The following is a 288358-nucleotide window of genomic DNA, read 5'->3' on the forward strand; positions in this document are numbered from 1 at the left end:
AAGAACCAAACAAACAAAAAACTTTTACAAGATCTTCCAACTGATATAGCTGCAGCTCAACCTCCACCTACCGCTGAAGAAGGCACTGAAGTCGCCGAAGCTGCTGCACCCAAAGCAGTAAAAGAAAATGTTGAACTGACTGCAAAATTTGAGCCGGGTTTTATTAAATTCCTTAAGAGCGAACCAGAAGAAAAATTACCTGAATTGATATTAGCGGGTTTATATAACAAAGATAAAATTTTAAACGAGAACTATATTTCCACGACTAATGACAATTTTATTAAATGGGCGTATCGTGTATACTACAACAAAAAAAAAAAAAACGGTCAAATCTAACGATCTAAAATTTGGAAAACTTATAAAGGCAGTGCAGGAGATTAACAAAGGTAAACAACCACAAGGGCCTCCACCTCCCTATTCACCGCCTGAGCAAACTTCATCGATGCGGCAACGGCCCACACCTGTAGGATTTTTTACCCGTAAAGCTCTTAATACTTTTACTAACCGGGACAAATTACTCGATATTGCTGCACATGGTTATGATTCTAGAAAAAATTATCTAAAACCCCAACACGTTAAAACAATAAAACCCGAAGCCTGGACTCCTTTATTATATTTTGCTTCTACAAATTTGCCTATTGATGCAGAAGATCTCGGGTATAAAAAATATGCAAAAGATGTAGAAACCAAAAAACGACCACGATCTCCAGAAGTATTTTACGATGTCCCCGACATCGGCGCAACTGGTAGTGGTCTGGGGGGTGATTTTATTCCCTGCCCTGACAATATCATCAATGACGTATCGCGGTTAGAAGTTCTCTTAGGAGGAAGACGTGCCGGAAATAACTCTCCGGAAATAATTAATGAAGCGGCTGATATCTATCAGCGATTATTTCGCGGCGGCATCATGGATGCTCACATCTACCGAGAACTTATTGATGATCTCACGGACAGCGATTAGTTAGATAAATAACTAATTAAATAAAATGATCGTACACAATTCTCATCGTAGACCAGTTATGGTCAGGGTTGTAAATTCACGAGTACCCGTATACAGGATGACTTATGGAAACGGACTTGGTGATGTTGTTCGGGGTTTATTCGCGAGGATGGCTCCTAAAGCAATACCGATCGCAAAACAATTATCAATGAAAGCTATTGACGTTTCCAAAGATAAAGCTACCGGCGCTGTTGGTAGCGCTGCCAGTAAAGCATTCTTGGCAATCAAGGATAGACAAGCGCGATTAATACAAAGAAAACCTCCTCCAGTAAAATTACCAGTCACCGCAGACATGCCCGCAAATGTTAGTAAAGTAATAAATGAAGCCGCAAATCAAAAACTAGCGGCGCTGATAAATCCTGAACAAATAAACACAAGTTTGGTGGCGGGAAGTGGTCTTCGTTTTAGACGATAACTTCTATAATAAAATGTTTAAACGGGAATCCGACCCAGCATTCGACATAGACGAACCGGTTCTTAAAAATGAATCAGTGCGTGATTATCAGTATTATTCTTATGACGCACGAGAGCCAAATAAACGAGGACGAATTGAATTGCAAGTTCAGGATACAAGTAGATATTTCCTGCCCGCTGAAGCATTTATTGAAGTAGAAGGTGAAATTAAAAAATTAGATAACACAGACTACGCCGCGGGGATACAGTTGGTTTTGTCAATAACGGAATTATGGCCTTGTTTAGTAACACCATATATATGATTGATGGAAAAAATATCGAATCGATTCAGAATGATGTCGATGTTGCTACAACAATAATTGGTCTAGCGAGATATTTTGATGATTATACAAGATCAGCTGGTCCATCAATGATGTTTGCCAAGGACACTTCTGATCATCCTAACAGTAATCAGTATAATATTAGACGACCAAGAAACTTTGCCAATAGCGCTGACGCTGATACGTGGCCGGTGGTTCACGGTGCTAATGAAGAATTTAATTTAGGTTTTGCAACGCGTAAATTAATGTTGAGCGGAGATAGTAGAAAATTTTTTTGTGCGATTCCGCGGTCGCATATTTTTGGATTTTGCAGAGATGTCAGAAAGGTAATTTTTGGAGCAAAAAAACGGTTGTGCTGGTTAGAAAAGATAATGACAATGATGCTTTATGGCGACCTGCTGGTGACGCTGGTAAAGTATTAATAATTATCACTGTGGATGCCGGTAATGACTCCGTCAATTGCTGAAGAACAGCAATTACTTTCTTTCATGGATCAAGGTGGTAAATTGTTGTTATCGTGGCTTACAACAACCACAGATAGTATTCAGAGTAATAATAATGGTTTATTCACATGGCATATAGCATCACAGCAGGGAGTTTCTGCACCGCGACATATTTTCATTGCTGTTCAGGATGTTACACGAGTAAACTCGCAAACACGTTCGCATATGATATTTGACAAACTCGGTGTCTCAGAAATTTCTTTAAGAATAAACGGGCATCAAGAACCATCTGAGAACATACTGTTAGATTTTGGTAATAATCATGTTGCACGTGCATATCAACGAATGACGAAATATGTAGCACGTGATCTAAATATTGATACTGGTTTGCAAATATCACAATTGGATTTTATAAATTATTATCCAATCTATTACTTCTCGTTAGAGCATCTTGATTTAACTAGACAGTCTGTCGTTGATGTGCACTTTCGGGCTAATGTGACAAGAGGAGCTATAGCTAATTACAAAGCAATCGCAGTCATACTTTCTGATAAAACAATGTTACTTGAAGGTGCTGGCGGCCGAATGAGATTCGTTGATGCACCAGTGGAAAACATATAGACAATTAGATCAGTCGCAAAATTATAAGAAATGTCATACAGTCACGTTAATGTCACTCTGACTCCTGGTCAGGCTAAGAAATTACAATCGAAACACGCGAGCACATGTGGGATAACGATAACGCTAATACATGATCAGCTAATGGGCGGTCCAAACAAACTGTCATTAACTAAAACACAACTTAATCATTTCAATAAGGCAAAGCAGGCGAAGACTGGAACTCAACTTGATTTCTCTTCAGCCGCGGTCAAAGATATGGTTAAAACCGGTGGTATATTTCCACTTCTCGCAGCAATACCAGCACTGATAGCCGCTGCTGCTGTAGCTGTTGCCAAAGCCTCCGCGTTAGGAGCTGTTGGAACCGCTGCTGGAATGGCACTAAAGAAAGCCACAGGGAAAGGATACCAAACAAAAGGGGAGATCCGCTCGCGGATCAGGGCTAAGACTTCCAGGAACTCCGGCGTCATGGTACCCAAAAAGGTTCTAAAAAATGCTAGCATTTTCACACCGATGTCAAATTTTGATTTGCTCGATGCTGTTAAACAATTAAATATAAAAAATTTCAGAGGCGTCTTTATGCGAGACCAACTACCACGACAACCGAATAATCCAGAAACGGGAATTATTAATCTTGATAACAGCAATGGTCCAGGAACTCGCTGGGTTGCTTACGCGATCGATCCACGTGGAATTATCTATTTTGATTCGTATGGGTTAGCACCGCCAGTTGAATTTCTAAAATATACAAAAAACATCCCCCTGACAAAGTCAGGGGCAAAGTCAGGGAAAGTTTGGTACTCAACTCTACCAACACAAACACTGACCGATCCTCCGATATGTGGCCAGCAAGTATTGAATGTTCTTGATGCGATAACAGCGTCAACCAAACCACCTCACAAAGTCGTGCACGAGTATACCACGGGTCAATTTAAACAGTTTCCTATCCAATAATGGTTGATATCTACGGAAGATCTCTTCTCGACAGAAAAGTGAAGCGCACCGACGTGGATTTATCAAAATATGCGACCAAAGATGAAATCGATAATCTTTTAAGTCTGACCGGGATAGACCCAGATGAGGTTGTTATTTTTCAGGACCGGCACGGAAAACTAAAAACCAGGGATATCAAATGGCATGAAATAATTCGTAGGGTTATTGGAGCTACTCCGGGTAACATCCCTGTGTTCACTGATAGCGGAAAAATCAGAGATTCGCTGATATCAATCGAGGCGTTGCGAGATGATACGCAAAAAGCTGCAGGGGAACGTGTAAAAAAGACCGGTGATACAATGACAGGTGAACTCAATCTCAACGGTAACAAAATAACCGCGTTGAGAGATCCAACATCATCGGAAGATGCCACAAATAAACAATATGTTGACACAGGCACTAGCGCCATTGACGGTAGACTAACAACATTGCGGGCCGAGTATGATGTTCACGTGGGCGCGTTTGCAAGATTTCGCAGAAACCATCAAAAAACCGATGAATCCATAGATACGTTCTTTGGAACTCCTCCCGTCATCGACATAAAACTTTCTGATATCAAGACCAACACTGACACAATCAAACAAACACAGCGGGATATCGTAACGAGGATTCCTGAGATCGTTAACAAAACCAGTTTGATTAAAGTCCCCACTGGAGTTACTCCTGGGCATATCACCAACATAGTATACACGGTATCATCTGGATTTGCAACATGGTCTCGACAAAATAATACTATCAAATATACCGCAACAGCCACTGGAGTGTACAGGCTGTCTGTGTTCAGTGCCGCTAAATTTGAAATCTTTACAACATATCCCTGGAGACATTCCACCGACAAGTATTCCGGGGTTGTGACTATCATATTAAATAGCGGATCCGAAGAAACATTTATACTGGAATCCGCCGACAAGAAATTAACTGCAACATCTTACTGGTGGTGTTTGGAATTTGTAGCTGAAACGCCTCAGTTGGTTACTGTGTAAAATAATAAAATGGTCTCCCTGACGAAGTCAACAGCGCAACAATATAGATATGATCAAGTACGCGAATGGCAGTCAGATTTAAAAAATACTATTAACAAATACACAGCAAAGGTAAAAAAATACAAACGGCGTGTAACCGTGTTAGACACAATAGTATATTCGGTGTCAGCGATAGTTGCATCTACGGGAGTATTATTATCAGCGCTGACACCAGTGACAACTGCAATCACAGCTACAGCTGTGGTCGCAATTACAGTTTCAACATCAACGACAATTGCAGGAGTTGCTAATATTATCGCGAAAAAAATACCCTCGTGTGCGCTAACAAAATTGCACGAATATGAAAAGTTAAACAGCGCGGCCACGAGCACCTACTCGAAATTGTCGGCGCTGATATCATCCAGTCTCGACGATACAACAATATCAGATTCCGAATTCGCGCAAATGGCAAAGGTGTACAACGACTACATCCAGAGTATAAAGTACTTCGATTTGAAACGACGGCAGATAAATAACAACAATGTCAACGGAATTACTTCAGCAGATAGTCGCAAATACAAACCCGGCGCGAACATCTTTGTTAACAGTAACCTCAACTAAGCCAGAATTCAATTTTAACTTTCCAACTGCGATTCCAGTAAGCGAAATCGCGTTAGCACAATTACGAGTATATCACAGTTGGCCCAATATCAGATCAAAATCGTTTGGTGGATTACCAGCAAATAATTCACTGGTATTTGCATACAAAAATAAACCTGGTACCGATGGCACTAATGGCACACCAGACTGGAACGTCATTGGGTTATCAACCGGGTCTTATCAAATCGAAGAAATCAATGAGGAATTACAACGTCGAATAAAAAACATCACAACAAAGGAATCCAAAGTAGCAATAACTGTTCATGAGCCAACGCTGTCTTCCGCGATCGAAATAAACACCCCAGACTACGCCGTGGATATCTATAATAGTTCAATCAGAACAGTGTTAGGATGGCCTGAAGTCGCTCCACCGGCACAACCAATACCACCAACGCCTAAAAAGTCTGACTATGTCACTGACAAACAATCATATAATGAAATTACCCCGTCATATAAACAACGTGTGGATAATATAAAAAGATCAACGTTGGGTAGTTATTTTGGCTTCTACAGTGCGGACCATATTCGGTGGAGTTTTATTCATACACGAGAACCCCAAGGAGACACTAGCTCTTATTTTATTGACCTAGAAGATATTATTGAATATTTTAAAACCATTAATCAAGAACATAAAAACACAACTAACGCAGCTACGGCGGCTCTTCCAAGAACATCTTTTTTATATAACAAGTTCACGCAGCGAAATTATTACGCGGATTGAAATATTAAATCAGCTTGCCGCCGACATGGTATATATTAACCGGCGAGTAATTCAGGCAACAATTGATTACACTGATGACATAAATCTTTATAAACAACAATTTCTAGCCCGTTATTCACTGACGGAAGCCACGCTGCCGAATTTTAAATTTCCTGGGTATAATGTTCCCGAGTAGAAAAAATCCGTCACCGACCTCATCAATGAGTCCTTCGACGACATACTCGCACAACACAGAAAAACACTACCGGAGCCAACTGTCCTCAGACACAACAATAACCCCGAAGGGCAAGGCCGGCATGTATCCCCGGGTATCGTAAACATAACTGAAGTGGTCGCGGTCAATCTTGTGTGTGATGTCATTGATGGCAGTTACAGCACGGACACGACAGTATCAAATCAAGCCCAGCAAGGATTTATTCTTTATTCATTTACTCCGAAAGAACCACCTGGATTTCTGATTGTGCAAGAGCCGATCAATCCGGTCTATCTACGATGTCATAATCCGTGGCTGACCAGAATAAATTTCGCGCTGACAGACCAACGTGGGAATCTTCTTGATTTACGGAATGAAACACTCTATATTAGTCTCCTGGTGAAGTCTTAGGACTTTCAACGTAAAACGATTTCCTATCCTAAAAATCTTCGATTTTCGGGATTTTCAATCTTAAAAATATTTTATTATATATATATATTTTGTGCACACTGTCCGATTTGCTAATTTTGATAGGGTGTTTACTAGTAAAAATCACAGAAATCGTCTGATTTGCTAATTTTGATAGGGTGTTTATTAGCAAAAATCACAGAAATTCAACGTTTTTCAGTAAAAAAAAAGTAAAAAAATATTGAAATCTGCAGAAAAATTTATTTTACAATTAATCAAGCAAGTATTATATAATGTATCACCGCGTGAAATGTTTCATACATAATAAAGAACTTCTTGATGAAGCTGTCAGCGGAGGAAAAGTTACCCCGGAAAAAAAAATTGTTGATGTATACGGTAATGACGATTTCATATTAACTGATGCGCAACTACAAGTATTGATAAAAGATCATGTTGTGATTGTGGATTGCGGTATACATCAAATCCTCGAATATATACGCGTATTTAGATCTTAGATCAGATTGATATAAATCTATAAATCTCAAATATGTACAACCACATAAATGTTTTCGTGTACGACAAACAAGCGCTCGAGCAAGCAGTTAGGGCTGCATTTGCACAAGAAGAAATTAACGTTAAATTCATTATTGACGAATACGGAGACGAAGACTTTTTACTAACACAGCAACAGTTAGATAGTCTCAGACGAGAGCATATTATTTCAATTGTAAGCGACAGAGATCAAATTCTCAATTATGCACATTCCTGCATTAAACCCCACCGACTAAGGAAATTACTATCGCCTTGATTTCATCAAGGTGATTTCATCAAGGATGTAAAAAAATATATCACTTTTTTTTACTTTCAGTTTCATTTCCAAGTCCTTGATTTCATCAAGGAGACGACATACAATTTTTTAATTTCCTTACCCGAGTATTTATTATCTTTTTCATTTCATACACTTGAGCTAATTTCAACCTAATCTTTTCAATTTCACGAGACAATGAAACAAATTCATTTATTTGTGCTTCTTCTACTGTAGCCAGCGATTTATACAAATTATTTTGAATTCTTTTTATGAATCGATATTGAGCAGGAAGAATATATCACCCTGTGCATGTAGCTTCATGTAGTGATTAAAAATCAGACATAATTGTTTCAGGATTTAGTGATATATTAAATCCGCGATCTTCTAATTTTTCTAGTATTTACAGTAAGACGACTTATCCTAACGGAGTCATTTTCTACACTCAACAGCGGGTATACCATCCCCCCAAAATCAGCTTCTAGATGACGCAAAAAGCATCCGCCATGAGCGGATATGACGAGATGGTATTGATTGCTGTTGAATTTCGAAGACTCCGTCTTCTAATAAGATCGTATCGTATATAAACCGACTGATACTTGGAAGTTCAAAAATGGCTCACACGGGATTTCGTGCTTGTTTTCTTAAATATAATCACAGAAAAAATACAGATGAACCATAAAACCGAACAAGTGTAATAAAATAAAGATTTTATCTGTGAAAAAAAATATTATACACCCGCCCATGTTGACAGTTTTTGACAAAGTCACCTTGACGAAGTCACTTTGACGAAGTCAAAGGGGGGGGGGGTAATTGGAGATCGTGTTACCTGTATACGGAGAACTGTTTGCCCATCTGTGGTGTATGTCATTAACAAATTCTAAGCCGAATTTAAATTTGAAAAATACCTGTAAACGCGGAAGTGTTATAGACAAGCTGTAAAAAAAAAAAATTGTATACCGCTCTGCCCGCTGGATAAATTTACCTGTAATGACATCTCAAGGAGTATTGCACAATCACATTGACAAAGGGAGGGAACTAATTGCATGAGATGTGCTTAACGGAGTTATCTCCCATTAAAAATCCTAGGATTTTAGTGATAATGAAAAACAATTTTATGCTTATATGTTTTTGAGAGAACAGTTTTCGCCACTTTATCTGCCACACGTTGAACCGAACGGGAGTTAATACCGAAATACTTGGCAGCTGAGTTCATTGAGTGAAATATTTTCTCTTCATAGGTACTTATGTTAAAAGATCTGACCACTCTGGGAATTTTTACAAATTTACCAGCAACACCTTGTGTAGAATTTTCGCTCTTTGTGATGGCTTGTAAATTTTGAAGAGAGTTATTAAGTCTTTGTCCATCAATGTGATCAATTACAAGATCGTCTTTGATCTCTCCAAAGAAACACTCGAACACGAACCTGTGATTATGATACCTCTTTTTCCCAACAGTAAATCTAAGATAACCAGCATTACTAACAACACCAACTGGTTTTTTCAACCTGCAATTTCTGACTATTCCATCATGATTCGCTTCATAATTTTTAATGGTTGGATGTTGGACAAATTCTTGGCTCATTTATATAATAATATATTTGTCTAATTTATAATTTGTCTGAAAACTTAGTTAAGTAATCACGCTCGCATTTCAGTGCAACATCGTTATTCTTTTTGTTCTAATATCGCTTGAGTTCACGGTATCGTTTTCCTGCGCAATTTGCACATAACTGTGTTTTACCCCTGACCCCAACACCACATCGCAGACACGGTATTGGCCCTAAACTCCCACGTTGTACACACTGGGAATGGTTTCCGCAGAATTCACCTCTGCAGGATTTATTACAAGGAATTACAGATCAAACTTGAAACCACTTGCATTTATTCATTCTATATATAATATTTTCTTATTTAAATATTCGTCATAAATATAATCTGGAGGAATTTGAAAGATTATCTACCATTGGCACCAGGAGATTCGATCTTGACAGACTAACCGTTGACTTGCGGAGACGAGACCTGACTGATCTGTTTGATATTATCAGGAATGCCAAAAAAGAATTCCGCGATGATGGAGCATCACACGTATGGTCGTCATTTAAAATTATACGCGACATTGACAAAGTCAATGTCGAGTTTGTCAATGTTGACGAAGTCAAGGACGCTACAATGAATGATGCACGAGCGAAAACGATTATTGATTACCTCTTTGATGGATATCAAGGCAGTCGGAAATATTTTTTGAGAATAAAATTTATTGTGCAAGCATATTCCGATACGTGGATTATCCGTGATAAACTCGACCCTGTCCTTGCTAGCGGAAAGACTGTTCTGTTAAGTAAAGATTCCAAACCAGGGGCGCTGACTGGGATTGATAAACCATATTACGCTCGAGCATATCCTGTGACAGTGGTCATTTATAGAATCTATCCGATAAAATAACCAAAAATTGATAAACTTACCCCGATGAGATTGTCAAGGCTGAATTGTGTAGCCAAGCGAGTAATGGAACATTTTAAAAATGCGATGCGGGGAAATGGTCTGACTGCGTTAAGACAGTCCAAGATAGCAGCGTGGGCTGAGCGAGTCAAACACACAGGAGCATCAATAAACGATGTTGCCGAGATAGAAAAAGCATTAAGATTTCCCATAACTGTAACAACGATAACAGAGGAAGTATTATACAAATCGAAATATAATCGATACGGAGCTCCAGTAAATATCATTGATCATAACGCTCATGCTTGGACTAACGCAGTTACGATATTTCCGCGGGATCGTGTTGTGAATTATTATCGCGGGAATATATTTGATTTTATTAAACAGGTAAGTAAAACCGACCCTGTGTCGATGTGGTTGTTTAAAAGTTCCGAAGATGGCGAGTATGATCAATTTGTTAAACCTAACGGCGACTTATACCGGACGGAATCTCTGCAACAACAAATGAAAAAACTCGCCGAGAAATATTGAATCGAAGAAAACACCGAGCAGTTATTAACTAATTGTTTTACAGTTCCGAGTGTTGTCGCCCACGCTGCAAGAGAAAGAAATTCATGGAGACCAACCCGAAGTGAGTTTCTCTCGGATATACAATTGAGTTGTGTCGAGTATGGGCATGGTGGGCTGTGGAATACCGAGTATGACTACCGCGAGATGATTTCCGTGGATATGACTGCATGCTACCTGGGAAGCTTTCTCAGGATGGGCGAGTGTAACAAATATTTTAAGCGATTTGGACATCCCACAAACTCGATGACACGACTTGCTATAAACGGTCCTTTACCCGATTTTTCCCTGACAGGATTTACTCGTGTGACTTCGGTTAATTTGCCGAAAAACTTCATCCGTGCTGTTATGTTTGGTTTGGCAGACACTTTAGTGAAAAGCGTTGGGCGCCAATAGTGTTATTGCAATATATGCTTGACAGCCGAATACACGCGAAAATGTGATGTTGACCTGTCTTGAATGTAATCGATGTTGGGGTGCTGGCACCCTTGGCGCTAGTTGAGTGATTGGGGTGGTAATTGTGTGTCCTCGGGAATTACTTGTAATTGCTCACGTGTGAATCCACATTGAGGAGCAGTCGAATCCAACCTGTAGATTGCTGGTCTACCAGTGGATCTAATTATGTTAGATATCTTACGTGTAGTAAGACTCCAGATGGGATCAGTCGCTCTCGCTTTACCACCTTCAGGTTCACCTGGTTCATATAAATATCTCACAGTGACATCACCCAGTATTGGTTGTGCTGAAGAATCACGTTGCACAGATATATGTTTTTTGGTAATTGCATTAATAGGTTTCATGTTGGTTGTTCGAGTTATTTCATTATATAATGCAGTTATCACACTTGGTAATCTTGCAACTCATTCACGAGATCTCGTATCCTGAATGAATTCTTTCGCATACTGATATCCAAATAACCGCTTAGCAAATGTTCGATTAAATCTCTCAACAATTGCCTGATCACGATGAATTTCAGTATGCCCTCGTCTGATGGTAACATTATGTTGCTTCATCAACAACGATACTGCACCCTGAAATTCTTTGCCAGGATCAACTTGTAGCAGATGTGGCCATCGCAGACCACCTCGTTGATAAATTCGTTCAAAAGCACTGGCAACCTCAGATGATGTTTTAGTCGTTAACTGTTCCGCATCTTTGTATCTACTTGCAACATCAACTACAGTTAACGCGTACTTGTATGTTCGGCGACGAATGGTATCATGTGGCAGAAATAATATATCAGCCTGATGAACTTCATTTGGTACCCTAACATTAAAATGTGCAAAGTGAATTTGTTTAGGACGTGGTAGATAAATTTGCCATATTGCTTGTTTGGATAACCACTTTTTAGCAGTAACGCGTGTAACTTTTGCTGCTTCAGCGAGTTTACTAATTGCTACGCTACCTCTCCAGTATCCTTTTGGGGAATAATAAATCGACTCCATTATAATTAATTACCAGCACCTAACGCTAATTTACCTTTCATCGCAGATTTTATTAACCAACTAGCTAACTTTTCTTTGAAAGATTTATCAGTGATGGCATTTAACGCGTGAATTAATTTCACATCCGCGAGATGGCGCTGTTGCAAATCCTTACTTCGGTAAGCTACATCATGCGCATGACACGCCTTATCGATAGCGTTTATGGGATACTCACCTGGATTGGGTTGATCTAAGGCATCAAGTCTGATATCAAGTCGGGTTCCAGGACCACAGTAATTATATCCTGGAAGATGTTTTTCTCCTGGGTATTTAGCCCACGGAGCTCCTAGTAATTTTCTTAACTTGGCTGCAATATCACCTCCTTTTTTTTTTTACCTGACGGAATAAATTTAAACTTTTTTGTACCGCATCGTTCACACTTGCCTGTAAGTGCTTGTCGATTATTTTTTGTTGTAGTGGTTGTTATGTCCGCAGTTGGGGTACGTGTTCTACATTTCACACAATATAAATCCATATTATTTCATAATATATCTAATGGAGATCACTGACTTTTCTGCTACAAAATGACGAGAGCCAATGAAACATAACTCAGTGCTACCAAATTCAATTCGAATGATAATTATAGGCCCATCTGGGAGTGGTAAGACACAGTTGTTACTTAATTTAATAATGAAGTGGATGAAATGGGATTTGGTAGCTCCATCTGTGGACGATCAGCGATGCTACAGCGTATTAAAAGATTTTAATGAAAGTGTAAAGTGGCTAAACGACGGAGATGATGTTGTTGAATTTATTACTAGTATTGATGAATCACCAAGTAAGATGATATTGATGGGAGAATTAACAATTTAGTTGTATACGATGATGTGATGTTGGACAAGCAATCAAACCCTGCCAGGATATTTTCACGCAGCAGACATAAAAATGTGGATATGATTTATGTAACTCAACGATATACACAAATCCCGAAAGTGATCAGGGACAGCTGTAACATTCTTGCACTGTTCAACGCCGTTGACAAACACACGTTACGAAATGTACATCAGACTTGGTGCAGCGGCGATATGGATATAAATAAGTTTAAACATTTCTTTAGTCGTGCTCAGGCAAAACCACATGGATTTGTAACGATAAATTTACATGATCCTTGAACACAGTATTGAGTTGGGTTAGATACAGTTTTTCACTAGAGAGCAGCAGAGAGGGCGATGACAACAACAATGGCGACAATGATGACTTCGTCATCGCGTTTACAGCACCAATGCATTTTATAAAAGACTATTTTAATGTTTGGAAGTTGTAGGCAGCGACCTCTCTAACTAGAGAGCAGCAGAGAGGGCTGAACACCACCGAGTGTTTTCGCAAGATAGACCCTTGTATTAGCAGAAATAGTTGTATAGGTAGATATTTTCATGAGATAACCCTTCAAGTCAGCAGAGAAAGCCTATTTTATCATGTATACTGACTTGAAGGGTTTATTTTGTGAAAAGAACCGCTCCATCTAAAATGTTCTCGATAGAAGGCTCTGTTAAGCGAAATAGTTTGTGGGATTCGCCCTCTCTGCTGCTTATAGGGGATACATTTTATGCTTATAGGTGATACATTTTATGCTCAAAAAATATAAAGATGTGCATATTGACAAATTATTGTTCTTCCACAACCTTTTAAGATTGTCTTTTACTTGAAGTGGGGGGGGGGGCGGGCGAGTGGTTGAAGCGCTCACCGTTACGGATCACTACCATCTCACCTCTGTCTGCATGGGTTCAAGTCTCGGGCTCGGCCAATGTGGGTACGTGAGAAAGCTTGCCAGTAGCTTCTCGTGGGTCGGTGGTTCTTTCCGGGGTTTTCCCGGGTTCTTCCTCCATCATTTATACTGGCCGACATGAATAGCCTATCTTGTGCTAAAAATGGCGTTAAACCCCAAAACAACAACAACAACCTGCAGCTGGAGGTGGTAGTTTAACAGTAGTGTTTTATGTAGCGAGTACTATAGATTTGTTTAATTGTAGTGTTTAGGTGAGATGACATTCGCTAGAAGAGGTGGGGGCATGTTTGTATAAGGATTTTTCTTGCTATTCCTTTTAGTTTAATTTTAGGACAGGATGATGAAAAGGTATTGCAAATTGTACCATGCTTCATTCATTGTGTGTTATTTGTTTTCGATTATTCATGGATATTTGCAGTTGACCTTAGAAACTGCAGGAACCGATTTCAAGAAAATGTTGGCAGAGGACATGTCAATCTGCTGTCAAAAATTGCCGCCGTTATTAAAAACAGAAACATCATTAAACTTCTTTTAAAGACCAGTGAGCAGACTTTGACCGAATGCTTTTCAAACCTTGGTATGCAGGACTTTCAAATTTGTACAGATGGTAGAGATTTGTCGTCAGTATTGTCATTGATACAAAAAACAAAAAACTTTCAAATGACAATTTCACAAAAGACAGCTGAACAGAAGGGAATCAGTTTGAACGTATTGCAACTTTGTGGCATAACCGTGACCCTCATGCTTGTATAAATAGTGCTGATTCATGATTGCTAAATGTAAGTGTAGAAAACAGAAAATGAAGATTGGAAATTTCTCGTTAATAACCATTTTCCTAAAGTAAGTTGGAAACTTTGACAGAAAGTACCCTAACATGAAGCCATCAGATTTGTGCAAATGATGCCAGTCTGTTGTCAGATATGACTCAAATTAAATTACATAAATTAGAAACTCCCTTGAACTATTTCTTAACCAGTTTGTTTAGGAGAGTTTGAGCAAATTTGGCAGAAAGCATTCTGGCATCTCAGTGGTTCAATATGGCACCAGTGATGACAATCGGACAACAAATATGGTGGCTGTTTCAACTAAAAGAAAAGATTTAAACAACTTTATCACAAAAGCAGCTCAACAATATAGCCAAATTTGACAGAAACCACCATGGCATGAAAACCTTTCATTATTGGATAGATGCTGCTGGTTTGTCATCATAAATGGCTGAAGACAGAGGAAAAAGGAAAACATTGAGATGTTTCAGGACGTAACGAAGTCAGCAGCATTGGAAGAAAGATTCTACTGAAACATAATATTTGGCATACTGCTCTTGCATTGTTCAATAGACCAGTCTTAATGAGATCCACATGAATATTAATGTATCGCGAAAATGAGTCTAAGCATCGCAGATTGAGAAAATATATGGCGTCCTACTGTACATCGAGTAACGATCTATCAGTTTGCCAGATATTTCTTTTGCATTCTTTGTGAATTTCATCACGGGTGTCTCCAAAATAAAAAATAAACCATGCGTTAGTTGGAATAATTAGTTGTCAAAAAATCAAACAATTATTTCAGCGCAGGCCATTGAAATTATATCACTGTAGTAAAAAAAAAATAATACCTCCAGAATATGGAAAAAAAAACGGCTGAGGATGAAAATTTACACACACACACACACACATGTTTCTAAAAGTGTTACCCCCGGTCCCATTCCACAAAACATGGTCTCATATATATATATATATATATATATATATATATATATATATATATATATATTCATAATCGCTGATATGAATGCATTGTGTGGAGGTACGCAGGGATTTCGATGACCGTTTTGTGGAATGAGACTAAGGGTAATATTTTTGGAAACCTACCATTATAAAACACACATACATACACTCATTTGCTTCATTGACAGAATCTATTTTGCGTTTGTATTTCTCTTTTTTTACATCATTCAGATGCAAGGAAATACAAACACACCAACAATTATCCAGTTTCTTATCTTAAAATTCGGCCCCTCATCAGGACGTATTGCAACAATCCATTTTCTACGAAGCTCCATCTTTGTCACTGATGGAATATGGTGGAAGCTTAAAATCTATGTGAATTCTAGCATTGCCATTGCACAACCAAACACAACCATATTCGTCACGATTTTTTCCCTTGCTAGTATCAGTTGTAGCAGTCATGGAAGCTGGTGCCTAGCTTAGCCTCGTTTTGGATTTGTTGACACAGGGTCACATGAATACATGAATCCATTCTGAGAATGGTCTATAGGCACATGTTAGCCAGGTGAGTGATCTTGGTCCCAGTTGGGCCTCCATTTTCATTTGTCATAAGAAGGTTAGAATCTTGCAAAATATTTTATTGATAAGTGTTTTCTTGAAAACCAAATGTTTAAATCTGAATTATTTCAGCTGGTTGTATCAGTAATGTTTGTTTGAATGAGGCTGGTAAAATAGGTCATGTTTGCAAAGTGATACTTACAAATGTTCTTTTTATACAACCTTGAGACAGAAATAATATTTGAAAATGGTTTATCACAAAAACAATATTTTGTCCTCTTAAATCTTAAAAGTTATTATTTTATTTTCAGACATGGATTTCTGGAACACTGTAGTGGTGGCCTGGAAAAGGTTATCATAAATTTCATTAACAATGTGGAGAAATGGTGACAATACAGTTTCAATATTATCAATCAATTGGTGTAATGATTCATTTATGGGAAGAGGAGTATGGTATGCAGATAAACACCCTATTACTTGCACTGATAAAATAAATCAGAGATATATCGAATGCTTGCTTGATCAGAATGGATACACAGAAAACAAGGGGCATTACACATTTGGTTCTAAAGATGTACGTGGAGAAATGTTGGAGATTTTTAACTCAGAGAATGAAATCGAAGTGGATGATCAACATTCACACTCAAAGACTGATGATGACCAAACAGAGCAGAAAGATTCTTTTGATAATACCTTATGCAAGACTTGCTATAAATCAAGGATAAAGCCTGAAACACCTAGAAAAGTTTCCTTTGATTTTCCTGTTGGCAGCTGCGAAGGTAATGGTGAAACAACCTTGTCCCCTGTCCAGGATATTTCTGACATTGACTCTGGTCTTGAGTTTGCAGCAGACTCTCTTGACACACATCTGCAAATCTTTATTAATCACTGTAATGCCTATTATCATCATGCAGCAGGAAATAGAAGTCATGGCTCCCAAGAAAATGCGAACTTTGTGGAATCAGATGGTGATTATTCCAATGTTAAAACTGTTGATAAAGATGGTATGTATGACAGAGCTGACAGTGTAGTGCTGGAAGGAACTGCGGTCGATGTTGGAAGGTATACATTTTCTCATGGCCCTGTGTCTACTGATGCAATAGCCAATAAAGATAAGACAAAAATTGAACCCTTTGCTGATTCATCAGACAGCAAACTGAACATTGATGAAGGAAGCTATGCTTCAGATGAGAATAATGAAAGCTTATCATGTACTGCATCAACAAAATTATCTTCTGATAATGACAGTTGTCTTGAAGTTCCTGTATTTACTGCAGATAACTTGAAGAAAGATGATGATGGTGATGCTGCTGCTGATAATGATATCGATGATGATGATAACAAGCAGGATGAGCATGTGAAGAAACACCAACATTCTTTAGCAAAGGATTACACAGATCAGCCATCTACAAAGGTTGAATCAACAGGGAGCAAAACATCCCATTATGAGTCTATTAAATTAAATACAAATGAAGAACTTGAGCCATTCATTTATGATGATTTGAATGAACCTCAATCTGATGATGTTGTGCTGCATTTGAATTCGAAATTAAGGATTGTTTCAAACAGGTCATTTTCACAAAACATGCGTTTTCTTTTGGGAAGCATCTCGCAGACTCGATTAAGTCTCTCTCCAAGAGAGTCCAAGTTGAGTGGCTGTTCCCTCATTAAAAAAGGAATCCAAGTTGCCATTAGAGAAGTGTCAGTGAAGCAAGGCAGACACTGTGATAAATCTGGAAGACCTTCTCCTTCTAGTGTGCAGTTACAACTTGATAGCATCCCTTTCTCTGAATTGGGTATTGTTGAAAGAGACTTTAACTTCAAACTAGGAGCTTTAGATAGAGGGTCTTCTGATGATGAAAATCCATTGAAATCGAGGTCGGGTCTGAGATGGATATTTCAGTATGGTTTTGTTCCACATGGATCTGTCTTGAGGCTACAGCATTGGCTGAGACTGAGACATCAGTTGTATCCTTTCACTAATATTAAAGACTTCTGGGTTAGCCTTGGTACAGATTCTCCACCCAGTATAGAGGAATGCATGTCGGTAGAATGGATGCGATATCAATCTTTCCAAAACTATCCTATTTCAGCACATGGCAGTACTAGCCGTCTTGCTAGAGATGGATTCTATTATACAGGACAGGGGACACAGACTAGATGTTTCTCGTGTGGCATCACACTCTGTGATTGGAATCGCACTGATAATCCCCATGAAGTCCACCAGAGACTGTCCCCCAATTGCCCGTTTTTAAATGGGAGACAGGAAAGATATCCAAATATCCCCATGAGTCCCGATGGAAATGTGGATGTTGGCAGAGCAGATAGTGACTCGATACCACTCCCATCTCTTCCAATTGCCCCATTGTCTAGGTCAGGTACAGGTCAGAATCAGGATGAAGGGAGGAGATTGGAATCTAGAGAAGGGTCAGGAGCTACAGATGATAATAATACTATAAGGGTAAGCTGAAGGACCCAAGAAAGAACCATTTATTGTATATGTGGAAATTTTCATTCCTGAAAATTCTATGTTTAACCTCCTGTGGTTTTGAGACTTGGCAAATTAATTTTATTTGCTGGCTGTCGGGATGTGGTGGATGATGTGCAATCTATCCATGCCTTATGGTGTTTGGTTATTGTTATTTTGGAGATGATTGGCCATGGTATTATTGCCTAGATCAAGTAAACAATAAAACAAAATATGAAATTAAGGGATGGAATAAAGGAGATCTAAGCAGAGATATAGAATAGAACAGCATGAGCCCCTGTATGTTAAATATAAGAATTTAATCATAAACAAAATGAAATCAAACATGACAGTTGAATGATTCACTATCACTTAGAAATAGAGTTACAAAATTTATGTGAAATTTAATTAGCCATTCTGTTTTGTTGACAGAACAAATTTCATCCTATAATAGAGTGACTGATCGAACTGAAATTTTCAGCATCACCTGCTGCTTTTCGATCTTTCCCAGATCATTGCTGGTGATAGGATGGCGTTTCAGTATATTTTTTATTCTCTCTCTCTCTCTTTTTAGCCTTATTGGGTCATCAGCCGCTTGGTTGCAGACTGTACTATCTTTTCACTGTGTAGTCAGCTATTGAGCTAATTTTCCCATTCAAATAAAAATATGGTACCCAACCTAAATGCATATCAGGGTTTTTTCTCCTTGGATCACAAATATTCCCACTCTTTCTGCATCAGATATCATCTATCGAAAATCAACAGAACTAGCTATTGTCATTTTGCAACCTAATACATACTCACAACCCTATTAATGTAAATTTGTCTTGTCTAGTGGCTAATTGCTTCCTTCTGGAACATGACATGATTAAACATCTCAGATATTTTTACTGCCTTGCTGTGACTATAAATTAACAGCTTAACTATGTCAGGTGGCACATGCTCTTGATTCTCATTTGAAGAGAATTCATAACTTAATTACACACAAATTAATATACATCACTCCTCGTCCTAACTTAATTTCTTTGCTAATCAGTGATTCATTTTTTGACATAGATTTCCAGACTTGGAAAAATCATTTCTCAGAATACCTTATATAAAGCATGAAATCTTTAAGATACATGATTTTTATTAAATACAAAATAACTAAATCGAAACTCATTCATATATTACATGAACTATATAACATTTTATGCAAAATGCATGTAAGCAATTAACTTCTGAATATAATTATTAATTTTAATTCCCCCATGACAGAAAAACGTGGACTAACATTGTGACGGAGATTATTTTATAAGCCTGAATTCCATCTGAGAACAGCCCCCTCCCATTGTTTAGCTTAGCCACTCAGGATTACTTCTTTAACTGCCAAACATTCTGTCACTCCCATTAAGTTAAAATAATCCTCTCTAGACTGTCTTTATTAATAAGTAATCAGGAAAATATAATTTTACTAAACCAGTTTCAAAAGGCCCACAACTAAAATTTTCCCAGGCTTGATATTTACCACTATGGGTCTTGTGTAAACATTGCACTCAATCTGTCTCTGTTAACTAGGTGAGTCCTAATTAAAATTCAATTCTTGCACCCTTCAGAGCAGATTCCATCTCTCGCAGTCATCAATTTATATCAAAATTAATGGCTAAGTTCATGTTGACCCTGACAGAATGTAATGCAAAATTGTCTCTACAAAATTTTGCACAATTACACTGGCAAGGATAATTTATATTAACAGAGGTTATAAGCTTTCAGTACCCCATGTATCTAAGATATCCCCATAACTGAGTATAACTGAGTGATGGTACTTTCTTGAATTTGTTGCACAAGCAGTAGATGTCAAATAATGATTCACTTAGGGAGCTTGTTGGAGGAAAACATGAAAGCCATTCATTTGTGTGTCTTTGCAGCAAGAAAATTATATTGAGGTCCAGCTTATAGTAAGTAATACAATAAAGTGTATACTGAGAGCAAACCAAATACGCTTGCTCTGCCAATCTGTAACTAGACAATTGTAGAAATATTTATCTAGCTTGTCTTTTTATTTTTATATGTACAGTCCATCCAATCTATATTTTATATAATCCCCATTTGTGGGGAGGGCGGGCAGGTTGGAGTGAGTCCCAGTACTTTTCTCAATATTTTTGTAGTCCCTATAACATCTATTTTTGTGTGGAAGAGCACGTGATAAATTTTCTTACAAAATCTATTTATGGAAAAGGCATTAGAAAAGACAAACATTATCTTATTACACCTAGGGTACAATGAACTAGGGACAGGGTTTTGCCTGTCCCACAAATCTCATGACTGCTGCAGTGACCTAGGTTCGAACCCTGGCAGAGTCACAACAAAGACTTATAAAAAATGGTACTAACAGCTGCCTCCCTAGGTGCTCAGCATTAAGAGGTTATTGTTATGTCTGGTTGGCCTGGTGTCAGGATAATGTGACTGGTTGGGACATGATGCTACATGTCAGTGGCATGATGCCCCAGTGCTGAGCATCACTATAAACTGCCACACTGCAGACATCATAGCAATATCACTGATTTTTTTTTAAAGCTATTCTAAAAATCCAAATCACACACACATACACACACAAATCTCGAGGATGCATACAATTTCATTAGAACAATTAATTGTTTGCATTAGAAGTCCTGGTCACAAAAGGGAAAAAAAGGGGCCAGATTTGGGTTACATTGGTCCAAAAGTTGGGGAAACCCTTAACCTGACATCATGGTACAGTACTGTATCATGACTCAAAACAATAGAGAAAACAAATAGCAGTAATGGGTTAAATATTTTTCTAGTGCTTTAAAATATGATATTCAATTGGAAATATAAGTACATTATTATCATGATATATTTAATAAGGGCTTTATAAAATCCCTACATTTTAATTTTTTTTTGCAGACCCTGTTAATATGAGGCATATACTTATGTTCCTTTTTCTAAGATATATCAGTACGTTAGTGTATGCTTTTCTTTTCGTTCGTCCAAATGTTTGTCTATCTGTCTGTCATTATTTATACTTTTGCCCAGAGTCTCTCCTCTAGTCAGATTGCCAACCAATGATGGAATAAAGCTAACTGATATAGCTGTAACAATATTTCAATTTTAATTGTTCTTTATGTTTTATGACAGGGTGATGGAAATTAGAATTAATGTCTTTTCATTGTATTCAGTTTCCCAGCATTTGTCCTTTTCCTGTCTTTTTTAAAGTTCTATTTAATACATGTAGAATTATTTCTGTTAGCTTCTGTATAAGTAATTTGGTGATACTTTCAAAGCCGTGTATATAGGCCTCAGATTTTTGTTTGATGCAGTATTATTTTTAAGTGCATAATGTTTTCTCATGCTATATAAGATTCAGATACAGTGGGTTCTTCTGATTTGTATCTTTGTGATGTTTGGTGATCAGCTCCATCATAAACAGTAATCTTGGTTTTTATATTTTGTTTCTGACATTTAGAATTTCATTTATAATATACACAAATACACTACTATTTCCACATATTTCTAATAAAATGTGTAACCTACATCATGACACCTAAGAAATTGCTATCTTTTTTAAAAACAAATTCTGTTCATGGATGACATGACGAAAATGGACATTATATCTCCTTCTTTCCTTGGAAATACCATTCCATTCTTTACAGTTATTCATCATTCACAATAAATTCACTTTTTATGTTAACTTTACAGATTAGTTTTGTATTTCTCTGTGATCGTTGCAATTACACGGTCATGAAACTAGTTCTTTTATATATTTTAAGATACCAGGCATAGGTAACTCAAACTGAGATAATCTTTCATTACCTGAACTGTTACCTTGTGATATTACTTATGTCAAGCTTATTTGTTTTATTTGATGTCATAGAGAGGTTACACTCAATCCAAATGCCATTACATCATACTGTAAATCTTAACATCAGGTGTAGCTCAGAGGATTAAATTAAGGAGGATGATAGTAATTAAGTCAGAACAATACAAATTTATATTGTCATGTGGTTGTGAAACCGATTTTTATTCATGTTTACATGACCTGTATTTTCAAATGATTGATAATAGGCGCTTTCATAAAACAGTATTCACTCTAGTACAGATCTTGTATGAAAACAGCTGCGGATAGATCTTGTATGAAAAGAAGGTAAAAATTCCCTTTTTCAGCACTAAAGCAGGAGTGGTTTGATAAGGAATGTTGTTATCAGGTTTAACACCATTTTTCAGCACATGATAAGTTATACATGGCAGCAAGTGTAACTAGTGGAGGATAACCCAGGAAAACCCCAGAATGAATCACCAACCCACATGAAGCAGTTGGCACACTGTCTTGCATACCTACATTGGTCGAACCCAAAAATTGTACCCACAAAGACAGAAGTTAGATGGCAGTGATCTGTAAAGGTGAGTGTGACCACTCTGGACCCCTTACATCCAAGGCAGATGCTCTAACCACAACTTGCCACTGGAGCGGTCTAAAGATATGGATAACAAAATTGGTATACAGAGGTGAATAGCATGGACAGGCTGAGAGTTTACGGGATATTAAAGACAACATTTATCTGTGAAGAGCAGTTGCTCTACTTAGAGAAGCTCATTTTTTAGGAATTATACCCAGTTACTGTAAATTGAGAAGTATGTTAATTTATGCTGAGATTAATTCAGGATAAATTGAGAAATTGAGATATGAAGATAGACTGTCCATACTAAGATTTTAGCATTGTGGAAACAATATCATTATATTTGCTGTCATCCAATATTTACATACGTTCATGTGCAGTATTTACCTAGAGTTGTTTCTGTATTGAGCTCATATGAAGAAATTTTTTAGGGTGTCTTGATAAGTAATCATAGATAAACTATTGTATCGATTTGTAAGTTTGTACTCTTTAGCATTGAGAAAAGAAAACTGTATTTATGCATGAACATGTAAGTACCTAAATTTAATGTATTAATTGTCATCCTCACTTCATGCATATGTATTTATGTAATTTGGGCTGGAGGACAATATTACAGAATAAAGTATTTTTTTCTTCTTCTGTACCAGTGAGCTGTTTCTGACTTATGGAAGGTTACACAGCATTTCCAACAATCACTCCTACTTACTGGACCATTGTTGATATGTCTTACAGCTACAGCAGAGTTCAGGATCAGGGGAGGCAACTCCCAGAGTACAGTCACATGCAGTGGAGGAATCAGCACAGTCAGAAGCAGAAAATAGACCCAAGTTTCCAGAACATGTCTCACTGCCCGGTCGGATTGCGACTTTTAGTCATGGTTGGCCCCCATATCTGGATCAGACTCCTCAACAGATGGCTGAAGCTGGATTCTTTTTTACTGGTGATTTTAAGTTTTCCTTTCTGTTAAGCTTAGAAGAGACTTTCCTGTATCTATAATCACTCTTCTCAGACACTATTTTTATACAACTGTCTTGATATAGAGACAGGGATAAAAATTAATTTTTGTGTTTGTCTTTTTTGTGCTGCTCCCAGGTTACAGTTATGGCACTTTTTCTTTTGTAGCCAAATTCAGCATTTGACAGTCTCACTATCACATTTAATCCTGCAGGATCTGATGGAATGCAGTGAAATTTGGAAAATATTTTGGTCGTTATCTGAAAATGCAGATGTCGACAAATTACTTTGCTCCTGCATTTGCTGTAAGAGTTATTGCCCTTTTTTGTGCTGCAACCAAATGCAGTGTAAGACAGACTTGTGTGAACACAACTTGCCATGCAGGTTTTTCTTTATATGGCTTTGCTGTAAAACTTTATTCATTATATGGTCATCTGGTAAACATGTTGATGAGTCTCTGTGTCCCATGACTTTTGATAAGAGTTGTTGCCCCTTTTGATTTACAGCTAGATGCTGTGTATGACAGAATTTTGTAAATGCAACTATTCTTGCACATTTCAGATCACCAGGCCGAAAGGCCAAGATAGTTATGGTATTATCCTTCAATGGCATCCATCAATAATTACGATTTTCAAATTCTTCTAATAAAATTGCCAGAACAGTGTCGGCTACTACTCGAATTTCAGATGAAAACAACAAACACCTCCAGGGGTTAATGTTTTAACAGCTTTGTATATATATATATATATATATATATATATATATATATATATATATATATATATATATATATATATATATATATATATATAGAACCCAATCACAAAGCCATTAACCAGCAATATACTTCTGGAATTCGCCTTTCTGCAGACATATTTTCATGGTTGGATAACATTGTCTCGTCTTTAAAGCGTGGACCTAGTCCTGATGGCTGTCATTGATGATATTAAAGTCAGTGGGTAAAAATTCTGATTTTTTTGTTCTGACTGATTCAGAGTGGTCATCAATAGAAGCATCATGTTCTGATGCCCTGCCTCTGGATAAGGTATGTATAGATCTGGATCATCTAGACACCTGACAGCATTATCCTAATCAATAAGGGTGCACTCTACAGAATTATTATGAACTTCTGAGAAAGTGGTGGGTGTAAGGTGAAGTTGTTTACATTTGCAACATACACAATGGACAGAATGTTGGAATACCTCTATGTTACTATCATGTACTGTGGCTGAAATTTCATTGGATATTGAACTTGTGGAAATTGTAAATGATCTAAGCGCAAAGTTAACTAAAATGACTGCTCCCTTGTGCAAAAAAAATCAACCTGAATTAGTCTCAAGTACACTATCTTTAATTAGCAGTTGTTAAAATAGGGAAAATGAATTTTGCCTGACTAGAAAATAACAGCTTCTGAAAGTGCTAGGAATGAATTACCAAATATATAAAATGTAAAAAAATGCTATTAGCTCTCTTTTTTACAATTTGCCTCTGAAGTCAAGGAAGTGAAAATGACCAAGTAGAGCTAGCAGTTTTTTGAGAGGTGCACATTTGAAGTAAGGCCAAGTTGAATACTCTATAACCCATATTACACCCATCAGTCATATACCAAAATAAAGGGAATTAAAGATTCTTTGAATTATACTTAAGATTTACAAGGTCCTTTTTAAACAGTCAGTATAACCAGTGAGGAAACCTGAGGAAATTCTGTTTCTTTATAATTCTAACCCTATGCCAAATGTGAAACTGGTGAATGACACCTAAACAGTGGCCATAAAATGATGCCCTGTCTCTGGATAAAGTATGTATAGATATGGATCATCTAGACACTTGACAGCATTTTCTTAATCAATAAACAGTGGCCATGATATCATGAATTTAAAAAAAAAATTTTTTAATATATATTATCAATTGATATAAACATCATAGTTTCTCTTTTTCTCTATTTGTCCAGTTTGTTTTTTTGTATTTATGTTTACCTGTTTTTACCATTGGGCCAAACATTTTGCCTTTCTGTATGATGAAATGTGGGACCATTTGGTTTTGTTCAGGGCCAGTAGCATTTTTAGGTTACTGGTCTTGTGGGTGTTTGGTGAGTTTTGCACACTGATGCCAACAAAGCTGAATTTGACTATGTAAGTGATCTAGATTAACTGCCATAATCAAGCACTTACTAGGTGTCATTTTGCATTTAAAGCATACGATGCTTTCATGGATTATTAGCTATTAAAATCACTTGACCATCTACACTGCACTCTGCAAGGTGATTCATTGGCTTTCAATTTTAATACAAATGATGCCAATTCATGATCAGATATATGGAGACCATTACTAGAAGCGGAAAATCGTTTCAATGGCTTGCTTCTTTTTGATACCTCTCAACAGAATTAGACCAAATGTTTTAGAAAGCATTATGGCATGCAAGACATCTATGTGTATGCAAATGTTGCAAATTTGCCTTGAGATTTGGGTACTGTTCCAAAAATTAGACAAACATATAACAACTAAATAACTGCTTTACAGAATTTGACCAAATTTGACAGAAATTGTCTATGTTTGAACACCATTAAGATTTGTACAAAGATGTAATTTTACTTTCAAATATGGCTGCTGTTACTAAAAGTAGAGAAACATTTAAACAACTTTTAAAAAAATGCATAGCAGAATTTGAATTACTTTGTATTGTAATATTAGATAAGTGCTGATGATCTGCAATTAGTTACATAGATATTGATATTGGCTATGAGGCACATGCCACCTGCATCTTCTGGATTATATTTTCAATTCATGTGCCACAAATGAAAGCTGTGGATTTGACTTTTAAAGATCTTGGATAACTTCAGTTATTAGCAAGAGACTGTTGATATTAATTATGCCTTTATTTTTGGAAGGAACTCTTGTCCTATAGTAAAATAAGTAAAATCAACATTATACAAATTTGGGGAGATAGTAAACAGGTTGTGTTTTTTTAATACTTGGTAAGCCTGCTTAGCAAAATAGTCAACTGTTAAGTTATTCAACAGGTTAGCAATATCATGGCCATTTGGATCTGTTGTCTTTCTCTGCAAACAAAGTTGGTGATGTAAAATGGTAGTCATAATATGTGTGGTGGGAGAACTTTTCAAATGACTATATTTTCCATGATTTTTTGAAGGCTTGTCACATTAAACTGTATTTTAGAAATCTCAATACATGACTACTTTCCAAATATTTTTTAAACTGTTAAATTTGATGATTTTAGTTATATGTTATATAGCTCTTATGCATGTATATAGTTTAAGAGCACATCAGCACACTACTGGCTATATGGGGCTAGTTAAACTTGGTCCACGTAACTGGGAAAAATCCCTGAATTTGAGGAGAAGCCTTGAAAGCCCTTGAGTTAAAAACAGTTTGTTATATTTGTGACCTGGCCTTGAATTTGTTGAAAACCCATCAAATTTGCCAAACATTTATAAATTTATGAAAGGGAACACACAATTTTATGGCAGAATCAAATATGTCCCTATTTACATTAGTGGTTGTGTTATTGACATATTGTTCAGAAATAAAGAAAAAATAAAATGGAATCAAATTTGGTGGCTAAAAGTTTATAATGATATACATTGATAGTTAAGAAAGTGAACATGTAGAAGGCTCAACCCTTCCATAAAACAAAAAAAATAAATAAAAACCTATGGAAGCTCTTGAAAACATTCCTTGAGCAAAATTTAAAAACAAACACTCCAGGTATGTTTGAACCATGATAAAATTTATATGCAATGATACAAAATTACGACAAAAAATAAAATGGTTTTGTTTGAAAAGTGGGGACATTGTAATTGTTAAGATGACTTTAGTCTGAATTTATGCACGATAATGTTTACAATACTGCTGGAAAGTACATGTACCTTTCCATGTTCCTCGTCTTCATTGATGTCCCAAAAAAACCTCCAAAATAATGAAGCATGTCAAACATCAAATACATGCTGTTTAATTGTTTATTTAGTTTGGTTGAGACAAATGATTACACATAGCGCAGCATTGTGGTAGAAGCTGATATCACATGAACATGACCCATTTTAATTAGAATGATTCGTATTATTAAATTTACACAGAAAATGTTCAGAAAGTTTATTCAGATCATAATTTGATTGAGTTATAGGATCTGAGTGTACTTGTATGTAATCCTACAGGTACTGATTAGGCTTGATGTCTTTAAAATATCAAGAAATGTTATGTCCATATTAAATCTGCTTCATTCTAATAATGAGTTTGACACTCCACTTGCAAGCTATATCAGCAAATATTTATTATTAAATATGTTATTCTATCATCACAGAAATTAACTGCTTGAACATGTAAATGAAAGTGTCAAATCCCCCAGGCATAAAATCAACTAAAATGAGGTTTGATGCATTTTCAGTGAAATCCCACACTCTTATTTGTAAGGGAAGTAACACTGGAAATGAGACCGAGTGTGAATATGAATCCTATATATCACACTTAAATTCATACTGAGGCAAATAAATTATGTGAAGCTGCCTATATATCAAATTTGCAATAAAAAAATAATTCATTAACAATTTTTTATATGTAATGACACTTATCAAATTATACAATTTGTAAACTTTTGACGGCATTTTAAAGAAGTGTGAGAGTTTGCATAATTGGGACTAAAGGAGCATGCAAAGAATAAGAAAAGTAAAAAGACCACATGACACCATCTTGACCTGGTTACAGCTCCAGTCATTACTGCAGAAATTACAGCCATATTCAAAGCTTTGACCTCTGTTGCAGCACCTAATAAATATAAAAACAAATTACATCATCATTTTGGATTCCTTTTCCTCGTTGAAAGCCTTGCAGATCTTAATTCTGACAACTTGTTAATATCCCAGATATTACAGAAATATGGTGTTCTCATACAGTGTGAGACAACTTGTTAATATCCCAGATATTACAGTGTGAGACAGAAGTATTTTGACATGAGCTGCTTGAAGAAACTATGATGATGAACTATCTGATAAAATCTTTTTAAGGGAATGTGGTTTACATAACAAATTTTAATAACGTTTTCTTGATTTTACATGTGTTACCTTTATTTACATACATTTTACAGTTTTGGTATTGTCATATATTACATTTAACCTTGTTGTACTTAATTATAAATTTTTTGGGAAGGTTTGTATTCCTCAATTTGTGTACAGATCAGTTTAAAATTTTTCAACCTAAATCTTTTGTTTGTACTTGTATAGCCACTTTTGTAATGTCATACTGTAAACAATATGACATACACATGGATGTACATTTATATACTATCCTTGCAATATGACATACACACAGATGTACATGCATATATTATCCTTGCATAATGGCATACACATAGATGTACATGCATATATTATCCTTGCAATATGGTATACACATGGATGTACATTTATATATTATCCTTGCAATATGACATACACATAGATGTACATGCATATATTATCCTTGCAATATGGCACACACATAGATGTACATGCATGTATTATCTCTGCAATATGGCATACACATAGATGTACATGCATGTATTATCCTTGCAATATGACATACACATAGATGTACATGCATATATTATCCTTGCAATATGACATACACATAGATGTACATGCATGTATTATCCTTGCAATATGACATATACATAAATGTACATGCATGTATTATCCTTGCAATATGACATACACATAAATGTACTTGCAATGTAACATGCACATAGATGTACATGCATATATTATTCTTGCAACATTTCATAATAATCAGCAGTGAAACACATCAAAGAACATGACCATATTTCTTTGGAATATCTTCCTGATTTTGGTCATCATTAAGTGGAGCTAATTTGTGGTCCGAGGCCAGCATAACCAAAAGTACTGGTTACATGTTATATATGAAGCATCCTAGAAAACAAAACAGTGAACCTCCTGTGTTTGACAAATTGAGAAATTTAAAGGATCAGTTTTCACTAAATTGGTTGATACTTAGAGCTGATTAAATATTATGTGGAATTTTATTCCAAACAAGAGCACCTGAAAATTCAAATATATTCTTGAATAGCCCCTTTTGTGGCTTGTGTATGTCGATATTGTGAGCTTGTCTTAGATTTGGGGTACCAGTAGATTCTCTTTGCTGGAGAATGGTATTAGGTAAATGGGATCAGGTTTTGTAGACACTCACTCACAGTGTATGCATCATTTTGGTCTTTCTCAAGAATATAGCAGTAGCCAATATGTGGTTGAATGTAACATTTGTAAAATATAACTCTTTACAGTAATGGAATTAAGGCCTTGGTTTTCTTTGGATCCAGAGATAAGATTTTCTTTTCTTTGAAATATAATTTAAATGATGAGACCATTGCAAGTTATTGACTACAATTATTTCATAAATATTATCAAAACAAATTATTTTCAGATCAGTGTTATCGTAGAGAACATGCAGTATATTAGTTTGCAAGACTGATATTTTTCTGTTGTATAGCTATCAGCAAGACTTTTCTTTTTGTCTGTATTGCAAATCATACCATTTTCCTTGCACCACACTTTAAGTTGGTTGAGAGCAGTTTAAAGTTTTTTAAAATTCAGCTTGATTGCTTTGATCATCAGACAGGGTAGTGTCATCAGCATACTCGTCAGTTGATAAGACAGCATCTCCTGCTTTTAGGGGTAGGTCATTTATAATTAGACAAAAATAACAAGAGTTATAAGATAACTGTAATGTGTGTGTGTGTGTCTGTGTGTGTGTGTGTGTGATTAGGATTTTTAATGTAGCTTTAACAATTTTTCAGTCATATCGCTATGATGCCTGCGGTGTGACATATTTGAGTGATTTCTAGCACTGGGGCATAATGCCGAAGACATGTAGCATGGTCCCACCCAGTCACATTATCCTGTCACCAGGCTGACCAGTCCTAACACTAACCCCTTACTGCTGAGCTCCAAGCGAGGCAGTTATTAGTACCATTTTTGTAAGTCTTTGGTATGACTCGACCGGGTATCGAACCCACGACCTCACGCATCAGAGGTGGAAGCTCCAACCACCAAGCCACCAGAGCAGTAACTGTAATATATATTACTGCTACTGTGTGCTAACTGTAATAGGTACTCCAGAACTGATAATATTATTGTTGTCCATTTACTATTACCTGCTGAAACCTGTTGCTCAATTAGGACGTGAACTAGTCTTAAAACTGTCTTCACTATATTGATATATTTTGAACTTTTCATGAAGAATTTCATGATTTACAAGGTTGAAAATCGTTCTTAAATCAATCATTATGGTACCAGCTTATATTCCTTCATCTAAGGTTTTCAGCCACTTATCAGTCATAAATAAGTGAAGTTTCACAAAAATGATCTTTTTGAAATCCAGATTCATTTTCGTTATGTAGATTGTGACCGTTAAGATAGTTCATAAATAAATTGTGTGCATGCTTCTCTAGTAATTTGGAAAGGGATGGAACAATTGATATTGGTCTATAGTTTTTTTTAAAAATTCTCTCTTTATCCATCTTTATGTAGCAGTGTTACTTTGGCAATTTTTCAAGATTGGGGAAATGTACTTGTTTTCAGACTGAAAGGTAATGATATCACCAGAAGGAAAGGATAAAATTTTACCTGCATATCATTTGTTGGACATGAAAGTTGTTTTCTCCAGTCCAATTAGATTTAACAGCCATTTAACACATTATTCTGAATGCTTTACTTTGCCTATTTTATATATGACAAATGGACTAGAGTACCCGTCTTATATTCAGTTTTAGAAAAGGAAGCAAAAACTTATACCTTTACAGGTGTGTGATGCTTCCTTTATGTGTTTTAGAAGCTCTTCCAGTGAATTTGATTCAGATGTAATTTTGTTGTGCAGAATTCCAATAAAACTGTAGATTCCAGGATCCATCAACATCTCTTTGACTGTAAAGTATACACGAGTAAAAAGACACAAAACACTATGCTGTAATAACAGTGAAACAGGAAGCTTGACATAGCAAATACTTTGGCATTCATAAGCTTGACATAGCAATTACTTTGGCATTTGTAAGGTTGACATAGCAATTATTTTGGCATTCATAAGCTTGACATAACAATTACTTTGGCATTCATAAGCTTGACATAGCAATTACTTTGGCATTCATAAGCTTGACATAGCAATTACTTTGGCATTTGTAAGGTTGACATAGCAATTATTTTGGCATTCATAAGCTTGACATAACAATTACTTTGGCATTCATAAGCTTGACATAGCAGTTACTTTGGCATTCATAAGCTTGACATAGCAGTTACTTTGGCATTCATAAGCTTGACATAGCAAATACTTTGGCATTCATAAGCTTGACATAGCAATTACTTTGGCATTCATAAGCTTGACATAGCAATTACTTTGGCATTCATAAGCTTGACATAGCAATTACTTTGGCATTTGTAAGGTTGACATAGCAATTATTTTGGCATTCATAAGCTTGACATAACAATTATTTTCGCATTCATAAGCTTGACATAATTACTTTAGCATTCATAAGCTTGACATAGCAATTACTTTGGCGTTCATAAGCTTGACATTACAATTATTTTGGCATTTATATGCTTGACATAACAAATATTTTGGCATTCATAAGCTTGACATAGCAATTACTTTGGCATTCATAAGCTTGACATAACAATTACTTTGGCATTCATAAGTTTGACGTGACAATTACTTTGGCATTCATAAGCTTGTCATAGCAATTACTTTGGCATTCATAGGCTTGACATAGCAATTATTTTGGCATTCATAAGCTTTACAGAGCAATTACTTTGGCATTCATAAGCTTTACAGAGCAATTACTTTGGCATTCATAAGCTTGACAGAACAATTACTTTGGCATTCATAAGCTTGACATAGCAATTACTTTGGCATTCATAAGCTTGACATGACAATTACTTTGGCATTCATAAGCTTGACATAACAATTATGTTGGCACTCATAAGCTTGACACAGCAATTACTTTGGCATTCATAAGCTTGACATAGCAATTACTTTGGCATTCATAAGCTTGACATAGCAATTATTTTGGCATTCATAAGCTTGACAGCAATTATTTTGGCATTCATAAGCTTGACATAACAATTACTTTGGCATTCATAAGCTTGACATAGCAATTACTTTGGCATTCATAAGCTTGACATAGCAATTACTTTGGCATTTGTAAGGTTGACATAGCAATTATTTTGGCATTCATAAGCTTGACATAACAATTACTTTGGCATTCATAAGCTTGACATAGCAGTTACTTTGGCATTCATAAGCTTGACATAGCAGTTACTTTGGCATTCATAAGCTTGACATAGCAAATACTTCGGCATTCATAAGCTTGACATAGCAATTACTTTGGCATTCATAAGCTTGACATAGCAATTACTTTGGCATTTGTAAGGTTGACATAGCAATTATTTTGGCATTCATAAGCTTGACATAACAATTATTTTCGCATTCATAAGCTTGACATAATTACTTTAGCATTCATAAGCTTGACATAGCAATTACTTTGGCGTTCATAAGCTTGACATTACAATTATTTTGGCATTTATATGCTTGACATAACAAATATTTTGGCATTCATAAGCTTGACATAACAATTACTTTGGCATTCATAAGCTTGACATAGCAATTACTTTGGCATTCATAAGTTTGACGTGACAATTACTTTGGCATTCATAAGTTTGACATAGCAATTACTTTGGCATTCATAGGCTTGACATAGCAATTATTTGGCATTCATAAGCTTTACAGAGCAATTACTTTGGCATTCATAAGCTTTACAGAGCAATTACTTTGGCATTCATAAGCTTGACAGAACAATTACTTTGGCATTCATAAGCTTGACATAGCAATTACTTTGGCATTCATAAGCATGACATAGCAATTACTTTGGCATTCATAAGCTTGACATGACAATTACTTGGGCATTCATAAGCTTGACATAACAATTACGTTGGCACTCATAAGCTTGACACAGCAATTACTTTGGCATTCATAAGCTTGACATAGCAATTACTTTGGCATTCATAAGCTTGACATAGCAATTACTTTGGCATTCATAGGCTTGACATAGCAATTATTTGGCATTCATAAGCTTTACAGAGCAATTACTTTGGCATTCATAAGCTTTACAGAGCAATTACTTTGGCATTCATAAGCTTTACAGAGCAATTACTTTGGCATTCATAAGCTTGACATAGCAATTACTTTGGCATTCATAAGCTTGACATAGCAATTACTTTGGCATTCATAAGCTTGACATGACAATTACTTTGGCATTCATAAGCTTGACATAACAATTACGTTGGCACTCATAAGCTTGACACAGCAATTACTTTGGCATTCATAAGCTTGACATAGCAATTACTTTGGCATTCATAAGCTTGACATAGCAATTATTTTGGCATTCATAAGCTTGACATAACAATTACTTTGGCATTCATAAGCTTTACATAGCAATTATTTTGGCATTCATGTTTAAATCTTCTCTATGTCCATCAGCCCGATATTAACATTTAATTTTGCAGGCTTTTACTTGCGTTTATATTTGTTTTTTCCTCATGATTTCTAGAAAATTATGAATCTGTTTACATGTTACATTATGCAGATACAAACAAAATGAAATATGATTGCTTTAAACTAACACAAGGCAATTATCAAACTGCCAATAAAGTCAATTACCTTACTGCTGAAAGTAAGGGATGTTCAGATGATATCAATGTGCAGGATGTGATTGCAGTAATTACTTCAAAACAACATGATATCTAAAAATATCTCCCTTTGATTCTGTCTAGATATTTGTTTGCATTATAGCCTAGTATAATTTATACACTTATTTTTTCACTGCATGTTATTTATATGTGTGTTTTTCATGTTTTCCAGACAATTATGAATCTGCTTGCATGTAACATTTTGCAGATACAAAGAAAATGAAATATGACTGCTTTAACTGAACACAAAGCAATTATAAAAACTGCAAATAAAGTCAATCACTGCCTGATGAAGTTGGACAACAATGGAAAAAGAATCAAACACTGCTAAGATTTTAGCAAAAGTTAGTTACTCACTAAATTTTGCTGTAGTTGTATGATCACTAATATTATGTGGTCTTAGAGTTTATTTTTTGATACGGCATCTTATGTTAAGCTGCAGTGTCAGTTTTACCTGTAAAAAATGGTACTAAATTACAGGTAGTCAGGACTACACTAGATGTTACCAATGTGGCGGTGGTCTTCGAAACTGGGAGCCTGGAGATAACCCTTGGATTGAACACTGCAGATGGTATCCCATGTGTCCTCATGTTCAAAAATGCAAAGGCCAGAGATTTGTCAATGCTGTGCTGAAGAAACAGGCTGAACTGGTATGAACATGCATTATACATAATTTTGGGTTAAACAATAGAGCAAAACAGATTAGGCTATTTCAGTTCTAAATTGTTGGCACCAGGGAAAGAAGGCAGTTTGTTTTCTCATGAGCATGCCATGTATCAAAAGTTTAATTGGACTAGTCGGCAGGAATCTTTCTAATATTCTAAATGATGCCCACCACCCATATTTCAGTGATGCTGCCAGGCAGAGCCTTAGCACTTATCATGCAAAATTTACCATTAGTCACACAGCTTGAAAGAGCCATATGAAAACTAATGGCATGAAACCTGAACTCCCACAAATGTAAATCTACAGTGCATGAATAAATAAAAGTTTGATCCTGTCTTTCTCCATGTTGTCTGTGCTAGTCTTGGTAACCAAGGTGTTTCTTTGCATGTCTGTGGATGTTTTCTTGGTGGTGCATGACTGGAAATCCATCCAGCTTGCTCAAGACAATGACAGGCTATAAGATGATATGGGATTACTTTACTTTTCCCTCTGCCTGGACTTCTGTGACAACTCAGATCAGGATATTTAATATAACTCCCACCACACCCTTGACAACTCGTGATGGGATAACTCATGAACCCACTTATAATGAGGGGTCAGACATGGATCCCATTTTTTTAAAACCAGAAAATATATTAAAAATATTGATCCCTATTTCTTGAACTTGAAAAAAAATCATGATTAAAATTAGTAACTGAAACATTGATATATCACTTATTTTATGGCCAAAAATGGTAGATGTGACATGGAAATTTTAATAAACATTTTGAAATTATCAACTTTTAATAAGAAGTCATATAATTGGTTACATTTTCTTTCCAAACAACATTCTTAGTATGCCGTTATTAAAGATATTCAAGGAAATTTTGATCAATGAAAATGTCACTTACGCCGAGTGGAGGCAGTACATTAATATTTAAATACCAATTAAATATTTTTATCAAGTGAAATTTGTGTTTTAATTCTATCTTTTAGTTTTTCTTAAGTGTAATCATCATAATGCAATGTGTATTTAAACGTAAAATGTGTCAATCTACCATAACAGCTGTAACAACTATGTCCTCAAGCATTTCTCTGAGAACCAAATTAAGTGCTGACCGTGTTTTGATAACTGACATCTGGAAGTATTTGTTTTATGTTGCACTGAACTAAAAACTGGCCTTCTATGTATTATCACACTAATTATGTCTTTTGAATCAAATAATGGAGGTGAAATAAAAAAAAAAGTTAAAAGGCATGCAAATCCTTAGTAACACATTTAAAATCTAGCAGCCCCACTCATATGTCAGGCTAACTCACTTCAGTTTATCAATCGAACACTGTTATTAATGTTATTGTGTATGCAACATAACCTACCTTTAATTAACCAACTCATTCATAACTGTGATCAAAGACTAAGCAAAGCAACCAAACGGAACGAATACTTTGTAAAATGAAGAGCTTGAATTCACAGATATGTATTATTGTGGGCAAGCAATTTTCAGAGAATTCCTGAACTAGCACTTAGAGATATCCTCAAGGATGATAAGAAGTTTCATTATTACTTTCAATGAAATCACGAACTCAATATTGTACTAATAGAACAATACAAAAATTGAGTTTCAATGTAGATGATTGTCTCAAGAATTAAATGTTGCTAGTTTTTGAGAAAAAGGAATCTTGTTTGGTGGTGTCTCAACAGTTAGTCTGGTTCCCAGCTACTTTGACTCCTGACTTGGTAGTATACTATTTAAATACCACTCTGGGAACCAGACTAATCAACAAAACATATGCAGTGATATAATACACAGATGTTTTCGAGTACAAGTGATGATTGTTGACATGATTGTAAAACAAGGATTCAGTCATTAAATAGCCCAGTTACCTGACTCATTATAGTTGGGATGATATGCAATGAGAATACAAGAAAAAAATAGCTTATTATTTTCTTAGCTACTCAACCACAACACCAGTTTTTTCTCCAGCTTTCCTAGGAAAAAGACCCCTTGGTTGTATATATGAGACATTTTACACTTTTGTCACTGCCTATTCTTTGAATATTTATGTATTACTTACACATCAAAATAATTGTGATAATTTGTATTCCTTTAACTTATTTGCAATAATTCTTACTAGTAGTTGAATCAAAATTGTTCAGTTAGGGTTTCACTTTCTTCCCCACTTGTAATCCTCCTAAAATAAACGGGAGGTTTAAAGAAACTAAATATTTCTTTATATCAGAGTAATGGGGTTAATTTGGGTTTGAAAGTACACAGAACGTTTTTCCTGAATTGCATCTCATAAAAGATTACCTAAGCTCTGCATGGCTATTTTCACTTCTAGAAGACTGGCACCGTTTACATTTAGGACCAACTAAATATCATAAGAAATCGTTTGGCGAAAGTACATTGACAATATGACCAGCCATCTAGAAGTATCCAAGACAAGATTTTCAAGATGGCCATTGTGGTTGCCATACTGGAAGTCAGAGCAGCACCATTTTCATTTAGGACCAGCTAGACATACTAAGAAAGTCACTTTCATTGAAAACCCCATGCTGATATGACTATTCATTTAGAAGTATTGATAACAAGAATTTAAAGATGGCAACCATGGTGGTTGTAGTAGATGTGTGAATGGTACCATTTTCATTTAGGACCAACTAGATATGATAAAGAAGTCCTTTAGTAAACAAAGTAATCTTGATATGAACATCCATTCAGCAGGAGAAGCTATTACAAAATTTTCAAGATGGTCATAGTGGTGGCCATGCTGGATATGCAAGCAGCACCATTTTCATTTAAGACCGATTAGACATGACAAGAATTCTGACTAAAACACCATGGCTATATTATTTTGATTTACTAGACTATGTGATGAATGTACATGAAACATTTTATGACATTCCTCCAAGTAGTTTAGAAGGTGTAGTGATAACAAACTTGTTCTATAGGATAGACAGACAATGGATGACATTGGACATCACAAGAGCTCTCCTGGAATATATCCAGAAGAGCTAAAAAAAAAATCTGTAGATATTATTGAATAGGTTGTGAAAATTAAAGAAGCCATGCTTTGAATGTGCTATTTCTGAATCATGTTATAGCAAAATATGATATAAATGGGGTTCCACTGAACATACCAAATTATGCAACTCCATAAACAGTACAAAGTGCATTAACTTTGCCTGTCACTGAAACAAAGAAAAGTTTCACAGTGCAAGCATGCCTATTTTCTGAAATTGCACTTACAAAGTATTTAATGTAGAATAAATAACAAAAAAAGTTATCATTTCAGTTATTAAAATAATTTATCTCTAAAACTTCTAGAAGTGAAAATAGCCATGGTCACCATGGCAGCTGCCTTGGGAGTAATTTAACCTTGGGAATTTATGTCATTAGTTCAGAAAGAACTCAGAGACATAGTCTGATTTTTCAGATTTTCCAAAATTATACATGGTACTTTGCTCATTGAAACTTTACTATCCAACCGAAAATATGAAAACTAATAGTCTGAGAGGAAATTTAATAGCCTTTGGCTAGTGGATTACCACTAATTTTGAGTCCAGTCATTGTATAAATTGTTGCTCAATGCAGTTTAAAAAAATAGACCACTAACATTTGCTCAAGCAGTCAACATACACACCCATGCACTGACAAGGCCATTGTTGAAATATATTTTTCATCAAAACTGATAAATTAATTTAAAAGTAATTTGCAACTCTTCAGCATTAATGCCACAGCAAATGGTTAATGCGGCCAAGTGGCTGAAAATCAACCAGTTCTTTGGTGGGCTTTAAACGCTATGCCCAGTGTCTGTCCACTAATAAGTGAAATGAGATATTTTGTGCCTGAATATACTGTAGAGTTCAGGAAATTTCATTGATTATTGTTGGACATTTGTCAGGAGCAGTGTTGATCATTGCTGCATACATGAATCCATCCCCCTTTTCAGATCTGATTGTTAACTTCTTTAATATAACTATGTCCCCACATTATGTCTTTCATATTTGAAGTCATAATATTGCTATATCCATATGCTTAAAGGAGCACTACTGCATACTATAAAAAAGATACAAAATTTCAGAAAACTCAAAAGTAGCATTAGCCTTGTAAAAACACAACTTTCTGACCCATAAAGTACATATCAGTCATTTGGATTTGCATAGATAATCTGTCAAACTTCCAGACTTGAAAAGTGATGACATCATTTTTGAGTTCTATAAATAAAGCAGAAGAATAATGAATACACATTCAGACAAATGGATGTTACTGTAGAAGCTGATGATTCCAAGTATATATAAGAGTGGTGAAGATGTACTTCCCAGAAGAAGAAATGTTTTGTGGAATATCTGCCTGTACAGAAAATGGGATTAGTTTGATCAAGAAGATGGAGAAATACAAACTAGGAGACTGCACAAAAGATACAATGGAGCTAGACACTTCCAAACAACTATCGTGTGGAATATGGGTCAAAGTAAGTTGAAATGAAAGAATGAGGGGCATCTCAAAACCATCATACAAATGGTGGATTAATTACTGATAATTTAGTTTGTACCATCATTTCAGTATCATACAGTTATCAAATAAAGGAAAGATATAACATTTTCTTGTTTGTCAAAATTACAATGTAGTAGACTTTGAATACCTAGTATTCTGAGGAACTCGGCTACCACAAGGACATGTACCATGAAATCACCTGCAGATAGTTCCACACAAAAACACAAACTTTATAAATTTTTTTGTCTAATTTTAAAACTGTTGGTAATAATAAATAATAATAATTAAAATAGTAGTAATATTCAACTGCAATGTGCATTAGGTTGTTATTTGTGGTTTCCTGTCATCATTCAGTTATGTACTTCACAAACATTCCTTCTACAGCCATGACAATTGAATGGAAAATTTACATTCTTTGAATAATTTAAGAACCATAGAAATATTGTATTAATAGGGTTGATGTTAAATAATGTTGACAGCTAGAGTTTTTGTTGTTTATATTTTTTAAACAAGTTTAAAGTCTTGCTGATGTAGTATTGTATGTGGTTTTTAGTTGTATCATTATGTTCAACTATACATGTATGTAAATTTGTTTTGTGTTTCTGATTTCAAGAAGATCTATTTCATAATGGTGTATTTTGTCAACCAATCAAAGATTTTTCTGTTTAGATTGTGTTTGAAATCTTGTTCATATTATCATTGACAGCCATAATGTTCACATTAAAATAAAATTAACAATGCCTTTTATTCCCATGCATCTTTTAAAAGGGTGGGGATCAATGTCTTCCTGCATGTCTGTGTGTCCTTCCTTGAGTATTGTATTTCTCCTATGCCATTAAAGACACAGACTTGAAACTATTTAACACGATTAGGGTTAGTCTTTAGACGTAAAAAATGGTTTCAGAGTTTTAATTATGACTCTTTGGATGGGACCAATGTCTCAGATAGTTATTTATTGTTTTAAACTTAAATATTTGAAGTTTTATCTGTGGAAATCTAAAAGTTGGTTTGAGTCACTGTTGAGATCCCCAGTTAATAGCCATATAAATGGGATATGAGACAAGACTAGACACTAGTATATCCAATACAATGTGTCATGACCCTTACTCTGTGGACTTGCCAATGACATCTTATTACCAGATATTGGTTGAAGGACATCAGAAGAAATCAGACACATTTCTAATACAGACACTGAGGAAGGAGACTGGTTGTTGGGTTGTCATTTGGGAACTGTTGAGATACCCAGCCTTTGACTTTATATAGGTTTGATTGACATGAGGAAACAAAAAATTAGATACATGTTCAGACCACTGGTTGTGCCCCTGTGGTTGGAACTTAACCCTGGCTGATAACATGAAAAATGTTAAGATCTCCATCCTGGAAAAACTGGATATGAAAAGAGACATATACATTTATCATATTGTAAAATTGGCCACTGGCCATACCCTTAGCTGTATAGATGGGAAGCATGGTGATATGCAGTGTCATGTCATTCATATTCCAGTTTTTTTCCTGTAGCTCACTACTGTAACAGTGGATAACACTGAATTTGATGTTTATACAAGCTATCATCCAGTGTGAAAACTGTATAAGTGACACTGTCCACATGCTTCTTGAAGAAAATGTGGAATCAGAGTGCATTGATACTTGTGTGGCTTTTTACAAATTCTTCAAAAATTATTCTGATTGGTAGGTTTACTTCAACTGTCCTATTTGCTGGATGATGTTGTATTTATGTACACATCAAAATGAGAGTGTGTTATTTATTCCTGAAAGTTGAGGTCACAGATTAAGGTTACATTTAGTGTTCTGTTTATGTGTGTGTATATGTGTGTGATATGGATTTTTAGCATAGATTTTAAAAAAATTATGTTATATTGTTACAATGTCTGCATTGTGGCAGTTTATAGTGATTCCACCACTGAGGCCTCATGCTGCAGACATGTAGCATGATGTCCAACCCAGTCACATGTTTCTGGCAACAGGCTGACCAGCCCTGACACTAACTTCTTAATGCTGGGCCCCAAGCAAGGCAGCTGCTAGTGCCATTTTATTATGAGTCTTTGATATGACTCATCTGGGTTCCAACCCACTACCTCCCACATCAGAGGTGGACGTTTTTACCACTTAGGCCACCAGAACAGTCATTCTACTTGTAACTTTCAGTCTGATAGAAGTAGTGCAATGAACACTGGTAAACTTTTAAACATATAAGACAAGGGTCTAAAGTTTGCCACTTTCATAGTTCTCATTTGAAATTAGAGTTGGTCATTACTATATTTATTTGGACAGATCTTGGACATCTAAAGTAAATAGCTATATTTGGTTGATTATTCCCGTAGTATTTTTAGGCAAGTTCTATTTTTGTCAGCTTCCGTATCAACCATGAAAACTCCATTGCAACAAGTTAACAAAATCTTCCCACAAAATAACTGGTAAAATTTTATTCACCGAATTGTAGGAAATATTTATTATGTCGCGATTTAGAAACAACTATGCATATCTTAGTCCCAATGATAGCCAGGTGAGAAACAAGTTTTAAACCTTCTTTAAAACCACTTAAACATTTTCAAACTTTCAAGAAATGTTAAATACAAGATGCTTTAGATTAAATGTTGTTTCTTATAGCCTCCATAGCAAACAAGCACGTTTGACATGAATCAGCCATGTGGAACCCTGTTTTAATATTTTTAAAACTTATTATGGCAGCTTAATTCAAACTGTACAAATAAGATATAAATCTTTTATATTGTCTACAGTCGCTACATGTATGGAGTACTAGAAACTGTCTAATAAGGGACCAACCATTTTATTTGACATGGGGCATTGGGCACCTGGGATTTTCTTTCAAAGTTGATTTTGTTTTAACACTATTTCCTCAAGATAGTTGATTCTTTTCAGCTAATATAATTGGCTCTAATAAATTCTTTTTCCGCAAATTAGAGCAAGATTTTTTTTTTTTTTCATGCTATCTAAATGCTGGAAATTTGTAGTTTTGGAAGTAAAGTATTCCACTCCACCCCCTAATTCTGAAAATTAAATGGATAGACCTTGGGTTTAATGCAGCCTAGAACAAAATCTCTGAACCATGTTTAATATAGTGATTACTGGCTTTTTTAGCTGCTATTTAAATCCAAAATCTAGTAAGCATATTTGGTTCTTTTAAAGTATATTTTGTTTAATTCATGATAATTTACTTTATTCAATTTTTGGAAAGAATTCAAGAGTAATGACGTGTTCAAATTATTTCAGTTTATAATATTATACCTTTAATTTGGCAGTACATGTATATGGGATTTATTTTGTCAATCAATTACTGTGGATCCATCTGTCTGTCTTTTTCATCTAAAACTTCTAAACAGCTTCACTTATTAATACTAAACTATGAGTGAATTTAGGATTTGTATGTGTGTTCCATATTATAAATAAATAAAGGACTTACCCTTTGATTCTTTTTTTTTTTACACGTTGGAAAAGTTGATTGACATGTGTCATAATGAATCTTTCAAACAGTAACCCTTTAAGATCACTCCCATGATCACATTACACACAACAAACTACTTTATCTACTGCTGTAAAACTGCATACAAAAACCACATTTCTTCAAAGGGAGTACATTACTATGCATTAAAACTTTTTCATGTGATCAGTGACAGCAGTACATAGACTTTTATTATCACATAAATTAATGTGAATGCATCAACATGCACTCCCTTCAGATTCTTTTATTATCATATAAATTAATGTGAATGCATCAACATGTACTTCCTTCAGATTCTTTTATTATCATATAAATTAATGTGAATGCATCAACATGCACCCTCTACAGTCTTTTATTATCACATAAGTTAATGTGAATGCATCAAGATGCACTCTCTGCATAGTCTTATTATCACATAAGTTAATGTGAATGCATCAACATGCACTCTCTGCATAGTCTTTTATTATCACATAAATTAATGTGAATGCATCAACATGCACTCTCTGCATAGTCTTTTATTATCACATAAATTAATGTGAATGCATCAACATGTACTCTCTACAGTCTTTTGTTATCACATAAATTAATGTGAATGCATCAACATGCACCCTCTACAGTCTTTTATTATCACATAAGTTAATGTGAATGCATCAACATGCACTCTCTGCATAGTCTTATTATCACATAAGTTAATGTGAATGCATCAACATGCACTCTCTGCATAGTCTTTTATTATCACATAAATTAATGTGAATGCATCAACATGTACTCTCTACAGTCTTTTATTATTAGATAAATTAATGTGAATGCATCAACATACACTCTCTACAGTCTTTTATTATCACATAAATTAATGTGAGTGCATCAACATGCACTCTCTGCATAGTCTTTTATTATCACATAAATTAATGTGAATGCATCAAGATGCAATCTCTACAGTCTTTTATTATCAGATAAATTAATGTGAATGCATCAACATGTACTCTCTACAGTCTTCTATTATCACATAAATTAATGTGAGTGCATCAACATGCACTCTCTGCATAGTCTTTTATTATCAGATAAATTAATGTGAATGCATCAAGATGCAATCTCTACAGTCTTTTATTATCACATAAATTAATGTGAATGCATCAACATGCACTCTCTACTTAGTTGTTTATTATCACATAAATTAATGTGAATGCATCAACATGCACTCTCTGCATAGTCTTTTATTATCACATAAATTAATGTGAATGCATCAAGATGCAATCTCTAGTCTTTTATTATCACATAAATTAATGTGAATGCATCAAGATGCAATCTCTAGTCTTTTATTATCACATAAATTAATGTGAATGCATCAACATGCACTCTCTACAGTCTTTTATTATCACATAAATTAATGTGAGTGCATCAACATGTAATCTCTACAGTCTTTTATTATCACATAAATTAATGTGAATGCATCAACATGCACTCTCTACAGTTTTTTATTATCACATGAATTAATGTGAGTGCATCAACATGCATTCTCTGCATAGTCTTTTATTATCACATAAATTAATGTGAATGCATCAACATGTACTCTCTACAGTCCTTTATTATCACATAAATTAATGTGAGTGCATCTACATGCAATCTCTACAGTCTTTTATTATCACATAAATTAATGTGAATGCATCAACATGCACTCTCTACAGTCTTTTATTATCACATAAATTAATGTGAGTGCATCAACATGCATTCTCTGCATAGTCTTTTATTATCACATAAATTAATGTGAATGCATCAACATGTACTCTCTACAGTCTTTTATTATCACATAAATTAATGTGAGTGCATCAACATGCACTCTCTGCATAGTCTTTTATTATCACATAAATTAATGTGAGTGCATCAACATGCACTCTCTGCATAGTCTTTTATTATCACATAAATTAATGTGAATGCATCAACATGTACTCTCTACAGTCTTTTATTATCACATAAATTAATGTGAATGCATCAACATGTACTCTCTACAGTCTTTTATTATGACATAAATTTTTGTGAATGCATCAACATTCACCCTAAACATAATGGTAGTCTTTTATTATCACATAAATTAATGTAAATGCATCAAGATGCACTCTCTTTTTATAGTCTTTTATTATCACATAAATTAAGGTGAATGTATCAACATGCACTCTCACACCTGTAAGCAGTAGATTACATTTTAATTTGTCATGTTGTCAAATTATGCATAGTCCAGCTCAATTCTTTGATGAGGAAAGACTCTGTATTTTGAAGTTTGATTGTCTTTAAATGCGATTTTCAGCCTTATTAGATTGAATACAAGCTTACTTTAAAACATTTTTGACATTTCAAGTCAAACAGAAAATGAAAGGAAAGTTAAAGTTTTGAACATTTATGCAGTGGTGCTCCTTTAAAATCTGACTTGGTCATTTTGAACACACCCATATAAAGTAGAGGTAAGCTATTGAACTAGTCCTGGCATTTGTGTCAACAGAGATAAAAGCATTTACACCATCACATAATGTGAATCATTCTTTCATCTCAGTTCACAGGCAACAGTTTGCATGGGTTTCATGGCACCAAATGTCTGGGAAAGGGTCTGTTGGGGATAACTTTTTACAGCTGTACCTTCTTGGTTAAGTTTGTTTTTCATTTAGCTCAAGATTTGTATTACTGTATAAATACTGTCATACCTAGATTTATGAAACTTGGTGTGTCTTATTGCAGTGTCAAAAGTAGGTCACTTTGACCTATATTTCATGTTTCAGTGACATTTGTTAAATTTTGTGTCTGTTATATTTGTCATCCTCCGTTCATGTAGAATAAGCAAACTGGAAGATTGTTTGCATATCTTATAGTACTATATCCTTACTACGGAAAATGTCACTGTGACCTACATTTCACATTTCACTGGTTCGGGTTAAGTTTTTGCATTTAGCTCATACCCAGAGAGGTTTTTAGCACTATGTATAAATATTGTTATACTCAGATTTCTGAAATTTGTTGAGGGGATACATCTTGATTAATAATATTATATCCTCTTACAAAAGTAGGTCACTGACCCATTTTTTCATGCTTTACTGACATAGGTTCTGTCTCTATTAGAACAAGACATGTACAACAAAAAAAGGCCATTATTAACTAAATTTCACATTTCCTTGCTTATTTAAAGTTTTTGCATTTAGCTTATGACCGAAGTGGGCTATTATTTCCTGTATAATAATTTTATACTATTATAACTGGAATCATGAAACTTTGTAAGAGGATGCATCTTGATGAGTAGTATACCTGCATCTTATAAGTAGATCATTGTGACTTATATTTCACACATTACTGGCTTGGGTAGGAGTTGATCATGCTTTAATCATTAAACTAAATAGTAATATATATATATCTCTGAACCAAAATGGTCGATGTTACCTATATTTCACATATTACCCGACTTAGGCTAAATTTTTGCATTTATCTCATGCCTGCATACACCCAGACCAAAAAGGTCACTGTGACCCATATTTAAGATTTTAATACCTATACATACTATGCTATTTGGGGTCATGAACTTGGGGATGCATCTTGATAAGCAACTATTCCTTCATTTCAGTAGTAGATGATTATGACACATATTTTGCCTTGGGTTACATTTTATGTTTGATGTTCATTTTTCAGCACTGTTCATGCTGGATAGGAATTTTTACTGGCAGACTTAATTTAGTGTCTAGTTGATCCTAAATGAAAATTGAGCAGATCTGATAACCAATATACTCACCATGATGGGCATCCTGATAATCTTTTTATTGCTACGCTTCCTCAGTTGATAGTCTTATTGGCATGCGGTTTTCACTGACAGACTTATGACATCTTGTTGGTCCCAAATAAATATGGTTCTAATCTTATATCTAATATGGCCACCATGAAAGCCACCTTGAAAAAATTATTACTACTTCTCGTGGGGCCCCAGGTGGCCAAGTGGTCTAAAGCGCTGTCTGTTACGGATCACTGCCATCTCACCTCTGTCTGCGTGGGTTTGAGTCTAGGATTCGGCCAATGTGGGTATGTGAGAAAGCTTGCCAGTAGCTTCTCGTGGGTTGGTGGTTCTTTCCAGGGTTTTCCAGGGTTCTTCCTCCACCATTAATACTGGCCACCATGCATAGCCTATCATGTGCTGAAAAATGGCGTTAAACCCAACAACATCAACAACTACTTCTCGTGAATGGATGGTCATACTGTCATGGGGTTTTCACCTGAAGACTTCTTATGATGTGTAGTTGGTCCTGAATAAAAATGGTGCCAACTTTAAATCTGATATGGCAACATTGGTGGTCATCTTCCAAATCTTGTTTTGCTTATGATTGTGAAAGATGGTTTGACCAAACAGAAGTTTAAAAGAACAAATGGTTAATTTTGGATGCTTGGAAATTCTTTTCAGGCAACAAAGCCTCAAACCATTCTAAGGACTTTTTCTTTTTCCTCTACAAATGTTTGATGTAGTCCGGTTTTGTTATTATTTCTTTATTATATTCTTGGTTTGAGAAGCATGAAGCATAAAACATGCATGCATTTGATTAACATTTTTCAGCTGGTAAGTATGGATTATCATACATTTAATTGGTCAAATGTAAATGAAAGTTAAATTTTATTCAGTAAGTGAATTAATTTTGGCTTGAGTGTATAGACTTAAATTTTGTTGGTAAAGCTTCAGCCAGAATTTGTTTCCTCCAAGCTCACATTCTTGGGTACTAATGCATGTGAATTTACATGAAATTACAGTAGGTATGAGAATCTTCAGGGATATGTTCTTTTTTCAGTTTTTCATCATTCGATGATTTGTGCATCGCATTGATCTCAGTTACTCTTGGTGCTGATTTGCTTTTTGGTCATTTTTTTTAGACACTTTGCACATAGAGTCACAGAAGTTGGTATTAGTTGTGTCAGCTTTTGGTTTGAAGGAACACACAAAATATACCAAAATTTGCAACCTATGAATAAAAATGAATTTACAGTATTCTTGATTTCCAGTCCAGTCATACAGTCATTTTCTTGTTACAGCTATGGGCACCCCACTTGCTGGGCAGATATTTTATAGAACTTTGAACTGACACAGGTTGTTTCTGGTCGAGGGGTTAATGTCTCAGTCTACTGGGCAAAAATATATGTGGTTGGTTTTTAATTACTTTGTTTACAACTAATATAAAATTAATTGGGATTAATTTAATCTTCATGATGTTTGTTTGAAGGATAGAGAAATCATATTCTTTGAGGGTTAGATTTTCCCTATCCTGCTTACATTATATGCAGGAAATAATCTGTTTATTTAATTTTCTTAGCTTTCTTACAGTGAAAAGTGTGTACATCTAGAGTGTATCAGTTATGTAAAGGATGTCGTACAGATAATTAGAATACTGTATTGATGATGCTAGATAAATAGTATCGTACAGTGCACACTATCTGATTTGCTTCTTATGTAAGATGAATTTGTCTTGCTAAGAGCAAATATTATTGTGTCTGCTTGATAAAAAATTTAGCTGACCTGTTGACTTGCTCCCATTTTTCTTTCAGCTAGCAACCCAGCGAGCAGAGAGTAGAAGAAAAGCACAATATGGTATACGTGAGAATTGTATGCCCCCATTTGGTCTTTTCATGGTTTAAATATTAATTGAAATATCACTATGTTGTGAATGAATATGAAGATAGTAAATAAGGAAACCAAACAAAACTAACCTAAGACTCCTTGAAGTGGGTTTAATGTAACCAAACTAAAATATTGTACTACTTTGATACCATGTATGAGTAAATAGGAAACTTTTGAATTAATTAAGGATCAGAATTTCTTTTCAGTCTTCTTTATTCATTTGCAAAAATTCGTTTTTGTTGGTAATACTCAAGTTTACTTCAATAAGAACATTCTTTTGTGAAAACCTTGTTTGTGTTTATAAATTTATTTGCATAGATTTATTGGTAAATACTTGGCAACATTTAAATTGCTTAAATATGTTGAAGTTTGATAGAGTCTAACAGTTGCTAGAATTACCAAGTTTGATAGAGTCTAACAATTGCTAGAATCGCCAAGTTAAAATGCTTGAAACATTTATTGTTGATATTGTATCACATGTATTGCACATTATTTTATGGCATATCATATATTCACTGCCTTTGCTCAAAATTATTTTAAATTTATATTTAGAATTTTAAACTTTTCATAAGGAGGATACCCAAATTTGATTTTCTCCTGAAATACTTCCAGACCTAATAGCAGCAATAAAACATATGGCTTTAAAGAAAACAAACCCAAGAAGTTTGGTAGCTGATACTGACAGATCCATGGGTCAGAATGAACCCTTCTGGTCACCATTTTTGCCCTTGGTTGGAATTGCAGTAGTTTCCCAGTCATGACACCAGGGGTAGGGCCATTGGGAAAAAAAGGACAGACCTGGGAATCAATGCTGAGTACATCAGTTAACTCCCCTTGTAATGCCAAGTAATTACAGTGGTTCCTTGACTTACAAGTGTCGCAACTAACGAGTTTTTCAAGATACGAGCCATCTCTCGACCGAATTTTTGCTTTTAGTTGAGAACTAAAATTTGGGTTACGAGCCAGCTTCAGATACCCCACTGCTAGTTGGCGCAGCGAATGCCACAGTGAACGTCGCAACATCCGCCCAGCATCCAGTGTCTCACTCGTTCACTTTAAGGGGTTAGCTCGCAGTGGAAGCATCAGTGTTGTGCTCGCATTTGTTCTTGCAGTTATTTTGCAAAACTTCGTTTTTCCAACCATGGATCCGAAGAAAGTGAGTGCGAAGGACAGTGCTGAGAAGAAGAAGCAGATGATGTGCATTGAATTAAAAAAAGAAATCAAAAAACATGACCAAAGTGTGCATGTAGTTGACTTGGTGAAGTAGTACGAGCGTAGCACTTCTACGATCTGCACCATACTGAAGCAGAAGGAGTCAATAAAGGCTATAACGCCAGCCAAAGGTGTTAAAATAATTTATAAACAGCGGACATCTATCCATGATAATATGGAGAAGCTGCTGATGGTGTGGTTGATGGAGAAGCAGCTCGCAGCAGATACTGTGACAGAGGCTATAATCTGCGAGAAGGCACGAGCTATTTACACTGATTTGCCACATGAGACCCCAGGCACTTCGACGGACGAGGCATCAGGCGAGCCATTTAAAGCCAGTCGGGGCTGGTTCGAGAATATTAAAAAAAGGACCAGCATTCACTCCGTTGTTAGGCATGGTGAGGTAGCGAGCGCGGAAATGAAGACAGCTGAGGATTACCTCAAAACTTTTGCTGGAATTATAGCAGTAGAAGGATACATCCCCCAGCAAGTCTTCAACTGTGACGAGACAGGACTCTTCTGGAAGAAGATGCCAAGGAGGACTTATATAATGGCAGAGGAGAAGAGTGTGTGTGATTTTGATTTTTAACGTAGCTTTAACAATTTTTCAGTCATATCACTACGATGTCTGCAGTGTGGCAGTTTTAGTGATGTCTAGCACTGGTGCATCATGCCGCAGACATGTGGCATGATGTCCCACCCAGTCACATTATCCTGACACCGGGCCCACCAGTCCTAACACTAACCTCTTAATGCTGAGCGCCAAGCGAGGCAGCTGTTAGTACCATTTTTGTAAGTCTTTGGTATGACTCAACTGGGGATCGAACCCACGACCTCCCGCATCCGAGGCGGATGCTCTAACCACTAGGCCACCAGAGCGGTCCAGAGGAGAAGAGGATGCCAGGCCACAAACCCATGAAGGATGGGCTAACCCTCGCACTGTGCGCCAATGCGAGCGGCGACTGCAAGATTAAGCCGCTGCTCGTTTATCATTCGGAAAACCCCAGAGCCTTTAAGTCACATAAGATTCTGAAAGAAAAACTGCATGTTATGTGGAGGGCAAACCCGAGGGCATGGGTCACCAGGCAGTTTTTTGTGGAGTGGGTGAATTTGGTCTTTGGTCCTGACGTTAAGACATATCTCAAGGAAAATAACCTACCCCTGCAAGCCCTTCTCATCCTGGACAATGTACCTGCTCACCCACCTAACCTTGAAGATGACATCCTCGAAGAGTTCAAGTTTATAAAGGTTCTCTACCTTCCACCCAACACCACCCCTATCCTGCAGCCCATGGACCAGCAGGTGATTTCTAATTTCAAGAAGCTCTTCACCAAGCACCTGTTCTGCCACTGCTTTGAGGTGATGGAGAGCACAAACCTCACCCTTTGAGAGTTTTGGAAGGACCACTATAATATCACCTCAGAATTATCAGTATGGCCTGGCAGGGTGTTACAAAGAGGGCCTTGACCTCTGCGTGGAAGAAGCTGTGACCTGAGGTTGTGTCTAAAACCTACTTTGAAAGACTCGAACCCAAAGCGGCAGTGGTGGAGTAGATTGTATCCCTTGGCAAGTCCATGGGCCTGGACATGGATGAAGGTGACATTAACGAGCTCGTTGAGGAGCACTCCTAGGAACTGACAACAGAGGAACTAAAGGAGCTTCAGACGCAGCAGCACACGGAGGTTTTGCAGGAAATAGGTGACGCGGAGGAGGTTATCTTTACAAGTGAGATAAAGGAAATGTTGGGAATGTGGGAGAAACTTTCAGACTTTATTCAAAAGAAGCACCCAGAAAAAGTTGCAACTGGGCGTGCGACGGTGCTATTTAATGACACTTGCCCAACTCATTTCAGAAACATTCTGAAATGGAGGATGAAACAGACCTCATTGGACAGGTTTTTATCGAAAACCCCTGCAGATGAAAGTGTGGAAAGCGTGGCGAAAAGGGCAAAAATCAGCAAATAAGATTCAGTTCTTCACTTCAGCCTTTCTCCTCCACCTCCATCAGCATCTTCAAGTCATCTGATCTCCAAGGTAAATGCTGTACATTATACTTAATAAAACCAGTTTATTGCAGTACATTCTATTGTATTGTGTTTTTATTCAATATTCGTTATTTATAAGTACATTTTTCTTATTTAAAAACATGTAACAACAAAATTGCGGTGTTTTTTGGGGATCTGGAACGGATTAATGGCATTTCAGTTCATTTCAATGGGGAAAATTGATTTGACATACAAGTAATTTGAGTTACGAGCTCTGTCACGGAACGAATTAAACTCGTAAGTCAAGGAACCCATGACTGTATATATTTTTAATAGTGGGTGGAGTTAGGAGCAGTTCTTAAAGGTATGGCCCAGAAGCAGAGACCCAGTTGCCAGGGCTAGTTGTATAAATTACTTGGTCTTTTAATCATTTTAATATTAATTAACTGTGCTTCTGCAACTGGTGAAATATTTGAAAGATAAATGCGTGCATCATCACAAGTGAGCTTTGAATTCCAATGTTGGACCTTGGTTACCATGGATAGAGGTCACTGTGTCCCTTACCCTCCAGAGTTGGGGGACACATAACAATTTAAATGGACAAAGAAAAATCATTGCATATAAAGTGCTACAGTATTGACTTACCCTCCCATTTGTTTGCACATACCTGCCATATTTTCAGACAGTTGGAGAGAGTTTGAGACTCAGTGTGTTTTGAGGTCCCAAGGCGCAGGTGGGCAGTGCACGTAACCAAAAATAGACAATGTCCAATCAAAATTAAGCTATCTTTTCATATAGAATGATTGGAAATTCAAATCTGAATAGAAGGAAATAACTTGTCTGTTTTCATTTAAAGCATTTATTACATTTATAAAGAGAAAAAGTAGTTGATACACTTAGTATTGTCAGATATCATCACCATACACATATATGCAAAGACCCACATAATCAGAACCACACCAACATCAAATAAAATCATACATGTTTCTGTACTTTTTTAAAATTCTTGGGATGGCAAAATATAAGCTTAATCAGATGGAGGCTTTGCATTAGGGAGTTTGAAGGTAATGCAGATGTCGTTAGTGTTCATCTTTGCACTGACTAGAGACTGAATGGTACTGTTGTTCAAACTTCCCTCCTGGATTCTCTGAGCAAATCCTGGTCAGAACTGTATTTGATGCAGTCTGACCACAAGATATGCTTGTCTTTATAGCAGAATTAATATACATGACATTTGTGACTGACCATTTCATTGGGGTGAAGGGGGAGGGTATTATGGAGACTTTATAGGGAATACAGCAGCAATAAACACCTCTGTCCAGTGTGGACATTTATGATTTATCAACACAAATCAGCTTTGCAAACACAAGCATGTACCTGTTGTCTTTCAGTCATTTTCATGGCTAAATCACCCTGATTATCAGCATGTTTCAATCAATAGTTAGTATTTTAGCAAGATTAGGATAAATGTTCAGTTCAGCATGACATATGTTACAGGTGTAAACTTAGATTTTGATGGACATTGTACGCTCAAGATTCTCGCCTTGCTGCTGTGCTTCACAAAGTAAATCTCTGTTAAGCAGGAGTTCCATAATTCATATTTGCTGGGCTTTGCTTACTTGCAGACAAGTTATTACTTCCTGGATCAAAATGAATCACTTTTAAACATTTTGGACAAATAAAAATGGTTTTCCTTTATATTTTCTGTATGGAGTAAAAATGTTGCAGTTGTTCAGAAAGTTGCCAGTGATCCATAATACAGATGGATTAAACGTTCTTATTCAAGGCAATGATGTGTAATACATTTTGTTCTTCAACAATATCTAACATTTCTCTGACCTATAACTTAACACTTCATACTAACCAGTTAAGTAATATGTAAAATGGTGGTTGTTTACACCTGACCTCACTGAGTTTTAATTCACTCTACGATAAACAGCCCCAGATATAGTTTTATAAGAGGTTTAAGCAGGGCTGTTTACTGTTTACACGTGCTATACGTTGTTGGTATGTACTGAATTGATGTTTCTGTGTTTTGTTTCTCTCTCCAAGCTTAATGAGTATCATGTTTTCACAATACAGCCATGTCATGAGGTATGGGAATGAAAAATTGTGTTTATAGCATGACACCTCATGCTATAGCAGGTATGGTTTGTACCACCTTATTGATTTAAAAAATGAAAAGAATCAGTGATATTAAATGTGCACAAAGCTTTTTCATTTCGTTCATCAATTTATGACTTCTGCTGTTAGCACTTAGGTACCATTCATATTGAAAACATATGCGAGTGCTTACTCACAGGGACAATTAAGCTCTATTTTCTTACAACAAAACTTACTGACAATTACGTGTGACTGGAAAAGATAGATTACTAAGAATGTTGGTAATCTCCAGATTTGATTTCTCAGATGGCTAATGTCTTCCTTCATCAAAGAGGTTAGCTCCTATCACTAAGTGTATCAATGCTTGATTATTGTCATACTTGGACATCATTTACAAAAGGGAACATGGGCCTTGAATTTAACATAAATTTCTTTGTAGTCAGAAGGAGTCATAGACTAAGAAATTTAATGTTCCTGCTGAATTTTGTACTAGCTGATTGGTGATTACTTTATTAGTCATCAGACTAATTAAATTATGAAAACTACTTATCCAACAGGAAATTTACTTGTCCTTGGGCTAGCTGACAATTGTTAATATCAAGCCTGGGAATATCCTGGTCACAACAAGGATCTTTCCAAACTGATGTCCAGTTTTCACCTGTCCAGGCCTGTCTTGTTCACCTTGTTTCCCAATGGAATCTATATGGGTCTTGATGTGGTCCAATTCTCCAAAGTTTGAATGCTTAAAATCTATTTGCCTGTGATAAAGCTATAAGACTTGTTTCCTAATTGTTAAGCTTCACTGTGCAGGATGAGTGAGCTACATGCCATGTCTTTTTATCCATAACTACCTTGAGTTCCATGCCAACATCTTGGCCATACTGGTGATGCAAGCTGGTTTTATCTCCAGGAAGGACTATCTTCTACGTGCAATCAGAAAATAATAATTTGGTCCTTCTCTTTTGATGTCAAATTGTTTTTTAAAAATATTTTCATAGTAATGTTGCTATCATGTTAGGAAAATGATGATTCCTTTTCTGAGGACACATTCGTAATTGCATTGAGCAGTGACAAATATTAGAGGTTGAATTTTCTTGAATTTCCTCTTGCTCGTTCTATTCTCCAACATGTTAATGTGATCATATAATGTGTTCAGTAGAGAAAGGAATTTTTTTTTTTTGTTTAAATTATGTTTCTCCAAGAATAATTACACAATCACATTATAATTAATGCCTTTGCTGCAAATGAGAGCATCCTATTGTTGGTTTTGGTCAAGCTTAAATACATAAATATCTGGTATATGCATGTCCATCTAGCAGGGTAAGGAGAGGTAATTTATAAGAGTTGCTTCCCTTGATATAAATGCTACATTTTTCAACTATTTGGGGAGAACTGAGATCAGGGAGTAGAGGAATTTATTCTTAATGTTAATGCATTCATATATATATTCTGGAAGAAGTGATTTAATGAAAATTTCCTTTCTGGTCATACGAATAGTTCTATCTTAGTTTGCATCAGACTATGAACACATAGGGTCATGGAAGACTCCTCGTGATTTATTGAGTTGAAGACACATCATTCATATTAGTTTTTGTGTTCTTAGGTCCTGTTGCAAATATTATATGCCACAGTGTGGCATAACCTGTTTTTCAGTTTACTGATGTTTTGTATATAATTTTGCAAGTCTATATAAATGAAATTTTACACTCATATTCATGAAATTTATTACACATATAAGAATACAGCATGCCACTGCAACTTTGATGCTTATATTTGACTGATTAGTAACTTTATAATTGAATAAAAACTTGACTAATGAAATGCCTTGTTCTGTTATCAAAGTCTTCATTATCTTTGATTTATATTTAGCTGTGTGATGATGCCATTCTATTTCATGCACCTTTGGCTTCTCTTACAGGGATTGACAGCACTGATCCCCTAGAGACACTTGCAGCTATCACACTGCTGGAGATGGGATATCCACGTGACACAGTCCGCAACTCCATTATCATCCTCCGTCGACAGAGAGGTTAGAATATGTTTGGAATGAAGGAATTGTTTTCTCCAGGCCTTGCTTTCTTAAAATGTACTCTACTCAAAATAATTCTCTCCAAAAAAAGAAAGACATCCTATAAAGCTAAATTTAAGGTTAGACTATCTCAGTTTTATTAAGCTGAAATTAACCAGCTTATTTCAAAACATAGATTTACTTGAATTATTCTATTGCAATTAACACAGAATAGTCACTAAATTTGATCTGTGTCTGTACTTGGAGCTGAGACATTTTAGTAATATCTCAAAACACTAGTTCCTTGAAATTTGTTTTAGATACTTTTCCACTGCAGTACAAAAATCTGATGTTCTTTATTAAAATGGGCCTTGAATTAAAGATTGGATACATTATTTAGACAGTATTTTTTAGCAATTTGGGTTGTGATGTCAAATTAATAAGTCCATTTTGTAGTTTGTCATTTTATTGAACTTTAGTAAAATTTCTACTCTACATTTTACATTTTGCATAGGGCTAAATTTTAAAGATAAATAATTTCCCAGGTTTTCCACACTGTCATTCTGGGTATTTAAAAAAGACCTTTTTTATCTTTGTACCATATATTAGTTGTCAAAAGAACTTTTAATTCTTTAGTTCCTTTTATTTTAGTGCATGATTTATGGGTGGAATTTGGGTTATAGAGTATAGTTTGACCTTATTTCAAATTGCACCTCTAGCACCACCTGGTCATTTTCTCTTCATGGACTTCAGAGGTAAATTTGAACAAAATGAGCTGATAACTTGTTTTGTACTTTTTATATATCTTTAATTGTAATTCATTTATGACAATTTCAGAAGTTGGCATTGTCTACCCTGCCAAAATTCCTTTTCTCTACTTTAATACATGTTAAAGTTAGTGTACTTTGGATCATTCAGGCCCTTTTTCAGCACATGGGAGAAGCCATTTTGATAGCTGTCATCTTTAGATAGTGCATCGTTTCCATAATAAATAAATTTCAGTCACAGTAAATGAGAGTAACATGGAGGTATGCCATCATTTTTTCCATTGTGCATGCTGCCAATACAAATAACTTCATTTATAATGGTCCCTCTTGTAGAAGTACATAATAACTGGAGAGTAGAACCATTACTAACATAACAAGATATTTATCATGTGACAGTGTCATAATAAATCCATGGACACTTTAGTCATATGACCAAAATCAACCCAAATACTTCAGAATCAGCAAAAGTCACATCTGAATGTTTGCTTGGTATTGATGGAACATCTGCGTATCCACTGGCCACTCTGGTGGCCAAGTGGTTAGAACAATAGCCTTGGATGCAGGAGATCACGGGTTTGGACCCCAGCCTAGTCATACTAAAGACTGGTAAAAATGGTACTAACAGCTGCTTCGCTTGGCACTCTGATGTTAGTGTTAGGACCGGTTGGCCTGGTTTCAGCATAATGTGACTGTGTGGGACATCATGCTACGTGTCTGCAGCATGATGCCCCAGTACTAGACATCACTATAAACTGCTACACTGCAGACATCATAGTGATATCATGTACATTTTTTAAAGCTACCGTAAAAGTCCAATTCACAATCCTGCACACACTGATTATCCACCAGTACTGACTGCAGTAATTGCAATCTTTTATCAACAGATAAAATAGACCCCTTACCTGTGACCACCATACCAATGCATGTTTGCAGAGGACTGAGTTATTGGAATTGATTACACTGTTTAGTTGAAATACCGACCCTCTCTGTGGGTCAGGGTTGCTGTCATTGTTCTGGGTCTCTAGTGTTGTATTATCACAATGTATTATAAAATTCACTTGAATTGGCATTTTATTATATGATACAAGTTTTGAAGTTTTACTGTCATGCAGCATTTAACAGTGCCATTTAGCAGATGTATTACTATTAAGTAGATTCAGACTTCTTATTGGACATGAAATACTCAGCACTGTATCAATACATTCATAAATTCCTTCTCATGAGACATTAAATGCACCTTCCTGTATCAATGCATTCATAAATTCCTTCTTATGAGACACTTAATAACTGTTGTTTATTGTATAACTTTCACTTGTTTTGTTGTCATGACACCATGTTATGAAATCTTAAATTTGGTCCTGCTAGCAATAAACTTGCTGTATAACTTTCTGTTTTGTCTGCATTTGTGAAGGTTTTAACATTACAACGGTGCATGGTTACTCAGTTTTATTGACATTATCCAGTACATGAGATAGACTGGGCTGCAGTTGGTGTGACAGGTGTTTGTTAACAGGAGGTGGAAATTGTGGATACTACCACATCATGTACAATAATAATAATAATAATAATAATAATAATGACCTTATTTAAAGAGGGTAACACAATTAGCTAAAAACTAATCTACCTTGAGGCCCTCATACAAAGGAATTTATTTATTTAAGCTGCATCTCTGAAGCCACTGAATATATTGGGTTTGGAAGAAGGAAATAGAGTGGGCATTTCTAATCTCAGCTGGAATACTATTCCAGAGCAGAGTTCCAGAGTATTGGAAACTTTTTTTAAATAACTCCTTATTTGGTTTGGGAATTTTATACTGTTTGGTAGACATGGATCGCAGGTGGGGAGTATTACCAGGTAGCCTATATTGGAATAGTGATTGTAAATATTCAGGAGCACTATTCTGAGATATCCTGTACATTAATTTGGCTTTTCTCAAACAGATTCGGTCTTTAATAGGTAATATTTTTAACCTACCAGCTAAACTTTCCTTGCTTTCTTTCTGGATTGATATTAGCCCAAATGCTCTTTTTTGAAGATGTGCCAGCTTTGCTATGTTTTTATCATTTGAATTACCCCATACTGTACTACAGTAGTCCAAATAGGGTTGTATGTAACTGTTATAAAATAGTTTCCTGTGCCTTTCAGGGAGAAAATGTCTTATCCTACTGAGAAGCCATAAACTTGAATTGACTTTTTTACTGGTATGTTTGATATGTTCAGTCCATGATAGGTTATTATCTACCAGAACACCAAGTAGCCTATCATGACAGACTATTTGCAGATTTGTATCCTTCCATGTCAGACATAGTTCATCACTATCAAGATTTGTCCTTCTTTGCCGTGTTGAGATAAGTAATATTTTAGTTTTACCAGTATTTACCACCATGCCATTACATGTGCACCAGTTTTCCAGTTTGTTTAGTGCATTCTGTAAAGAAATTTCGAGCTCATGCTTTGTGTTTTGGATGTCTGACAATGTTGTGTCATCTGCATAGAGATCTGTAGATGATATTGAGTCTCTTAGTAAAAGTGGTAAGTCATTAATAAATAAAATGAATAGTAGTGGACCTAGAATTGAGCCTTGTGGTACTCCATATCTAATTGTTTCAGGTTCAGACGGAACATTATTTATGTAAACATGTTGTGTTCTCTCATTTAAGTATGAAGTAAACCATCTAATTGTTCTTTCATCACACTGGTAGATTTTCAGTTTCTTCAAAAGGATTTCATGATCCACCATGTCAAAAGCTTTCCTGAAATCTACAAATACAGTTCCTATTATTCTACCTTGGTCAAGTGCTTGAAGCCATTTATCAGTTAGGGAGATCAAGGCAGTCTCACAGGAATGGTTCTGTCTAAAGCCTGATTGATTAGGGTGTAACAGCAAGTGTTTGGTTAAATATGACATGAATGAGTCATGGACATGTTTTTCAATCAATTTTGACAAGTTTGGTAGTATTGAAATTGGTCGGTAGTTATCAGCATCATCCTTAGAACCAGATTTGTGAATAGGAGTTACTTTTGCAGTTTTCCATATTTTGGGGACAGATGAGGTTGCAATACTTAAATTAATTATGAATGTTATGCTATCTACAATAGCAAAGGCAGAAGATTTAATGAGTCGTGGACCAATCTGATCAAGTCCTGTAGCTTTCTTGGTATCAAGTTCACTGAGACATTTTTTAACAAAGTTTTTTGACACTGGTGGGATAGAGAAACATACCTCCTTTGAGATTTTACTGCTGCAGAACTTTTTCAGTTCATTAAAGTTGTTTTCTATCACTGGCTCTTTTAACTTTGTGGTAATGTTGATGAAAAAATCATTGAAAACATTTGCAATGTCAGTTTCATCAGTGACTATGGTGTCATTTACCAGAAGTGAGTGAATTTTATTTGTCTGTTTTTTGTGCGTTCCTCCAGTGAGTTCATTGAAGACTTTCCAAATGGAGTTTGTGTTGCTCTTTTTGTTTTCAAGTAATGATTGATAATAAGTTTTTTTAGCTTTTTTGATCATACTTGTTATTTTATTTCTCCATACTTTATATTGTGCATGGTTTTCCATAGCCTTGAATTTGTCTCGTGTTTTCATAGCATCTAGGATTTCAGTAGTAAGCCAATTAGGTTGAAAATCAGTCTTTACTCGATGTACTTTCAGTGGTGCATGCTTAGATACTACATCCATAAATAAGTCAGTCCACACCCTCATGGCTTCATCTATGTCATCCAAATTTTGGATCATACTCCATGGAACTTTATATAGGTCATTGAGAAATTGTTCTTCATTAAAAGTTTTGAACGATCTGTAAGTGATCGTTTTATGTGTATTTTTCTTATTTTTCTTGCATTTAACCTTTCTTGTCAAAAAAGTAGGATAGTGGTCACTAAGACCAACATTTGGTACATTAACACAAGCCACATTGTCTGGTAGGTTAGTATAAATGTGATCAATAAGAGTGCTTGATTTTTCTGTTACCCTTGTAGGCTCATTTACCAGCTGGTCTAGGCCTAATGATTCAATAAATTCCATCCAGTTGTTCCTTATTTGAGTATTGAGAAGGTCCTTATTTATATCTCCGAGTATATATGTTTCTTTCTCCTGTGCTAGAACACTTTCTATTTGTTTCAAAAAGTTATCATTCCAAAATGCTTTGGAGGAAGGTGGTCTATAAATGAAACCAGCTAGGAAAGATTTTGCATTATTTTGAAAAATTTCCACCCAGATACTCTCAATTTCATGTGACTCCAAGTCAAGTCGCCTTTTTACATTTACATCTTCCCTAATGTATACAACAAGACCCCCCCCTGCTGTCTCTCTGTCCTGTGAGAACAACGGTATTTTAACTAACATAAGTGACAGCAGCTTTGCAGAGTAACCAAAACAGAAGTCAAATAAAATTTTAATTGGAATGTATACAGATCACTCATATAATGTATAGTAATATAATGAACTTCCTTGCAGAACCTGGTGCCGATATAAGTGCACTGGAAGTCCTTGATTTCATCTGGAAAGAGGAAGACATTGAGCGGCAGCGACAAGATGAGGAAGCCAGCCGCTCCTATCGCCCTGGTGATCCAAAACCACCAGCACTACCTACTTTAATGGAGCGGCTTAACTTAGGTGGCTCACCTGCAGTTGCCCAGGTTACTGTGCCGCAGTCAGCTTCAATTGCTACCACAACGTCCTCCCTCACAAAAGTTGCCATGGCAATCAGCTCTACATCAGTTAGTATTTCTGTTGCCATTGTTGACAGTATTATTATATACACTGCCATTAAGTTCGTTGCTGAAGTCATACCTCTTTGAGGATAATTATTGAGAGCATTGATACATTCATTTGTAAGAGATTATCAACATTATTAACCGTGAACCCAGCTTAGTATCAATATCTGGCCTACATTTGTGTCCATTCTTTCATAATACTTTTTCATTGTACTTAACCTGAAGCTATGATGATGAAAAACTTAAGTCCGATGGATAAATTATTGGTAAAGCAAATGCATCAATTCGTCTGTCTGTCCATGGATTTATCTCAGTTTTAATCACTGGGGAGAAATGTACTAAACTTGGTAGATAAGTTGCCCACGTCAATGAAGTCTGTTAGATGGACATATATTTTGAAAATGTATTCATTGACGCTGATAAGAAACATTTGTTGGGGTGATACTCATGTGACTTGCTTCTGACAAAATTGATCTAAGTGCAGTACATCTTGTGTAGTTGGGAAGTGAGAGTGGAGAAGTAGAAGTCAGAGTGGAGAAGACTTAGAAAAAGCATTCCCACATTTCCACTTTACAAACTCATACAATTGTGGCATTTGAAGGTGAAGAATTGCCCTGTATACCACACGTTATCAGAGCTATTCTACCGAGTTGCAGTGTAGAGGGCACCACCAACTGTTGCAGATCATTATGCATGCTCAGAAATCGGACTTATTTTGCAGAAGAAGTGCATAGTATACCCAAATTGTTTTTCGTTTTTTATATTGGGTGTTACCCTATCTTGGAAGTAAGTGTTTTATAAGAGGAGATATTCTGCTTCTGCCATTTATACTTTACCTGGTAATTTATAAATAAATATTTTAGTTACATGTATATATGTGAGCGCCAATGACAATTTGTAATATGATCCCAAAAGGCAGCATTTTAAGCTCAATTCTTTATTATTAATAATGCTACATATGCATTTTTACAAAGTTGCTTAAATCGTCACACGTTGAAGCTGACAAAACCCATACATGTTAGTTATGGGAAAATTTGAATGAAGGATGACAGAAGATGACACTCCCTCATTTGATTGCACTCAGAATACTCGCAATCCTGCTTAACTCAGGGTAAGTGTAGACCCCATTTTTCTTTAAAAGGTCTTTCAAAAATTGGCCCCTGTTTGATGAATGTAAATAAAATTGTGCTTCAAATTGGTAAATGGGGCTTTGGAATATTTGTTTTGACATCCAAAATGGCAGTTAATGGCTAGAAATTTGAATCTGCATCATGAAATTCACACCATTTTATGATTAGTCATGTGTTTTGTTAAATTTTCTTTACAAATAAATTCCTGGGATTCTGTAGATAATAATATGTGATGAAATATAAAAAAATTAAAATGGTAGTGGTACTGGTGGCAATGCTTTTTGGGAAATAAATAAATAACCCTTTTCAAGTGATATTTTGTGTTTCATTTCTTATATTTTTGGTTCAACTATAATCATCATAAATGTGATAATGCCATCATTTATTCAAATGTGAAATGTGTTTATTGGCCATTACACTGATGCTGGCAAGCGTTTCCATGATAACAAAATTAAGTGAGAGGCCCTGAGTGGCTGTGTGGTCTAAAGCGCTCACCCTTATGGATCAATACCATCTCACCTCTGTCTGCATGGGTTCGAGTCTTGGGTTCGGCCAATGTGGGTATGTGAGAAAGCTTGCCAATAGCTTCTCGTGAGTTGGTGGTTCTTTCCGGGGTTCTTTCCAGGGTTTTCTCCAGGATATTCCTCCACCATTTATACTGGCTGCCATATATAACCTATCTTGTGCTGAAAAATTGAATTATACCCTACAACAACAACAACACCAACAAAATTGAGTGGTGACTTTTAATCTCAACCTTGTGGAAGTGTTTGTTGCACTGTTGTAATCAGTTAAATACTGTTTTGTATTATCACATTAATTATGTCTCTTGTAGCAAATCAAGTAAATGGGTAGAATAAAAAAGTTAAAGGGGATTCAGTTCAGATTGTACTTTTGTAAGAGCTAGCAGTCAAGGTGATATGTCAAGTCGACTCATTTCAGTTGACTGTTTTAAATAGTATTATGTTAGTAACATATTTAAACAGGGTTCCCCTGGGTCCTGGAATCCTGAAAAAATATTGGAATTTAAAAAATTTCAAGGGCCTTGAAAAGTCGTAGAGTTTCTCAAAACTTTGCAAAGTTTGGAAAAGTCAAGGAATTTCTGACATAGGAGTAAAAAAGTTGATAACTGTTAATTTCAGATAGCACAGAGCACTGATTAAAAATACTTGTTTCAGAAACAACACAATTATGATTGATAAATGCTTCTTGACTTTTGTGAAATGGCCCTGGAAAAGTTTTGGAAAAGTCATGGAATTTGTTTTTGTTAAGTCTAAGGGGCACTGTTTAAAGTATCTGCCAGTAACATGATAATTGGTTTATCCTACTCATTTGCAAATGTGATCATAATTGTCAAGAGAATGAGGCACATGGCATGCTAGAAGTATATGTTTAGTTTCAGAGACGGGGTTCATTACGGAGAACCAGGTTCTAAAGTTTGTAGTGAAATTTAAATTCATCAATAGGCACTCAGATCTCAAGCTTGCTCAAAGATGAGCAAGAATTTTACTATTACAGTGTGACCCTGCTATATAGCATGCACCGTTAAAATTCGGAAACAGCACGGTTGCGGCATTGCTCCTGAAATTTTATATGCATGTGATTTTCTCACACACAAAAGAAATTCTTTCTTAAAGTATGAAAAATTGTAAAAAGTTGATTATCGTTTTGGAGAAGAGATCGCGCATGAATAATACAAGATGATCATAGCGTGGCTCTTGAAATAGTTTTTTCTTCTTTACGAAAAATAAAGTGTAAAAAGTTTTTTCTGGGATCACGCAGGGCTTCACCAATGTCACAAACAGCAATTTTATTTTCCTTATTGGCTGAAAAGTATATCTTCTGCTGATTTTTTTATTGGTGACATTGTTGGGGCTGTTTAAACTTGTATATACAACCATTGGTTTGAAGTGGAAAAATTCAGAGGCCCCATGAAAGGAAGCTGCAAACTTTTTATAAAATGCACTGAAATTTATCTATTGTTACATAAACAATTTCTTTGTCCATATTGACAAACCATCTTAACAGTGCATTGTTATATCATAATCTGCTTATGTTGACATCGAGTATGAGTACTGTATGTTGTGAAATATCCACTTTATTTGTTGTTGACATTTCTGGTAGTGGAGATCAACTGAACAAGGCCTTATCTTGTAATCTTTCATCGAATTTTTGGCCGCTCGCTAGTAATTAATATATTTTTATAAACTGACATTTGTGTGTGGATGGTAAGTGAAATTCCTCTTCTTTCCACTCAGAATTAAATCATTCAGAACACCCACATTTTCTGTACTAATCCTTGTCATCAGACCAGAACACCTGCATCTCTATTGTTCATAAATGACCCTTTGTTAAATTTGTAATGGATGAGTGGAAGGCAGCATCAATCTGCTACCACAAATGTATTTAAAAAAACCACAAAAAAACCCCAACAAAGCAAACATCTTACTTGTTGGTCTATTGTAACTACAATTGACCAGATGATGACCAATTCTTTTTTTGAAAATGTACCCAGATAAAATAGTTTGCTGAAATTTCAAAGGAAACATTACCTTTGAAGCACTGACTGTTATGAAAACATACCAAGCAAATGGAACAAAAGATCAGTCTCAATCATGCAATACAATTATTTGATGTTGCCACCACAATAAGAAATGGGCATTTGTTTGGTTCTCCAAAGCTGGCCTTTAGCAGTGACTTCAATAATGCATGCACCTTTCATCAAAGAAAGCTGACTACAATCTTCAATAAAAACAAAGAACGTTTCTTCAAAAAAGTCAGTACCAAACTTAAATAAAAGCAATGGAATCTGATGGATTTTTTCATTTTCCAATGTGACTGGAACACATTTACTGTGCCATGAAAGTTTCCTTTTTGCAGGGAAAAAGTTTATGCTTATGAACGCTACCAACAGCGCTTAAAACACAAACTAACTTTTACCGACTTTGGATGTACTGAAAAGTAAATGTGCTTCATCATTTGTTACATGATTGTGCTATGTATATCTTCTGAATTCAGGCCAGATGACTGTGACAAAATTATTGAATATTTTAAGTCTCTGTGTGTGCATTTTTTTGATGGAATTACTTGTGTTGTGGATTTAATGTATGTGATTAGATTAGCAGGTGAGTACACGGCATTGATACTCTATTCATGCTATACATAAGACATGTATATATAAACAGTATACACGTATATGAACCAATCCACAGTTCTCTAAATAAAGTAAAATATTATATATGCCTTCTCTGTTTTCACTACAGGTGTATTTCCCATTTAATATGCATTGATTTAAGATGGTAACTGTGCCAATGAAGCATGTATTTTACCATGCGCATTTATTACCTATACCCCCCTGCAAATTTTGTGAGGTACATGCATATTTTTCTTCAGCTGACTAACCTGGATGCTTATAACATGGTTCGGTCTTCTGTGGCTCCCAACTACTGTGTTATAGCAGGGTCACACTGTACTTGCAATGAAATCACAGCATCAGAATTTTTCTAATTGAACAGCGACAAATAAGTTTTGCCATTCTTGTTGCTTGATATGAATGTTATCTTTTTGAGAAAATATTCTTGTTTTGTTCTGAATCAACAATAATGCTAGAAGTTTGCACATTGACATGCAGAAACAATGACGTAATACCCAATGTTTTTAATAGCACAAATGTAATGTGTATTACACCTATCAGAGTAATTTAAACAAACATGGTACCCAGGGAAGGCCTGTTTAAAAAGTTATGCCAGGGTACTCTGGTTACTCAGGGAGTTCATATGAAAATGATACAAAAAGCTCTAAATTGCATCTTTGGGCGACTACTCCACATTAAAAGTGTCTTCCCTGGGTTCCAAGCATATTTTACTGGAACAGTCCTTAACATTTTGTTAACATGCTATCAGCAATTTAACCAGCTCCCCACCTCCCCTCTCCTCACTGTTGATATCCAGCCATTTCTTAATTTTTTCAGTGGTACCTTGGTAACTCATGCTCTAGTTTGTGCTCTGATTTATATTAACCAATGCAACAGCAGCTAAATTTGAAAATAGTGGACAATTGAGTTTGCAATCAGTCATAAGTGTCCTAGATGTTTTAGTGGTATAGTTCTGTAGGCTTAAAAGAGAGTTTTAACTTGAGAAAATTATGCCTTAAATTTTTATTTTCATTTTGAATTTGAGATAAATAATTGCACACATCTGCATTTATTCATTGCAATGCTATCCAGTCTGCAGGATAGGTGGCAGGATTAAGGATCAATATAGGTGTCAGGATTAAGGATCAGGATAGGTGTCAGGATTAAGGATCAGGATAGGTGGCAGGATTAAGGATCAGGATAGGTGGCAGGATTAAGGTCACTAGGTTATTAAGCATGGTAATTTTGTCAATTGAACAGCTTGAGAATTAATGAGGCATTGTAGGAAACTACCTCTGTATGAAAGATGATTAATGTTTTCAGGCATCTGACTCTTGTGCTATCCGTACCGATTAAGTACATCCTGGAAACCTCTCTCAACCTATCTGTTCTCATCAGTGAGGCTATGTAATAAATTGACTCAAGTTGTTTCAGTTGCTGGGTTTTAATGCTGACAAATGTTCTCAAAAACTGCTCAAGAGACTCAAATTGACAGAAAGCATCCTGGCATAGGGGGCTGTTCATTTTATACAGCTGATGCTGATTTGTCATCAGATATGGCCACCATTACTGAAAAAAGAAAAATCTTTAAACATTTTCATTTCAGTAACATTTGGACTTTGATAGACCATCCCTGGCAGAATGCATCTTGCATGTAAATCTTTAAAGTTTTTTCAGGTGATGCCAATCAGCTGTCAAATGTGGCTACCATTGCTTAAAATAGGTAACCTTTACATGACTTCTCAAAAATTTCTAATCAGAATTTGACCATATTTGACCGACAGCATCCTCATGAAGTACTTTCAGATTTTACAAATGATGCCACTCTACCATCAATATAGCCACCATTACCAAAATTAGAAAACCTTGAAACACCTTTTTTCTTTAGATGTTACTCAGTCATAATACATTAGGAGTTTATGATCTCACAAATCCATCCCTCCCATAGTTAACTTTTTCAGCTGTAAGAAATAGACCAAAGTTTTCTGCCCACATAGTGGAAGTCGGACTAGAGTTAATATCCCTTGGATATGGTGATTAGCTGCAAATCCCATCCATACTAAACATAGTATACTCCAACACTGTGTTATCGTGGGTGTTATATAATTGCGGCAAACAGGATTTCCCTAGGGATTTTCAACATGTGACACCTAGCGGTCGTTTACCAATATAAAGCTGGAGCCAGGAAGTATGAATATCTGTCAAGAGCACAGTTTCCATAAAAATGTCAACACCTTTGGTAAGTCTACACCGAAAAACGCTGAATCCCACATTTTTGTAAACTACATGCAATCCCATTGATCACCATATACAAAACTCCTATCTAACTTATACATACATCAGTCTTGGTTATGAATTATACTCAGCATGTGATATTCAGTTTGATGCATATAGGTCATATTCTGGTGGTAATGAACATGTCATAAACAGGCTGTGCTTGGAAATTCATTCTATGGTAGCTAATCAGCCCCAAACTTGATAAAATATACTTCTGATCATATATATACATACACACACACACGTATGTCAATTATCATTAGAGATCTATTTTTATATGTCTTTTAGAATCAACATCTAAAGATATCAAGGTGACAGTATAATTCTACAGATTTACAGAGTACATTTAATGCAACTCTTGAAGGCATGTTGGTATACCATGCAGCTAGGCAGTTGGGTGTGCCAGAGTCCACCCTTGGAGATAGGACTAGAGGAATTTTCAGTGATAATGAATAGCGTCAACTGGTAAATCATCACAAGTATATGGATGAGATCGGATCCAAATACACCAAGACATTGTGCACTATGTTGCAGCAGACTAATTATGCAGTTTGTTGTGGAATGAAAGATCCAAGTGATAGACCATTGAGTGATCGCTGGTTTTATGGGTTTATGTGTAGATGGCCAGAGTTAAACCTGCCAAGCCAAAGAAACCATTTATGTTGTGTGCAAAATGTGCTTCAAGGAAAGTAATAAACTACTATTTTAAAGGAGCTATCAAGTATCCTTGAGTCGACAGTTTAAGAGACAGGCCAGAAAGAATATTTAACATTGATGAAACTGGAATCAACTTGACGCATTCCCCATCAAAAAGTTGTATGTGGGAAGGATACTAATCAAGGCACAAGCAATAGCACCATCAAGATCACAGAATGTAACCATCATTTAGTGTACATGGCAGTGCCATTGGAAACCACATCCTACCATACTTTGTATTCCCCAGGAAGAAGTGGAGTGGTCAATTTTCAAAAGGTGCTCCTCCTGGCTCTGTTGGTGACATGTCAAATAGTGATTGGTCCAACTGACATATTTCATAGTTACACCACCAAACACTTTGCAAAGGATAGTGGAATAGTTGACAGAAATAATTCACTGCCCACCTTCATTTACATAAATTATATATATCTTTATCACTTCTTGACTGGGCAAAGAAAAATATTATTATTTAATTATTTATAAGAGGTTAAAACAATGAGTTAAACATAAGCAACAAAACAAATTCAGTTATTGAATGTGTATTTCTGGACCACATCATCGACAGATGGGCTACATCATTTCAATTCATCTTTAAAAGCTACAATTTCACAGCGTTCTACAGATGTTAGGTGTTACTGAGGGAGTTGAGTGGTGGTGGTGAATAACAATTATCTATTTACCAAATTTTGTATCCAGTTACTGCTAATATGATCACACCATGAACAGTTATATCTGGTTAAGCATTTCAGCCCTATTTCTAACTATTCCTAGCTTTTTTCTTTCTAAGACAGTGTTTTTCTAACTTTATTAAAACAACGAACTTGCATGATGCACATGTCAGTGCTATTTTGTTCTTACCTGCTCTGGTTGCTAGCACATTCACTGAATAATGATTACTGATCTGTTTCATATTTGCAGTCAGCGACTGAAATTTCATCCAGTCATGTGGACATTTTCAAAAGACATTTAATTATTTATTAACATCCATTTTGTGGTAAGTTTATGTGATGCATCTTAATCACTGACCAGAGGGTAACATAGGTAACTCATATAGCCATTTATATTGTTCACTAGTATCCAATTTTGTCTCAGTTAAGTTTTGGTCAGATAAACAAACTCTAATGGGAAGGTAAATAAGTACACTATCAAAGAGGAGGAGGATGTCATTAAGCCTAGCTGCTGACACCATTTTGAGAAATTCCCTAGGGAAGAAGAGAGTGCTCAAGCTGAAAAGACAAGTATATTAACCAAGGCATTACATACAGCCCCAGCTCTGCCTTCAACTCCACATCCCAAATCAAAGATCAGCAGAACTATTATGTCTAATAATGATTAGGTATGACAGCCCTTCTACACATCCTATCACATTTGAGGCAGATCAACAGTGGTCAGCACCTGTTCAGATGATTAATTTCATCTGATGTGATCAGGGACTGTTTACTGGTCTGCAATATCCCCATACCCATCCCAGTACAGTAAAGAGGGAAATGACATACCAGATTCTGTAATCAAAGACAGGAATTGCCTACATTAATGCCCTAGGGGACTAATTCTGATAATCCAATATTGCATGTCTTGTCCAGGCACTCACAGGAAAGGACCCATGCAGTACAGTGCCATGATGAACTGATTTTTCTCTATGGTCAGTTTATTTTATTTTGCAAGGTAGTCCTCCTCATAAGGCATTATGATTAGATAAGTGTTTTTGAAGATGGAATAAACATATTTTTATTTTAAAAAATTGGTTTTCCAATATTGGTGAATAGAACTTGTCCAAAATTGACAGAATTTCATCTTAACCACAAATTATACCAGTCTACCATCACCACTGTGACAAAATATAAAAAAAAAAGACTTTAAATGACATGAGAAAGAAACTTTATAGAAACCATCTTGGTATGAAAACTTTCAGATTTATATAACAGATGCTAATCTATAATTGGATATGGCTGCTGCTAATAAAAATAGAAAAACTTTTTAAGCAACTTCTTCTTAAAGACCATTCAACTGAATTTGATCAGATTTGGCATCTACCTGGAGGGCTTTCAATATATATTGTACTGATGTTGATCTACCATTAGACATGACCAGCATTAATAAAATTAATTAACCTTTTAACCTTTCTTCACTAAAATTGCTTGATAGAATTTAACCAAATTTTACAGAGAACCTCTCTGCCATAAAGATAATAAACAAATAATAATAATAAATTAAGGAGGCCAGTTTGCCATCAGACATGTCTTAAAATAGCAAAACCTTTAAATGACTTCTTAAACTTACTCCAAGGAATTTGACCAAACATTACTGACAGGATTTTGTCAGAAAATGGCTGTTAGATTTATACACGTTATACCACAAAAAAGTAGAAAAACATTTGCACAACTTTAAAACAAATACTAATAAGAATTGACTAACTTTGACACAAAGCATCTTTTTGTAGGGGTTTATAAATATTTTACAAATTATGCTCAAATGCCATTAGATATGTTTGAAGGTTTTACTAGAGACAGATGCAAAAAACATCACTGGAAAAAATTTCAACAGAAAGTAAATATTTTACTGACCAAGATTTCTTAGCAAACTGCTCAAGCATTTGGCATTGAGATGGATGCCAGCTAGGTGAGTGATCTTGTGCCTAAGTCTTGCTATGTTAACAAGGATAAAACTTGCATCACTGAAGAAAATATTTTTACATTTGTTGTACTAATAAATGCTCTTTGCGCCAAGTCGAACACTTCAAATTCCCTTCTTTTCACCTATGTAATCATCAGTTTTGTTCTCATTCTCATTGGAAATGGAAGGACTTTACCACCAAGTCAGCTCCAGTCTAAAACTCTCCAAACTTATTAGCTTTCCATTGTAACAGGATGAAGCTGGGTTGAAATTGGATTTTAACGAAGACAGTGAAAACTGTTTCATAAATAAGATGTTTAGTTATAATGTAATTAAATGATGAATAAATCCAATGAGCAGCAGGGGGGGCGAATCCGACATTTTGTCCAAACGTTATTTGGCTTAATTAGTACTTTCTGCACTCAGCGGATCCGGTGTCGTCAGCGCCTGGTAAAAAAAAAACGACGTCGTCGTCGTTGTCATCGTCGAGGGGCCAAATCGACAATTGTCCGGACGTCATTTGGTTTAATTAATACCTTCTGCGCGCCGATCCCCAGCGTCGTCAGCGTCCGGTAAGCACATCGACGACCGCGTCGATGTCATCGCCCCCCCCCCCCCCCCCGCTGCTATGATCTTACAAACAGAGTGATCACTAACTCCTCCTCTTGTAAATCAATTAGGTTATTTGACTGATCTGTAATTCTAAAATTAATTCTCGTTAAAAACCGATTATGGCATCTCATATAGACCGGATTAATCGGACTCTCAACGATAAAAAACCCCGGAGGGGCTGTTGGTGAAAACGAATAAAGGATATACCCCTGTTGAGCTTGATTTGATTGCTTGGTATCCACCTGGTAACTCCCTTCGATAACATCACACACCAGATTGATTGCTATCACCGATGCAATATTTACGTTGTGTGGAGCAATATGCCTACCACCATCTCCGTTATCGTATCTGAGGATAGTTGATGGGGGGGGGGGGCGTCCGCGGGTGGATTCTTAGGCCATCCTAGTATGGTTCTTATTGAACTGTTATAAATATCAACCATATACCCCGGTGTGCTTATTTCAATCGTCGACGATAACGTCGGTTCATGAACCGTAATAGCGATTTTTGATTCTTTTCCTGTGATCGATTTTATCCTGCGTTGAAATTCCTTATTGATTTGTTCTATTTGGTATGACCCGGTTGGTATTGTAACCTCATTCCAGTCTGGGGTCCCATCGGGCTTATTTGTCCATGCAAAAACCAGCGAGTTATTAGGTTGTTGTCCGTTAAATGCGTCCGCTCGGATATTAGGCCAACTGTGATATACTCGCAATTTTGCCAGCGCTATTTCCTTCACTGGAACCGGCGACGGGAAGTTCACACTGAATTCTGGCTTCGTTGACGTTATCGATATCATATTTGTTTGTACCGGAGTGGTGTTCTCCGCGATCCGCTGAAGTAATTGAGACCCTTCGGGGTTCAGCGACATTATTATTATTCGTTGTCTTTAGTGTCTAATTTTAACAACCAGGTGGTTCCGGCTTCCAGTTAAAAATCCTCGATTTTTGACATCGCGGAGCTATACAACTGGACCATCGTGGAGAATTCAACATCGGATATGAACAAATTATCAATCGATAACGAGATCAACCCGGATAATTTCGAGTACGCGTCGGATACTATTTGATGTTTTACTGTATACTCGTCGAGTTTTTTCTGAAAACACGATGATATCTTTTTAGTGATTGCGTTGGCGACTCCAGCAATTGTTGTCATCGCGGAGATAGCGATTGGAACAGCGATCGGGGCTATCGTGGTTACCGTGGATAAAATAACACCGGTACCGGCTACTATACCCGACACCGAGTACACGACCGCGTCGATGGTGGTTATTTTTCCGCGGTATTTTTTTATTTTTGCGCGGTATTGTTCGGAAAGCGTTTTCAAATTCGCGGAGAATTCTTTTGCGGTATCGAATCGATATTGATGTGACGTCGGTGATACCTCTGATTCAATTACCCTGGTGGTCATTTTTATTTTAAAAGAGCTAGTGTTTTCAATTACTTACTTAGATCAACTGCAAATTCTGCATACCATGTGATGTTTGTCCTAAATAGACTGCTATCAACGGCCTTAATTATAAACCGTTCAATTGTATCCTTGTCAATGATTGTTGATATTGTATTGTTAAACCCGGATGAACTCGACGATGATATACTGAACTGCATCGCCGAAATCAATGTCAATCGATAAATGCCCTTAACAGTTGCGGTAATATTTACTGTATTCTGTGTAGGAGTCCAATCGAATGATCCATGCCGAATTGTGTATACTGTGTTGATGGTGTTCTCATGAGGGATTTTTATTTTTTCGAATTGCTCTGCTACTCTCGGTAGTCCGTCTTTAATCGTTTCAACATCAGTTTTGATTATTTCTATTTCCCGCCGACTCGCGTCTATATTATTCTTGTTCGCTGCAACCCTAGTAATGAGTATATCTATTTCCTGTATATGCGCGTCCACATCTTTTTTGTTCGCTGCAACCTTAGTAATGAGTGTATTTATTTCCCCTCTATACGCGTCTATACTTTTTTTGTTCGCTGCAACATCAGTTTTGATCGTTCCTATTTCCCCTGTATGCGCGTCTATATTCCTTTTGTTCGCTGCAACATCAGTTTTGACTGTTTCTATTTCCCCTGTATGCGCGTCTATATTCCTTTTGTTCGCTGCAACATCAGTTTTGATTGTTTCTATTTCCCCTGTATGCGCGTCTATACTTTTTTTGTTCGCTGCAACATCAGTTTTGACTGTTTCTATTCTCCATCCATGCGCGTCTATATTATTCTTGTTCGCTACAATATCAGTTTTGATCGTTCCTATTCTCTGTTCATGCACGTCTATACTTTTTTGTTCGCTACAATATCAGTTTTGATCGTTCCTATTTCCCCTGTATGCGCGTCTATATTTCTTTTGTTCGCTGCAACATCAGTTTTGATCGTTCCTATTTCCCCTGTATGCGCGTCCATATTTCTTTTGTTCGCTGCAACATCAGTTTTGATTGTTTTTATTTCCCCTTCATACGCGTCTATACTTTTTTTGTTCGCTGCAACATCAGTTTTGATCGTTCCTATTTCCCCTGTATTCGCGTCTGTATTTCTTTTGTTCGTTGCAACATCAGTTTTGATCGTTCCTATTTCCCCTGTATTCGCGTCTGTATTTCTTTTGTTCGTTGCAACATCAGTTTTGATTGTTCTTATTTCCCCTCTATACGCGTCTATATTCCCTTTGTTCGCTGCAACATCAGTTTTGATTGTTCTTATTTCCCCTGTATGCGCGTCTATATTCCTCTTGTTCTCTGCAACATGAGTTTTGATTGTTTTTATTTCCTGTCCATTCGCGTCTACATTTTTTTTGTTCGCTGCAACATCAGTTTTGATTGTTTTTATTTCCTGTCCATACGCAGTGATATCATTTATAGTTGTTGTAATCTCATCCGGTTTGGTATTTTTTTTACCAAAGAATTTATCAAAGTTGTCATCGATCCTGTTAACATTTTTCCGTACCGAGGTAAATTGGCCCGACAGCGTTGTAAAACCGTCTCGGATTAATGTTATCGTCGATATATGTTCACCCGGTTTGAGTCGTCCGTCGCCGGTATACAACGCGATAGCGTCCTCGGCGGCATCACGCTGTCGTATTAAAACGTCATCCAGCGACACATTACTGGATTTCAATTTACCCTGGCGGTCTTGAAATACAACTATTTCGCCTGGGTCAACACTTGTTAAATTCAACGTATCAGCGATTTCATCCTCGATTAGTTTTTTTATGTCATCGGTGGCGAGCGTTTCCGTGGATTCTTTCAGCGCCGAAACCGGTCGTCCCCAAATATCAATCATCGTTATTGTAAAAAAAAACGGCGTTTCTAATTAACCCGCCGGGCCTCTACGACCCCACTAGTGTATTCGTTTACAACCACATGAGGTGGTTTTCGCGATGATGAAATCGCCGCGAGTACGTTCAATACCTCACGGCCGCATATCGGTGGGTCGCTTAACTGCTGTGTTGGCAGCGTGGAATAAAAAACCCGGGCTGAACACGTCCGGATATACCGCATGAACTCGTTCGGCGGGGCTAACCCGTATGAATCAAAATAGACGATCGCACGCGGATCAATCGCGTACGCAACCCAATGAGTCCCCGCTCCGGAGGACCCATCGAGGTTAATTATGCCTGTTTCAATATTCCTTGGTGCCGCCGGTAATTGATCCCTCATAAAAACACCCCTGAAGTTTTTTATCGCTAGCGCGTTCGCGGCGTCTATTAAATCAAAATTAGACATAGGAGTCATTGACCCCCGGGTCAATAAACGGTTCCCGGTAGTCTTAGACCCTTTCCCGAGTACCATGAATACGGGGTTCCCGGTAGTCTTAGACCCTTTCCGGCCACGGATCGTTTTTTTTTATAGCCTTTCCCGGTTGCCTTCTTCAGTGCCATCCCCGCCGCGGTACCAACGGCCCCTAACGCAGTCGCCTTAGCCACTGCTGGGGCCGCCGTGGCAATCAATGCCGGAATCGCGGCTAACAGCGGAAATATCCCGCCGGTCTTTTCCATGTTTTTGATTGCTGCGGCTGAAAAATCTATTTGAACGCCCTTTTTATTCTTCATCGCATTATTGAAATGTTTTATTTGACGCGCCGTCAACGATATCTTATGATTACCACCCGCCATCTGCGATGGCTTCAGCGTTATTGTGGTCCCGCATTGCTTAGCCGACTTTGATCGTAATTTCTTGACTTGACCATCAGTCAACTCTACACTGACGACACTATACGACATTTTATTGTAAACGTGTTTGTGCTTTCAATTACATGTTTTCCACTGGCGCATCAACGATTCTCATTCGTCCACCAACGCCTTCTAGCAGCATTGATTTATCGCTGAGAATGACAGCAACCGCTCTATAATTGGCACCACCCGGGGCTATACGAGCTCGGAAGTGTATATCAACGACGGATTGTCTCGTTAAATCAAGATGCTCCAACGAAAAATAATAAATCGGATACAGGTTTTTAAAATCAAGTTGCGATATTTGCAAACCAGTGTCGACGTTTTGATCACGACCCATATATGACAGCAATCGATGATACACACGTGCGATATGGTTGTCGCCGTAATTAAGCTGTATATCCTCGGATGGTTCCTGTTGTCCGTTTATTCTCAGCGAAACATCCCTGACTCCTAATTGATCAAATATCATATGGCTGCGTTCTTGATTACCCAATCGTTCCCTATTCTGTAGCGCTATGAATATATGACGCGGGGCTGAAACACCCTGTTTTGACGCCAAGTGCCATGTAAACGTATCGGCGACGTTATCCTCTTTAGCATCAGTTGTTACCGCTAGCCAACTCAACAACGATTTTCCTCCCTGTTCCATAAATGCTAACAATCGTGCTTCCGTGGTAACTGATGGAGTCAGCACCGGCATCCACAATGCCATTTTAGTTAAAACAACCTTACCGGCAGCGACGCCAGCAGCACGCCATATTGCATTGTTATCATCGCCCCTTCGCGTCAGCGCGATTGTATGTTTAGCCCCATAGATGACTTTTCTAACATTTCTGCAGAATCCAAATATGTGATGGAGTGGAATCGCGCATGAAAACTGTCGGCGTGGTCTTTTTAGCATCAATATTCGTGCTGCGAATCCCATATTGTAATCATTGTTGATACTCTTTATAATATTGAAATTAGCGCCTGGTCTTGGTCTGCGGTCTGGGTTATTTGCTTCAGCCTGTGGGTCAGTTGCGGTATCTCTTTCCACCAGCACGTTGATGTACTGAAAATGATCAGCGTTATCGGTGGTGTCCTTTGCAAACATCATAGATGGGCCCGTCGATCTTGTATAATCATCCGAGTATCTCGCTAACCCAATTATCGTTGTTGCAACATCAACCTCGCGTTCTATTGATTCAATTTCTCGCCCGTCAATAAGATATCTGGCACTCTCAAATAACGCCATGATACCGTTGTTAACGAAGCCAACTCGAACACGATCGTCATCTGCGTATGGTGCATTATCGGCGGCATTTGTCACGAGTTCTCCCTCAATTTCGATAAATGCTTCACACGGCAGAAAATATTTACTGGTATCTTGGACTTGAAGTTCAATTCGCGATCGTAGGTCCGGTTGCGCTGCATAATAAGAATAATATTGATAATCACGGACAGAATCATCCCTGCGCACTGGGGCATCTATATCAAACGCGGGATCAGCGGTTCGCGCAAACATTTTATTATTTATCATGTTGATGTTTTCAATTGCGATTTTTTCGTCGTAAATTCTTTGAATTCTGTTTAAGACCACTCCCCCGCTATTGCGTTTATGGGCGCGTTGGTGGACGACTGAGCCGCCAACGACTCTAGTTTTTCTTCCACGGCGTTATTTATTACTTTACTGACATTTGCAGGCATCACTGTCGTTGATGGCATCACCGGTGGTTTCTGTTTTTTTCTCCTCACCAACGACATTAGTTTGTCCCGCGCGGCTGAAAGCGCCTTTCCGGCAACGTCTCCAATAGCACTAATACCCTTATCACGAATAACATCAATAGCCTTCATTCCTAATTGTTTGGCTAACGGCGCTACTTTTGGAGCCATTCTTGTAAATAACCCCGCAATGGTGCTACCGAGACCGTCTCCATAGTACGCGCGGTAAACAGGCAATCGCGAGTTTACCACGTAGACGAGTACTGGTTTATCGTGGTTGTAGTGTATGATCATCTTTATTATAAAAACACCGGTTTTTCAATTAGTGATTGTGATCACCAGTGATTGATCCCCCCCCCCTTTCCCACTGCCGTGTGGAAAACCGGAATAAATTTTATCAAAATTTCCTTGGGTTTTTACCCTCGATAAAAATCCGGTTTTTTTCCGGTTTTTTCTTGATTTCTAGTCATTTTTGGTCATTTTTTGTTGCCTATAGTCGTTTTTTTTCGATTTTTCAGCAAAAACATCGATTTTCTCTAAATGATTTCCTGGGGTTTTTGCCCTCGAAAAACGGTCAAAAACGACCAAAAACGGTCAGAAAACGACCAAAAACGGTCAAAAAACGACCAAAAACGGTCAAAATTGACGCGGATTTACAATATTATATAATTTTGCAAACGGTTGACATGTGTGGCGGGTTAGTTTTGTAAAACATTTTTTACTCTGACCAGTTTCCATCGATGGGGGAACTGTCATAGTTCTTATGAATAATTATTCTGACATTTCCTCCTGTGGAAAACCGGAATAAATTTTATCAAAATTTCCTTGGGTTTTTGCCCTCGATAAAAATCCGGTTTTTTTCCGGTTTTTTCTTGATTTCTAGTCATTTTTGGTCATTTTTTGTTGCCTATAGTCGTTTTTTTTCGATTTTTCAGCAAAAACATCGATTTTCTCTAAATGATTTCCCGGGGTTTTTGCCCTCGAAAAACGGTCAAAAACGGTCAAAAAATGGCAAAAAACGACAAAAAAACGGTCAAAAAATTAACAAAAACGGTCAGAATTAACAAAAACGATTTTTTTAATCATCCACGAGTTCGTCTATGAGCGTTCGATACGCACTAACGTCCATGATACCGCCCGTAAATAACCGCTTGCAAATATCAGCGGCCTCATTGATTATTTCCGGAGAGTTATTTCCGGCTCGTTTTCCTCCGATTAGTACCTCTAGCCATGATATATCACTGAGAACACTGTTAGGACAGGTAACGCCGTAGGATTCTTTACCAACAGAGTATCCTTTTCCTTTTTTTAGTTTTACCCTTTTTTCAACTTCTTTATGGAATGCATCGTAATCGGGATCACCACGATGTGATAATGCATTCTCGTGTTTACTCGCTAAATACACTATTCTTGTCCAATCCTTTAACGTCTTTATACTTTTCTCGTAACCGCTATTGATATGCTCCTTATCTCGTATGCTCTTAGCAAAATTGGAGGCAGTAAAATCAATTAATTCTTCCCCCCTGCTGCTGAAGCCTCTAATTTGATCTATTGTGCTCTTCTTAAGTACATTACGGGGTATATTCCCCCTTTTCTCTTTTTCTTCCGGTGTTTCTTCCGGTGTTTCTTCCGGTATTTCTTCTTCTGGTTCTCTTGCGGTAGCACCTAGTTCTTCTTCGTCGGCCATTGTAACATAAGGTTCTTGTGGGTCCATTATAGCGAGTGGTGGTGGCCTCCGTGTTGTAGCAGCCGCTATTTTTGCAGGGAGTGTTTCTAAAGACCTTTTTGTTTGTTCGGTCTGAGCCGCTATCTTTTCAAGCGCATCGAGGACGGGTACAGTTGCCGCCGTAACATCTTTGGTCGCTTTAGTTACCGGGGCAAAGAGTTGTTCGCTTCCAACAGTAAAATCGGTTTGTAGTTGCTGCCGCGTTTGAAGTTGCTCTCGGACCCTGTCTCGTAACGGTATGAACTTTTTAAGCGCCGCTAGCCGCTCTCTGGCTAGCCGAGTAGTAAGTGATTCGCCTACCATTATTGCAATTGCGAAGCAATTTCTAATTTCTCGCCGGAGTTTTCGTCTATAATCCTTCTAATGTTTTTGATCTTACTAGAAATCTCCCGGCGTCGTTCATAAACACGTCCGAGTTTTTTTCGTATTATTTCAACGGCAGTGAATAGTCCAATGAATGCATTTGCGTCATTGTGGTACAAGTTTTCATTGATCGTATGTTGTAATCGTTTTATAAAAAAGTACTCGCGGGCCAGGGTAAAACGTCCCCGTTTTGATTGCTTGTTAATAATCTCATAATCGGATAATATTTTTTCACTGTCGAGACCATCAGATAATTCAATTCCTTGATTTTTTAATTTTGAAATCTCGGCTAATATATTATTGATGTCTTCGATATTCATTATTCCTATAAAACATCTTGTTTTTAAATAAAAAAAAATGAAACCCCGTGTATCAATCCCGAGGTGTTCAACAATACTGAATACTTTGTTTTCTTCCGGAACAGACGATTTGTTGTAGCGTTCGCACTGTCATGGCGACTTCGTCAGCGCCATAGGCGCCGGTGGCCTTGTCACGGTGACTTCGTCACTCGCTAATTTCTGTTATATATGAAAATCGAATTCTGTGCCCAGTCTTTTTTGAGATCGCTGAATTCTGTATTCCTTCTGCAACAAATCGTACTGAGGTTATACAAATGTCAAAATATTTTCCTGCCGCATTCATGGAGTGAAATGTTTTTTCTTCGTGCGTTGTTGTATCAAACGATTTGACACCCCTTGCTTTCTTTGGGTATTTACCAGTTTGGCCTTTTTTGGCATTCTGACTTTGCGAGATAGCTTGCAAGTTTATAAGAGAATTATCAGTCTTATTATTATTAATATGATCAATCACAAGTCCATTCTCGATTAATCCGTTGAATACCTCAAATACCGCCCTATGAACATAGTACTTCTTCTTTCCGGCACCAAACATCAAATACCCCTGATTATTTTTCCATCCAACCGGCTTCTTCAGTCTACAATTTCTAACAATGCCATCGCGAGATGCCTCGTAATTGACGAGCAAGGGGTGAGGTCTGAACTCTTGGTCCATTTATATAATAATACTACTTGTCTAATTTATTATTTGGTTTAATTATGAATCTTTCAACGTAGTCTTGGGGGGTTTTGATGACGAAGTCAGCGGTAGGGTCAATGACGGCGTTTTTAATTCGCTTGTCATAATAGCGTTTTAACTCTCTGTATCGCTTTCCGCCACAATTAATACACAACTGCGATTTTCCTCTTACACCGACGTGGCAAACCAAGCACGGAAGGGGGCCAAGAGAACCATTACGAACGCTTTGTAAATGATACCCGCAGAATTCACCTCTACATGATTTATTGCACGGGGTTGTCGACCCAATCATCAACCATTTGCAGTGATTCATTATACTATATTCTTTCATTTAAATACTTGTTTTAATTATATGGATGAGTTCGAGAGATTGGCAGCAATTAAGCCCTGGAAAAATATTAAGTTCAGTCTCGATAGAGTCCTCAAGGACACACCAAAAGCGTTAATAAACGATAGAACCCTGTTGAGTAAAATACGCGATTGTATCAGTGAATTCAAGCGTGATGGTGCATCTCATAGTTGGTCAGCATTTCGAATTGATGGCGTTGTTGATGCTACCATGAACGACAACCGCGCAGCAACGATAATATCACAACTTGACGGTAAAAGGTATTTCTTCAGAGTAAAATTCATTGTCCGGGTGGAATCAGGTGATTGGATCATACGTGATAAATTTGAACCAGTTCTCAGCGACAAGAAAACAGTCATTATTAGCCGCGACTCCAAGCCGGGGCTGTTAACCGGAATTGACAGACCATACTATGAACGAGCGTATCCTGAAACAGCAGTTGTTTATGGAATATACCCGTTAAATAAGAAACCTGATATCGGAAAACTGAAACCAATGAAACAGTCAACGGGGATAAATTGTGTAGCAGAACGAGTAATAGAGCATTTTACAAATGCGTGTCGAGGAAACAAATTGACTGATTTACGACGTAGCAAAATCAACCAGTGGGAACTAACCGTAAAAGAGCATGGAGCAACCATCAGCGACATAGCGAGATTAGAAACATCGCTGAGATTTCCAATAACCGTTACAACGATAACCGGTGAAGTATTATACGAATCGAAGTATAAATCAAATGGGGCCCCAATCAAAATTATTGATCATAACGAACACGCATGGACGCCCGCGATCACAATATTTCCACGGGATAGAACAGTAAAGTATATACCCGAAGAATTCTCCAAGGATGGTTTTCTCGCGGAGAGGAAACTATTTGATGCTATTGCCTACTTGTGTAAAAACGACCCTGTATCAGTGTGGTTACTTCGCAGCGCTGATACCTTTGATCAGTTTGTAAGACCAAACGGTGAATTATATCGCACTGAAGCATTTCACAACAGGATGAAAAAAACCGCCATGGAATTTGAAGAGCATGATGAACAACTGCTAACAAATTGTTTTACGATTTCATCGGTTGCGGCTCATGTTGCAGCAAGGAAAAATGCGTGGAGCCCAACGCGCAAGGAATTTCTACCGGATGTACAATCCAGTTGTTTGGAGTATTATCACGGTGGACTATGGAACACTGAATACAACCGCGACGCTATGATCTCGGTTGATATGGTTGCCTGTTATCCAGCGAGTTTTCTCGGGTATGGATCCGCCGCTGACTACTTTAGACGATTTGGACACCCCAGACATGAAATGACTCGTGTTGCTATTAATGGACCACTGCCTGATTTTGATTTAACCGGATTCGCTCGCGTAGTATCATTTGAGTTCGCGGCAGGACTTCATCGCTGTTGCTATATTTGGATCGGTAGGCACATGGCTGAAAAGAAGTGGTTGCCAATAGCGCTGCTACGGTATATGATTGATTGTAGCATGCTAATTTCGTTGATTGTCAGTGACGCGATTATATCATACCGGGCACAGACTGAAGTCTGGTTACCAAAACTGGAGCGTCTAGATAGCATAATTGACGAGTCCAAAAAACACATCGATGCCGACGAGGAATATATCGTCGAATGGTCCAGAAGGATATTCAACCAACGAAACCGCGAGGCAAAAGATCTCGGTAGAAGAATAATCGGTAAGTTCACACAAGGTGGAAAAAACTGCGATTACAAACGATATTGCTCACGGCTGATTATAGATGACGCAGAATATGATTTCGTAATCAAGGACGCAGTGGCGAAAAATAGATACGTGAACTGCGAAACAGCTTTCTTGTCCAATGGAACAAAGTTGGGTACAGTTGTTACCTACAGCGATGGAGACAGCCCAGCATACCCGCATTTGAGGGCGTCTATGCTGGGTTACGCCGCTATCAATTTATTCTCGATGATAAATAGATTCCCCGACACCGCAGTTAGAGTAGCCGTTGATTCATTTTATATAGACGTAGTGTACAAGGAAAACGTAGCCGGGTTTACTAGTCCGGACGAGAGTTGGGGTACATGGAGAATTAAAAATGAAATACGACGCGATTATTCCCCGTCAGCAGATGTCACCGTTGAGAACAACTACTTACGCAGTGATAAATTATCGGAATGGTCTAATGCACCACCGTGTTCTGATCCAATTTGTAGACACAAGACGGTTTATTTAAGCAGCTGTGGCGGGTCAGGAAAGACGACTCGGGCAATTGAATTATTTCGAACGCGGGCAAGTATAATCGTGCTTACACCGACCCATAGACTAGCGCGAGAAATAAAACAACGAAATGTTGACGCCGTTACTTATCACAGCTTTTTTCGATACAGCGGCGGTGAGTGGACTCCTGATCGAATGGGTGAAAAATTTATTCCTGAGGTTATCATCTGGGATGAGATATGTACTGTTTCGTTAGATGTTTTACAAATGTTTCTTGATTGGTTGCTGCTCGCGAATACAGCGGTAATCATGTGTGGGGATCATGGCCAACCACCACCATTTGTCGGCGAGGGTCCACATGATTGGTTAAAGGGTTTTGTGGACTATTATGAAGAAACCGATACTGATTACCAGGCACTTGATGAACAACTGCGCGAGGTTAAAAAATTAATCAGATTACAGCTGGATAGAATTCAGTGTGAAATAATCCGCGAGGTGATTCCGGAAACGCCGTTAAATGAATTCTGGGAAACATGGAGACCAAACGATTTGATTGTAGCGAGCAGAAAGATAGTCAGAGACACACTTCAGCGGAAGTTGTTTACGTTGCATAAGGAAAAGTTTCCAATGCGCCCAGTGCCGTTATGTTATAGACCCGCGGATACACGGCGGCAGAACATTGAAGTTGAAATCCCGGCCCCGACAGCGTCAGGGACAAAAAAACAAATTCTCGTGCTGAATGATATTGTGCTCGTTGATATCAGCGTCGTCGAGGACGCGCTACGTGCTGATAAATCCCAGTGGACGCTAGGATACGCAACAACAATACATTCCTCGCAGGGACTAACCATCACGGACACAATTGTTTGGATAGTTGATAATCGCATCGAATGGTCGAATCTAGTCTATCTTGCAGTGTCCCGAGTACGGAGAATAAATCAGCTTCGAAGAATTGTTGTTGACGAAGTCAGTGACGGAGTCACCATCGATGCAAGTGTCATTGATAGAAAACTCTCGGGTTACCGCCAACAGGATAAAAAAAAACAACGGCGTTTTGATATTGATGCCGAATTAATAATTGCGTTACGACAACAACAGAATAATCACTGCGCGAGTTGCAATTGTATAATGAGTTGGCGCTATTCGGATAAAGACGCTCGCCAATTTACCGTGGACAGAATCGATAACAGTCTCGGTCATGTCAAAAACAATGTGAGGTTGACTTGTCTTGAGTGCAATAGACGTAACGGCGCTAGTTAAGACCACGCGGGGGCAATTGAGTATCGTCAGGTATCACTTGTAGTTGCTCGCGTATAAACCCCCGCTGTGGGGCAGTTGGATCCAGTCTATAGATCGGTGGTCTACCAGTTGATCGTGTTATCGTTGATATGTTATGTGTGGTAACACTCCAGATAGGATCAGTAGCTCTTTTTTTACCGCCTTCAAGCTCTCCTGGTTCATACAGATATCTAACAGTGACATCGCCGAGAATCGGCTTGGAAACGCTATCTATTTTTGATCCTTTGGGTATATACTCGTATTTAATCGCGTCGCTGGGCTTCATGTTGATTGCTCGGGTAATCTCGTTATTTAACGCGGCAATTACGCCTGGCAACCTTTTGACCCATTCACGAGATCGTTTTTCTTGGATGAATTCCTTCGCGTATTGATATCCAAATAACCGTTCAGCAAGAGTCCGATTGAATCGTTCAACAATTGCCTGATCACGATGTAGCGCAGTATGACCTCGTCGTACCGCGACGCTATGATGTTTCAGCGTTGATAAAACAGCGCCGCGAAATTCACTACCGGGATCAACTTGTAATAGATTTGGCCAGCGCAGAGGACCTCTTTGATAAATCCACTCAAACGCAGCGGCTACTTCAGTTGCTGACTTTGTTTTTAACGGCTCCGCTTGTTTGTATCGACTCGCAACATCAACTACGGTTAGCGCGTATTTGTAACCGTTGTCATGCGGCAGAAATAGTATATCAGCCTGATGAACTTCATTAGGTACGCTGACATCAAAGCGCGAGAAGTTGATTTGTTTAGGCGGTGGTAGATAGATTTGCCATATAGCCTGTTTGGATAACCAATTAGCCGCAGTGGCCCTCGTTACTTTTGCAGCGCTTGCAAGCTTACCAATTGCGGCCTTCCCCTTCCAGTATCCTCTCGGAGAATAATAGATGGATTCCATGTTGTTATTATAAACGCTAGCGTTTTTAATTACCAGCGCCCACCATTAATTTACCTTTCATAGCCGATTTTACCAACCATGAGGCCAATTTTTCTTTGAAGGATTTATCAGGAATAGCATTTAACGCGTGAATTAATTTTACGTCCGCGATATGACGCTGTTGCAGATCGCTACTTTTGTAAGCAACATCATGAACATGACACGCCTTATCGATAGCGTTTATTGGATACTCACCGGGTTTGGGCTGATTTTGATCATCGAGTCTGATATCTAATCGCGTTCCGGGGCCACAGTAGTTATATCCTGGAAGGTGCTTTTCTCCTGGATACTTTGCCCACGGGGTTCCGGGGAGTTTTGATAACTTGGCTGCAATATCACCTCCTCGCTCTTTTTTAAAACATCCCCGGGTTTAATAGAAATAAATCTAAATTTCTTTGTACCGCATTGTACACACTTGCCAGTAAGCGCCGATCTGTTATTTCTTGTTGTAACGGTTGTCATATCATTTGTGCCAGTACGCACTCTACACTTTACACAATATAGATCCATAATTTATGTATAGAGACATGAATATAATTGACTTTTCAGCGACTAAAACAAGAGAACCAGTTAAGCATGTTGCAGCGTTACCAAACTCGATCCGGATGATTATCATCGGACCATCTGGATCCGGCAAGACGCAATTGTTACTCAATTTAATAATGAGATGGATGAAGTGGATAAGTTGTATTTAATCGCCCCTAGCGTGGATGATCAACGATGCTACGAGGTGTTGAAAGATTTCAACGAGAATGCATCAGCGATCGCTAAAAAAAATGTCATCGAGTTTATTACAGATATCAGTGATGCACCGGGTATTGATGATATTGATGGCGACGTTAACAATTTAGTCGTGTACGATGATGTTATGTTAGACAATCAAAAGAACCCAGCTAGGATATTTTCCAGAGGCAGGCATAAAAACACTGACGTGATATATGTCACTCAACGGTATACTCAGATTCCAAAAGTAATCAGAGACAACTGTAATATTCTTGCTGTATTCAACGGCGTTGATACACACACGCTACGAAATATTTGGCAGACATGGTGCGGCGGTGACATGGACTTTAATGTTTTTCGAAACTTTTTTAGTCATGCTCGGTCGACCCCACATGGATTTGTAACGATAAATTTACATGATCCTTGGACACGATATCGTATCGGACTTGACCAAATATTCGGTTAAATCATAGCAGCAGGGGGGGGCGATGACATCGACGCGGTCGTCGATGTGCTTACCGGACGCTGACGCCGCCGGGATCGACGCGCAGAAGGTATCAATTAAACCAAATGACGATTGGACGATCCCCGACGACGATGTCGTCTTTTTTTTTTACCGGGCGCCGATGACACCGGATCCGCTGAGTGCAGAAAGTACTAATTAAGCCAAATGACGTTTGGACAAAATGTCGGATTCGCCCCCCCTGCTGCTCAATGTCATGCTCATGGGCATAAACTTCATTAATGGATTTAACAGGATGATGCACACTGAGTTAAACAACTGAAATAAGGAAAGGAAATGATATTGTTCCTAATGGGAACTTATCATAACCTGTAACTTCAGTGAATATTCAAATATCTTCAGTATCTGGAATTGTAAACAAATATAATTAATATAATTGGATCATTTACCAAGGATGGTCAATGTTTAAAATTTAAACCAAAAAGTGAACAATGTCTCACCTACCACAAGAGTATCAAAGTAGAGGATTTACACAACTGTGAATAAGGTATGATTCTGTCACCAAGTGTGATCAAAGCATAGAATTTGTACAAAAATATGAAGAACGTTTCATTCAAAAGTAGCATATATTTATATGTATACACACATGATTTTCACTCACATGGCGATACTAAATTATTGACTTCATTCATATGGTAATATTGAATATTGATTTAACAATGGAACTTATGTTACTTGTGGCATCCATATGACAATATCATGACGTAATTCTGGTTCCAGTCAAGTCAAATGGCCAAGGAGCCACCACCAATGGCCCATAACTCCTTGTCTGCTGAAGGTTCCCTCAAGAGCCTACCTGTTCCCAGCAGACTTGCTGGTTCTGATGCTTTGGTCCCTCTCTGCAAGAAAACCAATACCATCATCAGAATTAATGTCACCATTAACAGTGGCACGCAGGTGACATGAAACAACAGAGTTCTTTGACGCCCATCCAAAATCAGCCAAAGATATGACTATAACCATTTAATACATGAGACATGTTTAAGTACAAATGCAGTGATAGATGTTGTATGCATCCATGCAAATGAATTTGCTTCATTACGTATTAAATAATTTCATCAAAACTACTGTTTGAGATTATTATTTCAGTAACCAGGTTTGTATATGAATATGTGTCCGACAAGAATAATCTCACTGAATTATAGGAGCTCAAACTTTACTCATCATTAAATGCATGTAACTTATAATTGAATTCAGTTTGCCTGTCCACATTATAAAAATTCTTATCTTGAAATGGACTTTACCTCCATGACACGATGTTATATTGTTTATTTTTTTCTTGTTAAAAAAATGATTTCCCTGATTTACATTTTTTTTAATGGAAAGTCATAATGACAGGACAGATTGTATCATAGCAAGGCTTGCCAGCTCAACACAGTGTTCAGTAGAATGTATGATTCTTTGCCTACAGTCTTTTAAAACAATAGAATATAGGATGGTGATTAAAGCCCATAGTAAAATAAGAAACGCCGATAACACAGTGTTTAGTATCACCCAGGATTTCCTGCCTACAGTCTTGTTACTAGTACAGAATATAGCCTGGTAATAAAATCCCTTAGTAAAGTATAGAACAGAGAACGTTGAATTCTCTTTTATGACATGCTGCATTTAATAGCATAAACAATACGAATGTAACCATGTCACTGTGCATACCGGATATTTGTGAGATTTTCTGCTTTAAAATTGTTGGGTAATTCTGTCCACAGTGAGGTAAAATATTTAATTGTGTTGTACCTGTACCACACAGGGATCATCTAGCATACCATCTGTTCTAAGCTCAACCTCAACCTCTGCCTCTCGATCAACACCGAGTTCTGATGCTTTAAGTCAAGGCCAGAGGCCAGATGGTGGTCAAGGATACAACACCAGTATTGGAGGAAATGGAAATATTAGTGGTGGATCAATGCTGAAAGGTGGTTAGAATTTCCATAAAAACTGTGTAAACCTTCATATGCCTTATAGTGACTAATGTCTTGCCTATGTAACCATATTGAGACACGGGTATGACTTTTCTGGGGGTTTACTTCATCACCAACAATATTATGGATTTAGCAAGTCAGAGATGGGTGACACAGCATTGTAAGAATACATGTGAAACAGAGAGGGTTCCACATCATCACTTGTTTTCTTGTGTTGCCTCAAAAACTTTCAAGATCTAAATCTGCACTAACAAAACACAGTGTGTCTCATCTTTGTTACATCTGAATAGAAAAAAATCTTGATTACACCATTCCCTCGACAACTCGAGCCCTGATAACTCGTGAACCCACTTATAATGTGGAGTGAGGCATGGATCCCTTTTTTTAAACCAGAAAATACCCCAAAAATTGATCCCTATTTGTTGAACTTGAAAAAAACCACAATCAAAATTAGTAACGGAAACTTTGCTTGTTTTATCGTCAAAAGCAGTATATAGGACTGGAAATTTTAATCAGCATTATGAAATATCAAATTTTAAAATAGGTCATTCGATTTTTTACATTTTCTTTCCAAACACCATTTCTAGTACACCACAATTAACAATATGTATGGAAATTTTGATCAATGAAAATGTCATGCCGAGTGGAGGCAGTACTTTATCAAACAAATACAAATTAAAAAAATAATTTCTATTGAAATTTGTGTTCTAGTTCTATCTTTAGTTCCTTTTAAGTGTAATCATCATAAATGCAATGTGTCCTCTTGTAATTAAACATAAAATGCATCAATCTACTGTAACAGCAATGTCCGCGAGCGTTTCTCTGTGAACCTAAATAAGTGCCGACTGTGTTTTGATACTACTGACTTGCAGAAGTATTTGTTTTATTGTTGCACTGAATTCAAAGCTGGCCTCTTTTGTATTATCACATTATGTCTTTTCAATCAAACACTGTTATAAATCTTATTGTGTATGTAACATAAACTACCTTAAATTAACCGACTCATTCATAATTGTGATCAAAGATAGCAAGGCAACCAATCGAAATGAATACTTTGTAAAATAAAGAGCATGGTTTCACAGATATGGACCATTGTGGGCAAGCAAGTTTCAGAATCATTCTTGAACTGGCACTTGGAGATATCCTCAGGGATGATAAGAAGTTTCATTATTACTTCCAATGAAATCATGACATCAATATTGTACTAATTGAACAAAACAAAAATTGAGTTTCTACGTAGATGATAATGTCTCATGAAATAAATGTTGCTTGTTTTTGAAAACAACGAATCTTGTTTGGTGGTGTATCAACTGTTAGTCTAGTTCCCTGCTCTTTTGACTCCCTATTTGGAAGGACACTATTAAATACCACTCTGGGAACCAGACTCATCAAGAAAACAAAAAGCAGTGACATAATACAGATTTTTCGCGTACATATGATGGTTGTTGAAACCAGTTGGGACAATCTTTCACGTGTTGGACATTTTGAAAATAAATGTTATTTAAAAAGAATAATGAACAACTTCATTAGAAAAAGTGTGTCATTAAAAGTTATTATTGACATGATTGTAAAATGAGGATTCAGTCAGTAAACAGCCCAGTTCCTTAACCCGCCCCCTACCCCCGTGTGGTTTTCTCTGTTTAAGTAGGGATAACAGGCCAAATTTAAAATTTCATCTCGGGTTCATAAAAATGTATTTTTGAGAAGGTCAAAGCATCAGAAATAACAAATTAGCAAATAAAGTATACTCCTTATCATGGTTTTTGCTCATAGCAAAACCAAACTACTTATTTTATTGCCTGCAAAAAAAAAAATGAATCATCCAAAAAGTGAGCATTTTTTGTACAGTGTATATATTGAAAATAAATCCAGTAATGGAAAGTTTTTTTTGCCTAATTAATGAAGCAGAGTCACTAGAGAATATAACCAGGCTGTTGAGGCATAATTTACAAATGTATGTGTATATAAATGAAACTTTTGGGGAAATGTGCCTTGGCCAATCCAGAATTTGCAGCTTTAATGACTCAGAATTTACAATTATAAGAGTATGTCCAATACAAAAGCCATATTATGTGTAAAGTTTGTTATTATTCATATTTTATTGTGAAAATGAAAAAGAAATCTATAAGGACACTGTAACAAGACAATCCAGGTATTTATTCCTTTTAAATGCCTACTTGTATTAGAATTTGTTTAGACTAATTCATCAAAAAATATTGTTTTTATGACTGAAAGTTTACATAAAATATTTATTTTCTCTAATCTTTCCTGTGGAAAGTTAAATATATTTACTGTATATACTTGTTATTTTAATTTATTTATTTATTTTGCAGTTGCTATATTGCATAGTTGGATTGTGCTGGCAGTTTTTGGCATAACACTATTAACTTATTTTGTAAATAGTGTAAAATAGCAATAAAAACACAGACAAATGAAGATATTTATGCACAGGGTATGGATGCTACAACAGCCTGAGCTGTGAGTAACCTTAAAACTTCAAAAGTTTCTTTTAAATTATTACTGGGTGGGTGGGGTCTTATTCTTCAAACAGAAAGCAATTACATCTCATATGTGAAGATACAAGTATAAATTTGTATTAATCTTTTCTACTCCTACATTAATTTCATATCCAAAGGTATCAAGCAGGTTTTATACTATTTTGTAGCAGTAATAATAAAAAAAAACTGCTGGTTACATGTAGGTCTAGCGATAGAAGAAGTCTGACATTTTGTCAGCAAAGTACTTTACAATAAATCTCCTTTATGTACTATATATATATATATATATATATATATATATATATATATATATATATATATATATATATATATAAATATATATATATATATATATATATATATATATATATATATATATATATATATACATATATATATATATATATTATACTGATAAGATGATTTCCTGTAGTCAGAGATTTCGTTGTCCTTTATTGATAAAATGTCAGACTCTGTGGTTGTTACCTCTACCAGATGCTCAAGGGAGAAAACTGACACATTTCCGATTAAATATGAGATGGAGGGTATGTTATAATACAACCCTATTCCCATGAAACAAAGATAAGTACCACAATATTCTTGGCACATTCTATATTTTGACAAAGAAATAAAACCTCTTCTGTATGAAACCCTCCATGATTTCACTTGTTTTGTGGACTTTTTATGAAAATATTCTCTGAACCATATCAAATTCTCAACCAATAACTTATAGTTTAAAAGAAAAGCCAAATAGTTTCCTTTGCGCAGGTTATCACGTAAAATGTTCCCGCTATTCATGAAATTATCCAATCAAAGTTAAAAGAACGGGAGCCCTGTAAAGAGGGGTACCCTATCTGTACAAAAATAGTAAGAATGTGGCACTTGGCCTGACTAAAGCGCCCTCTAGTTCCATTGTTATTGCTAGTTTAATTTTTGTCTCTCGGTAATTCATGCCCTCACTTATAGTGCGGTTTATGTTTGTTGGCCACATTGTGCACAAGTTATCGAGTGAGAGGTGTATAAACAAATTGATCAAATGAATTTTGAATGATTACTCAGAGAACTTTATCCTCGCTGATGGTGAGGTGTCTTGAGTCTCATAAAAAGTAATTCTCAAGTTTTGACATTAGTTACATTGTGCTATAAATAAAATATACAAAATATGGTTATCTGAAAATACAATAAGTATCAATATATTTAGCTACGACTTAGAAGAAAAACAGTAATAGAGTGTGCCCTCCGAAAGGTTGGATCATACCATTAAGCACTTGCAGTAATATATTGCAGATTTATCTCAGTTGATCTGTAATACAGGGGAGACATAGTCAATTGTCTGGTGACTTGCTTTGATGCAGGGCAGAATTGAAGTATACATAATTAAAATTACTCTGTGTTTTTTTTAGTTCAATCATAAAGTTTGCAATTTTTAGGGTCTTGTAAAAATTATATATATCATACTTTGATATAACTCATTGTGACACAACTCCTACTGTGACAAATCCTAATGTCACATAACTCACACTTGCCTAATTAATGGTGACCTGTCTCTTACTGTGACACTATTGCTGTGACGTAACTCATACAGGGGTATAATTCTTGATGTGACATGATTAACAGTGTGTCATATTTCATACAAAGACAAAACTTGATGTGACATGATTAACAGTGTGTCATATTTCATACAAAGACAAAACTTGATGTGACATGATTAACAGTGTGTCATATTTCATACCAAGACAAAACTCTTTACATTATTTGAGAAAGGACTCACCAGAAAATTGAATTTTTCTCATTTTCTTTAATTTATTATGACATATTATTATTGTAGTTATTACTGTAGAAAACTTTGTATGATTGATGTCCTGTTGTTTGTCATCTAGTCATTATCAGTTCATCCGTTTAAATAAGTTCTCAATTATCCTAAACTACTGGAAGGATTGCCATGAAATTTGACATACTCCTTCATCCCAAGGTCTGGCTGGGCCAAAATGAAAATGGTGCCTTTAGGACATCCAATATGGCCAACAGAATATTCATCTTGGGAATCTTGTTATTCTGCTACTCCTCCTGTCATGAAGGTCATATAAACATGGAGTTTGTAATGGAAGACTTCTTATGATGTCTAGTTCGTCTTAAATGCTGCTGATCTGACATCCAGTATTGCTACCACAGCAGCCAGTTTGTGAATCTTATTGTTACTCCACCTGAACGACACATCCTATCAACATGGAGTTTTCACCAGAAGACTTCTTGTCAAGTTTTTTTGATTCTAAAGAAAATGGTGTCAGTCTGACCTCCACTATGGCCACCATATGGGGATCTGGAAAATTTTGTCCCTACTTGTCATAATTAGAAAAGCTTATTGAAATGAAGTTTCTCAAAAAAAACCTTTATAAAGTAACTAGGTGTTCCAAATTGAAAATAACGCTGTCCAATATGACAGCTTGAAAATCTTATTATGGCTACTCCTCGAGTAATGGATGGTCCTATTGATCTTCATTAAAAGACTCCTTATGATGTCAAGTTGGTCCTATATGAAAATGGTTCCAATTTTACAACCAATATGCAAATCTTGTTGTTGCTTAAAATATCAGAGATTATTTCAACACTTGGCACTCACATTATTATTATTATTATTATTCATGTCCTCAATGATTTTCATTATTATTATATATACATGTCACTTTTCTAGCAAAGAATGTCCATTGACCTTGAATCCCAAAAATAAGATAATAATACTGTTGTTTTCTGATTCCATGTTACCTTGCTCTCAAATGGGGATGGAATCACTTTTTCCATGAGGATTTCTGGTTACAGCTGAAAAAGCATGAATAACTGTGCCATAGCTTCACTTGTCATACAAATGAATATGAGTCGCATTCTCTTTAACAAAAATGTATCATCAGGTTCCAACAATTTGTTAAATCCTGCTTTACAGAACTGTAATAATGCTATCATTCCCATGTGAAGTCCCCCTCGGAGCCTCTCACAATGTCCCATCAGAAATAATTAAAATACTATCAGCTGGGCATCAGATATGAACTTTCCTATTTATTTGCTAGTGATACATTTTGTGATGCAAACTTTGACAATTGCACAATAGCTGTATATCACATATATTAATCTGTTGCTCCCACACATCGAAGAACTTGTCATATTAACAGTGAATCTTGGTAGTGAAAATGAGTGACTGTTGTTATATATGCTCCATTCATAAAACTAATATTCAGATTTATATCAGGGGCCCTGAATGGTCAAGTGGTCTAAAGTGCTCACCATTACAGATCATTGCCATCTCACCTCTGTCTGCATGGGTTTGAGTCTTGGGTTCGGCCAAAGTGGGTATGTGAGAAATCTTACCAGTAGCTTCTCATGGGTTGGTAGTTCTTTCCAGGGCTTTCCCAGGCTCTTCCTCCACCATTTATACTAGCTGCCATGTATAGCCTATCATGTGTTGAAAAATGGTGTTCAACTCTACAACAACAACAACATGTTTATATCAGCAGTTAAGGAAAAATGAAATTCAGTTCATGAGTTATTATGAAGTTCATATCAGGAAAGGTTGAAATCTTAAGCAATTTATTTTTTTCCCATTATGTTTTGAGATTATATAAATTTACCACCGCTCTGGTGGCCTAGTGGTTGGATGCAGGAGGTCATGGGTTCAATCCCCGGCCGAGTCATACTAAAGATTTACAAAAATGTTTCTAACAGCTGCCTTGATTGGTGCTCAGCATTAGGAGATTAGTGTTAGGACTGGTCAGCCTGGTGTCAGGATAATGTGACTGGGTTGGACATCATGCTACGTGTCTGCGGCATGATGCCCCAGTGCTAGACATCACTATAAACTGTCAAACTGCAGGCATTGTAGTGATACGACTGAAAAATTGTTAAAAGCTATGTTAAAAATCCAAATCACAGACACAAACACACATAAATTTATCTGAATATTGATAGGTATATAATCAGGATATCATTATCATATTAATTCCATTGCTAGATCAAGTCTTGCTGTCAGCATCGGAAAATCAAGATCATTGCTTGACACTTAACGTCACATAATGATCCAGATTTGATGACTACTAAGCTTGATCTTGCAATCAAAATCACATTACTGTGTTAAAAATAATATGGGTGGTATTTTTTTACTGAATTCAGGACACTCCTTGTCACTATTAATCTCATGCATCTTGTGCAATACTATTATCATTATTATGATTGATACAGGCCAATAGGATTACAAGACAATATGAATTCATTATTTCTTGTTGGGTACAAAACATATATTTAATGTCCCAGTAAACAATGATCATTTATTTAATAAAAAAACCAGGACCTCCCCTTCCCCAGTCCACAATAGGACCTATTTCACGGCATATTAATCTTCAGCATGATCCCAAACCCCAATCCACAGTAGGACACCTATCCCCTATCCACAGTAGGACCTCCTTCACCAAGCCACGATGGGATCCCTTCATCAATCTACAGTAGGACCCCTTCCTCAATTTACAATAGGCTAATCCTCAATCTACAATAGTACCCCTTTCACTCTACAGTTAAGGACCCACATCTCCAATCCACAGTAGGACCCCCTTCACCAATCCACTCAATTAGGACCATTTCCTCAATCCACAGGAGGGCCTCCTTCATCAGTCTACAACAGGACTCCTTACTCAATGACTTTTTTTTGTACTGATGAAAATGCCATTAATTATTCACAAAATATGAAAATAGATCCCAGTGGTGTAATGATATATTACACCAATAGACTGATGTTCATATTGGTACAAATTCTTCAATATCAATATGGTAACCCTAACAGTCAATTTCTTTTAGCTGATTATTGTGAAACTGTTTACTGAAAATATTATTTGATATTATAAAAGAACACCATAACCAACTGACCACATGGTTTAGTAATGGCTGAAAGACGACGCTTAAATGAGCCTGAACCAGATCTTATACTACATAAACAGACAAAAAGTGTTGCTTGAGCTCACTTTGGCTATTTATGAAAGTAAGATGGTGAAAATCAGATTGTGTAGTAGATGTTTCATTATCACGAACCAGTCTGGAGGGACTTCTAATAGCTTTGCGACACAAATGCCTCCACATTATCCGTTTTAAAAAGTTGGTCATTACTTACCTTTAAGCTGCAAACTCTCATCTTTTCCTGACCATATACACAATCCTTGTCATTTGTTCCTAAAATAAGGAGAAACACAGCTGATAGAACATGTTGCTCATAATTGTTATTGTAATTAAAACTTGCAGGCTCAGCAAATAGCGCTCATAGTTGGGAACACATGGCTTTCAAAATGGTCTGCTCAATGGAAGTGTATACTGATACAGTTTGTAATCCAGTCATTTATATTGCATTATGATTTAAACTGGAAATACAGACATCTAGGTGATAATCAAGAAAATTAATCAATTCACAGGATTAAATGATCTTCAGAGCCATCTCCACAGAGGCATATATCAGTGAATGACACTGTGTTTTTACAGTGCGGTTACAGTTGTTTTTTGCATAAACCAATCAGGAGGCTTTGCTATGGTGGTATTGTTATATAAACTGCAAATTTCAGCAACATAGAAAGTGTCTGTTTCTCATGATTTATTTGGAATGCATACAATCAAGTTCAGATTATGCCTTTCATACTTTCTTAAGAAGATAATAAGTTTGGGACTTGGTATCCTCTTTGTGTGTGTGTGTGTGTGTGTGTGTAAGAATCTGTGGGTGCAAACATATATGCATATTTTTCTGCAGTAAATCTTCCAAGATGTCATCAGAATCCAGGATTGAGTCATTTCCACTTGTTGGTTTGGCTCTTGACCTCTTCTGCCCTAATGGGATGTGTTGCCTCACCTGTTGGTTTGGCTCTTGACCTCTTCTGCCCTAATGGGATGTGTTGCCTCACCTGTTGGTTTGGCTCTTGACCTCTTCTACCCTAATGGGAGGTGTTGCTTCCACCTGTTGGTTTGGTTCTTGATCTCTTCTAGTCCCTAATGAGAGGCGTTTAAACCTGTTGGTTTGGGTCTTGACCTCTTCTACCCTAATGGGAGGTGTTGCTTCCACCTGTTCGTTTGTCTCTTGACCTCTTCTACTCTAATGGGAGGTGTTGCTTCCACCTGTTGGTTTGGCTCTGGACCTCTTCTACCCAAATGGGAGGTGTTGCTTCCACCTGTTGGTTTGGTTCTTGACCTCTTCTACTCTAGTGGGAAGCATTTTTTCCACCTGTTGGTTTCGCTCTTTACCTTTTGTACTCTAATGGGATGTGTTGCTTTTGATAGCGCTCTGACCACTAAAGTTGCCTTCTACTTTCATCAGATCACCACCATTATTAAAATATTAATGACACTTTTGACTCACAAAGATATATAAAGATAACCTGTGAATGACTTTTCTTAGGAAGTTGTCTGAATTTGAGTACAACACTGTTAGGGATTTTAGACATCCCTTTTTTATTAAGTAAGGAAAATGGTGATATTTGATAGGGAATGTTATATAGCTTGAAGACTTAAAGATGTACTTTGCTTGAGATGTCTAGTTATTATATACTTATATATTTGTAACAATTAATTTTTAATCAGTTCACTTTTGATCTTTTTGCTTTCATCTGATAGACATGTTGAAAGGCAATGTGGAGAGACAGACTGCTGCTCTGAGTCATGAGGTGACAGAACAGGGAGATCAGAGACCCAGTGGAGCTATAGGAGGTCAGACAGAGGGACTTGGGGCCCATGTACAGGCACCTGCTGCAGCCGTTAATGAAGATGAAGAATTTCACTCCTTAGACTCTGATGAGATGGAAAATAAAGGTAACTCTTGTGCAGACTGTTTAGAAGAATTGCAGATTTAGTGGGAGAAAAATAGCTGTTTTGAATTGGTCACAGTTTGGGTTAGAGTTTGCTTTGCCTTTATTAGTGGATATCAAAATGTATTTCTTGTTCACCAGTCACAGCAGTAGCGTTACCAGTGTTTTGATTTTAGTTTAAGGTTTGCAAAATAATAATGAATTCATATAGTGTTGGTACATTTTAGTACAGTTTTGATGTGAGTCTTTAATTCCATAAAACTTGTGTATTTAACAATCCTTTTAACAATCTGTTTAATTTAAATGGTGGATATGTTCAACATGGATTTTCAATCCATGTTTATGTACCACACCCTTGCAAATTTCATATTGTACACCCAACCTAGAACTTTTTCATTACTTGAAATATTTGATACTAGATGGCAAATCTTTTAATGATATGAATAATTTAAAGCATATTTGGTATTAATAAAACAAATTAGTTTTATGTTTTTTGATGTAATGTATCACTGCGTGAGTACTGCCACTATTATTGGTAAAAATGTCCAATATCACTGCTGGGGCCTCATTGCCGAGTATGGTCCTTACGACAGAGAAATTAGGTCGGAGCAGTTGACAGCAATATTTTGGATGACATTTTATACAGACAGGGCTCAAATTGAACAACTGCATATTCACAAAATGAGAGTTAAATGTGGATAAAAATGAGTTGAGATTAAAGGCTCTTGTATCTTGCAAGTGACAGATTTTTAAGTGATATATAAACCCATAATGAACTCCTTAAAGTACATAAATAAATCATGTATTTAACTCTGAAATGTAAAAAGAAACTTGTTTATCATTAATTCCTTTACTGTGAGATATTATGCTGTTTTGGTATTTTTTCTTTATGTGAGATCTGGTGTCTTAGCATTGACTCATTTACTTGAGATATACTGTTTTATCATTGATTCATTTTCTTGTGAGGTAAGCTGTTTTGGCTTCGATTCCTGTACTGTGCAATCAGATGTTTTTGGTATTATTTCCTTTAATATGAGGTCTATTGTTTAGGCATTGATTTCTGTACTGAGAGATATGCTGTTTTACATAAACTCCTTTTACTGTGAGATATGCAGTTTTGCATTAGTTCCTTATACTGTGAGATGAGCTATCTTGGCACTGATTCCTTTATGTGAGATATGCTGTTTTTGCATTGATTCCTTTATGTGAGATCAGCTGTTTTAGCATTGATTCCTTTACCATAAGATGTGCAGTTTTTGCATTAATTCCTTTTACTGTGTGATATGTTGTTTCAGCACAATGATTCCTTTATGTGAGAAATGTTGTTTTTACAGTCATTAATTTTATCATGAGATAAGCTGTTTTGGCATCTTACTGTTTCAGTATTGATTCATTTACTCTGCAATTTTTTCTTTGATATTAACTTTACTGTGAGATGTGATGCTTTTTGCATTAATTCCTTTTACTGTTAGGTTTTTTATTATTTGTTTTGAGGGGCCCTGAGTGGCTGAGTGGTCTAAAGGGCTCTCTATTATGGATCACTGCCATTTCACCTCTGTTTGCATGGGTTTGAGTTTTGGATTCAGCCAGTGTGGGTATGTGAGAAAGCTTGCATGTAGCTTCTCATGGGTCCGTGGTTTTTCCGGGTTCTTCCTCCACCATTAATACTGGCCGCCATGTATAGCCTATCATGTGCTGAAAAATGGTGTTAAACCCTACAACAACAACAATTATTTGTGTTGATTTGGACAAGGACATAATTAACATGAACATACAAAGCAGGTCTAGTTTTAATTGATTGTAACAATGTAAGAAAGACTTGCACAAATCAGAGATCAAAACACAGTCTGCACTTAATTTGGTTTTCAAAAATGATTACAGTCATAGCTGGGACAGTAGATTCACATTTTTCACATGGGACCCTGAGTAGCCGAGTATTCTAAAGCGCTCTCCATTACAGATCACTGCCATCTCACCTCTGTCTGCGTGGACTCGAGTCTAGGATTCGGCTAATGTGGGTATGTGAGAAAGCTTGCCAGTAGCTTCTCGTGGGTCGGTGGTTCTTCCTGGGGTTTCCCAGGTTCTTCCTCCACCATTAATACTGGCCGCCATGCATAGCCTATCGTGTGCTGAAAAATGGCGTTAAACCACACAACAACAACAACATTTTTCACATTTATATACATGAGGGTACATAGCATTTATGATGATTACAGTACAGTGAAACTGAATTAAAAAATAGAACTACAACAAGTGAGATATTCTGTTTTTGCATTCATTCACTTTTGCATTCACTGGACAAAACTTATTTAATTGGCATTTATTTTTAAAGTGCTGTTGCCGTTAGGCATTACTGACATTTTCATGTTGAATCAGATTTCCAGAAACTAACCACCATTTTCAGTGATAAAATGAGTGAAACGTTTCCTTTACTAGTTTTGATCACATTTTTTGGCATTTAAATGCAGGCCAATTCTTTTGGCATTTTCTTGGGACAAAAATGTGATCCATGCCTGACCCATGTTTCAAGCCGGTTCTTAAGTTATCCTAGCACAAGTTATAGAGATAGAGGTGTATGCTATTTTTCATAAATTCCTTTTACTGTGAAGCTGCTTTGGAATTTTTTCCTTTTGTGTGAGATATGTTGCTTTGGCTTTTATTATTTTGCTGTGAGATCTGTGATGTCATACAGATATACAAATATGATAATATATATTGGACAAGACCACTACCATAATATTTTCAAAAGAATGCATGATACAGTTAGGTACAATTAACTTTTGACCTCTGGAAATTAAGTCATCTTCTACAGATAGCTCATCCCTGTAAGAGAACTAGGCCATCCCTAAGTTATAGTCTTTATCAAGGTTTGCATTTGCAGGTCAATTTTAATAACACTCATCAGACATTCTAAATGTCAATCCGTGACAAACAACTGTTGTTTGATCGTATGTAAATTAAGGTTGAGTCCTTCGATCAGTCTTGGGTATGTGTCTGGAAGTGATTGTCTTGATAAATAATCACTAATGGGCAAATCTTTCCCTCATACATGATGTACTTCAGTGTTGTACTAGTGAAGCTGCAACATCATGTGTTGAAGGCATGGAGGGGCTGCTGAAAGGGGCTTCCTCACTCAATCTACTTGTGATCAGAGTGCACCCTAACTGGTCTAGCAAAAACCAACTGATGAAAATGTTTACAGCCAAATACTATAGCCAGCATTTCTTTTTCTATCTGAGCATACCCTATTTCGGTTTGTGTTAGGCTTTTGGATGTGAATGGGGTGACCGTCTTGCATAAGGCATGCCCCAATCCCATATTTGGTAGCATGTACTTCAAGTGTTAATGGCTTGGTTGAGTCAAAAAACAAAAGTAACCAGCACAGGGTGTTTCGTGTTGCACTGCTGCTAGTGCCATTTTATAAGTCTTTGATTATGACTTGGCCAGGGTTCGAACCTCCAACCTCCTGCATTTGAGGCAGAGGCTCTAACCACTTAGGCCACCAGAGAGGTGATATCCATTATGTCCACCACGGCAGCTAATTTGAAAATCTGGCTTCAGCACTTGGCAGTTTAATGGAATGAAATAGCCTTACCCAGAATTCTTTGAATTTCTCTTCACTCAGTATTGCATAAGTCCCATCGAAGGACTCTTCTTTAAATGCACTACATTTCAGAAATTCAATCCAGCTCTGTTTGGTGGTGACAACCTGTTTAGAATTTGCAGACTTTTCTTAAGGCTTATACTAGGCTGGATAATCCCAAATATAAGTGTAAGAATGGATATGAACTGTATACATGTATTTGCATATATCACACAATGAACAGGATATCAGACACTTGGCATGTACATTGTAAAGTCACTCTTTGTGTGATGCTACATTGCAGGGATGATTCAAACAATAAAAGTTTGGAGCCTCCATTGCAAAATGATTAATCTCCTGAACCAAGTCAATCATATTTTTATTGCAATTTATTGTCCCTTTTCCAGTAGATTAAAAGATTACTATTATAAAACAAAATTGGCACCCGGTAACAAATCCTGAATATGAAACAAATTGATTTGTTTATTCATCTAACATATTAGAAATTAAGACTGCATTTGAATAATCCTGTTTGTTTCTTACAGGTGTTATTGGAATAAAGTACACTATGATCATAAGGCATCATTTGTTACTTTCACATCAAATTAAAGTTTTCTGGTTTCAGTCCATCACAACTAGAAAATCTGAATTTACTTGAATCAACAGAAAAACAAAATCCATCCATTCCATACCAGCTGGAGAAATTGTTTCATGCACAGTCGTTCACAACATAACTTTTAAATTTGAATAATAAGTAGACCAAAATGAGATTTCTTTTTTAAATGAATGGCTGACACGTGATACACTACCAAGTTCAAAGGTCACTGGACAGCACTATGTGTGCATTAATATGGTTATTGTTTTTGTTTAACTAAGATTTCACGTTTACTTTTGAATCTAGTGGAAATTCAGTTAATTTTTTTCTTGTATTGTTATTTTTATTATTCATTGTTACATAGAAGAGGAATATATGTATATAATAAAATGTTTATTGCATTTGTGTGTGTGTAAATATGAACTCACTTTTTTCCAAGTTATACTGCACCCCACACATTGTGCACTATATTAGCTCTGAAAAACTTGTTTATATTTTCTCATACAAATGTAGTAACCAGTCTATAATCTCATTCTTAATTTGCTTATACTTCTTGACCCCTGAATTGGTTGGTTTCATACATGGAATGTTCCACTCACAAAAGACAATTCATTGTGTAACAATTCACTGTGTAACATTCCTGTTCTTCCCTTTTGTCCTTCAGTTATAGTTGCCCAAAAAGTTCTGTTGAGGTCTTAGTTAAATATTTCCATGTGCTTAAGTTTCCCTCACCTCCTTAAGCATGGAAAGAATGAGGTTTCATTTTTTTGTTATTGCAAAAGCATTGTCAGCAGTGTTATGTGGTAAAGTTTTGTTTAATGTTGTGGAAGTCAGATATTGGAGTGGGGGAAACTGGGTAATCTTTAAAACCCTTGTGTTTCATATTTGAGATGTTGCATTGTAAGTTCACAATCATAGACATGTTCTAATGGTTTGAATATATGTAGGTTTATACTTAAGATGTTGGCTTCAAGGGCATGCAGACTGTGACCTTCATTTCAGTCAGTTTGGAGTCAACAGGAAGATATCCAGCTGTATACATCTGTATTATGCTATTAACATTTAATATTATAACAGAATTCAGACATTTCAGCTTGCCCAATATCTTAATATTATAATAGAATTCAGACATTTCAACTTGCCCAATATTTTGATATTATAATAGAATTCAGACATTTGTTGTTGTTATTGTTGTTATGGGGTTTAACGCCATTTTTCAGCACACGATAGGCTATGTATGGCGGCCAGTATTAATGGTGGAGGAAGAATCCGGGAAAACCCTGAGAAGAACGACCAACCCATGAGAAGCTACTGGCAAGCTTTCTCACATAACCACATTGGCCGAATCCTAGACTCGAACCCACGCAGACAGAGGTGAGATGGCAGTGATCCATAATGGAGAGCGCTTTAGACCACTCGGCTACTCAGGGCCCCAATTCAGACATTTCAAATTGCCCAATATTTTAATATTATAATAGAATTCAGACATTTCAACTTGCCCAACTTTTGTTTTCCAGATTATGGAGAGCTTGAGGAGGAAAACAAAAAACTTAAGGAGCAGACAACATGTAAAATTTGCATGGAGAATCAGATCCAAATAATTTTTCTTCCCTGTGGCCATCTAGTCTGCTGTGAGGCCTGTGCTCCTGCCTTTCGAAAATGTCCAATATGTCGCATGCGTATCCAGCAGTCTGTTAAAACTTGTCTCTAAATGTGGTAACCTCACATAAATCTTTTGCTAAAGGTGAAACATTTGTGCGTAATGAGAACCCATAGTAAAATATAATAAAATATACTGGAATATTATTTTTGTGGGGCTCTATTTTCATGGTTTTGTATTTAAAATATGACATTTTCTTGGCTACCTAAATTCATGCTTTTGCCTGTCAAAGTTTGCATATTAGTTGGCATTTAATTTCTTGTTAATTTAATTATTAATTTTGTGGTTTATCCTCTACAATTACACCATGTTTTTATCCAAGTGAATAACAGCAGTAGCTGATGTGGTCAACAACACTAAAACAATACTACCACTTTAATGAGTACAAATCAAACACATGTCAAGATCAATCATTTATATCGTGTTTGCTCTGTATGCTCAAAATCAAAGGAACCCATGCAACCAAATTGAAAAGATGCCAACTTATTTGAAAGATAGTGGAATCACTCCATTGTTTCAGCTTAAATCACTAAGCTTGACAATGAATAAAGATTACAAAGAATTAAAATCACACTTCTTCAACTAATTTGCTAAATAGGTTATAGATGCCATTACAGAAAATGAAGATGCTACTGGCAACAATGGTTACCAACATATGTGGGTAATTTTTTGTTGGGTCTTTAAATGTGCAGTTTGGAGCAACAATGAAAACCACGAAAATTGATGCACCATGAAACTTTCTTATAGTACAGTAAAATATATATATATATATATATATATATATATATATATATATATATATACATGTACGTATATAATTTGGTGGTGTCAAGAGAAACCAGAGAGTAAATGTTACCATATTTTACAATGCCTGGTTATAAGAATAATTTAAGCTTTTATAAATGTTCTTGCTATTCCTTGATAGGAAAAATTGTGTTTTAAAGAGAATGGGTTGTATTTCATTTTTTGGGTTGTACTTCATTTTTTGTTGATGTCTTTCTTTAAAATGTTGCACACAGACATCATTATTCTGCCCATTCTTGGTTATTAAGAGAAAGGACTATATGTTGTAATGCCTATCTGTAGGAATGTTTTAATTATGATGCATACATATTCTCATTACTAATGCTCAATGTTTAAGTAAGAACGTTGTACATGTATATAAAGTGTATGTTGTCATTGATTGGGTAGATGTCAGCTCGTAAGACTATCTTTTAATTAAAAATCTCAGAAGACCAGAGAAATCAATGTCTCAGAAGCCATTCAGCCATCTCAGATGTATATGAGAACTGAGAATATACTTTTCTTTGATGCTTTTTTGTTTAGCTTACTACTATGAAATAGAGTAGAACTGTTTTACTGGCATCAGTATCAGTGTCAGCAATGTCAATATCACATATGAAAGCATATTCACTTTATATAATGTGTCGTATTCATTTGTCAATGAAACATGGAACAATACACTATTAAGGCTATGTTGACAAATATCTTGGTTATTTTACTAGGAAATATGCTTTCACTATTGCCAAAGTAAATGCTTGAGAGATTTATTTAATGAGTCCATAAGCATTCATGTAAATATGTAAATAATTGAGGCAACAAGGTAGATTACAGCCTCAAAACTAATTGTGTCATGTTCTGTGAATGAAGCCATTATTATTACTATTGTTGATGGCATCTGCCCATCCATGTAGGATGATGAGCAGTAGCTATTTTTTAGTTTGTGCTGTGTTTCCTCTGGTGGCTTATAGGTCCTATCCTGGAGAAACAGTGCCTGACAAAAGTATTTCAGCAGAATTTTGTCATAGTTAGAACCTAATTGGCTTGCTGCATTGGTGCTTACTCCTTAGTGGGTCCAGTCACTTTTATATGACACTGCACTCCAGCCTGGATCTTGCAGCAACTGTTACATTTGTCTCTGCTGCTCACCAATATTCACATTTATCTCTTTGTATGTTAAATCTTTCATGTCATGCTTGTGGACATATCTGCTGGTTACTAGGTATTTGGAACTTGGCTGTAAAGCATATTCTTTGTGATGGGTCGATCTTGCATACCTTGCATGTTTGTGATCCAGCATTGTTATCTGTGTTTAAGATGGTCCAGGATGCTCGGCAGATTGGCCTGAACAGAGATGTTGTCATTGGCAACCACATTTTGCTATGTAATGCCAAGAATGCAATGTAATGAGCATATGAAGTAAGTCTCTTACTGCTGTGGATAGTCTATGTTTTGCTGCCATACAGCAGGATACTGAGGACACTGTACTATTGGATGTGATTTGAAGAACCATAGAATCAGACTTTCACATGGATGCAGATGACTAACAAAGCCTGCAATGGATGACATGTTGAGTGAGGTAATGCACTCAAATGTTGCTACTGGCTTCTTGATCTTTTGCATCAGTGCATTGCTGACTGCAAAACCCACACCATGTTCATGGTGTTCATCAGCACTCTTGCCGTGTCAGTAAAAGGTGTAGTTGACCTCCTGTAAAGAACATGTGATGGCTTGTCTTGTTACCTGGAGAGCTCAGTATTTGATGTTCAGCTTATGCTGCTGCCAGTCAATCAGAGCTGTCTTGCATACATCATCAAATGCTTGCAGGTTGTCGATCATTGTAGAACACTTAGTTCTGACATTCCAGCTTCAAGGCTGGAAAGTTTGCTTATGGCTCTGTAGGGTGCCCTCTGCTTGTCAAGAAGAATCTGTAATCCCCATGCACCAAGAAGGGAAGCAGACCAAGATGGGCTTGGTACCTTGTCGGCTTGGGGCTGCCTTGCTTTGCAGTTGGTGATAGCTGACCATTAGGATGTTCTGCTTATTCCCACATCAAAGACAACCTGTGGAACATGTGCTTTATGCCAACAAGCTGGGATTCTAACCCATAAACTGCCATGAACCATGTTTTGCCCTTGCTGGTAAGAACAAGGACACTATTGGCTAGATTGGTGTAAAGAAAATGGTAGCCTTTGTTGAAATTCTCAGTCACTGAACCATGGTGAACAAACCGTCAGCAGCCTCAGTTTATTTTTTGCCAGAATCTACAAAAGTTGTTTCACTTGCCCTCTGGTTGTTTCAGAATATGAGTGGCACAGGTTTTTTTGTGGTGATCTTAGAGATTTCATCATTTTCATGGTTTCCATTTGACATTTCACTATGAATAAACAGGGACAGCCATGGACAAGGGTATTTGATAATATGAATTTCCTCATTCTAGATTACATCCTAGTCAGAAGAGTTCCTGAAATGGGAAAACCCTGCAATTTGCACTCCATATTAACTTTTAGCAAAGATTTGTTCTCATGGATGTGAAGCCCCTATCATCTGTAAAATAGCTAGTTCATTTTCTACTTGAGGAAAGTAGGATGAGAAAGCCAGCAACAGCTGTCATGTCACCATAATATATTGGTTGTATTGTTATGCAGTTTGTCAGGATCTAAAGTGCCACATACCAACAGAGATTTAGGAACACCGGACAAATAGCTGTCACATGTCTCTGACTGGTGCTAAAAACATCAGAACATGTGACTTTTTCCAGCATGGTGGCGGACGTTCTTATGAAAGCTTCAATTTTTTTTTATGAAAGCAATTGATTCACTGCCAATAAGGTAAGACAGTTTTTTTCCCCATTCAGACTATGTATTTATGCAATGGTTTTGTTTGCCTTTTTAGTTTATGGAGGCATTCATGATCGGTTTCCATAGGGCTTTGTCTGTGATAATTTGTTAAATGTGGCAAGTTCAAATAAAAATTCCAAGGCATTCATTTTAGGGGATGTTTCTTTCTGTTGTTTCTATTCTTGTTTCTTCGTTGGGATCCATCCCTTCCAAATGTTATGATTTATTCTGTTGCAGGTCACTTGCAACATACAGAAGGCCACATCAGGCCTGTTTTACATTCTTGAGCCCACAGAGTGATTCATGTGGGAATATTTAAAGTGCACCTCACTTTCCTTCTCATAAATATCCTTGGTTTGTTTGGAAATTGTTTATAGGCATTGGACACGACAACATCTTGATGTGCCTTATGACCTTTCATTACATCCCTGGATCTGGAATTTAAAAGACGGAAAAACTAATTAGCAACCTAAAAAAAACTGCATATGTGTGCTTGTCTTGTGTGCACTATAGAATTACAAAAAAAACTGATACCAGAGTTTTCTTTTCATGGAACTGAACAGACAGTTGCTTTAAATATCAGGATTCAAGGAGCATTAAGAGAGGCAGAAGCAAAAATATTTTGAGATACTTAGTTTGTAGGAGGCCACATTAGTGTTCTAGAGAGTAAACTGCCTGTAGTGATCTATGACAAGTGCTCGATCAAACATTTGGAGAGAGAGGGCCACCAGTGGCCTCAAGAGCTGGATGTATGTGTGCTGTTCTTGTGTGTACTCAGGAATTACAAAATAAGATGACCTATAGTTACCTTTTCACTGAACGATATAGAGAGTTGCTGTAGATGCAGGATGCTAGTAGCAAAATGTTCTGAGGTGGCATTGAAATTAACAATAAGTCTGTACATAACCCAAAATATCCACTGGCTGTCTCGGAGCATGCAGTGTGCTTGCCTCCAGTGCATATGCTGATGACCACAGAAGTGGACAATTGTGGATAGCAGTGACACAAACACTGCCCAAAGATTTTTAGAAAAGATTATCAATGTGAACCCATTCATTCTTTGTGAATAATACAGTTTGTATACCAGTAATTAGTGTCTCTAAACTCTGGTGCCACACAACTCTATCTTGAAGGAGAATTATTTGTAGCCATATTTATAAAAAAAAAATTCACAGATAAGGACAAAGTTACATGTAGCATGTGTTATCTATATGCATCTCGTCTTTATTGTATTAGAGATCTCTGATGGAAGATTTCAGAAATGTTGCTAAGTATTGTAAAGGAAATAGATGACATTAGAAATATTGCTCTTGTTTCACTCATCAATTGTAGTCAGCCTTTTATGTTTTGGTCAGATTCTTTGTCCTTCTAGGCTACTACCCACATTTGAGTTGGTCTTTCTAGGCTACTACCCATATTTGAGTTGGTCTTTCTAGGCTACTACCTACATCTGAGATGGTCTTTCAAGGCTACTACCCACATTTGAGTTGGTCTTTCTAGGCTACTACCCACATTTGAGTTGGTCTTTCTAGGCTACTACCTACATCTGAGTTGGTCTTTCTAGGTTACTACCCACATTTGAGATGGTCTTTCAAGGCTACTACCCACATTTGAGTTGGTCTTTCTAGGCTACTACCCACATTTGAGTTGGTCTTTCTAGGCTACTACCTACATCTGAGTTGGTCTTTCTAGGCTACTACCCACATTTGAGATGGTCTTTCTAGGCTACTACCCACATTTGAGTTGGTCTTTCTAGGCTACTACCTACATTTGAGTTGGTCTTTCTAGGCTACTACCCACATTTGAGATGGTCTTTCTAGGTTACTACCCACATTTGAGATGGTCTTTCTAGGCTACTACCCACATTTGAGATGGTCTTTCTAGGTTACTAACTACTACCCACATTTGAGTTGGTCTTTCTAGGCTACTACCCACATTTGAGATGGTCTTTCTAGGCTACTACCCACATTTGAGTTGGTCTTTCTAGGCTACTACCCACATTTGAGATGGTCTTTCTAGGCTACTACCTATATTTGAGACCATCTCTAACACTGCTCTTTACTACCATGATTTTTTGTCACAGTATGTATATTTATATGTTTTCTTTTGTAATAAATATGACTTTTTTCCCGTGACAAGTTTAATGTTTAGATAATAATTTGCAACAGGGGTATTGAGAAATTTGGATATGCAATTTAGGTACTGGTTTTTATACCGGGATATACTGTAGTCCGTTGGCTAGATAGGCCTTCTGTGCATCCCCATCATCCCTGCGACTATTTCTTTGGCATTTGATATGCTTTAGTGTATGAAAGCAAGAAAAAAGATGTTAACATTTAGGGATGCACTTGCTCAACTGCCTGAATATTTAATGGAATCCCAAGTGACCTATTTTAAGGCAGCATGAGACAGTTGTTGGATGTGATGACATCACCCATATTAGAATCCTTTTCTGTTGAAGTCAGTGGTTTCTGTAAACATGAGCAATATATTTGGACATTCATAACAATGAACACCATCCAATTGTCTCAACCTGTTATACATAAGATTTTAAATATACCTAGTAAAAGGTGCAAGGCAGTGTTTTTACCCCAAATAAGTTTTGTTTTTGAATTCACACTCTTTTTGGATTTTGTTGGAAATGGTTTACATCAGACTCCAAGAGGTTAGTCTCAGAATTAAATTTAGCCATTTTGCAAATCTTCGGAGTTGGGGGTGGGGAACTGTTCTTTATGTAGTGGTGTTCAGCTGATCCTCTTGACTCCAAAAGTTTTTAAAACTTCTTTCCTTCTTGAGAAAAGAAAAAAATGCCAATGGAGCAGTTAAATTTTATTATATTTTATAAGTACCAATGACAGGTCATGATATGTGTGCATTGTAGATAATCAGTTTTATAATGCACAGTAGGCCTACCTAGTCAACATACTACTTATAAAAAGTGACAAAATGAAAAATGTAACAAAAGGGAAAAGTTCTGTTTTTTTAATTACAATCAAACATGCCGGGAAAAGCATTTTTGCCATGAAGTGTATAAATTAATGCTATATGTTTGTATTGATCTATTACCTGACTTATTTTATTTATTTTTTAGTCTTTGGAAATTATTTTTATGACTATTTTGTTCAAATAATGTGAACTTCTTTAAATGCTTTTACCTCATCAATCAAGTAATAACGAATAGGGATAGAATCATACAAGAAATCTTGTTCTTAACTATAGAGGACTAAATGGTTTAGAAACAAATGGTAAAAAAGAATTGAAAAAAACTTGAAAAAAATATATACATGTATTGCAAAAAATATTTTACAGTACTTGTCTTTATGAATGTTGTAAGTGGGTATGCCTTTTCTGTAAATACTTACATTATGTATACATTTTACTTGCTGTAGGTGCAAGTTTGTAAGTGTATATTTTCATCATTCAGTCATCATGTGTATTGTCATTTCTATTATTGCAAAATAATCGCTGCCTTCCATCCCTATATTATTACCATGCAACGTAACCTTTTAAAGGAATAATGTTTAACTTAACTTGTAAGGAATCTTGCATGATATTATCACATGGCAAAGTACTGTATATATTTATTCATCTAATATCATCATCAAGGTGTCTTGTTTGACATATTTTGCAATGTATGATGTAATCTATGTATATGAAAAGTCTAATATGTCTTTACATTATGTAATGTTTGTAACATATATCCATCAGATGTTTGATCTGATGTCCAATATTGCTACCAGTCTTTTATGTATGCCCCAGATGTTTTTCTTAACAGGTGCCATCAGTTGCTGAAGGTTGCATATTCGTGCAGTCTGAATGGAAGATATCCTTGATGGCTGATTAGTGTACTTGATTAAAAATTATGTGTACTATGATATGGCGAATAGGAGAAAATCATGCTTGCATATGTAAAGTTCAATTTATTGACTGGTAACAAGGTGGTTGTGTATTTTCAGTTTAATTTCCAAGACATTTTGAGATCATTTATTTGCAATTATGCCTGTTCCAGAAACAGATCTTTGTTAATATATGCCATGGGCAATCAAGAGACTTTGTGTGAGTATTCAGGACAGTATTCTGATGCCTGGTGAAGTCTGGGTGACTCGAAATCTTGTGTCTGTACCCTGGATAGTGACGATTTCTTGACAGATATTTTTGTGCAAGAAAAGATTTTGATTTATAAAAACCTAATACAGACACATGTTCTTGATCACAATTAAAGACATTTTATGTGCATGTATTCAGAAATTTTTAGGTCTAGATAGCGAATTCTGGAGAGTGCTACTGGTAACAGTTTATCAAGTCTAAGATGATCCTGGGCATGATTCGCTTTCCTGAACTATCATGGTATATTCATCACTGGGAGTTGGATTTTCTTGTGTCATTGGAAAGCTTTCCAGGTGAGTCATTTTCACAAAATCTTGCAGCTTTACTACTAACTTTGTATCATTTTTGGGTAAACAGACTTACAGTGTTGGGTCAATAAATTATTTAGCATGGAGGAAAAATATTGGGGAAACTATCAGCACAGTTGCATTTTTGTGAATTTTGATCTCGAAACATTCCTGAAGTTCAGTTTATATGGTGCAGACTGTTGCGTTGAGGACATATTTGGTTTTTTCCTGCCATCCATCCATCAGCCTGTTGTGAAAAGTTTGCTAATATTCAGTAGAACAAAAAAGACAGCATAGATGAATGAACATATTGTATACACATGAAGATGATCCAATTATAACCTAGGTCATTATAATTTTAGTTTACCTGTCCATACATCCAGCTTAACTCCTATTAAATATGATGCAAATTACATCATGCATCTGACAATAATGATTTGATTTTGATAAAACTTGCAGACTTGATAATGGTCTCATATGATCAAGATCTCCAATGAGATCAAGAGACAAGCAAGATCCACACATCTTAAGCTTATTACCTATTGGAATCTGGTTTTAAGGTGGCACTCTACAGTTTCATATTTTACATAGGGTGAGAATTTAAAAAAAGAAAAGAATTTCTCTGGGTTTCCACACAGGTTATACTGGCTATTTAAAAAAGACTTGTATATCTTAAGCATTGTTCACAGAATCTTTAATTCCCTTTATTTGGTCAATGATTGATGGGTGTAATATGTGTTATAGAGTATTGATGGGTGTAATATGGGTTATAGAGTACACAGCTTGGCCTTACTCCAGATGTGCACCTTTAAAAAACAAACAATGCTAGCTCTACTTGGTCATTTTCACGTCCTGAACTAAAGTGGTAAATTGTGAAAAAAAGGAGCCAGACAATTATGTTTTTTTACATTTGATATATTTAGTAATTCATTCACTGCCATTTCAGAAGCTGGTACTGTCTAGTCTGGCAAAATTTATTTCCCCTATTTTAATAGCTGCTAAAGATAGTGTACTTTAAACTAATTCAGGCTGATTTTTTAACACAAGAGAGCAGACATTTTAGCTAGCAGTGTACATAGAGAATATACAATTTCCACAAGTAAAATATCCAAAGAAATGTGTCACATTACAACAAAGTAGCATGGAGGTGAGCATGGTTCACATGCAAACAACTTCACCTTATATAGATGGTGGCCTAGTGGTTAGAGCATCTGCCTCGGATGTGAGAAGTCATGGGTTTGAACCCCGGCCGAGTCATACCAAAGACTGGTACTAACAGCTGCCTTGCTAGGCGCTCAGCAATAATGTGGCTGGGTGGGACATCATGCTACATGTCTGCGGCATGATACGCCAGTGCTAGACATCACTATAAGCTGCCACACTGCAGCATTGCAATGATATGACTGAAAAATTGTTAAAGCTATGTTAAAAATCCAAATCAGATACACACACACCATCTTCACTAGCTAGGGTTCCGATAACCCTATCTACACCTTGGCATATCTGTCAGTCTGTCTGTCTCTCTATCTGTCAATCTAATCTAATGTACTCTAATCTAATCTAATCTAAGAAGGCAATTAATTATTCACAGATCAAATAATCTTGTAGTTTCTGTCATGTATAGCCCTATCAGTAGACCGTACCAAGCCTTTTTCTTTATCTGTTTAGCCACATGTTGAAAGTAAACTTCTATTTTTGAAATTTTCTCATGGTTGAGGTTTCTTCCAGTTTTGGTTTTGAGACTTTTTTGAGAACTTTGTGTTTGAATATTGGTGAGTGCCTTTGTAAAATGCTCTGTTTGCTATTGCAAGAATTGTACTATGAGGGTAGGATAAGTGTTTATATTCTTGAAATCAATTTTCCTAACTAAAGCCCTCCTTCCTCCCTCCCTAATTCCCAAACATTCAAATGGAAATGGTGAGTTTTTACTACAGACTCCATATTGATAAAGAAAGCATGTCATGCTTAACTGCTGGGTAAGCATGATCTGATGTATACCTTTTTCTCCACAGCTGTCTCAATTCCTCTATTAAAGGAAAAACATTTTGCTGTTTTCTTAAGCCTAAGTTCCACTACATCTCTTGTTGTTTACTTTGCAGACACACTGGATGGGATAATGAGAAGAAAGCAGGAATTTTGTAAGAAAGTTTGTCAAGTCTGAAACAAAAAGATTCTTTTGAAGATGTTAAAGCAGAATCAGTTTTAAGAAAGGTAAATATATTAGAGCTTCCTGTGGTGAGGATTGCACTGATACATTTTTTAAATTCTGTTTGTTGATATTCTGGACATCTGTTGGAGTGTATTGTTCTCCTTGGCAAGGTTTGTTTAATCTAGCATACAGAGTATCTGAAACACTTTCATTCATTATATAAGTCATATTCATAATGTATCACTAGAAAATCTCATTTATAGTACACTCATATATAGCAAAAATATCACATTTATAATTAACTTCTTTTCCTATCAATAATAGGTAAGGGACCAAATGCAAAGAAAGCAAGAACACTAACAATAGTAATTATGATAATATTAGTAATAACAAAAACAACACACATATAATGATGATTAATGTTTACTACTGTAATACTAATAAAAACAACAATAAAAATAGAATTGATATAAAAAATTATTATTATTATTATTATTATTATTATTATTATTATTAAGCCTATTCAACAATTCTGGATGTTCTACACTTTATAAATCCATTTTATTTACCACACTAAGTATTTTATAAATCTTGAAGTTAAAAATAAATGATTGAACTATTAAGAGTCTTATTTCTCCTTGTGAGTATTACTCAGTCTCTATGTGCAAATATCTTATGAGACAACACATAAACACATGCATACAAAACATAACACATGCATACAAAACATAAACACATGTATGCAAAACATAAACACATGCATACAAAACATAAACATATGCATGCAAAACATAAACACATGCATACAAAACATAAACACATGCATAATAAAGAAACACATGCATGCAAAACATAAACACATGCATACCAAACAAACACATGCATACAAAACATAAACACATGCATACAGGACATAAACACATGCATACAAAACATAAGGACATGCATACATAACATAAACACATGCATACAATACATAAACACATGCATGCAAAACATAAACACATGCATGCAAAACACAAACACATGCATACAAACAGTTTCCATATGGATTATAGAATGATCCTCATTTTCTTCATTCTAAATTACAACATTTTTGAGATGGCTATCTTTTCCAAAAGCTTCATTAGCTTCTAAAAATCAGTGGTATTTGTTTATCGATTTAGATACTGAATAATAGAAATAAAAAGGTAGAACAGTAGATTACAAGACTGATGGCTTAGGATCTATTCCATGTCTCATTTTTGTCATTTGTTTTAAACCTGGTCAGCATTGATTCAATAGAAACTGTTGTCTATTTTGAGCTGTTTTACAGAAACTCTGTCTGTCTATCAAATATGTGCAAACTCATACATATTTTTGTTCATGTGACAATTGAATCATTGTGGGTATATAACAAAATTATGCATAATAAAGGTATTGATAGTTGATACCAGTTTAGAAGTATGTTATAGGTTTTAATCCTTTTAGTGGTTTGACATAAACCTGCTGACAGCTCTTCCTTTGTTGCATATGAAATGGTTTTAACTAACCTTTGTATAAATGGTTTTACAATATATTCTACCTAAGTCATAATCTGGGTGACTTTCCCAGCAACTCTTTGGCTTCTGTAACAACCAGAAGGAATTTTTTTTTGACAGCTGCAACAGCTAATAGACCAATTGTGTTGAAACGTTATAGGAATATTTCTTGGAACATGTCTCACCCCAAGTGGTCTAAGGCACTTGCCTGAGGTACAGATCACTCGTACATCTCACTCCTGCCATGTGGGTTCAGGTCTTCGCTTGGTATGAGAAAATTTGCCAGTTGCATACTGTGGGTCACTGGTTCTTCCTGTATTCTTCCTCCATCAAATACACTTGCTGCCATATTGGATATCATGTGCTGAAAAATGGCATCAAACCCCATGGAACCGAAAACCTTGGAATATGTTTTATCAAAGTGTATTTTGCTTTTTTTGTCTTCCTAGCAGTCATGTGATTAATACAAAGTAACAAGTGTAAAATCCATTTATGTTGTAATTATCCAAAACCACTTGGCCAGCTTTTAGAAAATTATGTTGGAAAACTCTTTCTGGACACATGCCACTAAAATTGAATTTTTGATAGCTTCACTTGCAACTTTTTGTTCAACAGAAATCTGGTTGAACACATTTTCTTTTTCATCTTGTCAGCCACGTTTTGGCAAATTGCAAGAATGATACCAAGATTTTATCAATACTGAGTTTCTGGAGGCATCTCAGACATCTGTATTAGCTTCTATTGCAATGAGGTAATAAAAAAAAAAAATCACATGGTCATTGGTCTTGTACATAATATTGTATTTTAGATTTGTGAGAACCAGATTAGAAATCTCATGTTTGGGCCTAATATTGATTTATATTTTTATGTGATAAAATGTTCTGAACCCTCATTTCATCAAAATGTATTTCCAAAGCTGAAATGGTGCAAACTATCAATGCCTTACTTGATTTATTGCTTGAGTGCAGGCAGGTAGCTGCCATCTCCTGACCATGTGCTTTACATAGTGTTAGGCCAGTATTTGAGCTATAGCATCTGAAACACCTGGTGGATGGATATATGCCAATAAATAAATGTAAATTTGCAGTACACAAAAACAGCATGCAGACTTGTCAATGCCTGATATATCTGTACAAATGACAGCAGATACTTAAACTATCTACTCTCATTGTTTACCATAACTTTAAAGAAGAAAAAAAAAGCAGCCCTTGAAAATGACCTAACCAATTATTAGTAAATAACATGTGCATTTCATCTATTAATAGTGCAGTATACATCATATTTATATAATACAAGAGACAGAGTGAATTTAATCATTTTGAATGTATAATCATGGCATGGAGGAGACTGTAAAATGCAGATTCCCAACCCTCCTGTCAGCGGACAGGCTGATAAGCATAGGAAAGAACTAAGACAAATAAAAACAGACAAATGAGGAAATTTTAATAAAAATTTTAATACTTCTGGATACATATTCTGAGCTTCTTTTGTTTTGATCTCCACCCCATACTTTGAGTCATTTGGGTAGGTTTCTGACTATAAGTGTTACCCCAGAGGCAAATGTATGTTGGGGTACATTTTTTTCTTTTCTTGCCCAGTAAGTGCAATGGGAAGCAGACTACTAATTCATTTCTCATTAAACTTCATGCTAATATATGAGAAAACATTGCATTAAATTGGCATACAAACTACACACATTTTCATTCATAAGAGTTAGGGAAATCTTTTTCAGCCTTGAGAAAGATGTGTTTCGTTGCTTTATTTTGGCTTCTTGCAATTAGACTAGGGGACAGCTGGTGGGCACCTAATAAGATTGCTTTGCACCAAGAGTTCCTTTGATAATTTGTTGGTAGGAAATAAATACAGATTATCCAAAGAAAAATATTTTCTGTCAACTATTGTACATTATTTGCAGTCAGTGGCTGCATCTCAAAAACATTTAGTACTCTTTTTTATTGCTCCACCTAATGACTGGTTATCTGGCTGTAAAACAATTAGTGGCCAGATACCTATATGTAGATATGGGTTGTTTTCACAGATGTCATGATTGTGTACACAAATACCCACAATGCAATGTGCACGCACCTTGCATCGCCATTTTGAGTCCCTGGGCCTGATAAAGATTTCTCATGCACATTATTATTAGAATATATTTTGACGAAAATGGAAAGAAGAGTTTGCAATAACAAATCATCAACATAATGATCAGTGTGGTTCTTGTTGTTTGTTATTATTACCGGTATTTGTCATATTATAATTGTTCATAATAGTCCGGCGACTTTTTTGCCTTTACTGAAAGTCATATACAGGAAATAAAAGTAATACTAATGCCAAGGTGTTAACAGTTACATCAACATTCCCCTTCTGTAATTTCAATTAAATATCAAAGAAAATTTATTGTACCCTGATTAACTAGCTTCAAATACTGTCCACAGATCAAAAGTCCTGTTTTCTCAATATCTGTAATTACATACTTTTTCAAATCGTGAGACCTAATTAGATCTGAAAGCTAACAAGATTCAAATGCTCAAGTTTGTTGATAGTCCCAAATCACATGATGGCAGCATCTGCTGTCAGGCTCCATAAAGAGTGCTGAAATTTGATTACCTCCTTACTAGATGAAAAAAAAACCAATATAGGGTATTTTGAGTCATAAACCATTGATAGGGGTGGGGGTGTCTTGGAAATGAAACTCGTTCATAGTGAGTAAAATTGTTGTTTTATTATCAAATTAGTGATTGATGAATAAAAGAATGACTAACTATTATCACTTTGTATTATGTGATTTTTGAGCAATACATATGTGTAAGCGCCTCAACACTTTGTAGGCCAGATTTGGCCAGCCTCACTAAACAGAACTGTGCATACTAGTATCAGCATCCAAGAATGACATAATAAGAAGATATTGATGGACACAGAATTATTGGTCTACAAGTACATATACTAGCTTAGGAAATTTGACAATGACATTTAACTGTACTAATAGAAATACTGACATGGGAGAATTCAGAACTAATATCCCTGTTATTCGAAATAGTTAAAACTTATTTGTACCCACTTCCCTGATTGAAAAGAATAATCAGAAAATAGATTGGTAAGTTTTAACAGCACATAAACACATGATAAATTTTATTGTGAAAAACCGCTGAAGTAATGTTCTTGCTCAGGGATTCACCATGGGAGCCATCTCATTCTGGTCAGGGCAATATGTGAACACCCACCACTCTGGTTGCAAGTCCTGTATTCTTGTTACTGAGCCACTTAAGCTTATTGAGATTTTTCTTGTCTCAAAAATATATAATTTCTTCCACAGTATGTGCAACCAAGTGTAGAATGAACCTTAATACCATGAAATATCACTATCCAAAATCCTTATTGAAACCAAGTCGCAATGTCCTACCAAAACCCCTCATACTTCAGTGACTTTTGTTTTGTTTACTTTACTACCAGTCTGTCTTGGCCTATAAAAAAATAATGACATCAGTCTGTGAGTGGACCAAATGATAATATATTTTTTTATAACAAGCGAGCCTTAAGATTGCTATCAGAAATGTATAAAAGGGAAAACGTTGATTGTTATCATCCTAATGGTAAATTTAACTTTCCACTTCTTTTTTGCCATTTACAGCTGATACAGAGAGATGAAGAAACTGCAGGTAAAGATGAGAACTTGCTCCTGATGTAGACAAAACTTGGCAAACTGAAGCTGCCATATTGAATACCACATAGGATTAGATATCCTGATGCAATCCTCATTTGTCCCAGTATAGTCCATATCTGCATAGTATAGTCCAAAGCATTGTACTCTGTATGTCTCTCAACATCAGCCTCATTCTTATGCTTTGTATGTCTGTCCAGTTGTCCTAAACTGTGCTGCGCATTTTTTTTAGTAACTAACTCTTACGTTGTCCCCATATATTGTAGAACTGCAACTTCTAGCTCACCTGGTCATAAGGCCAGTAGAACTTATAGTATGGTCCTGTGTCTCATGTAAGTGATTTATTCACACTTATTTACAACTTTATGTCAAAAACCATTTACAGGAAGCATTCTGGCATCAAAGCCTTTAAAATTTGTTCATTGGATGCTAATCTATCAGCCAATACGGCCACCATTATTTAAAACAGAAAAACCCCATAAAATATCAAAATATTCTGAACAAAGTTTTACCAAATTTGAAAGAAATCATTCTGGCATAAAGGTCTTTCCAGTGTTTTATAGGGTTGTTGAAAATCCATCAAAAATGGCCAGAGGATAAAAGTAAAACCTCCTTCCACATCTACACAAACCAGCTACTCTAACCACATAATTATGTAGTATTTAGCCTACAACATTTCATTAAAATCCTCCAAGCAGTGTGAGAAAGGAAACAATCACCAATTTTTCATGAATAGAGACAATGATGGATGAACAGACTGATGGACTGATATAAGGTGGTAACACGTCAATACACTGTGCTACAGTACAGGGACAACAATTTTGCAGAGCTGTACAAACCACAAAGCATTCAAAGTTTACTAAAATCTACCAGGTAGTGTGAGGTAAGAAGTGTTGATGAACTTAATTCCTTCAATACACCCTTTATTAGATGACTATGTTAATTGCCCATCCTAGGACGGGAATAAACAAAAAGTATTTAAAAAAATAAAACATTGGGATGAGCAAGTTTAAAATAAAGTTTGAACATAAAAATACCCAAAATTTGTTTTAAATTAAGGATGCCGTCACAAATTTTGAACTTGTGACCTCTTGATTGGCAGCCTGATTACCAGTCCTAGGACATGAGTGACAAAAGAAAGTTTCCACATAAAAATAAAATAAAAGGAAAAACAAAGTAAATAAAACAAAATTGGGAGGAGCAAGTTTAAAAGAAATTTGGAACAAAAACAGAAAAAAATTAAAATAATGTTTTAAAATCTTCCAAAGAGTATGCAAAAAGTAGCATTGATGAACCAAGTCAAATATGCCCTCTTTGACATTTTCTTCAAGAAAATTACATTCGTATATTAGAAAAATGTTAGGTGAGCGATCTCAGGCCCACTTGTACCTAAAGTTCAGGTTTGTTTCACATTTTTGAACTTTTGAGATATAGAATGTTTTTTCCACAAACCATATGAGTCTGATTAAGCAAAAGCATTAGTTAGACAATTAAACTTTGCTGTTTGCTGTTGCTCACATGCCCTGTAAAGAGTTCTGATGTTGGAAAAATCATATGAGTCATATAAATGGGACATAATTAACATGGGTCATTTGGGTAATCATCTCTGACGAGTAGTGCTGAAACATCTCAAGAGTACTTGTTGAGTATTATATTCCTCGCAATAGCAGACCTGCCAACCCTTACAACTTAGCTGTAAGTCCTACAAAAATTGATCCTATAATACAGACTTATGGAATAAAAGGAAAAACTGCAGAAATATGATTGTTGCAGTAAAATCCAGATAATTGGCAGATCCGAGTTTGATTTGGATCTGGGTTTCATATTATCTTTAGTGGAATTAGAGAACCAGACTACCTTTATAGCAGTACTCCAGATGCTTTAAACTGCACATACATTGTCATGCTAAGCATCTTGTTGAATATACTACTGATACAGAAAAATAAAAAGGAATATTCAGATTGTTCTGAATGAAAGCAGGAAGGGCTACAATGATGTTTTTTGGACATCACGTGTTGATTTGAGTGTCACGTGTTGGGAGATACGATTCCCATCATGTGAAATCAAGAAAAACATTCTAAGAATTACGTCAAGTTGAGAGATAGCAACAAGCCATTGAGTTGCAATGGGTTTGGAACTGAAGGTGTATGTGTATGTTACAGACTTTTCAGGTGAACACAATGTTTACCATAGAAGCATCAGTTTGGAAAATGGGCTTGTATCATTGCTTACAATTTAACTGTCAGTTATACCTGTGTTTTTATTATATTAGTACATGTATGACAGGTAAATATTAAGCAACAACACAATCCCTCTTACTTTGGAATACTGAACTTTTAAATGCATGTTTTCCAACTTGACAATAGCAATACATGATATTTTGTTACACCTTATGGAAATTGGCCAAAATTACGGAAAAAGATCAGCTGCCTTACTTAGACGATTTTGTTAGGGTCTGCAGGTCTGCAGTAGACTTGATGTTTTCTAATGCCTTGCAGCATAATGTTGGAGTGGATATTGTTACTCTTTCATCATGTTTCATTCTGGATCCATAACTTTTGGAGGACTAATTGGATTGAATCCAAACGTTTTGTTATTTTGCTGCAGAAGACCTAGGTCAAGGTCAGCTTGCACAATTTTTTCCTGTACAGTTTGCACAGTTGTTTCCTGTACAGTTTGTATGGAGCTTTTAGTTTTTGTTCTTGTTTGACTTTTAACTTTGGCCTTAAATTGCATTATGTAGTGTGGATAGAATTTATATTTTACAATAAGAAATCTGCTTTTTAGCAGGATAAACTAAATCTGCTTAATCATATTATCGATCAGCTTGACTTGGTAAATATATACATGTATCTGCATACATATTTGTCAGATAAAAAAATGCTAAGCTTTAGAGTTATTTTTCTAGTGGTAAGTATTAGGGTATTTTAAGGAAATTCCCAAGTAATCTTGTTATAAATAAAAATCTTTTAACAGAATAGTTTTGCTTTACCTGACTTAAGAAGTCCAAAATTTTCTTTTCTTTTAACAAAACAGTTTGTATTTGTCACAAATTAATTTTGAAATATGACAGTAAAATTATATTTATGATTTTTTAATCATGTGTTTGGCACATGTATGCCAAAGTGGAGCCTGAATGGGATGTTGTGGTGAAAGATATTCAGTGCAAATCCAGCGTTTTTGAGACATTTTAGTTATAAAACTAAATAAATGTACTTTTTAATTTTCTAGCTTGTGTTAATATTGTTAAGGACAAGTCTTCCTTTGTAGACTGCAATTCATGCTAAGATTACAGGGGAACAGTTGTTTTCTCTTTGAATTTTATGAAAATTTTCTCAAGTTCACTAAATATTTTCTCATTTGTTGATCGTGTTTTATGTTTATTTGCACTCGCTGATAAATAATTTGCCCTTTGTTGGCATCCCACTCAAAGTTTTCATACCTATTATATATATATATATATATATATATATATATATATATATATATATATATATATATATATATATATATATATATATATATATATATATAATGGCTAGTAAATTGTAGGCTTTGGTGTCAACATTTGCTATTTATATTTGCAAGCTCTCTAATGTAAACACAATGTCTTTTATAGGGTGTCAGCTATAATGCAAGGTTAATCAACCCTCTTACCTTACAGTTTTTAGATCACAACTTATATAACAATTAACATACACATACCAAAGTCCTCATTTGAAGGGTACTGACCATTTAATATTTGGGGGTGGGACCCTACAGTTTTCATTTTAACTTGAGATATTTATGTTTTTTAATCCTGACATTGTTATTTTTTAAAAAAATAATAAAATGAATAATATGGTGTTACTTTGCTATAAATCAGAGCAAGATATTTTTCCAGATATTGATAAACACAACATAATTTTCCGTGTTTGTACAACCATGACAAATTCTTGAATTTGATAGGTTGCCATAAAACCTTGTTGAAATTGGCCAAAATTTCTTCATATTGTTAAGAGAGAATGCAAAACATACAACTTAATAAAAATATTATTGAAACCTTTTAATGAAGAAATATTCTCATTCAATGTAATTTTCAGGAAAAGAAAGATAAAAACAAATGTAAAAAATGGGAGAAAAACAAGTGGATTAAATGATATATGACATGGCTAGTTACAAGATGGGGAAGAATCCTTCTGCTGTAGTGGCATGTTAGTTATTTGCTTCTTACTCACCTGGTCATAAGACAAAGTGGTCTGTAAGGTTATGGCTCTGTCCTGGCATGTGTCACCTGAATGTCAACAATTTCTTGTTACCACTGTTCAATATATATTTTTTATTTAATTTCAATTATTTTGGGAATATGGGTTGTATCATGAAAACCACTAATGAGTTTGACAATGAGTGAGATTTATGCTTAGTAATTGGGTGATTGCATCTGATTTATGACTTTGCTACCACATGGGAAGCCATATTTCTAATCCAGTTTCAAGCAAACTTGGAATATAGGTTTATATTATCAAGATTTCAGACAAGTTCTATGACTTAAATTCACTTACATGGATGAGATCCTGCTTATTATTATTTAAGGTGTGGCTCTGTACTGGCATGTCTCACCTGACCATATTTCTGATCCACTTTTGAGATAATTTTAGAAAATATCAGTACATGGTCAAGGTCCTTTGTGATTTAGATACTGAGTGAGATCAATGCTTATCAATGAGGTGCTGACATTGTTACTGCATTCAAAGTCATATTTCTGATCTAATTTTATTCACAGATTATAGACTTTTATTAACAAGATCTCATGAGTTTGAAAACGATCAAATCTACACCTATCTATGGTGTAATGTTGCTTCTGATTGAATGAGCATGTTACCACTTTAGGGGCCATTTTTACGGATTCAGTTTTTAGCAGACTGTAATAAATGTATGTTTATAGCAGTAGGATTTCGGATGTTTTCAAAAATGGGCAAGATTCACAATTATTAATGAGGAAATCTTGCATTTGATTGGCTAAGTTTCTTACCACTCTGGAGGTCAATATTTCTGATCAAGTTTTTAGCAAACTTGAAATGTATGTTTATGAGGATTCAGAAGTTTCTGAAAATGGACAAGATCAATAGTTATTAATGAGGTGATTTTGAATCTGATTTATTCTAGTTTGTTACCTTCTTAAGATGTAAATCTATATAGGCCAAGTGGGCAATATCAGGTCCCATTGGATGGCTTGTTTCTTCTTCTGTTTTATTTAAATATGCAATAATAAACATAATAGATATGGAGAAAATTAATTTATATAAGAAACATCATTCCAAAACATTGGAAGTTCATGAAAAGTCCATGGAACACTTGGGCTGTATTATGATATTCATCTCCTGTGTTAGTTTAGTTTGTTTTAAAACAGGTAAATTTGGAATCAGTTAATGTAAAGCAAAAATATTATATAAATTTTACACATAAATATGTACATCAGCATCACCATAGTCATCAGAATTTATTCTTTTGGTATAATTTTAAAATTTTCAGTATTTATTATTAATAGTATTTTAAATTATTACATTACATGGATAGTGTACACCAGAGGCTATTGTAGAGACAACTATTTACCAGTGGTAAAAATATTTTGGCCTTCCATGGATACTTTGTAGAATTAATGAGGAAATCAAGCTTATTTAGGACTTCAGGTAATAACTGAGGTCACTCATCTCTGTAAATTGCTTATTTTTAGTACAGGTAAGAGCAGAGGTTATACATATGTAGAGATTTTCAACAGAGTTGCCAGATCTTAGCATGTGGCACTTAAAACTGGCTTTCACATATCACAGTGCTTTTTTAGGAAAACAAAATGACTGAATATTCTTAGTGTTTCATTGCTAAATATTGTTGTCAACCAATCTGACTCATTTCATCTTTTACAAATTCCACACAGCGTAATGACTACGAATGATGCATGTCTGTTATTTACTTTCAAGGGCTGTTTTACATATTTTGTTTATGCTTTGCAAAATAAAATAAAAAATGAAAAAATTGTATTCAGTTTCCTTTTTCTTAATATTTTTTTAGAACATATGATGTTAAATCAGGGCATCTTTGTTCTGTCTTGTTGAAGACCAGAAAAGCTTAGTCGTTGGACCTGCATGCATTACATCTAAAGCAGTTGTGGTTTTATTTATTAATTCTCCTTTTAAATTACTAGGAGGAAAGTGATGAAACTTGGCACTCTGTTTCACTTAAAGGTAACCGGTCTTGACTGTCCTAAATGAAAATGGTGCTCTAGAACACCTGATATATTCATCAAGGTGGTCACCTTGAAAATTGACATGCAGTTTTGAGTAAAGGCTTCTTATGACAGATAGATGGTTCTAAATCATATTGATGATAGTTTGACATCCGTATCGATGCCATGGTGTCATATAGGAAAATGTCACCACTCTTACTTAACAGATGGTTGTATAAAGATGGGTTTTCACCAAAAGCTCTTGTTACCACAAATAGATGAACCTAATTGAAAAGGGTATTGATCTGAAATGTAGTATGACTATCATCATAACCATCTTTAAAATCTTGTTCTCTCTAATCCTCTTTGCCATTTTCATATGTGGTTTTCATTAAAACCCTTGTGACTTGTATGATGTTTACAAATGAAACTGTTGCCAATCACAAATGAGTGCATTGGTAGCCATCTTAGACAGGTCTTGCAAATCCGTAAATATGGCTTGGATTCGTTTTTTACCACAAAACAAGTTGGAGTTTCATCTTTGAAGGGATGTTTACTACATTATATAAATTTCCAACTTTTGTGTTCTTTTTATTGTCAGTAACAAAGTTTATGACATTTGGTATTATCACTTTGCCATCTTGACACACTTAGACATCCTGACAGATACCTTCGTGGGTCACAATGGCATCCCATCACATTAATTAAGCCATATTAATCAGTGTAGGTCTCATGTGTGATATAGAAAACTTGTACAATATTGCTGGGTAATTTCCACTATGTCTTGATATATACAGGTAGGTTTTCTATATTCTCTTAGCATCCACTTCATAGTTATATATATGATGTTTTTACTAATTTTACCTGTATAGAATGGCATTGGTCCTTTCCTACAGGTACCAATTTGACTCACAATGGATATTGTAACATCCACTTTGTAAGCATCAATTGACACTTCAATGCCTTTTCTTTGTGCAGGTATGGTTTATACTATATAAAATTAGTTTATGTTATTGTATAACTTCCATTGTGATAGGATTCATTTAAGTTAGTTTTGTATCCATGGTTTGCCCCCTTCATAGTTACTTTAAGTAATGCTTCGGTGATTTTACATGTAAAACGGTCAACAATTGGCCATCCTATGTGTAACTTTTTACTAGAATTTATTATTTAGCATCCACGTCATAAGTATTAATAGTTAAATTCTAATTTTCTACCTGTACAGGCCACATGCACATTTTATCGGTATTTGTCATAGTGTGTTACGGGATGCATGTCACACTACACCTCTAAATATTGTGTGATCTAGTTTGCCTTACATATTAGATCATGAGCCTGACCAGACTGACAACCATTATACATGTGTCTTATTCTGTAGTTGGCATTCTTTGAATACATGTCAGACTTGCATATTACAGACAGAAGTCAGAGGGTGGCAGCAATTCACAGAGTTTACAAAGTGGAAGGTACAGAAGCATACCTTGAGGGACAAAGGTTCAAAGCCATATCATTTACTGGGGAGCAAGATAGAGAGCTGCAACAGTTACCTTTTCACATATCAGAATCATGGTCCAGTTATGTGGAATCATAATCAGGGTCCAGTTATGTGGAATCAGAATCAGGGTCCAGTTAAGTGGATCAACATTCAGCACCCTGCCCAACCTCAGAACTGGACAATGCTATGGCAGCAAAGATGACCATGTTGCTTAATAACTAGGATCAGCCATATTACTCTGATCACAATTGGCCATGCCCCACAATTGATCACACATTATGATCCACCAGAATAACAAACTTGCACAGTTCCACAACTCACATAGTGTCACTAGATTCCTGCATACAGTGCCCCAAAGCCTAGTGCCTTGGTACCCAAAAACCCATTTCATGAACCCAATTATATAACAGTCTAACCTGCTTAGTAATGTTAAGCATTTCCTGTCGATGATGTCTGGTTATAAAGGTACTCTATGGATCAGTATAGCCTGCATATTGCAGCTAGGCACTTCCTGTGTACAGAGTCCAGTTTACATCCACATGCATCATTCTAACCCACATAGTACCTCTAGCATATGATATCCAACTTGGTGTCTCAGTTTGAAAGATATGTCTCTTCATTCATCTTCACATTGTTGCCACCCGATGGGATCCTCCTCTTAGCGACATCTTGGATGTAATGATTTCTAACTCATAACATGCTGCAGGTGTAGTGAGCTACTATCTCCAACTACTACACAGGTAGCACACGAGATATTAGCTTCACTAAGTTAATTCAGACATGATAAAGACTGGCTCTTAAGTTCCCGTGTCATTATTAGATTTTGCTATGGTGCATGAAGACAGCCTTTCAGGCTTGGACTGAAGAAGTTTTTCTGCCTACTCTCATCGGAGTTTTGTCCTACTCATTCCTCCACAATAGCTGCTTGGTCTAAAGTTCCGACATCAGGTGACCATTGACTAAGGAAGAATCCACTTTTGATTGCATCCGAAATCTGTTAGAGTTACTGACATTTAGGACTGCTTACATAGTCAATTACAAGTCCTAAGTATCTACAGATGCTTTTTTTTGCAGACATCTTCCCTTGAATAGTTGTCAGCAGTTCTACAAGCCCCACACATCATTTTTACATTTGGATACCCATCATTGACGTCGTGACCGTGGGATCGATGTTGGATATAGTATCCTTGGCTATCTTTCAAAGAGCTGTACACAGTTTACCTTCTCAGAGGACATGCATTTGAGCCTGTTTATTAAATGGCCCACTCCGTAAACAGAGGACTAACATATTATGACCACGGCCGTAACGTCAGCTATGATATTAAAACTGCTAGAATGAGATGCAATACTCTCTACCTCCATCTTTCTTAAAGACCATCATAGGCCAAGCTATGCTTGCAACCGTAATCATCTAATCTCTTTAATGATCAGGTTGCCAGAATTATCCGCAAGTCACCAAGAATGCATTCTTTTCCTCCGTGATAGTCTTGGCAATGGCAGACGAATTTGCAAGAAAGGTTGCAGGGAAGTCACTCGAGCACAGACCACAGGTATAGATCAATTGGCGGCAAGGTGGAATGCCAAAATCCCAACCTTTCTCTCAACAGTCACGAATCCAAAGGTCTGAATAATCAATGCTCTTTCTATAGATTGGAGTGGCCAAAGGTTTACGGTTCTCCAACACCTCAGGTTTCGAAGGTGATGCAGGAAACAAAAGCATTGGATAGTCTTCTCATCCTGATTACACCACTCAAAAGGGATATCTTGGATCAACCCTATCAGTAGTGCAAGATTTGGCAGGAAAAATAGATATTCCCTCTGCTTTAAGCAGCCATGACGGCAGGTGTTTCAACCCATCATCCCAGGTCAGTGTTCCGAACTTGCACGTCTGGATCTTATTAAAATATGCCCTCAGGAACAAACAGTTCTTGCAACCAGTGGTGGAAAAATCTCTAAAGTGAGATGGCCTCTCTACCTTAAAAGCCTGCGAAGGCAATGTAATATATTGCAGTGGTGCACACGAAAACACTATACTAGTGCAGGCGTCCATACCTATATAGCTAACTTCCTATGGATCTTCAACGAGAAACTGCTTGCAAATGCCACAGTTAGAATCTACCATTCCACGATCACTGAAACACCGTTATCATGGAAAAAGGACACGAGGCAACCAAAAAGCCTTTCAGATCTTCTCTCAAGAGTTTCATTGGTTCACCTATCTTTTTGCCCTCATAGGGGGAAAGAATGATATATCAATGCAGATATTATCATCCTGGATAAAATGCGTTATTCATTCTGCATATCGGAAATAATCCCAAACAAATGAATTTGCTTGCGTCTCGGCTCATGAAGTTAGGACAGTTGCCAAATATATTTCTAGTGAACGAAACTGTTCTGTTATTATCCATGCCGTGTAATGGAGATCGAGTTCACTTCTCCAGTCCTTATCTCAGAGATCTTTATCCTGAAAGGATCATATCGATCTGGTGGGACCTATAGTCCTGGCGTGAAAGGTAACCTTCCCAATTCATTCAACATCTGCATAAAGACGAGACTTCACAACTATCGCTGAATTTACGATAAGGAAACATATTTCCTTTCTAAATCGCTCCCTGACATATGGAGTCTATTTTCCAGTCTGGTTGGTTAGAAGCTGTCTCGCATACCTTCGGGGACCGTTCATGGTCTTTGTGGGTAAGGTGATATATCTCCCTCCACCTCTTACATAGTCTGATTGAAGTAATAAGATTGGGTAAAGCATTTATGAAAACGATCTTTTGTAGTAAAATATGTTGTTTTTTTTTCGATAATAATTACCGCATCATAACAAACAATCACACTTCAAGCCACCCCACAGTCACATCCATATAGAGTGCGTGCCTTCCTCTCCAATAGTTAGTGATGATTCAACATGATTCGGCCTCCCGGTATCAAAGGGAGATCGCTATCGAACTGCCACTTAAGTACGCAGATGACCTAACGTTTTTTTCTAGCTTAAATGTTTTCATCTAGGTGGGCTCGATTTGCATGATAGGTAGCAAGATCGTGTATGAATTATTTAAGAAACATATTTAGCTAGAAAATAAATTGGTTTCTTTGAACCTAGTAGGCAACAGTTTTTGTAGTGGGTGTCATGGCACTTTCTCTAGTGATGGTGCCAAAGGGACTAACTGTGTACATATGCATTGTTAACTTTTAGCATTTAACTCATTACCGCATATATACTTCTCTATACCCTACATGCATACCGTTGACCTAAAATCATGAAACTTGGCATGTGGATGCGTCTTGATAAGTACAACACATCACTCTTAGTACCACACCCATATAGCAAAATGGAAGGCTGACCGTAACCCGTATTTTTCTTTTATTTGCATAGTGTAAGGTTTTTAGTTACTTCGTGACTTGGTTGTTTGTTTTGTTTGGAGGGGGGGGGGTGTTATTGTTGGGGGTGGGTGGGTTGGGGGCACATCCTATGCCTATACATGTACTTGCCACAGTCGTGAAAATTGTTGAGGGAATGTATCTGAATAAGTACTGCACTCCGATTATAAAGCACCGGTCATCTACTAACTTTGGTTATCTATTTTGGTGAACGGTACTGGCTTAGATGGTAACGTGTAAAACTCGTGATTTAAGGGTAGTAGGTTAGGGAATGCCAGCAGCGTGCGTGAATCACACAAATTATTTTTTTTATGAATTTGCGCACTTGGAGAGCAGTGGTGCTCGGGAACTGCAATTTAGTTTAAAATCGTTCATATAAAAGTGTATTCTGTGCAGTATGCCATTTTTATTAACCATTAACTCTTGCATAGCTCGTTGCGACATAAGTATTGCCATCAACACAGGTCTCATGGCACATGGCACGTATTGTTTCAGGTAGGCAACCGTTTGCACATCTATGCTCTTCAGATTGACATGGATGGACCATAAACTAAACTGGTTGACAGAATAGGCCCTAGAACAAGCATTCTGTTGTTTGAACATTGCATTCATCTAGGAAGTTTTACAAATGCTTGTTGAAAATGCAATCTACATAGAAAGTCCCAAATGGCTGACTCAACATGATTAATCTTTAGGTCATAATATTATTTGGCAAATACTGGCTGATGATAACGATGATGAAAATGATTTGCACAGTTTTTAAGTATTATCAGAAATGGGAAAAATGCTACTCGAAAATGTCAATGAATGATTTTGAAACCTAAAATAATGTCAAATACAAGTCCAATATCAATTGACATAAACAGATGGCATGCCGGTCAACCACCGTGTCACCAGTATTTTGAAATTAAACGTAGAAATGGCGGAAAACAGCGTAATTAAAATTCTGGCAATTTTAAAAGTAGAGTGCAATTTTCATTTCTTCTCTAACAATTCAATACTGAGTGATCTGGTGCTACAGAACTATGTAGCACTCTAATGGTTAAGAAAAATATCGAATAAGATCTAAACGGAAGTTAAAAATAAGGATATTTGATGAACATACTCTGTCTAAACAAACATACTCTATCTAAACAAACATACTCTGTATAAACAAACATACTCTGGCAATGATAGACCCTAAAACAACATTATGGAACAGATACAAATCTGGCACAGTTGTCAGCAAAGTATTGTTGCAGGTTAGCGAAATGTTGGCACATCTCATATTTAAAAAAAAAATCTTTTTTTTTTTTGGTAATTTGGAGTAATTATCATACATGTGACATAAAAGACTTATTAGATCAACAGATCTGATTTCCAAAATAGCGTCAGGAGTTTTAAGCTCAAAAGAGCGATAATCTTTATTGACCCAAATGTTTCATGCAAAATGAACAAAAATTACAACTATTAAACAAATCTACATTTGTTTTAAAATTCTAAAATGTATGTCATCCCATTAAGTCAGTACATTGACAGCAATTTATTGTCGTTCATGCTCCTATTTACTACTAGTATTTATTAAAATCAATGCTGGATTCCATTGGTGGCTATCCTCTTCATTCTTGATCATAGTACTTGATGTAATGTTACAAGATCGAAATTCCCTATAGAGTCCGCTTGAACGTTCCTCAGAATGAAACATGTCCTTTTGACGTGTCTGCATTGGAATGTGGCAATGTCTATTGAGACTACGAAGAACTTTAACTCGTTTCCAGCCTTTGGGTAGATTCAGATTGCTGATTGACTGCCAGAACTGCTACAGATTGGTACTTTCTGTGTCTGTTTCTAATAATATTTTAATGTTTATAAGATCCTTCACATGAAGCACAAACATGCGCATAATAACATCATCGCGACTTTACGTCCAATTAGCAGACACTTTTGTCGTCATCGTTATCATCACTATCACCACTATTTGATAATGACAAAGTGGGATGATCAATGCTATATAAAACTTTAAACTTTTGCTGGAATGATCAAAACCTGACTTCATGTGTTGTCACATAGACTCTGTTAAGTGTGGTATAATGAATATAACTAAGAGGAGACCCTAGAAAAGAACCAGGATGAGATTCACCAAAACCAATGCGATGGAAAAACACTGGTATGTTCATTACAGGGTTTTCTGTGGAGTTGAACATAATATGGAGATCGAGAAGTCAATCAGTTTAGACTGAGGTACAAATTGGCACTTGTGTACCAAAGAAGAGGCATTTAAGAAGTATTACCAGACTACCAGACAGCAGTGATGAATGTTATCCATATAACCCATAGCTTTAACGTCGTATTCTTGCAGGATAATTAATGATTTGTGACAAATATTGTACAATATTCACAAGTATAAACATGTATACCTGAGTTATGAGAGTATATACCTACCACGTTTCTTTATTGACAATATTACACACACACACACACACACACACACACACACACACATATATATATATATATATATATATATATATATATATATATATATATATATATATATATATATATATATATATATATATAGTCGTTGGTGTGGGTGTGGGTGCTTTAGTTTTGACAGTAAATGAGGGTTGGATATTTCGCCTCCCTGACTTTTGACATGTTTTACGAAGTAAACAATATGCTTATCTGAATTTGATTTCGAGACCTGGCCTTGTTTACCAGTTAGTTGGTTTTCCGCTGAAGATCTATTGCGTCATAGGTCAAGTGGGCATTTGTATATATATGGTGGATAGGTAAACAATTATTCATTCCTGATTTATACCAGTGTTTGGAAACATATGATCAGAGTTTATTGCTGTTTGCATATATAATTTAAGATGAAGTTTATTTATTTATATCATTCATTATAATTGCAAAGTGCATATTGACGTTTTTGAGTAAAACACTACTTTAGGAGTATTGAGAACTGAAAGAGATTCTCGAGCGTATCACAGTTGAACATAAGGATACTCAGTCCATCGGAGATATTTTGACATTACGCTGGTGTGTAGGTTTAGAACCGATCGCCTATGGAGGAGTAGAAATTCTCATTCACCCCGCGGTGGTGGCACACAGTGGCCGCTTTCTAGTCAACCTAACGACCTTATATAGAGTCATACCTGCAATCGACAGGAAGGTTGTGTATCTTTGAAATTGTCAGTGTAACATTTGTAATGCCTTTACTTCGTTTATTATAGAGACAAAACTGCAGTCTGGTTCCCAGCTTCGCATGCTCCTTTCCTGGCACTCCACTAATAAACCAGGTGATTGCCTATGCCATGTTTTGATTTGATCAATACAAAATGACGCATGGAGAAAGTTAGAAAATCAAACCGTTTCAAATTATTCCTTTTTTTCTGTTTGTTAGTGACACAGTATGAAATGTACTATTGATTTCGGTTTGATTTATTGCAGTCGTTAGCTTGTGTTCAAGCTTAACTAGCATTTGGGCCATATAAGTATTTTTTCACAAATATGTTTACTAGTAGGCGAAGATGAAGGGAAGGAGTGCATACAACGATGTTTTGCTAATATTGCACATTTCATGCCGTGTCATCTCAAGCATTCCTTATTCAACTGATTAATACCGTCGAAATTGATGCAACATGATATATGACGCCCATCATTTTGCCAAAAGTTAAGTCTAAAATATCAACCGACTTCTACGAAGGATGTGACAGTAATGATTAGTTTGCAAATATAGGATATTACGCATATTCTCTAGGAAATACCAATGTCTTGTATGAGGGGATAATGTCAATTTGGCAAATAGTTTACATTTCTGCCTATGTCACCAAAAATATTCCTTTTGAAATTGTCTCCTTGAACAAAGTGGAGTAACAGCACCCGCAGCTGCTGTGCGTGAGGTGGGACAGGTCAATTGGGGGCCCAAAATATACACAATATATTTACTGCTGAAACAATATAAAAGCACAGTTGAAGAACAGTCCTGTTAAATTTGGAGTGCAGTCATTGTCTGATAATGTGATAAACTAGTCGGTATTGGCCGCATATTGTAATACCAGCTTGTTGACAACATCATCTGTGAGAATGAGGCCAATTAGCTGAAACATGGAACATTTTCAAGCTTTAATTCCATTAGAAACAGCAATGGAAACCTCGGCAAATTCAACGCTATTTGTATTTATTGTTTGTCTTGTCTTTGTGTTTGCTTTTGGCGAAGACTCAACGAGAGTCGTAATCGCTATGGTTGGTGAGAAACTAGTATTCCACTGTTTGTAACACACACACACACACACACACACACACACACACACACCTTATTACCATTTTCTATTGTGAAAAGAATCTAGATATAAAAGATACCGGTGAAAACGTATCTTTATTAAAATTGTTTCACCCATCTTATTATGCTAATGCTATGAATTAAGTGTACCAAATTATTACATTTAAATTCCCCAGACAAAGGACATTTATCAAATTTATATCCTTGTACCATCAGTTTCCTCCTACCTTCTCCCTTTTGACTCTCTCCACATTGCTGAAACACCTTCACACTGTGTCGTGTTCTATTGCTTAATGGTATCTCTACTATGAATCTAATCTAGGATAAAAACATGAATGTGTTTCTCTTTGTTTACCATTCCAAAAGGATGGAGTTCAAAACTGCATTTGCTCCATGAAGTTTCCTCTCGCAAAACGTCGACCTTTTCTTTAGATAGTGCTACTTCCCTCAACATATAAATTACATTCTGTGAGGAATTCCTAGCCAAAGCATCATTAATTGTTGGCAAAATCAGGACTATCACCTGAAAAGATATCTCTATATCAATGTAAAATTGATCGACATCTTGATTGCAAATGGAACTTTTGATGATACAGTCTCAAATGCGCATTAATTGGCAATAATTCGTCATCCCTCCACCTTTCCGTAAAGGTGTGTTGGTATTGATTGAACGTCGTCATCATCATTGTTTTGTTGGACCTCTGATGGAACAGTTATGAAGTATACTTTATTCCACAAATTTTATCAGCCACTCAGAACAGAAGTATTGAATCGTCGAGTTTGAGAGAATGAGCAGTGTGGCTGAAGAGGATCAATGTGTGCCGAAAGATTTGATACACTTCAGATGTTTTATTGCTGCATTTCCATTGTTAAATTCAAACGTTAACAGAACATAACCCCTAAGCGGTCAGTGTCAGATCTTAACCTAGGACAGTGGAGATCAGATTTGAATCAGATTCAGTTATTGCTATAGAATTTTAATATTCATTGGTCCATTACTCTAATTTCTTTTACAATACTATATTTCGTGATATTAGTGAAAAAATAATTAACATGGCAACAATAAAAACGACGACTCCTAGCTGGGAAAAAGCTGCATTTGCTAGCACTTTGTAGTCTACCTGAGTATATTCGAGCAGTGTTCCTTTACTTTCATTACTAGCTGCAACAGAGTAATCAGGTAGCACATTCATGTCGATGGATGAACAAGAAGAACAAGAACATTCATCTTCAAACAAAATCCGTAATTAATACCGTATTAGCAACGTGAGTAGTGAATGGGGTCACCCTACGTACAATGGAAATTAGCATTACAGGGACCCCTGGGTCAATCTACGTACAATGGAAATTTAACATGGCGAAAAATCGTGGGTCAATCTACGTACAAGGGGAATTTAACATGGGAATAAATCGTGGGTCACTCTACGTACAAGGGGAATTTAACATGGGAATAAATCGTGGGTCAATCTAGCGTCAAGGGAAATTGAATATAGGATTTTTTTAAAAAATAAAAAAAATAAAAAAATTTTTTTAAAAAAGGGGTAGGCAATTCAAAGACTATCTCTTTTCGAGATATATGGGGGCCCTGAAAAGGGCCTTTGGGTTTTCTTCTTCTAATTTCTTCTTTTCCTCCACCAACTTCTTATTTTATCTCCAACACTCTTTCTCTTCTTTTTTTTCTCCTTCTCTTCTTTCTTCTCTTCCTCCTCCTCTTCTTTCTTCCTCTTCTCATTTTCCTCTTCTTTTTCAATTTTTTCGTTCCATGTTCTTATTCTTATCTTTTCCTCTTCATCCTCCTTCTCCTCCTTTATTTCTTTCAACAGATCACTGATGATTACCTTCATTTTTCGTAAATTGTTTATCTCCATCTTCACTCGATGGGGACTATATGAATAGTGATCCTCGTTTAGGTTAACCAACATTTGCTCTATCATTCCTAAATTGTCGAGGACGTTTTGCAATTTTTCCATTTTGTCCATTTGGTTAGAAGCCATCTTCTTTGTATTCTTTGCAGAATGGTTTGAACAACGAGCACTGTGGGTTCTTATACGAAAAGCGCGAACGTGAAGGAAAACATCCCCCTAAAACATAAAATGGATCTTACCTAGATGATGACCCAACATCGCGCGTACGTGAAGGAAAACATCCCCCTACTTTCTCATTTCATATAATAAAACCCTAACTATACTCTTCACATACGCTAAGAAACCCATAATCTACTATTCACACTAACATACCTGAGCTCTTACAAACACAAACACACAAACACACAAACTCATACCCTCACACTATCTAAAATAAGAGTTAGTGTTTATATACACACTACTCTACCTACACACATTGGCAAATTAATAGTTATTTCTTTTCTAGAGTATTGGGTAGCCCTGAAAAGGGCTGTTTTTGTTTGGAACTTCATGGACACCTGGTTAATGGTGGCACCTTCCAGGCCTGGCGCCACATACACATCTTATCCCCCAGTTACTTTTTACCTTTTGGGGGCAGAGAGCAGAGGCAGGATATGTCGCTTCAGAATCCCAATTTTCGCTCTCTGGGATTTTGAAATTTCTTCTCTCCTTTTCCTCCTCCTCTTCTTTGTTTCTTCTTTCCTCTTTATATCTTCTTTCTTCTTCTTCTTTATATCTTCTCTCCTCCTCTTCTTTCTTTCTTCTTTCCTCCTCTCTTACCCTTCCCTCCTCTACAATGGCTTCCGCGGCCAGTTCATTTAATATGCGCCTGGCATATTCCAGATGCACATGAAGCTCCAACAGTTTCTCAAGTCTCGTGTTCATTCTTCTGGCTGTGTTGATCAATCAACAAGGGTAGCTGGACTGCCGAACGAGTTTCAATTTATACTGAAAGCGCGTACGTGAAGGAAAACATCCCCTAAAAAACATAAAATTCATCTTACCTAGATCATGACCAAAAAACATCAACAACGCGCGGACCTAAAAGAAACACTCGCTCACTTTTTTATGCTACCCATCACTTCAATAGACTATCCACATACGCAAAGCAATCCAATCTAACCCAAAATATACACCTCAAACAGCCCAAAAAACAAACATCATTTTAATCTACTATCCACACCAACCTACTTTATCACTTACAAACACAATCACACCAACACATACCCTCAAAATTTTTAAGAAAGAGTTAGTGTTTATTTTCACACTACTCTACCTACACACATTGGCAAATTAATAGTTATTTCTTTTCTAGAGTATTGGGGTAGCCCTGAAAAGGGCTGTTTTTTTGTTGTTTTTTTGCTATGGCATTCTTTTTTAGTTTCTAAGAATGCGATGTCCTCTGAGGATAGACTTTCTGGCGATAGGTCTGCTTCTTCGGAAAGAGAAGAAGAATTCTTTGGTGTCGATACGACAATCGACAAAGCCTCTGTCAGCTTCAGTTTGTTGCTGCTGCTGCTGTTGTTGTTGCTGCTGTTGCTGCTGTCTCTGAAGTCTGTACTTCTCTGTCCATTCTTCTTTTTCCCTGTTCACTTCTTCTCTGAAGAGCTCTTCTATCAGGTCTTCAGTGATTTTTAACATTCTCACATTCTCTATTTCTTCTGGCTTCGGTATCAGACTGTGTCTGACCCTATGCAAATTCACGTAGGCTTCGTTGAGCTTAGCTAGTTTGGAGCACATCTTCTTAGGAGGATGAGTCGACAATGGATGGCTAGACTGGGAACAACCCGGTTCTTAAAGTTAAAGCGCGGACGTGAAGGAAAACATCCCCCACACGGTTTTCGAGCCGCAACGTTCATGAGAGGGATAGTAAGAAATGAAAGAGCATCAATCCAATATTCTTATAGCTAAACAAACCACAAAGGCATTTTTTTTCAAAACACAACATTTTTATTCAAAAATCACTTAACACTAAACAACAACAACTCTAACATTTTTTAACATTAATCCAACACTATAACATCTAACAATTTTTTTCTAATCACAAACATTTTTTTCTTCAAATACGATCTACTTTAAACAGGGCTGACAACGTTGTGAATGAAACTGTGATTTCCACTGTTGGAAATCATTAGGCCATTGATGGACACTACGTTTCCTAGCTTGAGACAAAAGATAAGCATAATGGTCACAAAACCATCGATCTACTTTCACATCGTTTCTAGCAGAAGAACGAGGATCAAAATGAGTCACTAAATGTTCTAAGGAATAGCCCAGGCTGCGATGATGCAGAAAATACACACAGTACTGTCCACACACCAAGGAATCTGTTCCTTGTAATTTCACGTTATTGAATCGGGTGGTTTGAGCATTTCTTCTCATAAAGTCGATGATATCGTCTTCCAAAGGGGGCAATCCGTACGAATCGAAATATTCCACACATCCTTCTTGAGGAAAGTAGACGGCTACCCAGTGGGTTCCTGGGAGATGACTTTCGTCCGTGTTGATCACGTAAGCTTGATGGTCTTTAGGTTTGCGATGAGGGAGTTCATCTTTAGCACAGACGACAGGATTCCAAGAAGCCGTATACGAACTATGGTTCAAAAGGTAATAAAGTTCCCAGGTATCCATTGATTTGTGTTTTTTTCTTCTTCACAGGTAATAATAAGTCGTCAATTCGATCCTGACTTTTTGCTTGAAAATGTCCGACGAATAAACGGTTATTCGTTCTGTTTCCTCACTCTGATTCAGGAGAGCTTCGATACGATGGATCTCTTGAGTGGTTAATGGTGGACAAGAATGTTCACGCAAGTCTTTATACCACTGGTGCAACACGTCTTTGTTTGAGATGAGACTCCAAGCTTCGTCCAGATACTCGTCCAATTTTTCTTCTTGACTCAACATCAGGCATTTATCGTGTTGAATTTGACTGGGATGATCGTTTTGACATCCATAACAATTTTTCTTGATCAATTCCGTCATTTTGTCGACCAAGTGTTTGGCAAAACAGGAGACTAAATGGGCTTCTTGTTCTGGCCATCTCGACTTCATCATGACAATTTCTTCGTCTTTGTCTTGGGATTCTCCTTCCACGGTCTCCTCACATTTCATGTCCAAAGTTTCTTCACTAGGTAAAGAGGGATAACAGTCTTCCATGGCTTCTAGTAATCTAGAATGACTTCTCTCAAACTGTTGATTTCTATCGTATTGTCAAATTCTGCATACAGGATCACGTTCAACGTTGGATCAGCAGGGTCTCGATTTGCAAACTGAATTTCCACACGAATCTGGCCAGATTTTATAGGGTGGAAATGTCCCTCGTCGCTGCCTTGGTCTGGAGTGAAATCGAAAGCCCACAAAGCGTAGCCTCCTGCATAATCTTCGTACGTAATACCGTGACTGGTATTGGTTCCTAACTGTCCGGTGGCTTCGTACAGGGACAAGTACGATCTCAAGTAATTGTTCTGGGCAAAGTTAGGCTCAAAGGGTCGTGTACACAAGGTCTTGCCGTCACGACTGACTTCGATTTTGGACACGCTAGAGTGTCGAAACTCAAAAGGATTTTCGTTATGAAGTCCATTGAAAGCTGAATTCCTGACGATACCAACGATCAAACGCTTGGGTAACTGTCCTTGGAACAGATGATCTTCGATCATGGATCGCTGTCCAACAGGAATGGTGAACGTTTTCACTTCCACACGTCGTATGGGATACTTGGCGGTCGTTCTGCTCAACGTCTGACTGATGTCGTTTCCCACTTTAGGTAACACTTCCACACGGCGTACGTAAAGTCTGGCTTCTTGGATAACAGTTTTGTATTCGTTGGCATGGGCCATCAAATGGAAAGCGGCAGTGCTACGATTCAGTCTCAGGCGAATATCAACTCCGTTCAGTAAATACTTTTCTTGTAACCACATGTCCAAATGCAAACGATCCATCAGTTCTAAACTACGTCCTTGCAAAATTTTAGTTCTACGTGTGTTAAACCCCACATTGTGAGGATTGTCATCTTCTGTCAGGGCTGTGTCGCTAAACGTGCCTGCACCTGCCGTGTCAGGTTTCCATACCACGCAAGCATCCAGATGAGTATTCTTGGCTTCTTTTCCGTACGTCAAGAGATTTTCCAAGTAGGCACGATATGGGTAAGTATCCATGCTGCTGCTGACCAGTTTGTTATTCAAGTACAAGTCCACTTCGCTGAACAAGGAATGCATGAAATTGTTGACGGGCGCTACCCTATCATTGGCTCCAGGATTGGTGTTGTCAGTTTTGATCACTTTGACTTTCAAATACAGGTAACTGCTATTCAGATCGATGTAATCTTCGGGTTGTCCTTTGATTTCGAACTCGATGGGAGCGGAATCCGTCAAAGAGGAGACGGGATGAAATTCCACCCACTGGGATTCTTGCATCGTCATCATGGTGGGGGGCATGGCAAACATATCCAGTTCCGTCTTGGAACAAGCACATGACTCTCGGTGCATCATTTTTTCTGTGTCTCAATAATCGAAAACGTCTAAGTCTCGAACGGTTCTTCTTTTCTTGGCTTTTCTAGCTTGAAGTCTGGTGAAAGGGTGTTTTCTTCGTCGTCTCTTTCTGCCTTGTCCTTGCTGAATGCCTGACTCGGTAGCGTGCAGGGCATTTATAGGTGTGTCTCGTCGGCCTAAAATGTCTTTACCCGTTTGCAGCAGGACATTTTTGCCTGCCCTCATGAAGGCTTCTTTAGGGTTTTGTTTGTCGATGATGACATTTTGGAGAAATTCTTTGCCTTGCGTCAGTGCTGCATCTTTCAAGGCGTGCAATCCGCGTGTCACCATCGGTTTCAACACCGGGGCCACCGAACGAAAGGCCGATTTTAACATGTCTCCTAAACCGTGTCCTCGCTGTCGTGCAACCCCTTGGTACACTGGATACATGACTTACTTACGAATCGTGAGAGAACCGTTTTCGAAAATGGAGTTTCACCGTGACTTTTCCTTTGGTAAATGGAATATTTTGTCCCAGATCTCCTTTTATAGTAATGTTGACCGTGTCCAAATACGACTTGCTGACGGGCAAATAGTGAGGATGGACAAATTCGCGGTGGACGTGGTAAGTGTTTCCACCTTCCTCGTCAGCGTTAGCGGCAGAATCCACTTTGAAAGGAATGACACGCAGTAACGGTACGGAGGTGTGTCCCACCACGTTATACTCCACCACATCGGAGTACACGAACATCAAATTCAGTCCTTGGTTCAGTTCTACTGGGGTACGAAATAACTTGCTAAAAGACTCGTTGTCGTAAACAATGGGTAATTCGTTGTTCTTGAGTATGCTCATTCTCAGGTTCATGTCTCCGCCCAACATGTCAAACAATTCAGGACAAAATAAAATGGACATGATTTTACTCCGCTCAAATTTCATCGAGAAGCGACGAGCTGTTTTGTGGTACTCCATGGTGACACTTTTGTTAACATGCTCCAAAGCTTTCCCAAACACGGCATTAAACCTGGAGGCTATGGTGCTGACCAAATGTTGACCACTAAAATAATAGCCTGGGGAAATGAAAAAGTGGTAGGTCCACTTTTGAGTTTTCTCATTATAGGTTTTATTGTCATATATGACTTTCTTATTCAACTCCTGTTGCAATGGCTCGTCATGAATTTCCACATGAAAAAAATTTTGATTGGGAAGGACATTGAGGACTTGGGTCGGGTGAATGATTTCCACTAAAGCCACTTCCCAATGGGCTTCGTGATCTAAGGGGATGGCCTGAGGTAATTTGGCCGTGTAACAGCACAACGTGTTGTTGGGAAACACCTCCATGGAACTGTCACTGGGTAAGGTTAAGTAAAATTGGTTTTGGTGACTCATAATTCCAGAGTTCTGTGGCTGTCCGAGGGGTTACTGGACGTCAGAGGCGTGTCTCCGTCCAAAATGGGGTTCTGGTTGTAGTTGTTGGAGTGGTGACTGACACTGGCACTGGACACAAGGTTCCCGGGGTTCCCGTTCGAGGAGAATTTCAGGGAGGGATTGGGAAGCAGGTAACCGATGCAACTGCTCAATAAAATGGTCCACAATTGTTTGTCTCCTTGTTGCAAACTCAAATTGGCAATGGCTGCCCCGATGACACAATACACCACGAAGATTTGGCAGAAAAAGACGATTTGCGTTTTAGGCACACGTTCTCCACACCACACCCACAAGGGTTGTTTTTGTAAATCTTGCACAGAAGAACTAGGGGAAGAAGGACTGGTCGACGTAGCTGCGTCTGATGTGTGAAAGGGCATGATGGTCACTTCTTCTTTTTATAGTCGATGACTTGCGAAGCGTCGATCCAAGAATCAAAACTGGGTGGATATCCTTTCCAACGTACTTTGACTTCTTTGACACGTCGTTTGCCCACTTTACGGGTTCTGCGTTCGAGAATGCTTTCGATGTCGTACACGTCGTCTTCTTTTTTGGTGACACGTTGTAACTCGGGCAAATAAAACGTTCCTTTGAGTACTTCTCCGTTCATGTCTTCCAATTTATAGACGGCAGGATGACGGCCATGCACTCGTCCAGTGACGCGAAACAGTTCGGTCGTCCAGTTAGGTAAGTAACCTTTGTCGAAAGTGCGTTTGGTTTTGCCAATGCGCACCCAATCTCCTACGGCCAACATTCCACTTTTCTCGGGGACAGCCCTCGTCGGGGACGTACCAAACAGACGCTCAAACACCAACACTTCGTTGTCGGGAGTCACGTCTTGCGGGGCACGTCCGATGCTTCGATGGTAAGATTGGTTGTACGCTTGCACCAGGTGCGGTAAGATGTCATGTACTTCAGAGTGTGGTGATGCGTAAAATATTTCCACATGCGTTCTTTCAAAGTGCGTTGAAAACGTTCCACGATGCTGGCTTTGGTTTCGGGATTCTCGGTGGTAAAAAAATGAATGTCACGTTTCTTTAATTCTTTTTGGAAAGCTTGGTTCAGAAATTCGGTGCCTTTGTCCGTTTGCCATCGAAGAGGGTGACGACCGCTTTGTTTCAACACCCGTTGCAGGGCTCGCACTAACTCGCTGCTCGATTTGGATGTCAAGGGCACGACCCAGGCAAATTTGGAAAAGACGTCGATGACACAAAACAAATATTTGTAACCACGATTGTAGCTGGCCAAATGAGAGACATCGGCTAAATCGGCTTGCCATTGATGATCGATGCCTTCCACTCGGGTGCGACTTCTGGCAAACTTGCGTCGAATGGGTTTGTGTAAAGTGTAGGTAGCTTGTTCTTGTAACCATCGTTGCACTTGAGGTAAACGGAGACTTTTCAGCCGCGTTTTGGCAGCACGATACAATTTTTGAACTCCTGCGTAACCTGCAGGATGCGAGGGATCGTAGTAAATGCTGGCTAAGACTTTTTCCATTTTTGTGTTTGTGTGTTAATAAGGCACCCACTCTTGGAAGAGGCTACTCTTTTTCTCTTGGGGTATTTTCTTGGATTGCAAGGCTTTGCGTGTGCGACCGGCAATAGGTGTCGAAGAGGAGAAGGATGTCTGAGCGGGGGATATCGGTTCTTGTTTCACTTCTGTCTTCACTTCTGTCTTCACTTTCTTTTTCTCTTGTGAGGAAGAAGGGGTGGCCATCATCTTTTTAATCCATCCAATTCTGGAGGTAGGTGGTGTTGTTAACTTGCGTACTTTTTCTGGTGGAGTTTGAAACCCTTCCTCTTCTTCTCCTATTTCTGTCTTGGTCACGGGTACTGGTGGTACTGGTACTGGTACTGGTGATGGTGCTGGACTTTTCATCAAGGTCTTAAAATCTTTTAGAGTGGGTAAAGCTGTTTCGTCTAAAGCTTTCTGGTGAAAGAGTTGCAGTCGTTGCAAGAGTTGACCATACTTTTGCGATTTTTCTGTTTCGGACAAATCTTGGCGATCCATCAAGGATTGCAATTCGTGTTGTAACTGGGACATCTCGCTCAAATTGGGATTGGGAGGTAAATGCGGGGTGCGTTGTTCTTGCCACCGATGGTATTCCATCCATCGTTTGTAAGGCACTAAAGCTAGTTTTCGTCCTTCCATGGGGTTGTCAGGGATGAATTCTGAGATCTTGGGACTTCCGAAGGCCTTTTTATCTTGCTCCCATCAGTCCTCCCAACATGGTTCCCAAGACTCCTTTTAGTATGGGGCCTAACAAGAGAGGTAAAATGCCTCCACGTTGGACCAACATCTTCTTTTTTTGACGAATGGGAATTTTCTTTTGAACCATTTTCCGAAGAACGTGACGATGTTTGCCTAAGCATTGTTTCTGGTGTTTGGACAAAGGGATCGTGCCTTTCAAGACGTTCAAACAACATTCGCACACGGTATCGATGACCTCTTTGGAGGCCGTTTGAATGAGTTTTTTTCGTAGGGGTGGAGAAGCTTTGGACAGGACAGATAACAGGTCCCCATGTTTGGCTAAACGTGGTGGCAGTCCTTTCCTTTCTTTTCCTTGGGGTTTTCTGGAGGGTGACATTTTTGCTTGTGGGTTCCGGGACATTCACCGAACAGACACTAACGTCGATGACTTAACGCACACCCTTTTATCTTTTTTTCTGGGACTATCGCTTTGTCATAAAGGTGACAATGTTTTTCCGAAAATCGCCAAGGAATCCTCCCCTTTGTTGACGCCTCTTTTTCTTGGAACGACTGTGTCTTTTTTTAGGGTAACGTCGATGCTTGGCTAAGCGCTTTGTCGGATGACGCGTCTGCCTTTGTCTCTTTCTTTTGTGGCTTCTTGGAGGTGACATCTTTTACAAGTTCACTGATACCCCTGACTTGGTCACAGGTCTTTTTATACTGGAACTCGTCGCCACTGATTGTCTTTACGTTTTATTAGTTTGAGGACAGGCATGACACGTCGTGCAGGGGTACGTAACGGACTAAATCGAGCCAGTTCTTGCTTGGACAAATCCAGTAAACTTTGTAACATGCCCGATCTTTCATGGACTTTGATTTTGGGAGAAGGTACTTTGTGAGCAGCAGCCACTGCCGCTAAATTGGAAGGTCCTGCCACTGGGGAAGTTCTTTTGGGGGTCATCAACGGAGAAGTTCTTGGTGTGATCAACGTCTCCAAGTACTCTTCAGTTCCTGGTGACATCAACGGAGAAGTGGACAAACGTGAGGCTGCCGGAGACGCTGTGGCAGGTCGTGGCTTGCGAGTGTAAGGTTGCGTCCTGGCCGAAGTGCCTCTCTTGCGACTAGTTTTCTTCTTCTTCTGTGGACTTTTCTTTTTCTGGGGACTTTTTCTCTGTTTCTTTTTCTGGGGGCTTCTTTTCTTTTTCCGGGGTGATGGTGGTGGTGTCTGGTAAGAGGAGGGTCCTGCCACTGGAGAAGTTATTCTTCTTGGGGACCTGGTCTTTTTCTTTTTCTTCTTGGGGCTTCGTTGGACTTTTGTCTTGGGGATAACTTTGGGGGCATTAGGATCCCATCTTAAGAGTGAGCGAATGATGACCCCTCCTAGAGTACCGCTCCCTCCAGGTTTCAAAATGATTTGTTTTTTGGTTTGAGTGTCGATGCGGGGATCGGCCAGTTGGACCAAAGCGACTTTGTTTCGATCGAAAAAGCGTTGGGTTTGATGAGGAATCTGAATGATTCCTTGGAGTAATTGACGTGCCGTCACCGTGAACCATCGTAAGACTTCTTTGAGACTAGCTTCTAAGACACGAGCTCGTGTTTGTGGATCTTTTTCTCGACTGATGCCATACAAGGCACGAATCAATTTGACGGGAAGATGCGACTGAAGGGACGTCATGTTCACACTGTGTGAGACAGACGAAAAAGGGTCTGAGGTTTTTATAGATTTTTTTCATGGGGAGTGAAATGAAGTCGAGGACGGAGACGTGTACAGGACAGGCCCTCCGTCTTGGCACCAGTGGTGAAACAAGTGGGTACGAAATCGCAAATCCTCGGGAGTCGTAGGTTTCAAATCGACGAGTAAATAGGCGTGTGGAGTTTGAGTGGCATCGTCGTACGCCTGAGTCAGCCAAGGCGTTCCTAACTGTTTGGCTAAGACTTGCACTTGCGAGTTATCTCGAGGGCTTTTAAACAAGACCACGTAATGCGCATTGAGACTGATGGTGCGATGGGCTTTACTTTGTTGAAACAAATTTTGGGTGATGTAAATGACACTGGCATTACGGTGATGCCCTTTGCGCGTAAACCACAATTTAATTTCTTCTTCGTCTTCTCCTAACATGTCGTCGAAAATGACCAAATGGGTTAGACGGGAGTCAGAGACGATGCCATCGTCTTCTTTAGGAATGCCTTCCACAAACACGATGGAATCGCCTTGACTTTCTCGCAAGAGGTTGTACGCCGATTGCCACTCTTTGTAACACCACATGATCCGTTGAGGGGGCCGATCGATCAAATGATGTTTATGTTCGATCAAACGTTTGACGAATTCGGTTTTGCCTGAACCGCTAGGTCCAGCAATGAGCATGTTAAAGGGATGGCGAAGATACAAAGCCTCCCAACTGGCACGATCTAAGTGTTCGTCGATGACTTTGACAGTAGAGGAAGAGGGAGCAGAGACAGCAGAGGTAGCCATGGTGTGAGAAATGTCACTTGTGACACTAAAAACAAACAAGACAAGAGTTTATATACTTTTTCAGAACACGTTTATTGAATGTTTCAAATATGAACACGAAAGACAAAAATACATACAACCCAAATAGTGATGTACAGGAATATAAAACACAGCAAAGCGATCAAAGTGGAATATAAACAAGTGTCTGTACAACATGTTTTGGTTAACCAAGATGTCCTAGGGACAGTGTGTAATGTTCTTACAGTCTCTACATGAGGTATTGTCACACAAGTGTCCTCCCGGAATGACCTTTCAGGCATGTCCATGACAGTCCTGTCCTGAAGCGAGTGGTTGTTCTCGGTGACGGGTTCTTCTGGCACCGTCACTAACACGGGTTGAAAAGTAACTTTTTTCCTTGAACAACTCTTGTGCATACTGGGCCACTTCTTGGGTCCAAGCCTCAAAACCCCCCTTTTTCCAATCACGAACATCTGTCCAATGAGGGTGTAAGTCACAAGCTACACACACATCGTCATACACGTCTTGGGTTGCTAAAAGTTGACGAATCTTTTTTTCCTGTTGAGGTCGAGAAGTATCCAGATGAAAACGCAAGGCTTTGAACAAAAGGAGTTTTTCGTGACCATTTAAGGCCATGGAGGTGGTAAGTACTGATCGTAAAGAGTCCACAAAGAATCGGCTGGTAAACGAAATCCCAAAAAACAAGTCACTAAGACACACACCACTTGTCGTCCCAACTTGAATGGATACAGTTCTTGTAATAATTGATGGTAATGATCCACGGTTTGAATATGGTCATTGAGTTCCTTCCACGGAATCTGTTGGATGACATGTGACATAAACCGTGGCATGGCAGCCTGTTTTTATATTCTCTTTTTTTCGGATGCAATAGACGTACTTTCTAGCCAGAGATCTTCGTTCTCCAGTAGGGAATCTAAATCTTGCATACTGTAACCGAAACGTCAGAGTTCGTTTAGGTGTTTCCTCTTCCTCTAAGTAGATTCCACGTAAAATATGTTTGTAATCCTTTAACTTGTCTTCCTCAATGCGTTGCACTAGGTGAATCTCGAAGTAACCATAATTATGAACATGTCGATCATTAGCGACCTCAAAGTGTTGAACAATGTCTGACCATTGAAAGAATTTCTGACGAATCAGTTCTCTTATACCATTCAGGTACCAGTGGTTAAAGATCTGGTGACGTAACGGATGCAATTGTTCTTTACGTTTCACTTGTATTTTCACCAGCTCTCGGTAAATCCTTTCTCTCAACTCCTCAGGCAAAGCACGAATGTTCTCTAGCAAAGTATCCATGAATAGGTCATACTAAATCCTCTTTGGTCTGACACAAGAAATGTACTCTTTGCACAAACATGGTTTCACTTCAGTGTCAAATTTAAATCGTTGAGTCACTAATCTACACATTACAATTCGTTCAGAAGTTTCCTCTTTCACCAAGTTGACATTGCGTGAAAGATGTTGGTAATTCGTTAACTCTTCCTCTGGAATTCGATGCAGTACGTTTACAATGTAGTAGATAGAATCGTCCATACCAAACCATTCCTTTTTATAACCAGGAGGTCGTTGATCAATGTCTGTCCAATGGAACACTTTCAATTGAATCAGTCCTTGTATAGCCTGAAGGTACCAGTGGTTCAAACACCGGTGACGTATCGGATGCAATTGTTCTTTACGTTTCACTTGTATTTTGACCAGTTCTCGATAAATGCGTTCTCTCAACTCCACAGGCAAAGCACGAATGTTCTCTTGTAAAGTATCCATGAACAGATGATTATGGTAAGAAGTTACTTCAATGTCTCGGTCCCACTAAGGGTAAGTAATGACAATTCGGTGACCATCGAGCATGTTCAACGTAGGCCGAATCTTGCGGTTCCCAGTGGTGAAGTGACACACCGCAACTGAAGCACTTGACTTTATCTCCTTCGCCCAAGTAGAAAAATCCGGCTCTGGCTAATTCTTCGTGGGTCGGTCCTCCCAGATACTTTGGCCATTTTCCTTTGAACGATTGAAGACGATTTTCAAAGTCGCAGTATTCCGACAAACGCACAGGAAACGAATATTCGTCTTTCACAGGTTCGTTTCGATGAGGGTTGAGTGACATAGGTAGGAGTTTGCTCAGGGCTGGATGACATCCGTAAGGGGGTAGACGTGAAGGTGGACATTCCCCTTTAAAACGAAACCCAGTAAAATGTCCAAGAGGACGAGCAGCATCACTTTCGCATCCCACAGGTCTGACACGCACAGCATCACTTTCCATGATAGGGGTAGGGGTACTAAAGTTCCCATGATGCTTTACGGCATCGCTCAGGTCACAAGGTACAGCATCGGTCCCATCGCAAGGCTCACAATCGCACTCGTCTGCAAACTCCGTTACGCAATTACAATGGTAACCACATGGACAATCGCAGTTTCCTTCCGGACATTTTCCGTCGCAATGCATGGGTCTTATCCATCCAATATTAGTCACACTAGAGGAAGATACAACTTTTTTACAATCCCCAAACTGAAACGATGTCTTTTTCAAAGTATTCATCTTGTTCGCTCGGTCTTGGTAGTCACAATGAACTATCGATCTTGACCATAGCCCCCTTTTTATACTAGTCGCAATGCAGTCTCCAGCTTGTACATCTTTCCTTTTTTACGTTTTTTATGTCTTGTTTCGGAAGGTACCGTCTCTAAGGTACCGTCAACATTGTACCGTAGTGTGATGGGTGGAAAGGCCATAGAAAGGTAAGGGCAGTGCGGAGACCATCGAGTATGTTCCAGAATAGCTGAATCTTTATAGATACATAGATCCATTCGTAACTTCAGTCCGCAAGCAAAACACTGTACCTCGTATCCCAATCCTGACTCAGGTCCCAAGTAGACAAATCCTGTTCTAGCTAAAACATGCGAAGAAGGTAATCCTTCCCTATCCGTAGGCCATTTCTGAAACGTGTCCAATCGACGGGCACAATCACAATAGTCAGGTAAGAAGACTGGAAAATGGTAGGGTTTGAACTTGGAGTTCTCATCGGGTTTCTCACTCGATTCTTGCTGTGGCGAAGTCATCTTTCTGGTGGGGTAACTATCTTACAACCAATGTTTTATACCAACGTGTCCATACGGTAAGGTGAAATGATTGGGAAGTCGAACTCGCTTCTGGTACACGATTTGATAGACTTTTTCCAAGGGTCGACTGACGATGTGGTGAGTGGGTAAACGTACAATCTTGTTCGGTTGAAAGGAGCAGCAGAGGGGGCGAATCCGACATTTTGTCCAATCGTTATTTTGCTTAATTATTACTTTCTGCACTCAACGATCTAGTGTCGTCAGCGCCTGGTAAAAAAAAAACGACGACGTCGTTGGGGGGTCGACGCGTCGTCATTTGGTTTAATTAACATCTTCTGCGCGCCGATCCCCAGCGTCGTCAGCGTCCGGTAAGCACATCGACGACCGCGTCGATGTCATCGCCCCCTCTGCTGCTAAGTGGTTATTTACAATGATCTTACAAACAGAGTGATCACTAACTCCTCCTCCTGTAGATCAATTAGGTTATTTGACTGATCGGTGAGTTTAAAACTAGTTCTCGTTAAAAACCGATCATGGCATCGCATATAGACCGGATTAATCGGATTCTCAACGATTAAAAATCCCGGAGGGGCTGTTGGTGAAAATGAATAAAGGATATACCCCTGTTGAGCTTGATTTGATTGATTGGTATCTACCTGGTAACTCCCTTCGATAACATCACACACTAGATTGATTGCTATCACCGATGCGATATTTACGTTGTATGGAGCAATATGCCTACCACCACCTCCGTTATCGTGTCTGAGGATATAAGTTGATGGATCGAGAAAATCATTAAGAGACTTTCTTAGTTCTGGCGCGTTGTATCCTGGAAACTTGAAATCGGGTAAATCGGCTTCTGTGATATTATACCCGGTTAGGAATTTTTGTTTATTATCATCGCTGCTATCGGATATTACTTTAACGATTCGTTCATTGATATATTCCATGTCTGATATAAGTTGATTTAACACCTCAACGTGTTTTTGTGCTTTTGTCTCTCGTAGTTGTTCTAGTTGTAATTGGTAATAATGATTAATTTCGGCAAACGCACTAGTGATATCATCTAAACGAACTGTGACCTTGGCTGACAATTCAGGAGTTTTCTTATACGGAAAAAACCATTGCATGGTATTCCTGTCTTGAAATATAAACTCGCTGGGTAATAACGTGTTTCTTATAATAGACAAATCATTCAGATAACTGGGATTAATCTCATGATACGATTGCATATTTGTGTGCAAATCCGCGGGTGGATTCTTAGGCCATCCTAGTATGGTTCTTATTGAACTGTTATAAATATCAACCATATACCCCGGTGTGCTTATTTCAATCGTCGATGATAACGTCGGTTCATGAACCGTAATAGCGATTTTTGATTCCTTTCCTGTGATCGATTTTATTCTGCGTTGAAATTCTTTATTGATTTGCTCTATTTGGTATGACCCAGTTGGTATTGTAACCTCCTCCCAGTCTGGGGTCCCATCGGGTTTATTTTTCCGTGCAAAAACCAGCGAGTTATTAGGTTGTTGTCCGTTAAATGCGTCCGCTCGAATATTAGGCCAACTGTGATATACTCGCAATTTTGCCAGCGCTATTTCCTTCACTGGAACCGGCGACGGGAAGTTCACACTGAATTCGGGTTTCGTTGACGTTATTGATATCATATTTGTTTGTACCGGAGTGGTGTTCTCCGCGATCCGCTGAAGTAATTGAAACCCTTCGGGGTTCAGCGACATTATTATTGTTCGTTGTCTTTAGTGTCTAATTTCAGCAACCAGGTGGTTCCGGCTTCCAGTTGAAAATCCTCGATTTTTGACATCGCGGAGCTATACAACTGGACCATTGTGGAGAATTCAACATCGGATACGAACAAATTATCAATCGATAATGAGATCAACCCGGATAATTTCGAGTACGCGTCGGATACTATTTGATGTTTTACTGTATACTCGTTGAGTTTTTTCTGAAAACACGATGATATCTTTTTAGTGATTGCGTTGGCGACTCCAGCAATTGTTGTCATCGCGGAGATAGCGATTGGAACAGCGATCGGGGCTATCGTGGTTACCGTGGATAAAATAACACCGGTGCCAGCTACTATACCCGACACCGAGTACACGACCGCGTCGATGGCGGTTATTTTTCGGCGGTATTTTTTTATTTTTGCACGGTATTGTTCGGAAAGCGTTTTCAAGTTCGCGGAGAATTCTTTTGCGGTATCGAATCGATATTGATGTGACGTCGGTGATACCTCTGATTCAATTTCCTTGGTGGTCATTTTTATTTTAAAAGAACTAGTGTTTTTAATTACTTAGATTCGCTACAAATTCCACATACCATGTAATGTTTGCCCCGGCTAGATTTCTATCAACGGCATAAATTGTAAACTTTTCAGTTGCGTTCTTGTCTATAATTGTTGATATTGTATTGTTAAACCCGGATGAACTCGACGATAATATATTAAACTGCATCATTGAAATCAGTGTCAATCGATAAATGCCCTTAACAGTTGCGGTGATATTTACTGTATTCTGTGTAGGAGTCCAATCGAATGATCCATGCCGAATTGTGTATACTGTGTTGATGATGTTCTCATGAGGGATTTTTATTTTTTCGAATTGCTCTGCTACTCTCGGTAGTCCGTCTTTAATCGCTTCAACATCAGTTTTAATCGTTCCTATTTCCTGTATATGCGTGTCCACATCTTTTTTGTTCGCTGCAACCCTAGTAATGAGTGTATTTATTTCCTGTATATGCGTGTCTATACTTTTTTTGTTCGCTATAACATTAATTTTGAGTACTTCTATTTCCCCTTCATGCACGTCTATACTTTTTTTGCTCGCTATAGCATTAGTGTTAATTGTTTCTATTCTCTGTCCATGCGCGTCTACATTATTTATGATCGTTACAACATTAGTTTTGATTGTTTCTATTTCCCGTGTATTCTCGGTCATGCTTTTTTTGTTCGCTGCAACATCAAGTTTGATTGTTTCTATTTCATATGTATGCACGTCTATACCTTTTTTATTCGCTGCAACATCAGTTTTAATTAATCCTATTCCCCGCCAATACGCGTCTACATTTTTTTTGTTCGCTTCGACATCAGTTTTGATTGTTCCTATTTCCTGTGTATGCGCGTCTACATTTTTTTTGTTCGCTTCAATATCAGTTTTGATTATTCCTATTTCCTGTGTATGCGCGTTTATATTATTTATGATCGTTGCAACATCAGTTTTGATTGTTTCTATTTTCCGTCCATGCGAGTCTACATTATTTATGATCGTTGCAACATTAGCGCCGATTATTTCTATTTCCCGTTCATGCACGTCTACACTTTTTTTGTTCGCTTCAATATCAGTTTTGATTGTTTTTATTTCCTGTCCATACGCAGTGATATCATTTATAGTTATTGTAATCTCATCCGGCTTGGTATTTTTTTTACCAAAGAATTTATCAAAGTTGTCATCGATCCTGTTAACATTTTTTCGCAACGGTGGTAAATTGGCCGACAGCGCCATAAGTTCCGAAATAGCATTTGTTATTGTTGCAAGATTTGGTTCGGTTGCCGTCGGGGGTCCCCGAAAAAAACTATCGACAATGTGTTGCACATTGGTGAAACGCGTTAGCATCGACCTGAACTGTTCTCCATGAAAGTTAAATTCACCACGTAAACCCTTTAACGAATTCGACATGGTTATATAACTGTTGCCAAGTATACTTATTCTTCCATCTATCATCGATATATCTTCACCCGGTTTGAGTCGTCCGTCGCTGGTATACAGCGCGATAGCGTTCTCGGCGGCATCACGCTGTCGTATTAAAACGTCATTCAGCGACACATTACTGGATTTCAATTTACCCTGGCGGTCTTGAAACACAACTATTTCGCCCGGGTCAACACTTGTTAAATTCAACGTATCAGCGATTTCATCCTCAATTAGTTTTTTTATGTCATCGGTGGCGGGCGTTTCCGTGGGCTTTTTCAGCGCCGAAACCGGTCGTCCCCAGATATCAATCATTATTATTGTAAATGTTATTCTCTAAAATCCGTTGAGCTTCTACGACCCCACTAGTGTATTCGTTTACAACCACATGAGGTGGTTTTCGCGATGATGAAATCGCCGCAAGTACGTTCAATACCTCGCGGCCACATATCGGTGGGTCGCTTAATCGCTGTGTTGGCAGCGTGGAATAAAAAACCCGGGCTGAACACGCCCGGGCTGAACACGCCCGGACATACCGCATGAACTCTTTCGGCGGGGCTAACCCGTATGAATCAAAATAGACGATCGCACGCGGATCAATTGCGTATGCAACCCAATGAGTTCCCGCTCCGGAGGACCCATCGAGGTTAATTATGCCGGTTTCAATATTTCTTGGTGCCGCCGGTAATTGATCCCTCATAAAAACACCTCTGAAGTTTTTTATCGCTAGCGCGTTTGCGGCATCTATTAAATCAAAATTAGACATTGGAGTCAATAAACGGTTCCCGGTAGTCTTAGACCCTTTCCCGAGTACCATGAATACGGGGTTCCCGGTAGTCTTAGACCCTTTCCGGCCACGGGTCGTTTTTTTTTGTAGCCTTTCCCGGTTGCCTTCTTCAATGCCATTCCCGCCGCGGTACCAACGGCTCCTAACGCCGCCGCCTTAGCCACTGCTGGTGCGGCCGCGGCAATCAACGCTGGAATCGCGGCTAACAGCGGAAATATCCCACCGGTCTTTTCCATGTTTTTAATTGCTGCGGCTGAAAAATCTATTTGAACACCCTTTTTATTCTTCATCGCATCATTGAAATGTTTTATTTGACGCGCCGTCAACGATATCTTATGATTACCACTTGCCATCTGTGACGGCTTCAGCGTTATTGTGATCCCGCATTGTTTAGCCAACTTTGATCGTAATTTCTTGACTTGACCATCAGTCAACTCTACATTGACGACACTATACGACATTTTATTGTAAACGCGTTTTGTGCTTTCAATTACATGTTTTCCACTGGCGCATCAACGATTCTCATTCGTCCACCAACACCTTCCAACAGCATTGATTTATCGCTGAGAATGACAGCAACCGCTCTATAATTAACACCACCCGGGGCTATACGAGCTCGGAAGTGTATATCAACGACGGATTGTCTCGTTAAATCAAGATGTTCCAGCGAAAAATAATAAATCGGATACAGCTTTTTAAAATCAAGTTGTGATATTTGCAAACCAGTGTCGACGTTTTGATCACGACCCATATATGACAGCAATCGATGATACACACGTGCGACATGGTTGTCGCCGTAATTAAGCTGTATATCCTCGGATGGTTCCTGTTGTCCGTTTATTCTCAGCGAAACATCCCTGACTCCTAATTGATCAAATATCATATGGCTGTGTTCTTGATTACCCAATCGTTCCCTATTCTGTAGCGCTATAAAAATATGACGCGGGGCTGAAACACCCTGTTTTGATGCTAGGTGCCATGTAAACGTATCGGCGACGTTATCCTCTTTAGCATCAGTTGTTACCGCTAGCCAACTCAACAACGATTTTCCTCCCTGTTCCATAAATGCTAACAATCGTGCTTCCGTGGTAACTGATGGAGTCAGCACCGGCATCCACAATGCCATTTTAGTTAAAATGACTTTACCGGCAGCGACGCCAGCAGCACGCCATATTGCATTGTTATCATCGCCCCTTCGCGTCAGCGCGATTGTATGCTTAGCCCCATAGACAACTTTTCTAACATTTCTGCAGAATCCAAATATGTGATGGAGTGGAATCGCGCATGAAAACTTTCGGCGTGGTCCTTGCAACATTCCTATTCGTGTTGCAAACCCTAGATTAAAATTATCGTTAGTACTTTTTATGATATTGAACTCAGCACCCGGTCTTGCTCTGCGGTCTGGGTTGGCTGCTTCAGCTTGATTATTAAATGCGGTATCTCTTTCCACCAGCACGTTGATGTACTGAAGATGATCAGCGTTATCGGTGGAGTCCTTTGCGAACATTATAGATGGGCCCGCCGATCTTGTATAATCATCCGAGTATCTCGCTAACCCAATTATCGTCGTTGCAACATCAACCTCGCGTTCTATTGATTCAATTTCTCGTCCGTCAATAAGATATCTGGCACTCTCAAATAACGCCATGATACCGTTGTTGACGAAGCCAACTCGAACACGATGGTCATCTGCGTATGGTGCATTATCGGCGGCATTTGTCACGAGTTCTCCCTCGATTTCGATAAACGCTTCACACGGCAGAAAGTATTTACTGGTATCTTGGACCTGAAGTTCAATTCGCGATCGTAGGTCGGGTTGCGCTGCATAATAAGAATAATATTGATAATCACGGACAGAATCATCCCTGCGCACTGGGGCGTCCATATCAAACGCGGGGTCAGCGGTTCGCGCAAACATTCTATTATTTATCATGTTGATGTTTTCAATTGCGATTTTTTCGTCGTAAATTCTTTGAATTTAAACCACTCCCCGCTATCGCGTTCATGAGCGCGTTGGTTGCCGCATCGGCTGATGGCGAAGTCGCCAACGACGGAGTCGTCGCCAACGACTGAGTCGTCGCCAACGACTCTAATTTTTCTTCCACGGCGTTATTTATTACTTTACTGACATTCGCAGGCATCACTGTCGTTGATGGCATCTGTTTTTTTCTTGAAAATCTCCTGAATTTCACCAATGACATTAGTTTGTCCCGCGCGGCTGAAAGCGCCTTTCCGGCAACATCTCCAATAGCACTAATTCCCTTATCACGAATAACATCAATAGCCTTCATTCCTAATTGTTTGGCTAACGGCGCTACTTTTGGAGCCATTCTTGTAAATAACCCCGCAATGGTGCTACCGAGACCGTCTCCATAGTACGCGTGGTAAACAGGCAATCGCGAGTTTACCACGTAGACGAGTACTGGTTTATCATGGTTGTAGTGTATGATCATCCTTATTAAAAACACCAGTTTTCCAATTAATCATCCACGAGTTCGTCTATGAGCGTTCGATATGCATTAATGTCCATAATACCGCCTGTAAATAACCGCTTGCAAATATCAGCGGCCTCATTGATTATTTCCGTAGAGTTATTTCCGGCTCGTTTTCCTCCAATTAGTACCTCTAGCCGTGATATATCACTGAGAACACTACCAGGACAGGTAACGCCGTAGGATTCTTTACCAACAGGGTATCCTTTTCCTTTTTTTGGTGTTCTACTCTTAACTTCCTTGTGGAATGCGTCGTAATCGGATTTACTACGATGTGGTAATGCATCTTTATGTTTACTTGCTAAATACACTATTCTTGCCCAGTCCTTTAACGACTTTATATTTTTCTCGTAACCGCTATTGATATGCTTCTTATCTCGTATGCTCTTAGCAAAATTGTTGGCAGCAAAATTAATTAATTCTTCCCTGTTGCTGAAGCCTCTAATTTGATCTATTGTGCTCTTCTTGAGTACAATACGGGGTATATTCCCTTCTTTTTCTTCCGGTATTTCTTCGGGTGTTTCTTCGGGTATTTCTTCTTCTGGTTCTTTCGCAGTAGCACCTAGTTCTTCTTCGTCGGCCATTGTAACATAAGGTTCTTGTGGTTCGGTTATAGCGAGTGGTGGTGGCCTCCGTGTTGTAGCAGCCGCTATTTTTGCAGGGAGTGTTTCTAAAGACCTTTTTGTTTGTTCGGTCTGAGTTGCTATCTTTTCAAGCGCACCAAGAACGGGTACAGTTACCGCCGTAACATCCTTAGTCGCTTTAGTTACCGGGGCAAATAACTGTTCACTTCCAACAGCAAAATCAGTTTGCATTTGTTGTCGCGTTTGAAGTTGCTCTCGGACCCTGTCTCGTAACGGTATAAACTTTCTAAGCGCTGCTAGTCGCTCTCTGGCTAGCCGAGTAGTATGTGATTCACCTACCATTATTGTAAATTGATCCGCAATTTTCTAATTTTCCGCCGAGTGTACCATCGGGGGTTCCACGGAGTTTTCGTCTATAATCCTTCTAATGTTTTTGATCTTACTAGAAATCTCCCGGCGTCGTTCATAAACACGTCCGAGTTTTTTTCGTATTATTTCAACGGCAGTAAATAGTCCAATGAATGCATTTGCGTCATTGTGGTACAAGTTTTCATTGATCGTATGTTGTAATCGTTTTATAAAAAAGTACTCGCGGGCCAGGGTAAAACGCCCCCGTTTCGACTGTTCGTTAATAATCTCATAATCGGATAATATTTTTTCACTGTCGAGACCATCAGATAATTCAATTCCTTGATTTTTTAATTTTGAAATCTCGGCTAATATATTATTGATGTCTTCGATATTCATTATTCTTATAGAACATCTTGTTTTTAAATAAAAAAAAATGAAACCCCGTGTATCAATCCCGAGGTGTTCAACAATACTGAATACTTTGTTTTCTTCCGGAATGGACAATTTATTGTCATGGCGACTTCGTCAGCGCCATAGGCGCCGGTGACTTCGTATCTATATATGAAAATCGAATTCTATGCCCGGTCTTTTTTGAGATTGCTGTTTGATATACTCGTTCTGCTACTTTTCGTATTGAGGCGATACAAATGTCAAAGTATCTACTGGCTTCATTCATCGACTGAAATATTTTTTCCTCGTGAGTTGTTGTATCAAATGACTTTACGGTTTTTGCTTTCTTTGGGTATTTACCGGTTTGGCCTTTTTTGGTATTTTGACTCTGCGAGACAGCTTGCAAGTTTATAAGAGAATTATCAGTCTTATTATTATTAATATGATCAATCACAAGTCCATTTTCGATTAATCCGTTGAATACCTCAAATACCGCCCTATGAACATGGTACTTCTTCTTTCCGGCACCAAACATCAGATACCCCTGATTACTTACGGTACCAACCGGCTTCTTCAGTCTGCGGTTTCTAACAATACCGTCGCGAGATGCCTCGTAATTGACGAGCAGGGGGTGCGGCTGAAATTCTTGGTCCATTTGTATAATAATACTACTTGTCTAATTTATTATTTGGTTTAATTATGAATCTTTCAACGTAGTCTTGGGGGGTTTTGATGACGAAGTCAGCGGTGGGGTCAATGACGGCGTTTTTTATTCGTTTGTCATAATAGCGTTTTAGTTCCCTGTATCGCTTTCCGCCACAATTGATACACAACTGCGATTTTCCTCTTACACCGACGTGGCAAACCAAGCACGGGAGGGGGCCAAGAGAACCATTGCGAACGCTTTGTAAATGGTACCCGCAGAATTCACCTCTACATGATTTATTGCACGGGGTTGTCGACCCAATCATCAACCATTTGCAGTGATTCATTATACTATATTCTTTCATTTAAATACTTGTTTTAATTATATGGATGAGTTCGAGAGATTGGCAGCAATTAAGCCCTGGAAAAATATTAAGTTCAATCTCGATAGAGTCCTCAAGGACACACCAAAAGCGTTAATAAACGATAGAACCCTGTTGAGTAAAATACGCGATTGTATCGATGAATTCAAACGTGATGGTGCATCTCATAGTTGGTCAACATTTCGAATTGATGGCGTTGTTGATGCTACCATGAACGACAACCGCGCAGCAATGATAATGTCACAACTTGACGGTAAAAGGTATTTCTTCAGAGTAAAATTCATTGTCCGGGTGAAATCAGGCGATTGGATCATACGTGATAAATTTGAACCAGTTCTCAGCGACAAGAAAACAGTCACTGTCAGCCGCGACTCCAAGCCGGGGTTGTTAACCGGAATTGACAGACCATACTATGAACGAGCGTATCCTGAAACAGCAGTTGTTTATGGAATATACCCGTTAAATAAGAAACCTGATATCGGAAAACTGAAACCGATGAAACAGTCAACGGGGATAAATTGTGTAGCAGAACGAATAATAGAGCATTTTACAAATGCGTGTCGAGGAAACAAATTGACTGATTTACGACGTAGCAAAATCAACCAGTGGGAACTAACCGTAAAAGAGCGTGGAGCGACCATCAGCGACATAGCGAGATTAGAAACGTCGTTGAGATTTCCAATAACCGTTACAACGATAACCGGTGAAGTATTATACGAATCAAAGTACAAATCAAATGGAGCCCCAATCAAAATTATTGATCATAACGAACACGCATGGACGCCCGCGATCACAATATTTCCACGGGATAGAACAGTAAAGTATATCCCGGGGGGATTTTTAGGAGAGGACGGTTTTCTCGCGGAGAGGAAACTATTTGATGCTATTGCCTACTTGTGTAAAAATGACCCTGTATCAGTGTGGTTACTTCGCAGCGCTGAAAACGACATGGATACCTTTGATCAGTTTGTAAGACCAAACGGCGAATTATATCGCACTGAAGCATTTCACAACAGGATGAAAAAAACCGCCATGGAATTTGAAGAGCATGATGAACAACTGCTAACAAATTGTTTTACGATTCCATCGGTTGTAGCTCATGTTGCAGCAAGGAAAAATGCGTGGAGACCAACGCGCAAGGAATTTCTACCGGATGTACAATCCAGTTGTTTGGAATACTATCACGGTGGACTATGGAACACTGAATACAACCGCGACGCTATGATCTCGGTTGATATGGTTGCCTGTTATCCAGCGAGTTTTCTCGGGTATGGATCCGCCGCTGAATATTTCAAACGATTTGGACACCCCAGTCATGAAATGACTCGTGTTGCTATTAATGGACCACTGCCTGATTTTGATTTAACCGGATTCGCTCGCATAGTATCATTTGAATTCGCGGCAGGACTCCATCGCTGTTGCTATATTTGGATCGGTAGACACATGGCTGAAAAGAAGTGGTTGCCAATAGCGCTGCTACGGTATATGATTGATTGTAGCATGCTAGTTTCGTTGATTGTCAGTGACGCGATTATATCATACCGGGCGCAGACTGAAGTCTGGTTACCAGAACCGGAGCGTCTAGATAGCATAATTGACGAGTCCAGAAAAAACATTGATGCCGACGAGGAATATATCATCGAATGGTCCAGGAGGATATTTAACCAACGAAACCGCGAGGCAAAAGATCTCGGTAGAAGAATAATTGGTAAGTTCACACAAGGTGGAAAAAACTGCGACTACAAACGATATTGCTCACGGCTGATTATAGATGACGCAGAATATGATTTCGTAATCAAGGACGCAGTGGCAAAAAATAGATACGTGAACTGCAAAACAGCTTTCTTGTCCAATGGAACAAAGTTGGGTACAGTTGTTACCTACAGCGACGGAGACAGCCCGGCGTATCCACATTTGAGGGCGTCTATGCTGGGTTATGCCGCTATCAATTTATTCTCGATGATAAATAGATTCCCCGATACCGCGGTTAGAGTAGCCGTTGATTCGTTTTATGTTGACGTAGCGTATAAGGAAAACGTAGCCGAGTTTACTAGTCCGGACGAGAGTTGGGGTACATGGAGAATTAAAAATGAAATACGACGCGATTATTCCCCGTCAGCAGATGTCACCGTTGAGAACAACTACTTACGCGGTGATAAATTGTCAGAATGGTCTAATGCACCATCGTGTTCTGATCCAATTTGTAGACACAAGACGGTTTATTTAAGCGGCTGTGGCGGGTCAGGAAAGACGACTCGGGCAATTGAATTATTTCGAACGCGGGCAAGTATAATCGTGCTTACACCGACCCATAGACTAGCGCGAGAGATAAAACAACGAAATGTTGACGCCGTTACTTATCACAGCTTTTTTCGATACAGCGGCGGTGAGTGGACTCCTGATCGAATGGGTGAAAAATTTATTCCCGACATTATCATCTGGGATGAGATATGTACTGTTTCGTTAGATACTTTACAAATGTTTCTTGAGTGGTTGCTGCGCGCGAATACAGCGGTGATCATGTGTGGCGACCATGGCCAACCACCACCATTTGTCGGCGAGGGTCCACATGAGTGGTTGAGCGGGTTCGTAGACTATTATGAAGAAACCGATACTGATTACCGAGCACTTGATGAACAACTGCGCGAGGTTAAAAAACTAATCAGATTACAGCCGGATAAAATTCAATGTGAAATAATCCGCGAGGTGATTCCGGAAACGCCGTTGAATGAATTCTGGGAAACATGGAGACCAAACGATTTGATTGTAGCGAGTAGAAAGATAGTCAGAGACACACTTCAGCGGAAGTTGTTTGCGTTGCATAAGGAAATGTTTCCAACGCGTCCAGTGCCGTTATGTTATAGACCCGCGGACACACGGCAGCAGAACATTGAAGTTGAAATCCCGGGCCCGACAGCGTCAGGGACAAAAAAACAAATTCTCGTGCTGAATGATATCGTGCTCGTTGATATCAGCGTCGTCGAGGACGCGCTACGTGCTAATAAATCCCCGTGGACGCTAGGATACGCAACAACAATACATTCCTCGCAGGGACTAACCATCACGGACACAATTGTTTGGATGGTTGATAATCGCATCGAATGGTCGAATCTAGTCTATCTTGCAGTGTCCCGAGTACGAAGGATAAATCAGCTTCGAAGAATTGTTATTGACGGAGTCAGTGACGAAGCCAGTGACGGAGTCATCGATGCAAGCGTCATTGATAGAAAACTCTCGGGTTACCGCCAACAGGATAAAAAAAAACAGCGGCGTTTTGATATTGATGCCGAATTAATAATTGCGTTACGACAACAACAGAATAATCACTGCGCGAGTTGTAATTGTGTAATGCGCTGGCGTTATTCGGATAAAGACGCTCGCCAATTTACCGTGGACAGGATCGATAACAGTCTCGGTCATGTCAAAAACAATGTGAGGTTGACCTGTCTTGAGTGCAATAGACGCAACGGCGCTAGTTAAGACCACGCGGGGGTAATTGAGTATCGTCAGGTATCACTTGTAGTTGCTCGCGTGTAAATCCGCGCTGAGGAGCAGTTGAATCCAGTCTGTAGATCGGTGGTCTACCAGTTGATCGTGTTATCGTTGATATGTTATGTGTGGTAACACTCCAAATAGGATCAGTAGCTCTTTTTTTACCGCCTTCAAGCTCTCCTGGTTCATATAGATATCTCACGGTGACATTGCCGAGAATCGGCTTGGAAACGCTATTTATTTTTGATTTTCCGGGTATATACTCGTATTTAATCGCGTCGCTGGGCTTAATGTTGATTGCTCGGGTAATCTCGTTATTTAACGCTGCAATTACACCTGGCAACCTTTTAACCCATTCACGAGATCGTTTTTCCTGAATGAATTCCTTCGCGTATTGATATCCAAATAACCGTTCAGCGAGAGTCCGATTGAATCGTTCAACAATTGCCTGATCACGATGTAGCGCAGTATGACCTCGTCGTACCGCGACGCTATGATGTTTCAGCGTTGATAAAACAGTGCCGCGAAATTCACTACCGGGATCAACTTGTAATAGATTTGGCCAGCGCAGAGGGCCTCTTCGATAAATTCTTTCAAACGCAGCGGCTACTTCAGTTGCCGACTTTGTTTTTAACGGTTCCGCTTGTTTGTATCGACTCGCAACATCAACTACGGTTAGCGCGTATTTGTAACCGTTGTCATGCGGCAGAAATAATATATCAGCCTGATGAACTTCATTAGGTACGCTGACATCAAAGCGCGAGAAGTTGATTTGTTTAGGCGGTGGTAGATAGATTTGCCATATAGCCTGTTTGGATAACCAATTAGCCGCAGTGGTCTTTGTTACCTTTGCAGCGCTTGCAAGCTTACCAATTGCGGCCTTCCCCTTCCAGTATCCTCTCGGAGAATAATAGATGGATTCCATGTTGTTATTATAAACGCTAGCGTTTTCAATTACCAGCGCGAGAAGCTCCGCTTCCAATCATTAATTTACCTTTCATAGCCGATTTTACCAACCATGAAGCCAATTTTTCTTTGAATGATTTATCAGGAATGGCATTTAACGCGTGAATTAATTTTACATCCGCGATATGACGCTGTTGCAGATCACCGCTACGATAAGCTATATCATGTATCCGACATGCTTCGTCGATAGCGTTTATTGGATACTCACCGGGTTTGGGCTGATTTTGATCATCGAGTCTGATATCTAATCGTGTTCCGGGGCCACAGTAGCTATATCCTGGGAGGTGCTTTTCTCCTGGATACTTTGCCCACGGTGTTCCGGGGAGTTTTGCCAATTTGGCTGCGATGTCACCTCCTCGCTTTTTTTTAAAACATCTCCGGGTCTAATAGAAATAAATCTAAATTTCTTTGTACCGCATTGTACACACTTACCAGTAAGCGCCGATCTGTTATTTCTTGTTGTAGCGGTTGTCATATCATTTGTGCCAGTACGTACTCTACACTTCACACAATATAGATCCATAATTTATGTATAGAAATATGAATATAATTGATTTTTCGGCTACTAAAACAAGAGAACCAGTTAAGCATGTTGCAGCGTTACCAAACTCGATCCGGATGATTATCATCGGACCATCTGGATCCGGCAAGACGCAATTGTTACTCAATTTAATAATGAGATGGATGAAGTGGGATAAGTTGTATTTGGTTGCTCCTAGCGTAGATGATCAACGATGCTACGAGGTGTTGAAAGATTTCAACGAGAATGCATCAGCGATCGCTAAAAAAAATGTCATCGAGTTCATTACAGATATCAATGATGCACCGGGTATTGATGATATTGATGGCGACGTTAACAATCTAGTCGTGTACGATGATGTTATGTTAGACAATCAAAAAAACCCAGCTAGGATATTTTCCAGAGGCAGGCATAAAAACACCGACGTGATATATGTCACTCAACGATACACTCAGATTCCAAAAGTAATTAGAGACAACTGTAATATTCTTGCTGTATTCAACGGCGTTGATACACACACGCTACGAAATATTTGGCAGACATGGTGCGGCGGTGACATGGACTTTAATGGTTTTCGAAACTTTTTTAGTCATGCTCAGTCGACCCCACATGGATTCGTAACGATAAATTTACATGATCCTCGGACACGATATCGTATTGGACTTGACCAAATATTCGGTTAGTTGTAAATAATTTTCATTGTAAATAACCACTTAGCAGCAGAGGGGGCGATGACATCGACGCGGTCGTCGATGTGCTTACCGGACGCTGACGACGCTGGGGATCGGCGCGCAGAAGATGTTAATTAAACCAAATGACGACGCGTCGACCCCCCAACGACGTCGTCGTTTTTTTTTTACCAGGCGCTGACGACACTAGATCGTTGAGTGCAGAAAGTAATAATTAAGCAAAATAACGATTGGACAAAATGTCGGATTCGCCCCCTCTGCTGCTAAAGGTGGTCACTTTAAAGTTTCCATCCTCTCCCGATTGCAAGGCTTCTTTCAATACCCCAAAGTTGACCACTCGACTGGTACGATAATTCAGAGTCAGTCCTTTCACTTTGCACGTCGTGTGCACTTCTCCTTGTTTGTCACGGTATTGGTAGCCGTAATTTTTGGGACCGCCACTGACAAAACTTAGAATCTTGTCGTCGGGATGCTCGTCTGTCCAGGCTCCTAAACGGTCTCCTTCGATGCTAGGGTGATGTTGAATCGGGTGATGGATGTAAATGCAACTGTCCGTGTCAAAGTACAGGACGCGTTCTTCTAACAGTTCTAAAGCTTCGTACAATTTTAAGCGAGCATGGGCTGTCACGTAAGCCGCAATGATGACATTTCCAAAAGGGTCGTCTTGTACAAAGTCCAGATCTTCTTCGTAATTGACCAAGATTAAATTCTCTCGAACGACGTCCACGTGTTTCATGTATTTGGTTTTGTCGTGAATCATCTGGAAGTAGCGGGAAGGTTCTGTCAAATATTCCGTCTTGGGTAAACACGGTCGTTGTGCCATTTTACCCCACAAGCAATTTAACATCACTTTGGCAAACGATCGCCTGCCTTCGTTTTTCTCGATGTGGTCTAAAGTGATACCTTCTTGTTCGTAATATTTCTCTTTGAATTTTATTTGGTCTTCGGGAGTGTGACACCAGGAAGGATAGCCGCTGGCTTCTTGCTTCAGTTTCAAAAAGGCATCCACGTAGTCTGCGAAAATGCCTTTCTGAGTAGGGTCACCCTTGTGGTATTGTTGTGTCTTGGGAAAGTGGCAAATTTCGTACACTTCTAACAGTTGGTATCCCATGTCCATAGCTTTGAACAATTCTACGCTGACCCAGGTTCCCGTCAAGGCCCGTTCTTCCTGGCTGTGCTGACAAGGCTGGTCTTGGTTGCACGTTTCGGCACAAGTACGGCACAAGGGAAACATCAATTTGCCTTGACAATGGTGAGGTAAGACGGGATGGTAGAGGTTCGTGGGAGGCAAAACTTTGCACTTGATCAAGCCTTCGTATTGTCGAATGTTGACCAGGTCGATGTGTTCCGTCAGCAATTGCGGGTGCCCTACAGGAAAGCGACAATATTTGCACACGTAGGGATACAGCGAACACACGTCCAAGTATTTGATTTCTTCTCCTTTCTCTTCGTCGGCTTGGTACAGCAAACAGGTGGCATTGGTCCTTCCTCCGTACAAACTATCCCTCGGGTTCAGCGGGTCCATGAACTGGTAACTTTCCACGAGGCGTTTAAACTCGGGATCGGTTTTCATACGGTGATCGTACTCGTGTTCCCACATTTCCACCACTTGGTATCCTTCCTGTTCTAACTTTAGGCGTCGCTGACAAGTGTCCTGGTACAAGTCTTCCATGGTTCGTTGCAAAAACTGATTTTTAGTACCACGGTCAGGGTAACAGACGGGACATCCGTGAAATAAGCAACCGTTAAACTCGTACACGATCTTGGGGTTTTCTAAGTCCCAGCCATCGACCGAATATGTTCCGATGGTCTTTTCGCCCCCTCCGTTGCGGGCATGCTGAATCCACTTGTCTTCCTTGTCGCACAAGTAATGTAACCAACGTAGGGCTTTGACCGAGTATTGACGTTTGACAAAGTGGGTCGTTTGAGGACTGATGACAGCCACGGTCTTTTCAGGCATGAATCGTTGTCGATACACTAAGGAACACGCTTTGGCAATGGTGCAAGCTTCTTTCAAAGGATCGACCCCTCCGTGTTCCATGAACAGTTCTCGAAATTTTCCACAGCAACGCCGTAAAATGTCCACGTCGGAACGACAATACTTTAGCATTTCTTCCTGAAAGTCGAAAGGGTCCGAGGCGTGAGCCTGGTACCAAGCGTAGAAAGCTTCTCGTTGTTCGGTACGCATGTTGTCGGGGTCGTAATAGTGAGCCTCAGGTAAATGGGGTAGAACGGCGTGTTGATTGGCTTCCGTATTGAAAAAGTGTGGAAAGTACCCTTTAGCCATTTCTGTCATTCCAAACGTTTTAGGCATTCGACTCAAAGGCATGGCCAAATAGCTCATCGAATCTTTAAACTGTACTTGTCCCACTTGCATGAAAATGATTTTGGCTCCGTTCAAAGTCACTTTAGGACGCTCGGTGCCTTGTTCCGTATAGTACCTCAAAAGAAACTGTCCATCGTATCCGGAGAAATTGTGAGCCATCACCGTGGCATGACGATGACAATCTCCGTAACGTTCGATGTCCTCTTGGCTCCACGTCTTGTCGATGGGGTCTAAGACCCATTGTGCAAAATCGGCTAACGTGTTCGGTCCCCGAAAGATTTTTTCACGTCCTCCAGGAATCTTGCTGCAGTGAGGGCAATGACTGAAGATAGGTTCTTGAATGCACTTCTCGCACGCTCGATGAGCCACGCAAAAATTAGGAATGTGAATGCCGGTCTCTTGCATGCATTCGAAATCGAAAAAAGATGAAATTGCCTTTCTTCTTGTGACCGTCCTCTTTCTCTGGTGAGGGTTGGTATTTTTGCACGTAGCATTGGTGGTTCAAGTCCACGATGTGATGACAAATGTGACATTTCTTTTTTCCTGAACATACGTGTGCCTTGGTACTATTGGTACGTATGCCTTGTCCACACGTAGGGCACAATCTCAGCAGTTGACAAGCGCATTTCTTCTGTGAACCTTGCGTCTTCAGATGTTGTTGGTAACAGGTAGGGCTGACAAACGTGCGCAGACAAGTGGAACAAGGCACTGGTTCTTCGCTCAGACAGGGTGGAGAGGCCAAACATCCTGAGCATTTCCATCCACAATGTTTGTGTTGCTCTCGATTATTATAACCATAGTCACATTTCTCACAATAATAAACATATCCCAGGAATCCAGTGATACTGGTAATGGTATCGAAATGGTCATCGTGATGATAAAGGTGAATGTATTTTCCGTCCTTAAAATCTTGGCCTCGAAACAATAGAGGCCCGCGCATTTCTTGAGGGTGCACTTTCAAGGTGTATCGTGGAGCTAGGACATCTTGCAATTTTTGCATCTCGGGAATGCCACAGGGTGTGTCTTTGGGCAGTCCGGCTTGTTGTAACAGGAGTTCTGCTTCGTTTCGTTGTTTGGCTCGGTCGGAACGTTGAATAGTGTTCCAGGTTCTTTTCCATTCTACCGTGTCGTTCTTGTTGGCATAGGTTCGTCCCACCACGATGGCACGGGCTAAACACATCTGGTCATGAGGGTTGTTAATTCGGACGAGACTCGTTTTGGTGTTGCGAAGGTCGTCCACCAATAACATCTTTTTGCGTCCAGTCCCTTGAGGAGGAGAGACGTGGGTCATGTCCAGTGTGGCTTTACCATCGGTGATGTCAAACTGATCATTAGATTGTTGTACGTGTTGAATCTTGTCCATGACTTTGGAAGCAGTTAATTCTGCAGGGGTGCTAAACTCGATCCAAACAGGGGATTTCAAACCGTCGTGTTGTATGGAAAGTCTCAAGCGATCGTCTTCTTTGGGTTGACATTGTCGCTTGAGTGCAGTGAGCAAAGAATCCCACACCTCAGTGATGAACCCTTCTGCTTTCTCTAACGGCACTTCAGCCTTGAAATCTTTAAACTTCACCGTGTATTTGTAAGCCGTGGTTCTAAATTTTCTAGAGGAGCGCTTTTCCGTCTCTCGAATGGAATAGTACTTTTCAGGGTTAACTAAGGGTGATGAACTTGGTTTAGAGGGTTCGGATTCTGGTTCACTCATGTCCTCTTCAAAATCACTGGCATGAATTTGTGCCAAGATCTCAGCCCTGGTACGAGGCGATAGATCACGTTTCTGCCTCTTACTTTCTTCTTCTTTCTTCTCGAATGAATGGGATCGTTTCATCTTGAAAGCAAAAAGTCAAATGACTCAAGTTCAAACACCATAAACTACTTTATAGTCATAGCAGACCAGCGTATATAAAAGGGTGTGTGTCTTGTCCTTTCACTATTCATTTCACTCTCGAGCCGAGCACAACGATGGAAGAGACTGACCAGATGGAACGTTTCGTCAGAGCTTTGCGAGGGGTCATTAGAAAATTCTCTTCAGACCAGCCTACGGACTACTCTCCTTCCTTTAGAGATAAAAGTCAAGATACTTGCTATATCTGTCAGAAGAAAGGGCATTGGTCTTCAGAGTGTCCAGACCGTCAAAAAAGAAAAAAAACAGGGGATAAAAAAGACAAAAGTCAAGATACCTGTTATTATTGTAAAGAAAAAGGACATTGGTCTCCAGATTGCCCAAAAAAGAAACAAGAGGAGTCAGAAGAAAAGATGAATTCTTCAGAAGAAGAGAGGGATTCTTCAGAGGAAGAGAGGGATTCTTCTGAGGAAGAAAGAAGACAGGTGAAGAAAAAGAAACAGGAGAAAAAAAGAAGAAGGGAAGAAAGCGAGGAGGAAGAAGAGGAAAAGAGTGTGACGGTGAAGAAATTCAAAAAACAGAGAGACTAAACAAGGAGAAAAGAAGAAATTAATGAACTTTATATTAAAGTGTTGTGTTATAAATTGTGAATTGGATTGTAAAAAATGGAGAAAAGAATAAATGAATGATATAAGGTAAGTGTCTTTGAGTTGTGATTTTAAAATAAGAAGCTACACTCACGCACTCATACACAGACACGTATTAAAAGGGTAACATGGGTGAGTTTTTTTTTGAGTTATTGGCAAATTGAAATTGTATTTCTTTTCGAGAAATGTGGGTGGCCCTGAAAAGGGCCTTTTTTCTTCATGGTGTAGGGGTGAGTTTAAGCAATCAATTTTAACTGCCTTAAGCCTTTGCCACGGCCAAGGCCTACTTCTGGACTGCGTAATGTTGATGATGATGATTGGGTTGAAATCACTAAGGGTGGTACGGTAGGCTTAGTCACAGGGTTGACATGTTTGGCTCGGGAAGGTCGTATTCTCTTCGGTCGTGATAAAGAAGTCTGATACATTTGTTTCAGACTTCTTAACTCCGCTAAAATGTCCAACAGTACCGTGACCGTTTGATTTTCACCCTCTTGTTTCTTTGCTGCTACTTCTTCTTGCTGTTGTTGCTGTTGTTTTTTTTCTTACCTCTTCTTCTTGTTGCTGTTGCTGTAGGAGAAAAGTCTGTTCCGCTTCCTTTTGTCGTTGTATAAATTTCTCCAATTCTTCTTTCTGTCTCTGTCTAAAATTCTCCACTTGCGGTAATGAAGAAAGTAACGAAGGTTCCGGAACAAATTCTTGCGAGGAGAGAAAATCCACAAAATCCCAATTCACCTCTTCTGAAAGTAAGTCCGGGTTCCCTTGGGCAGTCTCCCCTGCTGGTGCACCCCACTGGATCGTTTTCTGAGTTTCCGTCATGTTGAATCACTGTCGCATAGATTGACTGCACACAAGCGCTAGCGAATCTATATTGACTACGTGACGTCACAGACTGCTCTCTTCGGATTGGATGCGAGCTGACTGAATTCTGTAACGCGTGTTCGGATTGGTAAATGAACTCAATCCGTTTCAATCCTTCCTCCGCCTATAAATAAGCGCCGTTCAATGCATTGATTCACCTGTTCTCGTCGCTTCAAGATGTGGACTACAGTTGAGTCATCCACCCTTGTGTCTTCCATGATGTTTCGGACAGACTTGCTCATGTATGTCCGATCGAAGTGGACCGTTGTCCACAGGACAAACACCAGCCTGTGGATACGTAGGATCTACGTCGAAAGACAAGGATGCCTGAAAAGAGTGCTGATGTACGGACCAACAGTAAGACGCAGCCTAAGGACAAGAAGAAGACCAATGCGGTGCCATTTATGTTAATGAATACATTAACATAAAACCCAAAGGCCCTTTTCAGGGCCAGCCATATTTCTCGAAAAGAGATAGCCTTTTGAATTGCCTACCCCTTTTTTTAAAAAAAATTTTTTTAAAATTTAAAAAAAAATCCCATGTTAAATTCCCCTTGTACGTAGAGTGACCCACGATTTATTCCCATGTTAAATTCCCCTTGTACGTAGATTGACCCACGATTTTTCGCCATGTTAAATTTCCATTGTACGTAGATTGACCCAGGGGTCCCTGTAATGCTAATTTCCATTGTACGTAGGGTGACCCCATTCACTACTAACGTGCTTAATTTCTTGGTCCATTATTTTAAATTCTTTAACATTACTGTATATCATCTCCATTATTGTGTGTTACTATCTTAAGGCAGACTTGAAAACCTCACCCCCAGATTCATAGAGAGCACATGTCAATGCGTAAGTTACGATATAGCAACAACGATAAAATTCTGTTGACATGTGGTCTCTACTTAACGGATCTGCCTTTGTCGAGGTTGTTGATACAGCTATGACTTTCTGGTCTTTATTATCATAATAAATATGTTGAATTCTGTGTTTTTCGTTTTATACAATCTTTTACAAATATTACATTCCTTTCATCTAATATTTTATTTTTTTGTACAACAATATTGGAAAGGATATTATAATTGTTTGGAGGATTTTTATTGACATCACATGACTATTGAGAATTAGAATGCCACGAACATGAATACAGCGAGACTGGGTAGTGACTCGTGCTGCAAATGTACAAGGTCAAAATTTTGTAAACTCTGTAGTTTCATCTCATTTGTCAGCGAATAAAATTGATAACGAATGGTGTACTCGTTATTTAAAGGACAAGTCGTCTTCTCATCAATATCATGCAGGTAACATGGATGTAAGCAGCTACCTCATGCGTCAGGAGTCAGATAAACCTCTAAGCTAGGCAAAATTTGAAATGTATAGTTTTCAGCTAAATTTAAGTTATGAAAATTGTTTTACGATTTGGAATGGATCTAGAGTAAGGATTGACTGTAACTATCAATAACAGTATCTATTCTATTAAATGTTATACCAAATATGAACCGCCTAGCGATGTTAGTGTTATAGATAAAAGAATCTCTTTTTCATATGTACAGTCTTGTAAAACTTACTATATAGCTTAATACATCAAGCTACCCTAATTCACAAGTGCGATGCAAATTAAGCTATGCTTGCAAGAATTAAAATTTCAGCTTTGAAAGGAAAGCAAACAGCTTTGAATGAAATTGAAATTTGTCCTGTCTTTTTAGAAACAAAGAAAGTGATCAATTTCATACGACTTTCCAGTACTGGACTGGCGTCAGTAAGTCACAGGTAATTATACATATACTGTTTGAATTGATACCTTGATGTAAAATACATGTAACATGTATAACAGATACATGCACTGCAACAATATAAGTATGCACTCCAGATCTATATTCAAAGCCACGTCTATTTTCAAATAACATTTAGAACTTACTTTTTACTTCAATTGAACCAGTGGGTGTTAAACAGTTTCAAATGCATTATACTCAGTAGGGATTTACAAATAACCTGACCAAAACCTGGGACAAGCTCAAATTCGACTAGGTAGGCAAAGCTTAAGTTTTCAAGTAACTTGCTCAAGTCCAAAGATTGATTTTGGGTTTGATAGTGTTCTGTTACTAACTGAAGCCAGCTTTTGCAGGATTAGACGACGTTAAATTTCCGTTACCTAGTTTCGGACAGTTTGTAAGCTGGCCGAGTATCACGATTGTTTTGATGTATGTTGCCTTCTTTTCATGAATAAGGTGTTGATTGTTGATATATAACTTGTGCGGTTTCACTGACATGTGTGTTTGAAAATAAAAGGCACTCGCAACTGACAATCAACCACAGAGATTTCATTCAAAGCTTGATCGATGAACTGAAAATGTAACACACGGAGTTCTTATGATCTGTTATTTATGTGTTAATTGACAAGAATCCGATAAGTAAATACTGTTTGGCAAACAATAAAATGGATAAAAATAAATGTTCTCAGTATCAAAAGTAGGCTTCGTTTGATGTATGTCGGTGATTTGAAGGTGACTAGATAATGACTGGAATGGAAGCAGAGATGTGAGTGGACGTAAAACATCAAAACAGAACAAGATTCCGTAAACTCACTGACAGTATTGTGACTATTTCAGTGGTGGACTTAAATTTTACCTTGTTTACCTTCCGGACAAATATTTAAATCTGCATGATCATTTGAACTTTAATTGAAAAGATAAAGAATATAATTGTCAAAATGTAAGTTTGCATAGTTGTCTTGGCCATCCATCAGACTATTGCATGCATACGTGTGATACACCTCATTGATTTGGTAATTACCAAACTTGTTTGGAAATGGTTCCGTGTAGGCTAGTCGGAGTTATCTCTGACCATATTTAATCCATTTTAGACATTGACATTACGCTAGTGTGTAGGTTAAGAACCGATTGCCAACAGAACAGTAGAAATTCGCAGTCACAGCGCGGTGGCGTCATATGTAGTCACTTTTATTCTGTGCTTAACAAACTTAACGAACTTTGTCATATCTGCAATCAATATGAAAGTTATTTCACCCCGTTTACGTCTCTAGGAAAGGCAATCATCTTTTTACTTTATTTGTAATGGAGTGTGTAAAACCAATAATAAGTCTGTCTCTATTCAGTAGAGACTAGTGTGGTCTAAGGTTGACATTGCCCGGGGTGGGAGTGGGAGACAAGCGCCCCAATCCTCCAAAATGCCCCATACGGCCTGCGTCTCTTACTGCCTCTGTCAACTAAAATCCAGCTCCTGGCCTTCGCGAGTGGCTTAGATTTGAAGCCCGGCAGACCATGTTTTCTACTAACAGGAGAAGGGGTGAAGGCGGCCCACTGGCGCCTTAAAACCAGTTGCTTCGGGTAGATGGGACTCGTAAACCTTGGATGGTAGCTCATCTAGGAGAAGGAAAACTCCGATTCCAAACCTCTGCTGCCTTGTGGCTATACCCACTCATGGGAAAGGCTAAGGGAGTAAACCCCGACAGAAAATCCGGAGATGGAGTCCCTAAGGCGGTATGACATTGACTTCAACGTCATTCCGGCAACTCCTGCGACGCCGTTGGTGCCAAGCTGTATCGGCATTCGTCGTTCCCTTGGGCACACCAGCTGCGTGGAGAGGGGGGATCTGCTGCATGGGCAACAGCTCATTCTCCATACCACCCTGCCCAGGCTTCATAGCTCCACTGGAGAGGACACTCCAGCGTCGTCGTACGGCGTCGGCACAACACGAGAAGTAGCAGTTTACCGGTTCTAAGTCAAAGCTCGATTGGCGTAGAGCTTGGCGCCAGGGGTTACTTCTGACGGTGGGAGAGATCATCAGGTCTCACTGGACAGCTACCGCCCACCTCAAGCTGGGCAGCCCCCAGTCAGTAAGGTGCTGCCCGCCATGGCCTGCCTGCTTCACTGGGTGCGTGGAGCTTAGAGAACCATCTCGACAAGTGGGCCACAAAACTCTGCACCAGGAAAGACTAAAAGAAGAAATAAAAAGACTCCAACTCTTCGTTTTGCAACATGGAACATCAGGACCATGTGTCCTGGATTGACCACTGACCTACAGCAGATCGACGATGCACGGAAGACTGCCGTCATTGACAGAGAACTCTCCCGACTGAACATCGACATTGCCTGCCTCCAGGAGACCCGACTGGCTGACAGCGGCACCATCAGGGAAGCCAATTACACATTCTTTTGGCAGGGGAAGCCCTTGGATGAACCTAGGCAGCATGGTGTAGGCTTTGCCGTCAAGAACACGCTAATCGCCTTCATTGAACCTCCATCATCAGGTACTGAGAGAATCCTTGCCCTCCGGCTGTCAACATCCTTAGGCCCGGTCAACATCTTCAGTGTGTACGCCCCAACCCTCTACTCCACCTACGAGGAGAAAGACAAGTTTTATGAGGCTCTGGATCAGGCAATATCCAGTATCCCCAACAATGAAAGCCTTTACTTACTAGGAGACTTCAATGCTAGAGTGGGAGCTGACCATGAGGCCTGGTCCACCTGTCTCGGCTTTTACGGAAGGGGCAAGATCAACGAGAATGGTCAGCGACTGCTGGAGATGTGCTGCTTTCACAGCCTATGTGTGACAAACACTTTCTTCAAATGCAAGGAGATCCACCAGGTGTCGTGGAGACACCCACGTTCACGCCACTGGCACCAGCTAGACCTCGTCATCACCAGGCGTGCAGAACTGGCCAGTGTCCTCCTTACCCGCAGCTACCACAGTGCCGATTGTGACACGGACCATTCCCTCGTGGCCAGCAAGGTGCGAATATTACCCAAGAAGCTGCACCACGCCAAGAAGAAGGGTCACCCACGTATCAACACCTACTGTGCAAGCAACCCAGAGAAAACACAGCAGTTCATCAGCAAACTGAAGGAAGCCCTCACCAAAGTGACACCTGATGACACCATTGATTCCAAGTGGTCCCATATCCGTGACTCTGTGTACAAATCAGCCATCACAGCTTACGGGAAGAGGGAGCGAAAGAATGTCGACTGGTATGAGGCAAACTGGGAGGAGATGGAGCCCGTGACTGAGGCAAAGAGGAAAGCCCTTCTGGCATACAAGGCTGCACCTAGCCCCAGAACACTACAAGCCCTCAGGATTGCAAGGAATAACGCCCAGAAGACCGCCCGCCGCTGTGCCAACACCTACTGGCTGAACCTTTGCAACAGTATACAGACAGCTGCTGACACCGGGGATACAAGAGGAATGTATGAGGGTATCAAAAAAGCGACAGGCCCCCCCCCCCAGCTACAAGACCGCCCCCCTCAAGTCCAAGACGGGCGAAGTCATCACAGACCAGGGGAAACAACTGCAGCGATGGGTTGAGCACTATCTTGAGCTATATGCAACCCAAAACAATGTCACTGGAACTGCCCTGGACGCCATTCCAGACCTGCCTGTCATGGAGGAGCTAGACACACAGCCCACCCTGGAAGAGCTCGGAAAAGCCATCGATTGCCTTGCCTGTGGGAAGGCTCCTGGAAGCGACGGCATTCCGCCTGAAGTCCTCAAGAGCGGAAAACCAGCACTGCTCCAGCCCCTACACACACTCCTCTGCCTTTGCTGGGAACAGGGATACATCCCACAGGACATGCGTGATGCCAACATCGTCACTTTGTACAAAAACAAAGGAGACCGTAGCGACTGCAACAACTATCGGGGCATCTCCCTCCTCAGCATCGTCGGAAAGGCCTTCGCCCGTGTTGCCTTGGCACGCTTGCAGATCCTAGCCTCCCGCGTCCACCCAGAATCCCAGTGTGGATTTCGAGCCGGCAGGTCAACTGTAGACATGATCTTCTCACTACGTCAGCTGCAGGAGAAGTGTCGCGAGCAGCAGATGCCCCTCTACATTGCCTTCATAGACCTGACGAAGGCGTTTGACATGGTTAGTCGGAGTGGACTCTTCAGACTCCTGCAGAAGATCGGCTGCCCCCCACGTCTGCTTGCTGTCATTATGTCGTTCCACGAGAACATGCACAGCACAGTGTGCTTCAATGGCGCAACATCTGAAGCATTCCCAGTCGTTAGCGGAGTCAAACAAGGCTGTGTCCTTGCACCGACGCTCTTTGCCATCTTCTTCTCCATGCTTCTCCAGTACGCATTCAAGGACTGCAGCGAGGGAGTGTACATCCATACCAGGGCTGACGGCAAGCTGTTCAACATCGCCCGTCTCCGTGCTAAGACTAAAGTCACAGAGGTACTCATCCGTGAATTGCTCTTTGCCGACGATGCAGCCTTGACATCACACACGGAAGATGGACTTCAGCAGCTGGTATGCTGCCTCTCCCATGCATGTAAGGAATTTGGACTGACCATCAGTTTGAAGAAAACAAATGTCATGGCACAGGACACAGACTCCCCTCCCTCTGTCTCCATCGATGGGTACAATTTGGAAGTTGTCGAGAACTTCACATACCTCGGGTCTAACATCTCCAGCTCACTCTCCATTGATTCTGAGGTGGGCGGCAGGATTGCCAAGGCAGCAGCAGTGATGGCCAGACTTAACCAGAGGGTCTGGAACAACCCCAACCTCACAGAGAAGACCAAACTGCGTGTCTACCAAGCGTGCGTGCTCAGCTCACTTCTCTACAGCAGCGAAACATGGACCACCTATGCAAGACACGAGAGGAAACTCAACAGCTTCCACCTGAGATGTCTGCGGCGCATTCTGCACATCCAGTGGCAGGACAAAGTACCCAACACAGAGGTTCTAGAACGCGCCAACATGAACAGCATGTTCTCCATACTCAGCGAGAGGCGCCTTCGCTGGCTCGGCCATGTCAAGAGAATGGACCCAGGTCGCATTCCCAAGGACCTGTTATATGGGGAGTTAGCAGAAGGTGCACGACCAACTGTACGACCACATCTGCGCTACAAAGATGTTTGCAAGAAGGATATGAAGACAGCAAACATCAATGTCAACGACTGGGAGAGCTGTGCAAACAACCGTTCCAGCTGGCGTCTAGCTGTCAGGCAGGGAGTTCAAAACGCAGAGGAAAAGAGAAGAATAAAGCAAGCTGAAAAGAGAGCTAAAAAGAAGGATAAGCAAAAGCGTACTTTGGAGCTATGCCATCGTCTCTCGTAGACGGACGGATGCCAAGAGACAAGAGATTCAGTAGAAATCCGCGGCAAGGCATGTACATCAATTAAGTTGTTTATTTAGGTAAGTCTCTGAGCTTTTGAGCATAATGACACAGCAAGCGTGTGGTTCGACTGTTTCCAAAAGGTGACATACACTAAAAATACTGGGTGGCACGATTTACCCAAATATACCCAAATACACCCAAATACTGCCCAAATATACCCAAATACTACCCAAATACTGCCCAAAAATACGCAAATACTGTCTAGAGACAAGCAACTGAAACATTCAAAGACTTAACGTGTTCCTGTTCCAACTCTCTGATATTGTTGTGTTGTTTTTTTTTAAAATTTTTCGCTATGTATATGCTATAATGTTTTGTCTGCTATATAGTTTCTGTGTCTGGACTGGCCTTTGTGTGGTCAAATTTTTTCTTTTATTTACTTGATGTTTATTTCTGCTAAAATAATATAGACTCTGACCACACACACACACACACACACACACACACACACTCACACACACACACACATATATATATATATATATATATATATATATATATATATATATATATATATATATATATATATATATATATATATATATATATATATATATATATATATATATATATATATATATATATATATATATATATATATATATATGATACATGTGCAAAAATTGTTACATTTGGCTTAAATCCTTGGATGCATGCTGAATTGGATTTTTCCCTAGCATTTTTCTATATATGTAGGAAAAAATCCAATTCAGCACCATTGTTGATATAGTTAACGAATCTATTTATAACTTGGTGTCTGATCGTTTCCAATTGATTCTTTGACTTTACTGTCTCATTACTGTCTCATTTCCATGTTATATTTATATACCAAATCAGAGCCACACGTTCAAATAAATTTCTTTTGAACCAGACTAAATTGCACGTGATGAGGATCAATTCCGACTGATTACTGATATAAAACGAATAAAACAATTATGTCATCTAATGAACAAAATGCAAAAATAAAAAACCGCACTATTGCATACGTGCAAATTGGAACATATTAGACAATTCTTACTGTTTTCTTTTTCATGCAATTATTGAGTAATAGCCTCTTGGTACAAGTTGAATAGCAGAAAGATAACTAGGCCCTTGGGCAGGAATTAATTATAAATATTAGAAAATGTGAACAATAACAGGTAAGTTGTCGGCAATCGCATAAAATGAAAGGAAAGGAATTACCGAACAGGATCAGCAAACGCAAGTGCTTCTTGTCGAGGATTACAAAAAGAAACCAAAGAAAGAAAATGCCAATAAAGGTGATCAAGCGGCAAGCTCTCATTTACTCAATTAATATTTGTTCACCAGCAAGCTGCAAAACTCAGCCTCGAACTGTTTTTGACTTCATATTGAGTACTGACAATTGCTGGCATGTTTTCTTTGGAAATAGGACGAGTTTCAAGTTTTGTATTTTTTATCATTAATAAACTGCTAGACCATCTGTAAGAAACATTATTGTTGGTTACAAGCAATCAAATGCAAGGTGTATAATCATTAAATTTCATCACTTCCTCTCTCATTCGAAACAAAGCTTAAATACTGCACATTTCTTGTTTTCGTTATTCTGTATTGGTGATCTGTAAGTGAATCATGGCTAATTTCAATAAAAAAAAAAACGCGCGGGCCAGGTTTCCATGTGGTGGATGCAAATCAAATTGTTCAAGTGACTGTGTTAAATGTTCATTGTGTAAGAACTGGTATCATAACAAATGCCAAGAAATTTCAGACGATGATTTGAAAATGTGGGGAAATATTGATCTGGAATACGTGTGCGTTTCGTGTCGTACATTGGATCAGGTTCCCAAATCAACCACGGAAACACCGAAATTTTAAAAATAGGCAACTGGATGGGAGATCACTTTGGGATAACCCCCAATCTAATAAAAGGTACGGTCAAAGCATTAGGAATATACTTTGGCAATAATGAAGATAAAGAAAATCATAACCTTATTAAGAACAAAATAACCAAAAGTGTGAACATCTGGGCTCTAACGCCATTATGTCTCATGGAACGGGCACAAGTAGCAAAGACATATATGTATTCAAATATCAACTATATAACTAAATCAATTGACTTTAAAAATGATAGGCTAAAAATAATAGATAACCAAATTATTGACTATACCTGGGATTTTAAAACTCACTATATTAAAAAAGAAATACTTTACAAAGCAAGGGAAAGGGGTGGTTTAGCACTTACTAGTCCAACTATACTAAAACAGTCAAATATAATGAATAGGTTTAAAGATTTAAAACCCATGCCAGATATGGCATGGGAAGGCCTTTACATATATTGGTTTGGTTTTTTAATGAGGCATAGGAAAGACGTATACAATAATAATAAAGTAAGCAGACTACTGGAAACACCCAAAAAGTTCAGGGAAATTAGAGAAATAGTTATGAAATATAGAGACAGAACAGAACAGTGGGAATTAGAAAAAGACAAGACATACAATTGGATTAGGGAAGATATGACCGGGAAAACTAAGAGTAAAGTAGAGTTAGAAAATATATATGTAAACTGGGATAAAGCATGGGGAAACTGGGTGAAATTAGGGTCCTTAAAAATGCAAAGCCTCTGTTTCAAATACATGCATAATGCATGGTTGACCGGAGAATATTGCAGTGAGGCGGCACATGATCAGAGTATCGCCGAAATGCCCACTGTGCAAAAAATGCAATTTTACTAAAATACATACTATAATACAATGTGAAACAAGACAGAATCTAAGACAGAAGATAATTGATGAAATTAAAGAGAAAACTACATACAAGACGCAGAATCTACTATATCTCGACGGTAACTTTGACAAGAAAACCTTGTACACAGTGACAAATTACATAGTAGACATCATGATGAAATATGGACAACTCACCGTTGTATTAAGTTAGTGTTACACTGGTCAACAGTGAAATCATTACTGACTTGAAAAGGCCCTAATCTGTAGTATTTTGGTGTGCCGAACACGAATATAACCGTGAAAAATTTGTATTGGCTCTCGTTTTGAAGATATTCATATACCTCATTTTCTATGTTTCACTGTGTAAATTTCTCCAGTAGGACTGCAGCAACATCCGGAATAATGATGTAACATTGCATAATACCATCATGCTCACATCATCCACAGTTGATTGCATCATTTTCTGATGCAATGCAATACTAATGCCATGCGGCTGCTGAAGTAAGTTGACGTCAGCAGTGTACTATACATGTGTAGGCCTATTATACTAATGCCAGGCGGCTGCTGAAGCTGACGTAAGCAGTGTACTATATAAAGCCCAATCAGATAGGTTCAGCATTTAAAATATTTTAGACGTTGTGCGAGACAGTTCAAGCTACTGTTACATAAAACTTATTATTTTTTCCATTTACGTACAATAAAGAACAGTAATGCCTCGAAAGTGTGTTAATACCGCGGACAATTTTTGCTATATTTGTGGGGAAGTGACATTTGCCAACCAGAAGAAAAGTATCAATTCTCAAGTGAAGAAGGCATATCATCTTTACTTCGGATGCAAGGTTGGTGACCAAGACAAGCCTTGGGCTCCGCATATATGCTGTGCTACATGTACAACACAGCTTTCACAGTGGTTGAATTGCAAAAGGTCATCAATGCCGTTTGCAGTCCCAATGGTGTGGAGAGAGCCAAGCAACCAACTAAATGACTGTTACTTCTGCTTGGTTCCTCCTCTTTCCGGCGGAATAACGAAGCGAAAGAAGTCGAGAATAGTCTACCCAAACATTCCGTCTGCATTGAGACCAGTTCCACATGGTGAGGGACTTCCTATTCCAGAACCTCCAGCAGAATATTCTCTTGATTCATCTGACGAAGACAAAGGTGAGTCGACCTGTTCTTCTCCTGGTCCATCAGCATGCAGTGATCCAGATTTTCACTGTGGTGCATCATCAACCCCACACAGAATAACACAGGAAGAACTAAATGACCTGATTCGTGATTTGGACTTATCAAAGAACAAGGCAGAATTGCTAGGATCAAGACTCCAACAATGGAATCTTCTAGAAGAAGATGTCACAATTACTGCATATCGAAAGCGCCACCAGCAATTGGAGCCTTTCTTCAGAAAGGAAAGTAATCTGATATTCTGTTCCGATATTGAGGGCCTCATGAATGCTTTAAAAATCACTCATGACCCACAAGAATGGAGACTATTTGTGGACTCTTCGAAACTGAGTCTCAAGGCTGTGCTTTTGCACAATGGAAACATTCTTCCATCTATTCCAGTAGCGTATGCTGTCCACATGAAAGAGACATACGATAACTTAAGGCAGCTACTGAATTCCATTGAGTATAACAAGTACAGCTGGCACCTCTGTGGTGATTTGAAGGTAGTTGCCCTTTTAATGGGACTGCAGCAAGGATATACAAAATACATGTGTTTCTTATGCGAGTGGGATAGCCGAGCAAGGGAAATGCACTACATGAGGAAGGAATGGACTCACAGGCAGAATGTAGCCATTGGAGAGAAGAATATCCAACACCCAGCTCTGGTTGAGGCTCAGAAAATCTTGCTACCACCCCTTCACATCAAACTAGGTTTGATGAAGAACTTCGTGAAAGCCATTGACCGGACTTTGCCAGCATTCCGATACCTGCATGAAAAATTCCCTCGACTCAGCGAAGCAAAGATTAAAGAGGGAGTTTTTGTGGGTCCTCAGATTCGAGAGCTTTTCAAAGATGACCGGTTCAACAACTTGCTGGAAGGTGACGCGAAACAAGCATGGAATGCTTTTCGCCTAGTCTCTACAAACTTCCTCGGAAATGTTAGGGCAGAAAACTATAAGGAACTAGTAGAAGACATGTTGATGAAGTATAAGAAACTTGGCTGCAATATGTCTCTAAAGATTCATTTCCTTCATTCCCATTTGGATTTCTTTCCTAGCAACTGTGGTATTGTTAGTGATGAACACGGCGAACGTTTTCATCAAGATATCGCAACAATGGAACAAAGATACCAGGGAAAATGGTCCACTACAATGCTGGCTGACTACTGCTGGACACTCCTCAGAGATGCTCCCGAACAGCTGTACAAGAGACAGGCGAAGAAATCTAAGATGTAGTCAATGACTTGATTTTTTATAGGTAGGCTATTACAGTTGACCTTTTACTATTGGAATGCATTTCGTTATGTAAACATTAATTTCTTGCAGATTACAAAAAAACTAGAGCCAATTTTGCAATTTGACTGTCATATTCGTGTTCAGCACATAAAAATTGATAAGAATTGACTAATTTTATTTCAGTAACATGACTTTTGTAAAAATTTGTTGTCCAGTGTTATTATTTAAAAAGCGTCTTTTGTCAAACAAAAATTGGATAGTATTGTACTGGACTACTTTCTATAGTACATCTTGTTACGAATTTGCTACACATTTGTCTACCCGGGACTAGGTGCCTGGACCCTGCTTTTTTATGTTCAACAATTTTGAATTTAATACCTATCGGTTTTACATGCATGAAAGTGCTAAAGGTTTCTCAATGCATATTATTTAGCTATTAATACATGAATCCACAATATGAGATGTGTAGTATAAAGAGATGGCAAATGAATAAATTGATGCAGAATATCAAAACTCTTTTATTACATGCATATAAACAAAAAGAAAGGTAAAAGAGATTAAAATCTCTTTAATTTTTTTTTCCTTTACAATTTATACATAGAACTAACATAAAAAAAGATAAAGAGATAAAAAGATATAATAGATTTAGTTTAATTTTCTTTCTTTTTTTTGCATCTAAGTACGATACATATATATATATATATATATATATATATATATATATATATATATATATATATATATATATATATATACAAATCAGTACACAAATGTGCGATGCTAGTCCCAGGAGTTTTAGTCAACATCATTGATTTCCAACGAGTATATTGGTTTGGCTTTCTCGCAAGACGATTTTGACAAACAACAACAGGGGACCACTATAAATTTTATATATTTGTTGTAAATCATTTTAACTGTCTTTGTAGCACCGCAATGGTAATTGATGTAACGCGTGTATACTCGTCTACTTGTGGTTGTAACACGCGATAACACGTGTGAATCGGATTACAGCAGCATTTCACTACCCTATAGGCATGTTCAATATGGGTTGTAAACAACTACCGATTTGGATAAATTTGATAGCAATTGATAAGTTTCTAATCACTTTAAAGCCATCTGTGCCAAAAAATATTTGTACAGATGCAAAATAAAAATGTTTGTATTTTTTATTCATTTTCGCTTGCGAATTTAAATATTTTTATATACAGGCTACGTTCATCTAACCATGCCGTTTTGTGATGGTACACACGTATTTCTGGGCTAAAACTATAGATGTGAAGCGGAGATTTCAAGCTATACAACAGTCTATAATATGTGTAGGTATCTTATTGAGTACCTCTTCATTTGCCTGTCCGTGCGCATAACGCCATCTCATAGAACGCTACCGATCTTCATATCCTTGATACATGCGTCTACCCATGCCGTTTTGGGATGATACAACATATCTCGATGCTATTCGCGTTTCATGCATATTACTAATGTCTGAACAAACTCAAAATCTGCATTAAGTCCAGTATTTATCGACTATTTTAATGCGGTTTTCTTTTCTCTCTAGGTGGAGGCATCAAAGAACATAGATAAACTAAAGGTGGCTGTTCAGCGAGAGCTAATGTTCAAAGTGAAATTACAAATTCCAGAAGAGCCAAATTTCTACGATTACCTTTCAACATTTGTCTACGTGCAGCGAAACCCAAATTAAATTCTGTATTAGCACCACGAACCACCGACCACACATCAGCGTCAGCGTTATCGGCAAAGTTTCTTGGTCGTCTAATATTGTACTGATCACTGTTAGGATGATCAGAAGTGTCCTTGGCAAACATCATTGATGGACCAGCTGATCTTGTATAATCATCAGAATATCTTGCTAGACCAATTATTGTTGTAGCAACATCGACATCCTTCTGAATCGATTCAATATTTTTTCCATCAATCATGTAGATAGTACTATCAAACAAGGCCATAATTCCGTTATTCACAAAACCGATTTTGACCGCATCCCCGTATTTTGTGTCATCTGTTTTTATAATTTCACCTTCTACTTCAATAAATGCTTCAGCGGGCAGGAAATATCTACTTGCATCCTGAACTTGCAATTCAATTCGTCCTCGTTTATTTGATTCTCGTGCGTCATAAGAATAATACTGATAATCACGCACTGATTCATTTTTATGGACCGGTTCGTCCATGTCGAATGCTGGGTCGGATTCCCGTTTAAACATTTTATTATAGAAGTTATCGTCTAAAACGAAGACCACTTCCCGCCACCAAACTTGTGTTTATTTGTTCAGGATTTATCAGCGCTGCTAGTTTTTGATTTGCGGCTTCATTTATTACTTTACTAACATTTGCGGGCATGTCTGCGGTGGCTGGTAATTTTACCGGCGAACCTCTTTGAGGTTTGCGTATTAATCGTGCTAGTCTGTCCTTGATTGCCAAGAATGGTTTACTGGCAGCGCTACCAACAGCGTCAGTAGCTTTATCTTTGATAACGTCAATAGCTTTCATTGATAATTGTTTTGCGATCGGTATTGCTTTAGGTTCCATCCTCGCGAATAAATCCCGAACAACATCACCAAGTCAGTTTCCATAAGTCATCCTGTATACGGGTACTCGTAAATTTACAACCCTGACCATGACTGGTCTACGATGAGAATTGTGTACGATCATTTTATTTAATAGTTATTTCTCTAATCGCTGTCCGTGAGTTCATCAATAAGTTCTCGGTAGATGTGAGCATCCACGATGCCGCCGCGAAATAATCGCTGACAGATATCAGCTGCTTCATTAATTATTTCTGGTGAGTTATTTCCAGCCCGCGCTCCTCCTAAGAGAACTTATAACCGCGATACGTCATTGATAATATTGTTAGGGCAGGGAATAAAATCACCCCCCAAACCACTGCCAGTTGCGCCGATGCCCCCGACATCGTAAAATACTTCTGGAGATCGTGATCGTTTTTTGATTTCTACATCTTTTGCAAATTCTTTATACCCGGGATCTTTTGGATCAATAAGTAAACTTTTAGAAGCAAAATATAATAAAGGGGTCCAGTCTTCCGGTTTTATTTTTTTAACGTATTTAGGTTTCAGATAATTTTTTCTGGAATCATCATAACCATGTGCAGCAATATCGATTAATTTATCCCGGTCAGTAAAAACACTAAGAGCTTTACTGGTAAAAAATCCTACAGGTGTAGATCGAGATTTCTCTTGTTGCTGCATCGATGAAGTTTGCTCAGGAGGTGAATATGGAGGTGGAGGCCCTTGTTGTTTACCTTTGTCAATCTCCTGCATTGCCTTTATAAGTTTTACAAATTTTAGATCGTTAGATTTGACCGCTTTTTTGTTGTAGTATATACGATACGCCCATCTAACAAAATTGTCATTATTCACGGAAATATATTTTGGGCTTAAAACTTTATCTTTATTATATAAACTCGCTAATATCAATTTAGGTAATTTTTCTTCTGGTGTGTTTTTAAGGAGTTTAATAAAACCCGGATTAAATTTTGCAGTCAGTTCAACACTTTTTTTTACTGCTTTGGGTGCAGCAGCTTCGGCGACTTCAGTGCCTTCTTCAGCGATGGAGGTTGAGCTGCAGCTATATCAGTTGGAAGATCTTGTAAAAGTTTTTTTGTTTGTTTGGTTCTTCTAGCACTTTTTTTCAGTTTGCTCAGCGGTTTGTTTTAGCACTGGAAGAATACCCTTTTCATCTCCCAATAAAGCTCTTTCTGTGATCTCCGCAGCTTTCTTAGTAGCTGTTGTAACGGGTTTAAATAATTCTTCTGTACCTGTTGCAAATTCAACTTGTGCTTGCTGCCGTTCTTGAAGTTTTTGTCTTAAAGAATCTCTCAGAGGAAGAAATTATTTTATTGCTTCTAGTCGCTCTCGAGCCAGTCTAGCGGAATGTGCTTCTCCAATGTTGGCCATTATTGTTAACTTAAATTTTTAATTCACAGCAGCAGAGAGGGCGACGACAGGCAAACCCTGCCAGGATATTTTCCAGGGGCAGATACAAAAACACGGACGTGATTTATGTAACAGAACAGCAGAGAGGGCTGAACAATACCGAGTGTTTTCGCACGATAGACCCTTGTATTAACAGAAATAGTTGTATAGGTAGATATTTTCATGAGATAACCCTTCAAGTCGGCAGAGAAAGCCTATTTTGTCATGTTTACTGAATGGAGGGTTTATTTTGTGTATTTGGGTATATTTGGGTGTTGTTGTTGTTGTTGTTGTGGGGTTTAACGCCATTTTTCAGCACGATAGGCTATACATGGCGGCCAGTATTAATGGTGGAGGAAAAACCCGGAAAACCCCGGAAAGAACCACCGACCCGCGAGAAGCTACTGGCAAGCTTTCTCACATGCCCACATTGGCTGAATCTTAGACTCGAACCGCCGCAGACAGAGGTGAGATGGCAGTGATCCGTAACGAAGAGCGCTTTAGACCACTCGGCCACTCGGGGCCCCATATTTGGGTGTATTTGGGTAAATCGTGCCGCCGAAAAATACCAGTTATTGCATTAAAATTAAATTATTTCCAGAGACTACTACTTAACCTGAGCTTATTTTTGGTTTTCATGTGTGCACGATTAGCGCCGAATATAATTTTGTTTCAGTGCATCTAATCTTATAACTCAAGCACAAGATTCATATTTGTTTTAAAAAATATGCAGAGAAAATGAAAGACATATAAGAAACTTAGTATTTTTCTATCGGCGTCTGGCACTCTTAGGACAGATAGAAACACACACGCTCGAGCACACAAAGACACATTTTTACTCAGGCAGAAAAAAATGTACTTATTTATGTTACTCACTCATTCTATTGCTTTAGTTCTCCCCCAACACGTCTTTGGACATACGCGCATGCAAGTTCACACATGTGAAATCAATACAGATTGCATGGTAATATTTCGGGTTTACCAAGGAATCACTCATATGGCATCTCGCGTAACTACAAATTCACGAATTGAAATATCTCATAAAATAATAAAAATAATAACAGTAATATACATATTGTGAAAATGTTATCGCCATATTGTTATGATCTGAGTATATTTTCAAGAGTATTATTAATATCATCCAATGATGATTATTTTTATTATCATCCAATGATGATTCCTTTTGTCATCATCCAGTGATTATGACTATTATTATCATCGTCCAATGATGATAACTGTGTTAATCCTAATCTCCACACCGCACTTTTCAGCTTTAAGTAAAAAAGAACAATGCAAATAAATTTACATGTATAATTTTCGTGTTATTTCACATAAAGCAATATGTATCGAAAGTGTCACACGTTATTTATGCTTTAAAATAGACTTTTTGTGCTATTAGCATTAACGCAGGTAAGAACAATTGCTCTGCCGATTTAAACTTATTTTAATTAATCCCCAACCTTTTTTGGTACAGCAAAATATGTACAGTATGACATTTCTCGCTGTATTCTTTTTCTTTTAGTTCACCCGGCTCGACCAACGTTGGCATGTGAGAGTAAAGCCAGATGTTTTCCCTGGGTAGGTGGTACTGCTCGGGTCTTTCCAGATTCTTCCTCCGTTAAATATAATGGCCAACATGTAAAGCAGCAGCAGAGAGGGCGAACAGACCCAAGAATTCCGACCCAAAAAAAAATAAAATAAAACCTCCATGGAAATCTAATCCGCAGAAAGGTCCAGATTTTTACAAACAAAAGCTTCCTGGGAGGTTTCTATTTTTGTTGAAACCAACCCCATCAATGAAACCTTAGTTCGAAAGGTAGCTGAAAAATAAAGTATTCTACGTGTTTATTTATTCTTGTTTATTTTTTTTGTCGACCAGCATTGGTAGGCGCCCTCTCTGCTGCTATCCAAATATTTTATCAAGACCTACACGATATCTTGTTCTAGGATCGTGCAAATTTATTGTTATAAATCCATACGGAGTAGCTTGCACTCGTGAAAAGAAATTTCTGAATTTAATTATATCCATGTCACCACCACACCAAGTTTGATAAATATTTCGCAGCGTATGTGTGTCTACGCCATTAAACACAACTAAAATATTACAATTATCTCTGATCACTTTCGGAATTTGTGTATATCGTTGAGTAACATAGATCACATCTGTATTTTTATATCTGCCACGAGAAAATATCCTGGCTGGATTTGTTTGTTTGTCTAGCATCACATCATCATACACAACTAAATTATTAATAAACCCATCAAGATCATCTACGGACGGTGCTTCATCAATATCTGTTATAAAATCAATAATAGTTTCACCGTCATTTATTAATCTTGCATTTTCATTAAATTATTTTAATACTTCATAACACCTCTGATCATCAACGGATGGTGCTACCAAATATAATTTGTCCCATTTCAACCATCTCATTATCAAATTAAGTAATAATTGCGTCTTACTCGATCCAGATGGTCCTATGATAATCATTCTGATGGAATTTGGTAACGCAGGGTGGTGTTTAACTGGTTCTCGCTGCCGAGTTGCTGAGAAATCAATTATATCCATATATTTTATAACATGAATTTATATTGTTTACGTTGTAGAGTTAAAATTCCAACTACTGATTTAGCTACGGTTACAACAAAAAATAAAAAAATAGCTTATGATGAAAATGTTCTGTGTGCGGTAGAAAGAAATTTTCGTTTTTACCTAATAAGCGCGGTGGTGATATTGCTAAAATGATGTCAAAATTTCCAGGTGCTCCATGGGCTAAATACCCAGGAGAAAAACATCTACCAGGATATAATTATTGCGGTCCTGGAACCAGACTTGATATCAGGCTTGATAATCAAGATCAACCAAAACCAGGTGAGTATCCTGTAAACGTTACTATCGCTTGTCACGCTCATGATGTAGCTTATAAAACTGAAAATCTACAAGACAGACATATTGCAGATGTGAAATTAATTCATGCGTTCAATTCTATAAAAAATAAAAATGTCAAAGAAAAATTAGCTAGTTGGTTAGTAAGATCCGCGATGAAAAGTAAATTAGCGCTAGGGGCTGGTAATATATAATGAAATCAATTTATTATAGTCCAAGAGGATACTGGAGAGGCAGAGCAGCAATTAGTAAACTTGCTAATGCAGCAGCGGTTAAACATTCTACTGCTGAAGCGTGGTTATCAGGGAAGCGATATGGCAAATTTACCTACCACCACCGAAACGAATTCAGTACGCGTATTTCGATGTTAGTGTTCCTAATGAAGTTCATCAAGCAGATATTCTGTTTTTACCACATGATACTGTACGTAGAAAAACATACAAGTACGCGTTAACTGTAGTTGATGTTGCAAGTAGGTATAAAGAGGCAGAGCCGCTATCAACGAAAACATCATCTGAAGTAGCCGATGCGTTTGAAAGAATTTATCAACGAGGACCATTACGATGGCCACAATTATTAAAGGTTGATCCTGGTAAGGAATTTCTTGGTCCAGTATCATCGTTGATGAAACAACATAATACCAAAATACGACGAGGACAATCCTCAATTCACCGTGATCAGGCAATTGTTGAGTGATTTAATCGAACACTTGCTGAGCGGTTATTTGGATATCAATACGCAAAGGAATTTATTCAAGATAAAAGATCTCGCGAATGGGTTGCAAGATTACCAAGCGTGATAACTGCATTAAATAATGAGATTACACGAACAACCAACATGAAACTCATTAATGTAATCACAAAAAAATATACCTACACAACGACGTGATTTTTCAGCACAACTATTATTAGGTAATATCACTGTCAGGTATTTATATGAACCGGGTGAACTTGAAGGTGGTAAAAAAAGAGCGACTGATCCTATTTGGAGTGTTACCACACACAACATATCCACCGTGACAAGATCCTCAGGTAGACCTGCAATCTACAGATTAGATTCGGCTGCTCCTCAACGTGGATTTACACGTGAACAACTACAAATAATTCCCGAGTATACACAATTACCACCGCGATCACTTAACTAGCATCTCTGCGTCGATTACACTCGAGACAGGTCAACATCACATTTTCTCGTGTATGATCGCGACTATTATCTTTTCTGTCTACGGTAAATTGTCTTGAATCATTATTCGAATACCTCCACAGCATTATACAATTACAACTTGCGCAATGATTATTCTGCTGATGTTTTAACTCAATAATAAATTCAACATCAAGATCAAAGTCGCGTTTATTTTTTTTAACAGATTGTTTGTATCCGAATTATTTTTTTCTTATTATATCATCATCGATGATGATGCTGGTTTTATTAACGATTTCAGGAATTATAATTCTCCGTAATTGAGATATTTTTTTTAACCCCTGATACCGCTAAATAGACTAAATTTGACCACTCGATACGATCGTCTACAATCCAGACTCGCGTATCAGAAATAGTTAATCCCTGAGACGAGTGGATCGTCAGAACGTATCGCAACACCCATGGAGAGTTGTCAGCGCGTAATGCATCTTCGACCACACTGATATCAACAGCGACAATAACATTTAATACGAGATTTTGTTTCTCAGTCTGTCCTGGAATATCAACACTAATATTCTGTTTTCGTGTATCTGATGGTCTATAACATAACGGAACGGGCAATTCTGAGTATTTTTCTTTATGCAGCTGAAATAACTGCTGTTGTAAAGCGTCTCTGATTATTTTTCTGCTTCCTACTATCAAATCGTTGGGTCTCCATAAATTTAAAAAATCGTTCATTGAGGTCTCTGAGATCACTCCGCGTATTATTTCACACTGAATTTTGTTTGATTGTAATCTGATTAATTTTTTAAACTGTTTTAAATTTGCATCAAGAGCTCTATGATCATCATCTATTTCTTCGTAATAATCAACGAAATTTTTTAACCAATCATGTGGAGATGGTCCAACAAAAGGCGGCGGCTGACCATGATCACCACACATTATTATAGCGGTATTTGTCGTCAACAACCAATCAAGAAACATTTTTAATGTATTCAATGACACCGTACATATCTCGTCCCAAATAATTGTTTTAGGTATATATTTTTCTCCCATTCGTTCAGGAGTCCATGTATCCCCGCGCCACCGAAAGAAACTATGATACGTGCACGATTGTACTTGCCGTTGTTTCATCTCTCGTGCAAGTCTATGTGTGGGTGTCAGCACCATCATATCTGAATTTCTAAAAACATTAATTGCTCGAGTCGTCTTGCCGCATCCACCAGGTCCATTGAGATATACTGTCTGATATCTAGTTATTGGATCACTCACCGACGGCGCTTTCGACATTTCTGACATTTTATTACCCTTACGATAAAAATTTCTCATCGGAACATCTGCTGATTCTGTATAATTGTGTAATATTTCTTTGTTCTATTCTCCACGAACTCCATCGTTCATCACTACTTATAAATTCCATAACAGACTCTAAATATTTACTCGAAATATAAAACGAATCTGTTGCGACTCTGACTGCGGTCTCAGGAAATCTATTAATCATCGATAATAAATTTATATAAACATAAGCCAACATGGAAGATCTTAGATGAGTATAAAGTGGGGAGACATCATTTATGTAACTAACGATCGTACCCAATTTTGTTGCGTCGAATAAATAAACACTTTCTCGATTTACAAATATATCTCTCGCTGTTGTATCAGCGATTATAAAATCATATTCGGCATCATCTAGAATTAATCGTGCGTAATGTCTTTTATGATCATATGCACCACCCTGAGTAAATTTACCCATAATTCTTTTACCGAGATCTTTTGCGGTTTTTTCGTTATTTTTAAGTTTAATCTCGAGAATTTTAGGAGCTTCTTCGATAATATCATCTTCGGAAACACCAGGACATTTTTCCTTAAATTCCTTAATAACTTCATCGAGACTGATATAATCTGGCATGGGCAACCAAACTTCGGTCTGCGCGTGATATGATATAATGGCCTCACTAACCACCAACGATATCAGTATCGCATAATCTAGCATATATCGTAATAAAACTATAGGCGCCCAACGTTTTTCACAAAAATGTCTACTAAACCAAACATAACAAATCTTGTGAAGATTTTCGTTAAACTCGAATGATTCAACACAAGCGAATCCAGTCAGATCAAAATCAGGTAATGGTCCATTAATTGCTACTCCCGTCATCTCGTTTGTGGGGTGACCAAATCTTTTAAAGTACACAGAACAATCTCCGTATCCTAGAAAACTTCCCGGATAACATGCAACCATATCAACCGAAATAACATCATTGTAATTATTCTTGGTATTCCACAATCCGCCATGTCCGTATTCGAAGCAACTTGCGCGCACGTCTTCGAGTAAATCAAATCGTGTTGGTTTCCATGAATTTTTGTCTCTAGCGAAATGAGCCGCAACAGATGGAACGGTAAAACAATTAGTTAATAATTTGTCAGTATTTTCCGTGGAGTGCTTGCACTCTAAAAAGTTCTCCGCGAGATTTTTCATCTCGTTGTGGAGAGATTCTGTTCGATATATTTCACCGTTTGTTCTAACAAACTGATCAAATCCACCTTCCTCATAACATTTAAATAACCATACCGATACAGGATCGTTTTTACTTATTTCGTTGATAAAATCAAACATGCTTTCCCCCATATCTGAGGGGTAAAATCTAACAGTTCGATCACGTGGAAATATTGTTACTGCGCTGGTCCATGCGTGCGCATTATGATCAATAATATTTATTGGAGCTCCTTTCGATTTATACTTTGATTCGTACAGTACTTCTCCCGTTATCGTTGATACTTTGATTGGAAATTTTAATATTTTTCCTAATTCAGCAACATCTTTTATTGTAGCACCGGTATCCTTAACTGAATCGCCCTACTTGCTTATTTTTTCACGTCTTAAATCAGTTAACGTTGGTTTTTTTTATTTATCTCATAGATTCCATAAATAACTGCTGTTACAGGGTACGCTCGCTCATAATACGGTTTGTCAATACCCGTCAATAGACCCGGTCTGGAATTTTTACTTAATATGGCAATTTTATTAATACCAAGGACAGGATCATATTTGTCACGGATAATCCAACTATCTGTTTCTGTTTACACAATAAATTTTACTCTGAAGAAATATTTTTGATCAGCCTCGTACTCAGCGATGTAGTTAATGATAGTTGCCGTTCGTTTGTCATTCATTGTAGCATTCTTGACAGTATTACGAATAATCTTGAACGTTGACCATACATGAGATGTACCATCTGTGTAAAATTCTTTCTTGGCGTCATGAATTGTCGAGATCATACTTTTATTTTTCGGATCAACCAGATCTCGTACTGGTAAGTCAGGAGATAATCTGTCGAGATTAAATTTATATTCAGAAGGCCTAGTTTGGGATAATTTCTCGAATTCGTTCATATAATTAAAACAAATATTTAAATAAGGAATATTATATATACAATGTCTCATCGCAAATGGTTGATGATCGGTTTAGTAAATCGATGCAACAAATCCTGTAGAGGTGAATTTTGTTGGATGCACTTACAAGGTATACGGCGAGGAAGTCTAGGACCAATACCGTGTCTGCGATGTGGTGTTGGAGTGCGAGGAAAAACAAGGTTATGTGGAAAGTGCGGTGCAAAACGGTTCAGAGAACTTAAAAGATGTTATGACAAAAAATAATAATAGTGAAAACGCTATCAAATCCGTGGAGGATTATATATCAAGATTTCAGACAAACAATGATTTAAACAAATAATATTATTGTATTAATGGAGCAAGAATTTGTCCCACATCCTGTCATCAAGAATTACGACTCAGATCGTAATGGCATGATTAGACACTGTATGTTAAAAAGACCGTTTGGTTATATTACTAATGTTGGTTATCTAATGTTTACTGCTGGAAAGAAACCTTATCTCTGTCATCGTTTCATTTACGAGTGTCATAAGGGGTTGATCAAAGATGGTCTTGTGATCGATCATATTGACGGGGATCATCAAAATAATAGTTTATCCAACCTTCGAGTTGTTGCACAAAGCGAGAACTCTGCATGTGGTAATACTGGAAGATTTAAGACAGTTTCTAGAAGGGCGGTAAATTCTACAAACATAGAAACTGGCGAAGAAATTATATTTCGTTCGATATGTGCTGCTGCGAAATACTTTGATATTCACTCGTATTCGGTACAAAAAGTCGGAGAAAATATATATAAAAGTGCTTTCTCAAAAAAATATAAACAAAAATCACCTTTCAGTATTGTTGACTATCATCACTACCTCGAATTAATTTTTTTAATTTATGTCACAATATTTCCTCCATACACTACTGAATTTTTGATTATGCGAAAGGGAGATTACTTCTGTATTCGTAAATTTCCGATTTTTATGGTCGTAACTAGTCAGTTTAACCATTTAGGTGGCGCTATACAGTTTCGCATTTTGCATAGGGTTAGGATTTTAAAGAAAAATAATATCCCTGGCTTTCCTCACTGGTTATACTGGCTATTTAAAAAAGAACTTGTATATCTTAGGTATAATGTAAAGAACCTTTAATTCCTTTTATTTTGGTGTATGATTGATGGGTGTACTATGGGTTATACAGTATACAGCTTGGCCTTACTTCAAATGTGCACCTTTCAAAAAAGTGCTAGCTCTACTTGGTCATTTTCACTTCCTGAACTTCAGAGGTAAATTGTGTAAAAAAGAGCCGATAACTTTTTGTTTTACATTTTATATATTTGGTAATTCATTCATTGCAATTTCAGAAGCTGGTATTGTCTAACCTGGCAAAATTCATTTTCCCTATTTTAATAGCTGCTATGTATAGTGTACTTTAGACTAATTCAGACTGATTTTTTAACACAAGGGAGCAGTCATTTTAGTTAGCAGTGTGCTTAAATCATGTAAAATTTCCAAAAGTACAATATCCAAAAGAAATATCATCCATATTACATTAATGTAGCATAGAGGTATGCAAACATTCTCTCCACTGTGCATGTTTTAAGTGCGAACTACTTCACCTTACATACGTCACTCTCTCAAAAGTACATATTATCTGGTGAGCGCCACCTTACGTCGTAATTAATTACTCGTAGAACTATATTTATGGTTTTTAAATATATAAACGTATTTCCCATCATACAACATAGCGAGGTTATTTTTAGATCTGTTACGAGAAATTGAGGTAATTTACAATCTGCTTGACAGTTGTTATTGATCCGCAGGTAGTTGTATATGCTGCATTTACAATCTGCTTAGAAACCGTTGTTATGGTACAAATCGATCTGTAGGTGGAATACCGCTTAGGACTGCTGTTATTGATTCGCAGGTTTGTATTTGCAGTCTGTTACGAAAAAAGTTGTTATAATACAGATATATTCAGAAACTGCTGTTTTAATGTAGAAATAGTTATTTAAATGTAGAAACTATTATTATTCAAAAACCGTTGTTTTAGTGCAAATATATGTACCGTAACTATATATTAACTTCTAAAACATATAGTGTTAGATGAATTCAATAGCTCAATTGAAAACGTATCTGACTGTGATACTCACGGCCGCAGGATCGAATCCCATGACTGACAACTGGTCGGTGGTTACGCATATTAGCAATTTTTATAATTAATTGGGGCACCGCCAGCCCTGCTCCACTCAACAGAACCCTTCCAACCACATATCACTGGTGGTTGATACATGTTTTGTGTCACCCACGGGCTGATTATTGGGGTGGGTGGGTGTTCTGTTGAGCGGAGAAAATGGCCTCATACATATTTCATTTCATTCATTCATTTCACTTCGTTCATTAATTCATTGCATATATTTCATTGCATTCATTCATTCATTCATTACATATATTTCATTTCATTCATTACATATATTTCATTGCATACTTAATGAACTTGCTAAAACACTCGAATAGAAGTTCGTTTCATAATATATGTTTGTGCCGTCCTTAATTCATTGCATACTTAAACCTGCTAAAAGACTCGAATAGAGGTTCCATTCATTGAATATATGTTTGTGCCGCCCTCCGTCTTGGGCCTCTAGACCGTTATTTGACGGGTTAGGGGCTCTCATAGGGGGTAGTATTTCGTGTGCCCGTTGAACTTGGTAGAATGCGATGGCAAGCTACGAGTTCTGGGTTGTACTGTCCTTAATTAAGATTTCACATTCATTGCGTACTTACTGAACCTGATAAAAGACTCGAATAGAGGTTCATTCATTCATTGTATTCCCCTTCCTGAATTTGCTAAAAGACTCGAATAGATGTTCATAGGGGATATATTTTTATTTTTATTTTAAAGATTTATATATTATATAATGAACCATGAAAATATCAAAGACATTATTTCTGCTATTAAAAAACTAGAAGAAAACGGAATTAATATATCTGATGAACTAAATCCTGAAAAAATAATATCTGATTTTGAAACGTTAGAAGATCTTAAAAATGAAAATAAGTATGTTCTATCATCTCAATATAAGTTCACAAAGCGGATTCAGGCAGCTATGTTTCAGTCACTAGCTATGGTGAACGATGATCAAGTAAATGACTTTGTTCCTCTTTCTGTTGCAGTAGAAAAGGTCAGATCGGGATTATCTAACGAGTACGAAACGAAAAAAACAATCAGTACCCGCATAAGATACTTAAGAAAAATTATGTCAGCAGGTAACCTCGAGTAGCACAAAATAATTTTGGTGAAAATGAAATGAAAGTTTTGGTAACTGGGTAGATCTTTGATCAGAGATATTATATATTTATTCTGAAATATTTTATTTTTTCTGAAATTATATTTTATTTTTTCTGAAATATTATATACTTATTCTGAAATATTTTATTTTTTCTAAAATATATATTTATTCTGAAATATTATATATTTTTTCTGAAATATATATTTTTTCTGAAATATTATATACTTTTTCTGAAAATTGATGGGCTAGTTGGTACTCAGGACTATGTAAAATGATCAAATTTGTAATTTTGATGGGCTAATTGGTACTCAGAACTATGTAAAATGATCAAATTTTCAGGAAAAAAAAATATTTCAACATTTGTCAAGGAAAATGGATGAATTTTCCAATATCATTCCGGTCAAACTTCAAGCGGTTCTCTAATTGATTTATCGATAAATCGTTAAAAATCAGTAAAATTAGCTCCAAAAATGAGATTTTTCCTGCGATTTTTGTTAATTTTTCTGGTAATTTTCTAAAAAAAAAGGATTTTTGACGATTTATTGATAAATCAATAAGAGAAGCGCTTGAGGTTTGACCCGACGAAAAACTGTAATTTGACAAATTTTCCTTGACAAATCGACTAAAATAGCTGAAAAAATAACAAATTTGACTAAAAATGTTGAAATATTTCTGATAAAATAAAATATTTCTGATAAAATAAAATAAAATAAAATATTAAGATCAAAGATCTATGATCAAAGATCTAATCACCCCATCAGAATTATAAAACTTATTGATTTGTATAATTTTGAGTATCTATAATAAAAGATATTTTTATTTATTTGTTTATTTATTTAGAAATATTTTTTTTAAGTTGATCGAGTTTAATACAGGAGTGTGCATAATTTAGAATCTGATCTCTGTTACAAATGATCTCGATAACATGTTCTCGACGGAGCTCATCTAACTGTTCTTGTGTTGATAAGAAATTCTCGCTTCCGTATTCATCAATAACTAAGTTAACGTTAAATTGCTCTGTGTTTGGAGGTTGTGAAAACGCTGTTCTGATGGCGTTTGCAAGTACTTCTTTGTCATGTATAAAAACCCTCACGTGCTGATACATTATATAATATTTACTGGATTAATTAAGATTTCACATACAGATTTATCACAAGCTCTTCTCCACATATGTCAATTAAGTGATTAAAGTGGTCTGTGAGCTTAAAATTTATTCGTGTTAACATACTATTGTGACACCGCAGATACACAGGATTAGTTGGTTCTTGCACGATTAAACTTCCAGGGGATACTTGTGGTGTAAATGTATATAAAATATATCCCTGTTGAGCTTGATTTGATTTTCCGAGATCTATTTGATAGCTACCATCGACTACGTCACAAACCAGATTGACCACGATCGTGCTGGTTATATTAACGATTCCTGGAGATACGTGTCTGCCGCCGCCATGTGGATCATTATTATATCTAAGAACAGTTGAAGGTGGTAGCAGTTTTCTCCATGCATCGAGTATTTTAGGAACGTTTTCGTTGATAAGATCATTGAGAGAATTTTTTAACTCAGTTGTGTCAAATTCTGGTAATGTAAATTTTAATACTTCTTAGGCGTTTTTTTTGTAATGATTGGTAAATAAATCATTAAAAGAATAATTTAATCTTAAACCTGTTAATTTACCATCATATGTAATTCTTGTGACCGATCTACCAACAATTACTGCATTAGCATCACGAAAATCTGATATAACTTTATTTAAATGTTGTATTGACTCAATGATTTGTTGTTTTACATCATCGCTGTAAAATTGTGTAATACTAGAAAATAAATTCTGTAAAATTTTAAATCGAGCTTGATATTCATCCTTAAATTTTTTACCTATTGATTCAATTACTTCTTTGGTAATTATTTTTTTATAAAATTCATAATCAAAAATAATTCCACCAACGTACTGATGAGCGGGTTTTCCATTAAGATAATTTAATCCGCTTGCATAATTACTCACGTTCGAAAGAAATTCATTTAACTTCGGTTCAGGTGGTCCTTCATACACTGGGGGAACATCCGGCCAACCTAGTACGGATCTTATCGTGGATTGATAAATATCAACGGCATAATCAGGAGAATGTATCTCAACCGTCGAGGACAGAGTCGGCTCATGAACGTTAATCGATACTTTTGCTTCTTTTCCGGTTATTGATTTTATTCTACGTTGAAATTCCTCATTGATCTCTTCAATCTCATAACTACCAGTGGGTATTCCAACATCTATCCAGTCAGGAGTACCATCTGGTTTGTTCTTGTTAGCAAATACAAGCGAATTATTTGCTGGTGTACCATTAAATGATTTTGATCTGATATCTGGCCAGCTGTAATATACCCGTAATTGAGCCAGTGCTATTTCCTTTATTGGAATTGCAGTATGAAAGTTAATGCTAAATTCAGGATTAGTTGAACTTACCGAGATCATCGTTATCTTTGGCGAAGTTGTGTTAGTCACGATCTGCTGGAGTAATTCTGTCATTATTGATACTTGCATCTTTAATACCGATACCTTCGTGATATATTTTAGTCATCATTGAAAACTCGAAATCAGATATAATTCCATCACTGAGACTCACTGATAACAACGAAGATAATTTCGAGTATGCTACCGTCGTTGTGTGTAATTTTATTATGTAATCGGATAATTTTTCATTCGTGCAGGTACATATTTTTTTTTCAATGATATTGAGCACACCTGCAATTGTTGTTGCTGCTGAATTACAAATAGTTGCAGCTACTGGTGCCATCATTGTCAACGCTGATAATATAACACCTGTTTCAGCAACAACAGCGGATACTGAATAAACAATCACGTCCACGATAACTAATCGTCGTCGATATTTCTTTACTTTTACTGTATACTGCTCGACTCGATCTTTTAATGCTGCCTGCCATTCACGCGCTTGATTGTACCTGTATTGTGCACCATCCATATATTTTTATGCAGTAAATAATTGAGGTGTTTCAGCTACAAATTCCAAACACCACCAATAAGATGTTGCAGTTAATTTCTTATCAGCTGCTTCCAGAATAAAAATTTCGTCGCTTCCGCTATTTAATATAACAGATACAACCCCGGAAAACTTATTAGTTGAATGACGCCATGGATACGTTGTAAATATTTCAAATTTTGCAGCACTAAACACAGACAGCCTGTACACGCCAGTGACTGTTGCGGTATATCTAATAGTTTTATTTTGCTGCGACCATGTTGCGAATCCAGATGACACCGTGTATACGATATTTGTAATATGCCCAGGAGTTATTCCGGCTGGAATTTTAAAAGACTGGTTTTGTTAACGATATCAGGAATCCCCGCTACGATATCCTGCTGTGTTTGTTTGATCGTGTCGATGTTCGTCTTGATATCAGAAAGTTTTATGTCGATGACGGGAGGAGTTCCAAAGAATTTATCTATGGATTCATCGGTTTTTTGATGGTTTCTGCGAAATCTTGCAAAAGCGCCTACGTGAACGTCATACTCGGCCCGCAGCGTGGATAATTTACATCTACGGTGTTGTAGTTGACGTCAATGTACTTTTTTGTTGCTGCGTCTTCGTCGGATGTTGGATCTCTTAAAACTACTATTTTATTTCCGTTCATGCTGAGTTCACCCGTCATTATGTCGCCGGTGTTTTTCACGCGATTAGCAACATTTATGGCAATTTCATCTCTGATGGTTGTAAACGATATACTTGAATCCCTGATTTTTCCGCTGTCAGTAAACACAGGAACATTATCCGTAACTGCACCGAGTACTCGTCGAATTATATCATTCCATCTGATGTTGCTCGTTTTTAGTTTACCATATCGATCCTGAAAAATAACAACCTCATCTGGGTCAACTCCAGTCAGGTTCATGATATCAGCGAGTTCATCTTTAGTTGCGTACTTCGACTGATCAACGTCGGATTTTTTTTTCTTACTGGTAGATGAAGATCTTCCGTAAATATCAACCATTATATAAGATCTAAGATCTAAAATCTGTTTAAAACGAAGCGGTTGCTTGTATAATCATGCACGACTTTATGTGGCGGTTTGGATGATTTTGATATAGCGTTAAGTACATTAATTACTTCACGGCCACATATTGGCGGATCTGTCATTGTTTGTGTGGGTAACGTTGAATACCAAGCTTGCGCGTGAAGTGGTGCAACATACTTGATAAATTCACGCGGTGGAGCTAACCCGTACGAATCAAAATAAACGATTCCACGTGGACCAACCGCCTATGATACCCAATGAGTACCGGGTCCTGAATTCGAGTCGAGATTAATAATACCTGTTTCGAGTTTGTTCTGTCGGTCCGGCAATTGATCTCGCATAAAAACACCTCTAAAGGCTTTTATTTTTAATTTTTTAGCAACATCAAGTAAATCAAAATTTGATGCTGGAATATCTAACGTGGAAGCCTCAGACCTCTTCCCCAGCGAGATCCCGGTAATCTTAGACCGCGTCCCTTTTTTTGTATCCCTTTCCTGTTGCTTTCTTTAGAGCCATTCCAGCAGCTGTTCCAACAGCACCTAACGCGGCTGCTTTTGCTACGGCTGGAGCAGCAGCAGCTATTAACGCTGGAATAGCCGCAAGAAGTGGAAATATACCACCTGTTTTAGCCATGTCCTTGATGGCACTCGGAGAAAGATGGAATTGAACTCCGGTTTTTGATTCTTGGGCTTTATTGAAATGTTTAATCTGATTATTTGTCAACGATAATTTGTTTGGACCACCACCATTCTGATCTCGTTTTAGTGATATTTTAGTTCCACATTTGTTGGCATTTTTTGATTGAAGCTTTTTTACCTGACCAGGAGTCAGAGTGACATTAACATGACCATATGACATTTTTATATAAATATATTTTTCTAAATAACATGATTAAAGATTTTCCACTGGTGCATCAAGGACTCTCATTCGACCACTACCACCTTCAAGTAACATCGCTTTGTCACTAAGTATAACCGCGATTGCTCTGTAGGTACCGCGAATAATGGGTGGACCAGCTATATCAGGAGGAGGTTCAGTAACATAAGCTCGAAAGTGTATATCAACAACAGATTGATTGGATAAATCAAGATGCTCCAGCGAAAAGTAATAAATCGGATATAATGTTGTAAAATCTATTTATGATATTTGCAGCCCATTATCCACGTTTTGATCACGTCCCATAAATGACATCAAACGATGATATGCACGCGCTACGTGATTTTGACCAAAATTTAGTTGTATATCTTCAGTTGGTTCTTGTTGTCCGTTTATCCGCAAGGAAATTTCATTAACTCCAAGTTTGTCAAATATCATATGTGAACATTCTTGATTATTCGTCCGAGCATTATCTTGCAGCGCAATAAAAATATGCCGTGGTGCAGAAACACCTTGTTGTGCTGCTATATGCCATGTAAATAAACCATTAATAGAACTTTGAATAGCATCTGTGGTTACTGTCAAACATGATAACAATGATTTATCGCCTGAATCCATAAAAGAAAGTAATTTTGTTCCTCAATAACTGATGGAGTCATTACTGGCATCCACAATGAAAGCTTTGATATATTTACTTTACCATCAGCAACACCATCACCTCGCCAGATTGCATCATTATCATCACCTTTTCTTACGAGCACAACTGTGTGTTTAGCTCCAAAGATGACCTTTCTAACATTTCTACAAAATCCAAAGATGTGAGATAATGGAACTGCACACGAAAAATTTCTATCATCTCCTGACAACGCTGCTTGGCGTGTTGCAATCCCAAGTTGTATTTCGCGTTATCACCTCGTATAATATCAAAAGCAGCAGCTGGTCTGGCTGCGTATTCAGGACCATCAGCAACTGGTTGTGGATCAACTGCAGTACCTACTGGTGTTCGTATTTTAGCATACCTGATATGATCAGCGTTGTCAGTAATATCCTTGGCAAACATCATTGTTGGACCAGCTGATCTTGTGTAATCATCAGGATATCTCGCTAGACCAATTATTGTTGTAGCAACATCAACATCATTCTGAAGTGATTCAATATTTTTTCCACCAATCATGTATGTGGCGCTACTAAACAACGCCATAATTCCGTTGTTGACAAAACCAACACGCAAATTAGCACCATATGGCGTATTAGCTGCAACATTCGTTACAAGTCTACCTTCTACTACAGTAAACGCCTCAGCGGGCAAGAAATATCTACTTGTATCCTGAACCTGTAATTCTATTCTCCCCCCGCTGATTTGGTTGTCTTGCGTCATAGGAATAAAATTGATAATCACGTACCGGTTCATATTTAATGACAGGTGCCTCCATATCAAATGCTGTGTCTGATTCGCGCTTGAACATTTTTATTATAATTACCATTTTTCCAAATGGTGATCTAAATCATCGTCGACGAAGACCGCTTCCTGCTATTAAATTTGATGTTATATTTCTTTCTCTTCTTCAGATAATTCCGCTAGTTTTTTATTTGCAGCCTGATTTATTATTTTACTTACGTCTGCGGGCATAATTTCAGTACTTGGTAATTTTACCGGTTGTTGTTTTCGTCGCAATAATCATACTAATCTATCTTTGATCGCCGAGAACGCCTTACCAGCAACATTGACAATTGCTCCAGGAGCTTTATCACGAACAATATCAATAGCTTTCATCGATAATTGTTTTGCAACAGGTGCTGCTTTTGGAGCCATCCTTGTAAATAATCCCTGAATAACATTACCAAGTCCATCTCCGTAAATAGCTCTGTAGATTGGTAATCGTGAGTTTACCGTTCTGACCTGTATGGGTTTACGATGATTATTATGTACTATCATCTTATTTTATTTGTTATTTATCTAACAACTAGTCATCAACAAGTTCATCGATAAGTTTTCGGTAAACGCCGATATCCATGATACCACCTTGAAATAATCGCCGACAAATATCAGCTGCTTCATTAATTATTTCTGGTGAATTATTTCCAGCTCGTTTTCCTCCCATGAGAACTTCTAACCGTGACACATCATTAATGATATTGTCAGGACATAAACCAGAACCTTTTTTAGGTTCATCTTGAGGTGTTTTAAATACTGGTGGTTGCATTACAGGATAAAATGATTCTGTGGTGACCGGGTATATGTCAGGTGAGTCACTTCGAAATTCATGTGGTGAATCTACCGGTGTAAATGTCATTACCGGCGCAGAAATTTTTTTATGTTGTAAAGGTGGAGGAAGCTGATACTGGGAGAGTTGTTCTTGTTCTAGTTGTCTTACTCTCTCTCTATAAAGTATTTCTACTTCTTTATAAAGAACTTTGTATTTCGAATCATCACTTTCAACCTGTCTTTTGTTTGCATGTATGCGATATATCCATTTAACAAGATTATCATCATTTATCCTCTTATGAGGGTGGTTTAATATATCAGATTTGTTAAATATATAAAATAATATTTTTTCGGGTAATTTTTTTCTTTCAGTATTTCTAATATCTTCAACAACCCCGTCCTTAAATCTTGCAATTAATTTTATATTTTCTTTTACTGGCTTGGATTTAGGTGCATGTTCTTTTTGCACGTCGGCGACTTCAGCACGAAGTTTTCCAGTTTCTTCACCAACGGGTGGAGGTTGAGCCGCAGCTATATCAGCTGGAAGATCTCGTAAAATTTTCTTTGTCTGTTTAGTTCTTTTTGCTATTTTTTGAGTTTGTGCCGCAGTTTGTTCTAATACCGGAAAAATACCCTTTTTCCTCTTCTCATCTTCCTCCGCAATATCTCCCCAATATAGTTTTTTCAACAGCCGCTGAAACTTTCTCAGTAGCTGCAGTGACGGGTTTAAACAGTTTTTTAGTGTCCTCTTCGTACTCAACTTGTGCTTCTTGATGCGCTTGTAGATTTTTTCTGAATGAATCCCTGACAGGAAGAAAATTCTTGATTGCTTCTAATCGTTCTCGTGCTATCCTTGCAGTATGAGATTCCGGATGTACCATTATTTTGATATAACAATTTTTTAATTAATATAGCAGCAGAGAGGGCGCCTACCAATGTTGGTCGACAAAAAAGTAAACAAGAATAAATAAACACGTAGAATACTTTATTTTTCAGCTACCTTTCCGAACTAAGGTTTCATTGATGGGGTTGGATTCAACAAAAATAAAAACCTCCCAGGAAGCTTTTATTTGTAAAAATCTGGACCTTTCTGCGGATTAGAATTCCATGGAGGTTTATTTTTTTGTCGGAATTCTTCGGTCTGTTCGCCCTCTCTGCTGCTAAGCCTATCATATTCTAAAATAACGTTAAATTTAAGGAAAATCTCCGAAACCCATTACTTTGATCATATGCGTATTAGTCATATATTACGCGGTTCTTGTAATTGGAGCACCTCGTAGCTTTCTCACTGTTGAGATTGGTTTTGGAATTGGACAGGTCTTGGCAAGCCCAGGTTATAATTACTGCCAATGATCACGAGCTCATTAGTCGTATATCATATGGTTTTGGTAATTCTAACACCACATAGCTTTCTAATTGTTCAGACTGGTTTGGGCAGTGGATAGGTTCTGGTGAGGCTGCGTTGTCTCAAAGATTAGTGGTTATATAATATTTAGGTGTATCCAACTTCCATGCATCTGACTCATTCAGGTAAAAGAAGCTCCAGTACCTGGGTTCCATACAGATAAGAAGCTAGTCTTGACAGATTTGTCAAAATGTAAGTTTGCATAGTCGTCTTTGTCAACAACCAGACACTTGCATGCATACATGTATAGATATACCTCACTGATTTGATTATTATCAAACTTGTTTGGAAATGGTTCTTGTAATCGGAACCCCTCGTAGCTTTCTCACTGTTGAGATTGGTTCTGGAACTGGACAGGTTTTGGCAAGCCCAGGTTATAATTACCGCCACTGATCACGAGCTCATTAGTCGTATATCATATGGTTCTAGTCTCGCTGTTCAGACTGGTTTTGGCAGTGGTTAGGTTCCAGCGAGGCCTGGTTCTCTCAAGAATTAGTTACTACCGGATATATAATTAGGTGTATCCAACTTCCATGCATCGGATGCACTGAGGCAACGGAAGTTCAAGTACCTGGGTTCCATACAGAGAAGAAGCTAGTCTTGACAGATTTGTAAAAAATGTAAGTTTGCATAGTCGTCTTTGTCAACAACCAGACACTTGCATGCATACAGATATACCTCAGTCTGTGTAACATTTGTAATGCATTTACTTCGTTTATTGAAGAGGCAAAACTACAGTCTGGTTTCCAGCTTCGCATGCTCCTTTCCTGGCACTCCACTAATAAATCAGGTGATTGCCTATGCCATGTTTTGATTTGATCAATACAAAATGACGACGCATGGAGAAGGTTAGAAAATCAAACCGTATCAAATTATTCCTTTTATTTTCTGTTTGTTGGTGACATAGTATGAAATGTACCAATAATTTCGGTTTGGTTTATCGGAGTCGTTAGCTTGTGTTCAAGCTTAACTAGCAATTGGGCCATATAATTATTTTTTCACAAATATTTTTTACTAGTTTTCGAAGACGAAGGGAAGGAGTGCATACAACGATGTTTTATTAATATTGCACATTTCTTACCGTCTTAAGCATTCCTTCAGCAGCAGAGGGGGCGAATCGGACATTTTGTCCAATCGTTATTTTGCTTAATTAATACTTTCTGCACTCAACGATCTAGTGTCGTCAGCGCCTGGTAAAAAAAAAACGACGACGGTCCATCCTACACGATGGTGACGTCATTTGGTTTAATTAACACCTTCTGCGCGTCGATCCCCAGCGTCGTCAGCGTCCGGTAAGCACATCGACGACCGCGTCGATGTCATCGCCCCCTCTGCTGCTAAGTGGTTATTTACAATGAAAATTATTTACAACTAACCGAATATTTGGTCAAGTCCGATACGATATCGTGTCCGAGGATCATGTAAATTTATCGTTACAAATCCATGTGGGGTCGACTGAGCATGACTAAAAAAGTTTCGAAAACCATTAAAGTCCATGTCACCGCCACACCAAGTTTGCCAGATATTTCGTAGCGTGTGTGTATCAACGCCGTTGAATACAGCAAGAATATTGCAGTTATCTCTGATTACTTTTGGAATCTGAGTGTATCGTTGAGTGACATATATCACGTCAGTGTTTTTATGCCTGCCTCTGGAAAATATCCTAGCTGGGTTCTTTTGATTGTCTAACATAACATCATCGTACACGACTAGATTGTTAACGTCGCCATCAATATCATCAATACCCGGTGCATCATTGATATCCGTAATAAACTCAATAACATTCTTTTTAGCGATCGCTGATGCATTCTCGTTGAAATCTTTCAACACCTCGTAGCATCGTTGATCATCTACGCTAGGAGCAACCAAATACAACTTATCCCACTTCATCCATCTCATTATTAAATTGAGTAACAATTGCGTCTTGCCGGATCCAGATGGTCCGATGATAATCATCCGGATCGAGTTTGGTAACGCTGCAACATGCTTAACTGGTTCTCTTGTTTTAGTCGCCGAAAAATCAATTATATTCATATCTCTATACATAAATTATGGATCTATATTGTGTGAAGTGTAGAGTGCGTACTGGCACAAATGATATGACAACCGTTACGACAAGAAATAACAGATCGGCGCTTACTGGTAAGTGTGTACAATGCGGTACAAAGAAATTTAGATTTATTTCTATTAGACCCGGAGATGTTTTAAAAAAAAGCGAGGAGGTGACATCGCAGCCAAATTGGCAAAACTCCCCGGAACACCGTGGGCAAAGTATCCAGGAGAAAAACACCTCCCAGGATATAACTACTGTGGCCCCGGAACACGATTAGATATTAGACTCGATGATCAAAATCAGCCCAAACCCGGTGAGTATCCAATAAACGCTATCGATAAGGCGTGTCATGCTCATGATGTTGCTTACAAAAGTAGCGATCTGCAACAGCGTCATATCGCGGATGTAAAATTAATTCACGCGCTAAATGCTATTCCTGATAAATCCGTCAAAGAAAAATTGGCCTCATGGTTGGTAAAATCGGCTATGAAAGGTAAATTAATGATTGGAAGCGGAGCTTCTCGCGCTGGTAATTGAAAACGATAGCGTTTATAATAACAACATGGATTCCATCTATTATTCTCCGAGAGGATACTGGAAGGGGAAGGCCGCAATTGGTAAGCTTGCAAGCGCTGCAAAGGTAACAAAGACCACTGCGGCTAATTGGTTATCCAAACAGGCTATATGGCAAATCTATCTACCACCGCCTAAACAAATCAACTTCTCGCGCTTTGATGTCAGCGTACCTAATGAAGTTCATCAGGCTGATATACTATTTCTGCCGCATGACAACGGTTACAAATACGCGCTAACCGTAGTTGATGTTGCGAGTCGATACAAACAAGCGGAACCATTGAAAACAAAGTCAGCAACTGAAGTAGCCGATGCGTTTGAGCGGATTTATCGAAGAGGTCCTCTGCGCTGGCCAAATCTATTACAAGTTGATCCTGGTAGTGAATTTCGCGGCGCTGTTTTATCAACGCTGAAACATCATAGCGTCGCGATACGACGAGGTCATACTGCGCTACATCGTGATCAGGCAATTGTTGAACGATTCAATCGGACTCTCGCTGAACGGTTATTTGGATATCAATACGCGAAGGAATTCATCCAAGAAAAACGATCTCGTGAATGGGTTAAAAGGTTGCCAGGTGTAATTGCAGCGTTAAATAACGAGATTACCCGAGTAATCAACATGAAGCCCAGCGACGCGATTAAATACGAGTATATACCCGGAAAATTAAAAATAAATAGCGTTTCTAAGCCGATTCTTGGCGATGTCACTGTTAGATATCTATATGAACCAGGAGAGCTTGAAGGCGGTAAAAAAAGGGCTACCGATCCTATTTGGAGTGTTACCACACATAACATATCAACGATAACACGATCAACTGGTAGACCACCGATCTATAGACTGGATTCAATTGCTCCTCAGCGCGGATTTACACGCGAGCAACTACAAGTGATACCTAACGATACTCAATTACCCCCGCGTGGTCTTAACTAGCGCCGTTGCGTCTATTACACTCAAGACAGGTCAACCTCACATTGTTTTTGACATGACCGAGACTGTTATCGATCCTATCCACGGTAAATTGGCGAGTGTCTTTATCCGAATAACGCCAACTCATTATACAATTGCAACTCGCGCAGTGATTATTCTGTTGTTGTCGTAGCGAGATTATTAATTCGGCATCAATATCAAAACGCCGCTGTTTTTTTTTATCCTGTTGGCGGTAACCCGAGAGTTTTCTATCAATGACGCTTGCATCGATGGTGACTTTGTCGCCGGCTTCGTCGGTGGCTTCGTCAATAACAATTCTTCGAAGCTGATTTATCCTTCGTACTCTGGACACTGCAAGATAGACTAGATTCGACCATTCGATGCGATTATCAACTATCCAAACAATTGTGTCCGTGATGGTTAGTCCCTGCGAGGAATGTATTGTTGTTGCGTATCCTAGCGTCCACGGGGATTTATCAGCACGTAGCGCGTCCTCGACGACGCTGATATCAACGAGCACGATATCATTCAGCACGAGAATTTGTTTTTCTGTCCGGCCTGGAATTTCAACTTCAATGTTCTGCCGCCGTGTGTCCGCGGGTCTATAACATAACGGCACTGGACGCGTTGGAAACTTTTCCTTATGCAACGTAAACAACTTCCGCTGAAGTGTGTCTCTGACTATCTTTCTACTCGCTACAATCAAATCGTTTGGTCTCCATGTTTCCCAAAATTCATTTAACGGCGTTTCCGGAATCACCTCGCGAATTATTTCACATTGAATTCTATCCGGCTGTAATCTGATTAATTTCTTAACCTCGCGCAGTTGTTCATCAAGTGCTCGGTAATCAGTATCGGTTTCTTCATAATAGTCCACAAAACCCCTTAACCAATCATGTGGACCCTCGCCGACAAATGGTGGTGGTTGGCCATGGTCCCCACACATGATTACCGCTGTATTCGCGCGCAGCAACCACTCAAGAAACATTTGTAAAGTATCTAACGAAACAGTACATATCTCATCCCAGATGATAATGTCGGGAATAAATTTTTCACCCATTCGATCAGGAGTCCACTCACCGCCGCTGTATCGAAAGAAGCTGTGATAAGTAACGGCGTCAACATTTCGTTGTTTTATCTCTCGCGCTAGTCTATGAGTCGGTGTAAGCACGATTATACTTGCCCGCGTTCGAAATAATTCAATTGCCCGAGTCGTCTTTCCTGACCCGCCACAGCCGCTTAAATAAACCGTCTTGTGTCTACAAATTGGATCAGAACACGATGGTGCATTAGACCATTCTGACAATTTATCACCGCGTAAGTAGTTGTTCTCAACGGTGACATCTGCTGACGGGGAATAATCGCGTCGTATTTCATTTTTAATTCTCCATGTACCCCAACTCTCGTCCGGACTAGTAAACTCGGCTACGTTTCCCTTATACGCTACGTCAACATAAAACGAATCAACGGCTACTCTAACCGCGGTATCGGGGAATCTATTTATCATCGAGAATAAATTGATAGCGGCATATCCCAGCATAGACGCCCTCAAATGTGGATACGCCGGGCTGTCTCCATCGCTGTAGGTAACAACTGTACCCAACCTCGTTCCATTGGACAAGAAAGCTGTTTTGCAGTTCACGTATCTATTTTTTGCCACTGTGTCCTTGATTACGAAATCATATTCTGCGTCATCTATAATCAGCCGTGAGCAATATCGTTTGTAGTCGTGGTTTTTTCCACCTTGTGTGAACTTACCAATTATTCTTCTACCGAGATCTTTTGCCTCGCGGTTTCGTTGGTTAAATATCCTCCTGGACCATTCGATGATATATTCCTCGTCGGCATCAATGTTTTTTCTGGACTCGTCAATTATGCTATCTAGACGCTCCGGTTCTGGTAACCAGACTTCAGTCTGTGCCCGGTATGATATAATCGCGTCACTGACAATCAACGAAACTAGCATGCTACAATCAATCATATACCGTAGCAGCGCTATTGGCAGCCATCTCTTTTCAGCCATGTGTCTACCGATCCAAATATAGCAACAGCGATGGAGTCCTGCCGCGAATTCAAATGATACTATGCGAGCGAATCCGGTTAAATCAAAATCAGGCAGTGGTCCATTAATAGCAACACGAGTCATTTCATGACTGGGGTGTCCAAATCGTCTAAAGTACTCAGCGGCGGATCCATACCCGAGAAAACTCGCTGGATAACAGGCAACCATATCAACCGAGATCATAGCGTCGCGGCTGTATTCAGTGTTCCATAGTCCACCGTGATAGTATTCCAAACAACTGGATTGTACATCCGGCAGAAATTCCTTGCGCGTTGGTCTCCACGCATTTTTCCTTGCTGCAACATGAGCTACAACCGATGGAATCGTAAAACAATTTGTTAGCAGTTGTTCATCATGCTCTTCAAATTCCATGGCGGTTTTTTTCATCCTGTTGTGAAATGCTTCAGTGCGATATAATTCACCGTTTGGTCTTACAAACTGATCAAAGGTATCCGCATCGTTTTCAGCGCTGCGAAGTAACCACATTGATACAGGGTCGTTTTTACACAAGTAGGCAATAGCATCAAATAGTTTCCTCTCCGCGAGAAAACCGTCCTTGGAGAATTGTTCTCCCAGGAATTCTTCGGGGATATACTTTACTGTTCTATCCCGTGGAAATATTGTGATCACGGGCGTCCATGCGTGTTCGTTATGATCAATAATTTTGATTGGGGCTCCCTTCGATTTATACTTCGATTCGTATAATACTTCACCGGTTATCGTTGTAACGGTTATTGGAAATCTCAGCGATGTTTCTAATCTCGCTATGTCGCTGATGGTTGCTCCACGCTCTTTTACGGTTAGTTCCCACTGGTTGATTTTGCTACGTCGTAAATCAGTCAATTTGTTTCCTCGACATGCATTTGTAAAATGCTCTATTATTCGTTCTGCTACACAATTTATCCCAGTTGACTGTTTCATCGGTTTCAGTTTTCCGATATCAGGTTTCTTATTTAACGGGTATATTCCATAAACAACTGCTGTTTCAGGATACGCTCGTTCATAGTATGGTTTGTCAATTCCGGTTAACAACCCCGGCTTGGAGTCGCGGCTGACAGTGACTGTTTTCTTGTCGCTGAGAACTGGTTCAAATTTATCACGCATGATCCAATCGCCTGATTCCACCCGGACAATGAATTTTACTCTGAAGAAATACCTTTTACCGTCAAGTTGTGATATTATCATTGCTGCGCGGTTGTCGTTCATGGTAGCATCAACAATGCCATCAATTCGAAATGTTGACCAACTGTGAGATGCGCCATCACGCTTGAATTCATTGATACAATCGCGTATTTTACTCAACAGGGTTTTATCGTTTATTAACGCTTTTGGTGTGTCCTTGAGGACTCTATCGAGATTAAACCTAATATTTTTCCGGGGTTTAATTGCTGCCAATCTCTCGAACTCATCCATATAATTAAAACAAGTATTTAAATGAAAGAATATAGTATAATGAATCACTGCAAATGGTTGATGATTGGGTCGACAACCCCGTGCAATAAATCATGTAGAGGTGAATTCTGCGGGTATCATTTACAAAGCGTTCGTAATGGTTCTCTTGGCCCCCTCCCGTGCTTGGTTTGCCACGTCGGTGTAAGAGGAAAATCACAGTTGTGTATCAATTGTGGCGGAAAGCGATACAGGGAACTAAAACGCTATTATGACAAGCGAATTAAAAACGCCGTCATTAACCCCACCGCCGACTTCGTCATCAAAACCCCCCAAGACTACGTTGAAAGATTCATAATTAAACCAAATAATAAATTAGACAAGTAGTATTATTATACAAATGGACCAAGAATTTCAGCCGCATCCCCTGCTCGTCAATTACGAGGCATCTCGCGACGGTATTGTTAGAAATCGTAGACTGAAGAAGCCGGTTGGATGGAAAAACAATCACGGGTATTTAATGTTTACTGCTGGAGGGAAAAAATATCTCTGTCACAGAATCATCTATGAATGTTTCCACGGATTGATCAAAGATACTCTCGTTATTGATCACATTGATTCTAATTATCAAAATAATAGACTGTGTAATCTGCAAGCCATCTCTCAGAGTGAAAATAGTAAAAAAGGCCAAACTGGTAAATACTCAAAGAAAGCAAAACCCGTAAAGTCATTTGATACAACAACTCACGAGGAAAAAATATTTCAGTCGATGAATGAGGCAGGAAAATATTTTGACATTTGTATCGCCTCAATACAATTTGTTGCAGAACGAATATATCAAACAGCGATCTCAAAAAAGACGGGTCATAGAATTCGATTTTCATATATAACATCAAAGGGAGATAACTCGTTTTGTGATAGCGTCGCATGACAAGAGTTACGTCCCTTGAAGTCTAATTAATGTTGCGTCCCTTGAAGTCCAATTAATGTTGCGATTAATTAATCATTTTACGATGAAAACTAATGAAATACACGCTATTATCTAACAGCTGTATTCTTTTTTTTAATGTTTTATTTGAGTATTTGGTTTCATTTAAATGCCGTGAAACACCATTAATAAGTATTTAAGGATTCAAACGATTCAAGGGAATTCAAATTAACACACACCTTGTGACTGACGCCGCTGTATTAGTCACTTTATATACAAGATGACTCGTTATAAGCCTGGGGCTTTCGAAAGCCAATTCAACTAATCAAAACTAACCCACGCTCTTGACCCGGGCGTGTGGTTGTCTTTTGTTCACAATCATGCAACCGGGTTAATTTAATTGGGTTGCTTTTGATTGGTTGAATTGGCCGTAGAGTTCCGCCCCGCCGTTTTATGTTTGTGCTGTCTTGTACCGTCCCATCATCCATCAATCATTTCATTGTAAATATATTCATCCTTAATTAAGTACATGTAGTGATGTCCCCCAAGCATATCTTCTGGGCGGTCTACGATGACGTTTGTCACCCTAGGCCTCCCTCCCGGAGATGTATGCTTTGGGGTTCCAAGATGTGAATGTCCTTAATTAAGTATATGTATATGCCTGTAATCTGCCACAACACTCGAGTGGAGATCTACGGCATTGTACTGTCCATGTATGCCTGCAATCTGCCACAACACTCGAGTGGAGATCTACGGCACTGTACTGTCCATACAAAAAACGGGGTCAAAAATGACCCCAATAATTTTATTAAAATTTTTGATATTAGAAATAAGATGTTTTATAAGAATAATGAATATCGAAGACATCAATAATATATTAACTGAGATTTCAAAATTAAAAAATCAAGGAATTGAATTATCTGATGGTCTCGACAGTGAAAAAATATTATCCGATTATGAGATTATTAACGAACAGTCGAAACGGGGGCGTTTTACCCTGGCCCGCGAGTATTTTTTTATAAAACGATTACAACATACGATTAATGAGAACCTGTACCACAATGACGCAAATGCATTCATTGGACTATTTACTGCCGTTGAAATAATACGAAAAAAACTCGGACGTGTTTATGAACGACGCCGGGAGATTTCTAGTAAGATCAAAAACATTAGAAGGATTATAGACGAAAACTCCGTGGAGCTCCCGATGGTACACTCGGCGGAAAATTAGAAAATTGCGGATCAATTTACAATAATGGTAGGTGAATCACTTACTACTCGGCTAGCCAGAGAGCGGCTAGCAGCGCTTAAAAAGTTTATACCGTTACGAGACAGAGTGAGAGAGAAACTTCAAACGCGACAACAAATGCAAACCGATTTTACTGTTGGAAGCGAACAGTTATTTGCCCCGGTAACTAAAGCGACTAAGGATGTTACGGCGGCAACTGTACCCGTTCTTGGTGCGCTTGAAAAGATAGCGGCAGAGACAAAACAAACAAAAAGGTCTTTAGAAACACTCCCTGCAAAAATAGCGGCTGCTACAACACGGAGGCCACCACCACTCGCTATAACCGAACCACAGGAACCTTATGTTACAATGGCCGACGAAGAAGAACCAGGCGCCACCGCAAGAGAACCAGAAGAAGAAATACCCGAAGAAACACCAGAAGAAGAAATACCGGAAGAAAAAGAGGGGAATATACCCCGTATTGTACTCAAGAAGAGCACAATAGATCAAATTAGAGGCTTCAGCAACAGGGAAGAATTAATTAATTTTACTGCCAACAATTTTGCTAAGAACATACGAGATAAGAAGCATATCAATAGCGGTTACGAGAAAAATATAAAGTCGTTAAAAGACTGGGCAAGAATAGTGTATTTAGCAAGTAAACATAAAGATGCATTACCACATCGTAGTAAATCCGATTACGACGCATTCCACAAGGAAGTTAAGAGTATAACACCAAAAAAAGGAAAAGGATACCCTGTTGGTAAAGAATCCTACGGCGTTACCTGCCCTAATAGTGTTCTCAGTGATATATCACGGCTGGAAGTACTAATCGGAGGAAAACGAGCCGGAAATAACTCTCCGGAAATAATCAATGAGGCCGCTGATATTTGCAAGCGTTTATTTGCAGGCGGTATTATGGACATTAATGCATATCGAACGCTCATAGACGAGCTCGTGGATGATTAATTGGAAAACTGGTGTTTTTAATAAGGATGATCATACACTACAACCATGATAAACCAGTACTCGTCTACGTGGTAAACTCGCGATTGCCTGTTTACCGCGCGTACTATGGAGATGGTCTCGGTAGCACCATTGCGGGGTTATTTACAAGAATGGCTCCAAAAGTAGCGCCGTTAGCCAAACAATTAGGAATGAAGGCTATTGATGTTATTCGTGATAAGGGTATTAGTGCTATTGGAGATGTTGCCGGAAAGGCGCTTTCTGCCGCGCGAGACAAACTAATGTCGTTGGTGAAATCCAGGAGAAAAAAACAGAAACCACCGGTGATGCCATCAACGACAGTGATGCCTGCAAATGTCAGTAAAGTAATAAATAACGCCGTGGAAGAAAAATTAGAGTCGTTGGCGACGACTCAGTCGTTGGCGACTTCGCCATCCGCCGATGCGGCAACCAACGCGGCAACCAACGCGCTCATGAACGCGATAGCGGGGAGTGGTTTAAATTCAAAGAATTTACGACGAAAAAATCGCAATTGAAAACATCAACATGATAAATAATAGAATGTTTGCGCGTACCGCTGATCCCGCGTTTGATATGGATGCCCCAGTGCGCAGGGATGATTCTGTCCGTGATTATCAATATTATTCTTATTATGCAGCGCAACCCGACCTACGATCGCGAATTGAACTTCAGGTCCAAGATACCAGTAAATACTTTCTGCCGTGTGAAGCGTTTATCGAAATTGAGGGAGAACTCGTGACAAATGCCGCCGATAATACACCATACGCAGATGACCATCGTGTTCGAGTTGGCTTCGTCAACAACGGTATCATGGCGTTATTTGAGAGCGCCAGATATCTTATTGACGGGCGAGAAATTGAATCAATAGAACGCGAGGTTGATGTTGCAACGACGATAATTGGGTTGGCGAGATACTCGGATGATTATACAAGATCGGCGGGCCCATCTATGATGTTTGCGAAGGACACCACCAATAACGCTGACCATATTCAGTACATCAACGTGCTGGCGGAAAGAGATACCGCAACTGACCCACAGGCTGAAGCAGCCAATCCAGACCGCAGAGCAAGACCAGGTGCTAATTTTAATATTATAAAAAGCACCAACAATGATTACAATCTAGGATTCGCAGCACGAGTAGGAATGTTGCAAGGACCACGCCGACAGTTTTCATGCGCGATTCCACTCCATCACATATTTGGATTCTGCAGAAATGTCAGAAAAGTTGTCTATGGGGCTAAGCATACAATCGCGCTGACGCGAAGGGGCGATGATAACAATGCAATATGGCGTGCTGCTGGCGTCGCTGCCGGTAAAGTCATTTTAACTAAAATGGCATTGTGGATGCCGGTGCTGACTCCATCAGTTACCACGGAAGCACGATTGTTAGCATTTATGGAACAGGGAGGGAAATCGTTGTTGAGTTGGCTAGCGGTAACAACTGATGCTAAAGAGGATAACGTCGCCGATACGTTTACATGGCACCTGGCATCAAAACAGGGTGTTTCAGCCCCGCGTCATATATTCATAGCGCTACAGAATAGGGAACGATTGGGCAGTCAAGAACGCAGCCATATGATATTTGATCAATTAGGAGTCAGGGATGTTTCGCTGAGAATAAACGGACAACAGGAACCATCCGAGGATATACAGCTTAATTACGGCGACAACCATATCGCACGTGTGTACCATCGATTGCTGTCGTATATGGGTCGTGATCAAAACGTCGACACTGGTTTGCAAATATCACAACTTGATTTTAAAAACCTGTATCCGATTTATTATTTTTCGCTGGAACATCTTGATTTAACGAGACAATCCGTCGTTGATATACACTTCCGAGCTCGTATAGCCCCGGGTGGTGTTAATTATAGAGCGGTTGCTGTCATTCTCAGCGATAAATCAATGCTGCTAGAAGGTGTTGGTGGACGAATGAGAATCGTTGATGCGCCAGTGGAAAACATGTAATTGAAAGCACAAACGCGTTTACAATAAATGTCGTATAGTGTCGTCAGTGTAGAGTTGACTGATGGTCAAGTCAAGAAATTACGATCAAAGTCGGCTAAACAATGCGGAACCACAATAACGCTGAAGCCGTCGCAGATGGCGGGTGGTAATCATAAGATATCGTTGACGGCGCGTCAAATAAAACATTTCAATGATGCGATGAAGAATAAAAAGGGTGTTCAAATAGATTTTTCAGCCGCAGCAATTAAAAACATGGAAAAGACCGGTGGGATATTTCCGCTGTTAGCTGCGATTCCAGCGTTGATTGCCGCGGCCGCACCAGCAGTGGCTAAGGCGGCTGCGTTGGGGGCCGTTGGTACCGCGGCGGGAATGGCATTAAAGAAGGCAACCGGGAAAGGCTACAAAAAAAAACGACCCGTGGCCGGAAAGGGTCTAAGACTACCGGGAACCCCGTATTCATGGTACTCGGGAAAGGGTCTAAGACTACCGGGAACCGTTTATTAACGCAGGAGTCAATGACTCCTGAGTCAATGACTCCCATGTCTAATTTTGATTTAATAGACGCCGCAAACGCGTTAGCGATAAAAAACTTCAGAGGTGTTTTTATGAGGGATCAATTACCGGCGGCACCAAGGAATACTGAAACAGGCATAATTAACCTCGATGGGTCCTCCGGAGCGGGAACTCATTGGGTTGCGTACGCGATTGATCCGCGTGCAATCGTCTATTTTGATTCATACGGGTTAGCCCCACCAAACGAATTCATGCGGTATATCCGGGCGTGTTCAGCCCGGGTTTTTTATTCCACGCTGCCAACACAGCGATTAAGTGACCCACCGATATGTGGCCGTGAGGTATTGAACGTACTTGCGGCGATTTCATCATCGCGGAAACCACCTCATGTGGTTGTAAACGAATACACTAGTGGGGTTGTAGAAGCTCAACGGATTTTAGAGAATAACATTTACAATAATAATGATTGATATTTGGGGACGATCGGTTTCAGCGCTGAAAGAATCCACGGAAACAGCCGCCACCGATGACATAAAAAAACTAATTGAGGATGAAATCGCTGATACGTTGAACTTAACCAGTGTTGACCCAGATGAAATAGTTGTATTTCAAGACCGCCAGGGTAAATTGAAATCCGGTAATGTGTCGCTGAATGACGTTTTAACACGACAGCGTGACGCCGCCGAGGGCACTATCGCGCTGTATACCGGCGACGGACGACTCAAACCGGGTGAACATATATCGGCGGTAACATTAGTCAAAGACGGTTTTATAAGGTTGGATAGATCGGTGACCGAACTTGACGCGCAGGTGAAAAAATCTGCCACCGAGGTGAAAAAATCTATCACCGATATACAACTCACTACCGCTAGTTTTTTCGGAACCCCGGCGGTAACCGAACCAAATCTTGCAGCAATAATGGGTGCTATTTTGGATTTTGCAACGCTGTCGGGCCAATTTGTCTCGTTACGGAAAAATGTTAACAGGATCGATGACAACTTTGATAAATTCTTTGGTAAAAAAAATACCAGACCGGATGAGATTACAACAACTATAAATGATATCACTGCGTATGGACAGGAAATAAAAACAATCAAACTTGATGTTGCAGAGAACAGAAATGGTGTAGTAGTACATGAGCGGGAAATAGAAATAATCGGCGCTAATGTTGCAACGATCATAAATAATGTAGACTCGCATGGACGGAAAATAGAAACAATCAAAACTGATGTTACAACGATCATAAATAATATGGACACGCATACACAGGAAATAGGAACAATCAAAACTGATATTGAAGCGAACAAAAAGGGTGTGGACGCGCATACACAGGAAATAGGAACAATCAAAACTGATGTCGAAGCGAACAAAAAAAATGTAGACGCGTATTGGCGGGGAATAGGATTAATCAAAACTGATGTTGCAGCGAACAAAAAAGGTATAGACGTACATACATATGAAATAGGAACAATCAAACTTGATGTTGCAGCGAACAAAAAAAGTATGACCGAGAATACACGGGAAATAGAAACAATCAAAACTAATGTTGCAACGAACAAGAATAATATAGACGCGAATTTGCGTAGAATAGAAATAATCAAAACTGATGTTGAAGCGATTAAAGACGGACTACCGAGAATAACAGAGCAACTCGAAACTAATATTGAAGCGAACAAAAAAAATGTAGACGCGTATGGAGGGGAAATAAAAACAATCAAAACTGATGTTGAAGCGATTAAGGACAAACTACCTAGAATGACAGAGCAACTCGAAAAAATGAAAACACCTCATGGGATCATCGGCAGTGGCGTATACACGGTTCAATACGGATCATTCGATTGGACTCCTACGCGTAATGCAATAGATGTCACCGCAATTGTTAAGGGCATTTATCGATTGACATTGATTTCGGCGATGCAGTTCAGTATATCATCGCCGAGTTCATCCGGGTTTAACAATACAATATCAACAATCATCGACAAGGATACAATCGAACGGTTTATAATTAAAGCCGTTGATAGCAGTCTATTTAGGGCAAACATCACATGGTATGCGGAATTTGTAGTGGATCTAAGTAATTAAAAACACTAGCTCTTTTAAAATAAAAATGACCACCAAGGAAATTGAATCAGAGGTATCACCGACGTCACATCAATATCGATTCGATACCGCAAAAGAATTTTCCGCGAACTTGAAAACGCTTTCCGAACAATACCGTGTAAAAATAAAAAAATACCGTCGTAAAATAACCGCCATCGACGCGGTCGTGTACTCGGTGTCGGGTATAATAGCCGGTACCGGTGTTATTTTATCCACGGTAACCACGATAGCCCCGATCGCTGTTCCAATCGCTGTCTCCGCAATGACAACAGTTGCTGGAGTCGCCAACGCAATCACTAAAAAGATATCATCGTGTTTTCAGAAAAAACTCAACGAGTATACAGTAAAACATCAAATAGTATCCGACGCATACTCGAAATTATCCGGGTTGATCTCGTTATCGATTGATAATTTGTTCGTATCCGATGTTGAATTCTCCACGATGGTCCAGTTGTATAGCTCCGCGATGTCAAAAATCGAGGATTTTCAACTGGAAGCCGGAACCACCTGGTTGTTAAAATTAGACACTAAAAACAACGAATAATAATAATGTCGCTGAACCCCGAATTGTCTCAATTACTTCAGCGGATCGCGGAGAACACCACTCCGGTACAAACAAGTATGATATCGATAACATCAACGAAACCCGAATTCAGTGTGAACTTCCCATCACCGGTTCCAGTAAAGGAAATAGCGCTGGCAAAATTGCGAGTATATCACAGTTGGCCTAATATCCGAGCGGACGCATTTAACGGACAACAACCTAATAACTCGCTGGTTTTTGCACGGACAAATAAACCCGATGGGACCCCAAACTGGGAGGAGGTTACAATACCAACTGGGTCATACCAAATAGAGCAGATCAATAAAGAATTTCAACGCAGGATAAAATCGATCACAGGAAAGGAATCAAAAATCGCTATTACGGTTCATGAACCGACGTTATCGTCGACGATTGAAATAAGCACACCGGGGTATATGGTTGATATTTATAACAGTTCAATAAGAACCATACTAGGATGGCCTGAGAATCCACCCGCGGACACCCCCCCATCAACTATCCTCAGACACGATAACGGAGATGGTGGTAGGCATATTGCTCCATACAACGTAAATATTGCATCGGTGATAGCGATCAATCTAGTGTGTGATGTTATCGAAGGGAGTTATCAGGTGGATACCAAGCAATCAAATCAGGCTCAACAGGGGTATATCCTTTATTCGTTTTCACCAACAGCCCCTCCGGGATTTTTGATCATTGAGAGTCCGATTAATCCGGTCTATATGCGATGCCATGATCGGTTTTTAACGAGAATTAATTTCAGACTTACCGATCAGTCAAATAACCTAATTGATCTGCAAGAGGAGGAGTTAGTGATCACTCTGTTTGTAAGATCATAGCAGCAGAGGGGGCGATGACATCGACGCGGTCGTCGATGTGCTTACCGGACGCTGACGACGCTGGGGATCGACGCGCAGAAGGTGTTAATTAAACCAAATGACGTCACCATCGTGTAGGATGGACCGTCGTCGTTTTTTTTTTACCAGGCGCTGACGACACTAGATCGTTGAGTGCAGAAAGTATTAATTAAGCAAAATAACGATTGGACAAAATGTCCGATTCGCCCCCTCTGCTGCTCCTTCTTCAACTGATTAAGTGATATGTTTTTCGTCGAAACTGATGTAACATCATACATGGCGCCATTCATTTTGTCTAAACTTAGGTCTAAAATATCAACCGATTTCTACGAAGAATTTGACAATAATGATTAGTTTGTAAATATAGGATATTAAGGATATTATCATGGAAATACCAATGATAATGACAATTTGGCAAATAGTTTACATTTCTGCCTATGTCACCAAAAATATTCCTTTTGAAATTGTCTCCTTGAACAAAGTGGAGTAACAGTGTATTTGAAAGTGATGAACACAAATAAAACTAGGCAATATAGTAAAATATTATCTTCTCTTAGATAAGAGGTGAATACATCCCCAAAATGGGAATTTACATTGCGAGTGTATTAACATAATCATACATATTCAATTTCTAGTGTCTTGCATGACTTAACCGTGCATATGCATAAATGTATGCATCATTTCAAAGGCTTGGAGGGACATATCGTGACCAACGAACAATTAGAGGCACCCGGCTCGACCAACGTTGGCATGTGAGAGTAAAAGCCAGATGTTTTTCCTGGGTAGGTGGTACTGCTCGTGTCTTTCCAGATTCTTCCTCCGTTAAATATAATGGCCAACATGTAAAGCCTATCATGTGCTAAAATAACGTTAACTTTAAAGAAACCCAATACTTTGATCATATGCGTATTAGTCATAGATTATGCGGTTCTTGTAATCGGAACCCCTCGTAGCTTTCTCACTGTTGAGATTGGTTCTGGAACTGGACAGGTTTTGGCAAGCCCAGGTTATAATTACCGCCACTGATCACGAGCTCATTAGTCGTATATCATATGGTTCTAGTCTCGCTGTTCAGACTGGTTTTGGCAGTGGTTAGGTTCCAGCGAGGCCTGGTTCTCTCAAGAATTAGTTACTACCGGATATTTAGGTGTATCCAACTTCCATGCATCGGATGCACTGAAGCAACGGAAGTTCAAGTACCTGGGTTCCATACGGAGAAGAAGCTAGTCTTGACAGATTTGTAAAAAATGTAAGTTTGCATAGTCGTCTTTGTCAACAATCAGACACTTGCAGACACTTGCATGCATACATGTATAGATATACCTCACTGATTTGATTATTATCAAACTTGTTTGGAAATGGTTCTGTGTAGGTTTGTTTGAGTTACCTCTGACCCTTTTCAGTCCATCGGGGATATTTTGACATTACGCTGGTGTGTAGGTTTTGAACACATTGCCTATCGATTAGTAGAAATTCTCATTCACCGCGCGGAGGTGGCAAACAGTGGCCGTTTTCTAGTCAACCTAACGACCTTGTATATAGTCATACCTGCAATCGACAGGAAGGTTATGTACCTTTGAAATTGTCAGTGTAACATTTGTAATGCATTTACTTCGTTTATTGAAGAGACAAAACTACAGTCTGGTTCCCAGCTTCGCACGCTCCTTTCCTGGCACTCCACTAATAAATCAGGTGATTGCCTATGCCATGTTTTGATTTGATCAATACAAAATGACGACGCATGGAGAAGGTTAGAAAATCAAACCGTATCAAATTATTCCTTTTATTTTCTGTTTGTTGGTGACATAGTATGAAATGTACCAATAATTTCGGTTTGGTTTATCGGAGTCGTTAGCTTGTGTTCAAGCTTAACTAGCAATTGGGCCATATAATTATTTTTTCACAAATATTTTTACTAGTTTTCGAAGACGAAGGGAAGGAGTGCATACAACGATGTTTTATTAATATTGCACATTTCTTACCGTCTTAAGCATTCCTTCTTCAACTGATTAAGTGATATGTTTTTCGTCGAAATTGATGTAACATCATACATGGCGCCATTCATTTTGTCTAAATTTAGGTCTAAAATATCAACCGATTTCTACGAAGAATTTGACAATAATGATTAGTTTGCAAATATAGGATATTAAGGATATTATCATGGAAATACCAATGATAATGACAATTTGGCAAATAGTTTACATTTCTGCCTATGTCACCAAAAATATTCCTTTTGAAATTGTCTCCTTGAACAAAGTGGAGTAACAGTGTATTTGAAAGTGATGAACACAAATAAAACTAGGCAATATAGTAAAATATTATCTTCTCTTAGATAAGAGGTGAATACATCCCCAAAATGGGAATTTACATTGCGAGTGTATTAACATAATCATACATATTCAATTTCTAGTGTCTTGCATGACTTAACCGTGCATATGCATAAATGTATGCATCATTTCAAAGGCTTGGAGGGACATATCGTGACCAACGAACAATTAGAGGCACCCGGCTCGACCAACGTTGGCATGTGAGAGTAAAAGCCAGATGTTTTTCCTGGGTAGGTGGTACTGCTCGTGTCTTTCCAGATTCTTCCTCCGTTAAATATAATGGCCAACATGTAAAACCTATCATGTGCTAAAATAACGTTAACTTTAAAGAAACCCAATACTTTGATCATATGCGTATTAGTCATAGATTATGCGGTTCTTGTAATCGGAACCCCTCGTAGCTTTCTCACTGTTGAGATTGGTTCTGGAACTGGACAGGTTTTGGCAAGGCCAGGTTATAATTACCGCCACTGATCACGAGCTCATTAGTCGTATATCATATGGTTCTAGTCTCGCTGTTCAGACTGGTTTTGGCAGTGGTTAGGTTCCAGCGAGGCCTGGTTCTCTCAAGAATTAGTTACTACCGGATATTTAGGTGTATCCAACTTCCATGCATCGGATGCACTGAAGCAACGGAAGTTCAAGTACCTGGGTTCCATACGGAGAAGAAGCTAGTCTTGACAGATTTGTAAAAAATGTAAGTTTGCATAGTCGTCTTTGTCAACAATCAGACACTTGCAGACACTTGCATGCATACATGTATAGATATACCTCACTGATTTGATTATTATCAAACTTGTTTGGAAATGGTTCTGTGTAGGTTTGTTTGAGTTACCTCTGACCCTTTTCAGTCCATCGGGGATATTTTGACATTACGCTGGTGTGTAGGTTTTGAACACATTGCCTATCGATTAGTAGAAATTCTCATTCACCGCGCGGAGGTGGCAAACAGTGGCCGTTTTCTAGTCAACCTAACGACCTTGTATATAGTCATACCTGCAATCGACAGGAAGGTTATGTACCTTTGAAATTGTCAGTGTAACATTTGTAATGCATTTACTTCGTTTTTTGAAGAGACAAAACTACAGTCTGGTTCCCAGCTTCGCACGCTCCTTTCCTGGCACTCCACTAATAAATCAGGTGATTGCCTATGCCATGTTTTGATTTGATCAATACAAAATGACGACGCATGGAGAAGGTTAGAAAATCAAACCGTATCAAATTATTCCTTTTATTTTCTGTTTGTTAGTGACATAGTATGAAATTTACTAATAATTTCGGTTTGGTTTATCGGAGTCGTTAGCTTGTGTTCAAGCTTAACTAGCAATTGGGCCATATAATTATTTTTTCACAAATATTTTTACTAGTTTTCGAAGACGAAGGGAAGGAGTGCATACAACGATGTTTTATTAATATTGCACATTTCTTACCGTCTTAAGCATTCCTTCTTCAACTGATTAAGTGATATGTTTTTCGTCGAAATTGATGTAACATCATACATGGCGCCATTCATTTTGTCTAAATTTAGGTCTAAAATATCAACCGATTTCTACGAAGAATTTGACAATAATGATTAGTTTGCAAATATAGGATATTAAGGATATTATCATGGAAATACCAATGATAATGACAATTTGGCAAATAGTTTACATTTCTGCCTATGTCACCAAAAATATTCCTTTTGAAATTGTCTCCTTGAACAAAGTGGAGTAACAGTGTATTTGAAAGTGATGAACACAAATAAAACTAGGCAATATAGTAAAATATTATCTTCTCTTAGATAAGAGGTGAATACATCCCCAAAATGGGAATTTACATTGCGAGTGTATTAACATAATCATACATATTCAATTTCTAGTGTCTTGCATGACTTAACCGTGCATATGCATAAATGTATGCATCATTTCAAAGGCTTGGAGGGACATATCGTGACCAACGAACAATTAGAGGCACCCGGCTCGACCAACGTTGGCATGTGAGAGTAAAAGCCAGATGTTTTTCCTGGGTAGGTGGTACTGCTCGTGTCTTTCCAGATTCTTCCTCCGTTAAATATAATGGCCAACATGTAAAGCCTATCATGTGCTAAAATAACGTTAACTTTAAAGAAACCCAATACTTTGATCATATGCGTATTAGTCATAGATTATGCGGTTCTTGTAATCGGAACCCCTCGTAGCTTTCTCACTGTTGAGATTGGTTCTGGAACTGGACAGGTTTTGGCAAGCCCAGGTTATAATTACCGCCACTAATCACGAGCTCATTAGTCGTATATCATATGGTTCTAGTCTCGCTGTTCAGACTGGTTTTGGCAGTGGTTAGGTTCCAGCGAGGCCTGGTTCTCTCAAGAATTAGTTACTACCGGATATTTAGGTGTATCCAACTTCCATGCATCGGATGCACTGAAGCAACGGAAGTTCAAGTACCTGGGTTCCATACAGAGAAGAAGCTAGTCTTGACAGATTTGTAAAAAATGTAAGTTTGCATAGTCGTCTTTGTCAACAACCAGACACTTGCATGCATACAGATATACCTCACTGATTTGATTATTATCAAACTTGTTTGGAAATGGTTCCGTGTAGGTTTGTTTGAGTTACCTCTGACCCTTTTCAGTCCATCGGGGATATTTTGACATTACGCTGGTGTGTAGGTTTTGAACACATCGCCTATCGATTAGTAGAAATTCTCATTCACCGCGCGGAGGTGGCACACAGTGGCCGTTTTCTAGTAAACCTAACGACCTTGTATAGTGTCATACCTGCAATCGACACGAAGGTTGTGTATGTTTGAAATTGTCAGTATAACATTCTTTATGCCTTTACTTCGTTTATTGAAGAGGCAAAACTACAGTCTGATTCCCAGCTTCGCACGCTCCTTTCCTGGCACTCCTCTCTTGACATAGGCGCATGCAAGTTCACACATGTGAAATCAATACAGATTGCATGGTAATATTTTGGGTTTACCAAGGAATCACTCAAATGGCACCTCGCGTAACTACAAATTCACGAACTGAAATTGTAAAGGGGTCTCGTCGTGGACTACCATTGGTTGGGATGGGGTGCTCCCAGTATCATCTTTAATTATTACAGTAGACCCACCCTGGCTCGGTTTTGTTAGAAATTGAAGTAGTGATAGAGATGCAAAGCTCCGAGCCCCCAGTCAGCGATGCCGACAGTTAAATTACGGAATACGCAAAAGGTGAAATTCAAATAAACAACACATTTAAATATGCATGATCATTTGAACTTCAATTGATAAGATAAAGAATAATGTTATGTAAGAAAATATGATTACATCTAAATTAATGCAGCTCTCTCATTGGTTGTTTAAAACTCTCTCTAATTCTGTCTTTATCTTAAAAATCTAGCTGTTTCAAAACCATTTTCTACCCGACCATTTTCAGGGCAAGTTAAGTTTTTCCAAGGGCACAAACCCAATCCATTGATCATATGCTTATTAGTCACAGTTCAGACGGTTCTTGTACTCAGAACACCTCCTAGCATTCTCGATGTTGAGATTGGTTCTGGAACTGAACAGGTTTGGCAAGCCCATATTCTATTTCCAATGATCACGAACTCATTAGTCGTATATCATTTGGTTATGATAATTAGAACACCCCATAGCTTTTTCATTGTTCAGACTGGTTTAGGCAGTGGATAGGTTTTGTCGAGACCTGATTTTCACAAGGAGCAGTGGCTACCGGATATTTAGATGTATCCAACTCCCATGCATCTGATGCACTCAGGCAAACGAAGCTCCTGTAGCTGGATTCGATACAGATAAGAAACTAGTCTTGACAGATTTGTTAAAATGTAAGTTTGCATTGTCGTTCTGGCCAGCTATCAGACTATTGCATATATACATGTGCAAATATTTACATCATTGATCTGGTAATTATCAAACTTGTCTGGAAATGGTTCCGTGCAGGCTAGTAGGAAATACCTCGGACCATTTTTAATCCATTTGAAACATTGACATTATGCTGGTGTGCAGGTTTAGAACTGATTGTCTATAGGAAAGTTGAAATTCGCAGTCACAGCGAGGTGGAGTGATACGGTTGCCGCTTTGTTCTGTACCATGCAAACCTGACAAAGGTAGTCGCTTTGTTCTGTGCTTAGCAGACCTAACGACCGTGTATAGTCATACCTGCAATCAATAGGAAGGTTATGTATCATTGAATTTGTCTGCATACCATTCTCTATGACTTTAGTTGTCGATTGACGACAAATGTACATAATCTGGTTCCTAGCTTCGCATGCTCCGTGCCTGGCTCATTACTACAAAAAGTCAGGTGAACGCTACGTCATATTTTGTTGTGATCAAAACAAAATGACCGCACATTGGGGAAAGTTAGGAAATCAAACCGGCGAAAAATGTTTCCTTTTAAGTTATGTTTGTTAGCGATACAATAAGAACTATACTAATAATTTCGGTTTGATTTGCAACAGTCGTTATCTTGTGTTCAATATTAACCAGCAACTCGGCCACTGAATTATCTTTTTGCTACAAATATTCTTACTAATAGGCGAGGACGAAGGAAAGGTGTGCACACAAACATATTTTGTTAATTTTGCACACTTCACACCATGTTATCGCAAACATTCCTTCTCCAACGAATTCCTTGATATATTGTACGTCAAATTTGATGTAATGTGATATATGACATCCTTCATTTTTCCAAAGATTTAGCCAAAAATATCAACCCTTGTGTACGAGAGTAATGACTGTTTTAGCACATTAAACATACTAAGTTGGACATTCCAGTATCATCTATGAGGGGTGAGGGTAACGATAAATTCACAAATATTGGACATATTATATTCGAGTAGTGTTCCATTACTGCACTGCACCAGCGTCATCAAATCTTATATTAATGTCTATGGACTATGTCACCTAAAATATTCCCTTTGAAATTGATTCATTGGACAAAGTGTAGTAACACCCGCAACTGCCCGGGGGTGGTGCGGGCAGGTCCAGTGAAGGCCCAAAGTGTAAACAAGGTAGTTGCGCCTGAAACAATTTAAAATCTTAGTTGAAGAATCATCGTGTTAAATTTGGTGTGCAGCTGTTTCCTGCTAACGTGATAAACTAGTTGGTATTGGCCACATATGAAAATACCAGCTTGTTGTCGTCAGTTCCCTTGTATATCGTCCTCCTGATTCTTTCATCATTTTTAAAACGCTTGTTTTGAACTGTGTCGTTTTCTATTGATTCATTGGATTTCTAATTTTCGCCTAATGTGAGATAAAGATCTGAAAGTGCTTTTATGTTTCTACTTCCAAAAAGATTGAATTTGAAACTGGATCACCTTCATCAAATCCTCTTATCGCAAAACGGGGATCATTTTCTGAGATAGTGCCACTTCCCTCAACAAATGTATTTCCCTCTGTGAGGAATTCATAAGTGAAGCATCATTAATCTTTTGCAAAATCTGGACTGTCGTGTAGAACGATATGTCTATATCAATGTACAATTCATCAATAAATCGATTGTAAATGGAACTTTAGATGATACAGCCTCAAATGTACAATAACTGGCAAAATATGGTCAACCCCCACGTTTTCATAGAAGTGGGTTGGTATTTATTAAACATCATTATCTTCATTGTTGTAAAGGTTGTACCTCTGACGGAACAGTTATGAAGTAGACTTTGTTATACAGTATCATATATTCTCCATTGTAGAGAATACCAACATTTAATTAAATAACAACGATAAAATAATATAGCAGCCCGATTTTCATATTAAAGTTCATGTATGATTAAGATCAGATAGCCACTGCATCAGGTGAAGATATGACAGCAGCCGCTTACGGGTCATGTTCTGGTGACCTATGTTATTATCAGAATCGCTAAATGTATCAGCCATTCAGAAGAAGTATGGTACCTTCGAGTTTGGGAGACTGAGCATTGTGCTTGATGATCATCAATGTTTGACGAACGATTTGATTCACTTTCAGATTTTTGATAGCAGCATTTCAATTGGCTGATTTAAAGATCAACAGAACATGACCCCTAAGCATTCGCTGTTAGATTTTTACCTAGGACAGTGAAAATCTGACTTTTATACGATTGAGTTCATGCTATAGAATTTTAAATTTCATTAATCCATTACTGTAGTATTTTTTGCATTAATATATTTCCTAGCATCACTTAAACATAACTTTTTTTTGTAAAAAATAAAAACAATTACTCCTAACTGGGAAAAACTGTATTTGCTACCATGTTATTGTCTATCTTATTATGTTCGAGTAGTGTTCCATTACTGTACTGCACCAGCATCGTCAAATCTTACATTAAAGTCAATGGATGAAGAGAAACATGAAGAAAATTCAGTTTCCAACAAAATCCGTAATAAATATTGTATTACCAAAATGACTGATTTCTTGGTCCATTTTTTAAAATTCTTTAACATTACTGTATATCATCTCCATTACTGTACGTTACTATCTTAAGGCAGACCTAAAAACCTCACTCCCAGATTCATCACGCAGAGAGCACATGTCATTGCGTGAGTCACGTAATAGCAGCAACAATAAATATTGCGTTTTTATTGCTCTTTCCTTAAAGAATCTGAACGTCGCTGCGACAGTTATAAATTTCTGGTCATTGTTATCGGTTTGAATATGTTGAATTCCATGTTCTTTCGTTTCTTTAAAAACTATTTGCAAATATTATGCACCTTTCATTTAATATTTTAAAGCATTTTGTACAACAGTATTGGTAAGGGTTTCAAAATTGTTGACGGTTTGTTTTTGATATCACGTGTTTATCCAACCTCAGAATGTCATGAACATTTTGACAGCGAGATTGCGCAGTGACTCTAGATGCAAATGTACAAGGTCAAAGTGTGTAAACTCTGTACTTCCATCTCATCTGTCAACGAATTAAATTCATAATGAATGTTAAACTCGCAGTTTCTAGGATAAGTCGTCTTTTCATCAATTTCATGCAGGTATTCTAGATATTAGGTGGTTTATGTTTGCTAAATTCGGTGGCAACTTTATTGTAAGCAGCTACCCTCAGGAGTCAGCGAAAACTAGGCAGGATTTGAAATTTATACAGTGTTGTGCTAAACTTAAGTTGTTAAAGGTGTGTTAGGATGTTGCTAGAGCAAAGATTGAACGTAATTATCACTACAAGTCTATGTTCTACTGAAAGTGATACCAAACGTGAACCGCCTACGGAAGCAAATGTGATAGATAACATAAACTCTTTTTTTGTATGTAAAGTCTTGCAAAATTGAATATATATATATATATATATATATATATATATATATATATATATATATATATATATATATATTCATCAAGCTACCCTATTGCTCAATTTGGATAGAAATTAAACTATACTTGCTAGAATTAAAGTTTTAATTGTCACAGACAAGCAACCAGCTTTAAATGAAGTTGAATTTTTTCTTGTCTTTTTAGAAAAGAAGAAAGCGTTGAATTTCATACAACTTTCCAGTAGTAGACTGGCATCAGCAATTCAGAGGTAAATCTAAACATTCTGTTTGAACTGATACCTTGATGTATAAAACATGTAACAAGTATACTAGATACATGCACTGCTGCAATATAAGTATGCACCACAAAGCAATTTTCAAAGTCATGTCTATTTGAAAATATCATTTACAACGTACCTTTTACTTCATTTAAACCAGTGAGGCTTGTGGAAGTTGAGTCATGGCTTGTGATATTTTTAAAGTCACTTGCCCTGGGCCCGTGTCTAAAAATGTGTTTTCTTTGAGTACTGATAATATAAGCTTGCTTTGATCACACATTCATTATAATATTAAATGCAAAAGTAAAACTATAGTTTTATGTACAATTCCCCCCTCCCCAGCTAAATTTCAGTTAAACTAGTAAACGAGGAAAATTTTGAGTGATATTTTTTAGTTTTAAGAATTTATGGGATAAACGCCTAACCCAATGTTTTAAGCGGGTTGGCGAGTTTTTGAGGGAGCGGTAAATTTAGCCATAAAAGGAAAAACTGAAAAAATACACAGGTTTCCAGCACAGTGGCAGATGTATTTGATGGTGAATAGGTCATACGATAAATAATATTATCTATGATGAATACTACATAAACTTGTTTGTATTTCTTTATTTTGTAATGGAGCATGTGCAATGCACCTGAAAGATGTCGGCGCAGAGTACATGTACTTCATGTAACCCGTTTTGTTTTGCGGATTTGCAAACTTCCTAAAGAACAGATTACACACTCTTTCTGTGGCCCTTTTAATCTATGTTGATTTTGTGTTTTTTTCTTTTCTTTATTTTTCTTCCTTTTTATTACACACACACACACATACACACACACACACACACACATTTAAGGTGGTTTCCATAGAATTTGTTCAGTTTTAATTACCTAGAAGAATTGTGTCATTATCTGCCATCCGAGAGAGAGAGAAAGAGAGAGAGAGAGAGAATGCTGCAAAAGTAGCATACTTAGTTAAGTTATTATAAATATATCAGACACGAACTGCATCGTATTTCAATGTATTTTGTTTACAGTGTTATTTCTTTAAATTTCTCATGCTTCTTGCCTGGCCTGTATTAAGAGTGGAAGATTTCTTTCCCTTTGCAATTACCGACAAAGGGAAAAACTCTAGAGATATTACTAATAAATTATACATTGTAGAATGTTTACATTTTTTTTCTCACGTAAACCTAATCACGTTTTTATTTATGTAATTGTATACATGTATCCTGGGCAGCTGAGGGTGTTTTGGGACAGTCATCTGGTGTTTTGGGTTAGGTTTGGGGTACCTTAGGGCCCCGAGTCTTGGAGTAGTCTTGGGGTCTTTAGGACAAACGGTACTAATTCAGTTCCCATAGTGAACGTATACAAACACCATGATATTAAAAATTCAATAACTTAAAATTTCTGAGTGCTCATGATCAAACCTATCTTTATCAGTATAGATGAAACCTGGATGTCAGCTTCTTTGTAGAGGAAAGGATATGAGCCGTGGCATTTTCTAGACCTGCACGTGTTTTGAATTGTGCTTTCAATACCGCACCAAAGTGTCAGGCGCTAATTTTAGACAATCTGATTTTATTATTATTATTATTATTATTATTAAAACAAAATGCATATGGCTTCTTCACAGAATGTTGGCAGAATGGGATCTCTCTCAAAGAAAGCAAATCTCATTTAAAGAGATATAACTTTTAAGTTTTATTTTCACTGCAAAAATTAACAGCTGTTTTATTGTTCTTGCAACAATTACTGCTACTACTACTACTACTACTTATAATAATAATAATATACACTGTTCACAACAACAACATCACTTAATGTAACAACTGCAGGGACAGGTATAACATGTCTGATGGTAAGAAAAACATACAATATACAGAAAAATGCAAGTTTACAAATAGCGATCAGTTTCCACCCTACCCCTTTGGTACAAAATATACATTATTTAAGAATATTGCATGGACATGTATAATACAGACAACATAATTTCATGCATTTACTGTCTTTTATCATTTAATAATAATAATAATAATAATAATAATAATAATTCTTTTTTTATTTCCTTCTTTCTTTTATCCGTTCGGTCATATTTTGTATACATTCCTAAGTGACAAACTTTGTTGTAGAAACAACATAAAGATTCTTTTCATAACTAGCTCTATTTTGGTCGAACATGATAATTTTCTTAGTAGTCCAATCTCGAACATGCAATAAATCACAGGAGTCATTTTGGACTTTGCAGGTTGCAGCAGACTGATACCGACAGATCAAACCACCATCTAGCATGGCTGAATTAAGTGAAAGAGAACCTCTGCTGCGAGGTGAGTACTTTTTGGTATTATGCAATTTTAATTTCTTTCTTATGCAATGTTGTGACATGGTGATGTTTTTGAATAGGTTTCAAACATATGTTGTTCCTCTAATTATTTTCACCGCTCCGGTGGCCTAGTGGTTAGAGCGTCCGCCTCGGAAGCGGGAGGTCGTGGGTTCGAACCCCGGCAGAGTCATACCAAAGACTTACAAAAATGGTACTAACCGCTGCCTCGCTAGGCGATCAGCATTGAGAGGTCAGTGTTAGGACTGGTCGGCCTAGTGTCAGGATAATGTGACTGGGTGGGACATCATGTTACGTGTCTGCAGCATGATGCCCCAGTGCGAGACATCACTATAAACTGCCACAATGCAGACATCGTAGCGACATGATTAAAAAATTGGTAAAGGTACGTTAAAAATCCTAATCACAACACACACACACACACACACACACACACACACACTAATTATTTTCTTCTACTGAAATCGAGGTTACATACATTAAACAAGGGTTGATGATCGTGATGATAACAAGGAGGAGGATTAATGATTGCAGTGGTGGTGGTATGGATGGTGATTAAGGAATAATAATATAAGATGACAAAATGTCCCTGATTACAAATATGATTATTGTTTTTGGGGGATTGGAGTAGGGTTGTGGTAATGGCATTTTTAACAGATTTATTGGCTATATCTCACCCAGAACGTAGGAGCTATGTGCCTTTACCATGAACACACAGAAGCAGCAGACATGGTTTGACCTGGGTGGGTATCAAACCGGCGACCCTTCAATTATGAATCCAGTGCTCTACCAACAGAACTACCCTGACTTCCTACAAAGGTTAAGAAAAATATAATTACTTAATCCTATCCTGCAACTACTGAAAGAGACTCTTGCTGTAATGAAGATAATGTACAAAACATATAACATATGAAGAAGAACCATACAGTCTATCTGCGTCCGATGATTATAATGACCTAGGCCTTAATAAGTAAACATTACAACTTAATATGAAATAAAGAGCAAGCATTTCCAAAATGGAAGTAAATCAAATAGAAAATCCATGAGAATCATTGGGTAGCATTTCCAACATGGAAGTAAATCAAATAGAAAATCCATGAGAATCAATGGGTAGCATTTAGGATGGCGCTAATTAATGACGTCTAAAATCAAACTGCAAAGAATCATGCATTTCAATGCAAGCCAGAGCAGGCATACCAAAGATTTCACGGAGATGATTGAAGTGTTTGCAGTTTTATACCTGCCGTGGGGATTAAAGTTTCTAAAGCAATATATGGAATAAACCATGCAAATATAAGGGCAACATGGTAGGACTGGGCATGGTCAGATAACAATCAGATTTTTGATCGTGTTAGTGATGTCAAAAGAACAAAAATAGGTTTTGATACGGGGCGTTGGGAGGAGAATGCGGCAAAGCGTGTGCAGCCCTACCCCACCCATTCCCCTAAAAAGAGCCTGGGCCAAATGGAATGTTTCCTAGAGTAAGTTTTTTTCAATATTAGATAGTTACTATTATGTTCTGGTAGCTATTAAAATGAGGAAGCTTCCATGTGCTTTGCCACAGATCTCCTACCAACTTGTTTATGCAACTCCCCCTCAAACAAATACTAAACAATATTTGTGTCGACCCATGGGCATAATCCTTAAGAGTGCAGTTACAAAAAGATGCTGAAACGGGAACACATCTGGATGGATAAAATAGTTATTTAGTACTGATTTGACACAGGAAGCAAGCATAGAAGATATATAAAAAGTGGAATTATGTGCTGAGGAGAATTGCATGCAAAACTAAGAAGAAAATAATGAAGCGTGCTGCTTTTCGGCGGAACTCTTATTTTCTGTTGTTTCTTGAATCAGTACTTGTTTGTTTTGCTTGCTGCAGTAGTGATCATTATAATAGTAGTACCATCATCAGAAGTAGTAGTATTAGTCATAATAATAGTAGCGGTTGTTGTTTTAGTTGTTGTTCTCCATGAGCTATATTATAACAAAATTTGTGTATCCATTTTTTGACATATAGTGCTGCCACCGAAGAACTGACAATAATCTTTTGAAAATTTTGATATGATCTTTCAGCAACAAAAATCCTATAAATATATAATAGTTATGACCCTTTGTATAAATGACCATACATAAATAGTATATAAGCTAGGTGTCATGCATTATGAAACGTATATTGTTTTGCATGATGGATCAAAATATCGAAGGTTTGTTTCATTGATAGAGTTAGCTAGTTCAAGGTTAAAAAAATAATTTACTTTGAAGTGGAAACAAAATGAAAACGTATGCAATTTCTCTCATTATAATCATTCTCATTATTTTTATTGTATCAGCTTCTATAATGTTTATTGCAAAAACTTATGTCAAATTTTCAATTGTAAAAGATGACTACTTTCTTTAAAGAGAAAACAAAAATAACTCTCTTTAGCCAATTATCACTCAAAATTATTTTTCTATATACAAAAAGTAAGGTAAATTTATATACCATGGTTTCTAAAGGAGCTGCTGGGGATGCACAAGCTGGATGAAGTGTCCTTGGGCAAGGGACTTTACTCCAATCACCCAATCATGATATTAATTAGATGTATCAATGTACCATTAAGCACCAAACAGACAAAAAGTCATCTTGAATGCTTTCTAAAGATTTTTGTACATGAACATAAATCCCAATACATTATTCTTTTTTTTTATTTATAAAAACAACATACTTCAGACTATTAAATTTAAATAAAAATCGACAATTTATAACAAGTTGGAATTTGCCATGTTCTTCTTTTAAACTATTATTCTGTAGCATTAGAACACTTGAACCTTTTAATTTCAACCATCAGGTATTACCAATACTACAAGATTTGTGACCTTGAATGTTGATGCGAAGTATGCAGATATCCTGTCCCAGCAGGATACAGGGTATTGCAAATGGAAAACATTTTTTTTAGCGACATTATTTTAAAGACAGAAAAATGTAACCATAACTGGAAGAATATTACAGCCTTTATATATAGCAATGTAAAATAATAGTTTATGACATTGGAATCCTCAGTTTATTAACTCAGAGCTTCTGTAAAACAAAACAAAATAGTAACCAAAGGAAGGCGGATAGTTACTTAAACTCCCATAAATTGAAGTATCTAGATGTAAGTTATACATTCTACTTGACATCTTTCCGGAATTAATTAGCTTTTTTTATCTGTAGATGTATATTTGTTTGCTTTTTTGCAGTTAATTGATTGTAATTAAACACACAAATGACTAAGATTGAATTTGTCTTTAAGCCTTTAAATTTGCAGTTGAACAGATAATAACATTTATATTATATGAAAGTAAGACTTGTTTTTCTACCTGTTGTAGTTCTTGTTTGTGTTTGATTTGTACGAAATTTTAATCCCTTCCATGTCCACTTTTGATTAGATCTTTTGTATTAAAATATATATCTTCATCCATATACCCAAGACACCCTCATTCCAACCTAATGCATAATACAGTATACTTCCATTCTCTGTCTGAGCTGCTTTCAACAGATGCAGAAATCGAATGACATCAATGTTGATAGTAGTGATGCATCAAAGCACAAGCACTCGTATACACGTTTCATCATTTTTCTTTACGCACAAGTCAGAAGGATCCAGATGGACAAAAGGAAGCAGAACACAACAATAATATTTCTGAGTTATGCTTAGACACATTTAGTTTCCTTTGTGTACTTATACTAGAGCAACTGCTGAGGAATATGTTTACTCTATAAGAATATCAGCATAGGTGTTTGGGGTTGTCCTAGGTCGGTAACAGCGGCGTCGCTTGGGTTGGTGTCACCCAGTGCGGTAAACTCATGGTGTCACCCCTCCAGACTTCCACCATGGATTTCTTCTTCTTAATACCGCTCCGGTGGCCTAGTGGTTAGAGCGTCGGCCTCTAATGCGGGAGGTCGTGGGTTCGATCCCCGACTGAGTCATACCAGAGACTTACAAAAATGATACTAACAGCTGCCTCGCTTGGCGTTCAGCATTAAGAGGTTAGTGTTAGGACTGGTCGGCCTGGTGTCAGGATAATGAGTAGTGAATGGGGATACCCTAGCGACAATGGGACTTTAATGTTAAAATAGGGGGGTTGTACCCTGGCGACAATGGAAAATTTAACATTAGAGAAATAAGTTTGTACCCTGGCGACAATGGGAATTTAACATAGGGAATAAATCGTGGGACTGTTGAGCGACAAGGGGAATTTAACATGGGGAACATATTTTGGGACTGTTGAGCGACAAGGGAAAATGGAACATGGTCGGGACCCTATTTTAATAGGGTCCCGACCTGATGGGTCTATGGAAATGGAACAGGGGAGAGGGATATAAAACACACACACACACACACACACACACTGAATAGGGCCTTTGGTTTTATGTTAATATATCCTTAATATTATATCGTGGATAAACACCAATGTTTCTATTTATAGCTATAATCAGCTTAAATTCATATCAAATCCCACTATATATTTATATCTCCAACTTGTGGGTTATTCCTTTGGAAAATCCCACTATCTTTTTATAGCCTCAACTTGAGTGACGTTCCTGTTTATGAACTCTAGTACATATGTATAGCTACAACCTATGGAAATCCCCAAGTCCATATTTATAGTCTTAAAATTTCCAGCGTCAGTGACGTCACTGTACTGAACACTAGGGATAAATGGCAACAGTGTTGCAAGTGGCTGACCTGAATACGCGCTACTGTAGGTAGGTAGGTAGAATGTATTTGATAGGGATAAAGGGAGTTTTATAGGGACAAACAGAGACCAATGCACACACACACACACACACACACACGCACACCACAGAGGGAAGAAGAAAAAACAAACCCAAAATATACTATTCACACAGGGAAGAGGAAAAAAACCAACAAATATACTATCCAGACGTTCTTACACTAACACACACACACACACACACACACAGATCGAAGAATAAAACCAAAATCAAAATATACTATCCATACAAACGTACGCTAACGCATACAAACCCCAAATATACTATCTATACCAACGTACGCTAACGCATACAAACCCCAAATATACTATCCACACAACGACACTAACGCGTACAAACCCCAAATATACTATCCACACAAACGTACGCGAACGCATAAAATCCCCAAATATACTATCTATACAAACGTACGCTAACGCATACAAACCCCAAATATACTATCCACACAACGTCGCTAACGCATACAAACCCCAAACATGCTATCCACACAACGTCGCTAACGCATACAAACCCCAAATATACTATCCACACAAAAGTACGCGAACCCACACAACGTCGCTAACGCATACAAACCCCAAATATACTATCCACACTCGGGAGGAAGAAGAAAAGAAAAACAACCAAATATACGATCTACACAACGTACGCGAACACACACACACACACAAACACAAACACACACACACACACACACGCACACCACAGAGGAAAGAAGAAGAAAACCATTATACAATATCCACACGGAGTGAAGAAATAACCCTTTATATATACTGTCAACAGAGAGTGAAGAAAATAACCCATTATATTCCATCAACACAGAGTGAAGAAGAAAAAGGTTTTTGAAAGCACCTAAGCCCTCACCTGCAATGACCAACTCTGCCAAACACCTACACCCCACCCCCAACACTATAAAACCCATTTAACCCGTTATTTTATGGCATCAGTGTGTGATTTAGGAAACATCAAGACACAAAATAATGGATGAATAGACTGACTATTGTTTACCGACTTGCATGCCTAAAGAGCGTGCGTGAAGGAAAACATCCTTCCATTTCAATTCTAACTAAAACATGATCCAGAGGGATAGAGAGAGGCGAAAGAGCACAATTTCATAAAGTGTGAGTGAAAACAAAACACGCCATCCTTATTATACAATGTCAAGACCAAGTGATACTTACGTTTTCTTTCTGGTCTATTCTCTTTTAGAAGGTAGTATGAAATTTCACATCAGGGCCAACGCATCGGCTCACATTGTCAATTTTTCCATTTCCATGTCTTTACTGGCACAAGTTCTTCCTCATCTTCAATTTCTTCTTCTTCTGAATCCCTCTTCTCTTTTTCGTCTTGTTTCTGTTTCTTCTCTTTTCTCTTAGGGCACTCTGAATCCCAGTGTCCTTTCTCCTGACAACGATATTAGGTATCTTGACTTTTGTCTCTCTTTCTTAGACGAAGCAGGTATTCTGGAGACAAATACCCATTTACCTTTGCAGATATAGCATACTTCATCAGCACTTACACACTTTCGTATGACTCTCATCAAATCAACGACCAAAAGAGTAAGTTTGTTTGCCACTGTCGCCTGTGAATTATGCTTTCGTATGACTTTTAGCATATATTTGGCCAGCAGGTCGATCTGTGCTGACTCTTCCATCTTCTTGATCGTTTGAGAGTGGAATGAATACTTTGACGCTAAGACACTCTACTTATATACAGGGACCTGCTGCGTATGAAACCTAGTCAAATGTAATTTTGCAATAAGATGAAACGATTTCATTGAGAAAGTAAAAGGCAATGACGTGCCGTGTCGCCTCACACAAGACCTGAAGTGTTAGCTCAGATCCGTGTCAGCGATTTCGAAGATGACATAACTGAGCTTTAATCAATGCTCTCCATTTTTGCCACAAAACCACGAGTCCTGATTCACGCCAAAAGAAATTTCGTTCGGTCCATAAAAAATAGTATCACATCTGAGAAACGCAAAAACGAACTTCCAGAAAACTGAGAACGACGGCTTACACCTACAACGTGAAATGTATGAGTTCAAGTAGTGCGTAAAACCTAGTCAAATTAAATTTTTATAGTCAAGACGAAACGATCTCTTTTCGAAGAAGAAAGCAGACTCCAAGCGACAATGGCGATCAGTGTCACACAACACTTTTCAAAATGTTTATTATTAGAGGTTTGTTCTAGCGATCTGCACGGTTAAATTAAATGTTGATGTATTTTTGCAATAAGACGGACACAATTTCAATGGGATCGCCCACGGTACCATTGTTCGTGCATTAGTTTAATTTTTTTAAATATTTTTGTATATAAATCGCCTATAGGATAGACCCAGTAAAGCATGTCCATTCTCGTCACTGTGTGAATAGCTACTCAAGTCAATTCGAAGTGAACGCGGCAAGAAAATAAGTATAGCCAATGAAATGGCTTACAGTGGATGATGCATTGTTTTGTTCTAGGACTGTGTGGCATAATAATCCCTATGCTCTTGCGTTGTTACCATTACAGTGCAGACAGACTGGAATGTGAACTTACAAGCCCTCTTTGTGTATTGTACCATTTCTTCTTACCACATCAAAATACTGAGCGTCACAGTATTGGTTCGCGTTTTAAAGCTGACCATTTTTTTATATCTTACTTAAACATTTTAACATAAACACTCACACTCACATCGGTAGAGTCAGAACAGACGTGTTACAGTATTGAGGGGCATGTTATCTTTTTTTTCTTCAAACTAATAAATCTGGGGTTTGTATGAAGTAAAGAACCGAAAGTACAATGAACCTCAAGGATGATGACCCAATCTGTCTGTCTATTGATGCGTGTATTTACTTAAGAAGAAATATGACCTCTAAAACACAAAGAGATACGGCAAGCATGATTAGAATGAACACAACGATGTTTTCCTTCACGCCCGTGTAATTTAGAGTTTCAATCCTCTTTCAAGACAAACTTGGTCTCCTTTTGTAGGGCTTGAAATAAAAATAAAAAAAACTGAAAAATCTTAAGCACTTTGCTATAGATAATTTCATCAACAGACTAAACAACATACATACCGTTACAACACTAGAAAGCCTTAAATCTTCTATCAAAAGGAAATGCATAAATAAATTAAAGATTAACGATAACTAACCAATGAAACCGAATTTAACAAAGGCAATGACATGTGAAGAAATGTCTCTCACTTTGGAAAGGTAGGCGAATGTAATCTGTTGTTGTTGTTGTGTTTAACGCCATTTTTTTCAGCACACGATAGGCTATACATGGAGGCCAGTATTAATGGTGGAAGAAGATTCCGAGAAAACCCCGAAAAGAACCACCGACCCACGAGAAACTACTGGGAACCTTTCTCACATACCCACATTGGCCGAATCCGAGACTCGAACCCACGCAGAGGTGAGATGGCAGTGATCCGTAACGGAGAGCGCTTTAGAACACTCGGCCACTCGGGGCCCCTGTAATCTGTCATGCACCATCAACTTGAAAAAAATTATAAACAGAGAGAAATAAGAATTCAAAATTCAGTTTTTTGTTTTTTTTTCAAAATTGTTTCGTTTCTTTTTTCTTTTTTGGAACAAATCTAAGAACTAATATAGAGTGGAAAAGGGAAAATGCACATAAAAGCTTTGATATTTCTGAAAAAATGAGGGGATATTCCTAATGTTCATAATCACCTATATATGCTTGGACTTGTCTGTGACTTATCCACAAAACAAGATGTACATATTTCTGGTCAAGCTGCAAGTGTGTGCGTGTTTTGGAAAATGGTAAAAATTGGATATACAATTTTCTTGTGATACTTATAAAGTGAAGAGTCTGTGCAAGTGTCAAAAGCCAAAGTCATATAAGTTTTGTATTTTGTACGGCTTGTAAAGATTTCCACTTTAGAAAATGTGAAGTATCACAAGTTATTATCACAAACAGAAGTGGAGCATAGGGGCTTGCAAGAAAGAAAATAACCCAGACAGTTGGTGTCATCAAGAGTGCTAGAGACGGTACCCGAACTTGCTTGCTTGCTTACTTGAATTAAAGTGATTTTCGCTCCAATGGCGCATGTATCACTGGTTTAATCACGCACCGCGTGATTTTTAATTACTCCTGGGGAAGGAAAGAGAGCCTCATCCCCTAGGCTTTTATGTACTCACAGATTACTTTTAAATTTAGCCACTCAGGTGTAGGACTAACTAGTCCTTAACAACCTGACGGAAAGGCTTTAAACATGAGTGGGAATAGTCTCACCACACACTCATTTTTCTTAGTTGGTTTGAAATGCCTCTGGTGTCAACCCAAGCAGTATGTAAAGCCAGCTACGATTGGTCGTAGCGATGACGTCACATTAGGACACATGGGCGTGTGGCAGGTGGAAATCGTTCCACATTCTGCCACGTGTACGATGTCCGAGCGTGGTAAAGGAGGTGTAAAGGTGCTCAGCAAGCCAGCGATGGATGTTAAGTACTCCCCAAAACGCCAGACCGTACTTATTTCAAATCAAGTCCCGTTTATGCTAATGGACAATAAAAAGTACCAATAATGTGTTTTCCACCTGTGCAATTAGTTCAAATATAACGAGTCTGTTAAATTTCCTACTTCCTAATGTATCTATCTAATATTAGTACTTAGTATACATAAAAATAACCATACTGGTCTTATTTAAGTTAATATGTCCAAGCGACATATACAAGTTTTGTCACTGTTAGGTTTAACAAGTTAAGTTTGTTGTGGTGTTCCAATGGGTCAAGTTTGTTTCGAGAATAGTTTAGTCAAGGAGGGATACCAACCCAAATATGGTTCCCTATTTAATAAAAGGCAATCTTTTGGAGCCCTTAAAAGGGCTTTTTTTTCTGCTAGAAGGTACCACGTCTCTCTTTCGCCCTCACGATCTTTCCCGCACTCCTAGTCTCATGATTCTTGATATCAGGAAATGCGTAGCCATGATGGGCGACAATGTAAGCAGCAGCTTCTACAAGTTGACTGAGGGGGTATCCAGTGTAGGCTTGTCTGTAGAATTGGGGGAGAACTCTGACCCCAAATCCCCATTGAGAAGGTCTTGGTTTAAAGGTGTCTAGAGATTTGTAGGCAACGTATTGTATGGCTCTTATACACTGCTTTGCTTTGTTGACGTCATACAATGCTTGATCTAGCCCAATTTCGGTGTACTTCTCAACGAGGGTCAGCGTCCCCCTCCTCCTCCTCAACCGCCTCTATTTCCTCTTCTGGTTCTGATACTAATTCTTCAGTTGAGGTAGATAGTTTCAAATCCGCTGCGATGGTGTCTGTCGCTGTTATTGTTGTTGTGGTTGTTATTTCAGCTGGGATTGCCTGTAGTATCGGAGTGAGAGAAGAACGTAGTGCCTCCGATAATTGAGTCTGAGTTTGCCATACCTTTTGTCTAACATAATTGGCCCTTTGTTCTGCCACCACTCTTTCCGGGGTGGGTTGTTTGTTAGGTATAGTCGGCTGTTGACTAGATGTTATTTGTGGTCTCGAGGTGGGTGGAGTGCTAACTGGCTGGGTCTGCATTTCTAGCTCCCGCTGCTGTTGGGTATATTTCTTCCCTCCACACCGAGTTCTGGGTCTAATTATTTTAATTTCGTTGTACCCGAACTTACATTATCCATATTATCACAAAAAAAAAAACAACAAAAAAAAAAAAAACAGAAGTGAGTCTATAAGCACATGATTTCTTTATCTTGGTTAGAAAGTGTGACTCTAAGCCCTTCGTTTCCGTCTCCTATCAAAATTTTTAAAATAGTGATGGTTAGTAAAAAGTGAGTGAGTGTTTCTTTTAGGTCTGTGCGGTTTTTTTTTCTTTTTTTTTGGATACCCCGTCAGTCAACTTGTAGAAGCTGCTGCTTACATTGTCGCCCACCATGGCTACGCATTTCCTGATATCAAGAATCATGAGACTAGGAGTGCGGGAAAGATCGTGAGGGCGAAAGAGAGACGTGGTACCTTCTAGCAGAAAAAAAGCCCTTTTAAGGGCTCCAAAAGATTGCCTTTTATTAAATAGGGAACCATATTTGGGTTGGTATACCTCCTTGACTAAACTATTCTCGAAACAAACTTGACCCATTGGAACACCACAACAAACTTAACTTGTTAAACCTAACAGTGACAAAACTTGTATATGTCGCTTGGACATATTAATTTAAATAAGACCAGTATGGTTATTTTTATGTATATTAAGTACTAATATTAAATAGATACGTTAGGAAGTAGGAAATTTAACAGACTCGTTATATTTGAACTAATTGCACAGGTGGAAAACACATTATTGGTACTTTTTATTGTCCATTAGCAAAAACGGGACTTGATTTGAAATAAGTACGGTCTGGCGTTTTGGGGAGTACTTAACATCCATCGCTGGCTTGCTGAGCACCTTTACACCTCCTTTACCACGCTCGGACATCGTACACATGGCAGAATGTGGAACGATTTCCACCTGCCACACGCCCATGTGTCCTAATGTGACGTCATCGCTACGACCAATCGTAGCTGGCTTTACATACTGCTTGGGTTGACACCTGAGGCATTTCAAACCAACTAAGAAAAATGAGTGTGTGGTGAGACTATTCCCACTCATGTTTAAAGCCTTTCCGTCAGATTGTTAAGGACTAGTTAGCCCTACACCTGAGTGGCTAAATTTAAAAGTAGTCTGTGAGTACATAAAAGCCTAGGGGATGAGGCTCTCTTTCCTTCCCCAGGAGTAATTAAAAATCACGCGGTACGTGATTAAATCAGTGATACATGCTCCATTGGAGCGAAAATCACTTTAATTCAAGTAAGCAAGCAAGCAAGTTCGGGTACCGTCTCTAGCACTCTTGATGACACCAACTGTCTGGGTTATTTTCTTTCTTGCAAGCCCCTATGTTCCACTTCTGTTTGTGATAATAACTTGTGATACTTCACATTTTCTAAAGTGGAAATCTTTACAAGCCGTACAAAATACAAAACTTATATGACTTTGGCTTTTGACACTTGCACAGACTCTTCACTTTATAAGTGTCACAAGAAAATTGTATATCCAATTTTTACCATTTTCCAAAACACGCACACACTTGCAGCTTGACCAGAAATATGTACATCTTGTTTTGTGGATAAGTCACAGACAAGTCCAAGCATATATAGGTGATTATGAACATTAGGAATATCCCCTCATTTTTTCAGAAATATCAAAGCTTTTATGTGCATTTTCCCTTTTCCACTCTATATTAGTTCTTAGATTTGTTCCAAAAAAGAAAAAAGAAACGAAACAATTTTGAAAAAAAAACAAAAAACTGAATTTTGAATTCTTATTTCTCTCTGTTTATAATTTTTTTCAAGTTGATGGTGCATGACAGATTACAGGGGCCCCGAGTGGCCGAGTGTTCTAAAGCGCTCTCCGTTACGGATCACTGCCATCTCACCTCTGCGTGGGTTCGAGTCTCGGATTCGGCCAATGTGGGTATGTGAGAAAGCTTGCCAGTAGTTTCTCGTGGGTCGGTGGTTCTTTCCGGGGTTTTCTCGGATTCTTCCTCCACCATTAATACTGGCCGCCATGTATAGCCTATCGTGTGCTGAAAAAATGGCGTTAAACACAACAACAACAACAGATTACATTCGCCTACCTTTCCAAAGTGAGAGACATTTCTTCACATGTCATTGCCTTTGTTAAATTCGGTTTCATTGGTTAGTTATCGTTAATCTTTAATTTTTTGATGCATTTCTTTTTGATAGAAGATTTAAGGCTTTCTAGAGTTGTAACGGTATTTATGTTGTTTAGTCTGTTGATGAAATTATCTATAGCAAAGTGCTTAAGATTTTTCAGTTTTTTTTATTTTTATTTCAAGCCCTACAAAAGGAGACCAAGTTTGTCTTGAAAGAGGATTGAAACTCTAAATTACACGGGCGTGAAGGAAAACATCGTTGTGTTCATTCTAATCATGCTTGCCGTATCTCTTTGTGTTTTAGAGATCATATTTCTTCTTAAGTAAAAACACGCATCAATAGACAGACAGACTGGGTCATCATCCTTGAGGTTCACTGTACGTTCGGTTCTTTACTTCATACAAGCCCCAAATTTATTAGTTTGAAGAAAAAAAAAAGATAACATGCCCCTCAATACTGTAACACGTCTGTTCTGACTCTACCGATGTGAGTGTGAGTGTTTATGTTAAAATGTTTAAGTAAGATATAAAAAAATGGTCAGCTTGAAAACGCGAACCAATACTGTGACGCTCAGTATTTTAATGTGGTAAGAAGAAATGGTACAATACACAAAGAGGGCTTGTAAGTTCACATTCCAGTCTGTCTGCACTGTAATGGTAACAACGCAAGAGCATAGGGATTATTATGCCACACAGTCCTAGAACAAAACAATGCATCATCCATTGTAAGCCATTTCATTGGCTATACTTATTTTCTTACCGCGTTCACTTCGAATTGACTTGAGTAGCTATTCACACAGTGACGAGAATGGACATGCTTTACTGGGTCTATCCTATAGGCGATTTATATACAAAAATATTTAAAAAAATTAAACTAATGCACGAACAATGGTACCGTGGGCGATCCCATGGAAATTGTGTCCGTCTTATTGCAAAAATACATCAACATTTAATTTAACCGTGCAGATCGCTAGAACAAACCTCTAATAATACACATTTTGAAAAATGTTGTGTGACACTGATCGCCATTGTCGCTTGGAGTCTGCTTTCTTCTCCGAAAAGAGATCGTTTCGTCTTGACTATAAAAATTTAATTTGACTAGGTTTTACGCACTACTTGAACTCATACATTTCACGTTGTAGGTGTAAGCCGTCGTTCTCAGTTTTCTGGAAGTTCGTTTTTGCGTTTCTCAGATGTGATACTATTTTTTATGGACCGAACGAAATTTCTTTTGGCGTGAATCAGGACTCGTGGTTTTGTGGCAAAAATGGAGAGCATTGATTAAAGCTCAGTTATGTCGTCTTCGAAATCGCTGACACGGATCTGAGCTAACACTTCAGGTCTTGTGTGAGGCGACACGGCACGTCATTGCCTTTTACTTTCTCAATGAAATCGTTTCATCTTATTGCAAAATTACATTTGACTAGGTTTCATACGCAGCAGGTCCCTGTATATAAGTAGAGTGTCTTAGCGTCAAAGTATTTATTCCACTCTCAAACGATCAAGAAGATGGAAGAGTCAGCACAGATCGACCTGCTGGCCAAATATATGCTAAAAGTCATACGAAAGCATAATTCACAGGCGACAGTGGCAAACAAACTTACTCTTTTGGTCGTTGATTTGATGAGAGTCATACAAAAGTGTGTAAGTGCTGATGAAGTATGCTATATCTGCAAAGGTAAATGGGTATTTGTCTCCAGAATACCTGCTTCGTCTAAGAAAGAGAGACAAAAGTCAAGATACCTAATATCGTTGTCAGGAGAAAGGACACTGGGATCCAGAGTGCCCTAAGAGAAAAGAGAAGAAACAGAAACAAGACGAAAAGAGAAGAGGGATTCAGAAGAAGAAGAAATTGAAGATGAGGAAGAACTTGTGCCAGTAAAGACATGGAAATGGAAAAATTGACAATGTGAGCCGATGCGTTGGCCCTGATGTGAAATTTCATACTACCTTCTAAAAGAGAATAGACCAGAAAGAAAACGTAAGTATCACTTGGTCTTGACATTGTATAATAAGGATGGCGTGTTTTGTTTTTACTCACACTTTATGAAATTGTGCTCTTTCGCCTCTCTCTATCCCTCTGGATCATGTTTTAGTTAGAATTGAAATGGAAGGATGTTTTCCTTCACGCACGCTCTTTAGGCATGCAAGTCGGTAAACAATAGTCAGTCTATTCATCCATTATTTTGTGTCTTGATGTTTCCTAAATCACACACTGATGCCATAAAATAACGGGTTAAATGGGTTTTGTAGTGTTGGGGGTGGGGTGTAGGTGTTTGGCAGAGTTGGTCATTGCAGGTGAGGGCTTAGGTGCTTTCAAAAACCTTTTTCTTCTTCACTCTGTGTTGATGGAATATAATGGGTTATTTTCTTCACTCTCTGTTGATAGTATATATAAAGGGTTATTTCTTCACTCCGTGTGGATAGTGTATAATGGTTTTCTTCTTCTTCCCTCTGTGTGGTGTGCGTGTGTGTGTGTTTGTGTGTGTGTGTGTTTGTGTGTGTGTGTGTGTGTGTGTGTTCGCGTACGTTGTGTAGATCGTATATTTGATTGTTTTTTTTCTTCTTCCTCCCGAGTGTGGATAGTATATTTGGGGTTTGTATGCGTTAGCAACGTTGTGTGGATAGTATATTTGGGGTTTGTATGAGTTAGCGACGTTGTGTGGATAGTATATTTGGGGTTTGTATGAGTTAGCGACGTTGTGTGGATAGTATGTTTGGGGTTTTTATGAGTAAGCGACGTTGTGTGGATCGTATATTTGGGGTTTGTACGCGTTAGTGACGTTGTGTGGATAGTATATTTGGGGATTGTATGCGTTAGCGTACGTTGGTATGGATAGTATATTTGGAGTTTGTATGCGTTAGCGTACGTTTGTATGGATAGTATATTTTAATTTTGGTTTTATTCTTCGATCTGTGTGTGTTTGTGTGTGTGTGTGTGTGTGTGTGTGTGTGTGTGTTAATGTAAGAACGTCTGGATAGTATGTTTGTTGGTTTTTTCCTCTTCCCTGTGTGACTTTGTTTTTTCTTCTTCCCTCTGTGGTGTGCGTGTGTGTGTGTGTGTGTGTGTGCATTGGTCTCTGTTTGTCCCTATAAAACTCCCCTTATCCCTATCAAATAAATTCTACCTACCTACCTATAGTAGCGCGTATTCAGGTCAGCCACTTGCAACACTGTTGCCATTTATCCCTAGTGTTCAGTACAGTGACGTCACTGACGCTGGAAATTTTAAGACGATAAATATGGATTTGGGGATTTCCACAGGTTGTAGCTATACATATGTACTAGAGTTCATAAACAGGAACGTCACTCAAGTTGAGGCTATAAAAAGATAGTGGGATTTTCCAAAGGAATAACCCACAAGTTGGAGCTATAAATAGATAGTGGGATTTCATATGAATTTAAGCTGATTATGGCTATAAATAGATACATGGGTGTTTATCCACGATATAATATTAAGGATATATTGACATAAAACCAAAGGCCCTTTTCAGTTTTTTATGTGAGTGTGTGTGTGTGTGTGTGTGTGTGTGTGTGTTTTATATCCCTCTCCCCTGTTCCATTTCCATAGACCCATCAGGCCGGGACCCTATTTTAATAGGGTCCCGACCCTGTTCCATTTTCCCTTGTCGCTCAACAGTCCCAAAATATATTCCCCATGTTAAATTCCCCTTGTCGCTCAACAGTCCCACGATTTATTCCCCATCTTAAATTCCCATTGTCGCCATGGTACAAACTTTTTTCTCTAATGTTAAATTTTCCATTGTCGCCAGGGTACAACCTCCCTATTTTAACATTAAAGTCCCATTGTCGCTAGGGTATCCCCATTCACTACTATAATGTAACTGGGTGGGACATCATGCTACATGTCTGCGGCATGATGCCCCAGTGCTAGACATCACTATAAACTGCCACACTGCAGACATTGTAGCGATATGACTGAAAAATTGTTAAAGCTACGTAAAAAATCAAAATGACAAATCACAAATCTTCTTCTTAAAATAAGTCCACAGTATAAAAATGTAATACTCACTTTTTTGAGTGTAAGCTTTCTTCGCTGTTTATCTATTATAAAATTTCTGTCCTGTTCTAATTTACTTTAAAATAGGTTAGTGATACAAATTAAAAATTTCACAAAAGTTATTATTTTGATAAAAACGAGTATGTAAACAACGTCTGCACGTGACACCAAACGTCATTAATTGGAGGCAATGATGGTACCTCGTGCGCTTCGCGCACTCGACCTATGGAGGCGCTCGCAAGGAGAAGGAGAAGGCAGGAGCACCTGCATGGCTGAACACGCTCTCTCCTGCGTGGGACTCCAAATCTATTCTACCTCATTAATTAACGCGTTCGCAAATAACTCCAGATTTTGCTCCGACCAGCTCTGAATCTCATTCAAATAAGCACCAGACGCTCTGCAGACTGCGTGGTGGCACCCTGTGCCTGCAAGTCATGTATTTAACTATGATCGGTTATCCGCTTATGAAATCCGACTAGACCGAGCAGTGTGAGCTCTATAAAATTTGCAATTTTTCATTTTGGTGTCACCCCTCTGAGATGGTGTCACCCGGCGCGGTCCGCACCTCCCGCACTCCCCTAGCGACGCCACTGGTCGGAAAATCAGTCCCACATCTGTAATAAGATTGACTAGCGGTATATCGTCCATCAGTATCAACACAGATTTGTAGGGGGAGATGATTTATCGGTTTCGGTTTGACCTTAAAACCAGAGTCAATGACACTGTACATAGGGTTACACACTGGACACCAGTAAGATCCCAAACCTATAAGCAGATCTAACCACTCACCCACCCACCTACTTTGCTTGCTGTAACAAGACTCATTAAACATAATCTTAAAAAAGACGAAGCTTATTAGTGTTTCGCAGAATCCTTTTTATGTTTCACATGAATTATTGTTCAATTAACTTTGAAGCATCAGTAAAACGTACTTGCATTGAAGTTAAATTCGATTTGTTTCTTAATTATGTTGAACGGGTTATCAGCCGAAGTTGGAGCAATCAATATTTCAAGTTAAATATTACTACTACTGCCAACAACAACAGCTCTAATAATAATAATAATAATAATAATAATAATAATACTTTCTTTTGAAATACAGATATGTAACAAAGTAACACTCTTTCCCAAATTAACTGATCATTCCATAACAGATTAAGGATATTTTTAAAATTAATTTTTGCATATAATATGGATATTGGATAGATTGATTTACCTAATAATATGCAATAAACTTATTATTGATACAAAATTGCAATGTACTTGTTTAATTATTTTTTTAATGGACCTGTATTCTTATAATTTTGTTACTCACGGTGAATTTTGTTATATTAATTTTTTTGTCCTTGATTCATATTATACGTAATTCATTTTGTCAGTTGTCAGTATTGTTCACACTATCTCAAGACTGAAGAGCTTTTTTCCACAACAGTATATTGAATAATAATAATAATAATAATAATAATAATAATAAACAACATAATAATAACAAACATAATTGAACGTTAATACACACTTTTGAAAATCCACTTTATATTGATCTTTGCAGAAAGGAAATATGAACCTCATGAAATAGAAGAAGATATTCATGAAGGTGAGTCACTACAAGAGAGAGAGAGAGAGGGAGAGAGAGAACATCATTAGTCTGGTACTGACCCAAGTTCCTTGCCATCAGGCGATTGCAGTTGATATGACACAGAGAACATAATAACATTATTGATGATTTTAAAAGGACTACAAAACTTGGCTCATTGTAATTGTTTCAGGTGATACAACTGCTTTTTAAGTATTTGTTTCAATGAAGGGCAAAATGCAAAATAACAATAGTATATAAGTGCTAAAAAATTATACCGACAATCATTGCATTTGGCTAGATTTAAGAAGTAAGCACAACAACAGACTTCATATTAGCAGTCTAATTTAGCAAACTTATAACAAGGTTTTGCTTTCAAATCAATAGAAATAAACAATGAAGATTCCCACAAAATGTGTCTTCCTTGTCCCAGATGAAACCCTCTTAAATATGTATATCTGTTTCTTATCCGATGCATAGGAAAATAATCATAGCAATCAGTTCAAATCATACACATATTTTAAATGTTAGTTGTGCTAAGACGGAATTTCCGTACCCATTGTTTGAAAAAGAAGTAAATAGATAAAACCAATATAGTATTATTGAGATGGCTATACAGCGGAAACAGTAGAAGTATAGGAATAACTCGCCAAGAAATGTTGATTCTGCAACATATCCAGCGGTTTTCTAATATTAAAGTACCATATTTCATTCTGTAACAGGATTAATAGGTGCCAAATTAAAAATGGAAAATGGAAACCCCAGGACAACACACAGTCATTACTGTTTTGTGATTACTCTATTTAATGATATATGAAAGATGTTTAATAAATTATAAATGATAGAAAATACCATTAAGAAACAACTAGGAAATGTTCTTTAAAAAATTATGCAAAGTAAAGTATATATCACCATAGATACTATTTTATCTTATATACATGTATGCAAAACATGTGTGAATAAAAAGATGTCATTTTTTCTACATTTCAAGTACTTGTCAAAATAAGATTATGATGTTTTATTAAAACTGAATTTTGGAATATAGTTGTATGGTTTAATATGTCAAGGGTCAATTTAGAGTGGAAACCTTGGATTACATATTGAAAAATATCTTATGTAGTTTAGAATATGCCCATGTACGGTTACAGCAAGGGTTGGGGACGAAGTATTGTTAATTGTACAAGATTGATTTATATATGTTAATGTTCAGAATGGACAATCTGGTCAAATGTGGGCTAAATATCTTGTGAGATCTGATCAAAACATGCAAACAGGCAATACTGGTGGAGATCAATCCAATCAATTCCGGGAACGTTGAAAAGCCAATTGATCAAATACTAATGTTCAGTGCAATAAAAGGCTTATTTTGATAGGGATCAAACCAATTAAGTCCGGGAAAAGCTTAATAGCCAGCAAATCCAAAATTAATGCTTAATGCTCAAAAAACTCATGAAATATTGATATAAAATCCAGTTATTAGCTGACCTCGGTCAGTATATTAGTAAAATCTAATGTTATGATTTTTACTCAAACCAGAAGTTGAGGATAACGGAATACCAGTTCCTGTCTCCAGATCCCCAACCAACATCAGCTCTACGAGGATTCAACCACGTGTTCATGGTAAAATAGTGTCTTTCCCTACTGTGCCAACTTTTAGCGCTAAAAATTCTAATAACAAATATTCATTTCGTGTATGTTATGATTTAGTCAGGTTCGCAATATATTTATTAATGACAAAATGATTAGGACTTATAATGGAATTGTTTATTACGATTTGTAATGGAATTTTCTTCCTACTGTTTTAATTAATTCTCTCCGCAGTTCCTATAGTCCGATTCGCATTAGTCCATCGTCTTCGCGACATGCATTTGATCGTCTCTGCTGAATAGTGTACAAACCACTTGACTGGGTCCTAACTTGGTTCCATCAGCAAAAAAGAGCAAGGAAATATTACGCACAGTTTCTACATTGAGTAATCAGTACGCAAACCAGTTAGGAGCTAATATCTTGAGGTGGCATTTTACCGTCCAAAACACTTTAGTAGCATTCTACCAACAAAGAGCTAAGTCATCGCTAAGAGAATATTTTACACCAAATCTGTTTCAATTGTAGTGTAATTTAAAAATTAGGTAAAGGTCTATGAATGTTCACTTATCAAAAGAATAAGTAGATAAAATTCAACAAAGAGTGTTGGCCTATTTTGAATAAAGTATTATCATGAACACAAGACATTTTCTACAATTCACATGTTTCTTTAATAGTACCACAAAATATATTTACATTTGAATGAAACAAAGTCATATTTTTCTTCCATGGCATAAAATATTTACATTTCAAAACTTTTATTTCATGAAATAATGTGTATTTCAAAAAGAAAAGTTCACGCTTTTCTTTCATGGTATAACAAATTGTTTCTTCATGGTGCAAGATATATAAAAAAGTTCATGGTTTTACTGTCATGGTTCAGCAACGATATTCACATTTCCAAAATAGAGTTTATTATTTTATTTCATGGTGCAAAATATTCAGATTAAAGGAAAGTTCGCATTTTCTTCATTGTGCAACATAAAATATTCACATTGCTAAAAATAAAGTGCATGTTTTCGTTCATTCATCAGTCACACACACACACACACACACACGGCGTCATTGGCATAATCAATCACCTCTTGCTTCCAAGTGTCAAATTTAAGTTCTCTCCATTCACGACACCTCATTTTAACCGTTAGTCTGTTGGTGCAACGACCTAACTATGCCCACTTGCTGCTAAGTGCGAAAAGTCGATATCGTACAACAAATGGCTTCTTCACACGGCAGACAGGGGTAAGGACGTGGCGATATTAACACAAGGAGTTTTTCTTGCATATATAGTGTTTTGGCGGTCGGCTGGTAAAATAAATCAAGAAACGGAGTCCCTAATTGTTATGCATATGTAGTTTATATTGTATGCCTAACGTTTGGCCATGATTGTAGCCTGTAGCTCAGATTATGGTTAGTTTGGTAAACAAGATGTTTGCTAGCAATTGAGTTCATAGCCAGTCTTGTTTACACTTACATCAGGTTTATCGTCGGAATTATTTATTTACTTTATTCATTGGAATACTAAACTATTCATTGACATTTTGGACTAATACATCATTTTTGGACTTTGTGAATTAATTCAAAGACATCCTCTATTGTATCATTCGTAGATCAGGATATTCAAGGCTATTTAAATTCGCTCTGAACATTCTATGGTTTTAGACTGTGATAGGACATTAAAGATTATTTGGAATTTTGTTCACAATATTGTAAGTGTCTCTTGTATTTTTACTTTGTATTTGAGGCAAATAAATTGCACAAGTACATGACACACCGTCCAAAATTCGAAGGAATCTTTTAGTTTTGCGGAATCAGGTATGTTAAAAGTTATTCTGACTTCCTTCAACGATATTTGGTGCAATACTGATGACAGAAGTCCGTGGCATAGCAAGTCTTATAAGGTCTTTCAAGTTTATCAATGTCTTACCATTGGAACATTTTACAAGTAATCAGTGTTGTTAGATCATTCAGTGATCGAAAAGTTTATGTCATTTCGAATGCAATTGTTCTGTGTGTTTCATTTGAATCTGTACATAGTCCCTTAAGTGCGTTTTCGTAGCTTCAAATGATTTATTCTGGATTACGAAAAGGAAGGTAGTGACAGCACGGTGACCATCTGTAATCTTCAAAAAAGACCTTTATACTCCCATTAGTGAAGTTTCACATCACAACTGAAGCATATATATCCTCATCTCTCAAGTGGACAAATTCCAGCTCTTGCTAAACATTTCGGGAACAGGTCTTTTCAGATATTTCAGTCATTTCATTTTGAAATGTCTGGACTCGACTTTCAAAATTACAATACCCAGGTAAACCCACGGGAAACGAATATTCTTCAATGAGTTGGGATTCACAATGAGCTTGTGGGCATCCTAGGTGGTTTGCGACTGCATGGATGAGATACTTAGATAGGTACGTGAATGGCAACGCTGCAAATGTGGAACAGTAAGGTTGTGCTGCATCGCTCATATCGCACAGTACATCATCACTATGGTTTTGTAGCAACTCACTCCACTTAACTGAACCTGGAATAGGTGGTTCCCTTCATAACGTTTCTGTGTCGAGTTCTGCATTCTTGGCGAGCGTTCTTTACTCTTAAAGATCTTACTTGGAATTTTTTTAGTCTGGAAGGTTTTGTGAATGGAAGGTCGTACTCGATTTTCGTAAACGATCTGATACACATTTTGTCCCCAAGAACTGATTTACGATTTGATGACCTGACAAAATTACAATCTTGAGAGGATTCCACCATTTTGACACGAAAGTCTTCATCTTCTCCTGACTTTATGCTTCTTTAAAGACAGCAGAGTTTATCACTTGCCTAGAACGATAGTTCTGTGCCGGTCCTTTTACTTTACGTTTGGTATCAAGTTGTCCATGTTTATCTTGGTAAAGGTAGCTATAATTGTTAGGCCAATTCCTGACAAGACACAAACTAGCCCAAGTTCCTAAATGTTTGTCTTCGACCTGTGGGTGATAGCAACTAGTTTGTATATCCAACTATTGATGTCAAAGCAATCAACTCGATCTCCTAAAAATTCCAAGACAGGATACAATTTTAAACTGGCTTTAGCTGTCACATAAGCAGAATGATAACATTGCCAATGTCGCTGGTGTGCGAGCTCGGGGACTTCTTAATTCACCAAGATCAAATCTTCGCGTATGATTTTTATGAGGTTCATTTTATCATCGATGAGATGAATGTATTGACTTGCATCTTTCCCATGTTTGGTCGTTACCAATGTCAGACGTTGTGCACGTTTTCCCCAAAAACAATTGCACATGACGTTTGCAAATGAGAGTCATCCTTCGTTGTGTTCCACTTATTCCAAGATGATCCCTCATATAAATCGATACTGTTCCTAAAATTCATCTTTGTCTTATACAGTGACACCAAGAAAGATAGCCTCAAACTTCTTGCTTTACTTTTAGATGTTCATTGACGTACCCCGAAACAATTAAGGGATTTGAATTGTGGTCCTATTTTTATTGTTCTGTGCTAGGGAAGTTCAACATTTCTTACACTTTAAACAATATGTATCCACGGTCGAGATCATGAAATAATTCGAGTCTCAATACGATAATCACAATTACATCATAAAAGAAACATCAATTTCCCATGTCAATAATGAGGTAAGAAAGGACGGTACAAGTTCGATGGTGGCAAAACCTTACATCTGAACAAAACTTCGAATTTGCGAATGTGCACAACTTCTCCTACAATTTCTTGATGAATCGAGCATATTTTTACACTCCCAAGGATACACCGAAAACACATGGATGCATTTTATTTTTTCTCCTTGAGATTCGTCAATTTCGTGCAGCAAACATGTAACATTGGTTCATCCTCCTTACAAACTGTCCCGTTGATTCAAAGGTTCGATCTCCACCACATCGTAATCGTATTCTTCCTTGATACTTCTAAATTCTGGATCGAATTTAAAACGTCGATCATATTAGTATTCAGACATTTCGATGACATAGTCTCTTTAACTTTCCAAACTGGAGTCAATATTACGTTTTGCCGTACAACTTTTTCAATGTGGATCCTAAAAAAGATTTCATTGGTCTCGTTGTGGAAACAAGCTTTAAACATTCTTTCACCAACTGTTGACAGTTAGGTTCTTTGTTCTGAAAAACTATTTCTACGTCGTATCCTAAGAAAATATGTGCAGTGGATGTAGCTTATTTTTGAGAGTTCATCTAGCTGCGTTCCTCCTCTAGAGGAAACTTTCAATGTATAACGTGGAGCCAACACTACTTGACGATACTGCATTTCCTGAATTCAACACACCGTCTGTTTTGAATTACCTGCTTGCTGCAAAAAGAAGTTTATTTCTCTCCTTTGTTGGGGTCTGTCCAATTGTCTACGGCTTTTCCATAATTGTTCCTATTCTGCTTAATCGTTCTTCGTGAGTTCGTGCTACCACGATGGAACTGGCCACACAGATGTGAATATTTGCATTTGGCGATACATATGAAAATTGATTTTCTGGTTGCGCTAACTCTGGTACATTTTTCTTGGTTAAATGATAGTCGAAAATCTCACTATCTATAGTGTCAAGGTTAGTTGACTATACCAAACTATCATGCCACACTGTAATTTGTATCTCTTTATAAAGTCTTCACTTTAATTTGATTTCAATTATAGTGTTAACTTGGGAAAATTATTCATGGAGTGATTATACTTTGGATAAATAGACTTTAGAATATAATATCTTATTTATAACCATTTTTCTGGGCAGGGGAAAAATCATGGACTTTCTACCGGCAATATTGCATTCTCTGGAGAAATTGTTTCGTAGGTTCAGAAACAATTTACAAAAATGAAATATGATCGAAGTTTTTATGATTTCAGTTGCACTTGTCTGGCTTCAAAAGATACAAGAGAGATAAAGTTCCTAATATATCACAACTCACGTCCTCTTCAGCAACACATTTTGAAGGTTACAGGGCACATACATGTGTCCTCAGATACGGTAAACACTTTGATGGCATCTCAAAATTGGAAACGTCAATACATTCAGGCTTTCGTCTGATTTTGTTCGTAAGCAGGATTCATACTTGAACATATAGGAAGATTTTATGCAGGCTTTTACTAGGCAAAATATCTTGTAAGCAATAATTACCTGAATACAGAGAATTAAAATATATATTGTCACAATTATGATTAGTCTTTACGCGGTTTACTAAAATACATGGCACCATCTTTCAGTATTTTTAGTAGAGCATTTGTGACCTGTTCTCATTATTTATTTTGGCAACTCGTATCTTGGCAGTAAAGTACACCGTTCGTGTATTCGGTACAGGAACTGCACTTCCACATATGTTCATAGCTTCATAAATAGTGTGTCTTCTTTATAATATCACTACCAGCTTATATCTCTCTGGGATTGTTTTCTGCGTTCTCATCATTCCCTGATATTTGTACAACGTTCATGGATCTGTTATCCACATCTTGTCTGTAATGTGATTTCATAGACATTTGCCTACTTCTTTAGAAATGAAATTGGTAGATTGATAGTTTCCAGTACTGCTGTGATCTTTTCATTTTGTGTAATTTATATTTCGAGATGAAACATTTCCTTAGTATCTCAACACTTCTGAATTTTCATTAGTCAATGCTTCTATTTTAGTAGTAGTACTATATTGATGTAGATCGTCTACCATGGGCTAATAAGTACGTGGTCTGTGTGTGTAACACTGGGTACGACTCCAGGGAGGTTTTACACTGTATAAAAGGGGCGAGTCATGTTTCATTTGTATGTATATGTTCACAATAATGCTAATAAAGGATTTGACATTCTAAGTAAGTCACGTATTAAACATTTTTCTATCAAATTAAAGACTTAATTGAACATCAGCTAATGTGTTTTTTTATTTTGTTAATAACTGATACAAAATGTACTTCTTTCACCAAACTTTCACTGTTGTTTATGTCCATGACGCTACGGATGCATCATTAGTTTAATTCTGGTTGTAACTCTTTTAAGTATCCTAGGTTTGCTTCTATATCTGTCTCCAGATGTTCTTAAAAAAAAGACATACAACGAAGAATAAAAATACATTTAAAGACATATACGCTGTTCTAAAAGTAACATTAGGTATGACTGCAACTATATTTTGTAATATTGTAATCGGACCAGTACTTTATATTTTAGGTGAGGCTACACCGATAACTACGTTTGTGATGATAATATTGTTTGTGTTCGTCGCTCTGGTTTCGCCTGCAACCATCTTGGAGCTCACGCAAGACATACGAGAAACGAAGGACCAATACCTTTCAGACTTCATGAAATTTGGACTAATTACTTTGACAGTGTTTGTAATGTTAACTATTCAAATATCGTATTATAGTTGTAGTCGAGGTAATAACGAGACAGAAAGCACTGCTTTGCCTAAAGGCATTCCGAAATGGAAGGTTATTCTATATCTATTGATGGGTATTCCTGCCATTATCTCTTTTGTTTTCATGTGCATGTTTGCTTATGATAATGCGTCTGAATTTTGCATGAATATGTCACGTCTAATATTTATACTGGCTCAATACGTTTTATTCTTTATTTCTAGTAATATAATGCATGTAAGGTGTAATCGTTACATGCCAAGATCTGTTTGTCTTCATTACTTTCAAATAGCACTTGGAATAGCTTCTAATGTGGCAATTTGCATTGACCTCATCATTAAAGATGACAGAGAAATACCACCAGAAGGTTTGTTAGCATACGTGTATCCTTTCCGTTTAGAATTCCTGTTGTTTTCTATTTCAATGTGGCTCGAATTCTTTCCAAAAAATGAAAGTGAAGATGAGTCAGATTCCATAGGGTATGGGGATTCTCCAGAACTCTTTCATCAAAACAGATCTTGCATGTTTTGGACGTTCAATTTCTTTGGGGTGCACTGTTTGTTTCCATTGTATTGCATATCATACCTTTTGATTTGGATTCTCGCATGCAGCAACTTTAAAAACACGTCTCTGAACAATTACAATCATTCGAATACTACCAATACAACATCCAACGGTACCAAATATAAGGATATATTTCCAGATTTAAACATTTGTTTTTTAATAATAATTATTATTGTTGAATGTTATTTATTATTAGCTATTATGTATAACACACAACAAACAACTTCTGCAAAGCATCGATCTCTAACACCGAATGAAGTTTTGTTGATTTTATGTGCTTTATGTTTTAATGTCTATCAAGTGGCCATAATAATTCCGGACATATATTTCTTATTTAACCATGACCAGACTCACTGGCTGTATTCCGTTGCAGCGAAAGAAGTTGCAGAATCATTAATAGCCATCCTTTACATCTGTATTCAAACTGCCTTAATTCTAAAACTCACAAGACTAGAACATACCATTGGCTTTGATAACATGGTTAGAGTCGCCCCAATTTATTACTCAATAATAGTCATGAATATGCTAATTTGGTTATTATGCTGTTTGGAGAAACAGAATGATTGTATAGCATGGGATTACAGCGATGCATACAGCCACTATTGGCATATTTTGCAAAGCAGTCTGTTTCTAGTTGGAATTTTTTTCCAGTGGCATTCGGGAGAATTACTTCTTGAAATTGGTTTCGAGTTAAGATTATTTATAATTTACAAAACAATTTGGTGGTCTGTTTATCAATCGATTTGCAAATGTATTAAACAATGTCGAAATTATAGGCGTGATGCGATGACCGTATCATGATGATGATGCGAGAATGTACTGGTATTAAAAAACTATTGCATCCTATTAGGGGGACAATACGTTGAATCCAATTACTTCAATAGTTTTGCTGTTGTACACTTTGTTACAGGCTCAGCAACATTATTAAAAGATATATCAATGATGTCACAAAATTTAAATTGCACATTTGGCATGCTTCTGCTTGTTTGAATGCAGCAAGTTTGCATCATATATCTAGATGTACCGGTTATTGCTCACTTTTCAAATGCGCTTTAAGCACTCTAAGAGACTCCTGAGAGAGAAATTAAGTCATAAAACAATTTTGACACTCGTGAGTATATTGGATCTGAATTAACGGAGGAGGTACAATTTTTAAGGGATAAGATGAGAAAATGTCCTTGTAGACCTTTAAAACTTCTACACATTAAATACATGCATGAGACTTAATGTGATACAATTATGCAGAAAGTGAACACCATATTTATTAATAAACAGTAAGTTTAATCCTGTTGGCATTTGCAGTGTCTAACAAAGAATCTGCATCAGCCATTTATAAGGACATTGTAGTAGTAGTTGTAGTAGTAGTAGTAGTAGTAGTAATAGTAGTAGCAGTAGTAAATACTTTGTACTATATTGTATCTTCAACTATTAGTATATTTGTACATTTGTTTATTTGTACGAGTCTGAACAGATACCAAGATAGGTAGTAAACATTTGGGCATAAACATTCATGTATTTACAAGGCACCTAGTTGTTAATTCGTCACAACATATATAATTCCTTTTAACTTCGCATATGTTTAATCAACCAGTTTAAAAGCATATTGAACCCTATTTATGTTACAGTTATATATGCATATCAGAAAGAGTAACTGAAGACATGTAGTAGTAGGTAACTGTGACATATTTTTTATATCATACTAACTTCAATAATTATAGAGGATGTTCATGACACCCTATATATCCTATAAGCTATTGCACGTCCACATATCAAAACTAATATGAAGAGAATTCAATGGAATTTCGCCTTATATGAAAACTTTTTGAAATATTTTCTTTTTCGTCCAGATTAAAAAAGTATAGTTAGCAGAATAATTGTAAAGACGCCAACATTTTAGAAAGAAAAGGAAATGTAGCGGTCATAGTACGATAAAATAAATGTAGCACATTTTTTAATGCAGCATGTAAAGGTAAAAAGATTAAAAATGGACGTACAAAACGCATGCCACACAATATTCTTGCAGGTTCCGTACAGCTTCTAATTTTGAAAAGGAATTAGTTTAATAAAGAGAATCTGAAACTAGCTCGATCTAATTGCATAGATATGGATTTTTGATCGGTCAAAGCAATTCCAAAAGCCATGTTGACCTTAGATTTCTTGTATGTCTTAAAGCGATTCTCGTAACCTAAAATGACGTTGAATGTAACTTTTAATTTTGTAATATGTTTATGCAGGCAATTATTTTCTATTTTTTCAATTTTACTAAGGTAGTGAAGCATACCTTAACGTGATCGCCGATTTCTGGTATACTTCTACCTTCGGTGACTTCCGTACGTAGAGCTTATTCGTATCATGATCAATAGCTTAGACATTTCACCGAATTTCATGAAGATACATCTCAGGAAGATTAACTCGACTTTAACATGAGTAGGTCACTATGACATATTGTTCACGCTTGACTTTTAAACATCTGTAATACATCTTTTTGTATTTCACTACAATCATCAAAACTGACATTTAAGGAATCTCAGAAAGACTTACTCAGCCATATCAAAAGCAGGTCAGTGTGAATCACTCTTCTTGCTTAACAAACGGTGCCACCAAAAGAAATTACATGCTTTACTATTTACTGTATAAAACATTGTTCTATACATCAGTTTGTCTTAAAAAGCTATATGTACTGCTGCAAAAAGTCACTATAACTACATCGCATGTTTGAATGACCTTTTATTTCTGAATGAATTTTCAAGCTTTGTCTCTAACTCTTATCAAACGTGTGAATAGATGTTACAGATCATGTTACTCTGGCCACCTTTTATAACTGTTTAATTTTGTCAACTCATTTGATCTTAAGTTTTACCAATGAAAGCTTCCATTTTGACATGACATTGTTTCTTGATGCAACTAAATATGTTATAAATTTCAGCGCCTAAGTGAGCCAATAAGACGAAAATAGGTCAATATAATGATTTGCTGGTGCTAAACTATCGATTTAACAATAAGTATTGTCATATTAACGTTTGCCTAAATACCCTTCACACCTAAAAAAAACACATTATTTAAATAAAAGTAGCTTACGTATATATTGTTTGGCACAAGAAAACTCAGTATTGATTTTGAAGTCATAGGGGAGAGGATATACCTATTTATACTACCATAAATCTGATTTATATGAAAAATTCACGTTTTATGTAGCTGGTGCAAACTAATCTCTTATTGGTGCATTTTGAAATAGTAGACTGAAGGCTAAGGTCAGTCTTCTGAAAACAGAAATTCTTTTTTATTTATTTAAAATTGCTCTGTGGCTGAGCTCAACCTAAATGTTTGAATATAAATTAATTTTGGTGCTTAAAAGGAACGCCTACATAGGTTGAGATAAAAACGTTCACGGTCAATGTTAAAACAAAATATTGAAGATGCATCTCCATTGTGAAATGTGGATTAATTATTTTACACTTTACACGTGACTAACGGAATATTTGAAACAATAATGGAATCTATTAACGAAGCATCAATGATAATAATATGTGTATTTATAATGGAGACAGTAAGATGGTCATTTCGCTGTTTCTTAAAAAAACGAAGAGAAAGAAAGATTGCTAATTTCCTTGCTTCCAAATAACCATACTAGTATTGTGTACATGTGGCTTTGAAAACATTTGAAGACAGAGCAAGCATAAACTAAGTGCCGGGACAATACTCAGTTTACGGAAATGGTAACTTTACTTTTATGCGATTCTAAGGAAGAATAACGTTATAATAACATGGACAAGTATCTTTCAATTCTTTATTGTGTATGATTGCTGTTTTTTATAATTGCTTTGTTTCTCCAATAGGCGGAATACATTCATTCAAATATGTCGTAAATGTGCATGTATGTGTGTACACGCTCTTATTTTCATCACTGTATACGTGTGTTTTGGCCATAAAATCTTTCGAATGTTGAATCTAAAACAATTCCGTATATTTCGAACAGACTATGCCTTCCCCCAAAATTGTATAATAGAATTTATAATCATTGTCTATTTTTACATTTACAACGCAGCCTGATAAAGCCTAAAGTAAAACACTTAAGGTCTTTCTCATTGAGTTCTGTACAATGCATACAAATATAACAGTTTAGAAAGTGTTTCATATGCAGTGTTTACACCCCACCCAGACACCCTTATATATATATATATATATATATATATATATATTTTATATATAACTTTGAGCTTTGGGTACCTTTGCCTTTAATATTTCCTGCAATTAATCTTTTATTGTTTACTAGCCTATATCGAACTTACACATAGTTGCTTTCTCTTACAATTTGCCTATTGTATGTCTTCTTTTCATTTTTGTTTATCATGGAGATTTCTTTTGATCATAATGTAAATACCCAAACCACGTAAAGTTTGTGTTAAGTGTCTGCTTCGTACGTTGCCTTGATGAATTTGTATACTTTTTCATGAATTTGTATACTTTTCATAAGTCTAAAACCCTGTAAATGATAACTTTTTTGTTTACACCGTACGTTCTACTCATTCATATTCAAGCACTTGTATACTCCCAGTGGCCATACATAATATCAAGTTTTTTTTATTAAATATTTGATCGTGTTTTCTATCAAGCTTTTAATACATGGCCATATTATATATGCTGTGTTAAATGCTTAAATTTCGAATGTGGAGTTTGTATGCCGTGCCCGTTCATAATAAATCACACTTAGCATTTCTCGAGCAATCGGGCGAGACATGGTTATTTAAACTGTTTGGTTAACGTTGTTTCCTGCATGGTCATGGTTCCAATCCCCAGAGAGACAAAGCTATCATACATGCCCTATATAATCAAACTTTCCACTTTCATATCCACAAATACCTACCCTCATACTTGAGCGATGTTAAAGTGAGATAACAATCGTGTTTTAACTATTCCGATTACAACTTTTCTGTAGGACCATGGGTCAAAAATCCTGAGGAGAAAAGTTAAGACTCTTGAATTAGATTCAGTAATATGTGTCCTCATATCTATACCCCTTTACCTTCCATTGACATCTCAATGAAGGTCAAGGTCATATTAGAATGAAACTATGTCTGCGGCGAGCACTAGAACAGGAGATATATATAATTCCATGAATTTTGCACATATGCACAATTGGAATATGGTATGCAAATGAATTGCAGAATAAACGCAAATGATATTAAGCAAGCATTGTGAAAGAAACATAAAACGCAAATGTCAAACACAGAATTATGAACAACAAAAGAAAACGGAATTAAACGAGAATGCGATTTAATAATGAATTTGTCAATCTAGTTATCTGTTTGTTTATGTTACCGATAAATGTCAATGGTTGAAACCCATGTTTACATGAAATCTGAGATCAAATTCCTTTGTTTTTTTAACACTAACAGACCTTTTGGCAGTACTTACCAAACTATAAAATTGTTCTAAAATTGTATTTGTACAATTTTGTCGAAAACGTTATTACTGACAAATTGTCTACCACTATATTGTTAGAATATATTGTTGAATTTATGCATTTTGCATTTTATAAAATACGCTTTTATTTTGTATTGTCCTCGGGCATTGGCATCGTAGAAACCACTTTAATGCGTACATTATTTCCACAGTAGTGGGTTTCTATGACATGTTTCAGCTGCCACAGATCTGGCTGTCTTCAGTTCATGTTTTCGTCTGAGTTCATTTCTCAGACACTCTACCCATGAGACATGCAGTTTGGTAATTGTACGCAGTTCTGAGCTTTACACAATCACAAAGAAAGAAAATCACTCTGATCTATACACTGCAGCTCGCTGATTTATGTTATAATGGTTGATTGAACAAACGTCAAGTTTACTCTGACTTGTATGTACTTTGCATTGGAATTCATGCATGTAATGGCAAGTAGAGACTCACGCAACCTTTGCAGAGCTAAATGAATTGACAATTGACAACATTTCGAGTTATATGAAATATGCAGTAAATATAGCCGAGACTTAGAAAATGACGATTTTTAAAACAAAACTCCAACAAAAAGAGTATGTATATTTTCACAAAAGAGAAGTTGAAAAAAATATAGGAACACAATTATGTGTATATTTTATACATTTTGTAATTTTGAAAATGCATCAATGATGCAGATACATTGAATCGTTCTATGTATGTGACTATGTAAGTAATAAATTTTCAAACGTTCGATATTATAGCTGTGTACAAACTTTGGAGCATTTTCAATTTAACGTTTAAGTTTGTTTTAACGAGTAATAATCACATTACAATCAGGCACAAAACTGATTAAATATGCTTTATTTTTTCAAATTGCAACTAGAATGATTACAAAGTTGTTTACAGTTTGTAAAAATGTTAGTTTTAGTTTCAAATTGCTACTAGAATGATTACAAAGTTGTTTACAGTTTGTAAAAATGTTAGTGTTAGTTTCAGATTGCTACTAGAACGATTACAAAGTTGTTTACAGTTTGTAAAAATGTTAGTTTTAGTTTCAAATTGCTACACAAATTATTTAAACAAAGTTCTATGCAATTATGGAAATGGTGCTTTTAAATTGCTACTAGAATAACTACAATAAAGTTTGGCCCAGTTATGGAAATGATGCTTTTAAATTGCTACCAGAATAACTACAATAAAGTTTGGCCCAATTATGGAAATGATGCTTTTAAATTGCTACCAGAATAACTACAATAAAGTTTGGCCCAGTTATGGAATGATGCTTTTAAATTGCTACTAGAATAACTACAATAAAGTTTGGCCCAATTATGGAATGGGGAATGCAAGACATTTACTATTGATTTTATTTAGATGCATTGACTTCACTCAATCATTGCCATCTAAGTAACATAAATGCAAATTTTGTAGAAATATTTCAAAATTATATCTGGTAAATAAAATGTTTATTTTATATATACTTTGATGTAATAAATGAATATACATAGAAATGTTTGTTATTGATGGCTTGATTAAACAGTACTAAAACATATACCCATTTGTGACTGATTTTAAAATAATTGATTTCATCTAGACATTCATTGGAGAAGCATTTATATATATATATATATATATATATATATATATATATATATATATATATATATATATATATATATACCCGCATACACTACTGTGAAGCCATAAATCTCCAAGAAAACAAATAAAAATATGGCAAACCAGCGGAGTTAGCAAAAGAAGGTATTTATCTTGATAATGAACAGTGGGTCACGTCACGAATGCACTAGGAGAAGCACCCGATTAATACATTTCGTGAGTACTAAATAACAGTATTGAAGTCATCTCCGAAATTTCTTTACATGTCTCATTCTCGAGAGAAATTGAGATTTAGTGACCATTTATGGAAATCAGTTAACAGATCGCGTTGATATAGACCGTTTCACAATATATCAGAACTTTGCCATCAATATCATAAGCACTTTAAGATTCCATTTTATATAAACACACTAAAATAAATCACAACATTTATGTGTAAAACGAGCAAACATTGCAAAAACATTTATAATGATGGATACTATTTGTCCAAAATCTTTACTGGAATATCTGCGTAATTCGCCATTATCCCTCTTACTGAAGAGTTTGAGATATTTTTTATTGCGCAATAAAACTATATCAGTTGTCGTTTGAAAAGACATTTGTCAGTAATGCAACATTTCTATTTTGGAATATCACAAGCAGTAAACCTTTGTGTTTATGGAACACACATCTGAGCTTTAATATACCAAAGTAAAATATCTGCAACCGCAGTTCATGTTCCATTTTTGCTTTTAGAGTGGCATTCCAAATATAACAAAAATCTTTTACATGAAATTAAACAAATAAATATCCAGGTCACATAACGTCTGTAGAATACAATAAACTGTATTAGCGTGTTACTCACGTTAATGCATGCACTCATCGAATCAATATTTACTGCAATTCATATCATATTCTTGGCGACATAACATTATTAAGTATTCTTGCAAAACTTGCAAACGAAAAACTTCCTTAGCAATATCAATGAAAAACATTAAATATACAAATAATTAAAACCCCAGACAATTTTTTTTTTATGAATGATCGCTGCATAATTTCAACAAAAATAATCGGTGGCAACGCTTGGGTCATACCAATGGAAGGCGCAATTGTGAATTTTTGCAATCTACTATATTACTAATACCAAATTACCGATTAATTTTCTGCGAGCACAGTTGTTTAGGACATGACACGTACCGGTTACCATTACTACGTCCGTCAACCTGCTTCAGACTTTAGTATCTTTGCGTTTACATTCTGACAGAGACATGTTTGCAACACTCATGAAAGTTAGTAATTTCTACTGTCATTTTTATAATGGCACCAAAATGACAATACTAAATTGAGTGGCAACTATGTCCATCACTCCATTTATCCCTAACATATTTAGCAGTTTGGTAACTGATAAGAAAAGTACACCAATCTCCTTCAAGTGATTAGAAATGCGATTATAGCCAAGAACATTTTCATAACATCTGACCCCACCTAAACCTACTATCATTTTTTCTCGGGAGGTTTATAATTAAAGAGTAAATACGGTGAAGTTACAAGCATCCACAATGATGTACAAAATATGAGGGACAGAGACATCTTTTTGCAAAAGTGTTGGTATTAATTCTTTCACAAAGTGAAAAATAATGATCACAATAAATTATGTTAAAGCCAAAAAATAAAACTAAGCAAGGATTTGTGATAATCAATATTTGTTGTAATGTGCAAACGTTAAAGAACTTTACCAGCCAAGTGTAACTACATAGATGCCAAGAGATATTATTCAAATATTTAGAATCATGGTTCTGTAATAAATATAGAGTAGACCAATATTGATTAAAATAATATTTAAGCACTTGTATATGATAGTTTACATGACATTTAACATGTCAAATCAATGACAAGATAAGTCGATCCTAAATTATGGAAAAACAAGATGGTGACAATATATGGCTCTGTTATGTATTATTGTATGCTTAACATTTGACCATGATCGGAGTTCGTACTTTAATAGAATGGTCATGTGCAAACAACATGTTTACAAAGCTAACGTTTGTCCATGATTATAATTTGTAAACAAAATGTTTACTAGCATTTTAGTCCACGAATTGTCTTATTTACAATTAGGCCAGGTATTTCTGTTGAATCATATTGCGTAACAAGATAACCGGGTGGGATATTTCGGATTAACAACAGAACACGTTTGACGACACAGATATATGGTTTAATGTGGCGATTTATATGAGTAGTGGATTATGAAGATGTGTGCGTATTTTATAATCCAAATATTGGATCTATTTAACAAAAAAAACCGCACAGTTTTAAAGATGGGAAAAATATACAAACAAATTTAGTTCATGTAACCCTAAAATACAAGATAAATGATTTCGCAAATGATTCAATAATGGAAAGATGAATATAGTTCACTCAAATAGTAAACAGTGTAAGTCTTCACACATAGTAAAAAAATGTATTCGCTCAGGTAGCGAAATTATGTCACTAAACAAGAACGGATATACAATCTATCCTTCCAGTCCTGAATAATACACTGGGTCTTACTAACCCAAAATTAGCATACAGCTAAAAATACATGTGTGGAGATGCACTCCGTCACCCGTGCACCTTATCCGCTCCACAGCTCCTCTGAATCAATTTCACAACCAATATAGACTCCGGTCCCTCGGAATACTATGATCACTTGAAATATTAGACCCTCCGGACACTTGAAATATTAGACCCACCGGACCCCCTGGTCCTTTGACGGCTCTACAGCTGGGTCACCTTAGTCCCTCTGGACACTCCGGACGCTAGACATTAGACGCTCCGGCACCTTAAACGCTCCGGACACACGGACGTTTCTACACTCTGACAACACCGGACACCCCGGATATTCCTACCATCAAAACACTCAGCTGAAAATATACCCGATACAGTGTACTACACTTGATACAGACATAACGTAAGGACGTTATACATGGTAAGTTAAAAAGATTATATTATAATGGCAATTACAAAACAGAGGTTCAATAGTAAACCTAACCCTGCTTGATAAGACAATAGTAAACAACTTTTTTTAAAAAATGTAGCTTTACATTACCAATATAAGTCCTGCACTACGTCGCAACAAGAATAAAAAATGCACGCATTATGGTATGTAAAGAAAACTATAACAAACATGCAAAGGCAAATATGGTAATACACTAGTTATCACTTAAAACCCAAAACATTACCTACCCCTACAGCTGGAGTTGTGCGAATCCTTTTAGCAGGCCGCTTGCTGACAAAACCATTAGTATTGTAAAGGTCCTTTACATGTAGTAACGTATTTATACCTTTAGAATTTTCGTTATTCTTTATCAAAGGCACCTTGCACGTGTGGCACAGGACGAATCGTACTCACGATTTCGAAATACATAGACCATATTAAAATCACCCTCGGGTATCGTTGTACAGAGAAAAGAAACGAAACCCGAGTACCTGTATTTAGTTAACAACATTTACACCATTCCGTGACAGTTGGTCAAGTGAGGAGTGGTATAAATTGATGTTTTATAAATAATTCATTCCAATTTTAGAAATGTCTTTGTTATCTGCTACGTGTTTAGTTTCTAGTAAACAGTAACAAAGAAAAAGTGAGGACAACAAGCTTTATAAAATTCAGCAAATAATTTATTTTCCTGGCAAAACAAGGTAAAATGAGGAAAAGAACTTACGGTTTTAAGAATCAGTTCCAAAAATAATCCAAGAATTAAATTATTAGTCCTAGTAATAAAATGTTCTAATGAACTTGAGTTCGAGTCCCGACGAAAATCAAAAATGGAAGGTGATGACGTATGATATATTATGTATAGTACGGATGTGACTACAGTTCTTTGTTAAACTACAGAAAATATTCCTTGTCTGAAAATATTCTTTGTCTGAATTCCTAATAAAATTTAAATAAATGTCTTTGTCCTAGAATTCTGTATGAGCACTCATATATTTCCAGGAAAAAGAATTAATAATCCCATAAAATAAACATTCAACTCAACTGGTCACAACAAAACAACTTTCAGTGTTGAATGTAAAACGACTAACTGAGATTATTTCTCTAAACATATGTATAAAACCTAATTACTGCGCAAAACAGATGACCGGATGAAAGTCAACCCTCCGGTAAAACCAGAATTTAGAGAACATTGTAGAAACTAATTATGTCAAAAGTCACTCAGTCCCAGTCAGCCTTGATTTCACTATTATTAACCACACATTACTAATAAATAAAAAATATTTTTTTACTCAAACTGTTACTAATTTTGTATCAAGTCAGGAACTAGGTCAGCATTAGGTGTTTACAACACAACAGTCAGGTCAAACTAATTTCTGGAAAATATCTATTTCCAGTAAACAAAATTACATTACTTCAACATGTACTGAAATAAATAAAAAATGTAAAACCTACAAATTATGTAAAATATAAATTAATTCAAATATACATAACATATCCACTTGTCGGATTTACAGTGGTTGCCAGATATAGTACGAAATAGTTTATTTATTAGAATTATTCATTGGAATTACTAAGTATTCTTTGATTTGTATGACCACAATATTTCTGAATTAACGATAATTCATTCAAAAACATTCTGGATTGCATCATTGTGGTACATCAGGATATTAAAAACTATTGACATTCATTCGGAATTTTTTTTATACTTTTGGACTTGTGATAGAATGTTTAGGATTATTTGGGATAATTCGTAATACTGTAAGCTTCTCTTGGACTTTCACTTTGTAACTTAGAGAAATAAACTGTTTGGTGATTTTACATAAATTGTTGGCTTCACTTCTTTCTGTTATTTAATTTATGATCTAGAGTTGTAACACCTCTGCATCTTGAACAGGGGCTTCTAAATCAACATGGTTCTATCATTAATAGTGGGTTGGTATTTGTTCCTTTAATTTTGTGAACTGGTATCTACAAAACATGTACTATTATTTTGTAATGAAATAATTATTACATTTACGTTAGATTTTGTACTTTAATTAACATTAAAATTATTAACTTTAGTGTCGCTCAAATCAGAGACGAATAACATTTTTAATTAAAAACGATATAAACGGCAATAATAAAGAAGAGTGTGCTCTTTCTTGGTAATGATATTAGTCTAGAAAAATAATGTAATCAGTGGAAATAATACACCATAAATATAATGAACAACTACAATCAGATGAATTTTATTTTGCTCAAAGGTATTACACTTGAGAGTTTATTAAATTTACCATTAAAGATAAATCAGCGTATATTTCAAATCACCGTAAATATAATAATGATATACAATACTGGTTATTACACACTGAGTATTGTAGGTATTGGGGTCAAGGTAAATCCACTGATTAATAAACCACAGTAAATGTAATAATGGCATTGCGTTCTAGGTTGTGTGTGTGTGTGTATGCAGTTTGGATTTTTAACGTAGCTTTAACAATTTTTCAGTCATATCGCTACGATGTCTGCAGTGTGGTAGTTTATAGTGATGTCAAGCACTGGGGCATCATGACGCAGACATGTAGCATGATGTCCCACCCAGTCACATTATCTTGACACCAGGCCAACCAGTCCTAACACTAACATCTTAATGCTAAGCGCCAAGCGAGGCACCTGTTAGTAACATCTTTGTAAGTCTTTGGTATCGCTCGGCCGGGGATCGAACGCACTACCTCCCACATCCTAGACGGACGCTCTAATCACTAGGACATCTGAGCGGTCGTTCAAAGTTGTAAGGGTAACGAGAGTTTATAACTTCCTAGCATTGAAGCTGAACGAGGATATGTAACATACTCTCGTCTATGTAACAGGTTTCCATGGTTTGAGTTACGTAAATAAGCTCATTGCTTTATTGGTTTTAATAGTATTTTGATCACATTACTTTCTACATCAAGCTAAAGAAATGCCTTTCCCAAGGACACATCTATGCGGCCGATCCAGGATGGCATTGACAGATGGACATTACAATACAGGATTAAAGGTTGTTGTTGTTGTGGGGTTTAACGCCTTTTTTCAGCACACGATAGACCATACATGGCGGCCAGTATTAATGGTGGAGGAAGAACCCGGGAAAGCCCCGGAAAGAACCACCTACTGGCAAGCTTTCTCACATACCCACATTTGCCGAATCCTCACTAACTCACTATAAATCGTCGTTACACCCCCCCCCAAAAAAAGGCCTTGTACAGGTTGTGATTTGGTTTTGAGAGTGCAAAGATAGGTCTTGCATCTCTTTTTAAAGTTTACATGCTATTCTGCTAAACGATGGCTTTTTCCTTTAGATGCCACATTCGATGTGAAAATCATACAACTTTAATAATATTTAACGGAAAATTTCGACTAAATAGTCCCTTTGAGATATGGATATATATTTATTCTATTGAAATGGGTAGTTCTTGCCTTACTGACAGCTGACTGCTTGTTCGTCCGAATGTTTGCCAATGTTGTAAAACATTTACAAGCTAGTAAGTCAAACTAAACTGTTTACACATGTGAACGTTGTAGCCTAATCCTTTAATAGTTTGATGTGTCCTTCATGGGCCGATAGCCAGAAGAGTTAACTTAACTTTAGAAAATGCCTTTTCAGGAACATTAAATGTTGATAGTAACATAAAGCTGTGGTCATGACATATATTGTGAGAAACGAAATACATTCAAGTCAAAACGGTACGCATAGTACGTACTCCAGAATGTTAAAATTGCCTATGCGTATAAACGGAGAATCGCAAAAATTAACCAGCCAGATCATGGGTGGGAATACGCACTTAACTCATCCTCAGCAAAATTTGTGTGCATTTGCACAACACAGCTGCCATGTTCGTTAGACTCAAAGGCAAGATCAATACCTGAAATGACTATCGATTCAGGTATATGTACATATAGTCAACACTCACATAGTGTGGACAATTGATGTGCAACTCGGACATCATATCTGAACACAAGCAAGCAATCAACATCCCTTTCTTAGATGTCCGGTCAGTATTGGCCCAAAGCAAATGCACTGTCGGTGGAATATTGTTTATAAGCCATGGGTACAACTGTTTGTTGTCAGTTAATGTCAAATAACGAATGCCTCAAATGCTCATTTGTGATAATCGTTGTTTGTATACAATGAAAACGACGCTTAAATTTTCTCTATCTGAGTTGGTGTCTCTATAGATATTTCATGACACATTTGCATCATTCATCCACGGATACTTTCTATCACAGTTGACAAAACCGAACAAAGTGTTCGTACCTAGCTGCTTTTATTATTTGCTCTTTTCAGTAATTGTGCTCGTAGGCGATGGTGGGTCGCATTATTTCACAAATTGAAAAATAAATCTTGAACCTACGATGCTTTCTGTCAAATTTGGTGAAATTCTGTTTAGTTGCTTTTAAGAAGCAAATGAAGTCTTATCTTGTGTTAATAACACCAGCCAAATTTAACAGGAGATAAGCATTATTTACACTAATTCATACCTTTCACGATAAGGTGCTGTCTGTGAAAATTTGATCGAATTGATCCTTGTGTTTTTAACGAGCGTAATTTAATGATTTAAAATTTTTTAAATGCCGCCTCACCATTTACATTTTCAGGGAACATTCAATTCTTTTTCGCTATGCATCCGAGTTAGTTAGTTTTGCCCGTCACCCCTGCCGGGCTATAGGCTGCCCACAAAAGATCGCCAGAGGCTTTTGTCCTGTGCCATCCTTTCAAGCCGACTCCAGGTGGGACCCATCTTAGTGATGTCCGCCTCAAGGTATCGTCGCCAGGTGTTTCTTGGTCGTCCCCTTCTACGCTTGCCTTGAGGATTCCATTTCAATGATTGTCTGGTAATGTTGGATGGCGGATTACGTAGGGTGTGTCCTATCCAACCCCACCTTCTCTTCTTGATCTCGTCCTCTACTGGAAGCTGGGATGTTCTCTGCCACAGGTTGGTGCTGCTGATGGTGTCTGGCCAGCGGATCTGGAGAATTCTTTTTAGGCAGCTGTTGATGAAGGTCTGATGCATCCGAGTAACAGACTGATATTCCATATTACAAATACCAGTCTATCATCTATATTGCTAATGAAATATGTACCAGGAAAGCATGAACAAATATGTAGCCCTTGTGTCTTGATCGTTACATAAACACATCGTCAATTCTTTAGCTTGAAATGTAGATCTCTTGAGCATCCTACCGACATTATGGTGTGATTATACTTTGACAGAATCAACGAGAACACATGCAAGATGAGGCATAATTGTAAATATCATCCTCAGTTTCAAACATTCGTACAATGCAAAGAAAATTAAATGTCTTGTTACATGATATTATTTATTGCATCAATTATATGCTTCATATATTTCATATTTTATCTGCGGAGTCGATAACATTGTTTATGTATGCATTTAGTTTTAATGTATGCCTCTGAATTCAAGCATTAAAGACACTGCTCTGATAAGTTCTAATAAGCTTGTTTCATTGTACTTAACATTACTATATTTTAAAAAGTAAAACAATACCTATAGTTAAACGCAGATTTACCTGTTAATTTTAATGCGTGCAAAAGTATTACAGATAAATATTGTCTACATTACATATAGAAAAAAACAAGTTGATATATCAGCAAAATTGTACAGTATATCAGCTTTATAAAGAGAAATAAGTCTTGTGAATAAAATTCTTGCTGTTAACGAAAGAAATATTAAAGAACTCTGTTAAGCCAAAGTATTGACTGCACAGATTGATTTACCTGTTGAAGTGATTCTGAATTACCTTTGATGTCAATAAATAGGAACAATCAGAAATCGCATTATAACTCTAGTACTAATCTTCCAAACTGGATTACTATTCATTTTGAAGGTGTACGTCAAAGTGCATTCAAAATATTTGTTGGTTCAAAACTCGTTGCGACAGAGTATACATTTCAAGATCTGGAAATGGCCCAACACACCCGTGAACATTATTAAGTGTTATGTTATGTAATATCATCTTTTCGTGAGAGCCTCATTTGTAAAATTTAGGTAATTGAAACAGGTTATTGAATTAAATCGTTCATTGACAAAATAAAATCAAACTTACGTTTAAATGTAGCGGCTTTAAATTTATGAAAAGAAAATATGGGAAAATATTGATGAAAACGTTAAAACTAATCAATTTCCTTACATTTTCCAGTAGGTAAGGTCAATAAATGGTCTCACTAGCAGATCAAAAGCTTGCTGCCAGAACCCTAAATACAGAATCATATTTCTTCTTATTACAAGCGATAACCAGCACTACAAAACTACAAAACATCCATACAACTGTCGAAAGAGTCATTATTCAACTATCAGTCATTTCATTAAAAAATACATTTTTTCCTCATATTTGGGAATACAAATCACTGTTAGAACTAGAATATTGTGTTTGTTAAATCCATATCCTTGAGCTATCCTGATGTGGCAAAGAACCAAGTTTAAGTCTTTTGGTCGGCTTGGTAAAATGCTTTTCCATGAATAAATGTTAAATTGATACGCGCACTTAATCATTCATGCCCAGCACGTTTGTACATGGTCATAAGGTGTGTATCTTCACGATTTTCAATATATGACAAGAGTGCTAATGATTATACTTGGTCAGTTTTAGCCGCATCTAAACAATTTGTATTTTGATGACCAGCACGTTTATATATGACTGTAGGGTAGATATCTGAAAAGACTTCAAAGTCACAATCCAGGGGTTATGTCCTTGACGGTAGAGATGGGCCCAAGTGTAAACGTAAGTTACATAATTATTCCTTCTTCATGCCATGTAAATGTATATCGATTAAGGAGGTGGAGATCTCATTAGTGTCCAAATTATAACCAGAGAAAGTACCAAGGGGGAAGGAAAGGAAGGAGTAAGGGATCAACGTCATTTTAGGAGGACGGGAAGAGAAGGAGTAAGGTATCGATGTTATTTTTATGTATCAATTTGGTCTTCTATGTCTGGTAAGTTCTTAATGTTCGGGATGTACTCTGACACCATCCAGGGGTCCCAATCTCGTATGTTTGCACGTAGGTAATTGCTAACACATATTGCTTCTCAGACATGGGAGACACGTTGAGGAGTTATTTAAAATGTAGGTAGAATCCCCTTTCCATAGCATCTTCTTTTGAGAAGGGGGTGGGGGTGCACATCAAACGCTTGCAAGAAATATAGATTTTGAATCGAGGAAGGGAACAATATAAGCTAGCCAGATGCAAAGTCATCTTATAACAATATGTTGATATCCTTTATTATATAAGCTAAGACATGATGATATGTCCATATTCATTATGAAATCCATCTGATATCTTAACATAAGCAAAATATTCTATGTTTGATCTAAGTTGGATTATACATCTGGTTTTCAGACTGATGCCAATTTCAGCCAATCACCTGGGGAAACACTTCATTAATTTACACTAATATCCTTGGATTTCACTCCTTATTAAACGTAACCCAGATAATGGTGCAAGCCCATATTCCAAGTTGACGCAAACTCGGGTCATGATAATGGTATCAATAAGGGTAACAGGCAATTCCTGATGGACAGATTTTTGCACCATGAAGGGACACAGGGCCATACCAAAAGCCCACTTGGCCTCATGATAAGGTCCCAGACTTTTAAGTCCCAAATCGTGAGATAGCATAAATTTAAAATGAAACTTTGATTGCAAAACTCAGACATTTATTGCCTTCAATCTTACTACAACAATCAGATTTCCATGAAGTAGGTTTATCTTCAAAATCACATGTAAGATTGAGCTGAGTTTATTGCTTTATACATTTTGATGCGATGGGAATTCCTCAGCTACATAATTTAACAGAAATAGTGATGAATATAAATTATATAAAGAAAAATATAATACTGAACATTATATCAAGGTACACAGTCATGGAAAAACATACATTCACAGACAAACCCATTAAATGATCATAAGGAAAATACTTTTGGGTGCATTCTCTTATATCTATGATAAGTTTAAACTTTACATAAATAAAAACTTCAACAAGTCTTTTCTGTTTTATTTGTAATACTTTTACACGCTACATTAATGGACTGGACTATTTGGCTGCAATAGCTGATGGGTTCACTGCGGCAAAAATAGAACCGGGAGCAGAGGAGGCGACTCGCCTTTTTTGAGTACGGACTTGTACTTGTGTTTCGTAGGACTCAGTTTGTAGTTTCGTTTCCTTGTGACCTTTACCGGCCTGTTTTGGCTTCCACAATATGTAATATTTCAAAAGTAAACAGACAAAATCTGTATTTGTAGGATGTTTTGGAGGAAAAAGTGAACCGCTTATTATCATTCGGAAAAGCACATGAATGCAAAGTACAGAATATATGCATTTGAGAAGAGCGTTGGAGAAAGCGAAGTAATTTTAATTAATATGACATTCTCGGATTAATTGATATTCCTCCGACCATCAGTTAGCTCATACTGAAATAGTTGTGATCTCAATAGAAAATCGTTTATCCAAAAAATCCATTACTAGCTTTGTTTCATAATCTTGTGCCTGATGGAATTATTTCTCAATTAAATTTTTTGTACAGGTGTATGTTATTCTGTTTCTTAATTTCATTTGGGAACTAAATCCATCTTTCTTTTTGATATGTGTATGCGTTCCAGTCCGGTGTTAATTGTACACCATTATTTCCACTCAATGTTGCACAATCTATTTTGAACGTAAGGAGTTTATTTTATACAAGTCCACAGGCGGGAGACGTACAATGGACATTGAAAGCATCTGTATTTGTTCAGGTGCTTGTCCAGTCTGAATATTATATATAAAAAGTAGTTCTTCTCAAAGGTTCACAATTCACATTCAAGTTTTGAAAATTTTCCTTTTTTATATGAGTGTTTATAAATGAAGCTTCTTCTGTGCACTAAATATTTGGCATTCAAGTAGCATTCATTAAGTTTTGTTTATCTAATATTTGGTAAACTTAGCGTTAATCAACAAAATAAATCGATGGAATCCAATACTTTATGTTTCAGCATCCATATGACTCGTACTTGTCACGTGCCCCTTCTAGATGTAAACGTTTATGTTGCATTAATTATAAATTATGTGTTAAGCTCATGTAGGACTGAATTAAGCTAAAGCTAATCGCAACAGTTTAAGCATTATCTGCGCATAAAATCGCAAATTGGGGTGAAGAACAGAACGAAGATGCTGTTGTATGAAAAATATGAATATATACATGTGTGCATGTAGGCATGTGTGCGGTATATATGTGAATTTGTACCATCACCATCATCACCTGCAGCAATATGCCCAAGAGGAACAATAGCTTGTACAAAACACAACTATCCATAGAAGACCATACGATTATGGCTGCGTATAACCCGAAACAGAAATGTTTTAAAATAACTAAGTCTGGACTAACACTTGATGATATATTTGCTACATAATGACATGACGAATGAAAACAAAACTGTTTACGATGCAGCTTCTGCGACATTTTAAGTACGAACATCTTGCTTTTAAACGAACAGGTTAGTGTGACTATATGTTGCCATCAGCAATTGATACTGCTGAAATTACAAAGCTGATGATTCCATTATCACTTAGATAACAATAGACCATCTGAAAACACGCCATTTTTACCTGGTAAATGTATGTGAAATCAAACACTTCTGTATATCTTTATGACGACTTTGTTGAATAAGAAAATGTTGAGCAAACAAAATAACATTGTAAACACAATTTACCATGCAATATGCAACATTACACTCTGCTTTTCTGCTTACGTAGATAATGCTTTTGAAAAAGCACCAATGTTAGCAACCGGTGAAATATTAACAATGAATATTAAGGAAGTTGCAAAAGGGAATAATTTCAGTTTATTTTATCCAGATTACAGTCAAGAACCTGCGTGCGAAAATTGGCTTGAATCAGAATTTATTTTGATATAACCAATCCATGGTCTGAATCAACATGGTTCTGAATCAGATTGACCCATATCAACAATATATGCCTGCCACTGATTAACACGTGACTTACATAGGCGCTTTTGCATGGTAACCTTTATGCAGATCCCTTGTATAATATGTAGGTAGTCTGTGCACTGATCCATCTTTATCTCCAGTTTAGCTTACACCCGGATTTGACTTATATCTGTGTAATTAACCAGATATTCAGGACTGCGGTAAACAACACTCAAATATGCATCTTTCCCATCATCAGGCAGTAACACTGTATTAAAACTGCTAGAGAATATGTTATGCATCTTTCCCATCATCAGGCAGTAACACTGTATTAAAACTGCTAGAGAATATGTTATGTTCGGCAAATTACATTTAGGTAGTATCAGCACGCCCCACGCCCTACATCAAGTGAGAAAGGGAATAACGTTTTTACTTCTTCAGCCACGTAAGGAGTAATTTCAGATTTATGTCCAATTTTACAATTTGCCACCCCCATGGTTGATTCTAAAACAGTTACTTTTTCTACTGAGTTGCCATGTACCATTTTAATTCACACTGTTTTCCATTAAATGCATCTATGGTTTTCAATTGTTGTGGATTTTACTTGTAAGGTTTACGAGATATTGAACTGTACTGTAAATTCAGCTGAATACAACTATGCTTATTAAGTCACAGCACGTCTTTGATTTTATTAGATTCCACCTCTTTTTAACAATCTCACTATCAGGATTGATGATGCTTTTCTCTCCTTTTATTTAATATCATTTAATGTGATTTCGAAAGATTACAATATATCTGTTTTAATGTTATTTCTTGTGTGCTATTTTGTAGTAACTGTATTAAATGATTTTTTTAATACCATCCAAACTATCAAACAAACACACGCTATCTTTTGATATTGATATTGTTGTTTTTCTGCTAGATTCATGCTATATATATATATATATATATATATATATATATATATATATATATATATATATATATATATATATATATATATATATATGTACATACTCTGTTACTGTTTAATATCATAATATGGCCTTATGCTAACAAGTAAACAATTTTAGTTCATTTTAGCTGTGGAATGTCGGATTTAGAATTTAGTCTAAAGGAACTAAATTGATGGTTATATTTTATAAATTTATTACATAGCGGACTGTCTGTATTCTTCATTCCTTGACATACGAATCATTTGTTTAGAACATCTTCAAATGTTGTCAACAGTTTGTATGGGTGTTTAGGCATCCTAAAACGAGATATTGATAATTCTGTACAATTTTATAGGTTTGTATCGGATGTTCTCTGTGAAAAAGGATACAAATTGTGCTCAGATGTTCTGACACATCTATATGAGATCTTAGCGATGTTTCTGAGTCATCTTCTGTATGTGTGAATTCTAATTGCTCTCGAGGACATTCCACAAACATATCATGTCTGAGATCCTTTTGCATATTAACTCTTGTAACTCCTTTCGCCTTTTTAATGTTCTTTGCAGGGCCTTTAAAATAGCCAATGAGAACGCTTTGCGGTCCAATCACATTCGAGTGCATTGTAGGTGGAATTCACACATTTGTTTCGCTTGATTTACCAGTGCCTTCATGTTTGAATTTGTTAACAACCTTTGTATTGTTTTTCTAAACCAAAGCGTGTTCTTTTGGAAAATCGTTTTTATCGAATTCGTTCAAGAATGGTTAAATGCATCATCAGCAAGTCGTTATCGGTATACACAATCTTGACACAATCTTGGTGCAATGGTCTAGTCTTGTCGTAATAAAACTCCTACATGAGCAAATTTGTCAACTTTAGTTTTGCTTTCTAACTATAAACGGGAAGAAGTCCACCGTCTAAGAGCTTTTCTTATTCACTATCAATAATAAGGTCGACTAAAAATCGTTTTCGTAAATTATCCATTGTTTTACAAAATATCGAATTGTTCGAGAGTTTAAAGATTCTTTTTCAAAGCCATTGGTGGTCTTTGTTCTCAGATTCGAATTCATTTGAATGTATGGGGCATCCAAGCGCTTTGGCGAAATCCAAGTGTACATGGTGGATTTTATTTACACACATTCCCAATCACAGGTACAGCTGCAGATTTCATATGTGCAATATATACTTGTTTTTCGTCCTGAGATTTGGAATAAGCTTAGTACAATTTACGTCCTGATTCATCAACAAATGTGCACCGATAAGGTGAAAACCTCTCACCAGGGACAGACAGTGCTTCTATCGCTAACAGATCATTAAGAACGTTGTGACGTTCTTCAGGGTATTCTAAATCAACATCAAATAGGTATCAGTGGTCAATGCTGCTGATGTACTGGTTGATGTGCATGTAAAACGAAGCTTCTGTGGGATAAGTTACGAAAATCCATGAACAGGCGCAATCCCAGGTTCAGCAGATCTTCCTCGTCGAGCGTGATAATACTCGCAAATATATCCTTATGATCTGCAAATCTGATTGTATGATTTGACGCCGATGCATATCTGAATATCAAAAGGGCTCTAAGGTTACAGAGCAAATAGCAAAGTGTGATGGAAAATTTGAAGAAAGAAACCGTATTGCGACACATAAAACGCCTTCTAGTGATGTTGGAGTGTACAACGTTTCATTCGTTAATATGAAAGGGTTCTAAATGGATAGTACGAAAGAATTATTTTTTAAATGGTAAACATATACTACTGAGCTGTGACGTTCACTTTGAATGTAGGTCCTTTAATGTGGTACGCAGCTCTCCGCCTATTTTGTCACATCTGTCTACGATATTTAGGTATCATACGGTATATAGCTTCCTAAATTACAAGTACGTTTTACAAGACCATATAACCTCTGTTTTGGAGAATTATTCTCAGTAGAAGCTGGGCTGTTAAACTGGAAGTTGTATGTTGTGCTGTTTGGAGTTATTTTAAATTGCTTGGATTCAAAAGGATTAAGTCTGTTATTTTTCTGGACAATACATGTGCTCATGTAAGATTCTGATTCAAAGACAGTTCTTATAAGAAATTTATTTTGATTTACAAAACTGGAGTGATAATTCTTGTTTCTACAAGGAACTGTAGACTTCAACACTACAGATTGCAGCATACGTCATCGTCTTCCATCTTGGAGTCTTCGTCGGGATTCGAACTTGAAATCAGTAGAACATTTTGTTATTAGGACTACTAAAATTTTATTCTTGGATTATTCTTGGATTATTTTTGGACTTGATTCTATTAAACCGTAAATTCATATTTTTTCATTTTTCAGAATTTTTCCAGGGAAATAAATTATTGTATTTTTTTTCAAAGCTTGTTGTTTTTACTCCTTCTTGAGTTACTGTTTATTCGAGCCTAAACACGTGACATAAGACTTTTAGTCATTCTGAGTTGTGACTGACTACCACATATTGACTGTTATTTTCAGTCATGATGTTATTACCTCAAGCGAGAGATACAATAATACTATGCTCAGTCATATTTTGATATAGTCCGCTAACAAGGTCATTCATGTCATACACTGTGATATATACATTTGCTGTGATACAAACTCTCGCTGCGATGGCTGCTTCTTTGCTTTGCTATGTGCTCCGAATCAAGTGGCATAATTGCCAATAGCTTGCAGTCATGTTGAAGTCAAAATAAACTGTTTTCGTTTCGTTAGAATTCACAGGGTTGAGGTTCCAGACCTTCTAAATTAATTGATTTATGTCTAAATTAAAAGTGTCTTTTGTTTCCGGTTTTATGAGAAAGCCTAATTTTACCTGCCAACCCTAGACATTTTGCAAACCATAATAACAATATTTTAAAAATAACATTTTGGGGCTCTGGGAATGTTTTGACCAGTCATGATTATATTTCATTTATAGTTAAGGCTGCAATATTTGCCAATCTATCTAAATGCATATACATAGTGTGCAAGTGACAGTGTGCTTTCAGCATAGGTAAACAAGTTACTGCCACTATAGTTTCGCCAGTTAATGTGATGGTATATTTTTGCGTAAGGTTCTCGAAGTGAATGTTTGTTTCACAACTGTTTTCGAGATACTGACTGTTAGACCAAAACTGTAACAAGCTGAAGATAAATGGTCCTTACTGTGTTGCACGTGAGACTCAGCTCTGACATTCAAAGAACCGTCGTCAGCAAATTGGAAATCACAAACAGTCACTTCCTGCAACTTTGTCCTCGCATGTAGACTCCTAAGATTGAAGAGCTTGCCGTCATCCGATATCTAATGTCAATCCAAATGTCACGGTCACGGAAGGCTCTATTAGGCGTGGCAAAGAACAACTTTAAGAAGAGGGAGGGCAGGGGTTAACATACAGCTAAACTCCACTGATGACTGGGAATGGCTCAGATGACTCAGCGACGTCCACGACACGAGCAAGCATACTATAATGGAATTGAGGTACAAACATGGGCAACCAAAATTTTATTATGATCTTCCAAGGTCTTCCAAGGATGATTGTGTGAAAGGCTTTTGTTATGTAGATAAATGTCGTGTGCTGGTTGGAGTTAGGCCCCTCGCATTTCTTCCGGAGCTGACGAGCTCCAAACACCATGTGTGTTGCCCCTCGTCCTTTTACATTGAGCGAAAGGGTTCAGTAAGTTTATGTGGCGCGTGCAAGCCTCCGGCTTGGTAGAGTTCTGCTGATATCGCATCTGCTCCAGTGGCTTTGCGATGATGTTTTTTTAAGGCTGCCTGTTTAGAAGATGAAGTAATGTCTTCTAATCAGACCTTCTGAAGCTGAGGTTTCTCATTCAGATATTTCTATGTGGCAGCACAGTTCTACGACAAATGAATGTTTCATATTCTCCTGTTTCAATTTCGAGCACGAATCTTTTTTAGGCAGTTTTGTGCCTTGTTATCGTCTGCTAGACTTAATCCGGATATTGAGTCCAGTGGTTATGACGCTGTGGTCTGTCCAGTATTCTGTACTTCACATAACCTTTATCACTGATGATGTCGACAATAAAATACCAGTTTTTGGAGCGCTGGTGCGTCTACGACGTCTTGCTGCAGTTTGGCTGTGTTCACCTCATTTACTCAGTTGTTGCATTTACCGACATCTGGTAATGTCTGGTGATCTGTGCCAACTCTAACGCTGGAGAACGATGAGCTTATATGACTTTAGCAATTTCTAAAATATGAAACTCCAACTCTTAATAAAAAATGTGTCCTTTGTATCAATTTGGCTCGCCATGGTGGATGCATAGGTGCTGATAGTACTTGCATGTTGTTTTTTTTCAAAACTGTGTTGGTCTCTTTTGCTTTAGTCTGTCATAAAAGTCCTTTGTTGGCTTGTTCATAACTTTGATTTGGTGGCAAACCTAACACAAACTTCACGTCGCTGTTCTTGACGCTGGCTCCTACTTCATTAAAATGTCCTTTCTGGGCTAGGCGAGTTTTACTCGGGGCTGCTCTAGTTCTCTGCTTACTAAAGGTTTGTCCTGTCTGGTCCATGTGTCGATGTACTGTCCATTAGTGTGACTACCCACTGTAAAGGTCATAGTCGACAATTAGCTGATTTTGCTAAATACATGTATGCTGACACTGATACTTTTTCGTCTTGTGATTACTGTGTCGGTAAACCATCTGGAGAAAATATATATTTTATCACACATAGGGCTCTGTCGCATATCTCTGGACAGTCCCTGCTACTTTACATCAACAGATCATCTTTGACCCGTGCGCGCATCTCGGTGGAACGACGAAATGGCTGAAGGCCACTATTCCTAGCAACAGTATTAACGGCGATGTCACGACTGAGTCGACCAAACTTACCAAAGTCTGAAACCGTACTGGGAACTCTGTATTGCTAAACTCAAGTACTGTTTGCATTCTCGAGTCAAATTTAAACATTAACCGACTGTGGCAAATAAGAAATCAAATTATAGGTTCTTCATACTTCTGAAGTGGGTTTTGCCATTAATTTTGAGTTAAAATGTGAAACAAAGTTTGTAGTGTCCACATGCATGTATACCTACTAGAGTGATTTCTTACCAATGCTACTAGCCCCCGTTCTCTACTCTTTCATAGTCTGCCAAATAGTTTTACTAATAACACTTATTGAAATAGAGAACAGAACCTATCCAACTATATATATATATATATATATATATATATATAGAGAGAGAGAGAGAGAGAGAGAGAGAGAGAGAGAGAGAGAGAGAGAGTGAGAGAGAGAAAGTAATGCGTCAGTATCTACTTGTGACTGTACATAAGAACACGGTCGGTATACAGTTATTTTAACATCTTTAAATCAGTCATAGAAATCTTTAACCTTTATCATTTTTGACAATTATTATATGCCTCTAAAGGTTTTTCGAAGGTCTAAAAAGGTCTATGACATTAAACTTTATTAAAAATGAAGAAAAATAGAAAAGAAAATACAAGTACAATTTTTACCCTCTGCTCATGCGCCAGCGAAATAGCCATCTGAAAACAAAGCTGATTAAACATGATTAGAATTATATATTTTGGCTGTTTTGGCGTATAAAGTGCATAACTGTATACTTGTATAATTTATATGATTTGTTTCGCAAGACAATACATTTTTACATGGCCATCTGATGCAATAATTTGCAAAGTGATATGCTTATCATAAAAGTAGGCAGTGGGATATCTGTTTGTGTATGTGTATTTGTATATGTAAACACATATACATTAAATGAATTTTTGGGAGTAATATATATATATATATATATATATATATATATATATATATATATATATATATATATATATATATATATATATATATATATATATTACAACTATGCATATTCTCTTATTTCTATTCACACGTATTAAAATAGAAAACATGACCCACAAAACAATATATTAAAAACGATATTCCATATAGATAGTCAAAGTATGATATCTGACAGACAAATCGTGGAAGTTACACATATATGCGAAATGGGTGTTTTAGTAAAAATGCAGGGTGTGCAAAGTGTAAATTTTTTTAAACTATACACATTCTGTCATTCCTATTAGCACACATTAAAATACAAAGCGAATCGTACAAAACAGTACATCTTAGAAACAATATTCCATACAGGCATTCAAAAATTTATGTTCTCCGAAAACTGTTAAGTACAAGCTGCATTTAGAGGAAGTCCTAAATGTACGTATGAATGGATGGACGGTTGGATGGACGGAT

At 37.6% G+C, this 288358-nt stretch overlaps 1 protein-coding gene and 3 long non-coding RNA genes across 4 annotated transcripts; all 4 read left to right on the forward strand.

Moving 5' to 3' along the window:
• Window positions 1–16356: 16356 nt before the first annotated feature.
• LOC149797294 (uncharacterized) lies at window positions 16357–104923 on the forward strand. Its single transcript, XM_089962012.1, has 9 exons — window positions 16357–18502; window positions 23638–23845; window positions 35082–35251; window positions 48783–48825; window positions 56073–56183; window positions 61389–61651; window positions 88881–89046; window positions 98178–98372; window positions 104064–104923. Exons 1-9 carry the CDS (start codon window positions 16415–16417, stop codon window positions 104255–104257), a joined length of 3438 nt encoding a protein of 1145 aa, XP_089818138.1. The 5' UTR covers window positions 16357–16414; the 3' UTR covers window positions 104258–104923.
• Window positions 104924–105287: 364 nt separating this feature from the next.
• Window positions 105288–125564, forward strand: LOC149797295 (uncharacterized). Its single transcript, XR_016421793.1, has 3 exons — window positions 105288–112226; window positions 114320–114431; window positions 119518–125564. It is a non-coding gene; the product is annotated as an uncharacterized LOC149797295 (long non-coding RNA).
• Window positions 125565–227250: 101686 nt separating this feature from the next.
• LOC149797296 (uncharacterized) lies at window positions 227251–259339 on the forward strand. The gene is made up of 6 exons (XR_016421508.1): window positions 227251–227423; window positions 232380–232443; window positions 234680–234758; window positions 252754–252798; window positions 254314–254397; window positions 259217–259339. It is a non-coding gene; the product is annotated as an uncharacterized LOC149797296 (long non-coding RNA).
• A 6156-nt stretch (window positions 259340–265495) lies between these two features.
• On the forward strand, window positions 265496–268247 carry LOC149797297 (uncharacterized). The gene is made up of 2 exons (XR_016421509.1): window positions 265496–267665; window positions 267729–268247. It is a non-coding gene; the product is annotated as an uncharacterized LOC149797297 (long non-coding RNA).
• The last annotated feature ends 20111 nt before the right edge of the window (window positions 268248–288358 follow it).

Source organism: Sinohyriopsis cumingii, chromosome 6 (genome assembly GCF_028554795.1).
Source record: "Sinohyriopsis cumingii isolate HCF-2022 chromosome 6, ASM2855479v2, whole genome shotgun sequence".
Classification (NCBI taxonomy): domain Eukaryota; kingdom Metazoa; phylum Mollusca; class Bivalvia; order Unionida; family Unionidae; genus Sinohyriopsis; species Sinohyriopsis cumingii.

What these genes read in the sequence shown, in the direction of transcription:
- LOC149797294 (XM_089962012.1), top strand. Translation starts at nt 16,415, where the DNA reads ATGTGGAGAAATGGTGACAATACAGTTTCAATATTATCAATCAATTGG. An exon ending in TGGTGGATCAATGCTGAAAG is followed by an intron (nt 89,047 to 98,177) that starts GTGGTTAGAATT and finishes TTCATCTGATAG; the next exon opens with ACATGTTGAAAGGCAATGTG. An exon ending in TGATGAGATGGAAAATAAAG is followed by an intron (nt 98,373 to 104,063) that starts GTAACTCTTGTG and finishes TTTGTTTTCCAG; the next exon opens with ATTATGGAGAGCTTGAGGAG.